At 37.5% G+C, this 288,358-nt stretch overlaps 1 protein-coding gene and 1 non-coding gene across 5 annotated transcripts; one reads left to right on the top strand and one right to left on the bottom strand.

Moving 5' to 3' along the window:
- Positions 1–121,646: 121,646 nt before the first annotated feature.
- On the bottom strand, positions 121,647–260,867 carry LOC122675572 (interleukin 1 receptor accessory protein). Of its 4 annotated transcripts, XM_043874492.1 has the most exons (12): positions 260,687–260,867; positions 207,693–207,757; positions 170,373–170,658; positions 165,788–165,974; positions 152,943–153,108; positions 151,101–151,172; positions 148,772–148,898; positions 146,144–146,292; positions 134,367–134,510; positions 132,904–133,047; positions 122,377–122,955; positions 121,647–122,094 (listed from the first exon to the last, which is right to left on the bottom strand). In XM_043874492.1, coding segments are annotated over exons 2-12 (1,920 nt in total). In that variant the 5' UTR covers position 207,757; positions 260,687–260,867; the 3' UTR covers positions 121,647–122,092. The 4 variants fall into 4 exon arrangements, with proteins under 4 accessions (XP_043730427.1, XP_043730425.1, XP_043730426.1 ...); XM_043874490.1 differs by having other exon boundaries at positions 121,647–122,955; XM_043874491.1 differs by lacking the exon at positions 260,687–260,867 and adding an exon at positions 259,795–259,839 and having other exon boundaries at positions 121,647–122,955.
- A 986-nt stretch (positions 260,868–261,853) lies between these two features.
- Positions 261,854–261,926, top strand: TRNAC-ACA. The gene has a single exon. It is a non-coding gene; the product is annotated as a tRNA-Cys (tRNA).
- Positions 261,927–288,358: the final 26,432 nt, after the last annotated feature.

Here is a 288,358-nt window from a genome sequence, read left to right as displayed (position 1 = left end):
ACTGAAGAAATTAAACAGGGAGTAAAAAAATCTATAGACAAGTGAAAATGAAAACAAGGTGATTCCAAATCTATATGGCAGAGTAAAAGCAGTTCTAAGAGGGAAGTTTATAGCAATACAAACTTATCTCAGGAAATAAGAAAGATCTCAAATAAACAACCTAACCTTACATCTAAAGCAACTAGAAAAATAAGAAAACAAAATCTAGTTAGTAGAAGGAAAGACATAATAAAAATCAGAGCAGAAATAAATGAAAGGTGCACTAAATAATGAATAGAATAAAATAGATCTATGAACCTCAGAACTGGTTTTTGAAAAGATAAATAAAATTGATGAACTTTTTATCCAGACTCATCAAGAAAAAAAGGGAGAGGGCCCAAAACAATAAAATCAGAAATGAAAAAGAAGAAGCTACAACAACCAGCACCAGAGAAATACAGAGGACCATAGGACACTATTATGAGCAACTTGTTGTTTAGTGACTTAATTGTGTCCAACTCTTTTGTGACCTCATGGGCTGTAGACCACCAGGATCCTCTCTGCATGGGATTTCCCAGGCAAGAATACTAGAGTGGGTTATCATTTCCTTCTCCAGGAGATATTCCTGACCCAGGGATCAAACCCACCTCTCCTGCATGTCAGGGGGATTCTTTACCACTGAGCCACCAGGGAAGCATTATGAACAACTATATACCAATGGAATGGGCAAGCTAGAAGAAATGGTCAAATTCTTAGAAAGGTATAATTTCTTAAGAGCAAACTAGAAAGAATAGAAAATATGAACAGATCAATTATCAGGACTGCAATTGATTCAGTAATTTAAAAACTTCTAACAAGCAGAAGTCCAGGACTACACACACACACACACACACACATTTATGTATAACTGAATCACTTCGCTGTTCATCTGAAAGTAATGAAACATTGTAAATCAACTATACTTCAATAAAAACAAATTAATTTAAAAAAGAATGAAGGTCCAAATATTTTCCCTCTAAGATTAGAATAAAGATGAAAATGTCTGCACTCACTACTTATATTAAACTAGAACTTCTAATCAGTGGAATGAAGTGAGAAAAAAAATAAAAGAAACAAATTGTTCCTTTTTCCACATGATATGATTTTCTATATTGAAAATCTCAAGGAATCTACAAAAAGATTATTAGAACTATTCAGGGACTTCAATATGGTTGCAGGATTCATGAGTGGCACATGAAAATCAATAATATTTTTATATACTAAAACACACATGAAAATCCACATTTTTAAAAAGTACGATTTACAACTGTTCCCTCAAAATAAAATTCTTATGCATAAATGTAATAAAACGTTTAAAGGATGTGTAGCCTCAAAATTACAAAACATTGATGAAAGAAATCAGAGAACATAATGGATTCATGATTTATGAATTCATGTTCATGGATCATAACACTTGACATTATGAGGGTGCCAATTGTCTTTGAATTATTCTATAGTTCTAATGCAAGTCTGTAAAACAACATGTCAAAGACATACTTGATCTTGGTCAATTTATATACTTTATATACAGAGATTGGCATTTTATCTGTATTTACAGGCATAAATTTTCACAATTTAACTCCCTCAAAGTCATTAAATTTCTTCCCCCATTTTACATTGGTATAGCCTAAAAATTACTCAATTAACATTTTGCTGGGTTGAAAATGTTAAATGTCATTTGGGATTAAGTAGCCCATAGATTTTGGCTGATTTATAACTTATGGCATTTAAAAAACTGTCATGTACTAATATTTTCAATGCATAGATTTTGACTTTTATTTTTTCAGCATTTTATTTGGCAATAGAATGATTAACAGAAATGAGAGAGGTTTGTGAATTCTGAGAAGATCCTTGGTTTTATTTGCTGCTTTAGTTAGCAAATCTTGTGCTTTTCCCCACAGATGTTAAAGCTGTTTATTTTTAAATGTTTAGAATCATATCTTCTTCTTCTGATCTTTAACACTCAAAATGCTTAGAGAATCTAGATCTAAGTCCAAAAATATGCCATTGCCATTAAATAAAATCTGTATCTGAGTTTTTTAGGGCTATATCTCTTTAGTCAGATAAAGATTTACTCCAACTTTTTTCTCCCTGTGTCTGGTAGAATGGGAAGTATATTTTTGCTTCTTGGCTCAAATGAAGGAATGGTTCACATTTATCTAATACAGTTTATTATTACAAATGGTCTCAAAAGTGAGGTAATCAGACATTGAGACAATGTAGAAAAGTTATTATCATAATAAATTTATAAATTTATGTGCATTCTTTCTCTTCTTTATAAATCTGTGAGGCCCTTGATGCTATCTATGCCTTACATGTAAGACCTCTCTGTTTCTAGGTCAATGTTTTATTTGATGCCTCAGTAAATCAGAGGATACTCTCATACTGAAATCTGTTCAAGCAAAAAAAAAAAAAAAAGTTAATTTATTGTTTCACATAACTGAAAACTCCAGGGACAAATTTAGCCATCAGGAAAACGGAATCAAAGATGCCATCAGAAGTCTGTCTCTGTCCCTCAATTCAGTTGTTCTGTGTTATTGCCTCATCTTCAAAGATTCTCCCCACCGAGCAGTCTCTGACAAGCTCACACATTAAACCTAGCTAAAGGAAGAGTGTTTCTCCTTCTAATACTTCCTGTTAAATTACAAAGACTGATGATAAGCCTGGAGAGAGTCATGTGTTGATTCCTAAACCCTTTATTGTAGAAGAATATGTGCTTCTCTGAGATGTGCACACCCCAACTCCACCCAAAACCACAGACAGAATGCAGCACTGGGTATTTTCTTTATGGAAATTCAGAATTTATTAATAGAAAATGTTTAATGGGTGCTGGGCAAGCAGAAATGAGATTTCCAAACAATACATGTGCGTACATGCTAAGTTGCTTAAATCATGTCTGTCTCTGTGTGACTATAGACCATAACCCTCCAGACTTCTGTCCATAGGACTCTCCAGGCAAGAATACTGGAGTGGGTTGCCATACCCTCCACCAGAGAATCTTCCCAACTCAGGGATCCAGCTCTCTTTAGTCTCTTGCATTGGCAGGTGGGTTCTTTACCACTAGCTTCACCTGGGATGCCACAAACAATACACATCCAATACAAAAATACCTGAAATGAAGTAATGAAAGCAAATAAATAATAAAAGCAAAACACGAAGAATTAAAGAATGTTCTGGGATTTTCATTTGAAAGAGCAGTGTTGGAATTATAGTTCTGGCACTTTCAAGCCATGTGGACTTAAGTAAATGGCATATACTCTATGAAATTTACTTTCTTTGCTGTTCAGTTTTTAGGAATAAACAAAACGTTTATAATCCACTAATGAGATAACTGTATATAGAGAAAAATCCAAAAGCATTTAAAAATAGAATAGAATAATGTAACACTTCAGCATGTTTCTTGGAAATTAATAGATATCATAAAAATTAACCATAATTTTATGATTTAATAAATGGTGCAATAATGAATTTAAAAAATATAATATCTTAAATACTATAAAAAATGTAAAGCATTTAAGAAAAATGTCTGACAAATATGTATGACACCTCCACACAAAAAGAAATTTAAAAATTAAGTCAGGTGTCAGGTTTATTAGGCTATAATTTCAGTTCAGCTCAGTTCAGTCGCTCAGTTGTATCTGACCCTTTGCAACCCCATGGACTGCAGTACTTCAGGCTTCCCTGTCCATCACCAACTCCCGGAGTTTGCTCAAACTCATGTCCGTCAAGTTGGTATGCCATCCAACCATTTTATCCCTCTGTCATCCCCTTCTCCTCCCACCTTCAATCTTTCCCAGGATCAAGGTCTTTTCCAATGAGTCAGTTCTTCACATCAGGTGGTCAAAATATTGGAGTTTCAGCTTCAGCATCAGTCCTTCCAATGAATATTCAGGACTGATTTCCTTTAGAATTGACTAGCTGGATCTCCTTGCAGTCCAAGGGACTCTCAAGAGTCTTCTCCAATACCACAGTTCAAAAGCATCAATTCTTCGGTGCTCAGCTTTCTTTTTAGTCCAGTTCTATATCCATACATGACCACTGGAAAAACCATAGCCTTGAATAGACATACCTTTGTTGGCAATGTAATGTTTCTGCTTTCTAATATGCTGTCTAGGTTGGTCATAACTTTTCTTCCAAGGAGTAAGCATCTTTTAATTTCATGGCTGCGGTCATCATCGGCAGTGATTTTGGAGGCCCCCAAAATAAAATATTTCACTGTTTCCCATCTATTTGCCATGAAGTGATGGGACCAGATGCCATGATCTTAGTGTTCTGAATGTTGAGTTTTAAGCCAACTTTTTCACTCCTCTTTCACTTTCATCAAGTGGCTCTTTAGTTCTCTGCTTTCTGCCATAAGGGTGGTGTCATCTGCATAACTGAGGCTACTGAATCTTTTCCTGGCAATCTTGATCCCAGCTTGTGCTTCTTTCAGCTTGGGATTTTGCATGATGTACTCTGCATATAAGTTAAATCAGCAGGGTGACAATATACAGCCCTGATATACTCATTTCCCTATTTAGAACTAGTCTGTAGTTCCATGTCCATGTAGTTCCATGTAGTTGCTTCTTGACCTGATGCAGATTTCTCAGGAAGCAGGTAAAGTGGTCTGGCATGCCCATCTCTTTAAGAATTGTCCACAGTTTGTTGCGATCCACACAATCAAAGGCTTTGGCATAGTCAATAAGGCAGAATAGTAGATGTTTTTCTGGAACTCTCTTGCTTTTTGATGATCCTATGGATTTGGCAATTTGACCTCTGGTTCCTCTGTCTTTTCTAAATCCAGCTTGAACATCGGGAAGTTCGTGGTTCACATACCATTGAAACTTGACTTTGAGAATTTTGAGCATTAATTTGCTAGCATGTGAGATGAGTGCAATTATGTCATAGTTTGAACATTCTTTGGCATTGCCTTTCTTTGGGATTGGAATGAAAACTCACCTTTTCCAGTCCTGTGGCCACTACTGAGTTTTCCAAATTTGCTGGCATATTGAGTGCAGCACTTTAACAGTATCATGTTTTAGGGCTGGAAATAGCTCAACTGGAATTCCATCACTTCCACTAGCTTTGTTCATAGTAATGTTTCCTAAGGCTGGCTCAAGGTGAGTGATCATATTTTTATGATTATCTGGGTCATGAAGATCTTTTTTGCATAGTTCTTCCATGTATTCTTGCCACCCCTTCTCAATATCTTCTGCTTCTGTTAGGTCCATACCATTTCTGTCCTTCATTGAGCCCATCTTTGCATGAAATATTCCCTTGGTATCTCTAATTTTCTTGAAGAGATCTCTAGTCTTTCCCATTCTCTTGATTTCCTCTATTTCTTTGCATTGATCACTGAGGAAGGCTTTCTTATCTCTCCTTGCTATTCTATGTAACTCTGCATTCAGATGGGTATATCTTTCCTTTTCTCCTTTGCCTTTAGCTTCTCTTCTTTTCTCAGCTATTTTTAAGGACTCCTCAGGCAACCATTTTGCCTTTTTGCATTTCTTTTCCATGGGGATGATCTTGATCACTGCCTCCTTTACAATGTCACAAACCTCTGTCCATGTTTCTTCAGGCACTCTGTCTATCATATCTAGTCCTTGGATCTATTTCTCACTTCCACTGTATAGTCATAAGGGATTTGATTTAGGTCAAACCTGAAAGGTCTAGTGTTTTTCCCTACTTTCTTCAATTTAAGTCTGAATTTTGCAATAAGGAGTTCATGATCTGAACCACAGTCAGCTCCTGGTCTTATTTTTGCTTACTATATAGAGCTTCTCCATCTTTGGCTGCAAAGAATATAATCAGTCTGATTTCAGTATTGACCATCTGGTGATGTCCATATGTAGAGTTGTCTTTTGTTTTGTTGAAAGAGGCTGTTTGCTATAACCAGTGCGTTCTCTTAGCAAAACTCTGTTAGCCTTTGCCCTGCTTCATTTTGTCCTCCAAGGCCAAATTTGCCTGTTACTCCAAGTATCCCTTAACTTCTTACTTTTGCATTCCAGTCCCCAATGATGAAAAGGACATCTTCTTTAGGTGTTAGTTCTAGAAGGTCTTGCAGGTCTTCATAGAACCATTCACCTTCAGCTTCTTCAGGATTACTGTTTGGGCCATAGACTTGGATTGCTATGATATTAAATAGTTTGCCTTGGAAATGAACCAAGATCATTCTCTCGTTTTTAAGATTATATCCAAGTACTGCATTTTGGACTCTTTTGTTGACTATGAGGGCTACTCCATTTCTTCTAAGGGATTCTTGCCCACTATAATAGATACACTGGTTATCTGAATTAAATTAATCTATTCCGGTCCATTTTAGTCCACTGATTCCTAAAATGTCTATATTCACTCTTGCCATTTGTTCGACCACTTCCAATTTACCTTGATTCATGGACCAAACATTCCTGGTTCCTATGCAATATTGTTCTTTAAAGCATCAGATTTTACTTCCCTCCCCAGTCACATCCACAACTGGGCATTGTTTTCTCTTTTTCTTTGTTACTTCATTCTCTCTGGAGTTATTTCTCTACTCTTCTCCAGTAATATATTGGGCACCTACTGACCACGGGAGGTCATCTTTCAGTGTCATATCTTTTTGCCTTTTCATAATGTTCATGGGGTTCTCAAGGCAAGGATACTGAAGTGGTTTGTCATTCCCTTCTCCAGTGGACCACGTTTTGTCAGAACTCTCCACCATGACCCATCTCTTTGGTGGCCCCACATGGCATGACTCATAGTTTCATTGAGTTAGACAAGGCTGTGGTCCATGTGTTCAGTTTGATTAGTTTTCTGTGATTGTGGTTTTCATTCTGTCTGCCCTATGATGGATAAAGATAAGAGATTTATGGAAGCTTCATGATAGGAGAGACTGACATTGCAGGAAACTGGGTCTTGTTCTGATGGGTGGGGCCATATTCAGTAAATCTTTAATCCAACTTTCTGCTGATGCACGGGGCTGTGTTCCTTCCCTGTTGTTTGACCTGAGACCAAACAATGGTGGGGGTAATGGAGATAATGGCGACCTCCTTCAAAAGGTCTTGTGCAAGCACTGTGGTATTCAATCCCCCTGACCCTGCAACAGGCCACTGTCAACCCACACCTCCGTCAGAGACTCCTGGACACTCACAGGCACGTCTGGGTCAGTTTCTTGTGGGGCCACTGCTCCTTTCTCCTGGGTCCTGGCGTGAGCAAGGTTTTGTTTCTGCCTTCCAAGAGTCTGTTTCCTCAGTCTTACAATCTTGTGTAAATTCTGTAATCAAATCCCACTGGCCTTCAAAGTCAAATTGCCTGGGGGTTCTCAGTCCCTTTGCCATATCCCCAGGTTGGGAACTCTGTTGTGGAAATACTTCATGTGCAATAAATTTTTCTTTTTTCCAAGTACAATGCTATGATTTTTAACAAATGCATGCAGTTGTGTAACCACTAGCACAATAAAGAGAGTCATCATTTACATCACCCCCCAAAATGCTCAAATGCTCCTTTGTTAATCTATTGTCCCCACACCCAACCCCTGGTTACCACTGTTCTTTTTTGTTTTTGTACTTACCATTTTGGCTTTGCCAGAACATCTTATTAATGGAATAATACAGTTTGTGGCTTTCTGAATTTGGCTTCTCTCACTTAGCATCATGTATTTGCTAGCTACCCATGTGCTGCATGCATCAATAAAGCCTTCCATTTTATTGTTGAATAGAATTGCATTGCATACTGTTCCACAGTTTGTTTATCCATTTTACAGTTGACGGACATCTGCGTTGTTTCTAGTTTTTGGCAACTATCAACACTGCAATAAACTTTCCTGTACAGTTCTTTTTCTTTATTTTTGTATTTATTTATTTTTTTTGGTGAACATGTGTTTTATTTCTCTTGAGCAAGCACACAGGAGTGAGATTTCTGAGTCAAATCATTGTCTAAGTTGGATAAAACTGATTTCTCACATGTCTATACTAATTTGCATTCCCACTAACAATATATAAATATTCCAGTTGCTCCACATTCTTGCCAGTACCTGGTACTCTGTTCTATTTTAGCCATTCTAATAAAGGTATAATAATATTTCACTGTGATTTGAATTTGCATGTCCTTAATGACTGATAGTAGTGAGCAGATTTTCATGTTTTTACTTGCTACCTGTGTATCATCTTTGATTAAGTTTCTGTATACTTTGAACTATTTTCTTATTAAGTTATAATAGGTTTTTATATATTCAGAATACAAGTCCCTCATTAGAAATATTTTGTGCATATTGTCATATATTCTAAAGTTATTCTGTTATTTTTCTAAAGTGCTTTTGAAATGCCAGACTTTTATTTTGAGAATGTCCAATTTTATCAATTTTTTGAAAAAATTACAGTCATCATTTTTGTGTTGTAGCTTTAAAATTGTTGTTTGACCCAAGATCACAAGAATTTTCTCCTATCACTTTTATATGTTTATGTTTGATATTTATGTTAATCAATCCATTCAGCTTAATCTTTTATGGTGCAAAGTGACATTGAAAGTTCTTTTGTAGAAAAATATCTCATAGTTTCAGTATTATTTGTTTAAGTGACTATCTTGAACTGCCTTGACAGATATAAAAATATGTATAAGACAATTATATATAAATATATACATATTTATGCTATTTTACTATTTAGTGTTTATATAATTTGTATATATTGTATATAATTATGTACATATAATTATATTATATGAATGCTAGAAAGAAAATATAAATTCTTTTCAAGTATACATGGAGTTTACAACTATATATTTATCAGGCTTCAAATAAATTATTTTTAAAACTCTTGAATGCTTGCTAGCAGACAAAACAGAGTCTGTGATAAGAAAAAATAAAAATTGAAAGTAATGAGTTAAAATTCGAATCAAGAAGCCAGAAAAAGAACCATAGAATAAACATAAGTACATAGAATGAAGAAGATAAAAGCATAAATTAATAAAATAAAATTGCATATTTCTTACACTAAATATTACAGAGAATCAAAAAGGGGGACCTTGTGTAACTAATTTTATGAGACTGGTAAAACTATGACACTTAAAAATTACAGAATATTTTTACATATGAACATAAAATCTAAACATATTAAAGTTAAGCAACTTTAATACAATAGTGTGTGTGTGTGTGTGTGTGTGTGTGTATGAATTATATCATCAGTCAGTTGGATTTACCATAAGAGAGAAATTATAGTCAAATGAAACTGTAACTGATTTACCTATGGACTTTGGCAGATTAAATTTGAGAAATATTCAGATTAGCTTAATAAATAAAAAGGTACTCAATAAAATTAAAAATTTGTTGATAATTTAAAATAATAATAAGAATGTTTTAGCAAAGTAGGAATAGAGGAAATTTCCTTAAAGTGATTAATGACATTACTACTGATGATCATAAACATAATGTTCTACAATGAAACTGTAGGTATTTTAATTAATTAAAGATTAATTGCTTGCTATTGTCAATAACAGCTAATATCTTACCATTTCACACTCATGAAACAAGATAAGAAAAGGAAAGAAGATATTAGAAAATAAAAAGTTAATATCATTTGCTTAGAATAATGAGAATATGGAGGTAAGGCACAGAAAATATAATAGGATTTTCATGTTATCTAGTCAACTCACAAAAATAAATATAAATATTTCACAACATCCAAATAACAATGTAATAGAACAAAATAAGTCATTTAAGATCACACAAAGATTATAAATCATATTGGGATTTGTGAAACAAAGTTGAAGACTCTAAAAATAGATTGAATATGTACAAAGCAATACTCTCAAGTGAAAAATACTAATATTAAAATGTCAATCCTTCTAAATAAATTTATTAATTTAATGCAATTCTGATTTAGATCATAAGAAAAAAAGAGAGAGATAGAGATACAGGTAGGAAAAAAGACAGAGAGCGAGAGAGAGAGAGGGGATGGAACTGGGAGACTGAGGAATAAAAACAGGCAGTAAGATATGGAAGAATAATAATCGGAGAGAAACCTTCCTGGTAAGATAGTTTATTTTAAGGTATTAACAATCATATGTCTCTGCCATTGACACAGGAATAGGGAAATAATACAATGTTTGGAGTTTAGACTTCTCCAAAACAATTTTTTATGCAAAAAAAAATTGTCAATATATGATAGAAATGATGTTACCCATCAATGAGGAATGAAGAGGGAATTTAGTAAATGGTGTGTTGGAATTATTTTAAAATGAGAAAAAATATTTTAAAACTATTAGGAAAACAGTAAGATAACTTTGAACTCTTAGATTTAAAAAGTATTAATTTGATATACAAAATTAGCAAAATCCATAAAAAATTTGACTAGTAAAGAACTCGATTAGGTTTTTAAATTATTGTGACTAATGAAGACCTAGTAAGATGAATGATGAGCCAGATTATGGTAGTGAAAACTGAAAGCGAAAGTTGCTCACCAAAAGTCTTTGATTCTTTGCGATCCCATGGACTATACAGTCCATGGAATTCTCTAGGCCAGAATACTGGAGTGGGTAGTCTTTCCCTTCTCCAGGGGATGCTCCCAACTCAGGGATCAAACCCAGGTCTCCATCACTGCAGGCAGATTCTTTACCAGCTGAGCCATAAGGGAAGCCTGATCATGGTAGTATATATGGCAAAATATTTAACAAACAAATTTATTGCTAAGATTATGTTAAAAGCTTCTACTAATAATTACCTTGACTACTCTGATAGTTCTGTGGATATATATTTACACCAAAGCTTATAAACTTACGTGCTTTAAATATATGCATTTTATTATATATCCATCAAATTTCAATTAAGCAGTTAAAAATTAATAAGAATATAACTCAACAGGAAGGTAGGCAAAATATATGAAAAGGCAGTTCACTAACAAGGAAAATTGAATGGCTCTTAAGGATATACTGTGTTTATGTGCTTAGTCGCTCAGTCATGTCCGACTCTTTGCAGGCCCATGGACTGTAGCCCACCAGGCTCCTCTGTCCATGGGGATTCTCCAGTCAAGAATACTGGAGTGGGTTGCCATGCCCTCCTTCAGGGGATCCTCCCATCTCAGGGACTGATCCCAGGTCTCCCACATTGCAGGTAGATTCTTTACATCTGAGCCACCAGGGAAGCCCCATAAGGATTTAAAAAGATATTTACTCTCACTAGCAATCAGGGAAATACACATTACAGTAATGGTGTTCCATTTTACAACCATAAGATTAACAAAATGAAAAGAAGGTAACAATACCAGATCATGGTGTATGTTGTGGAAAACCGAAAGTCTCATACATTGCTGCTAAAAGTGTGAAATAGTACAATCATGTTACAAAGTAAATTTTGCAATATTGACTAAAGTTGAAAATGTGAATATGCATTAATATCCAAAGGCCTAGTAATTTGAATTCTAATAGCTAGAAAAAAAGATCCTTGTATATGTGCCACATGATACACATACACATACAAAGATTTTTGTTGAAATAATGTTTACAATAGCAAAAATCAAAACAGATCAAAATATTACAAACAGGAAAATGGCTAAGTAATTTATAATTTATCCCTGAATTGAGAGACTTAATACTAGGCAGTAGCTGAGCTTAATTGTAAAGATCATGAATAAAATGTTGAGTGAACAATTTTTAGATTTAAACACACAGACTAAAATAATTTAATCGAAAATTTAAAATACACAAACCTATACTAAATATTCTATAAAGATGCACATATAGGTAATAAAAGTACAATAATATTGGCTAGAAAGATATAAGATATATTAGGTTTTTCATGGTGATTACTTCTGGGAGCTATATAGAGAGAGGTAGTTAGTACTGGGCAGAGAACAAGAAAGTGATTCTGAATTTATCTGGTAATATAATGATTTTTCTCTTTATTTAAAAAATGTATGTGTGTGTGTGAAGCAGTGATAATATTATTAATAATATTAATCTATAATATTATTCTATTCATCTTTCTGTGATTTTAAATATTTTGAAACAAAACAGTGACTTTCTATATTTTCTTAAGATCTAAATGAGTGATAAATGCAAACCTTGTCACAAAATTGCAAAGCACTAAGTATTTAATACAGGTATGGCAACCCTTACTTAAACAAATTATTAGGCCATATCATGTACCCATTTCTTATGACTTGGACTTCCCTTGTGGCTCTGCTGGTAAAGAACCCGCCTGCAATGTGGGAGACCTGGGTTCGATCTCTGGGTTGGGAAGATATCTTGGAGAAGGGAACGGCTACCCACTCCAGTATTCTGGCCTGGGTCTCAAAGAATCGGACATGACTGAGCAAATTTTCTTTCTTTCTTCTGACTTACTGATTGATAAATGAATGCCATCTCATAATTGGTAATTCTTAAGTGAATAACAAATCAGTGACCAACTTATAAGTGCCGAGAAAATATGACAATAACAAAGCAAAGGGACCAGATGGAGGTGGGAGTGGAAATGTGGAGATATGCATGCCTTCCAATGTTCCACACCAGGCTTAGCTTGCTGTCGACACTCAGTAAATGTTAAGCAACAATAATAATAATGGTACCATCTGCATGCCAAATTTAGACTGGTAGAAACATACAGGATTGACAGCCCTAAAGGCCAGACTTCCCTTACTTATTATTCTCAATGTGTACAGTATTTTTCTTAGCTCAGTTAATAGGATAAATATTCTTTCAGAAATCTACCAGTCTTCAGTGTCTTTCCCTTCCAAACCAGGCATAGCATTGCTATTCTAGTTTCCATAAAAACTGCAAGACTATATTTGTTACTTGCTCAGAAAAGCTCTGATAATGTTTTGTTACCTAAAAGGATAAGATCATAGTATTTTAACTTGGTGTATAAAATTTTTTGATTGCCTCAACTCGTATTTCCAACAGAATATCATTCTGTGTCACTTGAAAACCTTCTCTTGCAACCTATTTGCCTCACATATGAGGCTAAGGAATTTTTTTCAAAAGTAAAAAACCCTAAACCTCTACATACTTACACTTTTCCCATGTGAAAAGATCTTCTTACCTCTACCTGTTCTGATTTCTACCCATTATTCAAAGATCAATTTAGTTATCTCCTGTGTGAGAACATTGCTGTTCCTCCCAGGAGAATCTAATTTCTCTTTCATTTTCCTTTTATACATTGTTTGTGCTTTTCACACCATATTATAGTTAACATTTATTATGCATCATATATTCTTCTAAGCTCCTTTTATCATCATATTAACAATATTATAATACATAGTAACATACAATCTTCATAACAATCCCAGAAGGGCATTGTTAACAATTTTACAGACAAGAGAACTAAGGTATGGAGAAATCAACTAATTTGACCACAGATAGTAAGTGACAGAGCTGGGGTCTGAATCCATAGTGCCTGCTTTCAACCACTAGACTAGATTCTAAGCTACTTAAGAGAAAGTGATTCTCTTAAGACCACTTCATAAAGTTTTACCTTGATCCCATCCACCATCCCACATAAGTATCAGATTCCTCACAGCACCTAACAGAGCTTCTTATAGCTGGCAAATAAATTATGCTATGTAAAGGAAAAAGCAAAAAAAGAAAAAGATTCAGTTGATATCACTTAAAGGCATTATTATCACTAATATTGTTATCAAACTAATATTATCTCAACAACAAAAATAAAGCATCTCTCATTTATTCCATCCTTCACCCTCCAGATGGCAACTAGGCTTTGGAGATATTTAGTTCTAGCCTATCTTCCCCGTTAAGAGTAATTAATAGCATTATGTGCTTTATGTACTTCAACTGGAGTTAGAGCTGCTCTGGAAGATATTCCCAAAATGCATTGACAGTGTTCTGGAAGACTTATGCTTTTGAGGGGATTAGGTAGAATTATTCACAAGGAAGCCCTGGGAACTAGACAAAAGGAGAATTATGGACAGAAAGTTTGTGTCTCTGCTCCCCAAATTCATGTGTTGAAATCCTAACCACCAATGTGATTGTATTAGGAGGTGATGTCTTTGGGATGATATTGGTCATTAAGGTGGAGACCTCATAAATAGGATTAGTGTCCTTGTAAGAAGAGATTGAAGCATTTGCTCCCTCTCTCTCTGTGCTCTCTACCATATGAGGATACACCCATCTGCAAACCAAGAAGCAGGCTTTTACCAGACACTGGGTCTAACAGCCAGAAGTCTAGGTCTAGAACTTCTCAGCCTCCAGAACTGTGAGAAATAGATGTTGGTTGTTTAAGATACCAAGTTTATGGCGATTTGTTATAACAGTCACAGATAACTAAAACATAGATTAACCCTGGAAACAGAGTAGGTGTGGTCTCCCTCACAATCAAAGATAAAATAGTCATGCCATTTCTTTAGAAGCTATACTCAAAGAACTCCAGCTGTAGTGGAAAGTTGAGGATCTCTGTGTTCCAGGAAGACATCAATCATGAAAGTTATAGCTCACAACACAGAACCTGAGAAATCAAAGAAAACAATGATCAATGATAGTGACAGAAATAACCAGACTATTAAGACTTCTCCATATGTATGCATTAGTTAGGACCATGTAGGTGCCAAAGAAGGATTAGTTCAGTTCAGTCGCTCAGTCGTGTCCGGCATTTTCTGCGACTTCATGAATCACATCACGACAGGCTTCGGTGTCCATCACCAACTCCTGGAGTTTACTCAAACTCATGTCCATCGAGCTGGTGATGCCATCCAGCCATCTCATCCTCTGTGGTCCTCTTCTCCTCCTGCCCTCAATCGCTCCCAGCATCATGGTCTTTTCAAATGAGGGAACTCTTCGCATCAGGTGGCCAAAGTATTGGAGTTTCAGCTTCAGCATCAGTCCTTCCAATGAACACTCAGGACTGATCTCCTTTAGGATGGACTGATTAGATCTCCTTGAAGTCCAAGGGACTCTCAAGAGTCTTCTCCAACACCACAGTTCAAAAGCATCAATTCTTCGGTGCTCAGCTTTCTCTATAGTCCAACTCTCACATCCATACATGACCACTGGAAAAACAATAGCCTTGACCAGACAGACCTTTGTTGGCAAAGTAATGTCTCTGCTTTTTAATATGCTGTCTAGGTTGGTCATAATTTTCCTTCCAAGGAGTAAGTGTCTTTTAATTTCATGGCTGCAATCACCATCTGCAGTGATTTTGGAACCCCCCAAAATAAATTCTGACACTGTTTCCACTGTTTCCCATCTATTTGCCATGAAGTGATGGGACCAGATGCCATGATCTTAGTTTTCTGAATGTTGACTTTTAAGCCAACTTTTGCACTCTTTCACTTTCATCAAGAGGCTTTTTAGTTCCTCTTCAATTTCTGCCATAAGTGTGGTGTCATCTGCATATCTGAGGTTATTGCTGTTTCTCCTGGCAATCTTGATTCCAGCTTGTGCTTTTTCCAGCCCAGCGTTTCTCATGATGTACTCTGCTTATAAGTTAAATAAACAGGGTGACACTATACAGCCTTGGTGTACTCATTTTCCTATTTGGAACCAGTCTGTTGTTCCACGTCCAGTTCTAACTGTTGCTTCCTGACCTGCATATAGGTTTCTCAAGAGGCAGGTCACGTGGTCTGGTATTCCCATCTCTTTCAGAATTTTCCAGTTTTATTGTGATCCACACAGTCAAAGGCTTTGGCATAGTCAAGAAAGCAGAGATAGATGTTTTTCTGGAACTCTCTTGCTTTTTCAATGATCCAGCAGATGTTGGCAATTTGATCTCTGGTTCCTCTGCCTTTTCTAACCAACTTGAACATCTGGAAGTTCACGGTTCACATACCGTTGAAGCCTGACTTGGAGAATTTTGAGCATTACTTTACTAGTGTATGAGATGAGTGCAACTGTGCAGTAGTTTGAGCATTCTTTGGCATTGCCTTTCTTTGGGATTGGGATGAAAACTAACCTTTTCCAGTCCTGGGGCCACTGCTGAGTTTTCCAAATTTGCTGGCATATTAGTGCAGCACTTTCACAGCATCATCTTTCAGGATTTGAAATAGCTCAACTGGAATTCCATCACCTCCACTAGCTTTGTTCATAGTGATGCTTTCTAAGGCCCACTTGACTTCACATTCCAGGATGTCCGGCTCTAGGTGAATGATCACACCATTGTGATTATCTGGGTCGTGAAGATCTTTTTTGTACAGTTCTTCTGTGTATTCTTGCCACCTCTTCTTAATATCTTCTGCTTCTGTTAGGTCCATACCATTTCTGTCCTTTATCGAACCCATCTTTGCATGAAATATTCCCTTGGTATCTCTAATTTTCCTGAAGAGGACTTTAGTCTTTCCCATTCTCTTGTTTTCCTCTATTTCTTTGCATTGATCACTTAGGAAGGCTTTCTTATCGCCCCTTGCTATTCTTTGGAACTGTGCACTCAAATGGGAATATTTTTCCTTTTCTCCTTTGCTTTTCACTTCTTTTTTTCACAGCTATTTGTAAGGCCTCCTCAGACAACCATTTGGCCTTTTTGCATTTCTTTTCCATGGGGATGGTCTCGATTTCTGTCTCCTGTACAATGTCACGAACCTCTGTCCATAGTTCATCAGGCACTGTGTCTATCAGATCTAGTCCCTTAAATCTATTTCTCACTTCCACTGTATAATCATAAGGGATTTGATTTAGATCATACCTGAATGGTCTAGCAGTTTTCCCTACTTTCTTCAATTTAAGTCTGAATTTGTCAATAAGGAGTTCATGATCTGAGCCACAGTCAGCTCCCGGTCTTATTTTTGCTGACTGTATAGAGCTTCTCCATCTTTGGCTGCAAAGAATATAATCAGTCTGATTTTGGTGTCAACCATCTGGTGATGTCCATGTGTAGAGTCTTCTCTTGTGTTCTTGGAAGAGGGTGTTTGCTATGACCAGTGCGTTCTCTTGGCAAACTCTACTAGCCTTTGCCCTGCTTCATTCTATACTCCAAATTTGCCTGTTTCTCCAGGTGTTTCTTGACTTCCTACTTTTGCATTCCAGTCCCCTATAATGAAAAAGGCATCTTTTTTGGGTGTTAGTTCTAGAAGGTCTTGTAGGTCTTCATAGAACTTTTCAACTTCAGCTTCTTCAGAGTTACTGGTTGGGGCACAGGCTTGGATTACAGTGATATTGAATGGTTTGCCTTGTGAATGAAGAGATCATTCTGTCGTTTTTCAGATTGCATCCAAGTACTGCATTTCGGACTCTTTTGTTGACCATGATGGCTACTCCATTTCTTCTAAGGGATTCCTGCCCACAGTAGTAGATATAATGGTCATCTGAGTTAAATACACCCATTCTAGTCCATTCTAGTTTGCAGATTCCTAGAAGGTCGATGTTCACTCTTGCCATCTCCTGTTTGACCACTTCCAATTTGCTTTGATTCATGGACCTAACATTCCAGGTTCCTATGCAATATTGCTCTTTACAGCATCGGACCTTGCTTCTATCACCAGTCACATCCACATCTGGGTATTGCTTTTTCTTTGGCTCCATCCCTTCACTCTTTCTGGAGTTATTTCTCCACTGATATCCAGTAGCATATTGGGCACCTACCGACCTGGGGAGTTCATCTTTCAGTATCTCATCATTTTGCCTTTTCATACTGCTCATGGGGTTCTCAAGGCAAGAATACTGCAGTGGTTTGTCATTCCCTTCTCCAGTGGACCACATTCTGTCAGACCTCTCCACCATGACCCGACCGTCTTGGGTGGCCCCACACGGCATGGCTTAGTTTCATTGAGTTAGACACGACTGTGGTCCTGTGATCAGATTGGCTAGTTTTCTGTGATTATGGTTTTAGTGTGTCTGCCCTCTGATGTCGTCTCACAACACCTACTGTCTTACTTAGGTTTTTCTTACCTTGGACTTGGGGTGTCTCTTCATGGCTGCTTTTTGACATTCCTGAGTTGGGAGTTTATAGGATATTTTAATTTAATTCATAAAAATAAGGAAATGTGGAAAAATTAATACTTACTTTATTTTATTTTATTTTATTTTTTTTATTAGTTGGAGGCTAATTACTTCACAACATTGCAATGGGTTTTGTCATACATTGATATGAATCAGCCATAGAGTTACACATATTCCCCATCCCGATCCCCCCTCCCACCTCCCTCTCCACCCGATTCCTCTGGGTCTTCCCAGTGCACCAGGCCCGAGCACTTGTCTTATGCATCCCACCTGGGCTGGTGATCTGTATCACCATAGATAATATACATGCTGTTCTTTCGAAACATCCCACCCTCACCTTCTCCCACAGAGTTCAAAAGTCTGTTCTGTCCTTCTGTGTCTCTTTTTCTGTTTTGCATATAGGGTTATCGTTACCATCTTTCTAAATTCCATATATACGTGTTAGTATACTGTAATGGTCTTTATCTTTCTGGCTTATTTCACTCTGTATAATGGGCTCCAGTTTCATCCATCTCATTAGAACTGATTCAAATGAATTCTTTTTAATGGCTGAGTAATATTCCATGGTGTATAGGTACCACAGCTTCCTTATCCATTCATCTGCTGATGGGCATCTAGGTTGCTTCCATGTCCTGGCTATTATAAACAGTGCTGCGATGAACATTGGGGTGCACATGTCTCTTTCAGATCTGGTTTCCTCAGTGTGTATGCCCAGAAGTGGGATTGCTGGGTCATATGGAAGTTCTATTTCCAGTTTTTTAAGAAATCTCCACACTGTTCTCCATAGCGGCTGTACTAGCTTGCATTCCCACCAACAGTGTAAGAGGGTTCCCTTTTCCCCATACCCTCTCCAGCATTTATTGCTTGTAGACTTTTGGATAGCAGCCATTCTGACTGGAGTGTAATGGTACCTCATTGTGGTTTTGATTTGCATTTCTCTGATAATGAGTGATGTTGAGCATCTTTTCATGTGTTTGTTAGCCATCTGTATGTCTTCTTTGGAGAAATGTCTGTTTAGTTCTTTGGCCCATTTTTTTATTGGGTCATTTATTTTTCTGGAATTGAGCTTCAGGAGTTGCTTGTATATTTTTGAGATTAATCCTTTGTCTGTTGCTTCATTTGCTATTATTTTCTCCCAATATGAGGGCTGTCTTTTCACCTTACTTTGCACTTTGTAGTGCAAAAGCTTTTAAGTTTCATTAGGTCCCATTTGTTTAGTTTTGCTTTTATTTCCAATATTCTGGGAGGTGGGTCATAGAGGATCCTGCTGCGATTTATGTCGGCGAGTGTTTTGCCTATGTTCTCCTCTAGGAGTTTTATAGTTTCTGGTCTTACATTTAGATCTTTAATCCATTTTGAGTTTATATTTGTGTATGGTGTTAGAAAGTGTTCTAGTTTCATTCTTTTACAAGTGGTTGACCAGTTTTCCCAGCACCACTTGTTAAAGAGGTTGTCTTTTTTCCATTGTATATCCTTGCCTCCTTTGTTGAAGATAAGGTGTCCATAGGTTCGTGGGTTTATCTCTGGGCTTTCGATTCTGTTCCATTGGTCTATATTTCTGTCTTTGTGCCAGTACCATACTGTCTTGATGACTGTGGCTTTGTAGTAGAGTTTGAAGTCAGGCAGGTTGATTCCTCCAGTTCCATTCTTCTTTCTCAAGATTGCTTTGGCTATTCGAGGTTTTTTGTATTTCCATACAAATTGTGAAATTATTTGTTCTAGTTCTGTGAAGAATACCGTTGGTAGCTTGATAGGGATTGCATTGAATCTATAGATTGCTTTGGGTAGAATAGCCATTTTGACAATATTGATTCTTCCAATCCATGAACACGGTATGTTTTTCCATCTATTTGTGTCCTCTTTGATTTCTTTCATCAGTGTTTTATAGTTTTCTATGTATAGGTCTTTTGTTTCTTTAGGTAGATATACTCCTAAGTATTTTTTCTTTTTGTTGCAATGGTGAATGGTATTGTTTCCTTAATTTCTCTTTCTGTTATTTCATTGTTAGTATATAGGAATGCAAGGGATTTCTGTGTGTTAATTTATATCCTGCAACTTTACTATATTCATTGATTAGCTCTAGTAATTTTCTGGAAGAGTCTTTAGGGTTTTCTATGTAGAGGATCATGTCATCTGCAAACAGTGAGAGTTTCACTTCTTCTTTTCCTATCTGGATTCTTAGAAAAGTATAACTTTCCAAAACTGAACCAGGAAGAAATAGAAGATCTTAACAGACCCATCACAAGCAAGGAAATCGAACCTGTAATCAGAAATCTTCCAGCAAACAAAAGCCCAGGACCAGATGGCTTCACAGCTGAATTCTACCAAAAATTTAGAGAAGAGCTAACACCTATCTTACTCAAACTCTTCCAGAAAATTGCAGAAGGTAAACTTCCAAACTCATTCTATGAGGCCACCATCACCTTAATTCCAAAACCAGACAAAGATGCCACAAAAAAAGAAAACTACAGGCCAATATCACTGATGAACATAAATGCAAAAATCCTTAACAAAATTCTAGCAAACAGAATCCAACAACATATTAAAAAAAAATCATACACCATGACCAAGTGGGCTTTATCCCAGGAATGCAAGGATTCTTTAATATCTGCAAATCAATCAATGTAATACACCACATTAACAAATTGAAAGATAAAAACCATATGATTATCTCAATAGATGCGGAGAAAGCCTTTGACAAAATTCAACACTCATTTATGATTAAAACTCTCCAGAAAGCAGGAATAGAAGGAACATACCTCAACATAATAAAAGCTATATATGACAAACCCACAGCAAGCATCACCCTCAATGGTGAAAAATTGAAAGCATTTCCCCTAAAGTCAGGAACAAGACAAGGGTGCCACTCTCACCACTACTATTCAACATAGTGTTGGAAGTTTTTGCCACAGCAATCAGAGCAGGAAAAGAAGTAAAAGGAATCCAGATAGGAAAAGAAGAAGTGAAACTCTCGCTGTTTGCAGATGGAAAAATTAATACTTACTTTAGCTCATGTGTACATTGATCAAATCAAACCACAGTTTGGAAGCTACTTGTAAAATAAAGTTTTATAGAGAATAGACATTTTTGCCTTGGTTGTTTTTGATAGATCCTAAAATCCATTTGTAGAGAAATCACAGACAGACAGACAATTTAACTAATTCCATCTGAACTTTGATGAAAGAACATAATTAAACAGAAATAATAAAATGAACAGATTATCATTTTCTTTATTAAATGAATCACAAAATGGAAGAGTTTGCAGTTTATTTTGTAATATCTCCACTTGACTAAATCCTAATCTTGTCAATTTCTCCCAGAGGAATAAAGACAGAAGAGTAAAAACTATATATGAAAAGATGTCCTTCACAGTGTTATTTATGAAATAAAAAGTTAACCAAAATAATTTATTCAAGTTGAGACACTATGTAAAGAGAAAACTAGCACTAAAGATTAACAGATATTCAATGATCTATATAACAGGAATAAATTAGGACACTTTTTTGAAGGCTGGAAACTGTGGTTATGGCTACAATGAATTTAGTTAGTTAAATTATAGTCCACGCATTAAAAATATTGGCTACAGAGACTACTCTTAAAATTCTTATTCAACTTAATAATATGTATTACACAAAAGGTATATTGCATTGAATATGTTCCCTGTTTATAGCGAACTGAAATTTTACTGAGTTTTGAAGTTGTATTATAGTGTTATTTCACTATCTAAATATTGTTAGCATACATATTGATACTAATAATTTTTTAAAAAAATAAGAACTTGTGCCTGACTTTTAAGATGGTAAATGAAATTTTTGGTGGTTTCTTTTTTTACTTTTCACTTGTGTTATTTCTATAGCATGTTTAGACAATACTTTAGAAATGACAAAAAAATGACAAATTTGAATATTCATTGGCATTAATAATTGGAGTTAATTAGCAAATATTTTATTTATTGAGCTCTTTTAGGTAATAAGTATTCCCTGGAGGGTCAGATGGTAAAGAATCTGCCTGTAGGCAAGAGACCCAGGTTTGATCCCTGGGTCAGAAAGATCCCCTAGAGAAGGGAAAGGCTTGTGGGAAACAGTCCATAGGGTTGCAAAGAGTCAGACACGACTGATCTACTAACACACACTAGTGTGATAGATACTTCGTTTATAACTGCATATGGTGAACTGTGGAAAATTCTGAAAGAGATGGGAATACCAGACCACCTGACCTGCCTCTTGAGAAACCTGTATACAGATCAGGAAACAACAGTTAGAACTGGATGTGGAAAAACAGACTGGTTCCAAATAGGAAAAGGAGTACATCAAGGCTGTATATTGTCACCCTGCTTATTTAACTTATATGCAGAGTACATGCTGAGAAACGCTGGGCTGGAGGAAGCACAAGCTGAAATCAAGATTGCCAGGAGAAATATCAATAACCTCAGATATGCAGATGACACCACCCTTATGGCAGAAAGTGAAGAGGAACTAAAGAGCCTCTTGATGAAAGTGAAAGAGGAGAGTGCAAAAGTTGGCTTAAAGCTCAACATTCAGAAAATTAAGATCATGGCATCTGGTCCCATCACTTCATGGCAAATAGATAGGGAAACAGTGGAAACAGTGGCTGATTTTATTTTTCTGGGCTCCAAAATCACTGCAGATGGTGATTGCAGCCATGAAATTAAAAGACACTTACTCCTTGGAAGGAAAGTTATGACCAACCTAGACAGCATATTAAAAAGCAGAAACATTACTTGGCTGACAAAGGTCCATCTAGACAAAGCTATGGTTTTTCCAGTGGTCATGTATGGATGTGAGAGTTGGACTATAAAGAAAGCTGAGCACTGAAGAATTGATGCTTTTGAACTGTGGTGTTGGAGATGACTCTTTAGAGTCCCTTGGACTGCAAGGAGATCCAACCAGTCCATCCTAAAGGAGATCAGTCCTGGGTGTTCATTTGGAAGAACTGTTGTTGAAGCTGAAACTCCAATACTTTGGCCACCTGATTGGAAGAGCTGACTCATTTGAAAAGACCCTGATTCTGGGAAAGATTGAGGACAGGAGGAGAAAGGGATGACAGAGGATGAGATGGTTGAATGGTATCACCGACTCAGTGGACAAGGGTTTGGGTAAACTCCGGGAGTTGGTGATGGACAGGGAGGCCTGGCATGCTGCGGTTCATGGGGTTGCAAAGAGTCAGACATGACTGAGCGACTGAACTGAACTGAACTGATGATGAACTTTAGGTTTAAAGGAATTAAGTAATTGACCAAAGGTCAAACACATCATGAATAGCTAACTCCAGCATTGAATGGCTGATCCCAATAAATGTGCTCTTATTCACTATTGCTCACCCACTGGAGAGGGCCCTGTCCTGTTCCACACCTCATTTAATTTTCTTTTGGTTTCATGCTAACATTAAACACTCAAAATAACAGCACTGAATCTGGCTGTGACCCAGTGCAAGGTCTCCCAGGAGACTGCTGGCCCGGTATCAGAGATCCCAGATGGGAAACCCGTATAAGCCACCTTCCTGAGCTTTCTTTGGCAGCGTATATTTTGATCCCAGATGGAAACTGCAAGTGCACAAAACCAAATTGTAGGGCTCAAATATGCTGGATTGATTCAGCTCAAGTTTCTTGAAATTAAATTTTTTAAAAGTTAAAATCATGGGATGAATAATTTTTTAATTAGAATTTTTTCATGTAATCTTTTGACTATAAAATGTAGCCCTCTAAATCATAGTGATGAATTAGAAAAATAATGCCATTTTGCAGTACATTTTACCTTTTTAATAAGCAACTTTCATTTTTGTTTTCCTTAGGTCTTATAGTCCATGTTTTTATCTTCATGTTTTCTTCATGTTTTTATCCTTCTTTTACCTGAAGTATTTTATACACCAGGAACCCATCATCTGAGAAGATGGCAAAAGCCTTCTTCCCTCTCAATAATGGGATAGGGAATTCCTTAGTTGATACAATGGCTAGTATTTGGCATTTTCACTGCTGGGGTGTATGTGTTATTAATGGCTATGTATGTGATGTGATGTGTTCATTGTTGAAGAGTTGAAGAATGACCCTATCCAGGTCTCTGAGGAAGAAATTAAGCTGAAGTTTCATTGAAGGCAAAGAAAGGAAAGAGACAAGTATTTGGTCAGTGAGAGAAATACAGGCAGACCTGGAAGGGGAGTTGGCTTCTCTTTGAAGAATTATGGAAGTGGCAGAGAATTTAGAGGTGATAGCAACTTCCAATCTATGCCATACAGAGTTTGGCTGGACTCCAGGAGGTCAGGCTATTGCATGTGCAGAATGGTTTTTTGGTACCACTCTGTAAGTAACAACAGCAGTGCTGCTGAACGACGAGCACAGTCTTTGAGCAAAAAAAAAGGATACAGTCCTAACATTCAAAAGTGATATTTTATAGCCGAGAGAGAAGAGCTAACCATGTGATCACAATAGCAAAAGAATCATGCATGTTTCCACTGTCCTGACACCAAGTGAGCTTGATATACACCATCATGAGTGACACTGGCTACTCTACTAGCATGAGTGATAAGGTCTCAGAGCTAGGTTTAATTTAATCTAGGGAAAAAATGTAAATGTGGCATTTCTCACATATAAGTTTTATAGAATAAGTTCATAATGCTACATGTAAAATGAGCTATATCATCATAAGAGTTTCCTACTGAAAAAACCATGTGTCATCTACAAAATTGTGAAATCTCTGCCATCTGCAGATCTGTTTAAGTATTTTTGAAAACAAGCTTTTTTGAAAGATTTATAAAGTAAGAACTTCAAGCAGAAATTTTGTTTTCAAAGGTGAGATTTTTCAATTTTGAATATTCAGCAAAATGTATGTGATGTTATGTAGGGGAAAGATGGAAAAGAAAATGGACGTTAACTTAAATTCAACAGTTTTTATTTAGGTGGATGTATGAATATCTGAAACTCCAGTACTTTGGCCACCTCATGCGAAGAGTTGACTCATTGGAAAAGACCCTGATGCTGGGAGGAACTGGGAGCAGGAGGAGAAGGGGACGACAGAGGATGAGATGGCTGGATGGCATCACCGACTCGATGGGCATGAGTTTGAGTAAACTCCGAGAGTTGGTGATGGACAGGGAGGCCTGGCGTGCTGCGATTCACAGGGTCACAAAGGGTCAGATACGACTGAGCGACTGAACTGAACTAAACTGAACTGAACTGAACTGATGAATATCTTTGCTGAATGGCCAAGCATTTGCAGAATCGCCCACCTACTCAACTACTGAGATTAAATCCCATCATACTTTCAGTTAAACAAATTCTTAGGCTACTTTTCCTCAAATCTTTATGAGGATGTCAAGACAGTTTGGTACTAGACATCTAAATGGAAAAGATATGAATTCTGGATATCTGTCAGCTAGTACTTTTGTATAATTCATCATGAATATTAGTTATCTCTTTTCAACAGCATAAGTGGTAGTAAAAAGATTAATGAATTTTTTTTTTGGACAAGCCAAATGTTTCCTGGATTTTTTTTGCAATAGTGAAGAAATGTAAATATTTAAGTAGAAGTATTTTGAGTGTGCTGCAAGATAAATTTCACCAAAACATTATTTATACATTTTCATTCTATAATTAGGCTTACTCACTTGATCAATCTTTTCAAAGAATCAGCTTTTTATTTCATTGATTCTTTCTTTAGATTGAGCACTTAACAGGTTTCCATTTTCTTTCCTTTCTTAGCGTATCAGTTATAATTTGTTTACTTTCTTTAGTGATTGCCCTTGAGTTTGCAATATACATTTAAAACAAATCCAAATCCGCTTTCAAATAACAATATATCACTTCACATTTAGTGCAAGTACAAATATGGCAAATAATTATCATTCTTTACTATCATCCCCTGTATCACTGCTCTCATTAATTTCAGTTACACATAAGCTATAATCATTGAATACATTGTTGTTTTTATTATTTTGAATACACTCTTTTCTTTGATCAATTAAAAATAAAACTAATAAAAGTTTTTATTTTACTTTCATTTTTTTTCTTTTTTGATTCTCCTCTTTTCTTTATGTTGATCTGAGTTTCTGACCAATATTATTTTCCTTATCTCTAAAGAACTTCTTTTAACATTTTTTTTTGCAAAGCAAGAAATTCACTCAATTTTTATTTGTTCGAGAAAACCTGAATTTCTCCTTCATGTCTAAAGTATAGTTTTGTAGGGTACAGAATTCTAAGTTCATGTTTTTTTCCTCTCAACACTTTAAATATTTCATTTCACTCTCTTCTTGCTGCATGATATCTGAGAAGCAGGATGTAATTATTATCTTTGATTCTAAAACTAGAATACTCCCCTGTAAGCAGTAAGGACTTCAGTGCTAGTGGTAAATGGGATAACAATAACTCTTGCATGCCACAGCCTTATATTCAGTAAGAGTCTTACCAAAGATGTTTAGATTAAAGTAAGGTGTAGGCAGAAGCTTTAGCTTCAGCTTCTGGAACAATTTTAAAAGGTTGATATTTAAATATCATGGTAGGGGCAACGGTAATTCTAAAGATTGTCATTAGACTGGCTTTTATTTACAACTTTCAAAGCTTAAAAAATAAAATAATAGACTCAGGTAGTTTGAAAAAAAAAAAAAAACAACTCCATGAGGACATCTCCTGTATACAAGGCAGAGACTCAGCTTTTAATGATAAAAGTAGCACAGTTACAACTAATTCTATGTAACCTTTTCTCATGTAAAAGACATGGTGCTAATGGAAAAAGAATGAGACTTGAGGCCTTGGTGGGAACATTTGATTGAATGAGCTTCACACTTCTAACCCCGGGATTCTCCTGTATATTCTGTTCTGGTAGAGGCAGTTTCTTTTCCCTTGTCATAAAAAAGATGCCTCTATTCCCTGGAGTTTCTGCAAAGACATCTGAGACTTTTGCTTTGCAAGATCATATTTTTGTTTTCATCAAAAATGCCCCCACTTCCTTTTATTACTTCCACAGTAGTAAATACAGCCAGCTTGAACAGGAAAATAAAACCCTTATTTCAGGAGAAAGTAGAGAGAAGAGAGGAGAATGGGAGGGGAGTGTGGAGAAGACAGAGAGGGAGGGAGAATCAATAAGTGAATGGGATAAAATGTTAACAACAGATGAACTGGGGTTAAATTTATATATATGCTTTTTGTACTATTTTTATTTTTTAACTCTTAATTCTGTAAATTGAGATTATTTCCAAATAAAAAATTTTAAAGTGTATATTTTCCAAACTGTGCTTTAAAGGTATGAGAAAAAAATAAGCTTTTCCTCTTGAGACTCTTAAATGCTACATCTCCAAGGAGAGCAAAAGTTATAAAAATATTCTTTGATTTTAAGATTCTAAAAGGAGCAAAAATCTTTTAAACTTCACACTCAACATCCCCAAACACATTTTCAGAAATAAATCTTATATGATTAGTTGGATGAGTAGCTTTTTATACCTAATAAAACCACTTTCCTTAGATATGCCAGAGCAGGAGATTGTGAAATTGGTATGAGCTGGTTCAAAGGTAATCCAAGTCGTTGCTTGCATTCCAAACAAGCAAGATCAAAAAGTAAGTCCAAGAAGCAAGTTGTTCCTTAACTATTTGACTTCTTTGACCCTAAGAAATACCTGAATTCTAAGGGACAAAGTAATACCCATGAAATTGAATTTTCTAAGACCTTAAAATGTAAGATGCAATGTAAATGTCCAAAATGAATCACCCTCCTCGCTTTAGCTAAAAATTATTAAAAAATATTTCATATTTTTTGAGTTTATGAGATATGACAGGGAGAGTAATTTTTAAAATCTGCCAAAGATTGTTTTATTATTATACCTGATGAATTATTTTCACTCACTTGTATAATTTAATGTCCAAATTACAAATGGTAAAATGCTTTAACTAATATATAATGTCATTCTACGGAAACTATTTAGGATGACTGGCTCTTTATTTCTCTAATCTGACCACTGCTTGTCTGCCTTTTCAGTATAAAATTGACATACTACTTATACTGTGAAACAAAAGTGACATTTAAAACCTCTTTTTGTGGGATAAGTCTCATCAGGCAGGGCAAGGAGAGATGAAAACATGTCTCTTATTGCAGAGATGATAATTCCTGGGGAAAGTTTTTGCAGTTCTTTCTCTTTTTTCTCATTTTCCAGAAGCAGTAGTTTAGGGTTTAAATGCTTAATCAGTTCAAACTCCCATATTAGGTGAACTATAGCAGCAAATTAAGACTTGTAAGGTGTGCTAAAAATATCAGGTGATTCACTACCATGGGATAGGCAAACTATATTTGTCCTACAGGTCATATTTTCAGTACCTAAATTTTATTTTAACCCACTTATTTTACATCAGAATAAACTGTGGCCTTGACAAGGAAGATGGGTTGTCTAAAGATGAGTTGGAATTAATATCCAGACATATTCCCACTCTAGTATTCTTGCCTGGAAAATTCTATGGACAGAAGACCCTGGCTGGCTAAAGTCCATGGGATTGCAAAGAGTCGGACACAATTGAGCATGAGCACACACGCGCGCATACACACACACACACACACACACACACACACACACACACACACACACACACACATTTTGTTTAAATCTAATATTATATGAGGCACACCTAGGAAACTGTTTTTGTTTACTCTGGGTTTACCCTGCTGGTGACTTTACTCTGAGTGCAAGATGGAAGCTCAGAGTTCTTGTGTTGATAATGATATTGAAATCACTGCGTATATATTAATTTTAAAGTGAAACAGGACTGCAAGGGGTTTCTGTGTGTTAATTTTATATCCTGCAACTTTACTATATTCATTGATTAGCTCTAGTAATTTTCTGGTAGAGTCTTTAGGGTTTTCTATGTAGAGGATCATATCATCTGCAAACAGTGAGAGTTTCACTTCTTCTTTTCCTATCTGGATTCCTTTTATTTCTTTTTCTGCTCTAATTGCTATGGCAAAAACTTCCAAAACTATGTTGAATAGTAGTGGTGAGAGTGGGCACCCTTGTCTTGTTCCTGACTTTAGGGGAAATGCTTTCAATTTTTCAACATTGAGGGTGATGCTTGCTGTGGGTTTGTCATATATATCTTTTATTATGTTCAGGTATGTTCCTTCTATTCCTACTTTCTGGAGAGTTTTTATCATAAATGGATGTTGAATTTTGTCACAGGCTTTTTCTGCATCTATTGAGATAATCATATGGTTTTTATCTTTCAATTTGTTAATGTGGTGTATTACATTGATTGATTTGCAGATATTAAAGAATCCTTGCATTCCTGGGATAAAGCCCACTTGGACATGATGTATGATCTTTTTAATATGTTGTTGGATTCTGTTTGCTAGAATTTTGTTAAGGATTTTTGCATTTATGTTCATCAGTGATATTGGCCTGTAGTTTTCTTTTTTTGTGGCATCTTTGCCTGGTTTTAGAATTAGGGTGATGGTGGCCTCATAGAATGAGTTTGGAAGTTTACCTTCTGCAATTTTCTGGAAGAGTTTGAGTAGGATAGGTGTTAGCTCTTCTCTAAATTTTTGGTAGAATTCAGCTGTGAAGCCATCTGGTCCTGGGCTTTTGTTTGCTGAAAGATTTCTGATTACAGTTTCGATTTCTGTGCTTGTGATGGGTCTGTTAAGATAACAAAAAGAATAAAATACTCAGGAGTATATCTACCTAAAGAAACAAAAGACCTATACATAGAAAACTATGAAACCCTGATGAAAGACATCAAAGAGGACACAAATAGATGGAGAAATATACCGTGTTCATGGATTGGAAGAATCAATATTGTCAAAATGACTATACTACCCAAAGCAATCTATAGATTCAATGCAATCCCTCTCAAGCTACCAACGGTATTCCTCATGGAACTGGAACAAATAATTTCACAATTTGTATGGAAATACAAAAAACCTCGAGTAGCCAAAGCAATCTTGAGAAAGAAGAATGGAACTGGAGGAATCAACCTGCCTGACTTCAGACTATACTACAAAGCCACAGTCATCAAGACAGTATGGTACTGGCACAAAGACAGAAATATAGATCAATGGAACAGAATCGAAAGCCCAGAGATAAACCCACGAACCTATGGACACCTTATCTTCAACAAAGGAGGCAAGGATATACAATGGAAAAAAGACAACCTCTTTAACAAGTGGTGCTGGGAAAACTGGTCAACCACTTGTAAAAGAATGAAACTAGAACACTTTCTAACACCATACACAAATATAAACTCAAAATGGATTAAAGATCTAAATGTAAGACCAGAAACTATAAAACTCCTAGAGGAGAACATAGGCAAAACACTCGCCGACATAAATCACAGCAAGATCCTCTATGACCCACCTCCCAGAATATTGGAAATAAAAGCAAAACTAAACAAATGGGACCTAATGAAACTTAAAAGCTTTTGCACTACAAAGGAAACCATAAGTAAGGTGAAAAGACAGCCCTCAGATTGGGAGAAAATAATAGCAAATGAAGCAACAGACAAAAGATTAATCTCAAAAATATACAAGCAACTCCTGAAGCTCAATTCCAGAAAAATAAATGACCCAATCAAAAAATGGGCCAAAGAACTAAACAGACATTTCTCCAAAGAAGACATATAGATGGCTAACAAACACATGAAAAGATGCTCAACATCACTCATTATCAGAGAAATGCAAATCAAAACCTCAATGAGGTACCATTATACGCCAGTCAGAATGGCTGCTATCCAAAAGTCTACAAGCAATAAATGCTGGAGAGGGTATGGGGAAAGGGGAACCCTCTTACACTGTTGGTGGGAATGCAAGCTAGTACAGCCACAATGGAGAACAGTGTGCAGATTCCTTAAAAAACTGGAAATAGAACTTCCATATGACCCAGCAATCCCACTCCTGGGCATATACACTGAGGAAACCAGATCTGAAAGAGACACATGTACCCCAATGCTCATCGCAGCACTGTTTATAATAGCCAGGACATGGAAGCAACCTAGATGCCCATCAGCAGACGAATGGATAAGGAAGCTGTGGTACATATACACATTGGAATATTACTCAGCCATTAAAAAGAATTCATTTGAATCAGTCCTAATGAGATGGATGAAACTGGAGCCCATTATACAGAGTGAAGTAAGCCAGAAAGATAAAGACCAATACAGTATATTAATGCATATATATGGAATTTAGAAAGATGGTAATGATAACCCTATATGCAAAACAGAAAAAGAGATACAGCTATACAGAACAGACTTTTAGACTCTGTGGGAGAAGGCAAGGGTGGGATGTTCCAAGAGAATAGCATTGAAACAAGTATACTATCAAGGGTGAAACAGACCAGCAGCCCAGGTTGGATGCATGAGACAAGTGCTCAGGGATAGTGCACTGGGAAGACCCAGAGGGATGGGATGAAGAGGGAAGTGGGAGGGGGGATCGGGAAGGGGAACACATGTAAATCCATGGCTGATTCATGTCAATGTATGGCAAAAACCACTGCAATATATTAAAAAAAGAAAGAAAAAATAAATAAACTATAGTCTACAAAAAAATAAAAACAAAAAAAATAAAATAAAATAAAATAAAGTGAAACAGGGTCATTCCCATGTGAAATCTAACTGGGTCTGCAGAGCTCAAATAGGTTTTAACTTTTGCAGTGGTTGATGCTCAACTCGAGCCTAAGACTTCAACATATATTGTTTTTACTTCTAAAAATGAATTTTTAGTATTTCAAGATAAAATAGAAACTAGAAAAACAGAAAATATTAGCAGATATAAGAGTTAGTTTTTTGAAAAGGGGAAGTGTATTGACAACCCTTTAGCTACCTTAATAAAAAAAAAAAAAAGAGAGAGAGAGAGTGGAAAGACTCAAATAAACAAGATTGTGAATGAAACAGGAGACATTAAAACTTAAGAAATTCAAAGATTCATACTAATATGAAAAAGTATACCCACAAAATTTGGATAACCTAGATGAAATAGATGAATTCCTAGAAACATAGAATTTAGTAAGACTGAATCATGAAGAAACAGAAAATCTGAAGACTGCTGCTGCTGCTAAGTCGCTTCAGTTGTGTCCGACTCTGTGCGACCCCATAGATGGCAGCCCACCAGGCTCCCCCGTCCCTGGGATTCTCCAGGCAAGAACACTGGAGTGGGTTGCCATTTCCTTCTCCAATGCATGAAAGTGGAAAGTGAAAGTGAAGTTGCTCAGTTGTGTCCGACTCTTAGAGACCCCATGAACTGCAGCCTACCGGCTCCTCCGTCCATGGGATTTTCCAGGCAAGAGTACTGGAGTGGGTTGCCATTGCCTTCTCTGCTGAACAGACTAATAGCAAGTAATGATGTTGAAGCAGTAATCATAAACCTCCCACTTGTTAATCATAAACTTCCTACTTGTGAATTTTACTAAACATTTAAAAAATAATTAACACTAATCTTTCTCAAGCTCTTCCAATAAAATTGGAGAGAAGGGAACACCTTAGAATTGCAAACTCTTGTTCTGAGAAATACCCATGGAAAATTTTGAGTACTGCAATGATTCCATATTCTTCCAAAAAGAATTTATGTTTTCTTTGGCCAGATAACTGGGTACACTATCAACTTGGGATCTTTTTAAAATAAAGTTCTGACCTTAAGTTTTGCTGGATAATATAGGTGTGTAACCCTAAGTTACATAACCATATGAGAGTCAGCCTATGTTTGTAGGGTAGTTATGAAATCTGAACTGTCATTGGATCTAAAACACAAGCTCTCAAATGTTTTGTATTTGCCATTTTAGGCTGAGGACTTGTGGAAGGCAGGTGATAAATGGAATTATGGTCCAAATCCGTCTTACTATATGTAGGACAGGTCCTTGGACACATCCTCAGGTTGTATCCGTGATCCCCAGAACAAAATTGGCATGCATATATTTAGAAGCTAGTTGATCCCTCATATTGATTATCTTGACTGTGGAGCAAATGATATTATGGTAAGAATTACCAAGTGAAAGCTCCTGAAACTGTCCCAACACACTGCCAGGATAGTAAGCCAGTTGTATTACCACATCCCAGAAGGAATTGCAGAGGTAAATATAATCATCAAAGATATAAAATAGGCTGGAGTGGTGACCCTCCCCCCATTCAATTCAGCAGTACCATGCCCCAAAACTCAGATGGATAATAACAGATAACAGAGAATATGGAACCTTCACCAAATGGCAGTACCCATTGCAGTGGATCCTTATTGGAATAGACCTAGATAGTCTCTAACACTCGGTATGCAGCTATTGAACTGCAGAATGTATTATTGTCAATCCACATCAGCAAAGGAAAAAAGAGTCTGTTTTGAATGAGATAGACAGCAATACACATTTATTGTTTTGACCCTGAGATATGTTATTTTTTTTATCTTTATTCCAGTAGTTGGCAAGTACTCTGGTTATCTTAAAATTCTGTGTAATATTATACTAGTCCACTATATTGCTCCACTGTGCTAATTGGACTTGGTAAGTACTTTTTGTAATTTATTTGTGACTTCAAAAATTACAAAATATAACTTCAGAAAACAACCTGCATTTCTTCTTAGGTATCTAACTCTTAAAACTTATATAATTTTGCTGTTTCTTGGGAAGTTATTTTTTTCTAAATTTTGAAACATTTATTCTAGATATATTATTAAATAACCTGGAGAAGGCAATGGCAACCGACTCCAGTACTCTAGCCTGGAAAATCCCATGGACGGAGGAGCCTGGTGGGCTGCAGTCCATGGGGTTGCAAAGAGTCAGACACAACTGAGCGACTTCATTTTCACTTTTCACTTTTCACTTTCATGCATTGGAGAAGGAAATGGCAACCCACTCCACTGTTCTTCCCTGGAGAATCCCAGGGACAGAGGAACCTGGTGGGCTGCCATCTCTGGGGTCGCACAGAGTCAGATACCACTGAAGTGACTTAGCAGCAGCAGCAGCAGCAACCCCCAAGTTCCTTATTGATTTGCAGGTGTCTTGAAAATATGTTATTTGCAGTCTATTTTATTGCCTATTTTCTATTTTGCACATATAGTTTATTCAGTTCAGTTCAGTCGCTCAGTTGTGTCCGACTCTTTGCAACCCCATGAACCGCAGCATGCCAGGCCTCCCTGTCCATCACCAACTCCAGGAGTTCACCCAAACCCATGTCCATTGAGTTGGTGATGCCATCCAACCATCTCATCCTCTGTCTTCCCCTTCTCCTCCTGCCCTCAGTCTTTCCCAGCATCAGGGTCTTTTCAAATGAGTCAGCTCTTCACATTAGATGACCAAAGTACTGGAGCTTCAGCTTCAGCATCAGTCCTTCCAAATGAACACCCAGGACTGATCTCCTTTAGAATGGACTGGTTGGATCTCCTTGCAGTCCAAGGGACTCTCAAGAGTCTTCTCCAACACCACAGTTCAAAAGCATCAATTCTTTGGTGCTCAGCTTTCTTTATAGTCTAACTCTCACATCCATATATGACCACTGGAAAAACCATAGCCTTAACTAGATGGACTTTTGTTGGCAAAGTTATGTCTCTGCTTTTTAATATGCTATCTAGGTTGGTCATAACTTTCCTTCCAAGGAGTATTTCATGGCTGCAATCACCATCTGCAGTGATTTTGGAGCTCAGAAAAAAAAAGTCAGTCACTGTTTCCCCTGTTTCCCCATCTATTTGCTATGAAGTGATGGGACTGGATGCCATGATCTTAGTTCTCTGAATGTTGAGCTTTAAGCCAACTTTTGCACTCTCCTCTTTCACTTTCATCAAGAGACTCTTTAATTATTCTTCACTTTCTGCCACAAGGGTGGTGTCATCTGTATATCTGAGGTTATTGATATTTCTCCTGGCAATCTTGATTTCAGCTTGTGCTTCTTCCAGCCCGGCGTTTCTCATGATGTACTCTGCATATAAGTTAAATCAGCAGGGTGACAACATATAGCCTTGATGTACTCCTTTTCCTATCTGGAACCAGTCTGTTGTTCCATGTCCAGTTCTAACTGTTGCTTCCTGACTTGCATACAGGTTTCTCAAGAGGCAGGTCAGGTGGTCTGGTATTCCCATCTCTTTCAGAATTTTCCACAGTTTATTGTGATCCACACAAAGTTAAGTACAATATTTTTAATTTAGAGAAATATTTAAACTATGTCCATTTTTACTTTTTAAATAGCCTTTGACATCCTTACCTGTTTATGTTTCCAGATAATATCTATTGTCTCATTATAGAGTTCCAATTAAAAAAATGGTAATGTATAGTAGTGAAATTTTGTTAATTCTACTAAGTAGTTTTGGAAAATTGAAATCTTTATAATTATTAGACTTATCCATAATAAAAGTTTCTGAACTTATATATTCAATAAATTGTCACTGATTTATATAAAATATGCATATTTTCACTGGGATAATCGCTAGAAGAAAACTTTGCATCATTCCCTTTGTACATGCTATCTACATTAATAAATATCTTATAAGAAACATCAATGAATAAAGCAAACCAGGAAATAAAGCCTGAAATAAATGTATTTTACTTTCTATGTAAATCTAAACCTTATAAATGTAGATATGCTTTAGCATGTAGAAAAGGAGATGATAATAGTGAAGAATCCTTGGCATCATACAGAGAATTAATTGAAAAGTAACAGGATTTAGCTTATATAGATGAGAAGTTATAAGTTAATTATATTGGAAAGTTTTTCATATAGAAAGAAAATATATATATATATATATATATATATATATATATATATAGTCATAAGAAATACAATTGTACCATAGATAGAAATCTCAAGGCAATAGATTTGGACAAAGTATTTTAATAAATTAAGTTAATGATAACATAGGCTATCCTAGATGGCAGTGAGCTAGCCCCCTGCCCTTGGAGAAGACGATACCACTAGGAAGCATATTTGTGAAACAGATAAGATATTAAACAGTGATATTTTGAATTTCCTTCAATGGTAAGTCTATGATAGCATGGAACTCACTGTATGGTTTTTTCTTCATTCTGATGTTCTTCTAATCCCAAATACAAAATTCCTGATCTTAAAAAAATATAGTGGATCATCATTCCCATGACTGCATTGCTTCAGTTTTTAGTTCAGTAAGCATTTTTTTTTTTTTTGGCAGGTGTAATACCACACCTGTAATTGTAGGATATCATTTGAGGACACAGCTCTGATTTAAATTCCTTCAGGGTTCATTTTAAAGTTAATGGTTTCTGCTGCTGTGTTGGATTTGTTTCACATTGTTAAATGCTTGAATACAAGTTAGAAAAGCTAACTTTACATTCTTTTGCTGGTGAACGAAATAAATCCCCTAAGACAAAAACCAAGAAGGGTGATTGACCTAACTCAGTTTTTGTGCCTTTATTTGTTAAGGAAGTTGAAAGTGCCATGAGATTGATTTAATCAAATGAATAGGTTGGGGTTGACACTTAGGTAGTTTGTATAATTCTGTTTGGTTCCCTTTCTAAGTACTGCCAAGCCTGTTTCCATGTGGACAAACCAGACTGTTTGCTGGTAAATTACCACTTTTTGGAAACTGAGCTAACACTACTTCTTCATGTTAAAAAAAAATGCTTGTAAAGTCTAATGTAAATACCTAACAGCCCACTCTTGTTTGTGTTTCACCTGGGTGGTTTAAATTGTTTGTGAATTTTGTTTACTTCACATACAAAATCAGCTGATTTTCTTAGCCTCTAACTGGAAACTGATAACTTCTATTTCTTTGATTACAAGTAGAGCAGTTTTTAATCTCTTGGAAAAGATTTTAAGAAAACATTTATTACTTGTACACTTAACTCATGCATTTTCAAGAATTTTTTCTGTTTTCTAACTTTATTTATTTATTTTATTATTTATCTTTGACTGCTGGGTCTCCATTGCTGTGTGGGCTTTTCTCTAATTGTGGCAAGCAGGAGGTACTCTTTAGCTGTGTTTCATGGGCTTCTCTTTAAGGTTGTCTCTCTTGTTGCAGAGCATGGGATCTAGGATGGGTGGACTCAGTAGTTGTGGTTCCGGGGCTGTAGAGCACAGAGTCAATGATTGCAGCACACAGGCTTAGTTGCTCTGTGGCATATGGAGTTTTCCCAAATCAGAGATCGAACCTGTGTCTCCTGCATAGACAGGCAGATTCTTTATGACTGAGCCACCAAGAAAGCCCTTAAGCACTTCTGAGTGGCACAATGAGCAAAACAAAAGTATGTATCAGCTTTGTTCAGTGAGATTCAGACATCCTACTATACTCCAGGATGTATGTGGGGTTCTAAGGAAAGAGAATTAATCCAGTTTTTGCACAGAATTGCTTAAGAAGTAATAAGGGAGGAAAGAAACAAATATAATTTGTTTTATCAAGCAAAACAAAACCTGAGTAGCACGAGAAAGCGATTAAGTGCCATAAGATTTCCTGAACAAGAATAAAAACCTTTCATTGGGAAAGATGTTGTGAGCTCAAAGGTCAACAGACTTTGAACCAGGAAAATGAAAAAGAAGAATCAAGGTCCAATAATAGGTAAGTAATCTGCTTTCTAAGTGAATCAAATAATTCACTAGTGAATTTTAAAAGGCATGTGCTTTAGTCTATATTAAGGTGAATATTGCCCTTTATGGCATTATTTTTATAACCAAATTAGGTCATTCAGAAAGACTTGAGTTTTCAGGGACACTGAAGCATACATCACCATAAAATCTCCAGAGAAGCCTGACCTGATACTGCATATAATTGAGACATTCCTGCTTCCTTCAGGGAGTAAATCAGTTGATTTTCAACTGTTTTATTCACTTCTAATTTAAGTGTCCTCTTTCTAAACGGTAATTTGACCCAGAACATCTCTGAAATGTCTGAGACATTTAGCAGTTCCTCAAGGGGATCTTATACTTGTGAGTCGTGATGAATTCAGAAGTTAGAACAAGTTAATGACTTTTGAAAAAAAAAAATGATTTGATGTGGTAGGATTCACTTCCAGGAAATCACTTAGCATAAAACTAAAGGTCAGGAGGATGGAAAGTAGTAACATGATTGCCTCACACCATTTCCTTTAATGTTAAATGAGGAACATTCCTGAGTACTTATCAGAAGAGACGTTTTCATAAACTGACATTAGAAGGCAGCATAATATTGTTGAAAGAGGTCTAGGATAGGAATTGGGAGACCTGGAATCAATTCTGATTTTGATATAAATTTCTTATATAACTCTAATCATATATTTCTCCTCCTGGGGCCCCAAATTCCTCCTGTACCTGTCTGATAAAAGAGTTGGAGATCAACTTTAAGGTTATTTCTAGTTCTGACAGTGTTATCTAACTTTGTTGTTCATTTGATCCTTTTGTACTTCTCAGAGAGAGAATTAAGATGCTGACCTGGTTTGAGGATATAGGCTTGAAAATTTTTGAAGATGACCTAGTAGTGAATTGTGCAGAGATGAATCTCAACTAGACTTACATTAGAAGTGAAACTCAGAAGTTTAGGAATACATCACTTGTCCATAAGCCAGTTCTAAGAATCTGGACTTAAAAGAAACTGAATTTATTAATAAGTAGTATAGTTTGAGGTTTTGTATTACATTTGAGTTTCAATTTCAAAGTCTTAAAATAGCAACTATTTGCAAAATTGTAGTCCTAGCAGTGACTGCTAGGAAATTAATTGAACAAAAGACTACAAAATTTAAAAAGAATGAATGGAGTGACAAATTGCTTGATTCTAATGATAAAAAACAGGTTGATTATATTTAAATGACAGCCTAGAAAACCAGTCTGAAAATTGGAAATATTGTTAACATAAGTTCATATGCCCGATGCACAGTGAGGCCAAACAAATTGAAAAGTCAGGTTTGGAGCAGAGAAAGGTTTACTGCAAGACCATGCAAGGAGAAGAGTAGCTTGTGCCCTAAAAACCTGAATTCCCAGAAGGGTTTAGACAAAGCACTTTTAAAAGCCAGGGGGAGGGCTTGTATCACAGGGGTAAATACTATCAGTCTTTAGGCTCAAAGGCCTGGAGCTGTGTGTTCAAGGTCCTCAAGCAGTTAACATCTTCTGTTTGTTGAAGAGGTTTCTTTTTTCTTTCTTTCTTTTTTTTTTTTTTACATATGCAAAACAGCTCAGGAAATATTTGTGCATCAAATACTATTCTTGAGGCAGTTCAGAGAAGTGCTAAAGCAGAGAATATGGGAGAAGGCCTATTCCAGGAAGGCCCCATGGGGTCCTGCTTGGTTATATTATCAAGGTTGGATAAGGCTTTTCTGGCTGACACATTCATTTTATAGATGGGGAAACTGAGGAACCAGAGAGATTTGTCTCAGAGAAAGAGAGCCAAAGAGAAAATGGAAAATATAAACAATTGACAAATATATTTATATACACACATATATACATATACAAATATATGTGTATCTCCAAGATTCTGTGGGACAACCCTCCTCCCCAAAGCCCCCTACTCCTTGTTTGTAGAAAAGCTTAAGCCTCCTATGTCTTCCCTAAGTTCTAATGAGGGATTTAATCAGTAAAGTGAGAAAATGTGGAAACAAAGGAAAATTCAAGCAAGACGAATAACTGTTAGCCATAAAACAAAGTTAAGGACCTTTAGCTCCTCCTAGGTAGTATTCTGAGATAGCATTCTGTAGTATTCTGAGCAATATCCTTGAGTTGTTTTGCAGTCACTAAAACCCCTGCCCCACCAGTTGGATGAAGTTAACTGCATTCCGACTACCAGTAGGTAGACTCTAGACTTCAGACTGGTTGGAACTAGAAGATTAGTGATTTTACTCTGAAACAGCACCTTGTTACCTCACCACCAACCAAGCAGAAGGATGCCCACAAGCTGATTACACAACCTTCGACCCTGTCCTTTATTTTGCTTTCAAAAATCCTTCCCTGAAAACCTTTAGGGCAATCAAGTCTTTTGAGCAAGAGCTGCTCATTCTTGCTTGGCCCCATGTTGGATGCTCTGCAATAAATGCTGTACTTTCCCTTATTACAACCTGTTGTCACTGGATTCTGCTGCTGCTAAGTCACTTCAGTCGTGTCCAACTCTGTGCGACCCCATAGACGGCAGCCCACCAGGCTCCTCCATCCTTGGGATTCTCCAGGCAAGACCGCTGGAGTGGGTTGCCTGCCATTTCCTTCTCCAGTGCATGAAAGTGAAAAGTGAAAGTGAAGTCACTCAGTCATGTCCGACTCTTTGCAACCCCATGGACTGCAGCCTACCAGGCTCCTCCTTCCATGGGATTTTCCAGGCAAGAGTACTGGAGTGGGGTGCCTTTGCCTTCTCCGTGTCACTGGATTCTAGACTGATTTTACTTCTCAAGGACAAGCTGACTCAAGTTTGGTTTGATTATCTGTATGCTTCCCAGGTGGCGCTAGTGGTCAAGAACCTGACTGCCAATGCAGGAAACATAAAAGACGCAGGTTTGATCCCTGGGTAGGAAAGATCCCCTGGAGGAGGGCATGAAAACCCAATTCCAGTATTCTTGCCTGGAGAATCCTATGGACAGAGGAGACTGGCAGGATACAGTACATGGGGTCGCAAAGAGTCGGACATGACTGAAGTGACTTAGTATGCATGCATATAAAGAGAGGGGGAGGGGAAGAAAAATAACTAGTACACAGGTTTTTAGATCTGAAGAATTTAAAATATCTAGAAAAAAACATTTTATTTCAGAAAAAAATCAGAAACTAGCTCTTATTTGAATATTACTTGAGTAGAAATATTTGTTTTCTTAGTTTCAGGTTGAACAAAGGTAAACTATGAAATATTAGGTAAATTCTAGGGATGTTGCTGGAGAAGGCAATGGCACCCCACTCCAGTACTCTTGCCTGGAAAATCCTATGGACGGAGGAGCCGGTAGGCTGTGGTCCATTGGGTCGCTAAGAGTCGGACACGACTGAGCGACTTCACTTTCACTTTTCACTTTCATGCATTGGAGAAGGAAATGGCAACCCACTCCAGTGTTCTTGCCTGGAGAATCCCAGGGACGGGAGAGCCTGATGGGTTGCAGTCTATGGGATCACACAGAGTCGGACACGACTGAAGTGACTTAGCAGCAGCAGCAGCAGCAGGGATGTTGCTAATGTGTTAGGCTTCTAAAGTTATCTAAAGTAGCTCTTCTAAAGTGTTTTAGAAAGAAATTCCTGCATTTGTAATTACTTTAAATTACAGATAGATTCAGAAATATTGGACTCAGTGTGGAAGAACTGGACTTTGAATCATACTCTAAAATTATAGAGGGGTTAATTCAGGGAAGTTTCACAAATGTGATACTGAGAATTGGTTTGCATTCTGATTGGAACTTAAGAAGATATAAAAATGAGGAAGGACCTCCTCAGAGAAAACAGTAGCCTGTGGGAAGATACAGGTTATTTAAAGAGCCAGATGATTTGAGAGAGGGTGTGGAGAGTTGCTGCAGATGGGATTGGAGATATAAGTTGAGGCAAAAAGAAGAAAGCTTCATTTGCTTGGATGCTTGGATTTTATCTTATAAGTAACAGAGTGTTAAAGAGGTTTGTAAGCATGGTAAATGTAGATCAAATCTGTTTTTTAGGAAGATAGTTAAGAAGAAACAACAGATAATAAAGGGGAAAGTATCTGAAATTCAATATAGTGTTCTTTGGCAGAAGCACAGGTGAAAAAAAATTTTTTTTCAAGTAAATCAATGAAAGTAAGACTAGATGAAATCAGAATTCCTAAAATATAATAAGTCAGGTTCTGCACTCTTTGCAACAAATCTCTTTGGATTTGAATATAGAGCCTGAGAAGAGCAAGAAAATTACCTTGAATTTTTTAGTTTGGAAAACCTGTGGATTAGGCAACATTATTCAAGACTGAGACAACTTGACCGATGGTTCTGAAAAGTCAAATCTGTACAGTTAACATTACCTGTTTTCTTTTATCAGTTTTATTTTATTTATCCCTGTTTTATGCCAACCTCTATTTGTAAGGTTGCGGATATTCCTCTGTTCTTTGGAAACTTTCAGTCTCCTTAGAGAGATGGACATGGACCCAGGGACATAAGAAAGAGTTCAGTGAGAATTATGAGATCAGTAATAAAATACTAGCTAGTACTACCTAGTACTAGGTAGTGACAAAGAATAAAGATATTACTTCTGTCTGCTCCTGTACTGGGTCTACATCTCTGGAGTTAAATTGTGAGCTCTTTGAGACCAGGAGCTGGGTGTTATTCATCTATGAATTTGTGAACCTAGCAGTGTCTTAATCCTTATGTGACATTCAGAAAATGCTTATTGACTAGAATTGATAGTAAATACATTAACAGAGAAGTTTTTGTACACAAAACTTCAGTAAAAGTACTTGTTAATCTTTCATTTTCTTATAATCTAATAGAGAGACAGGGTGAGTGAAAACAAATTCAGTTTTGAAAGAATTTGAGCAAAAATAATTCAGAAGAAATGTATTTTTTGTATGGATAAATCTTCTGTGAAATGAGAGTTGGTTTAACCAGGTACACCTCTGGGACCTTACCTCCATTTATGAATCAGAGTTTTTAGGGGCAGGGACTTCCCCTCACTATTTTTTTGTTTCACAGATAATCCTCATATAACTTGTAAACCAGGGCCCAATGTAATAACTTGGTGGATGAGACAAAATCGCATTCCTTTTAAACAAATGAAACACAAAAACAAGATTCACTGTCTCTAGCTACCTAGCCAGCTCTTACCTAGGGTGTGTCTCCTTTTTTTGTTGTTCAGTTGCTCAATTATTTTGACTCTTTGTGACCCCACAGAATGCAGCACACCAGGCTTCCCAGAGCTTGCTCAAACTCATGTCCATTAAGTTAGTGATGTCATCCAACCATCTCATCCTCTGTCATCCCCTTCTACTCCTGCCTTCAATATTTTCCAACATTAGGGTATTTTTTAATGAGTCGGCTCTTCGTACCAGGTGGCCAAAGTATTGGAGCTTCAGCTTCATCATCAGTACTTCCAATGAATATTTAGGACTGATTTCCTTTAGGATTGACCGGTTGGATCTCCTTGCAGTCCAAGGGACTCTCAAGAGTCTTCTCCAACACTGCAGTTCAAAAACATCAATTTTTCAGTGCTCAGCTTTCTTATGATCTGATTCCCACATCCATACATGACTACTGGAAAAACCATAGATTTGACTATACACACCTTTGTGGGCAAAGTAATGTTTCTCCTTTTTAATATGTTGTCTAGGTTGGTCATAGCTTTTCTTCCAAGGATTAAACATTCTTCATGGCTGCAGTCACCCTGCAGTGCTTTTGGAGCCCAAGAAAATAAAATCTCTCACTGTTTCCATTGTTTCCCCATCTATTAGCCATAAAGTAATGGGACTGGATGCCATGATCTTAGTTTTTTGAAAGTTGAGTTTTAAGCCAGCTTTTTCACTCTCTTCTTTCACCTTCATCAAGAGGTTCTTTAATTCCTCTTTGCTTTCTTCCATAAAGGTGGTGTCATCTGCATATCTGAGGTTATTGATATTTCTCCGAGCAATCTTGATTCCAGTTTGTGCTTCATTCAGCCCGACATTTCGCATGATGTACTCTCTACAGAAGTTAAATAAGCAGGGTGACAATATACAGTCTTGATGTACTCCTTTCCCAATTTTAAACCAGTCCATTGTTCCATGTCCAGTTCTGACTGTTACTTCTTAACTTACATACAAATTTCTCAGGAGGCAGGTCAGGTGGTCTGGTATTCTCATCTCTTTAAGAATTTTCCATAGCTTGTTGTGATCCACACAGTCAAAGGCTTTAGCGTCGTCAATGAAGCAGAAGTAGATGTTTTAAGCAGAAGTGTCTCAAGTTCTGATAATTCTCTCTCATTAACTTTATTTTTCTTCTCTCATTAACTTTAGATAAGCAAACACATACTTACAGTTTCTCTTTTAAAGGCAAGCTCCCGACCTCATCATGGTATCTGTAATTTTTATATTAATAAGATTGAACTAGCTCATAGGAAAAATACTCCAAAGAACTTGATGAATTCAGAGTGATTCATTTTTTTAAAATGCAATATCCTCTGATACTTTTGCTGACTAGTCATTAGCTGGACTTTTCTTCTTTTATATCTTTAAACTGTCTGTAAAGATTGCTCTGCCCCTGCTTTTCTTAATCAAATAACCACACACCACAGACCCCAGCATGTGTGCCCATCAATGCTACTTAATGCTGTCAAAGCCCTTCTCTGACTGTAACCACAAACCCTGGACTAGCCAGATATCAGCTGCTGCCTTCCACACTATCTCTCAGAAGAAAGTTGGAATTCATTCTTTAACTAATATCTTCAATATCTCTAGTCATTTTTGCATTATTTATTCTCAAAAGTCTTGAAATAAGTCACACACTTCAGTTGTGATGGCTGCTCATGAAGACAAGCTGCCAAAGCCCTGGGTTGCTATGATGTGATTGCTGGGGTGTCCAGGCAAGCAATGGACTCATGCTCCCGTGGGCTGCACAGGATTCAGAAGCATTCTGATTTGAATAAGTTGGGCTGTGAAAATACTAGCTCTGGAGTTCTAAGACTCAACTATAATTCTTGAAATAAAGAGATTTCTAAGCATGTGTTGAAAAATACAGTAAAGCAATTTAGACTCCTGAGGTAAATTTCTGTTAGGGGCTATGTTTTCACTGGGCTAGGCTCTCCTTTTGAAGCTAAAGCAGTTTCAGTCTGAACAAGAAAGGGAACTCTATCCTTAAATATACCCAAATTTCTTTGTTACATCTGCCAACCCAATAAGTGTATGTTTGTTTTGAGTCACTCTTGATTTCCTCTGCATGGAAATAATAACCATTCTACTCAATTTTACAACATCCCCATAATAATTCTTACTAGGTATTAAACCACACTCTTAGGGAAAAAAAAGATTGTGTAAGGTTAAAAAAATTTTGGAGAGTGATTGTTGCTGAAATATCATATCAACATTATTAAAAGTATTACTGTCATTGTAACACTCATAGTAGCAGTCGTTGCAGTATTAATTTTTTACAAAGTGAATAGGTTATATCAGGTAAATGATTCCTTTTTGTTAAGGCAAATCTTGGTCAAAGTTTCAAGTTTAAAATTCCATAAAATTTTGAAGCTATTTCATTTCTAAGCTGATGGTATTTTACTTAGAATACTGTATGAAATGCTTTTTAAGGACAAACACTTGAAGGAATTTTTGTATCATCCTCAATTCTTTATTCTCTGTAATGTGTCATTATCATCATCATCCCTTGAATGTGAAAAAAATCTTAGTAGTGTATATTTTAGATAAATGTTCACTTAACATTCATGAAAATTTGATTAGGTAGATATTACTATCCTTATTTTACACATGGGGAACTAAGGCCAAAGATGGCATGTGACTTGTCCTGTATAACAGAGTATCAAGCAGTGGAGGCAGAAATAGGATGTTAAATTTCTAACTTGAGGGCATTTTTTTTTTCCTTTAAAAAAATTAGAGAATTTCAACTGGAGTAAAATTTATACAAATTAACAAAAATCTAAAGTACAGATGTATTTTTTACTTGTGAATGTTATCACTTTTTTAAAAAATGTATTTATTTTTAATTGGAGAATAATTGCTTTACAGTATTGTGTCGGTTTCTGCCATATGTCAAAGTGAATCAGCCATAGGTACACACATGTTCCCTCCCTCTTGAATTTCCCTCCCATCTCCTGGCCCCTCCTACCCTTGAGTGCATTAAATAAGAGGAACTTATCCAAGTGAAAATGTTAGCCGCTCAGTCACGTCCAACTCTTTGCAACCCCATGAACTATAGCCCACCAGGTTCTTCTGTTCATGGAATTCTCCAGGCAAGAACACTGGGATGGGTAACCATTCATTCTCCAGGGGATCTTCCCAAACCAGAGATAGAATCCAGGTCTCCTGCATTGCTGGCAGATTCTTTACCATCTGAAACACCAGGGAAGCCCAAGGCAAATGAAAATGTATGATGAAAAAGTGGATAAATAGCATCAAACGAATAGACCCACTTTCATCTACTTAACTGTCTAACATCCAAGACCATTTATTACATGGTCACTATATGTCTCTTGACACTCTACAACTCTTTACAACACAAAAGCCTATTTCAATTTTTTTTTTTTTTTTTTTTTGCATTTCAGGGCAAGAAACTCTTAGGTAGTAATATAATGTCATAGGATGAAAGAAAAATAACAGATTTAAGATTGAAGTAAGAAATAAGAATGCAAAACATGTTTCTTGAAAAATCACAATATGCTCTGGTTGGAAGAAGATGTCATACAGCTTTTCTTAACTGAAGGTCACACAGAAAGCTGTCAACAGTGCCAGGACTTCTAATGAGGTTTAGCTCTTCAGACTCAGTACAGTACTCTTCCTACTGTTCTGCTCTGTAGCATTATCCTCTTGCCCACTGACCTAGTATACAACTGAGACTCCATATTATACTGATCCCATAGCCCCCTGAACTCCAAGAGTTAAATTGATAACACTCTTGTTCACTTCAGGCTGAAATGAGAAAGTGAATCCTGCCAGGAGAAATAGTTTTGGGATGACAATTCTTTTTGGTCATATGAATCTAGTTCCCACCTTTACTTTTGTGAGAAGGTTTTCAAAAAATACCAGTTTTTCACCATATGACACTAGGATAAATACATCACCTACCGAAAATGCCAGAACTCGAAAATGGATCTTTAAAGAAAGGACTACTTGTGACTTTGCAAATAAAAAGCTTATGCTGGTGGACAATAGTTTCAGTAATTGTATCCATCATTATATTTACATTTCTATAATTAGTTGCAACTGTTTGTGTGAGGTTAAAGGTCTCTAGTTTAATGCAGTCATTATAATCAGTCAGTAAATAATAAGTTTGTATTCTGCTGATATGATGGGAAGCATTAATTTTAAAAGAATACCTTTCAAAAGGAGCCCTAATCTCAATCCTTCTACAATTACACCCACTTTTGGCAAGGAACAGGAGTGGTAAAGAGATGGAATTCACAGGCCTTATCCTTAAATAGCATGCACTAAAGTTGAATAAAATGACATAATCTAGAGCCCAGTATATAATAGTATATGATGGTCCAGATGAATGGTATGACCTGTAGTAGGTCAGAAACAGAAGAGATTGCTGTTAACCAAAGGGAGAAAGACTGTGAGAACATGTCACTTTCTTTAGTAAAAATAAAGTCCATTAGTTATAGCAATGGGCTTCCCTGGTGGCTCAGTGGTAGAGAATCCACCTGTCAAGTAGGAGACTCTGGTTCAATCCTTGATCTGGGAAGATCGCCTGGAGAAGGGAATGGCAATCCACTCCCTTATTTTTAATATTTTGCCTATAAGAATGAATATTAAAAGTTAAGTGTGGATTTGAACTCAGTATCTTACTTCTGGTTTAATTTCATTTTCTAGGAAACTTAAGGTCTTATTAATCATAAACTTAGCCCAACTTTTAGGTATTATTCTTTCCAAAATCTAATCTATTTTCTGCTTTTCTCTCAATATTATTTTGTGTTTCCAGAAGAAAAAAAAAATTCCTTCAGTATACTACATCTCTCACAGAGAATATTTGAGAACCATAAAACATTTGAATTATGGTGTGGACTCATTATCATTAATACCTTCATGTCACATCATGATTTTCTCACCTAGAAAAGCGAGAAACTGACACTTGAAAGCTGGTATTACTTTCCATAGGAGATTTCTTCTTTTCATTGTCCAGCTATTGGTTTGGCCATTTGTCTCTTCTTCTTTTTTTTAGATGTTTATTTATTTTTTGGCTGTATTGGGTCTTCCTTGCATCATGAAATATTCTTCATTGTAGTGCCTGGACTTGATAGTTGTGGTGTGTAGACTTAGTTGCTCCGCAGCCTACGGGATCTTGTTCTCCAACCAGGGATTGAATCTGCATCCTCTGAATTGTAACCTGTGTATGTATGTGTGTTTGCGTGTGTGTGTGTGTGCATGTGCACACACGCGCATGCACATGCGAGCACATGCTTTGTCGTGTCCGACTCTTTGCAACCCCAAAGACTGTAGCCCGCCAGGTTTCTCTGTCCACGGGGATTCTCCAGGAAAGAATACTGGAATGGGTTGCCATGCCTTCCTCCAGGGGGTCTTCCCAACTCAGGGATCTAATCACTGGACCACCAGGGAAGTCCTGATATGCCTCTCCTTAGAAAGGGGGAACACCTTTATGAATAATTTCTTATGTCTTCAGCCATGTCTGACTCTTTGAGACCCCATGGACTGTATTCCACCAGGCTTCTCTGTCTATGGGATCCTCCACGCAAGAACACTGGAATGGGTTGCCATTTCCTTCTCCAGGGGATCTTCACAACCCACAGATCTAATCTATGTGTCCTGCACTGGCAGGCAGAGTCTTTACCAATGCACCACCTGGGAAGCCCTTATCAACAGCTTACCTCTTACTAATCTGTTCTTTCCAAAAAGAAACTCCATTAATGTACTGAATGGGAGACCTCTTGGCTCACTCAGTAGTTGAAGTTACAGAAGTCATAATGAAGAGATCTCTAATGATTCCAGAAAGATCCTTGGAGAGGTTATTATGGGTATTAATGAGGTTAGTGAGCCTCTTAATTAGACAGTAAGAAGCTTCACTACCAAAAAGTAAAATTTTCAAGAGCAGAGAATCTCTCTCTATACTCTGCTATCACATGCATGTGCAACATAGCCACAAAGTTTTGCACATAGCTCACTGATTGTGTATTTAGTGAATGAGAGGCAGTAGAGTAAAACAGTGATTAAGTGCACAGAGATTGAAATCAAGGCCCAGCACTGTTATAAATCACTGAGTAATTAAGTGTGTAGAGAAGCTGAGTAGTGCATCACAGTGGTAAGAGTATGATTTGGGAAACCCAACAGCAATATTTCAGTCCCAGGTCCACCTCTTATTCACTGAGACAGAGCAATTTACTCACCTCTCTTTGCCTCTATTTCCTCACCTAAAAATTGAGACTAACAATAATATCTATTCAATGGATTTTATTGTAGATTAAATGAATTAATATGATTGTGTTCTTAAAACCAGGGCCTGGCAAATAATAAGCGTTGGATAGTTACTTATTATTATTACTAATTTATTTGACTCTCACCTTCCTCATCTGTAAAATAGATCAATAATACTTGGCCTCATAACATTGATTTGTGATTAAAGGAAATTATGTAGATAGGGCACATAGTACAGTCACAGCATGTAGTGGGGTCACATATTTTATCTAGTTTTATTGTCATTGTATGACATTGATTTTACTAAAATATGACAGTTTAAAATATGATTGATTACCTGATGTATTTGAGTGTTCCATTAAATAACATGCAAGTCAATGAGCTCATGGTTCCCTTTCTATAATTAAATCTGTGCTGTGGTCATCAGAATTCCTTCTGGTAATTGTCAGTTCTCAGTAAAAAAAAAATTGGAGGGTCATTTAGGAAATTAAGTGTTCTTTAATAGCACAACTGGGCAAGAAAAAATAAATTTACATTAGTCTCAAAACATTGTCCTCACACATAATGCCTCTCTTTTTGATAAAGAAAACAAAAGAAAAAAGAAAGAAACACAAAAGAAAAAGGAAAGAAGCACAAAAGAAAAAAGAAAGACTCTCCTGGATGACAACCTCAACAAGGAAAGTTCATTGATACCACTACTTGGCAGTGGAAATAAGTAAGGAAGAAATTGAGAAAATGTATCAACTTGTTTCACGGGAAATGCTGTTTGGATAAATCCACAGGGGATACTCCATTTCCCTTTCAAAGAGTCTTTTGATGCTGGTTAAAGGTATTCATCAGTCAGTCAGTCAGTCAGTTCAGTCACTCAGTCATGTCTGACTCTGCGACCCCATGAATCACAGCACACCAGGCCTTCCTGTCCATCACCAACTCCCGGAGTTTATTCAGACCCATGTCCATCATGTCAGTGATGCCATCCAACCATCTCATCCTCTGTCGTCCCCTTCTCCTCCTGCCCCCAATCCGTCCCAGCATCAGGGTCTTTTCCAATGAGTCAACTCTTCGCATGAGGTGGCCAAAGTACTGGAGTTTCATCTTCAGCATCAGTCCTTCCAGTGAACACCCAGGACTGATCTCCTTTAGAATGGACTGATTGGATCTCCTTGCAGTGCAACGGACTCTCAAGAGTCTTCTCCAACACCATACTACAAAAGCATCAATTTTTCGGCACTCAGTTTTCTTCACAGTCCAGCAGTCATTTGATGACTATTACCTTTTTCTTATCAGCCATTAGCAGTAGACTTGGTTTATACAGAAACAAAATGGGACAAGAGGCAAAGACAAAGTACAGTCTTATGAGCTACTTTCTGATATGAAAGCTGAAGGCTTTTCTAGGTACTGCCTGTCTTAGGCTGAAACTACTAAAATTCAGCTTAATGGAAGGAACCAGGTATTGCTAATTTGGGCATTTCATCTAACGATATCACATTTGTGCATACAACAAGTAGCAGAACCAGATGGAAGCAGTGTATTTGTTCTGAAAGGATTTTTACCACTTCACTGGAGTGGATACACTTGAAACCAGATAGCCACTATGGCTATCTGATGAAGTCAGACACAGAAACATAAACCATAAGTTTAAAATGTTCTAATGGATTTTCTTTTTATATGGTTAAAAAAAATAAGCAAAAACCATTCCACTCAGTTCCAAGACTTCATGGCGAATAGATGGGGAAAAAAATGGAAACAGTGACAGACTTTATTTTCTTGGGCTCCAAAATCACTGTGCATGGTGACTGCAGCCATGAAATTAAAAGGCACTTGCTCTTTGGAAGAAAAGCTATTACAAACCTACACAGCGTATTAAAAAGCAGAAATATCACTTTGCCAAAAAAGATCCATCTAGTCAAAGCTATGGTTTTTCCAGTAGTCATGCATAGAGGTGAAAGTTGATCTATAAAGAAAGCTGAGCACCATGCAAAGATAGGCACAATAAAGAACAGAAATGGTAGGGACCTAACTGAAGCAGAAGATATTAAGAAGAGGTGGCAAGAATACACAGAAGAACTGTACAAAAAAGATCTTCATGACCCAGATAATCACGATGGTGTGATCACTCACCTAGAGTCAGACATCCTGGAGTGTGAAGTCAGGTGGGCCTTAGGAAACATCACTACGAACAAAGCTAGTGGAGGTGATGGAATTCCAGTTGAGCTATTTCAAATCCTGAAAGATGACGCTGTGAAAGTGCTGCACTCAATATGCCAGCAAATTTGGAAAACTCAGCAGTAGCCACAGGACTGGAAAAGGTCAGTTTTCATTCCAATCCCAAAGAAAGACAATGCCAAAGAATGTTTAAACTACCACACAGTTGCACTCATCTTACACGCTACTAAAGTAATGCTTAAAATACTCCAAGTCAGCCTTCAGCAATATGTGAACTGTGAACTTCCAGATGTTCAAGCTGGTTTTAGAAAAGGCAGAGGAACCAGAGATCAAATTGCCAACATCCACTAGATCATCGAAAAAGCAAGAGAGTTCCAGAAAATCATCTATCTCTGCTTTATTGACTATGCCAAAGCCTTTGCCTGTGTGGATCACAATAAACTGTGGAAAATTCTGAAAGAGATGGGCATACCAGACCACCTGACCTGCCTCTTGAGAAATATGTATGCAGGTCAGGAAGCAACAGTTAGAACTGGACATGGAACAACAGACTGGTTCCAAATAGGAAAAGGAGTACATCAAGGCTGTATATTGCCACCCTGCTGATTTAACTTATATGCAGAGTACATGATGAGAAACGCTGGGCTGGAGGAAGCACAAGCTGGAATCAAGATTGCCAGAAGAAATATCAATAACCTCAGATATGCAGATGACACCACCCTTATGGCAGAAAGTGAAGAGGAACTAAAAAGCCTCTTGATGAAAGTGAAAGAGAAGAGTGAAAAAGTCAGCTTAAAGCTCAACATTCAGAAAACCAAGATCATGGCATCCGGTCCCATCACTTCATGGCAAATAGATGGGGAAAAACAGCGGAAACAGTGACAGACTTTATTTTCGGGGACTCCAAAATCACTGCAGATGGTGATTGCAGCCACAAAATTAAAAGACGCTTACTCCTTAGAAGGAAAGTTATGACCAACTTAGACAGAATATTAAAAAGCAGAGACATTACTTTGCCAACAAAGGTCCATCTAGTCAAAGCAATGGTTTTTCCAGTTGTCATGTATGGATGTGAGAGTTGGATCATCAAGAAAGCTGAGTGCCGAAGAATTGATGCTTTTGAACTGTGGTGTTGGAGAAGACTCTCGAGAGCCCTTTGGACTGCAAGGAGATCCAACCAGTCCATCCTAAGGGAGATCAGTCCTGGGTGTTCATTGGAAGGACTAATGTTGAAGCTGAAGCTCCAGTACTTTGGCCATCTGATTGGAAGAGCTGACTCATGTGAAAAGACCCTGATGTTGGGAAAGATTGAGGGCAGGAGGAGAAGGGGACAACAGAGGATGAGATGGTTGGATGGCATCACTGACTTGGTGGACAAGGGTTTGGGTGAACTCTGGGAGTTGGTGATGGACAGGGAGGCCTGGTATGGTGCGGTTCATGGGGTCGCAAAGCATCGGACACAACTGAGCAACTGAACTGAACTGAATTGAGCACAGAGAATTGATGCTTTCAACCTATGCTGTTGGAGAAGACCCTTGAGAGTCCCTTGGCCTACAAGGAGATCACACCAGTCAATCCTAAAGGAAATCAAACCTGAATATTCATTGGAAGTACTGATGCTGAAGCTGAAGCTCCAATACTTTGCACACCTGATGCAAAGAACTGACTCATTAAAAAAGGCCCTGTTGCTGGGATAGATTGAGGGCAGGAGGAGAAAAGAAAAACAGAGGATGATATCGTTGAATGGCATCATCGACTCAATGGACATGAGTTTGAGCAAACTCTGGGAGATAGTGAAGAACAAGGAAGCCGGGCGTGCTACAGTCCATGGAATTGCAAAGAGTTGAACCTCGTTTAACTAGAAGCTTATATATTTGCAAATATTACATGTGGCTTTTCCAAGTAATAAATTCATACCAGTTCACTGACTAGTCATAGCTTAACAGATGGAAGGTTTGTCTGCATAGTTTTAAAAAAAAGAATTTGACCAAAATGTTGAGTTTCATTTAACATGCTCTGTTTGGTTGGAAAAAAAAACAAAACCTACTAACTGTGGATTAATTTAACTGAGACTATGAATTCAATTAGGGTTTCCCAGGTCGTGCAGTGGTAAAGAATATGCACGCCAATACAGGAGACATAGAAACTTGGGTTCAATCCCTGGGTCAGGAAGATCCCCTAGAACAGGAAACAACAGCCCACTCTAGTATTCTTGCCTGGAAAATTCTATGAATAGAGGAATCTGGAGAGCTATAGTCCAAGGGGTCTCAAAGAAACAGACACAACTGAATGATTGAGCATTATGCACATGAATCCAGTTACTGACTAAAGCATCTAATTCCCCTTCCATTTCATGGTAGAAGCCAAAAGATGACAAGCTTCTTAAATGAAGGAATCAAATGGTGACATCTCTGCAGGAATACTTACAGGATTTTTCTTAGGAAGCTGGAGACATTCCAACATCAAATCTTCAGGTGGAAGAATTGAATAGATTCAATCCCAGAATTGTAATAAATATCACAAACAGAATGGAAACTTACCTTCTTTCCCTGAGGTGACTGTGGGAATTTAAGGTACCCAAATATTAATCTCAAACAGCCACTATGAACCACAGTCAGGGATCCCCATGTATCCCAAGATGAGACACTAAAAGGGGAACTGTGTGCCCTTTCTTGGCATCTCTTGGTAATATGGCTGGTACTAAATGGTTGAAATGATTATTTCAACATAATCTTGCAAATTGACCATGGAGATATCAGTGTTTTCTCCCTGCCTCCTAACCTATAACTTCTTAACATCTGTGATGGAAATTTGGTGTAAATAGCTCAGGAATGCCTACTATATCTTATAACAAAGGGAATCAGATGACCAAACATTATTAAAAGAAATGCATTAACTTTCTCAAACAATATTCTTCCAACCACCAAGATGTATGCAAACATAGTCAGAGCTGTATCTCATGACAGGGTGATAAATACACCTGAGATCAAAGAAATTATTTTTGAATTCATAAGTCAGTAGCATTCTGAGATTCTCCAGTGTTCTCTTTCCTCCTTATTTTCTCCATTTATCAAATCTCAGGGATCAACAATGCCTGAGTGATAAGACCACCAAACCTAATATCAAGCAGTATTCATCTGTGTAGGGCTGAGGAGAAACCACCATACTGAATACCTTCAGAAAGCAAAGCAAAGATGTTCTTTCCAGAAGTATAAGAGACAAGAGTGTCACAAAAGAGGAGCAAAACAATAACATGAAAATGCATATTTCAGATGAAATGAATCTTCTTAGATAAAGTGAAATGAAGATATGAAGCCTCTTTTAACCATAACATATCATAAATGAAGATCTAAAGGATTATTTAGTTGTTACTAGTTAGTGAGCTTAGTTATTACTATTTAGAAAGATCCTTATGGAATTTTTCTATAGGGAATATTTTGAGGAAAGGAATTATTTACATAGTCATGTATGAATTCTCACAGCAGACCTGATAAACGGTTAATGTTCAGCAAGTATTTTGGATTAAAAAATGTTGTTCATCTTGGTGTTCTATCCTTTAATATAGTATCTGACCATAATAAGTACTCAGCTGCTTAGTTCCTTGTGAATAAGTTATGACAACATAAACAACTATTGTCTTTCAATTCCATGTGCACCTATTGCACATTCTCTCTCATACATTATCATTGGCCTTGGGTACAAGTGAGACAAAATGATTTCCAGAGATAAAAAGGAGCCTCCTTGATCGTCAAAGTCTGTGCATACTTTGTTCCTGAGACATAACTGTTCCAGTCTTACCCTTTCCAGTCATTGAAATATGACAGAACTCTATCAGAAGAAAACCTCAACCATTTAAGGTGGGAAAAAAGCAGCAAATATTGGAGACTAGACCTAGCATTCCATCTCACACAGCTTGGGTTAGAGAAATGCAAGACAATGAATGAAGACCAAGTGTCTACATAAGAAATAACATGCTTGACTCACTCAGAGAAGAGAGCAAACACCAGAGCTCATGCTTGGCTTCTCAAGCATGACTGGGTGTCCTTTCATGGGTTTGTTATCTTTCTGGCTGACAATGCAAAAGAGCAGAAGTTCCAGGTGACAACATGACCTCCTTGCTATAGGCCCCTTTAGCAAAGAGGCTTCTTTGCTGAGGGAGGCCAAGAGGACAGTCTAAGGAAAGACCTTATTGGGGAGTATTTTTACCTTAGTCCAACAGTATGTCTCAGCTATGGAAAAATGTTTCTTTAAAAAAAGAACAAAATACTTCACTGAGACATATTCATGAAAATTATATACCTTAATTGACCTAATATGCAGCAGCAGCTATTATATACTAAACATGATGCTTTTAATTGTAGGTACCATCTCCCTCTTAATCCAAGCAGCAATCCTATAGGACACAGATGAAGAAAATGAGGCTTAGAAAGGAGAGTAATTTGTCCTGTATCATATACCTAGTCAGTGGTAGATATGCTTTCCATTTTAACTGAACTATTGAAATAGTCTCTCTGAGCTGGTGAAAATTCTCCCCACTTTGTACTCTAGTTCTCTCTTCCAACACACACACAATTTTTCTTTCACTATTATCAACATTTTCATGCTAAAGCAAAGATTTGGCCATGCTTTCCTGATTGTTGAAAAACAAAACCAAACCTTTTTACTGATCCATGCTATCACCTCCCTGCTGAATAATCTTCAGTAGCTTCCTATTACTCATGGAAAAAGTACTCTGTTAGCCTAAAGTGCTATGTAATTGAGTCCAGACCCAGAAAGTTCCCATTCCATGTCTTTTATGTGTTAACCAAACCCATTCCTCCAATATATCTTCAGCAGTCTCTCACCTAAGGACTTTGCTCACATGGTTTCTTCCATTTGAAATGCTTTACATCCAATTCTGCAACTAGCATACATACCCATTTATCTTTTAAGACAAGTCCAATTTCTCTTCATTTAAGACATAAAAGGACTGAGGAAAGATGCAAATACCTCTTTCTTAAGCACTAAAAGACAAAGACAAAATCACAAGGTGAACACAGTAGTTAGTGGAGGTGGTCACTGTAGACAAAAAACAATTAAAAAGCTAGATTATATATAGTGTACAGACGGTAAGAGCTAAGAAATGAACAATAAATCCTGATTTGAGGCTGTTCTCTACCCATGTGAAACATATATGTCATCTATCCATTCTCATAACGTATCATAAGAGTGTTCAAATAAGGATATGACTTCTTTGAAAAGTTCCATCCGTACAGATTTTTATTGACTATTTATCTTCCTTTCTTCTCTTCAACAGTTCATCTATAGTTCACTAAAGGCCAAAACATCAGAAGATTTAGATCTTATCTTCTTTGCATCAAATAGATAAGGTACATACACTGAAGCTGTTTTCAGATATTTTAAATTGTATTACAGTTCTTGCCTACATGTCATATATTTTTTGTGAATCAAATTAATTTTTTCAAAACATCTTTCCTGCATATTTATATATCTCAAGCATCATGTGATGAAAAAATATAATTGAGATATTTTTTGCATTGTTTAATGTCTTATAGTTAACAGTGTATGTGAAAGCCTTTTGAAAATACTAACATGCTTGTAAGGAATTATTATCAATAAAAGTGTTTAAGGAATACTTCCGATATACATGTTAACCTTTGAGGTTAATGACCAAACAACTTCTTATGTTTTCCAGCAGCTTGTCCTTTAAACAAGCGTTTGTAAATAAAAACATCTGCAGAACAAGACCAATTGCTTATTGTTATCCATGTGGCATGACTTTCTTAAGTCCTTATAAATTTGCTTAGTTCTAGTTTCAATAAAGAGGTTTCAATAAATGCTATAATTAGTAACTATCACTAGTAGTCAACATCTAGATATTTTTGGTTTTATGAAGTCCTAAAATCAGTATTATTGTTTTTATAGTTTTTCAAAGAACTCTCTGGAGTCATAGTTCAAGTGTGATGCATCTGGATCCATTAGTGATTTCCTTTGAGCACAGCTTCCAATGGTGGTTTTGTAAGAAGAAAGAAGTCTTTAATAGATTACAATGAGCAAACACTGCCATCTGACTGCCCATAAAACTGTCAATCACTGTAAAGTAAAACCTAAACATCCTTCACCAGTGTCTTCATTCAGACTGAAGTGTCCATATCGCAGATAAGACAATAGGATAATCAATAGTTTTCCTTCCAGTCATTAATTTAATATTAGTTTGTGGCCCATCTTGGAGTCTGTCCCTACACACAGTTACTGGCAACTGCATGCTTAGAAAGAACATATTCTTCTCAGTTTGGGGGATGTTTCATTTTCAAGTCCTTCACAGTAACTACTACTTGATCATACAATGGACATTTAATGACCATATTTTCTTTTTCTGTTCTTCACTTCTTATGGTAATTTTAGATGACTGCTTCTCTCACAGTAACTGGTATTTACTCAGGAAACAGTTTTTAATTTCATTGTTGGATTGAAAGCAAAACAAAAAAAAAAATATGAAAGAAAATCTGAGCCCACTCAAGGAATTTCATCTTATCAAAAATAAAAATAAAAAAATACATGTTTTAAGTTTTACTTTAAATTTCTGAAAAAAATTATGGTGATTTCTGTCAATGTTTAAAAATCAATGTAAACCTAAATTTTAGGATGGTGAGCCACAGAAAATTAAGCAAGAAAGACCTACACAAATTGTTCCAGTTCAATCCGTGTACCTCAGAAATAGCTAACATTCATTCTTCTTCTCTCAGACATGACCGAGGTGACTCATCAGCTTGGTGCAAAGCCCAGGAATCCTGATTACTGGCTCAATTCACTTCATTGTCTCATACCAACTGGGTTCTTAAAACCTCATTTGTGAATTCGTAAGAACACATTCTCATCTGATAGTGAAAATGAAAGTCACTCAGTCATGTCTGATTCTTTGTGACCCCATGGACTATACAGTCCATGGAATTCTCCAGGCCAGTATACTGGAGTGGGTAGCCTTTCCCTTCTCAACCTAGGAATCTTGGGGATCTTCCCAACCTAGGAATTGCGCTGGGGTCTCCTGCATTGCAGGCAGATTCTTTACCAACTAAGCTATCAGGGAAGTCCTCTCATCTGATAATATGCTTCTAAATGTTGTGGCAGGCATTAAATGCAAATATATACAATGAAAGGAATGAATTTTCATTCTCCAGGTTATTTTTCTATTTACCTAAAATATTACATGTAGAAAATCTAAAACATTATAAGTGTAAAGGGATTACCTGACATGGGGGGTATGGACTTTACCAGCCCTCTTGAGGAAATAATTCAAGCTGAGTATGGAGGGATGATTCTGAGAGAGTCACAGTTGGTGTTAATCAGAAGAATATTCTAGGCAGAGAGAATAGGATAAATAAAATATCTAAAGTAGAAACTATCTTGAAACTTTCAATGATTTGAAACAAAACCATTATGGCTGAAACATAATGAGTAAAATGAAAGCAAAGGTTGGAAAAACAGGTGGAAATCATCCTATGCCCACCTAGCGGACCATGTTAAGGATTCATAGTCTACCTTTTTGTTGTTACGGAAAATCTCTACAGCATTTAAGCAGAAAAGGATAGAATACATTAAAAAATATTCTTCTAGGTTCTATATGTATGATATTTAAAAAGTAGACAAGAAGAATGGGAGGTCATCAGGTAGAAAGCTTAAGCTGTGTCAACCTAAGAGTACATGAGTGTTTGGAGGGTATGAAGACAGCAAGGAGTTGGAAAGAAATGCACAAACCTGAATTTTAGTTTAGAGATAGAACAGACTTAGAATGCACTTCTCTTGTTAGAGGATTGGAAATGTCTCATTAAAGTTATGTACTTAAGTAATAATATTTCTAACCCTGAAGTGCCTTATATTTTGAAACTTTCTTCATCCATGTATATAGGAAATTGAGAGATTTTCATAAATTATCAAAGAAACTATTTTCCGAGCTACAAGTCTCTAGTCAGTATGAATGAAACAAGCTTCCTTTGTGTTCAAATCTTGACTTATTCACTCAATATTTATGAGAACACGGATAACTCATACAACCACGTAAACCTCACTTCCATGAGAATAAGATTAACACTCTATACTCACATAAGCCCATCTTAGTTTTCTGCAAGGTAATGAAGGCACTCCAATTAGGAAAAAAAAAATTGATCATATCCCCTAAAAGACTTAAAATGCAACAAAAAGATGTTTTAATGCTCTAAAATTAAACAGAGAATGACAATATTAAAGCATTTTTTTTTCCAATTTGACCAGCACAAGGAAGAAAACTGATAGCATGCCAAAAGTCCTGGCAGACTCACAGATAATAAGATCCACACAAGCTCTCAGAGAGTACAGTCCACTTTAGTGTCCCTACTTTTAATATGAACAGGCAACAGCCAGGGGTGAAAGAAAGTAAATCCAAATTGAAAAATATAAGAACTCAGGATAGAAAAATAAAAATCTTACAAGCTTCTAGAGAGGAGAAAAATATAACTATATATTGTGCTTATGATTGGTATTCAGAATGACAGGACTTTACAACAAACAATACTGGCAGCAAGAAAAAATTATCAATGCCTTCAAAAGTCTTAGTTCAATAATATAAAATCTAAAATTTTAACCTGAATTGAAAATTAACTCTGAAGATGAGATAAAAATATTTTAGTTCACACAAATTTTGACTAAACTGAAAATTAAATCTGAAAACGAGATGAAAATATTTTAGTTCACAAGATTTTGTTAGCTAAATGGAAAATTAATTGAATTGAAAATTTAATCTGAAGATATATTAGTTTGCAAAAAATTTTCATGAACCATTCTCAGAAAGCTTCTGATTTTTGTCTTCTACTGCAATACAGGATTCAAGTGATCCAATGCAGGAGACAGGTAAGGACAATCCCAGGATGGCAATTGTATGGGAGATATAAAGAGTAACCAGTCCAAATCTAAGCCGGGAAACTGGCACGCTAATGGCTGTCATCACAAAGCTACCTTCTGCTCTGGTGAGCCTGGTTCAGACTCATGTGCTGATAAAGTTCCCACTTTCATTTCCTGTCTCTGCTGATGAAGTTCCCACTTTCATTTCCTGTCTCTGTTGTCAACTGTCAATTAACCCCACTGTACTGAAACTTTCTGAGAACTGGAGTTGACTATGGTGAGCTTAGAATTCTAGGGGGGATAAAAATAATCATGTTGTCTTACAACTAACACCCCCAACCACATCCAGTATCTGTCTTATTTTAGAGACCTAACAAATGCCAAACTGTGCAACTGTTTATATTTCCTAAGGCTCATTCACTGCCTTTACCACCAAATCCCCCTAAAGAAAATTTTTTAATCTCAAAAGGACTCTGAAAACCAAACCATGATCCAAATTCCAACTAAATTATGTTCAGCTATGATTCTTGTTCTTACCACAATATGGCTTTTCTTACAGAGTTACCTATGCTTCCTAATCAATTTTATATGTATAAATCACATAGAAAAAGATATGAGATGTGAAGTGTTTAGCATAGTGACATATGTAGTAAACTCTCAATAAATCACAAATACAGTTGTTATGATTTTATGTAGTTCTTTGATTCCTTGGTAATAGTTATTATTTTGAAACACAGTTTGTATGAAAAATCTTTCGAATAGTCATATAATGACTTGATTATGTAGTACATGTGCCTAAAATGCCCTCTCCCTACCACCAAGAAACACTAGCAAATTCAGAAGTCTTTGAAATGTTAATAATCAAAACCCAGAATTCTATTATAGTCCATAAATAAGATATATATATTCATTTTAATAAAAATATCTGCTGAATGACCTTTATAAACTTTTTAGTCCATATTCAAATAATGTTCATGTAGCATATAAGCAGCTATAAAATAGACAAAAGACATAGTGGGGGAAAAATAACTGCTGCAAAAATTAAGAGAACTTGAATCAAGTTCTGATTCTGTCACTACTTAATTCATCAAGCTTAGTAGGGTCAATTCCCTCAAGGCAGCAGATTTCTTTCCTGCAACATGAGAACATTGGACATTGTGCTGGTTTGTGCTTTGTCAACTTGACTAAGATCACAGCAAACTGTGGAAAATCTTAAAGAGATGGGAATAGCAGACCGCCTCACCTGCCTCCTGAGAAATCTGTATGCAGGTAAGAAGCAACAGTTAGAACTGGACATGGAACAACAGACTGGTTCCAAACAAGGAAAGGAGTATGTCAAGATTGTATATTGTCACCTTGCTTATTTAACTTACATGCAGAGCACATCATGTGAAATGCCAAGCTGGATGAAGCACAAGCTGGGATCAAGACTGCTGGGAGAAATATCAATAACCTCAGATATGCAGATGACACCACCCTTATGGCAGAAAGCAAAGAAGAAATAAAGAGCCTCTTGATGAGGTGAAAGAGGAGAGTGAAAAAGTTGGCTTGAAACTCAACATTCAGAAAACTAAGATCATGACATCACTTCATGGCAAATAGATGGGGAAACAATGGAATCAGTGACAGACTTTATTTTGGGCGGCTCCAAAATCACTGCATATGGTGACTGCAGCCATGAAATTAAAAGATGCTTGCTCCTTGGAAGAAAAATTATGACCAACCTAGACAGCATATTAAAAAGCAGAGACATTACTTTGCCAACAAAGGTCCGTCTAGTCAAAGCTATGGTTTTTCCAGGAGTCATGTATGGATGTGAGAGTTGGACTATAAAGAAAGCTGAGTGCCGAAGAATTGATGCTTTTGAACTGTGGTGTTGGAGAAGACTCTTGAGAGTCCCTTGGACTGCAAGGAGATCCAACCAGTCCATCCTAAAGGAGATCAGACCTGAATATTCAATGGAAGGACTGATGCTGAAGCTGAAACTCCAATACTTTTGCCACCCAATGAGAAGAACTGACTCATTGGAAAAGTCCCTGATGCTGGGAAAGATTGAAGACAGGGAGATTGAAGACAGGAGGAGAAGGGGACAACAGAGGATGTCATCACTGACTTGATGCACATGAGTTTGAGCAAGCTTCAGGTGATGGACAGGGAAGCCTGGCGTGCTGCAGTCCATGGGGTCGCAAAGAGTCAGACATGACTGAGAAACTCAGCTGACTGAACTTGACTAAGGCTGGGGACTAAATTTCCCAGAATCCCTTTCTTTGTTATGATTTTAGACTAGAATTGCTAAAAGAGCAACTTGCCTGAGATTTGGAAGATCAGAGGAAATCAGGCCATTACTTTTGGGAGACTGTCCTAGTCTGGCCTGGTGTTGAGCAGATGCATGTTGTCTGATAGAACTCAGCTTGTGTGCATTTCCCTCTACTTTGTTCATAGATCACCTTCCCCACCGCCAGGCCCACCAGCCGGGACTTGGCTGCAGAATCACAAAGGTGATAGCTACACAGAAGCAGAGCTTCCTGAGAGGCAGCTATTGCCATTCAACTCCCCTCCTGCTTCACCCTTTGGGGTCCCCATTCACAGCCTGAACAGGCTATTATTCTGGATTCCCTTGAAAGCTTCTATTTGTTCATTCACATCAGTGATTAAGGTGGACTGGTCAATGACATTTCCTCAGATCTTCCAACTCCAGTGTAGACTGTCACTTCTTTAGTTCCTCCCATATTCTAATTCCTATAATAAATCCTTTATTCATATTATACCTATAGTGGCTCCCTTTCCCTGATTTATGAAATGGGATGATGTGCTCTAAAGCCTCCTCCAAATCTGATATTCTAGGTTTCTCATATTCCATTCAGTACAATATCATATGATCTATACATAGCTCAATAAACAGCAGGAGCAGGTTCAAGTCCATTCATCTATTTCTAGCAGGCAACAGGAAAGTTAAGCCATATTGTGAGTTTTCATGTGACTTCCCAGAACACCAGGAGTACTGAGTTCTCCAATTTCAAATGTATAACCAATAGAAGGATTTACAGTGACTGTATATGGATTAAGTAGACACACAGGCTCACCTGCATAATGGTATATATTTAGAGCACAAGTGCTTAAATAGGAAATTAAATAAGAAATAACAAATATTTCTATTCATGATTCTTAAGTATACAAAGATAAAATGGAGACTGAGCCCTCACCCCAGCTCCCTCCCATTAGTCCTTGATGGTTGCAAAAGCATTTCACTTGTACCTAAAGGTGAACAATATCTCAGAAACTTTTCCAAGACAATAAATCAAGAAAGCTGGTTTGTTCACATTTTTTTCTTTTCTTTCCTTTCTTGAGGTAAACCTCCCACAGAGAGTTATACCATGCAAAGGATTCAACAAAATGAATGAAAATATATTTATATCACTCATGGATTACTTTTCTGTGGCACAGTTTCTTTCCGTCAACAGTGCTGAAGAAAAAAAAAATGTGTGTGTGTCTGTGTGTTGTATGGTTCCTTAACTTTATAATTGCAGCTGTTCAAATATTTATTATTTCGTGTTACAAAATAAGGAATTCACCGAAGCACAGAGAAGCAGAGAATTCTTCCATCAGTTTAGCATTTGTTCCGGGATTTAAACAAAGTAAATTAAGAATGCATGTGGTTTTCACATAAAATAGTTTGGCTTCTTCAAATCAATTCCCAATTTATCCCTTTTTTGCTATCTTCTTTGGCTGAAAGCATTACCAATTCATCTTTGCACACCACGATAATAATAAAAGTTAACATTGGCATATTATTTCATAGATTAGAAAAACATTCTTATGTACATGAGATAAACCAACAAGGTATAGTAGAAAAAGACACTGGTTTTGCAGTTCAAAGATCTTTATCACCTGTGCAACAGAGTGAATGGGACTGACATGGGGGATCACAGCTCTCCTGAGCCTCAGGTTTCTAACAGAATTTTTGTAAAGCTCAGATAGATCATGTATGTAAAGATGATTTGTGAAAGGTCTGGAATGAGATAAATAAAGGTATTAAATCAATTTGTATTTTGCAGGTGAGAAACAGCCATTAAATCATTCACCCAAAGTTAAATAGACTCATATTAGGACCAGAAATCCACTGTCTTGACTCTTAAGGGTAATATTCTTTCCACTCCATCTCAATGCCTCTCATTCATTATTTTTGTTTAAAAAGAAAAAAAAATTTTTTTAGTGTGAGACACATTATTTTATGTAGAAATTCCAAAAGAAACAAGATATCTTAAAGATGAAAGGCCAAGAGCAAGAGATTAGATTCCAAACATTCTGAGTTTAAATAAGAGCTCTCGTCCTCTCTAGCTTGTTGACTGAGTACTTTAATTAACATTTCTGTGGTTCAGTTTCACTATTCTTAAAATCCAGATAGAATTAACATCAACATCATGGAGCAATTTGAAGATTATATAAGTAGACGCATGTAAAGCACTGAGAATAGTCTTGATAAAGAAGCATTAAATAATGTAAGCAATTATTATATAATCATATAGGCCACTATGTTAATGATATTATTATAGTGGATATTATTATACTGAGCTTGCTGTCAATCGTAAAAGGATTGGAATCCTTAAGAACATTAGGGATGAAGTGAAAAAGACAAGTGCAGGATGATGCTGACTTCATTACCAAAACCTGAGCAGAGCTTCTAAGAAGCAGCCCCAGATTCAAAATGAGCTATACCATTCATTGCTCAAAAGTGCAGAGCTCATGGAACAACCATATTTAAATAAAGGTATGCATTACTTATTTACTTTTCAATAAAACTGTAGGATCTTTGAAAGGTTTAGAAATGACTAGAAAGTATACCAGATGAGCTGTTTTCTATACTTAGAGTTATTTAGAAGTTCAATTAATAGAAGGATCATTTGATATAATATGTCTATAGTAAATGTTGTACACTAGAAACACAAATCTTAGAATGTTAAAGGTGGGAAAGGAATTTATAGCACATCTGGTCACACCAATCCCCATCCCATCTAAAAACTAACTTTCCTCTTCAGCATCCCTTATAAGCAATCTTCTAATAATGAATGCTTTGAAGGACAGGAAAATTCTCACCTCCTAATGAAGTTCTCCTACCACTTGTCAGTAATAGATTTTCAGAAAGGTTATTTTTTAAAATTTTGAATGCTATTTAGTTGCACATCAACTTCTATTATTAGGGACGAATTCCAGGTCCAAAGAGAATAACAACATTTTATAAACAATAAGAGTTGTGTAAAGGTACTATAAAATTTAAGTTGTTGGACTAACAAACTTTATAAAGTAAGCTGTACTTGAGTATCTTGAGATGGTCTTGACCTTATGGTCCTGAAAAATAGACATCTGAAGCTTGATAGTCATTATCTTTTAATTTTCATACAAGATATGAGCCATGCTTGCTTGATGTGTCCAACATACACATTTCATAAATGAATTCGCAGTTTAGTTTGTGTAGATATTTATCTCCTCCCACCCAAAATCATTTGCTGATGATGTACCTTTATTTTACCTCACTCTGACCTACATTTTCATTACTGTTGGAGGAGATCATCTAGAGGACATGACCACAGGTTGACCTGAAAACTGAACCTGGACGATCCAAGGCTTCTCACCTACTCTTTTGCCTTTGCAATGTACTCTCTGCCCACCATTACCATAGCCAAAGCCATTTGAAGGATGCAACCTGAGAGTTATGTGTCTTGACACTATTTGGATGGTATATGTGATTCAACCCTGTTAAGACTTTTAAGATTCTGGTAGCTGTGTGAAGATTTACTTGTCTTGTGACTGCCCAAGACAAACTACAAATGAAAGTTCCTACCAGTCTGGAGTGGTCTGCTTCTTTCTTCTTTCTTTCTCTCTTTGCCCTTTATGTAAGGGGAGTCCACTTTAAATTTCACTCAGGGAGCTTCTAAGGCTGAAATCAAACAACTGGAGAGACCCCAGGAGACTGAAAAAATGGGTCTTGGGAAAGAGACACCTGTGGGGGAAAGCCTGGATTGGCCATTGACTTCTATGTGGGGAGGGCTGGCCTGTATATGAGGTGATTGTGGATTGCTGTGTGATTACCAGGATGCCCCAAAGCTCCAGCTGGTGTGATGCTTTTATTTATTTATTTTTTCTGAGAAACTGTTCATAGCACACTGTGACAAAGAATGGAAATGGATTATTGCCTTGATGGGCTGGCTTCTACTATGTGCGGTTCAGTTGACCACCAATGTCCAGCTAGAGGCTGAAGCTTCAGTTAGAAAGTTAGAAGATATGCTTAGGTTAGAGAAGGATGTGTAGCTGTCCACTACTCTGCCAGCTTCTTGGTGAGCAGACAGGGTGGGAGCTCAGGAGGATGAGTTGGAGTACATAGTGTGCCGTTTTGCAAAACTTCTTATTCAGCTGCTCAGTCACGTCCAGCTCTTTGTAACCCCATGGACTGCAGCACGCCAGGCCTCCCTGTCCTTCACCAGCTCCCAGGGCCTGCTCACACTCATGTGCATTGAGTTGGTAATGCCATCCAGCCATCTCATCCTCTGTTGTCCCCCTTTCCTCCTGCCTTCAATCTGTCCCAGCATTAGGGTCTTTTTCAATAAGTCAGTTCTTCACATCAGGTGGCCAAAATAATGGAGCTTCAGCTTCAGTATCAGTCCTTCCAATAAATATTCAGGATTTATTTCCTTTAGGATTGACTGGTTTGATCTCCTTGCAGTTTAAGCGACCCTCAAGAGTCTTCTTCAATACCGCAGTTCAAAAGCATCAATTTTTCAGCGCTCAGCCTTCTTTATGATCCAATTCTCACATCCATATAAGACTATTGGAAAAACCATAGCTTTGACTAGATGGACCTTTGTTGGCAAAGTAGTGTCTCTGCTTTTTAATATGCTGTCTAGGTTGGTCATAGCTTTTCTTCCAAGGAGCAAGTATGTTTTAATTTCATGGCTGCAGTCACTGTCTACAGTGATTTTGGAGCCCAAGAAAATAAAGTCTGTCACCGTTTCCATTGTTTCCCCATCTACCTGCCATGAAGTGATGGGACTGGATGCCATGATCTTAGTTTTTTGAATGTTGAGCTTTAAGCCAACTTTTTAACCCTCCTCTTTCACCTTCATGAAGAAGCTCTTTAGTTCCTCTTCACTTTCTGCCTTAAGGGTGGTATCATCTGCATATCTGAGGTTATTGATATTTCTCCTGGAAATCTTGATTCCAATTTGTGCTTCTTTCAGCCCAGCATTTTTTGCATGCTGTACTCTGCATATAAGTTAAATAAGCAGGGTGACAATATACAGCCTTGATGCGCTCCTTTCCCAAATTTAAGCCAGTCCATTGTTCCATGTCTGGTTCTAACAGTTTCTTCTTGACCTGCATACAGGTTTCTCAGAAGGCAGGTAAGGTGGTCTGGTATTCCCATCTCTCGAAGAATTTTCCACAGTTTGTTGTGATCCACACAGTCAAAGGTTTTAGCATAGTCAATGAAGCAAAAATAGATGTTTTTTTCAGCAATTCTCTTGCTTTTTCTATGATCCACTAGATGTTGGCAGTTTGATCTCTGGTTCCTCTGCTTTTTCTAAATCCAGCTTGAACATCTGGATGTTTTGTTGCAGATTAAATAAAAGTCTAAGTGCTTGCGATAAAGTGTGATTGAGACACCAAAAAATGAAACTCTGGAAAGGTGATGAAAGCAATGAGGAAAATGTTGTGGTTGACGGTGAAAAGGGCAAAGAGGCCATGCTATCCAAAACCTAATTCAGATGAAAAATTTTAAGTAACAATTACCCTATATCAGATAATAAAGAAATATACTAAATATACTCTAAAACTCCTAAAGGAAAAACTTGGCTTTCTTTCTGTTTCTTGAAGTTTTAAATCTTATCATGTCATGGATAAAACAGGGGACAGGTTTTTAAATATACAGAATGCTACAGAAGCTCCCTTGCCCCAAAATGTAGCTTACACTCTTCATATCATTATTCATCAAGGACGAATACAGATCTTAAAAGTTTTAAAAGTCTGTAAAAAAAATAGTGAAAAGCTTTATCCATGTGAGCAGTTAAACTTGACACAATTTGGATTCAATTATTGTTTATAAACTGGTGAATGTTTTTTATTCTTGTACATGATACATGGCTAAAATTTTGGAATAAAAAACATCTCTGTGTGTGTTTTATATGTTTATGTATGTCTAGGGTGTTTGCTATGTATACATGATATGCTTACACTTTTAAATGTTATTGCCAAAATCAATCTGTAAAAGAGTTCATTTAATTGACTTAAGTGCTTATGTGAATTAAGTATTCCTAAAACTTTCTAAAATATAGAAATTAATGCAAATACTTTTGAAGCTCACGTGATCTGGATTAATCTTCAGTAAATAAAAGCTAGTTTAAGTTTGTTGGTTTGATTAAAATAGATATGTCTTCAGTGTTATCAGCATTAAATTTAATGCAAGCATATATTTTTTTTATTCTGCCTGGGTTTACAGTCAAATAAATCATATTGCCCCAATACAAAATTTGTTGCCAAGAAAAATAATTTAAGATGATGGCTAGCTATTTAAAGTCTCATGAAATTTTCATGAGTGATCTAAACAAAATTGTTAAGAACAATCAAGTTAAATACATGCAAATAGATACAGAGAGTTGGGAAGAGAGTGAAAATCTTACCTTGTGTAATCTTACCTTGTGTAAATTTAATTGGCTAAAATTGGATGTATTTGTTACGGTTTTGTTTTTTTTTCCCAGTAAGCTTTATTATCTATTGTATACTTTGGTAATACTAAAACTTAATATTCTTTCATCTGCTGAAAGGCAAGTTTTCTTGAACTTTTGGTCAGCACCTGATAAGAGATTACAAAAGGATTTTCTTCACCTTTTAATTAATCTTCCTAGAGGCAAATATTTTGTATTTTATCAAAATAATTCCTTGTGCTTTATGTTGTCTTTGATTAGAAAACAGAATCATCTCAACATCAAAAAAGCTTTTGGGTTCACAGCTATGTGATCTCTGTGTTTGCCTTTAAAATCTTTTATTGTCACTTTAGCTAGATTGATAACTAAGTATTGTTGCATAAGAATCGTGCTCCTACTTAGGTAACTTTTGCTGTTTCCCCAAAGTCAAGTTCAAAATGAAGACTTTGTCTTTAAGTGTGTCTTTTTCCTTTCTTCTCAAGTTGAAAGCATAGTTGATTTTTAAAATCATTTTTATTTCTGAATTGATCTATTTATAGCAAAATAATTTCCTCTAAATACTGTTTTGACCTCTTCCTGTACGTTTTCCTATATGGTTCTATTGTATGTTCAGTAAATAGGCAATAAGTTTCAGAGAGATGACCAGTATAGCTGTTATATAATTACTTACTCGTAATTTTAGTTTTCAATTCTTATTTAACCAAACTGTTGTTCTTTGGTTGTCTTTTTTATATTTAATTTTTACTATTATAAAATGTGGTCAACAAATCTGATCTACATTATTTTTACCATTCTGAATTATCGAAATGTTATAAATACTCCAGGGAGTAGAAAAAATATGCACACTTTTTGTTGGCTCTATCTTCTTGCTTAGATATTCAGTTTTCAATTCTATTTTAGCCTATCTATTTTTTGTTTCTGCAATCCTGTTTTATTTTTGAAATTGATTTTTTTTTTTCAAAACAGCCTGTTCATTTTCATGAATGAGTATCCTCAAAAATTTCTTTAAGTATATTAATTATACTTAGCTCTCTTCTGATTCCTAAATTAAGACCTTAGAGTTTAGTTACTTGATTTTTTTGATGTGCACATTTGAAATTCTGGTTAGCAGATATTGGGAGCAGATGAAGATTTTTTCACTCCACCGCATATCTTTATTGCCATGACTGTAAAGCAGATCTGAAAGAAGATTTACTGGGAGGCTTATTTCTCTGAGCATTGACACATCTTTACTTAAAGTCTGGAACCACTACAACTAATAATACCTTGTAACTATGACAGGAGAAGCCGTGGAAATAAAGCTAATGCATCAGTGATGTCTGAGTGAAAAATTAAAAAGGCTCTAGTCCTTGATGTCATTGCTTTAGATGAATAAACAATCCTAGAAATGTCCTATGCGTGGATTTTTCATTTTGAATTAATATATTTAAAAATTTTTATATCCACTATGAATTAGGTTTTCTATAATTATAGCCACAATCATCCAATTCAATACATCACTTTCTACAACCCATTTTCCAAAAATTAATCAGAGCAGTCTTAAAAGCATACAGTACATTATGCTACTCATCTGTCTACAATTCTCCAATTGACTTTTTGTCCTATTTAGAATAAAATTCAAACTCCTCCCTGGCTTAAAAACCTTACATCATCTGACAAAACCTTATAACATCAGCTTCTCAAAGAGCCCTTCCATAAGTATCCAAACTAGAGCAACTACTCAGTAATTCTTTTTATCACATTACTTATCTTAATTATTTATGTTGCATTTATCACAATCTATTATATATGCATCTATCTATCTATCTACCTATATTTAAATACCTGATATCCCTTTTAATAATATAAGTTCTTTAAGAACAGAGATGTTTAGCATCTTGTTCCTTGATGCATTCCCATCATCTAGAAGAGTGCCTAACATTTAAGTGAAGTCGCTCAGTCATGTCTGACTCTTTGTGACCCCATGGACTGTGGCCTACCAGGCTCCTCCGTCCGTGGGATTCTCCAGGCAAGAACACTGGAGTGGGTTGTCATTCCCTGCTCCAGGAGATCATTTAAGTCCTCAACAAATAGTTGTTGAAAAAGTGAATGAATCTATTCTTCATCTTCCAGAAATTCTCCATTTCTCTGGTCAGCTGGTGTTACTTTTCTCTAATTACTCATAGTACTATGGATCTATTTTTATATCTGTTACATCAGTCAGTAGGATTTGGGAGGGAAACATAAATAAATTCATATTTTCAACAGTATTTTTATAGGAATTAGAGATAACATTTCTGGATAAAACCATCATAGACTTTGAAATTTCTAGTGATGTGTATACCAAGTTGGTTTTAACAAAGTAATATGAATTTTCTTACACTTCCCAAATTACTGTAATTTCATTGTCTGTATATAAACAATGAGCCAGAAAAGAGCATCATACATGAAACACATACAGAAGGTGTCCTTTTAGTTCTTGCCACCTTAGACTTTTTCATTAGCTTTAAATAAATATAAAAATAAGCAGTCTCTAAAGTCCAAGTATAGACTAGAAGAAAAATGTGTTAATGAACACCCAAGCTCAAGTTTTCTTATCTGAGATACAAGAGTGTAGATCAGTGATTCCCAGGTTTTCCATATTGTAGATCATAATACTTTTCAAATAGGAATTAACTTTTTCTTTTACCTGCTTAAGACATTTATGAATATGACCATTATTATGAAATAAAGGGCATCATGAATCAAATATTATAAAGAATTTATCTAAGATTAAAGAACTCTTCTTTGAATGAAAAACTTAGGTTTGTAAAAATTTAATTCATTGTTCTTATTCCTCTCATTTTCCAGTGAGCTAGTGGAAAACTTATCAGTTTTCAGTAGGTTGAGAACCAAAAGAAATAATCATCCTTGAAGATATTTTGTAAGTTATAAATCTCTTTATAAATATAAATTACAGATTTGATGTAAGATGAGAGGGGCAGAGTGACTGTTGGTCTTTTTCACCTGAGGAAGCGTAAGTTGCTTTAAACTGAGATAGGAAAACTACATTTTGGAGAAAAGATCAGCAACTTAGTTTTGGATGTGTTAATTCTGAGGTATCTCTCAGACACTCCAGGGGATGTGTCAAGTAGGCATTTGGATGTAGGAATTTGGGGTATATGGGAAAGACTCAGTCAGGAGACATAAATTTAGCAGTTATTAGCTAGCCTACAGGTGGCTTTGAAAAGCCATGAATCTGGAGATCACCAAGGAAATGAGGCAGACCCAGAAGAAAATCCATGTCTGTCCCCCAGGGCATTCTGCGTTCTGACATCAGAGTGGAGAGGAAAGTAAAAGGCACTGGAGACATCTGATGTCAGAGACAACCCAGGAGAGCACAGTGCTGACAATCAAGTGAAAACATTTTCCAGAAACATGAGGTTAGAATATCTCCTTGATGCCCTTCAATGTATATAATGAGCAGGTAGAATGGAAAACTAGCAGCGTGCAGACTTTTCCAGAGGCAGAGCTTTGAGGTGCTCAGAGAAAGCACCAGGGGCCCGAGAGCAGAGTCTGTGGATGTGCTAAATGATAGCTTGGAGAGCTGGAACTCTAATTTATGCTTTGCCAGTGGTCTAATTGGGCAGTATGGCAGTCTACAGATCCAAGTTTTATGTAATGTAACAAAGTCTCAGTCTTTAAAACAACGTGGTAAGGAATTCACAGGTGTGTTCAAATATTAAAAATAACATTTTGCTTTTCTAAAGAAAGAGTTCCCATTTTGGAAAGACTTGCTTATGCTATCTTCTACTGGTGAAATCACCTATCATTATTAAACTAAGTTTTAATTTTCAGAGAGTCAATCTATATCGACCTTTTAGGTAACATACTGATAAAATGACAATACACCACATGCAGCCATAATACCATAGTCAATTACAGTATGAGTATTAATAGTGAGCTCACCAAGTAGAAAATCTAGGGTGAACACCCACTGTATTTTAACTGCTCTTTTTAAAATTTAGTCTCAATTCCAGCAAAATCTTGCCTTGAGGCACTTAGTTGTAGCTTAGTTTGCCCTGGTGCTAACTGACCTTATTGCCACATCTCACCTTTGTTCCTTAAGTTTCCCCAAGGTAAGGGGTGCTGTTTACTGCCCTCAATGCTGACTGGCAATGCCCTCCAGTGGTCACTGTGGGAAAAGAGCCCTGAAAATAATGTCCCAGCTTACCAATGAACCGTAAGAATAAGAAGAGCTAACTGGTACCAAGAAACCATTGCCAGGGCATTAGCTTGTACAAGTAATTTTTTTTTTCTTTCACACTTTTTAATTAGATTCTCTGGCAACTTATTTTTCTTGATATTCTTTCTAAACATTCTTTCTCTCTTGACATTATTTCTAAACACACAAATCTGTATCTTATTTAATATCTCAGTATGATCTTGATACAGATATATATGCTTAGAATTTATGGCATATCAGGCAAGTGAAGGCAGACAGTGCAAATGCTATTTTAAGCTTGGATGGATCCTAGAACAAAGAGAAAGATTATTTGAAGAAATTTTTATTCCTGGAAAATAAATGCAAACGCAGTATTCATCACATTCTTTTCCTAAAATATGTTGCCTAGAGACCAAATGGAATCAATTGTCAATTGATCTGGTGGGAATCTCAATGGATGGTCTGTTTGACTACTCTTTATGAGGAAGGATGAGGATGAGCCTGTGAAACTCTGTCTACTCTGGGGTAAGGAGTCTGTGGCAAGAAGGAATTAGAGAGGGAGGAGTGGGCCTAAAAGCAAGAAAGAAGAGAAAGAGAAAACAAAAAATTTCAGTTGAATTTAAAAGAGAAGAAGGAATAAAAGAAAATGTATAATACTCAAAGAACGCACGTATATTGTCAGACTTTATATATGTATATTGTCAAACTAAACATATATGTATATACAAAATGCATGTATATTTACATGTTTAATCTCAATAACAATCTTATGAAGCAACAAGTATTAATATCAATCTCCTTTTATATTTGAGAAAATGGAAAGAAAATTAAGGAATTTGATCAAAGTAAAAGATAGTCAGAATCCATGTCATTTAGAAAGAACATTATGAAAAAGATTTTTTTTTTTAATGGAAAGGTAATATAGAAGTTTGGAAATAAGTTGTCAGTTCAGTTCAGTCTCTCAGTCGTGTCTGACTCTGTGACCCCATGGACTGCAGCACACCAGGTCTCCCTGTCCATAACCAACTCCCGGAGTTTACTCAAACCCATGTCCAGTGAATTGGTGATGCCATCCAACCATCTCATCCTATCATCCCCTTCTCCTCCCGCCTTCAATCTTTCCCAGCATCTGTGTCTTTTCAAATGAATCAGTTCCTCACATGAGGTGGCCACAGTATTGGAGTTTCACCTTCAGCATCAGTCCTTTCAGTGAATATTCAGGACTGATTTCCTTTAGGATTGACTGGTTGGATCTCCTTGCAGTCCAAGGGACTCTCAAGAGTCTTTTCCAATACCACAGTTCAAAAGCATCAATTTTTTTGGTGCTCAGCTTTCTTTATAGTCCAACTCTCACATCCATACACGACTACTGGAAAAACCACAGCTTAACTAGATGGATCTTTGTTGGCAAAGTAATGTCTTTGCTTTTTAATATGCTGTCTAGGGTAGTCATTACTTTTATTCCAAGGAGTAAGCATCTTTTAGCTTCATAGTTGCGATCACCATCTGCAGTGATTTTGGAGCCCCCAAAAATAACGTCTGCCACTGTTTCCCCATCTATTTGCCATGAAGTGATGGGACCAGATACCATAATCTTAGATTTCTGAATGTTGAGCTTTAAGCCAACTTTTTCACTCTGCTCTTTCACCTTCATCAAGAGGCTCTTCATTTCCTCTTCACTTTCTGCCATTAAGGGTGGTGTCATCTGCATATCTGAGGTTACTGATATTTCTCCTGGCAATCTTGATTCCAGCTTGTGCTTCATCCAGCCCAGCATTTCTCAAGATGTACTCTGCATATTAGTTAAATAAGCAGGGTAACAATATACAGCCTTGACGTACTCCTTTTCCTATTTGGAACCAGTCTGTTGTTCCAAGTCCAGTTCTAACTGTTGCTTCCTGACCTGTATACTGGTTTCTCAAGAGGCAGGTCAGGTGGTCTGGTATGCCCATCTCTTTCAGAATTTTCCACAGTTTGTGGTGATCCACATGGTCAAAGGCTTTGGCATAGTTGATAAAGCAGAAAAGTTGTAAGGACATTTAAAAAAATTAATGTACCTATATATATATTAGTCAGCTCAGGCTGCCATAACAAAATCTTTCCCAGATTAGATAACAGAACTTTTTTTTCTCACAGTTTTGAGGTTAGAAGTAGCGGATTACGGTGCTCATGGTTTCAGTTTCCTGTGAGAGCGGTCTTCCTGGCTCATAGATTCCATTTTCTCTCTATGCTCACATGGCCTTTCTTCCATGAGCATGTGGAGAGGAAAAATGAACTATCTAGTGCAGCTCTTCCTCTTCTTGTAAGAACACTGGTCCTCTGGGATTAGGGCCTACCACATGACCTCATTTAGCCACAGTTACCTGCCTAAAGGACTTTTCTCCAAATACAGCCACACTGGAGGCTAAGTCTTCAATATGTGAATTATGGGATACACAATTCAGTATATTGCAACATATTTTATTCTATAAATAAAATAAAAAACTAAAAGAGATATCAAAAATATTGGGGGTATCTATAATAATACTTATTGTAGCATAAGTCACAGTGTTTAAATGAAGCAAGACAAAACTGAAAAGCAAAGTGAATGTTCCTTAATAAGGCAAGAGGTAAATCAGTCATGACTGCATCTGTGCTGTGGAATATTACACAGTCATTAAAAAGGGTGAATTAGAGCTACTTGATGTAAAGAATGAAGTGAAATATGCAAGAAAAAGAGATGTGTATATAACATGACCATATTTTTATATAAAAACAATAATGAAATAATCCTATATATTTTTTTGAGACATAATTGACACATAACATTATATTATTTTCAGGTATACAACATAATAATGCAACATATGTATACACTGCAAAATGATCACCACAATGCATCTAGTTTAACTTCACTCACTAAAGAAAATATTCTTCAATTCAGCATGTATAATACAATTAAATGTCATCCAGAAAGGGTGGCATAATTCAGAGCCAGGTGGTCTAGCATTAAATGAGAGAACACATTACTTTTCTAAAAGGAGCAATTCATGAAGAAAAGATGACCAGGCCTTAAATCAAAACCTCAGAATAGATTCATATACGCATGCTTATGTTATAACCCCAACTGAGCTATCAGGGAAGTCCAGTATAACCCCAGGAAGGCCCTAAGAGCTAGATTAAACTGAAACATAATTAGAGTAGACTATCTTAGACTCACCTTTCAAAATTTTGTACTCTTCATTCCCATCCCAACATAAATCACTTTACAGGAAAGCTGCCCTTTGTTTCCCTCAAAATAGTGAGGCAAATATTCAAATGATCCTAGGAAACACAGAGACATGGGGAAATAAGAAAATGAAATGGAAGGCTGCCAAAGAAAAGTGCATTATAAAGCCACTTACAATTACAGTCAACTGAAGCTAAATCTCTCCCAGAAACTCTAGAACTCTAGTAGAACAGAACTTATAGGTCTATTTCTGAGGGAGAGGAAGCTGGGGTATTCATATGTCAGCTCCTCATATATCATGGGTTGAGGGCAATTGTTATTGTTTCTGGGGCAAAACTGTGATACGTCCAGTTTCCTTTTGAGTGTAGAACCTGTATGTTCCCATAGTCAAGGAAAAAATCCTCAGGCAAGCAGTAACATGTGTTCCCAATGGGTTTTGAGGTAAGAAAATCTTCTCTAAACTGTTGTCCATCACCACAGATATCTCTGATATATTTCCAAGTTTTTTTGCTTCTACATGCTTAACATCTCTTGAGTCCAGTCACACCTCAACATACACAGTCCTACCAGGCTAGCTCAGTCACCATCTCATGTCTCAATGATTACACACATTTCTAACAGAACTTCTTCCCTTTGATATGCTTTTCCAGACTGTTCTATGCATGGAAGCTTGACTGATATTTATACAATATAAATATGATCATGCTATTTTTCCACTTAAACCATTGTGATGTTTCCTCAATGCAATCTGAAGATAGTCTGAACATGTTGGCTTACTTTGGACTTCTTAGTATAGTCAAGAATCTATATTTCAAGTACCTACCTCCACTAAATACATACTTACAGATTCACACCACTTGACACCAGTTCAGTTCAGTTCAGCTCAGTCATTCAGTCATGTCCAACTCCTTGTGACCCCATGGACCTCAGCATGCGAGGTCCCCCTGTCCATCACTAACTCCTGGAGCCTACTCAAACTCATGTCCATCGAGTCAGTGAGGCCATCCAATCATCTCATCCTTTGTCATCCCCTTCTCCTCCTGCCTTCAATCTTTCCCAGCATCAGGGTCTTTTCCAATGAATTAGTGCCAACGTATTGGAGTTTCAGCTTCAGCATCATTCCTTCCAGTGAATATTCAGGACTGATTTCCTTTAGGATGGACTGGCTGTAGTCCATCTCCTTGAAGTCCGAGGAACTCTAAGGAGTCTTCTCCAACACCACAGTTCAACCCTTCAGCACTCAGCTTTCTTTACAGTCCAACTCACACATCCAGACATGACTACTGGAAAAACCATAGCTTTGACTAGACAGACCTTTGTCAGCCAAGTAATGTCTCTGCTTTTTAATATTCTGTCTAGGCTGGTCATAGTTTTTCTTCCAAGGAGCAAGTGTCTTTTAATTTCATGGCTGCAGTCGCCATCTGCAGTGATTTTGGAGCCCCCAAAATAAAGTCTGCCACTGTTTCCATTGTTTCCCCATCTATTTGCCATGAAGTGATGGGACAAGATGCCATGATCTTAGTTTTCTGAATGTTGAGTTTTAAGCCAACTTTTTCACTCTCCTCTTTCACTTTCATCAAGAGGCTCTTTACTTCTTCTTCGCTTTCTTCCATAAGGGTAGTGTCATCTGCATATCTGAGGTTATTGATATTTCTCCCAGCAACCTTGATTCCAGCTTGTGCTTCATCCAGCCTAGCATTTCACATGATGTGCTCTGCATATGACTTAAAGAAGGAGGGTGACAATACAGAGCCTTGACATAATCCTTTCCCATTTTGGAACCAGTATGTTGTTCCAACATGGCTCCCCCCAAATTTTCATCATGGCTAGCAATCCTTTTCTTGGCTGAAGAAGTGGATCTCTGCAAACTTTTTCATGTTTCTCATCCCTCAGGGAAAGTATCTCAAGAAAGATAGGAGATATAGATACATTATTCCCCTAGACTACCTTTCCCTAGAGAGATATAAATAATCTCATCTTTCCAATCCCTTTGTATAGTATCATTCAGTAAGTCAGTTCAGTCGTTCAGTTGTGTCTGACTCTTTGCGATTAGTATCATTATTTCTTGTGAATGCTGGTGACATAATCCAAGCTTTCTCTGTTGCTTTCACCCCAGCCTAGATATGATATTGTAATCCATTTCTTTTTTTAGGTCTGATAGAAAAGTTTGCAGAACCTTCCCAGGCAAGCTTAAGATGGGAAGCTGCATTTTGAAATTCAGTCCCTTGTTTGGAAAAATATCTAAAACTAATTTACAGAAAAAAAATTCTAGTTGGAATTGAGAAAATTGTGGATTAGTCACATCTCAAAAGGAAAATATTGTGCTCTGATACTCTTTTCTGGCTGGACCTGCAATGCGTAATGGGGCCTTATATATGGCTGAAGCATAGGATAATCCTGTTGTAGCAAACTGTTCTCTTCTATAAGGGACAAATTGTTGAAGCTTTGGTTTGAGGAAACACCAAAAGGTGAAAATTGACCCACATAAGCCAGTGACAACATAAGGTTATTATTTAAATGCTGAGACCCATGTCTTAGCCCTTAACAATAAGATAAGAATTAAGAGTGGAAGAATAAACTTTCTCCTTTATGAAATTTGAATAAATGCATATTGGGCACAATCTAGCCTCTGGTTATTTCTGAAAAAATTTTCTCTTACCGTGATCCTTTCTCCAAATTAACTTTTTCTTCTTTCTTTCTTTCTTTTTTTTTAGTGTTTCAGGCATACTAAGCTTCTTATAACACTCTAGGCCTTTTCACTGGCTCCTTCCTCTGTTGCCTAGAAGAGTTCTCATTTATTATTCCATCAGAGTTGCTTACTTGTTCTCAAAATTTTACTTTAGATATAACCATTTGTGGGGAGGCTTCCTGAACTTTCCAAGTCTATGCTTTGCCTCTTTGTACTCTCATGACACCATGCATAGCCTCTTTCTTCCATTTTGTAAAAATTACACTTATCACACTGTCTTAGAATCACCTTCTTAGTTGCTTGTTTCAACACCAGATAGTATCAATAAAATGATTGATAGCAAAGATTTCCTCTTATTTTTACTTAACTCTGAAGCGTCTTGCATAATGTCTGGTACAGAAGATGCTATGCAAACTATTATGCTATGAATGATATTGATGCTATATTAAGTGAGTTAAGTAGAGTAGATTTGGCTGCTCACCTTTTTTCACCAGGTACCAGTCTTGGTTTTATAGCTTGTCCTAAAATTTAGTTTTCGTCACTCTAAACGTCCTGGTTTCTCAGGGTAAATCATCAGGCAGACTCATCTATAAAGCTTACCTTCTTTCCTTCTGATCCAGGTAAGATATAAATTCCAAGATGATTTCAAGGAAGAAATATGCAACTTCAGGAAGGTAGCGGCTAGTTTGAAATTTAATCAAAAGTTCCTTGAATCCAAGGACCTGAAAGCTAGCAAACCCAACTAGTCCCACTCTTTGTCAGTTGCAGTTAACTCAGTGATCAAACCTCATCCATTCTAATTCAGAAATGTCACTAGAAACTGAGCTCTCACCATCTTTACTGCCTCTGCCCTAGTTCAAGTTGTTTTCTTATAATCTTTTACCTATAATACATTGGTCACAGATCCCTCCTGCCATCTAATCTCCTACACTTCCTTCTCCATCCGTCATTGTCCACATTGTCCACACTGCAGCCTGATTTATCAATTATAAACAAATATTATCAAGTTATTCCCTTTAAAAATTTGTATGTCATCTTTACTTATAGAAAAAAATTCATATAAGGTATTTCAAAATTTGTCTCATGAAAAATGATTACTAGTTAGTGAATAACAATTATGGTTTTTAATTATTTCTGTAGTGATAACTGCTCTTAATGCATCAATTTTTCTTTTTTGTTTCTACAGCAAGAATGACCTGATTTATTCTTGAAAATTTTTGTTGTAATAGATTTTACTTTTACACTGAGCACCTACATTATCTGCTATTTTCCTAGGAGTATCCAATTGGAAAAGAACTACAGTTCAATTTCAGAATTGTTTTTTGTTTAGTACATGCAAGGAGGCCTGTGTGTGTGTGTGTGTGTGTGTGTGTGTGTGTGTGTGTGTGTGTGTGTGTGTGTGTGTGTGTGTGTGTGTGTGTGTGTGTGTGTGTGTGTGTGTGTGTGTGTGTGTGTGCGTGTGTGCGTGCGCGCGCTCAGTCATGTCTGACTCTTTGTGACGCTATGGACTGTAGCCGGCCAGGCTCTTCTGTCCATGGAATTTCCCAGGTAAGAATACTGGAGTGGTTTGCCATTTCCTCCTCCAGGGGATCTTCCCAACCCAGAGATGGAATCCACGTCTCTTATGTCTCCTGCCTTGGCAGGCGAGTTGTTTACCACTAGCGTCATGCAGTGGCAGGCAAATTTTTTACTACTCAGCCACCTAGGAAGTCTTAAGGAGGTCCACTGGACTGAACATAGTCGCACAGTCGTGTCCGACTCTGCGATCTCATGAACTGTAGCCCGCTAGGTTCCTCTGTCCATGGAATTCGCCAGGCAAGAGTACTGGAGTGGGTTGCCATTTCCTTCTCCAAGGAGGTCCACAGTTATGTGAAAAAAAAAAAAAAAAGGAAAGTTACCTGACAACTACTGGGTGGTCATATGTTTCAGTATCCACCACCAGGTGGAGCTAGATAAAACTTTTTAGAGCGATTTTCCACGCAACCTTTATCAAAAAAGAAATAGATGATGCATATGATGTGACTTTCCTGTTCTGAATTCTTCATTTTGGCTGTTTTCTTTGATAATATTAGTAAATTCATCTCAGTAAAGATGGTAACCTGCCAGATTTGAGGGATTCCTCAAGTTTCTCAATTTTCTCCAGATCCTCTTGTAACCAAGAAGGACCCCATGGGGCCTTCCACCATCCTCTGCTTTACCTCCTCTCCTAAGTACTCAGATAATGGTATTTGATGCAAGTTTCCTAAATTGTTTTGCATATGTGAAAACCCCTCACCAAATGGAAGATGCTAACTATGAGAACTTAGCCCTGGGTCTCCTGGAGCCCAGGGACTGATAAAGTTAACCCTTGTGACATCACCCTGCTCCTTCATCATCAGCCCATCAGAGAATTGTGTGTGAGAATCGTGCCTGATCTGATCCTGAGAACGCTTTTACTTATTTATTTATTTTAATTGGAGGCTAATTGCTTTACAGTATTGTAGTGGTTTTTGCCACACATTGACATGAATCAGCCATGGGTGTGCATGTGTCCCCCATTCCGAACCCTCCTCCCAACTCCTGCCCCATTCCATCCCTCAGGGTTGTCCCAGTGCACTGGCTTTGAGTGCCCTGATTCATGCATCAAACTTGGACTGGTCATCTGTTTCACATATGGTAATATACATGTTTCAATGCTATTCTCTCAAATCATCCCACCCTTGCCTTCTCCCACAGAGTCCTGAAGTCTGTCCTTTATATCTGTGTCTCTTTTGCTGTCTCACATATAGGGTCATCATTACCATGCTTCTAAATTCCATATATATGCATACTATTGGTGCTTTTCTTTCTGACTTACTTCACTCTGTACAATAGGCTCCAGTTTCATCCACCTCATTAGAACTGATTCAAATGAATTCTTTTCAGTAGCTGAGTAATATTTCATAGTGTATATGTACCACAGCTTTCTTATCCATTCGTCTGCTGATGGGCATCTATGCTTCCATGTCCTGGCTATTATAAACAGTGCTGCGATGAACATTGGAGTACACATGTCGCTTTCAATTCTGGTTTCCTCAGTGTGTATGCCCAGCATTGGGATTGCTGGCAGTTCTATTTCCAGTTTTTTAAGGAATCTCCACACTGTTCTCCATAGCGGCTGTACTAGTTTGCATTCCCACTAACAGTGTAAGAGGATTCCCTTTTCTCCACACCCTCTCCAGCATTTATTGTTTATAGACTTTTTGATAGCAGCCATTCTGACTGGCATGAGATGGTACCTTATTGTGGTTTTAATTTGCATTTCTCTGATAATGAGTGATGTTGAGCATCTTCTCATGTGTTTGTTAGCCATCTGTATGTCTTCTTTGGAGAAATGTCTGTTTAGCTCTTTGGCCCATTTTTTGTTTGGGTCATTTATTTTTCTGGTATTGAGCTGCATAAGCTGCCTGTACATTTTGGAGATCACCTGGCTTTTAAAAGTGCTTTGCCAAAACCCTTTGGGAATCTCCAGGAGCTTTTTAGAGCATGATCTACCTCCTCTCTTTGCATGGCCTTGCAGTAAACCTTTCTCTGCTCCAAACTCTGATGTTTAAGTTTGTTTGGCATCACTGTAGCACTCTACAACTTGAGAATGCTACAATTTAACATACACATACCTACTACTTATGTCAAAAATCAAGTTAAGGCTTTCTTTCTTGTTAAGACAAAGCAAACCAAAAAACGTGACTAAGAGAGGTAACTTCTTTGTCAAAGATTTTAGTCTAAAGTTTCCCTGCCCAAGAGGTAGGACCAGTCCAGCCATTCAAGTGACCATTTTAGTTAATGATTGAGACTGGTTCCCCAGGGGAAAAGCTGGAAGGGCTTTTTAGCCCAGCCTAGTATCCAGGACCAGAGGAAAAGTCTAGGTCCAAGTCCTGGAAACAGTCTGAGGCTTATTTCCTCCTACAATTTCTACTTAAGAAAATTGAAGCAGGCCATATGCAGGATTTCAGTAGAGAAAACTGGAGAATAGGAGCATAGGTGGACCATTACACAAAAAAAGATCCCAGGGGACTGGGAAATTTGGCACTCAATGGATTATGATATACACTATAAGCCTGACCAGATAGACGCCAATCTTAGACTCATGAATACCAAAAACAGGTGATTTAGAAATCATATTGCAGTGATTTCAAAACAGATTATAAGATTATGGCTTCAAAGAGCTTACTCATATGAGAAATATAATATTCCCTGCCCTATCAGTAAACAAAGGATGTCCCAGTCATCAGCAGTTGCAGTCACTTCCCAGGTAAACCCTGAGGGAACTCAGGAAGGAAAGAATACATGCCATCTAGCAGCCATCAGACTGCAGACACTCCCAATGGTGAACCCTGAGGAAACTCTGGATATGAAAACATAGCATCCTGGCCCTGGATAGCTAAAGTGCATATCAAAGGAATGATTTCAGTGAGCCTAGACTCTTGCATCTCCCCATACACAGGGCAGAGTTAAATTCCTTAACTCAAGATATGTAGTTTCTTTAATTAATCATAATCTTTTGACGTTCAGACTATGCACCCTTTGTTGCAAAACTCCTTTATAGCCTGGCTCCCCTCCTTACCTCCTTGGAGCAGTTCTTTCAGCATTACTTGAGATGCTGCCTCCTGGGCTCAAAGTCTTAAAATTTTTTGCCAGATAAAACTCTCAACTTTTATGTTATGAATATTTTTTTAGTTGACACAGAGAAGTTAGGATAGTGGAGAGAGGGTTGACTGACTGGTAAGTTTCTCTAAGTCAACTAAGGTGAATTTCCTTTTGGTTTTTTAACTTATTGTATTTAAGTTATATTTTCTTTTTTTTCATTTATTTTTATTAGTTGGAGGTTAATTACTTTACAATATAGTAGTGGTTTTTGCCATACATTGACATGAATCAGCCATGGATTTACCTGTGTTCCCCATCCCGATCCCCCCTCCCGCCTCCCTCCTCATCCCATCCCTCTGGGTCTTCCCAGTGCACCAGCCCTGAGCACTTGTCTCATAAAGGATTCCCTTGTACTTTGAATGTAATATAAAAAAAAAATCACTTCCAAGATCAGTATCATGCTTATTCCTTGTGTTTTATACCAGTCGTCTTATGGTTTCAGGTCTTACATTTAATAAGTGTTTAATCCATTTTGTAGAGTCCATTTTGCAATCAAGTTTGCATATAGGGTAAGAATGAAGGCTTCTGAGGTCCTCCTGATCTTTTTTATTCCACACAGAGTAGTCATGGCCAAAGGGGCTCCTCTTGGCACTAGGATGGTTTGTGAATATTCTCACGTTTGCGTTGGCACCAGTGTCTGATGTGTCAGAATATGAAGTGGTCGTGGAATTGAAGTCTGGAGTATGGGTGTGAATGGAAAGACTGTGCCTCTAGGGTCTAGTGCATTGGTGGCACTAGAGCCCACCCAAGGTGCCTCCATCTTAGCAGTGGTAATGGTGAGAGGTGCAAACACTTAGGGAGTGGTCCCATGAAGTTGAGGTGTGAATATGAGTGTGAACAGAATATGAGTGTGAACAGATCCATAGCAGCTCTGGGGTCTGGGAGGCAGACACTCCTGCCGCCATGGCTCCAGTCACTGGGTGCAAGGCATGAAGAGTGGGCTTGTGTGGAGCTACCACAGCTCCAGGTGCTGGGACATGGGAACTTCTGCTGCAGTGGTGGCCCCAGTGTCCGAGGTTGAAATCAGGGTCTGGCTTCCAGGGCTGTGAGAGCAACTGTGGCTGTGAAGCCAAGATCTGGAATGTGAGTGTGCAAGGAGTCCAGGATGTGGTAGGTTTGGGGTTGAGGGCAACTCAACACCGTGGTGGGCAACAGTGGCTTCTTCTGGGGGGCTGTAGCATTATCCCTTTCTCAGGGTGTTTTAGGCAGTGATGTGGCTGTTCTGTCACTAAGTACTATCTGACTCTTTGCAACCTCATGGACTGCAGCGTGCCAGGCTCCTCTGTCCTCCCAGAGTTTGTTCAAACACATCCATTGAGTCGGTGATTCTCTCTAACCTAATCTCATCTTCTGCCACCCGTTCTCCTTTTGCCTACAATCTTTCCCAACATCAGGGTCTTTTCCAATGAGTCCCCTCTTCGTATCATGTGGCCGAAGTATTGAAGCTTCAGCTTCAGAATCAGTCAGTCCTTCCAGAGAATATCAGGGTTGATTTCCTTTAGGATTGACTGGTTTGGTCTCCTTGCTGTCCAAGGGACTCTCAAAATTCTTCTCCAGCAATGTAGTTTGAAAGCATCAATTCTTCAGCCTTCAGCCTTCTTTATGGTCCAACTCTCACATCCATACATGACTACTGGAAAAGTTATAACTTTGACTATACAGATCTTTGTCAACCAAGTGATGTCTCTGCTTTCTAATATGCTGTCTTTGTTTGTCATAGGTCTCCTTCCAAGGAGAAAGCATATTTTAATTTCATGGCTGCAGTCATTGTCTACAGTGATTTTGAAGCCCAAGAAAATAAAACCTGTTACTGCTTCCATTTTGGTCCAGTGGTGAAAGCTGCCACTCTTCTCCATGGAGCAAGTCACTAAAGTCTGTGCCAAGAAACTACTGAGTCCTCCATGGAGAAGACTATAGGGAGTCTTCAGCTGTCAGATAAGCTGTTGGGGTCCTCTATGGAAGAGACTGCTCTGGTTTGCTATAGAGCAGTGGCACCTGATGGAGATCTGATACTGATAGCTTCCGCTCTTCTGTGGCCTCCTCTACAGCTGCTCTATGGCTGTCTTCACACGGCTTAACTATGCTGATCTCCCCAGTGATCCCTTCTGTGTGGTTATTCTATTTTCTGCCCTACTGAGTTGTTGTATGCTCTTATTGAGACTCTTGTGTCTCCCCAGACTATTTTCATGTTTTTAGCTATATAATTGATTTTTGTGTGTGTGAGAGGATGAAAGTTGTAATCACCCCCTCCACCATTTTGCTAAAATCACTACTCCTTACTCTATTTTTAGTTATCATGATTATTTGACTTGTTTTATCATCCTTGCTAGTTTATTTGTTCACTTTTATTTGTATATTTTTGGCTTATTCTTAATATGGCTCTTGGTTCATGGTAAACCCCATGAATACACGTAGAATATGAAATATCCAGTGCCTGACATATAATAGACACTCAACAAATGTTTGTATATAATTGGTTTGAATGAAGCATTAAAAAGTATGGCAATAAATGTCCTTCTGCCTTCAGCTTTAAGAGTCATTTCTTTTAATCTCCTAAAACTGGCTTAGCTAATATACCTGCTCTAAATGTTCACTTGCATATAGAAATAGGGAGTCTATTCCTGGAGTAACTTCATAGGCTCATGAAGGCAATAGCTTTGCCTAGAGCACCTCACTGACATTTATTCACAGAAGGAAACCACCCTAGCATTAGAATGAGCTGAGCAAGCCGTAGGTGTTGCAAATTAGGACTCCAGTTGGGAAACCCACACAGCACACACCAACAAAAAACCCTGCAGCCAGTCTTAAGCTAAATGCACAGATGTGTGTGGGGAATTCCTTAAATAGCCAGGGTGGGTTGTAAGTTTAGACTGTGACATCTCGTCTGCATGCTATGGAGGTGTGGATATGGAAAGAAAACTAAAGCATAAGTACAGGACATTTTAGGCTGAAATATGATGGTAGGAAGAACCGGATATCCAACATTTAGAGAATATTATACTTCCCTTGGCAAAACACTTAGATAAACAGAAAAATAGGTGAGTGAACATCACACATACATACATACACACACTAGATTTATATCACGCTTCTTTCCTTATTGTAAAACAAACAAACAAGCTGAGTTTATTTGGATTTCCAGTGCAAAATAAAAAGTAAGAAACTACAAAAGTACATACAATTGGAAGTTAAAAGAATGAAGTCTTTTTTTTTTTCTTTTCAGAGGAGAATTTGATGTATTGTGTTCTGAGAATCGAGATATATGTATATCTTGGAATCAAGGGAAGAAAATAAGATCCTCAGCTCTCACCATTTCTTTCTGTATCCCAATTGCATAATTGGTCCTGCTCATCACTGTACTGTTAGGTATCATCAATTAGAGTTCCCAGCTGCCCCCAAAGAAAACACTTTTACCTAGAGTCACAGTAAGGTTTCTCATGAACTTGAACCTGAGCCTACTACCTGATTTCTTTCATCTGCTTATGTCAATAGATCAAAAGGCAAAGTAAATAATTGATGTAATAGGGTGCAATCAGGTCAGATTATCTGGAGTGATGTTTTCTGGTAGCTAAGGCTTTCAATCCTAAAGGAACTCAATCCTAAATATTCACTGGAAGGACTGACACTGAAGCTGAAGCTCCAGTACTTTGGCCACCTGATGCAAAGAGCTGACTCTTTGGAAAGGACCCTGATGCTGGGAAAGATTGAAGGCAAGGGGAGAAGGGGATGACAGAGAACAAGATGGCTGGATGACATCACCTACTCAATGGACATGAGTTTGAGCAGGCTCCAAGAGATGGTGAAGGAGAGTGGTCCATGGGGTTGCAAAGAGTCGGACACAATTGAGCAACTGAACAGCAACAGTGTTGGCAGGGAGGAGTATGTTTGGAAGTGCCTTATTGCTTTCCTATCCAGTAATGGTAGTTTTTGGACAACAGCAGCAACCACAGCCTGGAAAAACAATTAAGAAATTAAACCTTCAGGATTAGCAACTCAGAACAGCCAAAATCCTGGCTGAAGATGAGGAAACACTATAATGAATAGATGGAGGGAAAGAAAATGATGACCAACATCAAACACAGCCTCACTACTGCAGCAAGGACTGGAGTATATTTCAATAACTAACTTGCCTTAAATGTTAACATCTAAGTGGTGCTATGTGGCCAACATCTAGGATGAGACTCGGTGACAGATTGGAAAAAAAGAAAAGGCAAGTTGTTCCCACAAAAGTGAAAACTCCAGATTGCGGGATGGAGACCTGAGAGATGTACAGGGTGGTTTCCATCAGATTTTAGTTATTGTCCATTTCATATTCTATCAACCTCACCCCTCTCCTGCTGTGGTCATAGCTGCATAGGTTTACAGCTTCACACAGGGGAAATTTAACTGTATCTTGTCTCATAACTACACTGTACTTTTCTTGCTTCCCATCTTGGGAGTTTTTCTATCATGTTGGAAAAGAGAAGTTGTGGTACTCCCCTTAAGCCCACATATGTGCAAACCAGAGGTGTGGGGAGTTTGACAATTTTGGAAAATACTTGTTCAATAGAAAATGAGTTACTTAATGAGAAAAAAGCTTTTCTTTCTTTTTCTCCATGAAGCAGCTATTCTGATATGTAAAACTATGTATCAAAACTACAAATGACTTCTCAGAGGATGGTCCCTAGGGGTTGACCAATCAGTCACACTTAGTGGTGAACCACTTAATAATATACCCTTGCATCACCTCTCCCTCTTTCCTTTCTACCCTCCCTCCTTCTTGTCCATTGTCCCTTATTCTTATTACATAGGGTCCTTCTCCCTGATAAAGGAATAGCTAAAATCCTTTTAATATGTCTCACTTTCCTGAGGAACCCAAGCAATGACACATGGGCAGTGTTGTTAGTCAATTTCCACAAAGAGTAGCTGAAAAATGTTTCCAACTTACCTGGAGACAGAGAGCTTTGGAACCCTACCAAAGTCAACCCTTATTTTAAAGTTTTGTTTTTTTTTTTAACTTTTGGTAAACTTAAGTCCATTATGGCATTGCCAATAAAATCTTGTTTTCTTGAACTAATTTTAGGAAAATCTCCATTTAAATTACATCTGATACAGTTCCCCCAAATAAGTTCCTAACCTGGGTCTGCCATTTATATCAGTTTTAAGGTTGCTCCTGTCCTTATATTAAAGTGAAAGAAAGAAAGGTTTACAAATGAAGCTTCAGAAGGAGAAAGGTGAGAAGGAGGTAATTGTTAACTGAATAGTCCAAAGGATGTATAAAGCAGTGTCATCCCTTCCTGTCAGAGCTATCTGGCTCGGTGAGTAACTGAACTAAATTAGGGAAGTCTCAGACTAGACAATCATTATCATCACAATGATAAAGTCTCATTAGGTGAATGTAGCTAACAAAAGAGATCTGCTAAGAGGAAGGGCTCTATGAAGATTTAAATCTCTATGTAGCTTAAATTTGTTGCTACTATAGCTATTCTCAGCCTAGAGATTCTTAGCTTCTCTGTGTGGGATCTACAGAGAGGCAATATGTGATTACAGGGGAGGTGTAAATTTTGAGAAGACTTGTGTCTTAATCTTCCTCCTTTACTTCCTGCTTGGTCTAGACCACATCCCTTCATTGCTCAGAGCCTCAGATTTGTCATGGGTAGAATGAGACTGATGGTAAAGACTACAGTACATACTCCCTACAGAGATGTTGTGAACATCACTAAGAGAGTGTTTGTGAAAGCACTTTAATAACTCTCAAGAGCAAGATAAATATTAGTTGCTATTAATATTCTCCCTTATCATCCAATTAAGGTATCTTCCTGGTTGAAGAGGTGATTATTCCACATTATACTTGACGAAAGCAAATGACAAATATGTGATTGTCCCCTTGAACTATCAATAATACGAGGAAGTGAGATGTTCATCTTCTTCAGTTTATCACACTGAAAAGTCTCTCTCTTATCCCCATGGAAAATAAGATCGCTAAACCTCATGAGACATTTAGCCCATTGAGAATAGATGCACATAGATAGTTATGAGCTATTTCTTCAAATACTAAATAATTTAATAATAATTTAAAAGCCCTTTAATTCAGACATGGAACACAACTGATTTTGAGCTGAGAAAAATATAAAATTAACTTATGAGCAAATAATTTTAGCTTCCCTGGGTTTAAATCTTGATTAGCTTAAAAATCAAGATATCTTCATGAAGGGAGATATCTGTAGAAGCTGGGAGGAGAGAAGATAGAATGAAGACTGATTGAAAAAAGTGGATGGAAACAGTGAACCTTTCAGTGGCATTTTCCCCAAGCACCTAAGAAAGTAAGTATCTTGTAAATGCAAAGTACCTTACCCTTCCAAAGGAATTTAAAACAAAATATAAATTTATCTGAAATGCATATTTAAACATCTTCACAAAAACTTAGCATACAACTTCCACATAAAAAGAGGTTATAAGTCACCATTCCATTCTAACAACAGGTGAAAACCTGAACAGATTGAAAAAACCAAAAACTCTCTTTTGATCCATAATAAGAAAGAAGACACAGGACAAACCACTGCCCCCAAAGACTGGAGAGAGTGGTGGGTGTACACAGAGAGTCATAGCTTACCAAAAAAGCTCATCAGTGGAAACCGCTCTAAGAGCCAATTTCAGAGTGGGAAAACATGACTGTATTTGACAAATTGCTGGAGCTCTGACGACTCTTGAGTTGTCTCAGTACGGAGAACACTGGGAGCCAAAAACTCCAGGAGGACATAGCCCTGGTGGTGGGGGTGTAGGGGACAATATAATATTGTGAGTTTTATCTGCAGGATCTCAATGATGTTATCATAGAAAATATAGGAGAAAAATACCCTGGGGTCCTTGCCGAGGTAGGGGAAATAAACCATTTTGAAATATGACAGAGCAATCTGTTCTCAACAAAACCTGCTCTCAGAGGGAATTAGTAAACTGGAGTAATCTGCTAGGGTAATTTTAGAGTCTAACTGACCTGGGCAAGGAAAATACCTAACTAGAGCCCACTCGAGCCATCCTGTCTCAACTAAGGGAGAGAAGAAAACTGATAAACACGTGTGAAGTTCAAAGTCCAGAAGTATAGACTAACAAAAATCTGAAAGTTAAGATTATAGAACACCCCCACAACCCCAAGACACCCCAATACTATATTAGTAATTACTAAAAGCCTATTTATAGTAGTTCCATTTACATGGTGCATCATGTCAAGCTACTAAGAAAAATTATAAGAAATATCAAAAAGCAAAAGACACAATTTGAAGACAAAAAGCCAGTATCAGAATCAGACATGGTAGGGGGTGTTGGAATTATCAGACTGGAAATTTAAAGTGAAAGTTGCTCAGTCGTGTCCAACTATCTGGGATCCCATGGACTACACAGTTGATAGAATTCTCCAGGCCAGAATACTGGAGTGGGTAGCCTTTCCCTTCTCCAGGGGATCTTCCCAACCCAGGGATTCAACCCAGGTCTCCTGCATTGCAGGCAGATTCTTTAGCTACTGGGCCATAAGGGAAGCCCAAGAATACTGGAGTGGATAGCCTATCCCTTCTCCAGTGGATGTTCCAGACCCAGGAATCGAACCAGGGTCTCCTGCATTGCAGGTGGATTCTTTACCAACTGAGTTATGAGGGAAATTTGAAACAACTATAATTAAAATGCTAAAAGCTCTAAGCACAAATTACACAGCATGTGAGAACACATCTAAAATGATAAAAAAACAAAATGTCTGCAGAGATGAAAATTCAAAGAAATAACCAAGAAGAAATGCTATGGTCTAAAAAAATAAAAATAAGCCCAAAACACTGTAGCTGAAATGAAGATGGGCCTATTAGTAGACTGGACACAGCTGAGGAAAGACTTGAGTTAGAGAGATTGGAGAAAACAAAGCAGAACATTCAATGACTGTGGGACAAATCTGAAAGGCATAAGACATGCATAACAAGAATATAAAGAGTAGAAACAGGAGAAATATTTGAAAAAATTATGACTGAGAACTTCCACATCAATGTCAACTATGAAACCATAAAGACTGAAGAATACTAGGCTTGATAAATCATGTATTAGCATGTTATTTTCAAATTATTGAAAGTAAAAAATAAGAATTTGAAAAAAAGTGGAGAGCCTATAGAGAAACAAAAATAAAAATTACTTCTGACTTCTCAGAAATCATGTTACCAAAAAGTAAAGTGAAATATTTAAAGTGTTGAGAGGACAAAACCAGCAGTCTAGAAAAAAACTAACAATAAGGCAAGAAAAGGAAATAACAAGTATACACATTGAGAAGAGAGACATAAAACTTTGTTTACAGATGAAATTATTTTCTATGTAGAAAACCTTAAGAAACTGATAAAAGAAAACTCCTGAAATTAACATTTATAACAAATTTGCAGACTACAAGGTTAATGCACAAAATTTCAAAATAGCTAAATAAAAGATACACTACAAACATGGATGGGAAGACAGGATTTTGTTTGGACGTCAGTTTTCGCTAAACTGGCTTATATAGTCATACAGTCTCAGTCATCATAGCAATAGACTTTATAAATTTATATTGACAAGGTGATTCTAAAATTTTTATGAAAATACAGAGGACTTAGAATAGAAAACCTAACTCTTAAAAAAAGACCAAAATTAAAGAACTTATACAACCTGATGTCGAGATTTACTACAAACCTACAATAATCAAAGCAGTGTGGCATTAACATAAAAATATACAAACTGGTCAATGGAACAGAAGGCTAAGCAAAGAAATAGATTCACAGTTACATGATTGAAATTCAATCAAAGCATTAAAATAATTCAATGGAGAAGCAATAATCTTTACAATAAATGATGTTGGAACTATATACTCAGAAAAAGAGAAATGAACCTCAACCTCTGCCTAGAATGATATAGAAACATTGCTTCAAATGAATAATAAAACTAAACCTAACAACAAGCTAAAAATACACACTTCTATAAGAGAGGATAATAATTTTCTGATCTGGGGAAAGGTAAATTGTCATAGGGAAGACATGGAAATGGATAGACATAAAAGAAAAAATATAAATTAGACTTAATTTAAATTAAACTTTCTGCTTATAATAAGATTACATTAAAATTAATGGGCAATACACATACTTGCAGAAAATCTAAATGCATGTATATGTATGCTACTGCTGCTAAGTCACTTCAGTCACGTCCTACTCTCTGTGACCCCATAGACGGCAGCCCACCAGGCTCCTCTGTCCCTGGGATTCTCCAGGCAAGAATACCGGAGCGGGTTGCCATTTCCTTCTCCAATGCATGCATGCATGCTAAGTCGCTTCAGTCGTGTCCGACTCTATGCAATCCTGTGGACAGCAGCGCACCAGGCTTCTCTGTCAACAGGCTTCTCTGTCTCGCCTATCTCTAGGCGAGAATACTGGAATGGGTTGCCATTTCCTTCTCCAGTATATGTATGCATATATATATAAATGTATACATGCATATATATGATGAGTTTGTATCTAATTTATATCTAGACTATATCAAGAAGTCCTATAACTCAATACTAAAAAGATTTAGCAATACAATGGAGTGAGGGAGGCAAAAATCTTGAAGATATATGCAAATATCAATGCCCACAAGCATATGAAAAATTTTTTGATATCATTACAAGCTAAGAAAACACAAATTAAATTCATAGTGTAATACCACTGCCCACCTGCTAGAATGGCTAAAATTAGCAAGCCTGACAAGACCAAATATTGTATGTGAAACAGTAAGAACTCTCATACATACATTTCTTGTGGGGATATAAAATACCACAATCACTTTTGGGAAAAGTTTAGCAGTTTCTTATATAATTTAAAGCATATACCTATCCTGTAACCATGTATTTCTTTATGCAATAGAAATGAGGGTATATTTTGTCCAAGAGGCTTGTACAGAATATTCACAGAAGATTTATTCTTAAAAAGCACAAACTGGAAACAACTATATGAACTATACAATGATTTTTTTATTGTGATATATTATTACAACAGAGTACAATTTAATAATTGAGAAAGAAAAAACCACAGATGTATGCCACAGTGTGGGTTAGCCTCAAAGATATTATACTAATTGAACGAAGACAGACACAAAAATCTATCTGTATGATTATTTATATAAAGTTTTAGAGAAGGGAAAACTCATAATAATAAAAAAGGTTGCCTCTGGCAGAGAAGGCAGAGAAAGGAAATGAGAATTGATTGAAAGGGGGCACAAAGAAACTTTCTAGAATGATGGAAGTATTCTATATCTTGACTAGAGTGGTGTTTATATATATATACACATGCAAGCATGCTGTCTCTTCAGTCATGTCCAGCTCTTTGCAACCCCATGGACCAGAGCCTGCCAGGCTCCTCTGTCTATGGGATTCTCTAGGCAAGAATACTGGAGTGGATGGCCATGCCCTTCTCCAGGGGATCTTCTCAAACCAGGGACTGAACCCACATCTCTTATATATCCTGCATTGGTAAGCTGGTTCTTTACCAGTAGTGCCACCCGGGATATATATATATATATACACACATATGTAAAATGTTGATACATACACATAATGTGTAAATTTTAAATTTATGGAAATTATATCAAAACAAATTTGTTTTTAACACATACAACATTTTAAAATTACTTTTTATACATACAACGCATATTTCATATAGAATAACAGCAGTACAAATGACTGCTGACTTCTCACTAGAAAACTTTATGATATTATTAAAGATGAACAAAACAAAACTGGCTCTTGAATTCCATATCCAGTAAAAATATCCCTCAAGATACATTTTCAGAGACAAAAATCAGAGAATTTGTTTCCAGCTGACCTAAACTATTAAAAACTTTCCAAAATGCTAACTGAAATTATTCAGGCTGAAAAGAAGTTACCAGATGGAACTCTGGATGAACAGGAAGAAATAAAGAACACAGAATAGATACATATCTGGGTAAATACAAAAATACTTTTTAGAAAGTATCTTATTTTCACAGGAAATTTTAAATTTAAAATACAGTTTGTCTCTTGTTACCAGTGGGGGATTGATTCCAGGACTGACCTCAGTTTCCCAAATCCACAGAGGAAGTCCCACAGACCTCCCTCCTTCCTGTATATGATGTTCCACATCTGTGTATTCAGCAAGCTGTGGATCGTGTGGTACTGTAGTACTTACTGAAGAAAATCTGCCTGTAAGCAGACTGGTGCAAGTCAACTTATATTGTTCAAAGGTCAACTGTACTATCAACTATGTGAAATAATTATATATTATAATGTATACTGCACTTGTGTGCTCAGTCTTATCCAACTCTTTGCAACCCTATGGACTGTAGCCCACCAGGCTCCTCTGTCCTTGGGGTTTTCCAGGCAAGAATACTGGAGTGGGTTGCCATTTCCTTCTTCAGGTCATCTTCCAGACCCATGGATTGAACCCATGTCTCCTGCACTGGCAGGCAGATTCTTTACCCCTGAGCCACCGGAAGAGCCTGATGCATACTGTATGTGGAAGCTAAGTGTAAGACAATTTGGAGCATAAATGCTAGGAAAAGGCAAGATGTAATTATATTAAGATTACATAAAGTAATATTGTGTAATATTATTTGAAGATAAACTGCAAATACTTAAATGTACTGTAATGTCTAGAGCAACAGTTTTTAAAAATACAAAATTATATAGCTAAAGAAACAATTCAGAGGATAAAAAAGAATGAACATGCCCATCCCCACAAAAAGGTAGAAGACAAAGACTAAAGGAACAAAGAATAAATAAAATCAATGGAAAGCTCAAATCATGTCTATAATTACATTAAATGAAAATGAACTAAACACTTCAATTAAAAGGCAAAGATTAAAAAAAACTGAATTTAAAAAAGACCCAACCATATGCTGTTCACAAGAAACACATGTTAAATATAGAACACAGACTGCTGACAATAATAAGATAAAAAAGATATAGCATGCAACATTAAATGTGAGAAAGCTGGCATGGCTATATTAATATCAAAGTAGACTTTAAAATATAAAGTATTATTGGAGATAGAGGGATATTTTATAATGAAAAAAATCAGTCAGGGAGACAGTAATCCCAAATATGTATTCACCAGTAAGAAAGAAAGAGACAGAATCCTTGGATGTTAATGTGACTTGAGGCAATGTTGGAAATTTCTGTAGCTGTATATCAGTAATGTAGGACTCCAGTCTCAGATTGAAAAGCAAAGACTTAGGATAGCAAAGTGAAGAGATAGTAGAAATCTATGCATCTATCCACTTGCTTATTCTATTCAACCATTTGTCCTATCTCACTGGGTCTTACTCTAAACTTCCAATTTTAAGCAAATTACTATTTTTAGTCTCATGCATCCTGCTCAAAACAGTGAAAAATAAATATACAATTTATAAATTAAATAAACATAATCTGGCAAATAATTTAGAAAATTAGTTCTTATTAGCAGATTGTAAGGAATTTGGAAGTGTTGGAGTCATCTGTTGCAGCAAACCTAATATTGAGGAAGTATTAAACTTTTCTAGGACCCTCATTGGAAGAATATCAAATTTATGGTCTTCAAAGATGATATTTTAGATATTTTGTTTGGGATATTTTCACTGTAGATAAACCAGTCTCAGAGATATCTTGAGTCAAACAGAGATACTTTATAAAAACCCAGTTTATTCTTTTTTTTTCACTATGAAATATTTATTGTGATTTTCTAAATAAAATCAGTGCATGGTATCACTTAGAAGTAATATCTTATTACATCTAAAATTAACAATTACTGCAACACTGAAGTAATTATTTATTAAAGTAAACTACCGTAATAATACATCTTTATTCAAATTCCCAAATTGCCATATTATTGTTTCTTTACCCTTGTTGCCCTGGTTCAGGCTGCTACAACAAAGTACAGTATACCGAATGACTTCTTAAAAAAACAGAAATTTATTTTTAATGGTTCTGGAGACTGGAAAGTCCAAGATCAAGACACTTGCAGATTTGGTGTCTGGTGAGGGTCAGAACCCACTTCATGGTTCATAAATGGCCGGCTGTCTTCTTGCTGTGTCTTCACATGCTAGGTGGAGTGAGAGGGGTGTCTGGAAAAACCTCAGTTTATTCTTTACATGACTACTCTGATATCCTTGCCTCTAATTACACCTCTCTTATCACACCCAGTTGGGAAAAACTCTTTCGTCATGCACCTTCTTCTCTTTTATTCTTCCTTGTATCTGTTACTCTGTGTTGTAATTTTTTTTTCTTTCTTTCTTTCTTCACCTAGTAACTCAACCAATGATATGCTTCTTGAAGATAAGTTTCATGCTTTACACATCTTCATATTCATCGTGTCTCGTTTAGTCCCTGCTTGAGTGAATCTTGAAATACATTGCTGTGCTTAGTCACTCAGTCATGTCCGACCCTTTGCGACCCCATGGACTGTAACCCACTAGTCTCCTCTGTCCATGGGGATTCTCCAGGGAAGAATACTGGAGTGGGTTGCTATGCCCTCCTCCAGGGGATCTTCCCAACCCAGGGATTGAACCCAGGTCTCCCGCATTGCAGGCTTGAATCAAATCAGATGAAATCTAATCAAATTGTGTCAATATTGATCTTTTTTCAAAGCAACTATTAGGGTGTATGCATATAGTTAAGTTTTTCAAATTAAAAGCAATGGAGACTCTCTTTAGCTCCTTTAAGTAAAGTGAGTTTATTTTAGACTTATGTATTAATATATGACAAAAGTTCTCAGATGAACCTAGAATAGTTGTTGCTCAGAAACTCTAGGTATGGAGTTAATAACTGACATCTAGTAGGATCAGGGGTTCATAACCTTTACTTTATGGATCTACTGTTAATATGAATTTAAGTTGGAGACATTAAAAAAATTAAAGCACTAACATGATTTAAAAATACTCAAGTATTCACCACTCAGACTTAACAACTAATAGCATTCTCATATTTGTTTCAGCTTCTTTTTTCCCTAGCAAAACATTACAGACAAAACTGAACACATTTTCAAGCATTCTCAATCCCACTTTTCTTCCTCCTCTCCATTAGCTAACCATTAATATGAATTTAACGTGTATCATTCTATTTGTTTTTACTTATTTACATATAAATGCATATATTCATAATCTCTCTACATATATATTCTTCATTTTAACTTTTTGGAGAGATTATGTTATATTAATTACTAATGTATTTGAACTTGTTTTTTTTCTTTTTACCACCATAGTTGTTTTATCTCTGTGTGTGTTAGTCATTTGGTCATGTCCTACTCCTTGCGACCCTATGGACTGTAGCCCACCAGGCTTCTCTGTCCATGGGATTCTCCAGGAAAGAATACTGAAGTGGGTTGCCATTTCCTTCTCCAGAGGATCTTCCCGGCCCAGGAATCAAACCCAGGTCTCCTGCATCGCAGACAGATCCTTTATGATCTGAGCCACCAGGGAAGACTTCCCTTGTGTAGGGGCTTCCCTGGTGGCCCAGACATCAAGGAATCCGCTTGCAATTCGGGAGGTCTGGGTTCAAGCCCTGGGCTTGGAAGATCACCTGGAGAAGGGAATGGCTGTCAACTCCATTATTTTTGCCTGGAGAATTCCATGAGCAGGGGAGCCTGGCAGGTTACAGTCTGACTATGTGTTATCTCTAGATCATGCTTTTTTCTGCCTCCCTCCTGCCTTCTATTGAACTGATAGAATTGTCTTTTTATCTGGACTATCAAAATTTATCAATATACTATTTTAAAGTTAAATATTTATATCATTTTAATATACCTAAAATATTGTTTAATTTGTCTTTTTTAGACAAATTGGTTCACTTTAACAAACTTTATTATTCTTCTCCAATCTTTTACATTGCTTGCTATTTTAATTCCACCTCATTTTTTACACATGCAAGAATTGTTATTTAAAAGTTTATATTTAATACTGTGCTTCTATATTAATATACTTATTTAATTCTTTGTTCATATTTGCTGCTTGCATATTACTGCTTATTTTTGGGTTTACTTTTTGCCTGATTAAGTATACTTCTATTTACAAATTCCATAGACAATGTTTTCACTTAGCTTTTTTTTTTTTGGTAGTGTCTTTATTTCATCCAGAAATTTGAATTATGGTTTAGCTGGATGACAGTTCACTCTTTCCTTCAGTGCTTTGATAATATTATGCCAAAAGTCAGCTAGCCTCAATTTTTGGTGATAAGAAGTTCACTGGCAGTCATATTGTTCAATTGCTAAGTCATACCCAATTGCAACCCATGGAGTGCAGCATGCCAGTCTTCTCTGTCCTTCACTACCTCCGGGAGTTTGCTCAGAGTCAAGTCCATTGAATTGGTGATGTTATCTATTATCTCATCTTCTGTTGCTTTCTTCTTCTTTTGCCCTCAGTCTTTCCCAACATCAGGGTCTTTTCCAATGAGAGGCTGTTTGCATTAAGCGGTTGAAGTATCAGAGTTTCAACTTCAGTATCAGTCCTTCCAATGAATATTCAGGATTGATTTCCTTTAGGATTGTCTGGTCATAAGTACTCATTTTTATATCATTATCTTGTTCTTTTTTTCTTTTTATAGGTTTTCTGAACACTTAACACACATAAATATGCTAATTTTTAAATTTCTTTCTACCTTTTTTTCTTTTCTGTGATTCCAGATATATATTTTTTCCTATGTGTGAGTCTTGTCTGCTTTCTACTTTCATGTATGTAACAACATTTTCAGTGATAAACTTCCTAGGGAGTCTTGTGCAAATTCCAAGCACTGGATGTTCCCCCATGGGACAGTTTTGTAGTCACCTCTTAGGCCTTATGAGCAGGCTGGTCAACTTTTATATCAGTTCTACCTGGAGTTCTTCCAAATAGCTCAGGTGGTATGGACTAAGATCCCAATCTTTTATGGGTCATAGGTCCTTTCCCTATGAACTCAAGAGCCATTGCTTAGTGAGAAGTGATTTCAGAGATTTTAAGATGCTACACGTATACAAAGCAGCAATTATTTTGCTTCCGGTTTATACTAAGAGCTCAGATATAGTCTTCACCGTATGTGAGGATTGAAGTCTTGATCATTTTAATTTTTACTTGTTTTTATTGTAACATAATTTCTTTACCGTGTTGTGCTGGTTTCTGCCATACATCAGCATGAATCAGTCACAGGCATACACATGTCCCCTCCCTCTTGACCCTCCCTCCCATCTCCCGCCTTATCCCACCCCTCCAGGCTGTCACAGAGCGCCAGGCTGAGCTTGTGTTGTACCACAAATTCCCACTGGCTATCTATTTCACATAGGGCAATGTATAGGTTTCCCTGCTATTCTCTCAATTCATCCCAATTTCTCCCTCCCACACTGTGTCCACAAGTCTATTCGCTATGTCTGTGTCTCCATTTTTGCCCTTCAAATAGGTTAATCAGGACTATCTTTCTAGATTCCATACACATGGGTTAATATACAATATTTGTCTTTCTCTTTCTTACTCCACTCTGTACAATAGGCTGTAGGTTCATCCACCTCATTAGTACTGACTCAAATGTGTTCTTTTTTAAAGCTAACATTTCATTGTATATTTGTATCATAGTTTCCATGTCCATTCATCTGTCGATGGACATCTAGGTTGCTTTATGTCCTAGCTGTTGTGAAAAATGTTGCAATGAACATTGAAGTACATGTGTCTCTTTCAATTATAGTATTCTCTGGGTATATGCCCATTAGTGGGATTGCCAGGTCATATGGTAGTTCTGCTCCTAGTTTTTTAAGGGATCTCCATGCTTTTCTCCATACTGATTACACCAATTTACATTCCCACCAACAGTGTAAAAGTGTTCCCTTTCCTCCACATCTTCTCCAGGATTTATTGTTTGTAGATTTTTTAATGACAGACATTCTGACTGGTATGAGTTGATACCTCATTGTAGTTTTGATTTGCATTTCTCAAATAATGAGCGATGTTGAGCTCATTATTATTTTCATTTTTGCATGTTGCATTAAAAATTCAAGTCACTAATGCACATAACCTTATTCTCTCAGAGGCAACATGGTTCAACCCTTGCTAATATCTATGGCTTTGGGATTACTATTAATGCCATTATTAGTTTTTATTTCTGGCATCTGGATATGTTCCTTTCTTGCTTTATAGCCTGCTTTTAATTATATAAAATACATTAGCCAGCATTACTATGTGTTCAAAGCAAGAGCAAGAGCTTCTGCTTTATTAAGTCTGTCCTTTAACCCAGCACTCTGGCTCCTCCATTCCCTCAGCCTGCTTCTTTTTTGGGTTTCTAACTATAGCCATTGCCCCTGAAAGCAGAAAGTTTACACTGTGCCACATCGTATGCTGGCAAACAATTTATGGATTCGCTGTTTTGGGGCCAACCTGCGTTACTGAGTTGACTCAAAGAACAACCCAAATCAGCTTCTTTTAGTAGAGGTGCTAGGTTGGGACTTGGAAAATTAATAGGCCTGGTAGGTACTATTATTAACATATTTTGTATAGTCTGTAATGTAAAACTCTACTACAATCTACTACTCATTCTGAAATGAGTAGTAGATTGGATATCAGTTAAGAAATGAGTCTCGCATATTAGATGGGCTTAGTCACTCAGTTGTGTCTGACTCTTTGTGACCCCACGGACTGTAGCCCGCCCGGCTCCTCTGTCCATGGGGATTCTCCAGGCAAGAATACTGGAGTGGCTTGCCATGCCCTCCTCCAGGGGATCATCCCTACCCAGAGATCAAACCCAGGTCTCCCACATTGCAGGTGGATTCTTTACCATCTGAGCCACCAGGGAAGTCCCACATAATAGATATACAATAGATATGAATGAGTATACAATAGATATGATAGAGTGAGTACATCAGTGAATGAATGGTCTATGTTTTCATATAGGCTCTGTGGTCTTTTGATTTGAGCAAGATCTCTGTTCCTCAACTTTAAAATAATGAAAATAAAATTGACTCTGCCTACTTCACAGGTTGTACAAGAGCAGAATCATAAGGAGGCAGAGTATGTGGAAATATTTTGAAACTGTGAAATGTTATATAAATGTAAGGTATTGCCACTGCTATTGTCATAACAGAAAGTTACATTTGGATTCACGAGGCCATTTATGTAGTCTTATTATAGTCTGTGATCTGTAATGACAAAATAATAAAGCTTATTAATCATCAAGCCATTCTTGATTGGATTTCATTAAAATAATATGTCATTGGTATCAAAAATAAAGAAACAACCATAAAAATCACATTGATTGAAATGTGAGGAGACAGCCTGCTTTGTGAAGAAAACTTAGTCTGTGGAACTGGATTTCTTTGGTTTTCAAGTACTAGTTCTGCCATTTGAAGGTTGTTGGATCTTGAGCAAGTTACTTTTTCTGACTCTTGGTTATATAACTTTTGAAATGGGGATAATTATACAAGCTTCTTATTGTCGTAGGAATGGCAGAATGTAGGTCAGTGAGGGTAGGTAGACCCCACTGCCCTTCATCTCCTCTCTCCAGCAAGTACCCTGCTGTTCGCCAATACAATCCTTAGAGCAAAATTTAAAGTTAGAGAGACTGAAAAGGTCTATATTGTTGGAAGAAGATTCTTTACTCTTTTAAAGGAAAGCCCGTTTATAAGCATGACTAAAAACACATAGCTGTGACTTTTTTGGGTGAGGTTTTATCAGCGTAAGCCATCACAAACGTGTTTCAAGAGAAGGTAAATCTGTGGGTAATTAAGATCTATGGCCAATCACTATGGTCTGTTTCATGCACTTAATGTAATTCTCTGGATAACTTTGGATGCATGAATGTAGCCTAGGATTTTCCAGATGGGGGAATGTGTAACACAGCACTGTAGTGTGTTATGGACATGACGTTGACTATGATTCTGTTATGCTCCTGAGGAAAAACATTGTGTGTTTTTTTAAAATTTTCTCTCCTTTAGTTCTTCAAAAGATAATATGTTTCACAAAAATAGTTAACATGATATGTCTTTGATCTGCTCTTTAAAACTGGAAAGTAACTATGAAATGTATTTGGAGAAGTTCTCTCTGTGCCTTTAACGTGTAATCTTTCTCTGCTTTGTTCTGGATTGTTGCTGAATTAACAATAATTGATTAGTTAATTGATTTATAGCTCTGAATAAAAAGATTGAAACTCCTGAATAAAACATGTTAAAAACTGCTCCTAAGCATAAGCAGGTTGATAAAATGCAATAGGAAGCAGACTTCTTTGAAATACTTTGATTTTAAACTTTTCTTTGTTTCCCTCAAGGGCAGGTTTTGTCTCAGACTATGTGACTCATATTGAATATGGGCACTGTCATAATTGAATGAACCTTTAATTGTAGACTTTAGGTGGCTTTCACAAGGAAGAAGAATTTCTCCTTAATTAAATATCTTTGGCTAATTATCTCTGCATTAATGGCCTGACTGCTATTATTCATCGAGTGGGAATCATAAGTAAAGGGTTAGAGTTGCAGAGAAGCCCTAGACAAGGTCTTTTTTCCCCACTGTTTAAGACAGTCCCTGTTTCTGTTCTGAGTCCTAGAAGGCCTTATAATTATTGGGAGCTTGAATTTTGATTATTGGACACAGGACTTCTGACTAAACATCATGTTAAACCATGGCATTAGTCACGGTTCTTTTACTTACCTTAAGAAAAAAAAGAAAATTTATTGGTTCCCATGATTGAAAAATCCAAGGATTAAAAAAATACTTTAGATATTCCTGAATCCAGGGACTCAACATAGGACTTCAGGAGTCATTCTCTCTCTATCTCTTGCCTCCTCTGTTGGTTTTATCCAGGTAATTTCTTCTCAAAAAGCAAAGAAGGTTGGTCATAGCAGCTCCTTTTCTCTCAGGAACCCTATCAGAAGATTATATTTCTTTCTGAAAATTCTAATGGTAAGCTCATTTTAATTTCTTTGGACTGATTTGGACCCTGTGGCTTTTGTAAACTAACTATGGAGGTCAAGGAAAGATGACTGATTGAGTGGGTTTAAGTCATATACCCTTTTCTGAATCTAATCCTACTATGAAACAAGGACTGAGAAAAAGAAAGAGTCGAATATCCTAAAAAAGTCAGAATTTTATTACTGTGAAATGGGAGAATGGATTTTGAGATGTAAAGCTTTTTTTCTTCATTGTGCATTTGCCAACAATGTGATATTTGTGTTAAGCCTGAAATAATGAATGAAGAAAATTCCGTAAGGTGAACAAATAGTTGTAGGAGATAGAGTACTGGGCATTGGAGGCAAAGGGGTCAGAAAGACATAGGGATAATTAAACAATGTGGTAGTCTGGAGAAATGAGAATAGGTTGCTGTTATGGCTAAATGTCATACTAATACTAACCACCTCCATGCAGTATCACTTCTGAGAGAAACAGAGCATGTGAGACCCTAGGCATCCTAAAGACAAAAAATTTAAAAATTATACTATACAAAGTTAGGTTGATGTATGCAATGGACTATTACTCAGCCATAAAAAGAATAAAATATTGCCATTTATAGCAACATGAATGAACCCAGAGATTGTCATACTGAGTGAAGTCAGACAGAAGACAAGTAACATGAAATCGCTTATATGTGGAATCTTAAAAAATAATACAAATAAATTTATTTATAAAACAGAAATAGATTCACAGATATAGAAAACAATCTATGGTTACCAGGTTACCAGGGGTGGATAGGAAGGAGGGATAAATTGAGACACTAGGGTCGACACATTTACACTACTGTACATAAAAAAGATAACTAATAAAGACCTACTGTATAGCACAGGGACTCTACTCAGTACTCTGTAATGACCTAAATGGGAAAATAATCTAAACAACAGTGGATATATGTATATGTGTATCTGGTGCACTTTGTTGTACACCTGAAACTAACACAACATTGCAAATCAACTATACTCCAACAAAAATTTAAAAAGAACAATGCTAAGTTGAAATGGAAAAGTTAATGTTAAATAGTAACTGAGGGTGGCTTGGTTATTACTTGACAATGGCTTATAAAGCACCTATCATGTGTGACAGCTTGGAGATTATGGAGAAACTAGGCAAATGACAGTAATCATGCTTTCAAGCGAACTGTTACTAAGAAATGTTAGGAAATGTTACTAGGTCATTGTTGAATATGTAATAAATCATTACATACAAGACAGGAAGTAAAGGACCTAGTTCTTATTCTCATAGTAACATTAATGCAGGTCAAGAGAGAGCCCCACTGGGACAACCCTAAGGGATGGGATGAGGAGGGAAGTGGGAGGGGGTTCAGGATGGGGGACACGTGTACACCCATGGATGATTCATGTGAATGTATGGCAAAAACCACTACAATATTGTAAAGTAATTAGCCTCCAATTAAAATAAATAAATTTACAAAAAAAAAAAAAAGAGAGAGAGAGAGAGCCTCAGAATTGTTCAGGTTTCTGACAATAACTTTGAATCCTTCTCATCACCTTTTTGCCCTGAGAGTATTGGGACAAACGTCTTTATGTTCTGGTTCTGTTTGTATCAGTTATGTCCACAGAAGACTCTCTGGTTATCTCAAGATTGCTAAACTTCCCTCTTTATAGGTTTTTTTACACTCTCCTCCCCACTCCCACCCCACAAACAACCTGATCCCACCTCCATTCCATTTATCTGCTGGAATCTGTCAGACCAAGTTAATCATAGGTGGCACATGACTCTAAGGCTCCAAGATGACTTTCATCTTCTGCATTATAATCCATATATGGTTCTAGTCTTCCCCATTTCTGACCTAATTCCTTTCCTTTCTTCAAGTACTACATCACTTTCACCAAGGTCTCTGGAAGTCATGGTCAGTAATTGGCAGAACTTCTGGTAGTCTTTATCTCTTCTCTGTAAATGACCTTCTCTTCTTACTCTAACAGAAGTTGGTTTGCCTCAAAGACACTGTTTATTCTCTAGCCTTCTCAGGTAAAGGCTATTTTCTTCCCATACTCTTGATCTCTCCCTCTCACATTGTAATTTTAACAGCTGAATCACTGTCACTCTTTCTTAATTGTTGTGATTCAAATAGTCACATAGAGTATATTTTCAATACTTTAGCCTCTCAATCCTTGATCTCCTCCCGACTAGCGATCCTATATTCAATCTACCTCACTCCCTCACTGACACTAAATTACCTTTAATGTAATGAGGCTGCATAATTTAAAATTCCCATCCTTTCAGTTTTAAGCACCCACTCCCTGTCATTGCCTATCTTTCTATGTCCCTTGACCTAGTACTCTTATTTTAACAACTGTTTGAGCTTACCAAGATCTCCAATCTATTTATCTTACCCCTTTTTCCTATTCCTAAACTCTCTCATTTCCTCACTGTAATTCTTATATGGCTTACATTCCCCAGTCAATTGACATAATTATGTCTTTGCTGGCTTTATCCACCCCCATTCTAGTCAAACCCATCTCTCCACCTACTTACCACCTGCATAGTTACAGACAGATGTGGTAGAGATAAATACACATTCATGCTGACTGATGCCATACCAATTTCATGACCATTAGTAGACTCCTATTGCTCCCCAGAAATGATAGTATATTGCACAGGACTATTCACTTTTTATTTTCCATGATACCTATTTCATTTCTGGCCCACTTGTCCTAAATATTTCTTCTCTTATTCTTACTCTAGACTGATTATCTTTATAATTTTTTTCATTTAGAAAGCAATAGAAGAGAGCCAGAAAAGACAATTCTCAAATTCCCAGCACTATATCTACCTACCTACCTACCAGCAACCTCCTGTTACTCTGAATTTTATGCTATTTAAGGAAACCCTTCTACTTGTGCACTATTGCCAATTTACACAGGTTTATTCATCCAACAATTTTCTCCTCTCTATCCTTCATCTTTAATTATCCCCTTTCTGCTTATTTACCTGTCCATGTACAACTAAATATGGATGATGAAAAACACACAAAAATGGTGAATGGTCTCAGGTAAAAAACAGGACTACCATTATAAAGTGAGGCTTTATTATTTTAATCAGCATGGAGGAAACAGCAGAAAAGCACTTCTTGATGCCACTTATACCTCAAAAAAATTCCACTTCTCTGTTTTTAAAGTAAAATCCTTTAAGAATTATTTTACTTTCTGTACCTAGTGCTGTTTCCTCTCTGTCTTGAACCCATTCAGAGCAGGTTTTTTCTCCCACCACTCCACAAGATGCTTATTAAGCTCAGCAACATTCTCTAGTTGCTAAATTTGATGGTTCAATTCTCATCCTCATCTCACTTGATCCAGCCTCAGCATTTGACTTACTAATCATTTCCTTCACTGTGAAGTACTTTCTTCATTCGACTTCCAGGGTTCTACATTTTACGTGTTTTTCCTTTGCTTTTTCTTTACAAGCTTCTTGTTGGTTACTTCTCATCATGATGAACTTCCATCACTGATATTCCTTAGAAATCTTTTGGTTGGACCTTTTCTTTTTCCAGTACATCCACCTCTTTCTAATATATTCAAGTTGAAATAATATTTGCGTTTCAATATGAATACGCCAATATGCATGGCAGAAAAGCAAAGAGAACTAAAGAGTCTCTTGATGAATGTGAAAGAAGAGAGTGAAAAAACTGGCTTAAAAATCAACATTCAAAATTCAAAGATCATGGCAAATAGATAGGGGAAAAAATGGAAACAATGGCAGATTTTATTTTCTTGGGTTCCAAAATCACTGCAGATGGTGACTGCAGCCATGGGATTAAGGTGCTTGCTCCTTGGAAGGGAAGCTATGACAAACCTAGACAGCATATTAAAAAGTAGAGACATCACTTTGCTGACAAAGGTCCATATAGTCAAAGCTACAGTTTTTCCATTAGTGATATACAGATATGAAAGCTGGACCATAAAGAAGGCTGAGTGCTAAATAATTGATGCTTTTGAAATGTGGTGTTGGAGAAAACTTTTGAGAGTCCCTTGTACAGCAAGGAGATCCAACGAGTCAATCCTAAAGGAAATCAACATTGAATATTTATTGGAAGGATTGATGCTGAAGTTAAAGTTCCAATACTTTGGCCACTTGATTGGAAGAGATGATTCATTGGAAAATACCCTGATGCTGGAAACGATTGAGGGCAGAAGGAGAAGGGGGCAGCAGAGAATGTGATGGTTGTATGGCATCACCGACTCGATCGACATGAGCTTGAGCACCCCTGTGAGATAGTGAGGGCAGGGGAGCCTGGTGTGCTGCAGTTCATGGGGTGGCAAAGAATCAGACATGACTTAGAGACAGAACAACAACAACGAACACATCCTGTTTAGTCCTTTGTCTTGAATGGCAAGTTCCCAGTGCTAAGCTGACTCCTAAGCATCATCACTTTGAAGTCTGAAGCATTTTGAATTTAAAACAAGCAAACTGAATTTCTATTCTTCCCCCTCTGTCAAAGCTGCCACTCTATTTTTCAGTTGCTTGGGCCAAAACTATGAATTTAAATTTAGATCCATTCATAGTTTAATATCCCTCTTCTTATAGGTCAGAAAATTCTGTCAACTTAACTTTCAAATTGCAAAGCTTGCAACCACTTCTCGTTGCCTCCTTGCTAACATACTGACCCAATCCTCATTAACTCTCACCTAGTGTATTGCCGTTCTTGTTCTCCTATAGTTTATCCTTCACAAAATAAAATGTCCTGATAAGATGTAAAATATATCATGTCACTCCTCTATTCAGAACCCTCCAAATGATTCCAGATCTGAATATTTTTGTGTGTTCCCTAGATCCTGTTTATGCTCAAAGTGGGCTGAACTTATTAGATTTCATCTACAAGATTCTTTGATCTCTAGATTCTAGTTGGATCTAGCAATGAGAGGAACTAACTAGGAATTTGTGGGAAAAGGAGAGTGAGGTCCAGGTATTCCGCCTGTTTCTGTATGGTCAACAAATGTTGGCTGTTTCCCTCTACTGAAAGCCACATTTGCAGTGTAGCAGCCCACTCCCCACAGACACTCCTGGTGTCTTATAATTACTCTTTCTCTTTGCCATCTTGAGCCTAGGGAAGTAATGGTGCTCATTGTTGCTAGTACTGTGGTAGTCCTCATATTAAGCTTATTTAACCTTTTGCCTACATTTGTAAATTTAAAATTTATTAAAGTACATTTATTTTTCTCAATTTATATATGTCATCTGTTTCCTGTTGAGACTATGGATAAAGCTTTTGCTGTTCTACCTGGAGTAAACTGATAGGAACTTACAATGATCTATAAAGACACACATTATTGTCAAATTACCCCGGTGCCCCTGACTTCATTCCCTGTTCTCCCAGGTACTTATACTCCATGTACAAACCACAGTACTTGTTCTTTTTTTTTTTTTTTTTAAACTTTTTATGCCAGGAAAAATGTCAACAGTCTCAGATAAGCAGATGATACTACTGTAATGGCAGAAAGTGAAGACAAACTAGAAAACCTCTTGATGAGGGTGCTAGAGGAGAGTGAAAAAGCTGGTTTAAAACTCAAAATTCAAAAAACTAAGGTAATGGCATCCAGTCCTATTACTTCATGGCTAATAGGAGGGGAAAACGTTGAAACAGAGACAGATTTTTATTTTATTGGGCTCCAAAATCACTGCAGATAGTGACTGTAGCCATGAAATTAAAAGATACTTGTTCCTTGGAAGGAAAGTTGTGACAAATCTAGACAGTGTATTAAAAAACAGGGACATCACTTTACTATCAAAGGCCTATATAGTCAAAGCTATGGTTTTTCCAGTAGTTGTGTATAGATATGAGAGTTAGACCATAAAGAAAGCTAAGGGCTTTCAAATTTCAAATTGATTCTTGCAAATTATGGTGCTGGAGAACACTTTTGAGAGTTCAAAGGATTGAAAGGAGATCAAACCATTCAATCCTAAAGGAAATAAAGCCTGCATACTCACTGGAAAGACTGATGCTGAAACTGAAGCTCCAATACTTTGGTCAGCTGATGCAAAGAGCCGACTTTTTAAAATTAATTTGTTTATTTTAATTGGAGGCTAATTACTTTACAATATTGTAGCGGTTTTTGCCACACATTGACATGAATCAGCCATGGGTGTGCATGTGTCCCCCATCCTGAACCCTCCTTCACCTCCTGCCCCATTCCATCCCTCAGGGTTGTCCCAGTGCACTGGCTTTGAGTGCCCTGTTTCATGCATCGAACTTGGGCTGGTCATCTGTTTCATATATGGTAATATACATGTTTCAATGCTATTCTCTCAAATCATCCCACCCTTGCGTTATCCCACAGACTCCCAAAGTCTGTCCTTTATATCTGTGTCTCTTTTGCTGTCTCACATATAGGGTCATCATTACCATCTTTCTAAATTCCATATATATGCATTAATATACTGTATTGGTGTTTTTCTTTCTGACTTACTTTACTCTGTATAATAGGCTCCAGTTTCATCCACCTCATTTGAACTGATTCAATTGTGTTCTTTTTAATAGCTGAGTAATATTCCATTGTGTGTAAGCTGATGCTGGGAAAGATTGAGTGCAGGAGGAAAAGAGGGTGACAGAGGATGAGATGGTTGGATGGCATCACTGACTTAATGTACATGAGTTAGAGCAATCTTCAGGAGACAGTGAAGGACAGTGAAGCCTGGCATGCTGAAGTCCATGGGGTTGCAAAGAGTTGGACTTGTCTTAGTGACTGAACAACAACAAAACGTGGCCTTTATACTTGCTAGTAAGTCCATTCATTCCTCCACCTCTCTTATGTCTTTACTCAAAAGCCACCTTCTCTGTGGGGCCTTTCTATGAACACTATTTAAAATGAAAAGTTCCCTCCCAATACTTCTTGTCCCATGTGTCTGATTTATCCAAATCATAGAACTCACTCTGTATCTTAATTACTGATTAAAACTTTACTTTTTTCCTGTTTACTACCACTAGGATGTAAGCCTAAAAGAGAGAAAGAAATTTAATCTGTTTTATTCACTGATGTGTTTTGAGTTTTTACAAAAGTGTTGGGCACAGAGTAGGTCCTCAATATTATTGAACAAGGGAATTAATGGAAAAAATGGGAAAAATACAATGAGAGATTTGATAGGAAAGAAAATATTTTCTGCTTATGGTATCAGAAAAATGATATTTGAACTGTAACCTTGAGAGTAGACACGGGAGAGGAGTAGAAGGGTCTTCCCAGAAATTAACAATCTGAACAAAGTCACACTGATGGAAAAGTATTCGAGAAACATTGTCTCTCAGTTGGACTGGAGTGTTGACTATATATACAAAAGCAGAAAAATGTAAGTTGCTGAAGATAAGCTCAGAATAGAGAATGGAGTATCATCCCAAGTGCAGAGCAAAGCAAATCAAAGCAAGTTTTATTTTGTAGAAAATGAGATGCAGATTATTTGGGACTTGACGTGTCATGGTCTAAGTTATATCCTAGAAAGACTAATTTGGTGGTGGTATCCACAAGAGTTTAGATAGGGGGAACTAGAGTCATTGAAAGAAACTATAAAGTGATTATAAGAAGTAATGAGTCCTGAACCACAGTAGAGGTGATAAACATGGAAAGGAGGGCTGTAAGATGTATTGTATTAAGAGTTTATTGACCCCTAGAGTAAACAAATACATTATGCAGGGTGTTTGGAAGCAATGATCTCTTAATTACCATTTAACCCTGGATCAAATAGTACTTTATTAATTTTTTTTTACAATATCACCTGAGTTTTAAAACTATAAGCAGGTTTAATTTTTTTCTTCTTGAATTCATTAGCGAAAAATACTCTACAGTACACTGTAGGTAGTGATTATTTATCACAGCTTAGTGTCCTATCATTTTGGACTTATTTAATAGCAAGATCACAAATAGAACAGCTGCTGATGAGCACGATGCTGATTCCAGCATCAGCTGTGTTTGCAGATAGTGTGAAACAGGGACAGGAGTCCTTAATGTAGGGGTGGCAAGCAGGATAGGCATGGTGCAGCTGGGCCTCTTCCCACCCATACTAGGTCATGGGTTATCTGTAGTCAAGCAAGGACAAGGGAAAAATTTAACGAAGTTGGATGTGGTGTTGGGACCCCCAGGATTCCAGTATTGAAATTCATCCTACACAGTGATGAACAAAATCCTAAAATGTTATCTTTTATAGGACATTGCATCTTAATGGAGTGGAAATGGAAGTAAGAAAGAGGCATGGCTCTATTACTTTGTACTTAATGATACTGGTCATAATTAATTACTTTATTTAACAAAACATCAATGGAAAAATGTTATGTTCTCATTTTCTTGTTAAATTAAATTAGAGATTCAGTAGATAGTTTCTGTCCACAGACACTTGGAGGATAGTAGGTGAAAGAGAAATACAATAAAGTATAATTCAATAACAGAAGTCTTATGAACAATACAGTCACAGAGCAGGAATATCCAACTCTATCTGGGAAATTTCATAGGTTTAAAAACATTTGAGCTGAAGTTGAAGCATTGACCGAACTCTCTTACATGGGGGAGGAAAAGAGCAGGCATTCAAACAGAAGTAACATTAGCAAAGGTATATAGAGCATGAAAATCCATGGCATGTTCAGAAAAGAGTGCTTGGTGTGTATGTAGCTCAAATTCTTAGAATTCCTGGGGAAAAGAGAAAAAATTTTGAAAGACTTTTGGGAAATAGATGAACAAGAGTTGATGAACAATTGACTCAGGTTGAGTGGGGAGGAGAGATCTCTGAGATCTGTTTTAATCTTGTGCAACTCAACTAGCATTTAATATACTTATGATGAATCAATTCCTTAGACACCTGACTTTGGATTACAGCTCAGAAGGAATCATGGATTATAACCTGAAACAAAGAAAAAAAGTCTTGCTTCTTTATTATACCAGCTCCTAGAATATCTGAGTTAGAAAGGCACATCATGATGCTTGAATTGTATTGATGGGGAAACTATGACACAGTTGGTGCTTTGCTCAGGGTCTCATAGTAAAAGAATTATAGTATGAATTAGAATTCAGATCTTCTAACTCCATAGATGTTACTGTTTATATACTGTGTAGTTTCAGAAGTAGCCTCCATTTATCTTTTGGCATGGTGAAATATATGAACATATGTCACAATAAAAAGGTCACTTGGAGTTTGTTTGGGTAAAAGACAAGAGCATAAAGCTGTTAAGAAGCAAGAAGGTAACATTTTTTTTTTCAATCTAATTTACAAAGTGGTGACTTTGGACTTTGACATTAAAATTGGTTTAGAGAAATTGGAGGCATCAGAGTTGAACTATGAGGAGGCTCCATATAAACTTAATGTATCTTCTCAAAGCTACTGGCAGCAGGCAGTGACAGAAAACAGATAAGGGAGGAGAACAGAAAGAAGTAAGCTGTTTAGCTTTACAAGTGAGGAATGAATGCTACAGGAACTAGGTCTAAACAGACAAAGCACTGTTCATGATTCCTTGAGACGAAAACTTGTACCTTTTAAATATTCTTCCAACTATAACTAGACTGGGATGCTGGTGTATATGTATGTGAGAGAGGAGGGGTTTATTTAAGCATTACTAAATAAACCAAGGGCTTTCCAGTGACTCTATGGTAAAGAATCCACCTGCAATGCAGGAGATGTGGGTTTGACCCCTAGGTAGGGAAGATCCTCAGAAGGAAATGGCAACCCACTCTAGTATTCTTGCCTGGGAAATTCCATTGACAGAGGAGTCTGGTGGGCTACACTCTGTGGGGTTGCAAAGAGTTGGGCACGGCTTAGTGACTAAACAACAACAACAAAGAAGCATAAAATTATAGCATCCTATAGAATGTCTAGTCCAACTCCATCCTTTTATAGGGTTGGGGGACTTAGAAGTCTGAGATACAGGGGATCAGTGACTTGATTATTAATATATAATCATTTCAGTTCAGAGCTAAGACTAGAACCTGGGTTACTTCAAAGAGAGCAATTACCTACTCATCCTTCCTCTTGCAGCAGCTGCTTTTTGAAATGAACTGTCACTTTCAATCTCTTTAGAGGCAAGCCCAGAATAAAAGTTCTATTTCAGGACTCAACTCCAGACCAAGAATATGGATAACCAGCTCCACTTACCTCATCCATCTGCAGTTTTCAGAGTCTGCTTGCTTCTTTATGGAGTAGAACAGAAAGAGGGGAGGGGAAGGAAAAGGAAAGAAGAGAGACATTGAGAGACAGAGACAGAAAGAAAGACAGAGATGCCAGGACTACAGATGATATCCTTCTTCTCCAGTCTACAGTCTTTCACTAGACGGAAGAAATGTCCTAGCCAGAACAAATTAGTTAGCTCTCATTTGAGTTGTGGTGCCAGCGGGTTAGCTTATTGGGTTAGGGGTGAAGTTAGGAAGGCTAATGACCAATCACTTTCCTTTTCTGAACTTCAATTTATTCAACTGAAAACATTTTTTTCTATGTTACAGAGCTGGCTCTAAAATATGTTGACAGATTCTTTGATCCTGCCTTCAAGAGCTAAATTCCCCTCTTCTCGAATTTGGGCTGGACGTTGGGACTCATTTCTAACCAATAGACTATTGCAGAGGTAATGATACATCTCTTTGGAGACTGGGTCATAGATGATACTTAGTGAAACTCTCTTTCTCTGCCTCTCTCTGGAATCCCTTCCTCTGGTGTAAGCCAGCTGATGTGTCATATGGATACTAAGGAAACCTACGACCCTATAGGGAGGTCCATATGGCAAGGGACTGAGGCTTGCTACAAACACCCATGTGCCTGCACTTGGAAGTGGATCCTCTATCCTCAGTGAAGCCGGCAGGTGACCACAGCCCTGGACACACTCTGACAGCAACCTTAGGAGTAACTCTGAGCAGGAACCTCCCAGCTAAGCCTCTTCCAAATTCCTAACCCACAGAAAATGTGATGTAATCAATAGGTATTGTTTCAAGCTGCTATGGGGAATTCATTATATGGCAATGCAAAACAAATAGAGCTATTTTTCTACTTCTTACATTTTCAGAAACTGATTTTTTTTTGGGGGTAATCTTCAGTGTTTAGAGTCCTATGAAATTGTATTGTCTATTCTCTAACTTTTAGGTATGAAAGATTACAATTACTCTATGTATTATGGGAAGTACCCCAGTATTTAGTAGACTAAGGAGCTTCATTCGGACCTCTTCATTTCCTCAACTTTCTTCTATAATATCATTGTCATCTTCACCCCACTATCAAGCACATGTGCTGTGCTTAGTCACTTCAGCCATGTTTGACTCTATGCAACCCTATGGACTGTAGCCCACCAAGGCTCCTCTGTTCATGGAATTTTCCAGGCAAGAATACTGGAATGGGTTTCCATGCCCTCTTCCATGGAATCTTCCCAACCCAGGGTTTGAACCCGCATCTCTTACTTCTCCTGAATTGGTAGAGGGGTTCTTTACCACTAACACCATCTAGGAAGCCCAAGCACATAGTTTCCACATTTTACAGCTTCACGTTTATTATATAATTTTACCTTTACAACAATCCAATGAGGTAGACATTGTATTACTCTTATTTTATTTATGAGGAAATTAAAAACATGAGAGCAAAAGTGTCTGCTTGAAAATCACACAGTTTATAGAAGAATTGTTATTCCAATTCAGGTCTTCTGACTCCTATCTAGTATTTTTTTCTACTATATCAAGAGCCCATATGATGGAAGTAACCATTCAACTTTATTCCTTAATACCTGACATCCACTCCATGTTTTAACTGTCAAGTATGATATTCAGGGAGTTTTATATATCATCCTTCCCTTTTTTTATTACTGGGGTTTGTGAAAAAAATGAATGGGTTCATTTATTCTTTTTTTTTTCTCCTGCCACTTCTTAAAAGTCATCAGTGAGATGGATGAAACTGGAGCCCATTATACAAAGTGAAGTAAGCCAGAAAGATAAAGACCATTACAGTATACTAACACATATATATGGAATTTAGAAAGATGGTAATGATAACGCTATATGCAAAACAGAAAAAGAGACACAGATGTACAGAACAGACTTTTGGACTCTGTGGGAGAAGGCGACGGTGGGATGTGTCGAGAGAACAGCATCGAAACATGTATATTATCTAGGGTGAAACAGATTACCAGCCCAGGTTGGATGCACAAGACAAGTGCTCGGGCCTGGTGCACTGGGAAGACCCAGAGGGAGTGGGTAGAGAGGGAGGTGGGAGCGGGGATCGGGATGGGGAATACATGTAAATCCATGGCTGATTCATGTCAATGTATGACAAAAACCACTACAATATTGTAAAGTAATTAGCCTCCAACTAATAAAAATAAATGAAAAAAAATAAATAAAATTAACTTATCCTTTTAAAAAAAAAGTCATCAAATTGTTTTGCTTATAGCCAGGTTACTACACCTTCAACACTTTCCTGTTCTAGGTGACAGACCACATGTCCTGGCCTTTGACTATGCACTTAAGTATAAAGTTATCATCTGCATTGGTTTTCCTCATATATTATGTAATTTCATATTAAGATATAAAAATAAAAGACTCAAATCTTAGTATGTGAGACTGAGTTTTAAGTTTTGCATTTTAAGGGAAAAAATTGTCTAGTGTATTAGGATTTTTTAACCTCTTTACTCCAAATTTGTAATATGTCACTATTGACTTTTCATTGAAATATTTGCAAATATTGTATGGACAACTTGAGGCAGTCATCCTTGACAAGATTATATATTTATATGTGTGTGTATAAATCATTTTGGTAGATGTATCAGTCTGGAGTAAGTTCAGTTTTTAAAAAGATGTTCAATTCTGGTTCAGAACCATTGTCCAAGGTATGTTTCAAAATATGACACAAATTACAAATTGAGCTTGGTGCTCAGTGCTTCAGCTATATCCCGACTCTTGTGACCCCATGGGCTATAACCCACTAGGCTCCTTTGTCCATGGGATTTCCCAGGGAAGAATACTGGAGTGGGTTGCCATTTCCTTCTCCAGGGGATCGTCCTGACATGGGGATTCAAACTTATATCTTCTGCATTGCAGGCAGATTCTTTACTGACTGAGCTACCAGGGAAGCCCAAATACAAATTAATTGCAAGTGTATGACACAGTTTTAGACAGTAGAAAAGCAATAAGTTGTTATGTATACCTTTGTGTCTTAAATGAAAAATACATCTAAGATTGTATCTTGAGTTTTTCTTTTTATTTTTTTCTATATGGCAATAGAGTGTTAATGTTCTCATTACCTGGAGTAGGATAAAAATAGCTCATGATCCAAGTTCAGTTTATTTTGAATCTTTTTGCTTCCTTTCCATGAACCCATTTCAAAGAGCATTCTTTTCATTTAAATATTTTTAAGTGTTTTTAATTGACCAAAATAAAAATCTTGTAAATTATTCTCTGAAGATTTGAAATGTGTCAATAGTGTCCTCACCTCACTAGGGCATAAAACCTCTTTGTTCAATATTATAACATATAACCAAATTATATATATATATATATATATATACATACACACCCATACATGTATAATGATCACTTCAGTGTACAGCAGAAATTAACACAACATTGTAAACCAAGTATGGTGGCAGTGGTTTAGTCGCTGATTCATATCCGAGTCTTGTGATTCCATGGACTGTAGCCCACCAGACTACTCTGTCCACGGGATTTCCCAGGCAAGAATATTGGAGTGGGTTGCAATTTCCTTCTCCAAAGGATCTTCCTGACCCAGGAATTGAACCCATGGTTCCTAATTGCAGATGCTTCACCAGGGAGCCACCCAGGAAGCCTAAAACCAACTATGTTTAAATGTAGGAAAAAAGTTCCTTGAGCACCCATCTTTACCACCCCCAAAATAGCATTTTTTCTCATGATAAAATGCTATTTCATGATATTAGAAGAGTCATATGAACATTCAGATTTTAGTACAGAGTCTCCAAATCGTAGAACAGATGCCTAGATAATAGTAGACTTCATAAAGCACACATTAGCATTCGTCTCTTCCTTCATCTGAGCTTTAACATGTTCAGTTTGAATTCCCTATTTAGCTTTTCAGATAAATGGATAAGTGATGCTTTCTAATGGACATGTTACATGCTCTGCTGTGTTCTAAATGTCTTTAATTCTTCTGAGGGTTCCTGAATATTCAAAAATGAAATGGCTCATTGGCAGATAGTTTGAGCGTCACATTCTTAGAGAGCTAACTGAATGGAAATTAACCAAATACAGAAACTTAAAATTTTTCAATTTTTAAGAATGCTTCCCCTTAACCAGAAGCTATATTTATTGTGCATTTCTTCAATGATTTTTCTTCAGGGAACATTTAAATGCAAGGTCTACCCTTTTCTGTACATTGTTTTTGTTTGTTTTTCTGTTTTTTTCCCAAAGAAATCTGACTTGATAGGTTGGCAACCTGCGGTAGGGTGTTGGCAGCAAAGTCCTTCTATTCCTTCATTACCAAAGTATGTGACATATCTCAGTTTTTAGGTCTCTTGGCTCTTCAGGCAATCTCAGTATCATATTCTTAGCCACAGATAATGTTATGTGTTTTCCAAGTTCTAATTCATTCTTCTTTCTAGGAACACAGGAAGACTGCATTTTCCAGCCTTCTCTATGACTAGATCAGTATGTGTAGCTAGTTCTGGCCAATGAACTGTGAAAGTACTAAGTATAATAATTAGTCTGAAGTATAGAATAACAGGATGCCACACATTTCAGGTGGCAATGCTAAAGAAAGTAAGCATTTATGCCTGGACAAGTAGCATATATAAGAAATGTCTTATTATATGAAGCTACTAAAATTCTGAGGTTATTTGTTAGCACAGCATTGCTTATGTGATTCTGATAATTATATATTATAAGCTACAGCAATCCTATCAGATTTCAAATGTCAGTGTTTGATGTTTCATATATTAGAAATATACTCTATTAGCTACTCATCTATTCAATATCTCCTCGTGCTGAGGCAACTCCAAGGGTTAAACTTGCCCTATATTTTCATCTATAGCCTGTAAACAACTTGTTATAAGGATGATCCGTAGTCCTCCTTGGCTGGATAAAATCAGAGCCTATAAGGGTAAAAGAGTTAAAGAGAGATAAAAATTATTGTTTCTTAAGCATTTTTGTAACTCAGAATCACCTGGAAAGTTTATTCTGAGTGCAAATCTGCTCTACTCAAGAGATCCTCATATTGCATGGGATCAAGAAATATGCATTTTAATATGAAACCAAAATTGGCTCTCATGTGGATGTATCTAGGAATACACTTTAAGAAACTTTAGAGTAGACTCTAATAAAGGCTGTCTCCTCTTTTAGCCTGAATAGTATAAAAATATGATGGGGTTAGACAGAATTACCATAGGTAGTTGTTTATTTGATGCATGGCATAGCTTATTTGAATTATCAAGGGCCTGGACAGTGTCCAGTACTTAATAAATCAGACTCTCTGGAGTAGGGGTTTCACCTGAGCTCTTCACATGTAAGATGCTCCCCCCCCCAAACAATTTTTAGACACAACAGGGTTTGAAACAATTGCCATAGGGATTATTTGTCCTTCTGTACACATCTTTATGAATAGTTCAATTTATTATTCATGACTTTTTAAAAAACATTAGTTTAGGAACATTAGTTTACCAACCACCTCAGATCTTCACAGAGGAAGTAAATATATTATTACTAGAGTTTTTATTAATTATAAGAAGTAATTGTAACCCATGGTGTAAATGATAGTTCCTAAAATATTATTTTTGATTTTCAAGATGAATGGTGAACATATTTTTATTTTCCATGAAGAAAAATACAAATTATCTATTTGAGGGGAAATTATAATATGATTATAGATTCTAGAAGACAAAATGATTCCACTTTTTAATATTTAAATGTTGTAATATTTTAAAGTGAAATTATATAAAACCATAATATGACAAGGTCAGTTGTCACATCGCATACTTGATATGATATTTAATTCATATGTATGTGGGTTAACATTAACTGCTTTTTTGATTGAAATGTATAACGGTTCGAATTAAATAGTTCTAATTAGGTGACTTTGTAATAGGAATACTTCCACTTGAATCTTACAAGAGTAGTTCTACAATCGGCACTGGGTCAGGTGTCAGAAGCCCAGATTAGAAGCCCAACCCTTGCTAATTGACTGAGTGTCATCAGTAAAGTCACTTTATCTGTATAATATGTTCCTGTTCTGTACTGCTTTTGTGTTAAAAAAATGATGTAATAAAATCAATTTGTAAGCCATAAATAGTTATACAAATGGAAGTTTATGCAATCACAAGAGTGATTTTACTATGGATATAAAATTGGCCAATAATTATTGAGCACTTACAATGTGCCAGGCACTGTGATATGAACCTACATGAGTTATACAATTTAATCCTCACAAAGTCCAATAAGTTTAATAATATTATCTCCATTTTAGCTCACAGGAGATGGAGACCCTTAGAGCCCATGGTAAAACACAGGAGAGAAGGAGATCTCATATTTATCTCTACTTAACTTGAAACTTATTCCTAAAAAGGCAATATTCCTGTGTAAGTGATATCCATTTAACCTACAGCCATATCAATTGAGTTATGAATCTGCATGACCCATGAGGAAATATTTTTCTCATTATTCAGCCCACTGAAATATATTGTACTGAACAGTACATTCAATTGTACCATGTTGGGTCAGGAAATAATGATATAACCTCCTTGCTTTTCTCCATACAGTACAAGTATGGTCTATCATCTGTCTGAATATCTTTCTGATTTTGGCTATATGCCAAAAATCATGACATTTTATTGGTTACATTGTACTTATATTGTCAATGGAAGTTGATACTGACCAAAATTGAACTTTTGAGAATACCATGATCATCCAGCTACACATTCATAATAAGAGTTCATGTTTAATTTTCCATGCTTCTGCCACTAGTCTTTTCATTTACCTTCTTCATTTAGGAAATAATTTATAAATGACAAAAGTAGTCTATCAGTTTTCCCAAACATATTTTATGGTTTGAAACACTGTGCTAATAAGGAATAAGACTGATTATGGATAACTGCATTCTCTCTCTACTTGGGATTTGGAGCAACTTACATTAGCCACTATTTAACAGATTTAGAGAGAAACTACTATCTGTCTTCCAAGTGAAGATTCCTGAATATACATCAAGAATGGATCAATCTCTTTAAGCAATGTAGAGCATGAGTTGCACACGGTCATTTACTTCTGGGTGTTCAGGTAGAGTGGCCCGTCCTTTCCTAATTACAAGTTTCCTGTTGAGTCCCACTTACTCTGGAGGGCCTAATCCCTCATCTTACTTCTGCATGAAAAGGATCTAATCGCTTCTTGTTTCAACAGAGAGTTCTGTATTTCTTTCCAAGGGGAGGAGTGGGATGAAAACTCTGGTTTCTTTCTCCAGCTCTCATTCATTATTAATAACCGAGAAAGGCTGACACCCACTGGGCCATAACTCATGAGGAGTCAGGTTTATGTGCTGAAATGAGTGCTACTGCCTGGTACCACCTTTGCCTCCTTTTACTTTGCTCCTGTTCATGAGCAAAGTATGAGCAAAATTAGACTGTGCTTCTAATTTTCTTACAGTAAAACCACCATGCAGGGACCCTTTATAGACTAGATGGAAGACATGCTATTTCCAGCTTTCTCTCCTTAATGGAGTGTTGGGTCAGTTCAGCCCTATTCTGCGGGTCTGGATGTCTTTAATTTGGGGAGGGAATAAATGTTTTCTGTTATTTCCTTAGGGCCAGTCTGTGTTCTCCAGTCTCAATATCACCATGGTTATTTGGATACCCATTCAACATATGCTTTTTGAGTGAATACTTTAGCTCTGAAATTACAAATTAGTGGCCCTTTGGGTGAATATATGCCCATGTGTTCAGGTTGTTTCCTTTTTTTAAAATGTCATTTCATAATTGACAGATTACTTAAAAATCTGGATTTTCAGATTTATTTGAAAAATAACACTCTTTCAACTCTGGGGCTTAATCATTGACAGGAATCAAGTGAAACAGAGTGAAGGATGCTCCTTTTTAAAGAAATAAACACTTCACCTCCAGGCTTAATTATCTCTATTTTCTCTCTGACTTGGAAATCAAATGCTATGTGTCTTTTATCTCTATGTCCATATACACATGAGTACTAGATGAAGAGTATTATATGATACTTATATGTGGCCCTCTTTTCTCCTTTTTCTTACTTTTTGATCCTTATAGGCACTTGAATGACTATCCTCAGAATTTCAAATGAGAAGAAGGGATTGATGGACCAACCTCTACCCTAACCCCTAACCATACTGAATTTTTCAGCTGTCATTTTCTAAAATTATAATGATATTTTTATATAGCCCTTCATTTCCTTTGAGACATTTTCTCAGTCTCTTTTGGCCCTTTCCTAGATCATTCCTAGAAAGAAACTAAAGATACATCTCAGCTATCCTAGTACCCAAACCAAATCTCAATTTCCTTAAAGAGAATATTCTTCAGATATGAATTTAAAAGCCATAAAAAGTAGAAGGGAAAGAGAGAGGTAAAAACTTGTTAGTACAAATGAAATCACATAAAAATATAACTTTATTGATGCTAACAACTTTAGGCAGTTTAGAGAACACTAGTTTACAGTGAGACAGAACACTGTGTACCCCTGGGTGGGAGTACTCGGTTCTTCCTGGGAAAATGTTCTGTAGGTTTCCCATTGAGCTTATTCCTACAGCTTCCACCAAAATTGAAACTGACATCTTTCCATAATGCTCCCTTGAGATGCACATACCCTGTTAAGTGTCATAGCCCAAGTATACCTGACTGACTTACAGTTTGAGGTTGGTCAACAAACTCAAAGGAAGCCCTGAAATTCTTTGCTCTGTTTAAAACCATGGGGTAAGAGAGAGGATCAGACTTCAGGCAACTTGCACATACTGACCTTCTAGGGCCCAAGAAGAGTGTGCTCTTCTGAGGCCATTAGAGGCAATAAATCTGGATTCAGGTCCTTCGGGTCTTTTGTCTCCTAGAAATAAATAGTTTTTAAAAATCAATAAAGGGGACACAACCTGACAGTCCATTAGATGATAAAAATGTCAATTATTCCCACAGGTTCATGACACATAATGGGCTGGTAGAAATAGCAGCCACCACCCACCACACAGTAATTAGAGGATATAAAAGTCATTGTTATTGGATAAGTCCGTGAAATGGTGAAGAGCAAGGGCTGAAATCTGGGGAGTAGGGGGTTCCAATCTGGTGCCATTTTGTATCCACTGAGTGTCTGACTCTTGGGGAGCAGGCTTACAGAGGTGCGTCTCCCACTGGGGCTGGGTGTGGATCTCCGCCCGGCTCTTGCTCCTAAGCTGACTCTCGCCTTCACAGTAGGTGACACAGCAGCGGCAGGCCGCGGAGGGCTTCCCTCTGTGCTTGGACGCGGTGTCTGGGCCCGGAGAGGCGCCTGCAGCTCTCCCCGAGCTCTGGGGCTCTGGAGGCTCTTTCAAACGGCTTTTCCGCCTTTGCACGTGGTCCAGACTGATGTCAGACTGGGAGGAACAGCTCTCATTCCAGCCAGAGCTAGCACTCAGACTTCTCAGTGGAAGAGCCAGTCTCAAGGCCTTCCAGAATTTAGAGCCAGAATGTTTGGACTTTTCCCCCTTCCAGCTCACAAAAGACACAGACTCCTTCAGCTGTAAGATGCTTGGGTGTGGCTGCTCAAGTGGACGGTACTCAACCACAATGAGCTTGGTGGCAATGGAGTTCTGGCACATGACACCCAGTTTGAACTCTAGCATGCTGATGCTCTTTTCGGTCACATAATCTGGGCTCAGCACAACAATCATCCTCCGGCTCCTTTGAATGAAGTCAAAAACTGCTTCCACTGTATCTATAGGAGAATGAAAGATAGGACAGTGCCTAGTGAAAACATACAAGCTTCAGTTCATCGTTGACAATCCCAGGAAGGACAGGCAATGAACACTTGAGAATATAAGATCGAAGTGTTAAATCATCTACGCAGGTAAGGAATCTCATCTATACTACTCTTATAGTTGCAGTGTCTGCTACCTTCAAGGATGAGGAAGTAACCACCTCTAAAAGCAGCTAATTTCAGCTCTACTTGTAAATAATTTCTTGTTTTGAAAAGTCGTTTCCTTCCACTTTAGTGGTCTTAGATCTAACATTTTAAAATACTTTAAGTATCTCATAATTATTGTGATCTCATTGTATTTTTTTCCTCGTCTCTAGATTAAATAGCTTTCATGAATTTTGTATCTTATTCTCCATATGAATTGGTATCAAGTCTCTTTCCTACTTTTATTGATTTTTTTTTCTTAGTAACATTCAGTTTATGTATATGTCACCTAAGAGTAGTATCATGAACAGGACTGAACATAATGCTCCAGACACAGTCTTATCAGCTAAGATCTACAGGGCATTACTAGCTCCTAAGATCCACACAGTTATTGCTCTTGATACTTAAAATTTTTGGACTTATCAGACAGCTCATAGTATTGACTGTGATGTCAACCAAAATTCCCTTTCTTTTTCTATGTCAAGAATTGATCTGAATAACAATTAAAGAGGCAACAACAATGACAACAATAACTGGTAAAAATCAGCCAATTAGTTGAGACCTCTCACAAAGCATTCAGTTCTAACAGTTATTGTGGTGAATTTGTGCAAAACCTAATGGATGCTTCTTGAGATAAACGCAGTGCTAAACTCATTGTGAGATTTAGGAGCTTAAACAGATTTTCTGAAGCAAATTCCAAACTTGTAAATTGCAGCTGTTGACAACTCCAAAAACACATGCTGTGAACAGACCATGAGATTGAGCACCTATGCTTTTCAGGCCAGGAGTGAAGCACTGAGGGAGAAACTTTTCAGTCTGTGAAGACAAGCTGAAAGTTTGCAGTGAATTGGATCATGAATTTGACAGGGAATGAAGGAGCTTTGCTCTCTACCATATTATTTCTTTCCAGCTGTTGAATTGAACATGAATTTGAAGGAAAACCGAGAGATGTGCTCAGTGTTCAAGAACTTCTGACTGGCTCTATCAAGAGCACAAAGTATTTTAGTTACTTTTTGCTTCAATCACTTATCTTCAAAGCCTGTTTGTGTGTGTGTGTGTGTCTGTATTTGTGTTTGTGTGTGTGTGTATTTGTGTGTCTTGGTAACTCCTTTCATTTCCTGTCTTATTCAGAATCTTATGTTTCTACCTTTCATAAAACCAAGGATGTGAGTTTAGGAAGTTTACTGTTTCTCTTGTATCATGATGAATATGATATGACCCTAAGATAACATGGATAGGTTTTCAACAAAAGGAACTTGTGCACTCAAATTGTATGCGTGTAGGGAGGAGGTGTGTAACTGTGGGTGTGGGTGATTCATTTCTAAATAGTCACTTTAGGAAAATATTTGTTCTGTCAAAAGGGGGTACCATTGTTGAAAATAAAACATTGTCTTAGACCCTCTAAAAAAATTGACTTTAAAGCCTATGGCTTTTTTTTTTTTTTTTTTTAAATTTTGGTAATCCACTTGAAAGTGGAGGATTTGCCTTTTAGAGAGGGTAATGCAAAAAAATAAATAAATATGAATGGTGGAATTCCAGACATTGAGGAATAGATTAGAAGATGGTTTTCAGATAAGAGTTGGTCTATACCTCAGCGTCTTCATATAGTACTTTGAAGGAAACTGCCTCTTTTATGGCCTATTTTAATATCTTCCAAACTGTTGAATTTCATATTTGAGGATGTTAATTATTACTTTTTTTTAATGATGAATATTATTTGGAGAGGGCATCTTAAATTAGGTCATTTATTCTGTTTGGCTCAAAAAAAAAAAGAAAACCTGAGGTGTGGCCATAGATTGATAAGACCAGTTTTTTTGTGTGTGGTAATAAATTGGGTTTGAAGTGACAGTTTCTGATCTAGAACTCTTCACTACTCTAGAATAGTCCTGCCTATAATAGTTACAATATCCTTGGTATTAACTTGGGAGTAGAAAGAAAACTAAAAGAAAACTAGGACTGTAATTTTGTTCTTTAGCTAGATTACTGGTATATGAGAGTGTGTTAAACCTCTCTTTCTCTTAAAACTTGGAGTACAGATTTTAAAAAATAGGGGCATCTAATTTGAAAGATGAATCTGAATTCAAATACTGGTTTCTCCATTTATCTTAATAGTATAATCATTTATTTTAGTATCTTTAAAGTTGAATTCATCCATCTATAAAATGCATATAATGAGAGCCAATTTGTAGGGTTGCTGGACAATTTATCAATACCTATAGGTCAATGTCTACTGCATGGTATGCTTTTGAATTAATCACCTTGATTAAAGTATTATCATTCAGTGTTCACTAAGCACAATATTAAAATAATGTATTGACTAATATTGATTCTAAATTAATCCCTAATGGGAACTTCAGAGGACTGACTTAAAATGTGGTTTCAAAGTTTTCAAATTCTGTCTATTCAGTTTAAAATAAAAGTGGATAATATACTACTGGAATACTTAGCCCATTGCTAAGACTACTTCATATCCCTTGACTAGAAACAGAGAAATAGATAAGCTGCTGAATGTGTCTCTTGTTACACTGCATGTTTACTTGTATCAAAGACCTAATAACCTCAGTTTTTGTTTAAGTCACTCAGTCGTGTCCAACTCTTTGCAACACAATGGAGTATAGTCTGCCAGCCTCCTCTGTCCATGAAATTTTCCAGGCAAGAATAGGCTGGAATAGGTTGTCATTTCCTTCTCTAGGCGATCTTCCTGACCCAGGGATTGAACCTGCATCTCTTGCATTGGCAGGAGGGTTCCTTACCACTGCATCACCTGGCTGCTTATATCTCCAAAGACAGTGATATACATTATGTTTCAGCTCTGCTTTAGGATTTCAGGATTGCTTTTTTTGAAACTTCCATGCATTGATCCTAAGTCTACTCTTTGAAGACTGGTTTGAAACAGGGAACTTTTTTGGAGGAAAAATTTTTACTAAGCAAACCAGTTAAGTTATAGAGGCCCAACAAATATTCTTGGAATAAATAAGATTTATTTTTAAAAAGCAAGAAAGCTCCCCTGTTACTACAGACTTAATATTAACTCAAAAGAAAATGCTTTTTCAAATATTTATCACTGATTTGTTTGAAATAGAAATGCATATTTGATTCAAATGATCACCAGTTAACTAAAGGCACGACATTGTTAGTTGATCTTTTTAAGGCAACTGCTTTTGAGTTGAAAACCTATAAAAGGTAAGCTATTACCGTTAACTGTCCAAGTTTCAAGTTGAACAAAAAGAAATAGGTGTTTGTCTCTATCTTAAAACTCTCTCCTCTCTCTCTGCCTTTCTCTATTCTCCCTTTGTATCTATTCCTCATCTTTTTCTCCATCTCATTCTCTCTTTTGAGTCTCTCTCCACACTCATTCACGTGTGCACATGCACACACACAAACACATACAGATGTCTGGTATATTAGATCAATCCATTTTACTTAAGTAACTCTTTTACTAAGAGGTAAAGAAAGTGTTGAGTTGAAGTTCCCAGTTTTCTTCAGATTTTTCACAGAAAGAGAAAACTAATGTCCCTTAAAACACTTCTTTTTCTAAGTGTATCATTCTTTTTCTTCTCATTTCTTATGCCCAAACATGAAAAATACATAAAACACATGCACAAAATAAAATTCAAAGGTGAAAATAAATGGTTTATTTTTAAAATAAACAAATTTACAAATCAAATGGAAAATGGAAAATACAAACATTTATGAATAAAATAAAAAAGATAGTCTTAAAATATGAAAAACCTATGGAAAGAAAATCAATAATTAACAAGTGGAGTGAAATTTTGTTCCCCAATACAATGGAGTACTTGTTTATTAGAATACTAGGGAATCATCTAAACTACAATGCAGAAAAAATTAAATTATTTTATATGATTGTATAATTGGACACTCTATATATCATGTTTTTTTGTTTGTTTGTTTGTTTAATTGGGTGCAGAAGGTCTTTATACCATATATATAAAACCTTTGAGATTTTTCTTTTTAACATTGGATATTTTTATTCTTAATATTAGAGAGTGATTTCTCCTTGCTCTCCAATGTATGTTTCTCCTTCTCTCAAATATTCTGTACTGGGCATCTTCTGGATCATAAAACAAACAAACAAAAAAGAACTCTTGAAACAGAATTATCCTAGGATGAGATATCATTTCGATTTGAGTTGCTTTAGATTTTTAGCATTTGGAAACGTTCAGTAGCAAATACAGTAATATAAATAGAACAAAAAGTATCTATAAGTTTTTAGGGGTACCAAACATCATTTAGCATAAATATGAAACCAAAAGTGCAAAAAGATGCTGCATTGGCAAGAGAATGGCCCCTTGATAATGGGGCTGTCTCTCATCTATCTAGAGCTCATTCTTGAATTGAAATTCAAATCTTATCTGGGGTCAGTTCTCCTCTGGTCTTTTGATGAAATGGTTAATAGAAGGAATAATTATACTTTGTAATAAAGAAAAGCATTAACAAGGCTAAAAACATTAGATCCAAGATGACCCCCAAACCATAGTTTTATAGTCAATGATTCATGACGCTTTTGTTTTATTTAAAATAACTCCTCCATAGAAAAATGATTTATTAAATAGACTTTAGTAACTCAGAAGGACACAAATATAAGAGATAATTTAAGAATAGTTTATCAACATTCATACTACTAAGATAAGAGTTTCCTTAAATTATGAATTATCATGTTTCATAGGATACCCAGGCTCATTAAAGGTATTTTTATTTTCTTTTTCTTTATTACTTAAAAGTCCAAATAGAGATTTATCTCCCCAAGAGTTGAGCACTAAGATTAATGTAATTTCTAAGTATGTGTGCTCAGAATATAGTAGATGGTCAATTAATGCCAGAGGGCTGGCTACTGCTTAGCAGTGACCATGGAAGCTCTGAGCAGAACAGAACCCACTGCACCCGGATCAACTGTGGCAGTAGTAAGTTATTGTTACTCATCTAGGGAGGGCAGGGGTTAACAACAACTACTCTGTGAGCGTAAATTCACAAATATTATTAATGTGCAGAAAACAGTGACATAAAAATATTACAGTAAAAAACATAATTTAAAAACTGGATAAGAGTTCCAGTAATTTGTAATGTTGTGCCAATGACTATTTAAAGTCATATGTGGATATATATATACACATATGTATGTGTAGTGTGTGTGTGTGTGTATATATATATATACAATTCATGTATGTATGTATGTGTATATGTATTTCATGTGTATATATGCAATATATATATATAGTGTGTATATACATATATATTTTAAAAATCTACATGTAACATAGATATTCAGCACTCTGTAAACCCTGGACTTTGTTTTCACTTTTCCAAGTCTTAAGAACAGTAAAGTTTTACTTATACAAACTAAAACATGTTTAGTTGACAGTGACTTTTCAGTCTAACTTGTTTGAAGTGAGTGTTATTAACTTATCAGTGAATAAAATATGAAAACTACTCAGAGTCCAGTTAATACTTTTAGAGTATTAATGCTAAAAGCACTCTCAAGGTCCCTAAGTCTAACTTTAACACTTTACAATGGGGAGATAGAAACAAGTGAAGAGAAATTCTTTTCCAAATATTTAAAAAAGCTAAGGTTAAAAGACAAACTGACAAACACCCTGTTCTGTGCTTTTCTTATAAGAGAGAAAATGCCCTTGAAAGCTTTTTGCTCTTCTTTTACTCAATATTAGCACCAGTAAGAGAAGCTTCCTCTCCAATGAATCAAGTGTGGAGCCACCTGCATGCTCTGAATGACCGACCCAAAATGCAGGAGGTAGGGAGATGGAGTGATGGCTATGGGTCAACCTACAGATAATTGGGAGTTTACTGCAATAAAATAGTATTACATAGTTTTCAAGCTGACAAATATGAAACCAACTACCTGAGATGCAGTGCATGGGGTGGTGGGGCGAGATGACAGGAGACAATGTGGGAAAGCCCTTTAAGCCAATCATAAGGAACATTTACAGTCACCCTGCTTTATAGCATCACAAGTGGTGTCAGTCACGCTGTGAGGGTGTCTAGTATAGTAGGATGAGCAAAAGAGTTTATTTTCCTTAGTGAAGATAAATTTAGGCCCTGATTATCTTTTAAGGGATGAATAAAAAGAAAGGAAAACTATACTTGAAACTCTTAATGACCCTATTAACAGATGACTCATCTTTAAGGGGTCTTTAAATCAATAACAAAGGCTGCCCCATAATATTAAGATTATTCAAAAAAACAAAAAAAAAAAAAAAAAGAGAGAGAGAGCCAGAGTGAGTGAATAGAGAGGAGTAGGAACAGGAATGGAGGATGCAACAGGGGAATTTTGCATCACCAGGTCTTGCAAAAAATTGAGTGACCTCAGGCATTGGAGACAGGTGGTGGCACAGTCATTCTAAGCCTTGGTATTGCCTGAGGAAGCAGAACAGTTCTTCTACAGTAACCCTGAATTTATCTCTATGGGGAGGCTTCCATAGAATTTGTTTCTGTCCATGAACAACACACTGGGAATAAAGCAGGGGAATCCTCCCTTCCTGGAGTATTGCTGGATCTTTTCATCCATCATTCACTGGCTCTTTCATACATTTTTCAAGGATGAATAAGTGAGACCCTGCTCACCACTTCTAGACCACCTGTGACTTTTCTTCACTGGCATGGCCACCTGCAGCTGCTTCCAGAACCTGCCCTGTGGATACTTGGATTTCTCCCCTTTCCATTTAATGACCGTGAGCACCGTCTTAGCCCTCTTCAACTCTTTCACCTTCGTTTCCTTCACAGCTTTGTACTGCACTAAAATGACGTTGATGCTGCCTCGAGAGGCCATGTTTTCTAGGCCAGCCTTGAGCTCCAGGAGGGCTTGGGTTCCCTGGAGCACGTAGTTGGGGCTTAGGACAACCAGGAGGCGTCTGCTTTTCTGAATGAAGCTCAAGGTCTCATCTGTGACAACTGGGAAAGAAAACACCATGGGGATTAGTGATGGCTAAGAACTCCCTCAAGGTATGGGGCTTGAGGAGCAAGTGAAAAGAAATTAGCATCATAGTTTGAGAATTGGAGTGAAACTTTGATCAACAACACTTAATCCTTAGACCCAATTGCTCTGTTCAGAAAATGTCACTCTCTTCAGGGACAATAGAGACTGAATGCACATATTCCAATCCTGAAGGAATTCCAAACAGGCAAAGCCAAAATGTATTCCTATGACCTTGGTCTTCAGAAGCATCATTTGGGACTTGAAGAATGAGTGGGTAGTACTGAAATCAATTTCTTCAAACTGTGCGGCATATTTTGGCCCAGCAAAATCAGGTCTTGAGCCCTTTCTCCCCAAAGATATCCATGTATTAACTCTCTACTGCTAGTGAGTATTAAAAAAACATATAGTGCTAAATCATGGAAATTAATTTTTCACTAACATAGAACAGCAAGAGTAAAACGCTTCATTTTTTGGTAGTCCCTCTCTACTGTCAGGCACCTCCCAGACACAGACTATTCTATATCATTGGAATAGGAACTTAAGAAAATCTAGCCAACTGAATGGTATTTTGACTGGAATCACATTCTCGGCTCAGCTTTCTATTCTGCTCTGCTCTGGAGCCTAAATTAGTCCCTGAATCTTTCTCCTTAAACTCCTGTCATTACTATGAAGCCATGTGTTTCAGCAGTTGCTAGCTGATGCGTGTGCCTTCCCTGGCAAGCAAATGGTTTCTTCAGGTCGAAAAAGAAGCAGCAGCAGGGGAAAATGGAAATGCTGTATAATTTTATTCTGTTGTCAAGGGTTCTGATTAGTTCCTGTCACTAAATTCTTGGGAATAATCCATCTCCTCGAGGCTGCTTATCAAGGACTGAATAATCCTTTTCCTGGGGTTCAGATAGAAGGCAACTCCAGGGAATGCACCAGTGTTGTGGAAAGCCATCTCAAGGTTTACCATACTCCCCACTCCCCTGGGCAGTCATTTTGCCCTTTAATCTTCACAGGTACAGAGGCAATGGGGAAATAGTTGAAATTAAAAAGCATGTGCAGCCTAGAGGAGAATCCAGGAATAAGTAATTGTCCACTCCAAGCAATGTTGCTGGTTGGCTGTGTGTAGGCAGGAAAGAGACCTAGAGGCAAAGAGGACTGAGTAAAAGAAGCAGGGGGAATGCAAAAGGTCACAAAGGTCAGTCAGCAAAAGCAAAACACAAGAGTAATTACATAGAACTTGAATTCTTCAAAGAACTATCAATCCCTGCTGGAGTCTTACATTGTGGTTATACTGTATACCTTCACATGACTGTTCAGATAGTAGTAAATATCAGTTGAATGACTTATGAATGAGTAATTAGATGAATAAATTATTTAAGATTTTAAGCTTCAAAATGAGTGGGATTTGTCCTTTATCTCTATAGTCAAGTCAGCATTTTCTGGTAAAATTATGCTGAAAGAGATATCTCCTACAGAACAGAAACATGATGGACTTTTGGATGATGATTTTGTACGTAAAGTAAGTGATCCAGCTAATTCAAAATAAAAATAAACATTAATGTCTATTCTGTCTCTCAAATTATCAATATAACTGAAAAATATGCTAAGTGAGTAATGTACACAGGATTTAGGGGAAGAAAATAAATTAGTTTGTTGTAAAGATTAGAGATATTAATGCATTTTAACAGTACAGAGTTTAACAGTGGGTTTACGAGTGCTATTATGCATCTATAAAAGAGACTCAAATGTAGCATCACTTTATGTGTTACTGTCTGGATCTGAAAATTAGAGGTACACTTTATTTTAAATCATTCAGCATTTCAATCTTTTTATACCTATTAGAATATACTGGCCTTTGTAAAATGTTAAACTCATTTCATTTGATATGAAAGAAGAAACAGACACAAGGAAAGAAGGCATTTGAGTAGCACTGGTTTGCTAGAAAACAAAAATGAAAAAAAAGGAAGGAAAATATTCTAATTACTACCAGTAAGTAATATAATGGAGGATTCCATGCATTCTCTTCTGCACCTCACTTTTTGTAAAATTGAGTAAATCTCATCTGTATAAAAATGTTTTAAACTCACTCTTTATGAAAAAATTCTAGGCAAATTAGTGCAAATTAGTTAAACCTTCTAAAAATCTAAATGTGAATAAACAAAATGTTTAAAGCTGTGGCTCTTAGCAGAGCTCCAATGCACTCTGCATCTACACTTTTCTGACATTGCTTTTGAAGCTTACTGGGGAAATATTTTAAAACCATAAATTGCACTTGAATAATCTACATTGATGGACATGAGTTTGGGTAAACTCCGGGAGTTGGTGATGGACAGGGAGGCCTGGCGTGCTGCGATTCATGGGGTTGCAAAGTGTCGGACACGACTGAGCGACTGAACTGAACGGAACTGAATCTACATCTTACAATGTAGAATTATTCCTGTTGTTATTGTTTAGTTGCTAAGTTGTGTCCGACTCTTTGTGACCCATGGACTGTACCCTGCCAAGCTCCTTTGTCCATGGGACTTCTCAGGTAAGAATACTGGAGTGGATTGGCATTTCCTTCCCTATGGGATCTTTCCGAGCCAGGGATAGAACGCACATCTCCTGTGTTTCCTGCATTGGCAGGCAGATTCTTTACCACTGAGACATCTGGGAAGACCAGATTTATTCCTAGAGAGTCTCTATCTATTACAAAAAGAATTGGGCATTTAAATGTCCAAAGATGTCAACATAGAACTGTGCCATGACTTTTACATGTGACCTGAAGCTACGGGTCTACTCTGCCATTCAGTGTAGCATCACCTGTACCCATCTGAAATACCTACTTCCCCCAGGCAGACTGTCTCGGTCAAAGATGCACAGCTTGTATCCAAATTCATTCTCCAAGACTCCACGGAGGGTCAGTAATACAAATTCTTCTTCTTCAGCATTCCTTGCATAGGATACATAAATATCATATTCCTTTCCATCTAGCAAAAATTTAATAAAAGACACAAAACACAGATCCAATATAAATTAGGAAAGTTTCTCAATAGTACTGTATTTTTTCTTAAATCAAACTTTTGGATATTAGACATTTTCATTTTTCACACATGTGAATTAGCTGACAGATTTCAGTGTGATTCCCCACCTATGACAGGTCTCCAGGCAAAATGACTATTTTAAGGTGTAATTGCAAATTTTATTTGATGTGTCTTCTACTCTCATCTCACTGAGTTCAGATTTTGTAGTAGAGAATGAGTGAGGTTTGGCTCATTCGGCTATGAACTGACGGAATCAGGAAGCAAATAGTTACTCAGTCATAGATGCTGGCAAAAATACCATGCAGAACATTTCTAATTCCTGCCCTCATATGTCACTCACTAATATATAAGAATAATAAATTGAGCAAAACCTTGAGAAATATCTAAATCATGTATACCTGAAAATACCTACAATTAAAATATGCTTAGATTTGATGAACCAATTTTTCTCCCAGTTGCCTAAGTATAAAAATCATCTCTTGGTAAAAATACAGGTGCCTATCTCTTCTACAAGCCACTCAATGAGACTCTATGGGATGGGTGTTAGGATTAGTAAATAAATGTTTCATTCTTGTCACCTGGCATAGAGGCACTAAAACAGTGTTTCTTAAACTGTAATGTGTACACGAATCATTTCGGGATACTGTTGAAATGTAGATGCTGATCCATAACAGGGACCAGCCTTTAGATGCTCCTTTTAGTAAGCTCCCATGTGATTCTTCTGGTACACAGATAACCTGTGAGCACAAAGTTTGGACATGCACTGTCTAGTACAATAACCACAAGCCACAAGTGGCTAGTAAGCACTTGAAATGTATCTGGTCTGAATGGAGGTATGCTGCAAGTGTAAAATACAATACATGCTGAACTTTGAAGATTTTTTAGTACCAAAAATAAGACTAAAATATCTCTATTAACATAATATTAAATTACAAGCCAAAATGATAGTCTTTTGAATATGTTAGATAACATAATTATTAAAATTATTTTCAGTTTTTCTTTTCTTTTTCCTTATGTGACCACTAGAAAAATATTAAATTACATATGTGGTTCATATTGTATTTCTATTTAAATAGTGCCACTCCCGACTAAATCATATACTGACCCAAGAAAGCAGAATAATATGCATTAGAAAGATTTTCAATAGTAAGGGCTGAAACCAAAGTTAGTTTAATTATATCTTCCAATTAATTCAGGTTTTATCCAGCCAATATGTTTTCTCAAGATGGCAGTTGGGAGATATACATGAAATTTTCATTACTCACCTAAAATGGTTTCATCTGTTCCAAAATGAGCCCGGTAAAATAAGACCATCTCCAGCCAGTAAACATGGTAAATAACGATGAGAATCACCACGAGGAGGACTGTGGCTCCAAAACCACACGCCAGTTCCACTGTGTACCTTGGAGCTATTACCGGAGAGACCAACAAAGAAACAAATTGATTTGTGCATGATAGTCATGGTGACCCATCATTCTGCAAATAGCTGGTTAAACCAAGCAGCTGAGTCATGAACCTGACCTATATGTGTGAAAAAGCAGAGGCCACCTGGTAGAGGTTAAGCACTATGTTCTAATACTAAATTGTGGCCTATTTATCATTTTGTTTCCAGAAACTGGCATAGAAGGTGCTTCTTAACAATTACATGATTTGAATACACTTCGATGACAATACAAATTAAGACAGATCTTATTGGGAACAATTTAAAAGGTCATCTAAACTGACTCACAAACTGACAACTAAATCTTCTCAAAAATATTTTTGGAAAGTGTTAACTCCATCCTATGTCCAGCTCTTAACTAGACCAGCTGATGACACTGGTAGAATTTTAATTGTTGTAGCAGCTAACTGAGCACTAATTGTAATGTGTTTATATCAGTCTTAGTTTCATCCACTTGTCCAGAGCCATATGGGAGAAATTTAATTCCTTATTCTTTATATTTGGCAATAGGCCTCAACAATTTTATTATCATTGAACAGAAAATGAGGGTATCCACCTAATGCTCAGTATGCTTGGCTCTGAAAGTATCTCTCTGGTGGACAGTTGTAGGATATACATTCTACAAGCCTGCTTCTCCAGTCTTTCTCACTCACCATTAAACCATACATTGTTACAGTCGTCTAGGTAGAGACTGTCTTCTTCATCCATCCTATCTTGAGAACTCTGGGAACTGAATGAACATTTCTGGATATAACGCTACAGACTTCTAAGTAGCATTATTTAAAATAAGTCTAATACTATGTGATATTTAAAATAAGTCTGAAAGTGAAAGTCACTCAGTCGTGTCCGACTCTTTACTGGAGTGGGTACCCTTTCCCTTCTGCAGGGGATCTTCCCAACTCAGGGATCAAGCCCGGGCCTCCCACACTGCAGGCAGATTCTTTACCAGCTGAACCACAAGAAAAGCCCAAAATACTGGAGTGGGTAGCCTATCCCTTCTCCAGCAGATCTTCCTGACCCAGGAATCGAACCTGGGTCTCCAGCATTGCAGGTGTATTCTTTACCAACTGAGCCAACAGGGAAGCCCCAAAATAAGTCCAGTACTATACTATGTATTTGTAACTTCATGTGGCTGCTTTATTAACTTTACTAGTGAAACTTAAGAGTTTGAGATGGAACAAAATATTTCTGGATCTGAAGAAGAAGTGGCTTAAATTATATATTAGTTAATTTGACAATTACTTATTGGCATCTACCATTTGCTAGAAGTTGTTGAGGTTATAATGGCAGATAAAATAGGAAGGGTCTCTGCCCTCTTAGGGCTCAGAGTCTAATGCAGGGAAGTAAATAAGGAAATAAATAAGACAGTTACTGTTAGAGAGTGATCCATGTTATGAAGGAAATAAACCAGGGTAATATGATGGAGGTAGCTGAGGGGAGGAGATGGGGCAGGAGAGGTATTTTAGGCAGAGGTGAGAAAAAGCCTTTTTAAACACCTGAACATTGTGTGTATTGTTTGCCAGGACAAGGCACAGAAAAATGTTCTTCAATCTGGAACTGTTATCAAGGCTTCCTGACTTCAAAGTTCAGAGATCTTTGCACAACACTACCATGAAGTTCAATTATTGATCATACCAGTGAAAAATCCCTTTTAAAACAGGTAGCTATTCTAAGGGGAAAATGGTGAGTAGCCTAGAGCTAAATCTGAAATTCTCTAATTAAAAGGAAAAATCATTGAGTTTTGCATTCATTATCCTAAACTCAGGGTACTAATCCTGCTACAGATACAGCCTGGGACTCAGCTGTACAGAATTACCATGGACTCTAATACTCATGATTTCCAGGTGGCGCAGTGGTAAAGAATCTTCCTCTCAAATGCAGGAGACTCGGGTTCAATAAATCCCTGGGTCTGGAAGATTCCCAGAAGTAGAAAATGGCAACCCACTCCAGTATTCTTGTCTGGATAATCCCATGGACAGAGGAACCTGGCGGGCTACAGTTCATGGCGTTGCAAAGAGTCAGATACAACTAAGCGATTGAGCATGCACACACACAGGCTTGTACTCAACCCATGAACAACAGTGCTTTAAAATAAGATAATAAATGCCATAAAGGTATGTCAGTGCACTTGATGAGAATTTATTAAGATCAGTTTGAGTAGCTGGCATGAAAATTGCTGTATCCTTGGTATTTCTGAATACATGTTATGTTAAAGACACACTGGGCTAATTCCCACTGTCATCCTGATTATTTGCTCAGCTATTTTGGCTCCCTCTGGATGGACATTTCACAATAAGAAAAAATGAAAAAAGGTCAGTGGATCCACTTACCTGAAATGGATTTTTCTTAAAAAACATCAATAGTTACCTTGTTTAGTGATCAAGGTATCAATTACACTCATGGCTTTCCCTCTGCCACATTCATTTTACTACTGCCTGTTTTATTTCTACTAGAGCTTTTTAATTTTGTGTTATACAATTACATATGTCATATTTACAGACTGCATTTTGTTGGGCCACCTTGATGATTTCAAGAAGTTCCTAATGATATTTAACTAATTGAACTCAAGATAAATAATCCACAAGCCTGATTTTCTAAATGGTTTGAGTCACATTTAGGAAGTGCTCTAAAAAGCTTCCAAATTTAGCTTTGCTGGTTTGTTTGAAAGGCTGATCCTTAGTCCACATTTTCCGTCTGCCCCACCTCAAGTCTCTGATGTTTAGGCATAAAGATTTTACTGTGATGCAATCCCAGACCAAAAGGTTTCCAGTCAAAAAGGGTGATATAACTGACCAAACTTGACTCCTAAACTACTTCTATCTTTGTTCTCACTGATAATCTAAACAGGATGGAGACAAATTTAGTGACTTGCTCTACTGTTTCTTTCTGAATCAGAATTCCCTCTATCCTTTTTCCAGAGCCCAAATTTCCAGCTAACTACCCTTGGTTAAGCTAGTACAAAAGCTCTAGTCTTTTTGCTTGTTTCAAGCTATCAGTCTACAATCTTGTTTCTCCTTGAAAACTTAAATTTATTTTCTTCATCTTCATTATCATAGTAGGGGCCTGGTTATCCACTGAATCTCCCAACCAAATACCAGCTGCTTGAATTTCCAAGTATTCCCTGCCACAGAATATTTGTCTACTCTTTGTTAAATTGTTGGGACTACTTGACAATTATTGGTACTACAATTATGGTCACTTGCCTGAATAACAAAGAGAATGTGTGCATGTGCGTGCATGCACTAAGTCCCTTCAGTTGCGTCCGATTCTTTGTGACCCTATGGGCTGTAGCCCACCAGACTCCTCTGTCCATGGGATTCTCCAGGCAAGAATACTGAAGTGGATTGCCATGCCCTTCTCCAGGGGATCTTCCTGACCCAGGAATCGAACTGAAGTCTCTTATATCTCCTGCACTAGTAGTCAGGTTCTTTACCACTAGTATCACCTGATAGTAAATCAGAGATTTATGACTGAATTAACCTTCAGACCTTATTTGTTTGGCTATTTTAGTTCAAACTTGTGCATTTTGAAAATCAGCTTCTGGTCTTACAGAAGTGACAGGGGCAGCCTTCTCTCCATAACATCTAAAATATTATGATGATTTAGGGGCATGCAAAGATTTCTTAGAACAAAGAAAACAATAACCATTAAAACATTAATAAATTGCACCTCATCAATAAAATATACCACTGAAGAAAGGAACTGGCAAGATACAGATTGGGAGAAAGTATTTGCAAAATATCTATCCAATAAGGAACTGGTATCTAGGGTAGAAAAGAGAATTGCTCAGATCTGATAATGAAAATACAATCTACCTATAAAATGGACGAGGTATTTGAACACTCATAACACAAAAGAAGACCAACAACTAACAAGCATATGAAAAGGTGCTCAGTATCTTAGTCATCAGTGAAACAAAAACTACAAAATGAGGTACCACCACACACTCACCAAAATGGCTAAAACTAAGACTGCTGTTTGCTGTTGTTTTAGTCACCAAGTCGTGTTTGACTCTGTGACCCCATGGACTGTAGCCCGACAGGCCCCTCTGTCCATGGGATTTCCCAGGCAAGAATTCTGCAGTGGGTTGTCATTTCCTTCCCCTGGGGCTCCTCCTGACCCGGGATTGAACCCATGACTCCTTCATTGGCAAGTGGATTCTTTACTGCTGGGCCACCAAGGAAGCCCAAAACTAAGAGTAACAACACTAAATGACAAAGATGTAAATACACTGTTTCAGTGAGAGGGGAGAATGATGCTACCACTTGGGAAGAAAGCTCTGAGAGTTTCCCATAAAACTAAGCTGGTAATTCTACTCATAGGTACTCACATCAGAGAAGTAAAAATAAAAGTCCACAAAGAGGCTTGGATAAGAATGTTAACAGAAGTTCTTCAAAGCTGTGAACAACCCAAATGTACTCCACCCAGAGAAAGAATAAACAAGCTGCAATGAATTCTTTAAAAAATCAAACAAACAAAAAAACACTACTTGGCAAACAAAAGCAACTAACGACTGATGCAACAGCATGATTATTAAGATTATTTTCTGAGTGAAAGAAGCTTTATAAAAGAGTGCATTCTGTAGAGGTCTAGGTATATGAAGTTCCAGAAGAGGAAAAAAAAAAAATAGTACATTCTGATAAGGAAAATCAGAAGAGTTGCTTTGACAGTGGTGGAGAAGATAGGAGTAGCAGGATTGATTGATAAGGGGAAGGAGTGGGAGGTTACTGTCTATAGTGATGATAATATTCTATATTTGATTTTAAGTTACACCATGAATATATACACATTTCTTAAGTATTATCAAAGTTCATATAACTGTGATTTGTAATTTGTCACTGTATACAAACTTTACCTAAAAAAAAACCCAAGAGAACTATAAATAAATATTAAAATTTGGATAATACAAGATGCTTACATGTTTAGGTGATAACTTTTACTAATGTCTGTAACTACTTTAAAGGTATAAAAAATAAGGTATATTAATGTATGCATAGCAGAATGGATTGATAGGTAGATATGTGATAAAGCAAGGATAGCAAAATGATAGAATCTATGCAGGTTATATAATTGTTCATTGTATAATTCTTTCAAATTTTCCATGTATTTGAAAATTGTCAATAAAATATCAAAATATAAAAATTAAGATGAAATAAACCTGCAGATTAAAACAAAGCTGAGAGAATTTGTCACCAGCAGATGTATGCCACTAGAAATATTAAATGGTTTTCCAGCTAAAATGTTACCAAGAATGAATAGTGCCAGAAATGGAAAATATGCAAATAAATATAAAAATAATTTTTTCTCAGTTCTTAATGTATTTAAAGAATACTTACTTAAAGCAAAAATAATAGCAATGTATTGTGGCATTTAAATGCAAATTGAAATGCATTGTAACAATAAAACAAAGAGAGAAAAAAAGTAACTACCATTTTAAGGTTCTTATAAAATATGTGAAGTGATTAATTCAAGGTAGATTGTAATAAGTTCAAGATAAATATTGTAAATACCATAAAAAAAAATTTTAAATAACATGGAAGTAAAGTCAATAGGCCAAAAGAGGTGATAAAATAGAATACCAAGAAATTATCAAATTAATCCACAAGAAGGCAGGAAAGGAGGAGAAAAGCAAAGAACAGGTGCAATTCCTAGATAATAAGTAGGAAGATGGTAGACTTGAAGTCAATAATGCTAATAATTACATTAAAGATAAATGGATTAAACATATAAATGAAAAGACAGAAATTATTATGTTATAGTAAAAATAAAAAGCCAATAATATGCTATCTATAAGAGATATACATTAAATATGAAGAAATTGATAGATAAAACAGAATGACAAAAAGATATACCATACAAATACTAACTACAGGAAAGATGGAGTGGCTAAATTAATATCAACAGAATATTAACCAAAAAAAAGACATGTCATAATTTAAAAGAGTCAATTCATCAAAAAGACATAATAGTCCTAAATGTATATGTATCTAAAAACACAGTTCTAAAATATATGAAGTACACAGCAGAACTGAAGAGAGAATTAGAAAAATACATAATTCTATGTAAAAATTTCAACACCGCTCTCTCAGAAGATGAAAGTTTAGCAGATTTAAAAAAAAATCAATAAATATATTGAAGACTTGAACATCACTGACATCAATTGACTTAGCTGACATTTATAGAACATCAAAACTGCAGAATATACACCCTTTTTAAGTGCATGTGAAACATTTACCAAGATAGACAATCTGCTGTGACTTTAAAGAGACACCAATAAAGGAAATGAAATGATGCAGAGTATATATTTTCTGGCCATAACAGAATTAAATTAGAATTTAGAATCAACTGTGCTGCACCATGCTAAGTACTTGTTACTTGCTTCATCCAGTCTCACAGACATTCTGAGAGTTGAAATCGAAAGAATGACAAATGGAAAGCTTAAACCAGTTCATATATACAGTTTGCACCAGAACCACAACCTGAGCTGAAGCCTGTCTAGCACCAAATCCCATGTTCCTTCCACTTCACTCTATAGTCTTCCCAAGTAGTTCTAAGTCACAGGTACCCTCTCCCTGCTTTTAATATTCATTGCTGAATTTTTAAATTACCTAGGCTTAAATGACAATATGAAATATCAAAAATTATCAAGATAAAGAGTGGAAACAGTCATTTCTAAAATTCAATTACATTTTAATACATAACATGACAAAAAAGGTTATCTGGAAAATTCCAAAACATGTATAAATTAAGTAACACATCTCTAAATAAATCATGGGTCAAAAAATAATTATAGAAAATTAGAAAATAATTTGAATTGAATGGTAATGAAAATTCAACATTTCATCATTTGCTTGTTTAAGCTAACGTAGTCTAATGAGGGAAGTTTATAGCTCAATGCTTAAAGGAAAAAAAGAATTATTTAAAAATCAGTGATGTAGCTTTCAACTTCAGATGATAGAAAAGAAGAACATATTAAATGTAAAACAAGCAAAAAAAAAATACAGAGTAAAATGAATAAAATACAAAACAGAGAAAAATAAATGAAAACACTTTTGTTCATTGAAAAATGTCAATAAAACTGGAAAACCTCTTTCTTGATTGATAAACAGATTGGATGAAAATATAAATCGCTACTATCAGGAATGATGGAGGGAGAATCACTATAAACCCTGCATGCATTAAAAAAATAACAAAATGATGTAACAACTTTTTATGCCAAAAATGTGACAATGCAGATAAAGCAAAAATAACAAAATGATGTAACAACTTTTTATGCCAAAAATGTGACAATGTAGATAAAGCATGAAAAATGAATTTGAGACAAATTCTTCAAACTGACACATGAAGAAACAGAATATCCAAATAGCTACTAAAGAAACTGAATTCATAATTAAAAGCTTTCCCATAAAGAAAATGCCAGGCCTAGATAGTTTCATGGGTAACCCTTTTAAATATTTGACTAAGATGTAATATCAATTTTATACATAAGCTTTCAGATAATAGCAAAGAAGGGGTCATCATCCAATTCATATTATAAGGTCAGCATGACTTTGTTACCATGTCATTGCAAGGAAAGAAAATCTCAGACCAATATCGCTCATGAACAAATATATGAGCAAATTCCCTAACAGAAATCTTCTAAGATATTAACAAATCAAATACAGCTATATAAAAAGGGTAATAAATCCTGATGATGTTGGGGTTTATCTCAGAAATGAAAGATTATATCAACATTTTGAAATCAGTCAATGTAAAGTATAATATTAATAGAATAAAAGAGTAAAATAATATGATCATCTGAATGGATAAAAGTCTGAAAAATTTCAAGATACATTCATTATAAAAATAAAACAAAACAAAACTCTCAGCAAACTAAAAATATAAGCTTAATACTTCATGTAGATGAAAGTCGTCTACAAAAACTTGCAAGTAGCATCATACTTATTATGAAAACTGAATGTTTGCCATCTAAGATAGAAAGCAATGCAAACATGGCTGTTCTCAATTTTTTTCTGATCATGCTACAGGAGGTCCAAAAGAGTGAAACAGTCAGGAAAAAGAAACCAAAAGTAGGAAGTTTAGAAAAGCAGTAAAAGTCTGTTTATTTGTGGGCTTTCCAGGTGGCACTAGTGGAAAGAACTTCTTGACAATACAGGAAACATAAGAGACATGGGTTCCATCCCTGGGTCAGGAAGAGCCCCTGGAGGAGGGCATGGCAGCCCACTCCAGTATTCTTGCCTGGAAAATCCCAGGGACAGAGAAGCCTGGAAGGCTACAGTCCACGGAATTGCAAAGAATCAGACATGACTAAAGCGACTTAGCATGCACATCACGATCAGGTGTATAGAAAATGCTAAGACACCAATAAATAAATAAATAAATAAATAAATAAATAAATAAACCAAACAGAAACCCTATTTAATTAGTGAATTTGGAAAAGTCAAAGGGCCATAAAAATTAATTCCATTTTTTTTCACAAATGTGAAATTTGAAAATGAAAAAATTTAAATATTATATATAATAGCATCAACAACATAATAGAGATAAATTTAACAATATGTGTGAAAGACTTGCATTGTATTGTGAAAGACCAGCATTGCTGAGAATATTCAATTAGTGCTAAATAAATTGAGATATCATGTTAATGAATTTAAAAACTCAATATTGCTAAAATTTCAATTCCCATTGAATCTATTTATAAATTAATTTGCAATTCCAATCAAATCACAGGAGCCTTTAATGTAGACATAGATAAGCTGATAGTAAAACCTACATGAAAAACTACATGGTCCCTGAATCCATCTTGGAAAAGAAAATATGGAGGAAAGGACATAAAGTATATGAGCATATGATTTCATGACTTACTTTAAAGCTGTCGGTCAAGACTAAGTAGTATTGGACTAAAGACAGACAAACAGATTAATAGAACACACTAGGGAATTCATAAATAGACTAACATTAAGAGAGTCCTTTTTTTGGCCAAGTTGTAAAATCAACTCAACAAAAAAAAGAAAAAGCGAGATCTTTCAATGTGGTTTCTATATGGAGGAAAAAAAGACATGGTCATAAGCCTAAGTATAAAAGTCCTCATAAATGAAACATTGTTAATATAGGGTTTAGAAAAGTACCAACTATAATAGAAGAAATTAATAAATGGACTTCTTTGTCAAGGAATTCAGAGAAGGACCCCTACATATAGTATATGAACATGAACACAGATATCACCTATGAATCTCAGCATTAGCCGGCCCAGAATAGAATCCACAGAAGCAAACACACAGTTCTGGTACTACTAAGTGCACAGAGAACCAACCATGTTATATGAAATACTAATATAATTTCAGCAGAGATCATCTGGTCTAGTAGACACACTGCTGCTGCTGCTGCTGCTAAGTCACGTCAGTCATGTCGGACTGTGCGACCCCATAGACAGCAGCCCACTAGGCTCCGCTGTCCCTGGGATTCTCCAGGCAAGAACACTGGAGTGGGTTGCCATTTCCTTCTCCAGTTCATGAAAGTGAAGGTGAAGTCACTCAGTCGTGTCCGACGTTTCTCCACCCCATAGACTGCAGCCCACCAGGCTCCTCTGTCCATGGAATTTTCCAGGCAAGAGTACTGGAGTGGGCTGCCATTGCCTTCTCCAGTAGACGCACTAGTAACTCCATATTCCTAAAGCCATTCATATTAAACCATTGGGAACACAGCCTTCTGTGAAAGAAGAGTTACTCAAAGCAGCTCTGGTGGACACACTTCCATATCACTCCTAGATTCAACATGATTTCAGTTGATTGTTTTGATTCTATCCATCTGACACTAAGTTATTAATTTATGTTTTCCTCCATAATTGTTTCCCAAAACACATGCCTTAGAAGATGAAACCCACAAAAATGTTCCATACGTAAAGAATCTGGAATCAAGTCAATTTCATACTACTACATTTCAACTCCACTATATTCCAATTTGATATTCATATCAAATATTGACATATGAAAGAACCATGAGGCTCTGAACTAAAGTAACTTGATCGATTTCACTTATCACAGACCTTAATTATACTTGAGTATAAGAGCCTTTGTCAAATAATACCTACAAAAATCTTGTGCAAGTAATAATAAGATCTAACATTCATTGAGCATTTAATATTTATATATGTTTATATGCCAGTAACCATGCTGAGTACTTTAAAACAACTTTGTGAAGGAGTGCTATTATTAATATTTTGCCTACTTTAAATAGAAACTGAAGCTCAGAGAGGTTAAGTGACTTTTCCAAGGTCATAGAATTGGACAGTACTCCAACATAGGCCATCTGTGTCTAGAGTACAAATAATGAATTGCAGTACTATGAAGAGGCTTAGTAGTATTCTTAGGAACTTACTTTGGGAAACATTGTCTTACAACATGCAGTTCAGTCTTCTCTTTTTACACTGCCTTCTGAGGACCAGAAGCAATTAACTATTCAGAACCCATCCACTAAGTCGCCTTAAAAGGCATATATTTCAGGCTTTTGCTCTTTACTTCCTAAGTTGTAATAAAATGCTAAAGTGAAGGCTGTTTTTTTTTTAATCAGTTTTAAAAGAGGTTTAAATCCTATTGCAAAATGCAGTAGTTTAAAATTAACATTTTTAATTTTTTTTGTATATATATTAAAGGCTCTGACTCTGACATAGGTCCAAAATGATTCTGAATGGGTTGACTTCATGTGTGATGAATCGTCCTTATTATTATCTAAATCACTGAAAAACATTCATGAAAGGATTCATTATCTAGGGTTCTTTGTTAGGTGAGAGACCTAAAGAAAATCTTAGACACAATATGTTTCAGGAGCAACCGCTCACACAAGAAAGCTTTATAATTTTTATTTATTGTAGGAAAATATAGTAATATCAACATAGAAATCATTTCACATCACTTTAAGTAATAGTTTTATTAATTTTCATTTTAGCAATTGTGGCTAGTGATATATGAAAAAACCTGCTTGAAATATTGGCAAAGAGTATTTAAAATTATCATTTTTAAATTATAATTTTGTGGATATTTTATATCTTACTTAACTATTTGCATGCAATTAGATGATTGCTATTTATAATGTTTCATTATTATAGATAATGCTTCTAAGAATATCGATAGGGACATAATTCTCTTTCTGTTAAGTTACTTGTTCAAGAAAAATTCCAAAAGTATTAAGTCATATGGTATGACCAGTATTTACGACTTCTGAACTCTGCCATCAATGATTTCTAAAACGGTCTTTACAATTCACCAATGATATGTGGTTCTACCAGTTTTATTATATCTCTGAGAACAGGGACTATTCTTTAGTTTGCATTTTCCTTTATAGATATGATGCTGTGCCTCATTATCATAATCATATGAAATTTTTAAGTCACATATGGGCATTAAATACTAAAACCATAAGACATATTTTCAGTATCATTATATAAATGGAAACTCACAAGATTTTTCATTCAAGTTTCATTTATCACTACGTGTCAGAATGTGCTAAGTGATAGAGCTCTTGTTGTCAATTTCTCCTTTTTCTTTATTCACTGGAGGGTTGCATTTGGACTTCACACATTCATCTGCTGAGTGCATCCATTACCTTTCTGTTTCACATTGGCTGGTCTGTCAACCTCCCCTTTGGCATTTCTGGCATGACAGACATAGTTGCGCTTCAGATCCTCAGCAGTAACTTTCTTGATGCTCAAAAGCTGAGTTCTTGTCTCGTCTTCTGTTACTTTCAGAATTACACTAGGAGTAGGAGAAAGAAAATTAAAGCATTAGTGAGATTCAAAGGCCAAAGGCTGTATGTAAATCAGAAAAGTAGACAATCATAGATCTCCCAGGTGAGGACAGACAGAATGTCAATAAGCTGTGTTTCTCATTATCCTGAAGATACAAAAGGAGACTAATCTCTGGATTCTAATATCATTTTTTACCATCTATACTACACAAAGTCCCAATATCTAGATTCAACACCCAGCATTAGCATCATACTACAGGTCACTCTGCAAAGTGAAGGGTCTCCTTTCCTCAAATATATGAGGCAGGATGCAGCATTGATTCAGTGAGAGGCTTCTGAGGCCTGACACCTTTGAATTTTGACTGAGGTTTTGCATTTACTGGTTATGTACTTTGAGCATGGTAAGTAATCTTTCCATGTCTTAGTTCCTCCTTTGAAAAGGAGGAAACTGACAATACCTACATAGTGCATTGCATGTATTAACTTACTCAAGAATTCTGAGGATTGAGTATGTTAATTCATAAGTATTAGAACAATGCATGCGTGCATTCTAGGTCACTTCAGTCATGTCTGACTCTTTGCAACCCTATGGACTTTAGCCTGCCAGGCTCCTCTGTCTATGGGATTCTCCAGGCAAGAATGCTGGAGTGGGTTGCTATTCCCTTCTCTAGGATCTTCCCGACCCAGGGATTGAACCCATGTCTCTTATGTCTCCTGCACTGGGAGGTAGGTTCTTTACCCACTAGCGTCACCTGGGAATCATTAGAACAATGCTTAATAAATATTCATATAAGCTATTATTATTATCTCACAGTAATAGTTGATGCATTTCAGGGATTTCCAAAACTTGGATTTTGCACACAGATAGAACATTTTGGTCAAAATTCTGAAACCTCTTGGTTATATCTTAAAGAAAGAAAAAACTTCATAGAGCAAGTAAACTTTGTGAAAATAAGTATGTCCAATTCTCTGCAAGTCAGAGATCAAGCGCTTTGGGTCTAAGATCAAGACTGAAGATCTCTCTGAACTACTGTGCTCAAAAGGAAAAAAATAAATAAAAATTCTCTCTCTTACAGTTGACTGACATCCAGGTTCTTATGAGGTTTACTGTCAGTCATGAAAACTTGGTTAAGGGCTGTGATGGAGTTAACCTAAGTTGAACTGCACTGCTCAACAATGAACAGTGACTTGTGTTTCAATAGCAGCAAGGAGGAACAGTGATTGTCATTACTATTCATCCCGTATTTTTATAAGGGTTGGAAGCACAACGTTCAGAATTCCTCAAATGGTCAATAACTCTCCTTCTGTGCATTCAGTCACATCTTTCATCAATTCCTTTAGCAAAAACTGCTCCAATTTCAGGAAACTCCTTCTGTATCATTAAATATGTTCTGTTCCTTGAACCTCTACACCTTTGTGCACGATGTAAAAAAAAAAATGATGTTCTTTTTTCTTTTTACCAGGAACATGCTTTTATTTCTTTTTCCAGTGTATTTCTACTTATCCTTCAAATCTTTATTTAGGCCATGTATCATCTGAGAAGTATTACCTAACTCCCTAAAGCTGACTGGAACTTCCAACTAAATCTTTCCTAATATCCAATACTTCCCTTTTACTGCACTTATCACATTATACTAACATCTCTGTTGTATCATTGCTATACCTGTAAAATCTACTCAGTTAGGAACTAAGTATCTTGCATGTTACCCGATGATACTTTATAATTTCTGTATAAAGTCTGAGTTTACTACTAGGGAATAAATATCTTTTAACTCCTTGAATTCAAGTAACCCAAGATCTATCAGCACAGAGATGATAAGGTGTAAGTTTTCAGAACTACTTTGTTATGCAGTTAGCTGCTCATTTTTATTTATTGTTGCAGTCTTCCTTGCCAAATCAAGCTACTTCAAAAAATGTCATGTTTATTTATGTCATGACCCAGATTGTTATTTTAAAAGTGAGTTATATTACCACCTCATCCACTTAAAAAATAAAATTCAAAGAACATTAATGTTTTTAGTCAATATTAAAAATTATCACTTATAAATGTGATATATATGCTATGAAAATTAAGAAAGGAGAGGAAGGAGATAGGAAATATATGCTTACTGTGAGATAAGAACTAACACAACTATCTGAGGCACAAAAACATAGGCCCAGACTCCAGACTTGAGAAACAGAATAGGGCCATGCTGGCAAGCTTTCATCTATCTACAACTCGAAATCCTGCCCTTTTCATTCATATAGGATATTCATTCCAACTACTTTCAAGTGGGTATCATAAAGATATAATCATCAGGTAGTATCTGGGGCTTGGATTACAAGTCCGAGAATCCTGTTTTGGGATATAGCTACTAAAGACTTGAAAATTAGGCTGATTTTTGTTACTGACAGGCAAAAATTAGAATTTTCATCAACCAGCAAAAACCAGAAGGCATTAGGTTGAGGAACAAGGGTTAGTCACCCCCTTGTCAGTGTCAATGTTACCTTTCATTAACAGATACGTCAATAGTGGTGTCCTCTGGCTTTTTCCCATCAATGGTCCACCAAATCTCATTGCGAGAGTCCTTCAGGTAACTAAAATAGACTTTACAGGGAATGAGTAGCTCTTCTCCTAAAAAAAAAAAAAAACAAGTTAACTCATCAGTTTGTAACCGTCACATGGTTATATTGGTTGTATTTTGTGATTAATCAGAAGTTATAAAAGTCTTATGTGCCTGCAAGCTTACTTCTGACTAATTTTCAAGTGGACTAAAAGATAATGTACCATACTTCATTGCAAAACAAACAAACCAGGAAAAGGACAGCAGCTTTTTATGTAAAATTATTAGAATGCCCATCTTTTAATAGAGCCGGTATAAGTCTTAAAATGACAGTATTTGTTCAAAAAGGCTCTGATAATGTTTCTTTTTTTAGCCCTAAACCTCCATGGACTACTCTTCTCCTTTGTTATTTCCCTCACCAACAATGAGAGATTGAGGAATGGTTATCCAGATATTTGGTCCTTGGCCCAGAGAAGATGGGGCGATGCCATCGCTGAGAGGACTGACCAGGCAGGCTGCATCTTGAAATATTCAGGTTATCACGGTTCAGTCAATGAGCTTAAAGACAACTTACAAATAGAAATGCTATGTTACCCTTCTGAGATGGAACATGGTGAAGACAGGGGGAGTCTCTAGGCAAAACATGGTAATAATAATTGTAACAACAGCAGCAGACTCATTGAGGATTTTGAATGATTCCCTGTGCTAAATGTTTTGGCTACTTATCAATAGATGCACTTAATTTTAATAAGATATTATGAATTATTTTTTAAATTAATGTTTTACAGATGCAAAAGTTGAAGCATAAATGCTGTCCCAAGGTCAAATTGCCAATAAGTGGCAGACCAGGATTTCATCCAGACTGACCTTCTGTTTTTGTTTCCCCAGAACAGTTCTGTTTTATGCTTGCTTTCCTAGTTAGTTATTAATATCGACTACTTTCATTCTCAAAAGGTGTCCAGGTTGAGATGATAAATTATATTGTCATCCCAATTTGAACTCATGTTTGTCTCACTGAGTGGTCATATTCTAGCCTCTCTTCCAATGCAAGGTTCTCATGCCATTCTCTAGACAGTTGCCTATAACAATATGTAGAAAGATAAAGTGACCACGGATTCAGGCATGCTTTTGTAACCATAATATGACAGACAGAGGAAAGGCATTTAGATGACTAATATGGGTTTACCCTGATGTCAGAAAGAATGTTCATATTAATATATAAAACTGAGTTTAGAAAATCTGGTCCATCCAGGGTTAGCAGACTCCCTCAGCGTGGTCTTGTTTCTTTTCACAAGGCAGATCACTATGTGAAACCGTACCTTAATTTGAGGGGATTGTTGTCCTCCATCTGGATTGAACACTGCTTCTATTATCTTTAGTACATTTTAAACAAATTTTCTATCTTTCATTGGGTTGGAATTGAATATATTGGGAAGGATATGATATAGTGAAGTCGCTCAGTCGTGTCCAACTCTTTGTGACCCCGTGGACTGTAGCCTACCAGGCTCCTCCATCCACGGGATTCTCCAGGCAAGAATATTGAAGTGGGTTACCATTTCCTTCTCCAGGGGATCTTCCCAACCCAGGGACTGAACCCGGGTCTCCCACATTGGAGGAAGATGTTTTAACCTGTGAGCCACCAGGGAAGCCCATATATTGGGAAGGATATGATATAAAGGATGTTAAATTTGTCTATGGTTTTCAAGTTAACTTGAGAGGCTTTGTATCAGAAGAATAACATATTATACCTTAACTGGTCAGTTCCAAATAATTTTTGTATAGATTGAAAAAATATGAAAACTAAAAGGAGACCAAGATAGCCAGTGTAAACATTTGACAGTGTTCAAATCAAGAGGTACTACTAGTTTTCTTGTTACCTGTTGAATTCCCAGTTCTGCCTCCAGTTCCACTCCCCACTCCTTTGTAGTGGGGTAGAAGTTTAAGGAAGTCTTTTGCTCATGTTGAAGTTTCAGTAAACCAGAACCCTGCACAGGCTAAAGTTTGCATCAAACAGAAGTCACTAATCAGGAGAGGAAAACTGCTCACAGAGGGAAAAGGGAGCATCTGCCCTGAGAGAAGCAGAGAATATCCCTGAGCTGCCCAAGAGATCAAAAAAGGAGCTCATCCCCAGAGCTGATTTGGTTTCTGATAACACTTCTCTTTCAATTCATGTGTTTCTCTACAACAGCTCTCTATGCTCTTGCATTAAGTGACATTTTAGTCATTGTAATTAAGAGAATCTAACTGATATTCAGAGGCACATCTGTAATTACCTGGTTCTTTCTCGTAGACCACATGATCATCAGGTGAATAGATGTGGGGAGGCATTGCATCATTTGGGGAGCCTGTGGGAGAGAGGAAGGAACCAAGGGAGATGATGTCAAATCATGGACCTTTAATTTCACATAACCTATTTCAAAAATCTGCTCTTCTGTGAAGATTGCCCAACTTCCTGGCACAATTTGTCCATTCTTGAAAGGACCCACAGTTCCATGTACAATCAATTACAACACTTCTTTCACTTAGAACAAGCAAACAAAGAGAAAACAATACATTAAGTATCCTTCATGTTTCAGATAGAACTATTTTATCCAGTGTTTTTGCTTTCCAAAGCCTATATGAGGTAGATTTCTTTCTCATACTACTTAGCAATTAATCGATTGCAAGTCTTCCTCAATTGTTTCTTTTCTACATATTTCTCTTCAGTATGCTCTGAGTGTCTAGCTTGGAAATTGGTTAAATAAGTAAGCTCATTAATGAATGAACAAATGGAAAATTCAAAATCACAATTGTGAGGTCAGCACGGAAGTCTACCTGTTATCTAGTTATCAGTTGAATGTTCATTTGTAGGACTGCTGCTTTTTATAACATTAAATTCAGTCTTATTTTTCTTCTGTATAAATCCCCCACTCAGTAGTATTTCAAAGGTAAGCACAGAAAAAGGAGGCGTGATTACAAAATTATTTGATTTGAATTTTATCTGCACTGTGTTAAAGCCCTTTCATACATTATGCTGAACTTGGTGTCAGACTATACAGAAAGTCCTAAACGAAAAAGGCAGAAGCCTGGGATTTAGAATTACTTCTCCACTAACACAGGGGGCTTCTCTAAGTGGGTTAGTTTCTGTTGTTGGGCCTCTATGGTTCCATCTATTAAAATATAGGGTATGAAAAAACTCACTCTGATATGGTGTCATTTTTATTAACGATATAGTGGGCATGCTGTGCTTGGTCGCTCAGTCATGTCTGACTCTTTGAGACCCCATGGGCTGTAGCCCCCCAGGCTCTTCTGTCCATGGGGACTCTCCAGGCAAGAATACTGGAGTGGGTTTCCATGCCCTCCTCCAGGAGATCTTCCAGACCAAAAGGGATCAATTGCAGGCAGATTCTTTACCCTCTGAGCCACGAGGGAAGCCTACAGTGAGCATAGTAGTATTATATTTAGGGCTCTCCTCTAAATGTTATCTATCCTGAGACTGGTTATATTGATTTCTAGGTCTGCTAGGAGCCTGTTGACTCTGTTTGTACACTGTCTTTCCCATTTCTCTAGTTTCTCATCCACAAAGAAAACAATGGTTGAACACTGCTAACAAATATCTTCAGCACTAGCTACAGAAGTTCTAGTACCCCCAAAATTCATAGTTTACTTAATTCAAGTAAAAAACTGTGTGTTTTTTCTTTTTATAATGTTAACCATTAGTCATTAAGCTTCTGCTGTTTGCCTGAAATTGACTTAATACATACAGCACTAGCATATTGTGTATATTATTTCTAATATTCTGAGCTCTACCAAATGTTAGGCTGTTGTAGTCCCAGAGTATAGGAAAGTCATATTGCTAAAAAATGGCAATGGTATAATTTGAGAACAGATAAGTCTGGCACTCTTTTCACTCCCCAAGCTGTCTTTACTTCACTCATCCATATATTCATTCAGTAGAATAGTTGTTATATGCCTGCTATGCATGTGGAGTTGCTGAGACCTTGGAATAGTACAGTAAACATAAAAGCTAAGCTTCTTTTCTTTCAGAATTTACATACTTCTTTATAACAAAATATTAAGAGCCTGAACAAAATTACTGCACTTTGCTGTGTGCACTTAATACAAATCGTGCTTACCCACCACCTTCACAGTCTGAGTTCTGGTGAGAGTGAAGGTTCGTCCGTTTTCTGGATATGTGACCACACATGTGTAATCTCCGTTATTGGAAACCATGGCTATGATAAAGCTCAAGTTCATGCCTTCCGGTAGTACATTATTAAAGTTATGTATTTTACGACAGCCCTAAGAGGAAGTAAAGTAAAATATGTTTACTATTGAGATACATGCATAGAAAATATACAAACACATATATGCACATCTAACTTTGCACGGAACACAGACATATCTATGCTGGCTATACTTTTTACAAAACTATTTTGGTCCTATATTTGATGATTTTCTGCTAAGAAAGAGTGCAGTAATTTTTATTACCCTTTCTGTAAAAGGAAAATTAATATTCTTAAACTGAAATATGAATTCAAAAGCACAAGGTTCCTGTCTCAAGACCTAGTATTCAAATTCTGGGAATTTCAAATTAATAGTAAAGCAAGGTCAAAGTTTCAAAAAAAAAAATGGTTAAGGAAGCTTAAGCAAATGCATACACTGCTACTTAAAAAAACAATTATTTTTCAATATTTCTTCACTGATTATGTTAACTCAGAGTACAGTCATGATGACAAGCTAGGCTCTGCTTTAGATGTCTGGTTTTGGCATTCTTGATCATTCTGTTGAATCACCAGATCAGTTATTTCCAAACTTCTTTGTTTTTCTTCTGTTTATCCTATTTCTTAATTTGAATAGTATAGAGTCCAGAATTTAAAAGTAGAATATATTTTATGAGTTTTAGCAAAAGTTAAGAGTTTATTTGTACTCTAATTCATATTTTCACATAACTCAGTTGCTTTTTAAAATTTTGATGTTGAAATATCTCATTCAACATAACTAGAATCCTGTTTCAGATCTCTCATCCCCGCTAATTGGCTGTATTGTTTTACTGTTTTCCTTTAAAGAAGAGAACCAATACATCGTATGTGACAAAAATATGCATTGAACATTTACTTTTAGAAAAACTTGTGTTTTTCTTTTAAAAATCAATACTTTATTTATGACAAAAAGAATTGGGCATCCTTAAGGTACTCCAGATCTTTAAAAGTCTCAGAGTCTATTACCAGCTTGTACTTTCAATTTCCTATGTTCATACATTTAACTTTAATTCTTGTATCTTCAAGTTTTTCTTACTTCAATTCCTGGAGCATATGTTTTGAAATATGACAGTTACACTAAGTGGCACATTTTGTAATTCTCTGTCACAAGAAATAACATTTTTTAAGAACAGTACTAAACTTCTGACTCATGGTGATGATCATCAAGAGGAAGATGACATATACTCAGTTATCTTCCTGAATATGAATACAATTTATCCTGTTTTGATAAGCAGTGCCTTTAGACAATTGTCACCTCAGCACAGTATTTCAACACTCTAAAGTTATCACAAACTATAAGGCAACAAAACCCTGTATTCTTATAATAAATTTATGTCATATTTGGTTTAAATTGAGTTTATACTATCTATAGAACTATTTAATTTTTCTAGAAACTTTTGGTTAAACAGTTCAAAGTTATTTTCCTCTTTCATGTGTTAGCTTAGCTGTTCTTAAGTCCATGTGAAGTAGATAAATCAGATTAAATATGCCTTAGTTTTACAGGTGGAAAACAATGAGATAGATAAAGAGATATTCTAGATAACACAGTGCAGAGCTAAAACCCATTTTTTTTAGACAGCTGAGTAAAGGTCTTTCACTAGCTTCTTAATGGAGAATGAATACTAATCTTGATCCATTAGTTGAGGCTGAAAAAAATTATACTGAGACCTGTGCATTGGAAGGACTGATGCTGAAGCTGAAACTTCAATAATTTGGCCACCTGATGCAAAGAACTGACTCATTTGAAAAGACCCTGATGCTGGGAAAGATTGAAGGCAGGAGGAGAAGAGGATGACAGAGGATGAGATGGTTGGATGGCATCACTGACTCAATGGGCATGAATCTGAGTAAACTCCGGGAGTTGGTGATGGACAGGGAAGCCTGGCGTGCTGCAGTCCATGGGGTCGCAAAGAGTCAGACACGACTGAACGACTGAATGGAACTGAACTGTGCTTAGATGTACTGCATCATTGTATCCTTAGTCCAAATTTAGCAAGTCTAGAATGTTCTTATGCCCATTTTATAGATGAAAATACAAAGGCCTATAAAGGTTAAGTGATTGACATTATCATAGAGTCAGGCAGTATCAGAGCTGGAATTTAAGTCTAGATCTACATGTTTTGAGGGTCTTGCTCTTAATCCCTTCAGACACTATCTCCCCACCCACTGTGGTTCTGACCCACCTGGGACCAGTCCCAGTATTAATAGTGTGATGTGGTTCTTACATGAGCTTAATTCTTACAATTAGTGGTAATCTGGAAAAACATAGTTTTTGGCATGAGAAGTTAGCTATTAATACTAAACTTGTCAACAGCACTCCTTAAAAAAATGTTAAAAAATATTTTTTACACACTGTAGTATATATATATACACATATATATATATGCATATATATGTCAATAGAAGAAACTATAACACAATATTGTAAAGCAATTATACTCTAATAAAAGAAAATCCAAGACAGTCAAAAGGTTAAAAATATTTCATATTTTTCAAATCAGTAAAACAAAAACACACACAAAATTTTTTTTAACTCACCAAATATCATTTCTGTAAAAACTATTTAAAAACATATTGCTTTAGGAGATATAGTATGTGCTACAATTATAAAGAAATGCTTCAGAATCAAAGTCTTCTCATTCATTCCTTCACCCGTGAATATTAATCAATAAACTGCATGCCAGGCACTTTTCCAGGTTCTGAGTGTACAGCACTGAATAGAACAAGAGTCAGGCCTCATGGACTTCTCATTAACAGAGAAATGGAATCTGACACATCTAAATTGCAAGGAAAATGTTACAAAACAAGTGTGTATTGATCTCTTGCTAGAGTCCTCTTTCTCTTCACCTTATTCCATCTCTTGAGGATGAACTTGAAATTTGGGCTGAATATGCCTGACTATCATTGGTTCTATGTACCAGTATTGTAAGTCAAGTTCTCTGGGATTTTCTCTTCTTTCCATAAGGTAATATAAAAATGTAAGCCAAGGACAGGTTTTCTTGGAGCTGATTTGATTGGAAAAATATTTCAAATTGAGGAACATTCCATACAAAGGAGTGGAAAACTTTTGGAGTCTAATCTACCATTCAGAAAAATCGGATCATTCAAAATTAAATTAACAACAAAAACAATAAAAAGCTATTAAACCTATAACATGTTAGAAGAGGAAATGAATAAAATATTATATACATTATAGGTTTTTATGTATGTAGTGGGGGTAGCTTAAGGGCATTGTTGAACTAAAAACACCCATTAACTTTAGCCTGTAGTATCTGATGAGCTCTGCTTTTTATAAGCATCTGCTTCTCGAGGCCCTTCATGGACCTAAGACATAAAGGGAATTTTTGAACATAATGCATTATTCCTGAAAATAAATCCTTCATATTTTTGGTGATTTCAAAATCATTCACTTGGAATCCAGAAAAAAAAAACTATGAACAGAGATCTTGATACTCAAAAAATAATAAAAATACATTTCCAAATATAAGAAATAGGTTAACAACATGTGGATTCCACTATAAAGGAGACATCTGACTAGAAGACAAGTCATTCACTGAGTTGAGCCGTCAGTTCCTCATTCTGCATTTGAAAGAGAGAAGTTAAATAGGAGAGCAACTCTTCAACCACGTAATGGTAGCCTTGGCAACCTACAGCAGTATATAGGTAAAGATAAGCACAAGAAATGACTTTGAGATCCTTAAGAGGAAATAAATCATGTGTGAGGTATGGGGTGTGGGTGGGCATATGGCATGACTATATAAGAACAAATATTTCCATTCAGTAAGCCTACAGTTTTCAAAGAACTCTGTTAAGAACAATGATGGAAAAGACACAGTTCTTAACCTACAGATGGAGATATGTAGTCTAGTGGAAGACTGCAACAAATACTATGAAAGGCATACTGGGATGGGGAAGTGGAGGAAGAAGACCGAACAGAAAACATTTAGAAAATCTGCATGGAAAAAGAAGATCTGAACTGGATCTTAAAGGACAGGTAGATTATTAAATCAATCAGGAAGAGAGAAGACATGGAGAGGTACCCTCCAAGGACAGAAAAAAGTACAAACAACCTCCCTTTACTACTCTTATAGCATTTTTCTATCCATGTTAGCACTTAACTAACTTCAACATAATCATCCCTTTTCATTTATCTTATCTCTTTCTCAGAAAATTTACTTCTATGGAATAAAGTGGGGGGCAGGCAGATTAGTACTTCACCTGCACAGCCAGCAACTGCTCAATGCTGGACACACAGTAAATGCTCAATATATCGGTGTTGCATGATCAAAATTATAAACTGAACCAGAGAAGCAAAGACACAATACATGGAGCTGCAAGCTCACATGGAATGGAAATGATAATAAGATGGTGAATATACAGACTTATAAAGATATGGGATGGGTGAGTTATAGGATGAGTGGGGAAGTAGAAGAAAGGATAAAAAGAGTTAAGCTGAGATACGAGGATAGAAGAGTCAAAAATATCTACTGACATTTTTGCTCCCAAAATTAAGTTGTTATAAAATACACCACACTTGTTCAAAAAGGCTCATAAGAGTTTTATACACCAGTCACTTTCAGTGAGCAGAACTATGTCACGCAATATTTGTGCAATAAAAATTGACAAAATCCCCTCTAGGTGTCAGCCATTGAGTTAGAAGGTAGGCATTCAGTAGCCAGTAAAAACAGAAATGGCCCTTATTTCCATGCTATCTTCTAGTCCAAACTAACTCATTCAATTTTTAATCAATTCCTAAATACAAAGTACGTTGATTCAGTTTTGTGATATGTGCTTGATAATCAAGGGAAAGCAAAAGAGAGAAGACACTACTTCATACAGAAGAGAGGAATGCAATCATTACAGTAACAAAGATGAGATATAAATTAAGTGCCATGAAAACAGAGTGGGTGATTCATCCAGCCTAATTCACCCTGAAAGCGTCACAGATATTTGAACTGAGTTTAAGTTTAAAAGATGAACCTTTAGGTCCTCAGAAGCTCTAAAACTATATGTAAAATACTGCGTGTATATATGCATATATGGAATTGTGCGTATGTGTGTGCCCAACTCTTTGAGATCCTATGGACTGTGGCCTGCTAGGTTCCTCTGCATGGAATTAAATAGGTATAATTTGGAAAGAAAATATGATACATAATTTCTTTATATAATAGACTAAGTAAGTGCTGTACTATGCTAAGTTGTGTCATACTCTGCGACTGCATAGACTGTAGCCTACGAGGCTCCTCTGCCTATGGGATTTTCCAGGCAAGAATACTGGAGTGGCTTGCCATTTCCTCTTCCAGAGGATCTTCCTGACACAGGGATCAAACCCATGTCTGCTGCATTTCCTGCATTGGCAGGTGGATTCTTTACCACTGAACCACCTGGGAAACCATACTTTCTTTATACCAAAGGTTAAATATCACTATATAGGGACTGTAGGGAAAGGAAAGAGATAAAGAACCGACCAAACTAAGTTGTCAGATCAAACTGAAATGAGCACTTTAAAAATAACATCTATTACATAGACCTTGCACTAACTTCCTGATAATATTTGCTATGCCAACAAGAAGGCCAACCCTGGCACTGTTTCAGAAATGCACTTTACTGATGGGTCTTTCCAAAGATTTTCCTATTCCCTAACAGGTTTCTAAACAATATCCAACCAATTGTGAACAATTTCATACTGAAAATTAAAGGTGGATATAAAATGCCAATTTTAATGATTATACCAAGGACACGGACAACAAGCTTTTTTTGAAAATTGATATCCAGAATGGTATCTATACTGTTATATCGCAATTGAGAGCATTTCAGCAGCTGCTATAAATGTAACACCCAAAGAATTCAATAAAGTGGTCTCTCCAATTCTCAGGAAGAAAGGGAACACTGACTTTGTTTTCATAAAGTGTCTTTGGGGAAAAAAAATTCAAATATCCAATTATAACAACGAGGAAGAGTAACTACCCATTAATATGAACATCAAAATGACTTGTCTTATTTTAAAGCTCATGTGTCCAAAACATTTAACAATAATAGTGAAAACAACAAGATCATACTTACCTGTGCCATGACCACTATATATCTGGTAGGCTCTGTGAATAAACAGGCAGCCTCCAATTTATATACATGTTGTGTTTCAGAAGTTCTTTCAGAAGCTGGCTATTTGAAAATCAATAAATGACTTACAAACTGCAGTTTGCTTTTCCAGGTTAGTTACAAATACTGACTTACTCAACATTTGCTGAACATTGATTTCACTTACAAGACTGTTGAATTAGAGAACTGTGAATTCTGGGCCCTGGATGAAGAAAACTGTGCCATGCTGAAGACAAGGAGAGAAGGGAAGACATGTGGAGGAAGAAAGCAAAATCCTGCCCCATTTCCCTAAGACTCCAAGACAGAAATGTTGGATTTTCTATTCCTTCCGATCTCAGTTTTTCTGAGCTCCTGATTTCCCAGGGTCCTCTTTTCATAGGTTTCCTTATGTCTCACAGTCCAGTCTACAGCCCAGTCTGTGTTCAAAGATAGTCTTCCCCTTCAAAGTGCCCTGTGTCCCAGAAGTAAAGACTGGACCAACCTTCTCTGTGGCCTTTCTGGAGAGCACAGGCCTGGAACCACACAGAACTGGCCGGCAATTCCAGATTTGCATCTTATCAGGGGGATTGCTTTGAGTAGATTATATAAGATAATGTAAAAGTCTGGGCTCTTGATACAGATTGCATAGCGTTGAATTTTGGACAAATCACTCAACCACTCCACACTCCAGTTTCCTTGACTATCAAATGGAGAAAATAGAGTCTACTTTGAGCTGAGATAACTGAGTGAAATTATTAAAGCATTTAGAATTCCTGTGCTCAATAAAGGTTAGTGATTATTGTTTGTATCTCCAAACATCTGTTTCCTAATCTACATAAGGATAATATCTACCTTGAAGGATTGTGATGAGTATCATGTATGATGGTATTTAAAGTACATAGCACAATGTATTGCCCTAGTGGAATGAAAGAAATATTCAGTTCAGTTCAGTTCAGTTCAGTCACTCAGTCGTGTCTGACTCTCCACAACCCCACATACTATAGCATGCCAGGCTTCCCTGTCCAACACCAACTCCCAGAGCGTGCTTAAACTCATGTCCATTGAGTCAGTGATGACATCCAACCATCTCATTCTCTGTCATCCCCTTCTTCTTCTGCCTTCAATCTTTCCCAGCATCAAGGTGTGTTCCAATGAGTCTATTCTTCACATCAGGTGGCTGAAGTATTGGAGTTTCGACTTCAGCATCAGTCCTTCCAATGAATGTTTAGGACTGATTTCCTTTAGGATTTACTGGTTTGATCTCGTTGCAGTACAAGGGACTTTCAAGAGTCTTCTCCAACATCACAGTTCAAAAGCATCAATTCTTCGGTGCTCAGCTTTCTTTATGGCCCAACTCTCACATTCATGCATGACTACTGGAAAAAACATAGCTTTGACTAGATGGACCTTTGTTGGCAAAGTAGTGTCTCCGCTTTTTAATATGCTGTGTAGATTTGTCACAGCTTTTCTTCCAAGGAGCAAGCATCTTTTAATTTCATGACTGCAGTTACAATCTGCAGTGATTTTGAAACCCAAGAAAATAGTCTCTCACTGTTTCTGTTGTTTCCCCATCTATTTGCCATGAAATGATGGGACCGGATGCCATGATCTTAGTTTTTCGAATGTTGAGTAAAATGAAAGAAACATTAGTTTCCTTTTTTCAATTCATTAGCTTTCATCCTTCCGCTAACAGGGAAGCAAATTTGCTGGAATTGATGAATGTGTCTTTTAACTACTATAGAGTTATTTGTATTGCTAAATGAGACAATTTCTATGATGTCAAGGTAAGGAATTCAGTTGGAAACAACAAAGAGGACTATTATAGGAGGGCCAAGATACCTTGGTGGATGCAGGGAGTGACTATTGAAAGTAGAAAGCAACATAGACAAAAAAAGTAGCAGCATGTGATTGGAGAATGCAGTTACCAAGAGACTTGATTTTATTCCCAGGATGGAAGCACTCTTAGGAGTAAAGCTGTCGATCAATTACCAAAATGTAAAGAAATTAAAGGCAGTATAAAACACATCAATAGCAGCTTTTTTCATAATCAGAGAATAGAAAGGATGGATGGTTACTGGTTATCTTCTTTAGTCACCTGCACATTGTTGGGTATCTGCCATGGTCATGATTTTATCACCATGATTTTATTTCTTAGTCTTCTTTCCAGGCTTTCAGGCTTTATTTACTCCATGAACATTCCCTCCAGATTTGTATCTTAGCCCTTTTCTCACTTTATTTTTCCTACTTAAGGGCTTCAACTATCACATAAATGCATCCAGTTCTCTGCCTCCAGCTTTGAGTTCTTTTTTAATAAGCTCCAGACCCATACACATGTAGCCAGTATTAGCCACTGCCATCTAGATGTCACATGGATAAGTTCAACTCATATGACAGGATCTAAATTCATTACTTGTCCCCCAAATCTGTTCCTCCTCTGCTATTTCATATCTTGATTAATAGCACTGACACTTGTCCAATCAGGAAAGCCAGAGATCTGGGAATTGTCAGAGATACAGAGATGGACATGGCACAATTTTGCCCTCAATAAACAGTCAAACTCATAGAATGCCTATATGCAAACCTCTCTTTTTAAAACCAATAATAAATTCTCTTATAGAACTCATAATTCTACTTTTTGATAAGAATAGGAATTCTTACTTATAAACTTTTTTGAATTAAACTGAAATCCTTTGAAACTACGCTGAGAAGGACATATATCACATTCATTACCATGTCCTCCCCAGACTGCTGACATATTGCATTGAATACAGCTGATGTTCAACAAGTAGGTGTTGAATATATGCATGAATAAATGACTATAAAACAATAAAGGAAGCTAAAAGTAACACTGAAGTAGTCACAAATAAATAGCTATATAAGGGTATATGAGGGAAAATTATTTCAACTAGAAAGAATAGGGAACATTTTGTGAAGGTGTAGAATTTCATATGTTCTAAAGGAGAAAAAGATGACGTTCCAGGCAGAAGGATGTTCCGGGTGAGGAAAAAGAGGAGAAAATAATAGAATATGTATAAAAGTAAAATTATTTATTCAGACAATAAAGTATTCAAAATATACAGAAAGTGAATCGGGTCTCATTAGAAATGAGAGACCTTACTACAGATAAATAGATAAATATATTCTTTTAAACTGGAAGATATACTTATTAATGTAAAATTGTTAATATACTTCTTTTAATCCTTTTTACCATGGAAAAGTACAATCAGAGAGAGAATATACAATGATCCCTTTACCTGTATCTAGTGTCAAAAGTACCATGTCTTATTTCATCTATACCTACTCACTGCATCCGAATATTATTTCAAAACAGATCACAGACATTATACAATTCAATTCATAGATATTTCTGTGTGTACCTCTAAATGACAAGATCCCTTCTGCAAACATAGCCATTATCATAATTTAAAAAGTAATAGTAATTCATCGATGTCATCAACATTCTGCCTGTGTTTATATTTCCCTGAACTTCTCCTAACTTGTTTTACAACTTTTTTTGAATAAACCATGATCCACTTAATGTCCATACATTGCAATTGGTTGTTATGTATCTTAAATCAGTCTTTTCCACCTCCCATTCCTTTCCTGTCTCCTTTTCTTGTATTGATTACAGAATAAAGCATATATGAAAAACACTCAAAACATATGTATGAGTTAATGAATTAGTATAAAGCAAATACTTTTATAATCACCACTCAGGTCCAGGAATAGAACATTGACAGTTTTGAAAGTGATCACATGCTCAATGTCACCTGGACTTTCTTTACTACCTCCCAAAGTAGCAACTATCTGTTTTTGCATAGTGAAATTACTCCTTGTTTTCATTTACAATTTTATTATTCATATGTGTATCCTTAGATACTATAGTCTCAATCACTAAAGCATTTTAAATGTATTTTGTTTCTTTTAATCTGTTCATTCCCACTCTATGCTTCTTTTTTTGGCAATTTATTTGTTGATGAACATAAAACATTTGGCCTATAGAGCTTCTCACTATTTAGATTTTGCTGACTGCAAACTCATGGTGCAGATCAATACATCCTTCTGTTCTCTATATTTCCTGAAAAATGGCAGCAGGAGCCAAAGGTTTTATCAGACTCAGATTTAACCCATTTGGCACAAATACAGGTAATACTGTATTCTGTCATTAAAAGGAGTATGGCTGTTTCTCTTCTTATGATAGTAGCACTCATTGATGTATAATGCTTAGATTTAGTAATTCATTGGGGTTTGCAAAGTGATTATATACTTTTATAAAAATATACTTCCCTGCATCATTTCATTACTCAGTGTACATTTCTTATAGAAAAAGCAGGATAAAATCTTGATTTTTTTTCCTGTTTATTTACCACTTTTCAAGGTAATGCTTTTATTTCCTTAACATTCAAATGCAGCCATATTTTGAAATATCACTATAAATTTATGGATTTTAAACTTAATTCATGAGATGCAACCTGTTAATATCCTTCAGTTCAGTTCAGTCGCTCAGTCGTGCCCGACTCTTTGCGACCCCATGAGTCACAGCACGTCAGGCCTCCCTGTCCATTACCAACTCCCGGAGTTTACCCAAACTCATCTCCATCAAGTCAGTGATGCCATCCAGCCATCTCATCTTCTGTCGTCCCCTTCTCTTCCTGCCCCCAATCCCTCCCAGCATCATATCTTTACTAAAGTTCAAATTACTCCATCTTTGGCCAATGAAAAACTCTTAAATTTGGCTCCCTAAGTCGCTTCATTAATGACTTAAACAGAGACAGATACTAAGTTTTCAACTAGGATTATAGAATTCCCTGTTTCTTCTTTTAATTTTTTCACTTTTTCCTTTGTATATTTTGAAACACTGTTACCAAGCATATATATATATTTTTATTATTTTTATGCCTTCTTGATGAGTTCACCCTTTTATTATTCTAAAAAGTCTTCTTTATATCTCATAATATCAGTCATCTTACAGTTTACGTGATATTGGTATATCCATTCTAACCTTTCTATTTTTACTAATCATTTTTTGATCAAAATTTTCTATCTTCCACCTTTTTTAATCTTCAGGTATTATTTATTGTGTTCATTTTCTGTTATGTTCCTTTTAGTTTAGCATTATTTTTGAAATTATTTTTTTCCAAGCTTTTATTGAGTTATATAATTTCTGGAAGTTTTTATTCTTATTTGTTATTCTTTCTTATCTTTCATCACTTCTTAATGTCTTTTTGCCAATTTTTGAAACAAGTTACAAATATGTCCTTCCTGCATGCGTTCATTTTTTTTCTATAGAAATGTTATTCTGCTTCTTATTCTCCTTTTTTTCTTATAGCTTTGAATAGGATTTTACCTTTATCCTTCTTTTTGTAAAGACTTTTTTTATGTGGACCATGTTTAAAGTCTTTATTGAATTTGTTACAATATTGTTTCTGTTTTATGTTTTGATTTTTTTGGACATGAGCCATGTGGAATCTTAGCTCCCCAACCAGGGATGGAACCTTCGCCTCTTGCTCTGGAAGGCAAAGTCTTAACCACTGAACTGCCAGAGCAGTTTCTTGATTATTCTTGTTACTCATTATTATGTAAAACTAGTTTTTCCTGAGCTTTAGGATTTAGTTGAAGTTTTCAACTTCACAGAGATCCTTCTTCAAAACTATGCTCTTGAGATTCCTGATTCTGTTCTGCTCTTCCATTCTCAGGCAGTTCTCTTTCCATCCTCTACATTGCCCTGACCCTGTTTATTTTGATCTTACTCCCAGCAGTTTTTCCTCAGTGTGAGTGGTTGTTTTACAGAGTTCTGAAGCACAAAAACTATTTCAATTCCTTCAGAATGTCTAGCTATAGGCTTTTCAGACCTACCCTCTATAGAGGGCAAACCCCCTCCCAATTTCCCAACTGCTATTCTCAAATTCATCCACTGCCTTTTTGGGATTCTCATGTTCTAGAGCTTACCAGATACCATATTATTTCCATTTCCATCTGCTTCCTTCTCTATAGATGCTGAATCTATATGGGTCATATTAGTGATTATATCACTTGCTTTACTGAAAGTGATTCTTAAGGATAATTTGTCATTGAGTTTTGTTTTAAATGTTGTTCAGGAGTTTGGGGATTTGGCTCAGGCGGACATTTGAAGAGATAAGAAAACTATGCTGCCGCCACAAATGCCATCTCCCAATATTTTCACTTTTGATTAAATATTTTCCTAAGGTTTCAGAGGTCAAATAGATCACAGATCGAATGTGCCCACAAAGGAGAGCAACCATGAAAACACATTCAAGTATTAAATACAGTACTGATTAACTAAAGAGTAGAAATTCACCAGAGGAATTTCTGGTGAAGCTTCTGACTTCACTCAGCAGTAAGTATAAGTTGGCAATATTTCTCAAATTGTATTTCATAAGAAGTTAATAGAAATAAGACAGTTCTGGCAGCCCAGAGATTATAAGTTAAGACATGGTGAGTTGAGGTAAAGTCTCCACCACTTCCTTTAAAATGTTACAAAGTGAGGAAGCAGTAAAAAATTTGTGTAAAGTTATTAAGGAAGAAATTGTGATGAGAAAAATCTCAGTTTCTATATTAATTCAATTCAACAAATAGTCATTATTGTTTTAGAGAGGGTAAATGACTTCTGGTTTGCTTACCATATACCAAGTGATGTTTGGTTTGATATTAGAAGGAAAAAATCCATCTATGTTTGGACAAGAGATCTTCTGAACACCATATTCTAAATACAGTTTATGCACTGGAAGTTTCATGGGAGAATTGAAGCAGTTATCTTTTTGAACCACTTCCAGAGGGAATGCAACTTTGCTGCAATAGGTAGTATTCCTGAAAAGAAAAATATGCAGTGAATGGGCAGTTTCATTTGTTTTCATGCTGCAAACACATTGAAATGAGTGAAGTACTCCTATATACTGAGACTTTATATGTTAAGTTCATGTAGCAATTAAATGTGTTATGGAGGTATTTCCTAGAACAATTGACATAACAAAATAAAGACAGACACAATTAACTACTATTGATAAACTACTTACATTTTTAGATATACTCCTAAATACACATATGTGTGTGTATATGTATTTTTGGGCTTCCCTTGTGGCTCACCTGGGAAGGAATCTACCTGCAGTGCTGGAGACCTGGGTTCCATCCCTGGATTGGGAAGATCCCCTGGAGAAGGGAAAGGCTACCCACTCCAGTATTCTAGGCCAGAGAATTCCATGAACTGTGTAGTCCAAGGAGTCACAAAGAGTCGGACACGACTGAGCGCCTTTCACTTTCATATGTGTATATATACATATATATATATGTATATATATGTATATATGTGTATATATACATATATATATGTATATGTATGTATGTATGTGTATATATATATATATGTATGTATGTATGTATACATATATATCTGCTGTTCCATTGCTCAGTCGTGTCTGACTCTTTGTGACCCCTATGGACTGGAGCTCTCCAGGCTTGCCTGTCCTTCACCACCTCCCAGAGCTTGTTCAAACTCATGTCCATTGATTCGGTGCAGCCATCCAACCACCTTGTCCTCTGTCGTCCCCTTCTTCTCCTGCCCACTGCCTTCAGTCTTTCATGCTCAGTTGTGTCCAACTCTTTGTGACCCCATGGATCGCAGCTCACCAGGCTTCTTGATCCACAAGATTTTTCTAGGCAAGAATACAGGAGTGGGTTGCTCTCCCGCCTCCAGGGGATTTTTACCGACCCAGGGATCAAACCTGCATCTCCTGTGTTTCCTGCATTGGCAGGTGGATTCTTTACCACTGAGTCACCTGGGATATAAAATGTTTAATTTTGCCCTTAAAACACTCTTAATAACACTACTACTGGAAAGGCAAAGGTAAGAACAGCATATTAACTCATGGTTGATAATGGTATAAATGAGTTTTGGAAAAGAAATGTTTCCAAAAGCATTTTTAAAAGCCTTAATCTTTGCTCTAGTCAGCCTATTTTTGAAGACTTTTTCACATGACAGAAGTAGGAAAAGTGAGAAAAGAGGGAGCACAGGATCAAAAATGTCCATCCTTTGCTGTGTCAGCAAGGAAGATATTGGAATCACTAGAAACACATATGAAAAGGAAACCTGTAAAAAAGCCATGGTACAGCCATCCAAAGTTGTTGTACACACACATATATATATAAAATCAAGCACGAAGGGAAAAACTAACAAATGCATAAAATGTGTTAAGATGACTGGGGAACTGTATTTATGTCTTTAATGTGTATATAAGTCATTTCATCTGCCTGGAGGATTCTTCTTCTCCCATCACCCTACCTTTCACTCAGAGGTTTATGTCACCCTACCTTTCAATTAAGACTTTCATCCTCTCAGCATGTTGGACAATTCTTTGGTTGAATTTATTACATGGCATGGCCATATGTGTTTTCTTTTATTTCTTGCATCTAGCACAATACCTAAACTCTCAGTTGGCACTGAATAAATATTTGTTAGCTACATGGGATAGATATAAAATTGTATTACATATAGGAAAACAATGAAAAGAACATAGATAATAACAATAAGTGATTTTTTAGGGTGATATGTAAATGGGTCATTAATTGTTCACCCTGTTTTGTGATTTCTCTCAATATTTAAAACATCTTATATACTCAGTAACTCATGAACTAAGACTAACCCCAAAGGAAGGTGTGGGAGAATTTATTACCCTTCCCAAGATGGGAGGAAACAGCATTTAAAGATGACTTATGACAATGGTAATAAGGTGGAAAGGGTGAGTGGCAAGCATGATCTTTGCCTATAAATAACAAAAGGTCTTCCAAGAAGAAAAAGTATTCCATAGGTGGATATTACAGAAGGCAAACTTCAGCTTAATAAGATACATTTTCTGACTATAAAAATAAAGTGATGAACAATGGTTAGACTAACTTTTCCAGCTTCATAAGTCAAATATTAATGTTATCTTAGTAGAGGTATTGAAGCAAGAATACAAGCAGTAAAATCCTAGAGGATGAACCTGAGCTTTATGGTGTTAATGACATCAAGCCTATGATTTCACATGATCAGCTTAAGGTCATTCTCTGTTTAAGAATCACCACAGGATTACAGGGGGCTTTTGATGCCCCCACCAGATAAGTTCAATTCAAATTTTCTTTAGAGATGTAGAAGACAGGCAGAAGGTGAATTGAAGAGATGGCAACCTGGAAACTGATCAATAACAGTAAAGATATACTCACACATTGAGGATCATGAGCCCTGCTCCTACAATGAAAAGAAGGCTGAAAACGTTTGAGAGAGAGCTCTAGAGAAGTAGTAGGTTGGTAAGGAAAAAGAAATAGAGGTACTGAAACACTAGAATGCATCAGAGACAAAGGTCAACCAGAAAGCTACTGACAGCCTGTTCCCAGGTATTTGCTGAGGTCCATGTATGGAATGTTACTAGATTATTAATTGTCAAAGATAATAAGGGGCTCAAAGAACATTTAGGCAAACTTTTTCATTTTGTGGGTATAGATACCAAAGCTGTGTTAGAACATAAACAATGGACACATGAGCTCCTTGGAAGTCTAAACCCCAGTCTAGAGTTCAATCCAATAAAATGAAACAGAAGGGGTGAAAGCCTCAATGGACTTAAGAGGTAACAAGAGACTTCCACGGTCACATTGGTTAACATGTGGGTTTTTTGGTGATAAAGAAGTGCTTTTTCACTAAATCACAACATTGGCTAAATTTATCAAAATATAATTATGGTTCTTCATCAGAGAATAGTTAACATCCATGAGAGACAAAGAGCCTTCAAAAGGTGTGGGATTACCTATTCTTCTGTTATTGTTATGTCATCCAGCTCTACTATTATGGGCTAGGTTGTGTCCTCCACTCCAAATTCATATGTTGAAGTTGAGTACTTCAGAATGAGACTGTATTTGGAGATAGGTCTTGAAATTAAGTCAAAGAAAGCTGATATGTGTGGACCCTAATCCAATATAACTGATGCTCTTAAAAGAAGAGAGGACTGGGACACAGAAGACATGGGGGGAAAAGATGCTAAGACCTGGAGAAAAGATGTCCCTCTACAAGCCAAGCGGAGATGAATGAAACAACCATGCTGGCACCTTGATCTGGGAATTCTAGCCTCTAGAACTATAAGAGATCATATTTCCATGGTTCAAGCCACCAATCTGCAGTATTTTGTAATGGGAGCCCTAGAAAAACCAATATACTTATTAAATGGTAGGAAACAATGTTTTAAAATATCCATAACCTAGATGGGAGTTTAAAAAACAAAGTAAAGCCTGAAAGCTAAAAGGGGACCTCAGGGAGTCAAAGAACTAAGCCTTAAAATGGTTAATTTTCAGAGGAACCTCAGTTTTTTCAAGATTTTTTTTCAGATCAAAAACAATATTAATCTGTTGTAAAAGAAAACTTGGTATACTATGAAGTAAAATGCAGAATCTACATGAACCTTCAGAAGAAGAAAAAGTGGGTTTGTAATAAATCTTGCAGTAATGGTAGTAGAATGCTTTAGATTATATTCTTAGATTCCCAGAGATCTGGTGTTCATTTGCTTTATACGGAAACTTTGGTGAAAAGTTTGAAAAGCACTGTTTTAAGTGCATTTGATGCTTGTCAAATATTCTTTCATCTACATGGCACACCAAGGCTTTTGTTCATTTGTGTCCGGTTCTTTGTGACCCCATGGACTATACAGTCCATGGAATTCTCCAGGTCAGAATACTGGAGTGGGTAACTGTTCCCTTCTCTAGAGGATCTTCCCAACGCAGGGATCGAACCCAGGTCTCCCGCATTGCAGGCAGATTCTTTACCAGCTGAGCCACCAAAGAAGCCCTTACTCTGTGCTAGGCACTTAAAAAACTGCCAAGAATAACAGACATGATTGGGTTCTACTGCCAGCCCTGTTCACTGTCTAGGGAAACAGATACATCTCCAAGTTACTCAGAAGTGGAGATAGATTCCAGTGTCAGGGAAAAGGAACATATGAATAAACCTCCATCTCTAGACAACTCTGAATGTATGTCTGGTTTGAAAAGGAACCACCAGTGGAGAATGTTCTCAGAAGCTCAACCTTTTTCTCTGCTCATCTCTTTCAGCTAATCTCAGCTAAGCCAATGAGGTGAAGAGTAACTCTTTCTGGATAAATGCGTCCTTCTCCTCCCCAGCTTCACATCATTTGGGTAAGGGTTCAGGAACAAAGCAAAAAGGGAAAGACACCACAAGGGTCAGCCTACCTCAGCATGCAGGTATAGTTTCCCGTGTCATTGAGAAGCGTGGGCCGGAACCAGAGCACGTCTTTCTCCTTACTAATGCGGTTCTCAGGGAGGCGGAAGTTAATTGGCTCCTCCAGGTCCCGGTCCTGCCTTGTCCAATACCAGATGAGAGTAAGGCCTGCTGAATGGGCTGTGCTGTAGTTATATTTCAAGAAGTGTTCAAAGAGTGGGCACTTGATACGAGCCGGTTCATCCTCATACACTTGGATCTGCCTCATGGTATCTAGCCCCCAGTCATCGCAGCGTTCTGGAATAAACAAAACAAAAGAAAAGGCAGCTGAATCATCTCACCTCCAAAGAACATACCTTCTCCTTAGGATACCCTCAACCTTTTTCAGGACCCTTTTCTTTTGTCATATTAATTAGCCTCTTTCTAATAAATGCTTACAATAGACAGCTGTGCTGTGAAGAGATGACTTCTTCTCATTCCTTCATCTTTTGACTATCTCTTGGATAACAGTGTGATCTGATAGTTTGATCCTGTTGAACCCAACAAGGTATGAGGGAGACTCTCACCTGGACAAGAAAATCAAGTGCTCTTTCACTCCTTTGGGGACAAAGGCAATTCTAAGGATAAGATCATAACTGGAAAGAGAAGCCTCCTAGTTCTCCCCTGGTCTCCGAATTTGGGGGCTAGATCTTCACTGTCCAATAGCAGTAAAATGCCTGCCACATATTTAATTTTAGATGTCTTGATTGCCACATTAAAGAAATAAAAAGAAGCAGGTAAAATTAATGTTTATATTTTATTAAACTTGATACATCTAAAACCGCAAATATTAATATTTTATACTTACATTCTTTTTTGTAATAAATCTTCAAAATTCAATATACTTTACACTTGTTGCACATATCAGACCATCTACAATACAGAGGAAAGCTTTCTAGTAAAAAAGATACATACAGTAGAGCTTAGGCACCCTGCTGGTAGCTACACCCTACAGAAGCAGGACAGTCAGACCTTTTCACAGCTGATCAAAGATGCAAGAACAGAGCCAGCTTGCATCAACTGAGTTGAACTTATCTTACTAGAACTTCCCAGACAACTTACAGACTCATGAGCAATAATACATGAGTAATAAATTAAAAGAGGTTTGTGATCATTTGTTAGGCAACATCTTGGGGGTAACAGATAGCTAATGAAACAACTAACAGTGACTAATGTTGATAAAAGCAAAGAATTTGAAGATTTATGACATGCAAAATGTTTTGTAAGTAAGTAATAAATCTCTAAATAAACAATAGATCTCTGGGAAATTTAACAAGCTGACTTTTCTAAGACTCAACAAATCAGTACTATTTACAACTGTAATGCTTCATTTAGAAACACTTTTTAAAATCCAATATACAAAAAAAGAACTGGAAAGACCAAAATTTTATCCACATTAAGACAAATTGATATTAAAATATTTTAATTAAACATATATCATAATGTTCTTTAAATATATTTTCATTCACACTGCAAAGTTGTAGAATTAGGTCCTTTAGTTTATAGGAAATTGTAACCACAGTTTTTTTTTTTCTTTTTTCTTTTTTTTCAGATAAGTAAGTCAGATTGAATACATGCATCTAATTTCATCCCTTAGTGAAACTTCACTAAAACTAAGTTTTCAAGACATTATCCCAAGTAATAGCAATAATAAGAGAAAAGACAATAGCAAGATCATAACAGACAAAATGGTGACCAGTTTGGCCCATTTAAATGAAAAGTCCTAAATGAGGAGAAGAAAGCTGTAGAACAAACCAACCTGCAAAGTAGAATGCAAAAAACATCAGGAGGAGAAACTCAGTATCGAGATAAGTAATCACTACTACCTTAACACCTAATATTTCTGGGTTCTCTTCCTAGGCACATTGTAAGATTGTACTTTTATGTCCTGAAATAAGAGGATGCCATGTGACTCACTTTTGCCAAAATGATATACCAAGTGTCACCTATGGTGAGTGTTTTAACAGTAAGAATATGTTTCACTATGCTTCCTTTTCTTCTGCCTTAGCATATTTGAAAACATAGACATTGAGACTCCTTTAGCTTATTTCCCTTGATATAGATGGCATATGGCAAAGCTTTACTATTTTAAGTCATAGAGAATTAGGATTGCTTATTACCAATATGAATAATCTATATTATCCTGGCAAATGCAATCACATACCTTAAAAATAAGCACATATATGAAATAGTAAAATAAGGAGAAGTGGATGAAGCCTATGTCAAAATGTGACATTTTTTGTTCCAACCCCACTCTCCCAGCACTCAGTAACCTTTCTCACCGAGGTCCAAGGATTGGAACAGCCAGGAGAGTGTAAACAGTCTTTACACTCTAGGCAGGAGAATGAATGAATGTTCTCTAGGAAACCTGACTACTTCCAGAGAAAAGATCTAACAATCTTACTAAGAGAGAATTTTTTTAAACTTGTACAGCCATATCATTTAACATAAAAAGCTCAAGATTAACAAACCCCACACACACACTTAGAATTTCTAATCAGCTTCCTAATAACTTCTTCTTAAAGACAAACAGCCCTAGGAGACATCTGAGAAAAATCCCTACTATTAACAGTAACACCCAAAGAAACATTGTAAAAAAAAATTGATAAAATCAAAATTATTCAAATAAAGGAAATCTTTGAAAACAAAGCTATCATTAACATTCTCAGAGAGATAAAGAAACTTCTACATTCATCAAGCGAGAACAGGATGATACAACAAAGGAATATTCAGAGAAAAACAAAAAGCTCATTAAAATTAAAAACAAGATTGAAGAGAGGTAAATTTTAATAAATAGCTTATTTGGAAGTTGAAATTGAGAATTTTCTAAAGAGTAGAATACAAAGAAAAATAAATAGAAAATAGACAAGAAAGTTAGAAGACTAGTCCAGGAGTCTTAACATCTCCATAATAGAATCCTCGAAAGAAAAAAAAAAAGGAGAAAACTCTCAATTAAATAATTCAAAGAAAAAACAAATCTCAGAACTAAAGTACATAACCTTCTAAATTAAAAAGAGCTGTCAATTGCTCCAGCTCTGTGGATGAAAACAGACTTACACCACAAAAATATTTTTTAAAACTGAAAAAAGAAAAGATTATACAAACTACTGGCATGTAAGAAGAAGAAGAAAAAAAATAGACACATACTAGGAAGACTAGGAATCAGAATGGCTTTGCAACTCTCAAAAACAAGACTAGAAGCTAGAAGATAATGACTCAATGCATCTTATGGAAATGTATTATTAATCTTGAATCTTAAACCCAACAAAAAAATCACATGTGAAAGTGACATTTTCAGACACATAAAGACTCAGTAATTTTTCTTCCTATACTATTTTTCAAGAAGCTTCTGGGGAATTTGTGTCCAAAAAAATGAGAGAAGAAAACAAGAGAGAGAAAAATGAGATCAAGGACTAGGGGGATCCAACTAAAGAGAGAGGGGAAGGGATTCCCAGGATAACAATGCAGAACATCCTAAGGAAAGCAGCTATACATTAGGGTTTGCTGGTAAATCAGTACAGATAGAAGAAAAATGAAGATCCCCAATAAAGGAAAAAAAAAAAACTATAACTGATGGGTCATCTGATTAGATTATCACAGTGAACAATTATGCTGAAGGGCAATTGAAAAGTATAAAAAAAGTTACCAAAAGATACTAATTAGGGATTTCTCTGGTGGCCCAATGGTTAAGACTCCCTATTTTCATTGCATGGGTTGCAGGTTCAATCCCTGGTCGGAGAACTAAGATCCCACATGATGAACTAAGATCCTGCATAATTTAAATTGATCCCACATCCTTTTTTTTTTTCCCACATCCTTTTTTAAATTGTTATTTTGGCTAGGGTTTTTTGCTTTGTTTTGTTTTAATGTGGACCATTTTTAAAGTCTTTATTGAACTTGTTACAATATTGCTTCTGTTTTATGTTTTGGATATTTGGCTGCAAGGCATGTGGGATCTTAGCCCCACACCAGGGACACAACCCACACCCAGTGCATTGGAAGGCAAAGTCTTAACCACTGGACTGCTGCAGAAGTTCCAGCCTGAAGAAGTCTTTATGACCCTGAACAATAATTAATAGCAAGACAGATGACAAGTGACAGGTGGATTTTTTTTTTTTAAAGATAAGAGAATGCTGATTGTGAAAGGGAAATGGAAAAAGAGACATCAAAACCAGAAGCATGTACTCAGGCAGACGAATTTAGAACAAAGCTGAAATGGAATTTTGGTGTTCACTGGGGCAGACTGTGGCAGAGTCTGGGTAAATGTTCATTAGTTCTGTTTTCTCTTCTTGGTCCGTATGAAACCTGCACATCCTTGGCAATTGGGTTAGGACGTGTGACTTGGTTCTGGCCAATGAGGGACCAGAAATACTGTACAACTTGAAACTCTCAGCATAATCTTTGGTGCTTTCTCTTTCCCCTCCATGGAGTCCTTGAAGACCAGAAATTTGTGAAAAGTGCATCATGACAACATGGAAGGAGCCTGGATTCCTGCCATCAGTCAAAGCAGAGCTTCTCAGGAAAACTTCTTTGAAAGCTTCTCACTTTCGAAGAGTTAAGCCAAATCTCTATCAATTAAGCCACTGAGATGTAGGGCATTAATTTGTTATAGCAACTAGTATTGACTAATAAAGGAAGCCAGAATTTTCCTTTCATAATATAATAACAAATCAAGAGCAAACAGACTTATTTTTAAAACAGCATATGTTAAAGGCCCTTACATACTAAAATTTAAACACAGGTTAACAAAAATTTCTGGTTTATTCACTGAATATCTTTTCAACCAAATTAAATGCAATACAGTGTCAAGGGGAAAAGACATCTTATACCTGCAATGTATCTCCCTTACAGAATATTTCATGGGTCAAATGAATATATCTATAGAGTGAATCAGACTCCTTTACAATAGGGACCAAAGACACACATATTAGTATTTGTAAGCATTAGTAAAAATGATATTATTATTGAGTTTTTTTTCTGGGGCATTTACCCCTTTTGAAATTAGTTCTGTGAGTTCTTTAACTTTCCCTAGCCAGCCACCTGAGGGAACTTTGTCAGAGATTTTTAAATTATTCAATGAGCAAATAAAACTAAAATCTATGACAATAGGCTGGAATGTCATGCAATACCAAATTAATTATATGATTCACTGCAGGCACCAGGCAAAGAAGATACTGGGGAAATGGCTGTTATGCAAATAGATATACCTCTAATAACAGCAAAGGAAATTTAATGAATTACTGGCACAGAGAATTACTTTTTTGTTTAAAATGTCCCTTCCCATCCAGTGCACTCCATAGTGGAAGTCCTCTCTAAGTTGGTCCCTCAACACGGGAGGACTATAAAGTCAGCATTTCCCTCAGTCAAAGGATTTCTTAAGGCTGGGGCTTGGTGGCACAGAAGACTAATGGGAATGTGCAAAGCCAAGTCACTGGAAAATCCAACCCACGCTCCTGACAGCAATTAGCATTTATATAGCAGGGTATACATTTTAACTAATTAATCTCACAACACCCTCTTGGGCTTTCATGCCCATTCCCACATTACATGCCAGGAAACGAAGACAGAAAGATTAATTGACTTACTTTTGCCTGAGTGGTAGCACAAATAAAAGCTGCCTGAACATAGCTCTGGGAGGCTTGTTCCAAAGCTATGCTCACACATACAAAGCAAGATATTTCCCACAGGAAAGCTACTCATATATTTGTATTTATTAAATATTTACTGGAAGCCTGCTGTGTTGGGCGCTACAGCAAAGAGACATGTAAATTTAAGAAATCAAGAAGCTCAAGTACAGGAAGAAAAAAAAGGGGGGAAAGTTTTAAATATTGGAAGAACTAAGGTGGAATTAATGTCTATATGTAATTATTTGCCCTGTGCCACTTACTTACAACCTTGGACAAAATGTTTCCCTCTCAGATTCATGTGTCATATGCCTATTATATAGTGCTGTATGGAAAGCGGAGGTCTAGGGATATGTAAAGAGCTCAGTACATATTAGCTGGGTCTACATGATAAATCTGAGTGTCCAGCAAGAGGTTATAATTTTGGAAAAAGAAAGATATAGACACAAAATTAATTAAAAGAAAATAACTTGGTAAAATGAATGAACCAACTGTTAAAACACGCTTCTAAGCAGGACTGTAGTCATTATATTAGTATAGTATAGTACAGTATAGTGTAGTATAGTATAGTATGGTATAGTATAGTATATACATGGGACAGGAAGAAGTAACAATCCTGAGATTGAGTTTAGATGAGAACCAGGCCCTTTTAACATCCCTTCTTGGAATGCGACGTAGATGAAGTCACCTTAAAAACTCCTGTCAGCCCGTTCTAGTAGTCCTATGTCTGAGGGCAGAGACTCAGTCTAACGGAAGGCTGGTTTTACAACCATCTTGGTAATTTTGAATAGTTTTGTTTTTCTAGTAGTATACTTGGCTCCTCAGGAAATATTACCCTGGTACTGTGATCCAGAGAGAATCTAAGGTGTGAGCAAGCTGGTTAGGCTGGGAAGCAACACTGAATGAGTGGCATGAAGACAAGAAGTAAATCAACAAATTAAGTGTAGGCAAGTCTCTGAGGTAAGATAGAGAAGTGTCAGACACAAAACCCTTAGCAAGAACTATGAGAGAGAAGACATGTGGCACAGAGCATTAACACTGGGGCTAACAAACATGATTCAGAAGCAGACTTTAATACCCACTGACTGTATTAATTCAATTAACAATAACTACTGAGCAATCCATCCTGCGTGTGAGTGTCACTTCAGTCATGTCTGACTCTGCGACTGTACGTACTATAGCCCATCAGGCTCCTCTGTCCATGGGATTCTCCAGGCAAGAATGCTGGAGTAGATTGCTAAGCCCTCCTTCAGGGAATCTTCCCGACCCAGGGATGGAACCTGAGTCTCTTAAGTCTCCTGCATTGGCAGGCAGCTTCTTTACCACTAGCGCCACCTAAGCCAAGTACTGAAGCAGGTACTTAGAATTCATTGGTGAATGAAATAAAGGTCTCACAGAGTACACCTTCTCACAAGGGAGACTGACAATAAACATGCTAAGTAAGAAAAGCATAGAGTACACTGGAAGGTAATAAGCCAATGAAACAAAGAAAAACACTGAATCTCATGAGAGGGATCAAGAATGAGGGAGTTGAGGAGAGAAGAGCGTCAGAAGTATGAAATTTTAAAGAAGATAGGCAGGGTAAGTCATCCAACTATAATGAACCTCAGTTTCCACATCCAAAACATGAAGACTATAATAGTACAGAGTACTTAAGAAAAACAGAGTGAGGTGGGGATAAAAAGTACTATAGAAACTATAAAGCTCTATATATGTACCAGTTGCAATTCCTATGTAGACTGCCATTCTCTCTGTGACCTGTGGAAAGTGATTCTTCTCTCCAGGTCTGTGGCAGAAACTGTTAAATGTGTCTCATTTACCATGCCTCTGTACCCTTCCTTTTTTTAGCATTTGGGAATTTCTACTTGGGCATACAGCCATTCAGAATAAAGGCTACATTTTCCAGCTTCACTCTCACCAGGACAGAGTCGGGGGACTAAGTTCTGGCCAATGGGATATGCTTGAAATAGTCATGTGGGAGATCTCAGAAAGTTGCCTTGAGAAACACTGACATACTGGATGTTTCCTGGGTTCTGCTACCATCCTACTTCTTCCATCTTGCTGCTGGAAACTTGAAAGTGACAGCTGAAACTACGTGATTGACCATAAGAATAAAGGCCACACCCTAAAGATAGAGGAAGGTAAAAGTGAGGGGAGATGGGGCCTTGAATGAAGTATGGAGCTGCTTTATCAAACCTGAATATTCTACCTCTAGATTTTACATAAGAAATATGTATCTTTTAATATCCTTGCTACTAGAAGTGTGATCCATGACCACTATCTCATTAGTACCCCTTGGGAATTTGTCAAAATTGCAGACTTCCAGGCCCCACTTACACTCACTATATCAGAATCTACAGTTGAGCAAGATCCCTAGGTGATCTCTATGGAAGTATTAATTTATTTTGAATCTTCTTATTCACAGCTGATCATTATCCTAATTGATAACAATATCCTATTGCATCTCTTATAATAAGTAGGTTGTTGAACTATTTCTGAGGTTGTATCCACCCTGTGAGTCTATAACTCTGATTAACATTTGCATTTAAAAATATATTTTCTTTTGTTCCTCAGTGGAAAAAAAAATATTTAAACCATCCAGATTTTTTTTAGCAGTGTCTTATTATAAACCACCAGTTTTCAAAAAATAAAATCTATAAACTACATTTCCTAGAGCATGATTTAAGTGAAGAAAAAAGATGATTAAAACTTAGATAATTTTTATTCAGAGCAGAACTACTCAAAGGTCTAGGATGTTGCTGAAATTTAATAGTTGTCATCTAAGTCATCACAAGGAGAGAGACACGTTCCTGATGGGGGAGGAAAGCTGGAGAGGCTGTGAGCACCCATCAGACATCTCAGAATACTTGTACTGTTCAATAAATACTCAGCTAATAACTGGCAGATGGCTTTCCTGGACCAGATAATTAGACATACCTTACTCCCACCAAAGAAGGGAGTTTTCTTGATTGAGTAATTTGAAAAAAAAAAAAAAAAAAAAGAACTAGCTCCAAGAGGATAAGATTTGCCAGTTAAGAAAAGAATGCCAAATTCAGAAAGTGGATTGGGGGAGGGTGAGGATCCACAAGTTACAGCTTCAGTTTTGCAGTTTAGAGTTTGCTGCTAGAAAGAGTATTATTCCAGATAGTATATAACTCTTCCTCAACACTCTGAGCACTTACCTTTACACTGACCTAAAGGCTGCTATTTTACATCAATCAGAGTGGTAGTCCTTACAAGTAAAACAACAAAAAAGTAGAGAAAGTCATTACCAGGCAAACATGAAAATAAAAATAATAGGTGAAGAAAAACAATGAAATCTCACAATTGGTTGAAAACAATGAAACCAGTGATGTTTAGATCTAAAACATACACCAAAGTAGGTGATATAGTAACAAAATCAAACCATCTGAAGGATCACAGAGTTAGGATCTTTCTAAGTCTAATGATTGTTACAGCACCAGCACTCTAGGGTCTCTGAACAGTTTGGTTTTTATTCAATACCTGCCATGTGGCTGTTTCTCTCCCAGTCTGTGAACATGGGTGTCACTTTCTACAGAGCTTTCCTTGTGACAGAGGACTTGAGGAAAAAACCCTGGTGCTCTAGAAATGTTTACAGTTCTCAGGTCTAGGGGAGCTGCTGAAGGTCTCCAGGCTCACTCTTGGTCTCCATCAAGTCATCCCCCAACTGGTGTTTGGAGCACCAACAAAGAGAGCCTTCATCATCATGAGTTAATGTCCCAGAAAGGCCCATGCTGTGTATAACAAGGAGAAATATGGAATAGCATTATCTAACAGCCGCCTAGAAAAGGCTCTGCTTCTCTCATCAAAGTTGCAGCAGGGGTGAGCAGGCTAAAGAATGGGTGTGCTGCCTCTTTACCATGGTTCCATTATTTTCTTAAAAAAAAAAATCACTGTAATGAGCATCCTCATGTGGCTGAAGGGAGTGATTTTCTTTGCAGGGCTGTTGTGACAATAAATAAACTGGCTTATGTCAAGTGTGACACAGTGCACTGGGGAAACTCTAAGCAGTCATTAGCTGGTTTTTATGTTTTTTCCCCAAGCAATTTTTTCTAATCCATGATTAAGATGTAAATATCCAATTACTATTCACATAAAATAAGCAGCCTTCGCTCTCATTATTTTCATTATTACTCAATATTTGCTTGGATCCTATGAGTGCTAGGGGATACAAACAAAATGTAGCAAAAAGCAAGGTCTTTGCTTTCAAAATTCCATTCAAATTTGCTTTCAAATTTCCACTCAGTATTGGAAGTAAAGACATTTTGGACATCATCATAGAATCCCAAAACACATGGGTCTTAGATTTGGTTGTAGCCTTCTATTCCAGTAGGATATCGGGTAATACCCCCATTTCACAGATGAGGTGAATGAAGCTAAGAGAAGATAAAAGACATATCTGAGAGATGGGCTACTTATATATGATAGAGGTGGGGAGGGACCGAACAGATCTCACATCCTGACATGGCTTTTCCTGCAGAGCCTCCGCATGTGCTTTCTCAGTCATTTCTGACTCTGTGACACTATGGACTATAGCCTGCCAGGCTCCTCCATCCATGGCATTCTCCAGGCAAGAACACTGGAGTGGGTTGCCATTTCCTTCTCCTGGGAATTTTTCTTACCCAGGAATCGAACTCAGTCTCCTGAATCTCCTGCATTGGTAGGTGAATTCACCACTGAGCCACCTGTGGAGTTTCTGGAGCCTGTCAATTCCAGTTTGAATCCTTATTCTGCTACCTGCTAGCCATGGGGGCATGTGCAAATAAAGTAAATATTCCCATGTGTCAAAGAAGGCTGGTTTTAAGGCTAAACAGACACTCCTTTTTAATGTGTTCAACAGAGAGCTCTTCAGTAGTCCTCACTATTCTTAATGTTATATTCCTCTCTTTCTTGATTCCAAACAGAGTATGGGTAATTTCAAACTAAATATAGCCTGACAAATATTGTTAACATTTAACCTATGGGGACTCCCCTCTAACATGGTGTTTGAGAGTGTTAGACTACAAGGGAGTTTTTGAAACATCTAGAACAACCCTCCTATTTTACATATGAAGTAGCTAAGCCCAGAGAGCTAACTTGATGAATGACTCAGAGCTCATGGGCAAGCATAGAAACTGTTTTTTTTCAAGGCAAGTGTCATGTTCCTTCTACTCCATCATTCTGGTGAAATACAGGTCTGTGCAAACATTCCCAGTTGGTATTAGCAATAGTACAATAGCATATTCTCCTAGAAAACAGAGGTCAAAATGGGCAAGAAAGCCAATCCAGGAAGACTGAAACAGAAAAAAGTAATAGTGGAGCACAGGAGGGAACTCTCCATGTGTTCTGTGTAATAAAGCCACCCAGTGCTCCCTCTCATTTTACAGGTGGCATATGGGTCTTATCGTTGAGGCTGATATTAAAACAAGTGACAGCACTGCCCATAGGTGTGGCACTTGGAAAGAAAGATTTTGTACCCCAGCTTCCTCATATGTAATAACACACGAAGCAAAATATGAAGCTAATGAAAGTTCCTACCTCGTGGACCAAATAAAAGTTCCTACCTCATGGAACTGCTGACAGGGGTAAAAAAGATCACACATGAAAATACCACATGCTTGGATGCCTAGTAACTTAACAAATTTTAGCTAAAATTATTATGTTGAATTTCACAGATGAGGGAAATAAAAACTAGAAAGATAGCAGGGAAAAATACTACGTGCATTTGTTTGCAAGTTTTTGCTGCATTTTACCAGAGTCAGGGCAGAAAATCCAAAATTAAGAGTTGAGTCTTAAAATGTAGAAAGCAGATTAAGCATAAACCTACTTTCTAATTAGCAATGATAGCCAAGTGATCACTTTTCCCTGTGATGGAAATGTAAAGCCCTCCATATACTCAACTGGTCTCTATACCCTCCCTCCTCACATCTTACATCCCAGTTGGAGGTTCAGGGAGGTGTGCTCAGTGCAAAGTACATCAGAGGCCTTCAATTTTTAATTAAAAGCTATATGATTCCCGTGCTTCAAGATCGGCAATCATATTTTATAAACACCTATGAAGCTGAAGGAAAAAAAAAAAGAAGCATCTTGTGAGTTTTGCCAGCAATCTCCCCATAAATTCTCAGGAAACTGCCTGGAGTAAAAGGGTGTTTGAGATCTTCATCACCTGCCAGAGGAAGAGACATGGGTTACAATCCTCCCAGTACATTTAAGAGAGGCATCACCTATAAAATGCAAGTGCAGTTTCATTCAATTTTAATAATGTGTCAAGCATGTAGATTTTTCTTGAAAGCTGGTAGTGACAGGCAGAAAACAAAAGATTCTGAGAGAAAATCAGGTGAAGCAAGCAACAAAGCTGAGCACTAAAGGTCTGGGAAATGTCTAGGTGTGAATGATGATGGAGGGTACAGGAAGAATTCATAAAGTACACATTTCCGAGTGACTGGGCTTCCAGTGGTTCCTCATCTAATCAGCTTCCTAAGGGAGGAGCAGGGTCTTGGAAAGATAAATGCCAAGACTAAATCACGATTCAAGTTTCTGAATGTTTAAGACACTTCTAACCCACTGTGCTTCTAAGAAAACCACTATGCATTGGAGCTGGAAGATTACAAATTATCTTGTTCCAGGACACGTTATACTGACTAGACTCTGGGACTAGAGGGGTGAAGGAATGACTGAAAAAAAGACTGAGTTAGGAGTAGAGGCTGAATGGAATCTTCCAGATTCCTAGTTATCTGCCCCATGTCATGCAGGACTTCTGCCTATAAAACCAATTACAAAATATAATTTATACCACACTTCCATCAATTTTTGTTTTTCTTTACTCCTGGTATATCAAAGTTTGAAATTTTATGCTTATATTTATGCTCAGCTTCTTGAACTCACTGTAGGGTTTAGAACATTTGTCTCATATGTTCATTGCCAAAGAGAAAGCAGAAAACACAAACCAACTTTTCTAAACACCAGAGCTCTTGAAACATAGGAAGCAAAACAGAAGAATAAACTTTTAATATAGAAAGCAAAAGCAAACACTCCAAAGAAATCAAATGCAGAAGTTTTTAGCTAATAACACTTTTATCAGCCCTCTTTCACACAGTACACACATTTTCCATCGACACTCATGAAGCGCTATATGCCAATGTTCTGCCACTGAAAAAAGCAAATAATTATGATACAGAAGAAAAATGAAAACAAGAGAAATACATGCTAGATCAAGAAAGGGGTCTGCAGTCATACCAAGAAGGCTTTCGGGAGCACACAACTTTGACTGCCATTGTATATATCTCTGTTTGTGTTTCTGTGTGTCCACTCAAAGTATATATCCAAAGGCAAAACTATTAAGACGAGTGTCCAGGACACTCGTCTCTGGGTAATTTCCGCCTCTCAATGCTGTGGCTCCCTGCCTTGTGGAGAAAGTGACAACAGAGGTGGTGGATTAGAAACTCTGTAATGACCTATATGGGAAAAGAATTTTAAAAAGAGTTCAGTTCAGTTCAGTTGCTCAGCCATGTCTGACTCTTTGTGACCCCATGGACTGAAGCACACCAGGCTTCCCTGTCCATCACCAACTCCTGGAGCTTACTCAAACTCATGTCCATCGAGTCAGTGAGGCCATCCAACCATCTCATCCTCTGTTGTCCCCTTCTCCTCCCACCTTCAATCTTTCCTAACATCAGGGTCTTTTCAAATGAGTCAGTTCTGCACATCAGGTGGCCAAAGTATTGGAGTTTCAGCTTCACCATCAGTCCTTCCAATGAATAATCAGGACTGATTTCCTTTAGGATTGACTGGTTGGATCTCCTTGCAGTCTAAGGGACTCTCAAGAGTCTTCTCCAACACCACAGTTCAATAGCATCAATTCTTCGGCACTCAGCTTTCTTTATAGTCCAAGTCTCACATCCATACATGACTCCTGGAAAAACCATAGTTTTGACTAGATGGACATTTGTTGGCAAAGTAATATCTCTGTTTTTCAATATGGTGTCTAGGTTGGTCATAGCTTTTCTTTCAAGGAGCAAGAGTCTTTTAATTTCGTGACTGCAGTCACCATCTGCAGTGATTTTGGAGCCCCCAAAAATAAAGTCTGTCACTGTTTCCATTGTTTCCCCATCTATTTGCCATGAAGTGATGGGAGCAGATGCCATGATCTTAGTTTTCTGAATGTTGAGTTTTAAGGCAACTTTTTCACTCTCCTCTCTCACTTTCATCAAGAGGCTCTTTAGTTTTTCTTCACTTTCTGCCATAAGGGTGGTGTCATCTGCATATCTGAGGCTATTGATATTTCTCCCGGCAATCTTGATTCCAGCTTGTGCTTCATCCAGCCCGCCATTTTGCATGATGTACTCTGAATATAAGTTAAATAAGCAGGGTGACAATATAGAGCCTTGACATACTCCTTTCCTGATTTGGAACCAGTTTGTTGCTCTAGATCCAATTCTAACTGTTGCTTCTTAACCTGCATACAGATTTCTCAGGAGGCAGGTAAGGTGGTCTGGTATTCCCATCTCTTTCAGAATTTTCCACAGTTTGTTGAGATCTACACAGTCAAACGCTTTGGCATAGTCAATAAAGCAGAAGCAGATGTTTTTTTCTGGAACTCTCTTGCTTTTTCGATGAGCCAATAGATGTTCGCAATTTGATCTCTGGTTCCTCTGCCTTTTCTAAATCCAGCTTGAACATCTGGAAGTTCACAGTTCATGTATTGTTGAAGCCTGGCTTGGAGGATTTTGAGCATTATTTTGATAGTATCTGAGATGAGTGTAATTGTGTGGTAGTTTGAACATTCTTTGGCATTGACTTTCTTTGGGATCTCCTGACTCAGGGATCGAACCCATATCTCCCGTGTCTCCTGCCTTATAGGCAGATTTTTTACCACTGAGCCACAAGGGAAGTCCTATAGTAAACTGCCGAGCTTTTTCTTTGAATATACAAATTCATTTTCCAACATATCTTTAAACTTCCTTGCCATTAAATATAGTTCCTGAGGTACATCTAATAGTACTCTTTATAGGGAATAATAATATAGGGTCAGCAGACCTGATTTCTGGCACTAACTCTACCAGTGACAACACCGTTACTATAATAGTTACCACTATGGCCACCTAGTATTGAATATTTTCTATATGCCAAGTATTAAGTGCTTTACATTTATTATCTCTTTTAATTCTCATAACAACTCTTTCAGATGATTTTATTATTGTCCCCATTTAACAAGTGAGGAATGAGAGCTTTAGTAAGTAAAAGAGTACTTGCAGGATTACATGGTGTGAAATTAGTTAAAAAAGGAGGCCATCAGACTGAGGTGGTTGTAACGTCTTGGAATCCTACCTAAGCAATACAAAACCTAAGCCTGGGACGCTTCAAGGTAAAGAAAGTCGAAATCTAAGGACAATCAGTCACAAAGAGCCAACTGAACTTTTTCAACTAATGCAACCACTTAAGCTCTGGCCAAGCAAATAAATTCCTTGTCTTGCTCCCACATCTTCTCTATAGAAGTCTTGCCCCTAGCTGCCCTCTGTGAAGTGCTCCTAACCACATCCAGTTTGGCACTGCCCAGTTTGAACTGATTCTTGCTCAAATAAACTCTTAAAATTTTAATATGCCTGAATTTATCTTTTAACAATAGCAAGTAAGTGAGAGAATTCTACCCCAGATCTGCCCTATCCCAGAGTCTAAAATTTAATCATGACTGTGGCCAAATAACTTCTCTTGGATTTTGTTTTCTCACGGATACTACAAAGATGTAAAACCAGACGATCTCTAACCCTTTCCATCTCTGTAACGTGATGGGTTTATCAAGAGTGTTTTCTAGCCTGAATCTTGAAAATGTAAAATCAAGCCTGTTTTTCAGGGATATGGATGGGAGTAGGTGGGCACTTGTTAATAGAAAGCTGACCAAACTGAGTGAGTCTCTTTACTGAGGAGAAAAAAATTAGTGATTAGCAGTTTCCAGTGTCAGAAGGCACATGTCACAGCCAAGAGCAGTGGGCAGATCACACCTGCCTGAATCAGAGTGTCATCATGTAGTCTTGTTTCTAGTGGAGACTTCGAAGCTATCTTCATGCTCAACTTTCTCTCAAACACCCACTTTTAAAAAGCAGAGGAATCAGAAAAGTCAGCTCGTCCTCGAAGGCGGCTCCCTCGGGCATTGACTGCCTCTGTCTTATTAAGTATAGTCAGGCATGACTCAGCTCCTCCATCACCTGTCTGGGAAGGAGAACATTTCATGCTGGTAGAAAATCACCTTAAGCAGAACAATGGAAGGCATTTAAGGTACACAGTTAAAACTGGGTTGCTTATTACTCAAAATCAAATCATCCTTTTCTTATTCTAGACAGTAAAGCATGATCACAGCCAGTAGGGATATAGACTGCATTTGCTTTGAACACATCGGATCATACTGTCACCTCCAGTTACAACTACCAGCCACTCAGACACCTCTTCTGTTTGGGTCACAAAGCAAAGGGAACTGTGGGTTATGCCATGTCTTTTAATCAATAAACCCTCAGTGAGAAACTACTACATGCAATAGTTTCTAATCGGCTCTGATGGAGGGATAAAGACAAAGGGAAGATACAGTTTCTGCCTTCAAAGGTCTCACTATCTCAAGAAGGTAGACAGGCAAATAATTAATTTCAATGCAAAGCAAAATAAAGTAAATGCTAAAAAGAAGAAAGATGCACCATGTCATTAGAGGGCAGAAGGAGCTCTTAATTCCGACTGTAGGGGAGGGTGGGGAGTTCAATGAAGCCTTCACAGAAGAGACAGCATCTGGTTTAAGCCTGAAAAATGAATAAAATGTGCACTGAAAGACACAAAGGGAGGAGTCCAGGCTGGTGGAACATGTAAGTAAAGGCAGAGAAGGCGAGGGAGGCATGACTAGTCTATAAATCAGCTGGGACTGGATTATAGGGTGTGGGATGATTTAGTTAAGCATGAGGGTGGGAGACTAGGTTTATACAGGGTAAGAAACTGACTTAAGAGTGACGTATATTAATGATGACTATGGTAGAGATGAAGACTGGATTGGGAAATACGTTTGCTCCCTGGGATTATTTCATGGCTCACACACGTGCATCTCCGGATGTGTCAAGAATGGAATGTCTTTTGTTTAGTCACTGAGTCATGTGCAACTCTTTGCAACCCCATGGCCTGTAGCCTGCCAGGCTCCTTTGTCCATGGGGCTTCCCAAACAGGAATACTGGAGTGGGTTGCCATTCCCTTCTCCAGGGGATCTTCCCAATCTAGGGATCAAACCTGCATCTCCTGCATTGCAGGTGGATTCTTCATCACTGAGCCACCAGGGAAGTTATCCATTTGTTATTTCTGTGTTTACTTACACAAACTACAAATGATTGCAAAAGAAGCAATTACAGTAACCTGGGCTCAGGGAGGGCGGACAGTGAAGCTAGTCTCTTCTGAAGCGGTCATCTCACTCCGCAATTGTTGGATTAGAGAACTATGATTTATTAAGATGAGAAAGACAAACTATGACTTGTCAGGATGAGAAAGACATTGCCCACTGCCTGTTTCTTTTCTACCCCAACCCCCAATATTATCATCACTGATCATACATGAAGCAGCCACTTTACTATAATTTCTGGAACTTAATTATCCAAGACCTATATTGCTTCTCTCTTGTGGATTCTATGCTCAAAATACTTTAATAAATAGAAACTTCAATGAATGGCACTGCTCTGTAGTATAGCACACTGTCTAGTGCTATAGTACATCCCCCATAGTACTCAGAACATCAGCCCATGGGTTATAGACCACTGAATACAGGGACTCTCTTTCCAACTACCAAAGTTTCCTTTTCACAGGACAACTGAGTTTTTCAGCTTTACACCCCACATTGTGCCTGAACAAGCCAAGAAGCTCTGTAAACATGCAGAGTGAAAAAGAGAATAGTGGTAGATTCAATGATAGGCCAACAGGACTTGAAGATAACAGGAAAAATTCAAGGTTAGCAAAATACAAGTTACAGATAAGGAAAAAAATTTAAAAAGTCACACATCTGATAAAGAATATAAACAGATATGTAAAGAACTCTCAAAATTCAATGAGATAACAATTTAAAAAGGGATAAAAGATTTCAACATTTTATCAAAGAAACTATATAAATAGCAAATAAACATATGAAAAAATGTCCCACATCATTAGTCATTAGATAAATTTCAATTAAAAATCACAAAGGATACTACCACACACCCATTAGAATGACTAACTTTTATTTTTTAAGGGGAAAATACTAAGTGTTAATAAGGAATGGCACAGAAAATATCAAGTGTTAACAAGGATAAGCCAGAACTCCCATTCACTGCTGATGCAAAAGCAAAATGAAGTACAACCACTTTAGAAAACAGCTTGAAATTTTCCTATTAAGTTAAATATATACTTAAAATATGATCTAGCAATATTAGTTCTAGGTATTTAACAAAGATAAATGAAAACTCATGTTCAAACAAAAGCCTATACACAGGTGTTTATAGCAGACTTAATCAGCATTTTCAAAACCTTGAAGCAGCCAAATGAACTTCAACTTGTTGATGAATAAACAAACTATTGTATTATCTTTACAATGTAATACATCTCAGCAATAAGGAATGAATTTCTCATATGCTTGACAATGTGAACGTATCTCAAATGCATTATGCTAAGTGAAGAAAGCCCAGTTTCATATGATTCCACCTGTATAAAATTCTCGAAAAGGCAGAATTATAGAAACAGAAAACAGATTGATGATTGTCTAGGGGCTTGGGGTGGGGGAAGACATGAGATAAATTTTGGAGGGTAATGGGACTTTTCTGTGTCTTAATTGTTGTGGTGGTTGTTACGTGGCTGTATGTAGTTGCCAAAATTCATTTATTTCACACACCCAAAACTGAATTTTATTATGTAAATGAAGTGAATTAAAAATAAATTTTAAAAGGTCAAGAGTACCTATAAGAGAATATAATTTATTAATAAAAAGAGTGGATATATTTCATATGTACAACTGAATCACTCTGCTGTACAGCTGAAACTAACATAACATATAAATCAACTATATTTCAATAATTTATTTATTTTTTTAAATGGTTGAGTTGTTTAAAGTAAAAATTGATCCAAATAATTCCAGCCTCTTGATTAGAGATTTGGCTCTATCTGGCAGGGGGCAAGAGTTCAATGATGGACCCACTCTACAGGGCCTTTTCTTATCCATCTCCAAGTAGTCAAATCACAGGAATCCTAATGACTTAACCTGGGCACAACTCCTCTAGATACAACTGGCTACTCTCATTTCAAAGTCATGTCTCTCACCTCAAAACCACAATAGCAGTTTCTCTGAACCTCACTTATGACATCAACCAATGTAAAATTGTTATTTAAGATTATGACAGATCCCCTGCTAGATTGTGAACCCAACTGTGAGGGTTTAGATCCTTATCACCCAGCACAGTGTCAGCGCACTGCAAAATCAGAGATCAAGAACTGCATAGAGATAAAAAGCTATGCTTCCTCAGAACTTCTTAATACACATAGCATGCTCTCCCACACAAACTTGTCTACACGACTGACTTTAAAATGCACGCTGTTTGTTCAGTACCATGCTACCACTGAGTTCTTTATGATTAAAACTTCATTTTCTAAATATGTCAACCAAAACTGCCAATAATTGATACATAGCACACACATTTGAAAGGAAACATTCAGCCAATTAAAAAAACAGAGAACATAGGATGTGAATTTTTCATGATGCAAATACTATGTCAAAATTGATTTGTTGCTTCCTGAAACATATACAGTGCACTCAGTTCCGTTCAGTTCAGTCGCTCAGTCGTGTCCGACACTTTGCAACCCCATGAATCGCAGCACGCCAGGCCTCCCTGTCCATCACCAACTCCCGGAGTCCACCCAAACTCATGTCCATTGAGTTGGTGATGCCATCCAACCATCTCATCCTCTGTTGTCCCCTTCTCCTCCTGCCTTTAATCTTTCCCAGCATCAGGGTCTTTTCAAATGAGTCAGCTCTGTGCATCAGGTGGCCAAAGCAATGGAGTTTCAGCTTCAACATCAGTCCTTCCAATGAACATCCAGGACTGATCTCTTTTAGGATGGACTGGTTGGATCTCCTTGCAGCCCAAGGGACTCTCAAGAGTCTTCTCCAACACCACAATTCAAAAGCATCAATTCTTCGGTGCTCAGCTTTCTTTATAGTCAAACTCTCACATCCATACATGACTAGTGGAAAATTTGTTCACCACTGTATCCTAAAGCTTAGCAAATGCCAGGTTCATTAAATTGTCTTAATAAAACACTCCTTAATGAATGGATACACTTGCTTTTGCCACTATATTGAAAAATACAATTGAAAAATAATACAAATTGCAAATAGTTTACAGTCATCAAAGCCAAAGTAAGTGGCAGAGAATCATAGGACCATAGGCTTGTTTTCAAGCAACTGGTTTTGAAGAGTAGGCAACTACAGGCCTTTTAATTTTCAGAAAATTTGTAAATAAACAAATATCTGAAGCAAATGAAATTCTTTCTTGACAAGAGTTTACCTGCATTTGAAAATGTGGATTCTTATGGGTAAACATTCACCTTCAAGTGCAAAATCTCAGTCCTACTCTCATAATATATGAAAGAAAATCAGTAGTGTTTACCCATATGCCAAGTGCATGGTGTCAGTTTTCAAGTTTTTTCAAGTGAGTATCTGCTTACGTATTTGCTTTTGCTAATTACAGGAAAACTTTGCAGTGGATTATCTCACTGAACCTCCAGAACAACTCTGCAAGGTCGGTAGGGCCAATATGATCATCTTCATTTTATAAAGACAGAGAATCACATGGACACAAGATGTAACTTGAGTCCAGGATACTTTTTCTCTGCATCACATACTGAGAGTTATTCAGGACTTTTTCCAAACTCCCATAGCAATAAGATTTAAGTTTACTACACTAATAAAAAAGAAAATGCTCAAATGTTCCTCTCCAAGATCACAGATTAGGGGGGTATGTCCTGGGAAAACCTCTGAATTCACTATGATCTCTTCTTTTTTGATGCAGTGTATTTTACTTTAAGGAACCATTCTAGAAAGTGCTATGGTATCTATCATACACAACCTGAAATTTATCTGCTACTGTATACTTCAAAAGACATTTACAGTGACTTTTGAAAATAGTTTGGAAGTCTTTCAAAACTTTACACATAGAGTTCCAATAAGTGAAAGTGAAAGTCACTCAGTTATGTCCAACTCTTTGAGACCTCATGAACTGTAGCTTGCCAGCCTTATTTGTCCATGGGATCTCCCAGGCAAGAATACTGGGGCAGATTGCCATTTCCTTCTCCGGGGGATCTTTCCAACCCAGGAACTGAACCTGGGTCTCCTGCAGAGTTCCCATATGACCCAGAAATTCCAGTTCTATGTATATACCCAACAGAAATGGAAAAAACATGTACATACAAAACTTGTACATAAATGTTCACGTAGCATTATCCATAATAGAGAAGAAATGAAAACAATCAAATGCCCATTGATGATGGGTGGATAAACAAGGGGACTATTCACCAATAGAAGTTAGCAAAATACTCATAACATGCTGTAACATGGATGTACCTTGAAAACATTAAGTGAAAACATTATTCTAAGCCAGTCATGAAAAACGTCATATGATTCCATTTATAGGAAATGTCCAGAACAAACAAATCTATGGCAAAAGGAAGTAGCCTAATGGTGGTTTAGGAATGATGGAAAGGGGAAGAAGGGATGTGAATTGGCAGCTAATGAATAGAGTTTCTATTTCAAGGGATGAATATGTCCTTAGATTTGGTGATGGCTGCTAACATGAGTTGCTACTGCTTTCAACACATGGAGTCTTCAGAAAGAAAATATGAAATAAACAATGTCTTCAGTAGTGAAAGGGTTAGAATTCCCTGGATACATCAGGAAAAAGAATAATAGGTTGAGAGTAAAAGACAAGGGTTTGTGTTCTGGTTCCCTGGTTCATCTGTTTACTGTTTTATGACTATGGTTAAGTAGTCTAGTTTCTCTAAGTTTCTGTTTCCTTATCTGCAAATAAGGATAATAATGTAATTTACTGTTTTTCTGATGATCAAATAATACAAATATTTTTTAAATTTCTTCCTTCATCTGTCAGCATTCCTTCATTTCTCTAACAATAAACATATACACTATTGGGCTCACAGAATGTGCCAGATACAGTTCATGTTATTAATATCATTATATCAACTAATCATTACAGTGGGTGAACAACATCATATAGTGTAAACAGATGTTGACTTCATTCTTTTTTATTTCCAAAAATTTTTACTCCTTATTTATAACTATAAATATAAGTAGATTATAATATACTCAGATTATACAAAATTATTTTAAAAGGGTAGAAACAAACTCAAACATATTTTTGCTTTCATACAATAATCACTATTAAAATTTGGGTGCATTCTACCAAAAGTTTTCTGTATCTGCATACATGTGCTCACACACACATGCACACAGTGGTGTGTGGTAAACCAGTGATGGAGTTGGGATGGGGTCTGATTTGTAGCAATTATTATTTTCCCCTTGGGTAAATACTCTTACCATAGCCAGTTTCAAACTACCAATGGTTTAATAGCTGGCTCACATAATTCCTGAAAATTGAATAAAAAGCTCTCAAAAGTCCTGCAATCTAAATGTCAGCAAACAACTGCCACTGTTTTAAAGAATTCAGACTTTGAAGACTTTATGCTGTATGGTACCCGTTTTTTGTTTTGTTTTGTTTTTCATTTATTTTTATTAGTTGGAGGCTAATTACTTTACAATATTGTAGTGGTTTTTGTCATACATTGACATGACATGGAAGCAACCTATGCCCATCAGCAGACGAATGGATAAGGAAGCTGTGGTACATATACACCATGGAATATTACTCAGCTGTCAAAAAGAATTCATTTGAATCAGTTCTAATGAAATGGATGAAACTGGAGACCATTATACAGAGTGAAGTAAGCCAGAAAGATAAAGACCAATACAGTATACTAACGCATATATATGGAATTTAGAAAGATGGTAATGATAACCCTATATGCAAAACAAAAAAAGAGACACAGATGTACAGAACAGACTTTTGGACTCTGTGGGAGAAGGCGAGGGTGGGATGTTTCGAGAGAACAGCATCGAAACATGTATATTATCTAGGGTGAAACAGATCACCAGCCCAGGCTGGATGCATGAGACAAGTGCTCGGGCCTGGTGCACTGGGAAGACCCAGAAGAATCGGGTGGAGAGGGAGGTGGGAGGGGGGATCGGGATGGGGAATACATGTAAATCCATGGTACCTGTTTTTAAACAGAAATATCTATCATAAACTCATTTCCTTATCATTTCTCTGGTGGCTCAGTTGGTAAAGAATCCACCTGCAATGCAGGAGACCAAGGTTCAATCCCTAGGTGGGAACGACCCCTGGTAGAAGGAAATGGCAATCCACTCCAGTATTCTTGCCTGGAAAACCCCATGGACAGAGGAGCCTGGCAGGCTACAGTCAACAAATATAAAATTACTTTTAAAGACTCAACCGTATTCTCCTTTTTTTTTTTGAATCCTCCATCAATGAATGATTACATTGCTTTTTTCAACATTACCTATTTGAACAGAAGTGTGAAAAGTAAAATTGTGAATATGTCTTTATGCATTTCTCTGATTATTTCCTCAGGATATATGTGTGCAAATTTCATTAAAAGGTGAAAGGGAGGCACTTTTGTGTCTTTGAAACAGTCACGGTGTCCTCCACAGAACCTACTCCAGGTACACTCCTACACACAGGGTACCGGAACACCACACCTGGGCGTTAGATCACATGTCTGTCCAGCACTAGACAGGGCTGTTCCCCTTAATTCTTGCTAATCTAATGGGTGGAAAGTGACATCTCATTGTTGGCTTAATTTGTATCTGTCTTCTTACTCATGAATTTGAGCTTCTTTTTAGGATGAACTTGTTTCTTTCTTTTTGAACTACCTGAACTTCCAGTTAAAAATCTTTTCTCATTTTTCGAAGAATATATTTTTATTGAATGGATTTCTTTTGTGTGCAAGAGCTCCTTGTGTTGGGATGGTACTAACCATTGCCATATACCTATATTTTCCCAAGTTTTCATTTGCCCTTTAACTTATAATATTGTGATGCTCCACTAATGTCAATCTTTATATAATAAAACACATCATATTTTCTTTAATGGCCCCTATCCTTGAAGATATATCTAGAAAGGCTTTTATTTCAACCTTGTGAAAACATTTACATATATTTTCTTCTAGTACTTTTAGGGCTTAAATTATTTTTTTAACATTTAAATATTTATTTCAACTGTGATTGGTTGGGAAGTAAGGAATGAGGTAAAAAATTTAACTTTATTTTTATAGAAATTATCCAAATGTCCTAGTATTTAAATACATCTTTTCCACTGACTCTGGATGCTACCTTGGGCATCCGCCAGCTGCAGGGCTGGCTTACTTTCTTTTCTGGATTTCTGTTTTCACTTCAATTTTGTCCTTGGAGAATTTCTTACCAACTCAGCAATTCATTTTAAATGACATTTATTTTTAAATGCAGAATTTCTAGCTGCTTTACAGGAAAAGGGTTGTTTAGCAGACATGGTCCACCATACTGAGAGAAACTGAAATCTTCTCCAATCTATTTCTGATGTGCTGGCTAGCATGAACATTCAAGAAATAGATAATGTCAGGGACCTATACAAGTCCTTCCAATAACCTTTTGTGATAGTGAAGACAGTTGCAACAGCATCCCTACTAGGCCCTGGACCCTGATTATCTTTTCCTCCTCATCTCAGGCCTCTTCCTCCAGAGTTCTTTTCTTTTTTATTTATTTTGTGTGAATTTAAAAATATTTTTATTGAGGTATAATATAACATTATGTTAGTTTCAGGCATACAGCATAATGATTTGATACTTGCATATATGGTGAAATGTTCACCACAGGAAGTCTAGTTAACATTCGTCACCATACCTAGCTACTTTTTTCCCCCTTGGGATGAAGACTTTTAAGATTTACTCACTTAGCAAATTTCAATGGATAAATAGATAAAGAAGATGTAATATTAGTACAGTATTATTCAGTTAAAAAAAGGAAGTCTTGCCATTTGTAACAACATGGATGGACCTTGAGAAATTATCTTAAGTGATATACATCAAAGACAAACACCACATGATCTCATATGTGGAATCTACATAAAATAAAATTAACAAAAACCTGAGTCCATAGATATAGAGAACAGATTGGTAGTGGCCAGAGGTGAGAGATGCAAAGGTGGGTAAAACAGGTTACAAACTTTCAGTTACAAAATGAGTCATGGGGATGTAATGCATAGCAGGAGAACTATAGTTAATAAAACTGAAACATGTATTTGAAAGTTCCCCCAAGTCCTTGAAGTTCCAGCAACACTGGCATCATGATCCTTGTGTCTCAAGCCTTCACACATGCCATCCACTGCCTTCTCCCAGCTATCTTCTCAAATAGATCTTCCCAACAATCTGACAATGAGAGTATTGTCCTATTACTTTCCATCAATATAATGTCCTATAGATTATCTTCTCAGAACTTTTAAAAAATGTATTTATTTACTTATTTTCTTCTGCCTTAGACCTTTTGCAAGAATTAAGCTTCATGAAGGCAGATATCATCTGTGTTTTGTGTACCAACAAATACAGACAAGCAGAGTATTTGGCACACACTGCTATACTATGAATGGATGCAAAGTGTCTTAATTTTTTTTTTTTTTACATCCCCTGTGGTAAAGGGAACATTGACAGGTGCCCAGGAAACATCTGCTGAGCTGGGTTCCACATCTAGTCATGAAGGACCAGTTCCCCTAGATGTGGGTATAATACAGATCTTTGACTTGTTTTTATCACATCACAGAGGTATATTTTCAAAACAGGAGGGAAATACTTATCCTTTTGTGATTAAAAGTATAACAGGCTTTAAAATGGTAGCTCAGCTGTTAAAGAATCTACCTGCAATGCAGCGGATGTGGGTTTGATCCCTGGATCAGTAAGATCCTTTGGAGAAGGAAATGACAACCCACTCCAGTATTCTTGCCTGTGAAATCACATGGACAGAGGAGCCTGGTGGGCTACAGTCCATGGGGTCACAAAGAATAGTACATGACTGGGTGACTGAGCCCATATGGCTGTTGGTCTAAGTGACACCATCCTGGCCTTTACAGTTTCTCCTGTCCTTCACCGACCCTACCCAGGACTGTACTGAGCAGTGTGCCCCTGCTTTGTCATCAAGGGCTTTGTAGTTAACAGATACTGCTTAATAATTACTAGGGTCAGGTGGCCTCTATGCTCTGTTAGTCCCCACAAAATGATGAAAGCCTTTGCTGACATATTCCCAGCACCCACAAGACTAGTTACTCATTCATGAATTTTGACTTAGAGATGCATGTCCTATTTCCAAGTACCTACCTTCCTACCCTTGGTGAACTATAAAATTGTCCCCATGGCCCCTTGGTGGCACAGAGAGCAGCTGCAAATGCTTCTGAATACTTGTCTACCCAATCCAGATCCCACCCTGTAAGTTACACATAAGAAACTGATCCATTGACTATAATGAGCCACCTGCCTTATTTTTCAGCCTCAAGATGCTTCTCAGTTCAGTGGGTACATTTGCTCCCTCTGTCCTTCAATACACACACAGTCACTCACTCACTCACATACACAAAAAGTAACGGTTTCTATAATGAAAAAAGATAAAATATTCCAGGCCCGCCAGGAATAAAATGGAACTCGGAGTGACTCTACCACCAAATTTCAAAATTCATACCCAAACACCACTAAAGGCTAGCAGGAAAAAAACTGGCATTTTTAGACTGAAAATTATTTTCTAAGACTATACATCTAAAATGTGTCCCAGGTGGTATAGTTGGTAAAGAATCTGCCTGCCAATTCAGGAGACACAAGAGACTCAGATTCGATACCTGGGTCAGGAAGATGATCTGGAGTAGGAAATGGCAAGCCACTCCAGTATTCTTGCCGGGAAATTCTCATCAACATAAGAGCCTGGTGAGCTATGTGTTCATGGAGCTGCCAAGAGTCAGACACAACTGAGCTAAGTTGTGGTGGTATATATCTAAAAATGTCTGAGCCACATGAAAACATAATTTGCCAAGTTCCAAAACACTTAAGAGGAGGGAAAGAGCCTGCTGTACTTGGGCCAGAAGGAAAAGACAACGAGTTCCAACTAACATTTCAGAGTTAGTGACATGGGAAGCCAAATGAATAATGCCAACTTAACCTTGAATACCTTGATATTGAATGGTTTGCCTTGGAAACGAACAGAGATCATTCTGTCACAGCAATACATGAACCGAGAACTTCCAGATGTTCAAGCTGGTTTTAGAAAAGGCAGAGGAACCAGAGATCAAATTGCCAACATCCACTGGATCATGAAAAAAGCAAGAGAGTTCAGGAAAACATCTATTTCTGCTTTATTGACTATGCCAAAGCCGTTGACTGTGTGAATCACAATAAACTGTGGAAAATCCTGAAAGAGATGGGAATACCAGACCACCTGACCTGACTTCTGAAAAACCTGTGTGCAGTCCAGGAAGCAACAGTTAGAACTGGACGTGGAACAACAGACTGGTTCCAAATAGGAAAAGGAGTACATCAAGGCTGTGTATTGTCACCCTGCTTATTTAACTTATATGCAGGGTACATCATGAGAAACACTGGGCTGGAAGAAGCACAAGCTGGAATCAAGATTACTGGGAGAAATATCAATAACCTCGGATATGCAGATTACACCACCCTTACGGCAGAAAGTAAAGAGGAACTAAAAAGTCTCTTGATGAAAGTGAAAGAGGAGAGTGCAAAAGTTGGCTTAAAGCTCAACATTCAGAAAACCAAGATCACGGCATCTGGTCCCATCACTTCATGGGAAATAGATGGGGAAACAGTGGAAACAGTGACAGAGTTTATTTTTTGGGGCTCCAAAATCACTGCAGATGGTGACTGCAGCCTTGAAATTAAAAGACGCTTATTCCTTAGAAGGAAAGTTATGATCAACCTAGACAGCATATTAAAAAGCAGAGACATTACTTAACCAACAGAGGTCCGTCTAGTCAAGGCTATGATTTTTCCAGTAGTCATGTATGGATGTGAGAGTTGGACTGTGAAGAAAGCTGAGAACCGAAGAATTGATGCTTTTGAACTGTGGTGTTGGAGAAGTCTCTTGAGGGTCCCTTGGACTGCAAGGAGATCCAACCAGTCCCTCCTAAAGGAGATCAGTCCTGGGTGTTCATTGGAAGGACTGATGCTGAAGCTGAAACTCCAATACTTTGCCCCCCTCATGCAACAAGTTGACTCATTGGAAAAGACCCTGATGCTGGGAGGGATTGGGTGCAGGAGAAGGGGACAAAAGAGGATGAGATGGCTGGATGGCATCACCAACTCAATGGACATGAGTTTGAGTAAACTGGGAGTTGTTGATGGCCAGGGAGGCCTGGCGTGCTGCGATTCATGGGGTTGCAAAGAGTCGGACACGACTGAGTGACTGAACTGAACTCAACTGAGTGCACTGTATATGCTTCAGGAAGCAACAAATCAATTTTGACATAGTATTTGCACCATGAAAAATTCATATCCTATGTTCTCTGTTTTTTTAATTGGCTGAATGTTTCCTTTCAAATGTGTGTGCTATGTATCAATTATTGACAGACAGTTTGGGTTGGCATATTTAGAAAATGAAGTTTTAATCATAAAGAATTCAGTGGTAGCATGGTACTGAGCAAACAGTGTGCATTTTAAAGTCAGTCATGTAGACAAGTTTTACCACTGAGTAATAGTTATGTTGTTTAGTTGCTAAACTGTGTCCGACTCTCAGACGCCATGGACTGTAGTCTGCCAGGCTCCTCTGTCCTTGGGATTTCCCAGCAAGAATACTGGAGTGGGTTGCCATTTCCTTCTTCAGGGTATCTTCCCAACCCAGGGACTGAACTGAAGTCTCCTGCATTGGCAGGCAGATTCTTCACCACTGAGCCACCTGGGAAGCCCTAATAATAGGGCTTTTAAGTTAATTGAACTTTTTAAATTCACTTTTCTGAATCTGGAGTTCCTCACTGGTAAAGACAGATGAAAACATTTATCGCTATCTTATGAGGTTATTTAGAAATTTATGTAATATTTTGTGTTAATACATACACATACACAACTCTCTAATTCAATTAATGTTATCCCCCTCACCTTCCTTCTTTTTTATTAAACACACACATTCCACTATATAGTTATTACCAATTTACAGAGAATTAGAATAAAAGATATTTAAAATCATGCTTAGTTTAACAAGATCTTCCTTTATGATTAAAAAATCCAATATTACATAATGCTTCATGGCCATTTTTGCAGTCATAAGTTATCATTGCATTGTAGATGAGAGGAAGAACATTTTTAATAATAGGATATTTAGAGTAATAAAGGTGAAATAGCTAAGAGCTAGCTTTAATAAGTAATCAGAAACAAAGACCCTGACTTTACTTTCTTCCTGAAATTCCCCTTAGCATCTCACTTAGAATAGTGCATGCCATGGGAGGGACTCCTCCAACACTTCCATTTACTAACTGCTTTATTCACAATTTCCATTATTTCAACCATCCTCCAAACAAAGCAATACCTTCCTCTTAGACCTAAATACAAGCTGGGTTTCTACTGAGCCTCAAGCAATACACTGCTAATAGAAAATACGTGTTACATCTCAGTGTCAATTGCAAATAGCAGATTGTTTCTGCCCTAGACCTTATGTATGCAGAGTGCATAAGGGAACACCCTTGCCTGCCGTCTCCTCTTCCTTCATTACCATGCCGGCAGTGTGCAGTTCGATGCCTCTATCATCTCTGCCGTATTCTGCCTTCACAATACAAGTATCTTGAAGATGCTAATGGCACTCTTGACTAGAAGAACACTAGATACAAGGAAACTCCTATAATATTTAAGGCTTCTATTTCATCTCATCATTTTAAAATACAAAGAAGAAAGGAAAAAGAATGTAGAGATAAACAACAGAAGCTGAGCTATTCTGAAATGATACCATCCAATGTAAAGTTCAGTTAGAAAGGGAGAGTATTTAAGTGTGGTATTTCTGTTAAAAGTGTTTTTTTTTTTTTTTAATGACCTGAAAAAGTATATAACTGAGATTGCATCAAATACAGCAACGTTCCTCTAAGGAAAGACTCTCTGTAGCTCTTTGTCTTTGTATCTCTCTCTATGTGTCTCTGTCTCTATCACTATCTCTTCTCTTTCTTCATCTCTCCTTTTTCTTTCCTCTTCTCTCCTCACCCCCACTCCTCTTTGTTTTCCTTTATCTTTAGTGGACAATAAAAAACCGCTGAAAAGACATTTAGAAGCAAGCCATGGATGTCAAAAAGTCCTGTGTAAGAGTAATTCAGTTTTCCCCAGAAGACTAGATAGATCAAAAAGTCCAAAGCAAATTAGAAAATATGAGGATAAAATTAAGGCTTTCTAAGTGAAAAGCAAAAATTACTTCATTAAGAGTTCTGGGGCCATCTGAAGTCCCAAAGATCTAGGGAAGGACAGAATTAACTCTGGTGCATCAATTTAATCTATTAAGTATAAAATGTCTGAACAGCAAACTAGTCCACAATGAATGATTAGAGGTGTCTTCCCAAAGTGAAAAAGGGTAAACAAAGCTAGAGTAAATAATGGTCAACAATGGTTGAGAACTGCTTGAGAACAATAATTTGTATATCTGTGTTAGCCTTAACACTAATAGAGATCTTTATTTCAACTAAGAATCAAATAAAACCCACAGTATTATATTAATAAAGAGCTATATTTATATAGAAAAAGCTACCAGTGACTGATGGATGACCTCTCTTTCTATTTCTTTTGAGTATCTGTATAAGTTCCTTGAAGGAAGCATAGTTGGCAAATACTCTTCAGTTCATCCCTCTCCCTGGCATGGAAAGCCCAAACTTTAAAGGGACCACAATGTTCTGTTATATAAGTTACGGGAAAAATGCAAACATCAGTACAGTGTAGTATATATCAAAATGCACAGTAATGACCTCTATGGGAAAAGAATCTAAGAAAGAATGGATATATGTATATGTATAGCTGACTCACTTTGCTGTGCATACACTGTAAATCAACCAAACTCCAATATTTTTTTTTAAATGCATACGCCTGCCTAGCTTAAGGAGTACTTCAAAAAATAGGAAAGTATCTTGGAAGTTAAAAAAAAAAAATAATGATGGCAAAGAGCCTTAAACTATTACTACAGACTTTATGAACACTGTAGGAAAGGGTATTTATTTCCTAATAATGTAAAATTTTGCCAGGAGTTTTGATTCTGATGGCAGAAGGAGAAAAGAAATTCATGAAAATAACAGAACTCAGCCAAGTCTAGATGATCAAGTATGTGATTGTTTTGTCTCTTTTCTCTGATTTTCTCAACCATCTTGTATTTTCATTGTTCCTACTGCCTCTAAAACAGAGAAAGACAAAAGAAGGCAATTCTGTACATTGCTTTTATAGGTTTGTATGGCAGGTATTTGAAATTATGACCAAGGTTCTCATATTATTTATAAAATTTATCTATTTTCTCCCTGACCCTCAAAAATAAATGAACAATTGCAAAACCCAGTGGATTTTAGAATAAAGCAATCTTTGGGGTTTTTTTTTTTTAATATTGAGGATAGAAGTATATTTTATTTTTTAAAGAAATTCATCTATTAAATAGAAAAGCTTTTTTAAAAATAGTGAAGTAAAATGGGTGAGGACTGGCCCAGTAGTGAGTCAGTGGTAATCAGATGGTGATTTGGTTCTCTAAAGCTCATCTAAATATGGCAGAAACAAATGTTACAGGGTGAGGGGTGGGATGGGCCTGCAGAAACAAAGGTGATTCAAAGGGCAGAAGAAAGTCTTATAAGCCAGACATTGTCACTGAGAACCATATATACTCACATATCCCCTGCAAAAATAGAGTCTTCTCTTAATTCATACATGTGAAGGAAAAATCAGGTCATTTTTCTAAACATAGAATTATCACTGTATTACAAGAAGCCTTTCTAGAGACTTTATAACTACAAAGTCAGCATCACACCAATAAATTGTGGTACCCTAATATCTTTTCAATACCCACCTTTGGGAAGTACAAGTAACTAAACATAAACATCAATCTTTCAAAGCCTTTAAAAGAAAAACAAACGAAGAGTGAAGATACCTGCTCCCAAGAAGAAACATTTAAAGGACATCAGGGTGAATGTTATAATTCCAATGACCTTTAGGTCTAAGAATAAAATGAACCATATTCTTCTCACATTCTTTAAATGTTTGGACTAAATTGCATAGAAACAAAATGTGTTCAGGATGACCAGCCATGAGCAACAGAGATAGGACTGAATGTCACAAGTACACCCAAGTAAGGAGTTTTTCAAAAAGCACATTCAAATAATATGAGACCACGGGAGCTGGCAACAAATTGAATCTTTGCCCCAAACTGAAGGACCCATTGCTTGGCACTAAAATACAATAGATCCCTGTAGAAGAAAAACAACAACAAAGAACTACCCAAGTGTATCTAAAATACATTAAACACAAATATTTCCTTCACCTGCAGGGATTCCTGTCCTCCACAATCTGTTCCCAACCTGCCTTTCTGGCTTGGCTTCTAAACACCTTCACACTATCCCTTCAGCAAAACTGAACTATTCTGTTCCCAAATAAGAGATGTATTTTCTCCTAGAAAAGAACAGTTGTTCTTTGATTGAGAAATCTTCAATACTGCCCTACAGGATTAATAACTATCTCTGCTCTCTCATGCAATTTTGTTTGGTATTTAGTTTTTCTTCTTTCTCTCAGACTTGACTAAGATTCTTACAATAAGAACTTTTCTTTATTTACCCTGGATTCTAACAATATGAAATGGTCAAACACATGATATTCAGAATAAAGTGAAATCATTGTAAGATAAACATTTGTCATTAGAAGTAATTAAATAATAGGAATGGTGTATCCTGGATATGTCCATGGTTTATTGTAAGACCCACAATGTTCTTTAATAAAAAAGCAATAATGAAGAATTGGTTGAGATTTTGCTATTGTCAGTTGGTCTAGTTGGCTGGATGGTTAGCTCTTCTGTTGCTAATAGGTTGGTTGCTTTGGTTTATATGTAAGGACACAGAGAAACAGCATGATTAAATGTCTTTAATGTCATTAAACAGCTCATTAAGTGAAACAGTCAGAACCTGAATCAATATCTTGATTCCTGCTAAGCCACAATGCTTTTACTTATTTATTTATTTTACATAGTGTAATTCATTCCCAATAAGTCACACTATTATTTCCACTCTCTGCATATTTCTTAAAAATAATGATTAAAAAATCAGGGACTCTTACCTCTGTTAGCATAAGAAAGCCTTAAGGTTAGGCAATGTGGTCCAAAAGAAAGAGCTTGGCTTTTGGAGGAAAGATGGCCTTTGAAACTGCTAACTGAGGCCAACCCCACCCTCCCTTCTCACCTTTTCCTCCCTACTCGGCCCCCACCCTGGCTCTATATTTCCTAATCTATAAGAGGGTTGTAAGAATCTCTACACCCCATCTCTGAAGCTAATGATAATGTGTGAAAAATCTAGCCCTGCACCTGGCACACAGTCAACAGTTTGCTGACTCTGAAAGAAAAAGCTGTATTTAAAGATGTGTGTGTGTGCGCGCACGCGTGCATTTGAGGAAGAAAATTCATGGTTATCATTTTTCATATGGTCTGCAGCAAATAATTTTGAGATGGCAGTATTTTTCAAATTCATCAGATTATATATGGTACCATTCTAACTACCTTCCCAACTTGGAATCACAATTTCCAAATATTTACTTCTACTCTAAAGGTGACTTTAACAGTTCAACTTTCTAACCTGCTGCCAAAGAAACACACCAAAAGAGAAGTGTGTGGCAAATCAGTTTGCTTTTAGAATTCTTGCAAAGGAGAACTTCTTTGCATATAGTATTGGAAATATTTAATTGTATGATAAGCAAAAATGGGAATATTGAGTCTTGGGCTTACATTACATTGATTTTCTTCCTTGTGGGTGGAAAACATCTCAAATGAGGGTGAAGGGGGAGGGGTAAAAATAATTCCCATGTGTTAATGAAAAACATAGCAATCTATTATAGGGTGGTCCTTTAATAATTAACAAAACTCATGACCCCTGGGATCTTAATATATTTTTCTAAATTATTTATATGCTAGTAGAGTCCAAGGGGAATGTATTTAGTAAAAATAATACCTATCTTAGGAACCGAGAAAATAGTTGCAGTCACAGTTTTGTTACGTATTAGCTGTATGACTTTGGATAGTTCTCTCAGCCACTTTGATTCTAATTTTCTGACCCCTAAAAGGGAGTTAAAATACCTTGACTGCTGTGTTTTAGGTGTGAGAAATAAATGACAAAGAATATGTAAACTTCAAACGAAATTGTATTTCAGCAAAGGGAGCTTTATTATCACCTTTATAACTGTTACATTATATTATCACTATTAAAATCATTTCAAGCTTTAATTCCTTAGAAGAGAGTAAATACTGATCTTTGATTATTTGCTTTTATTACCATCAGAAATGAAATGTTGACCCCACACTCCCCAGTGAAGCTGGAAATCACAGGATTGGTATAGAAAGACTATGTTTTCTAGTCAGAATCGTGTACCTTAAAGTCCAGTTGACTTTATTTGAAATGCACCACACAGAAATAAAGTTGTTGTGTGGTTGTGATTTCTTTTTAAAATTTGGTACTTTCCTTTAGAGAAGGGTCCACATGAAGGGGTCCAGAGGAACAAGATAAAACAAATATCACAAACATGGACAGAGCTCTAGGGTTTTCAAGAGATCTCTCTTTGTTTACATCAATCCTGTGGTCCCGTTAACATGGGTACCTGAAGCATAGGAAGGACCTTACGAAAGACTAACCATCTGCTGTCATCTACACTGTTGTAAAAGGCATGATGCACGAGAGGTTGCTTCATCGGATCCCTTTCTCCCTCTCATAGCTCAGAGCCGGTTCCTCTTTTATTTTTGTCAATAACACTTACTTTTTGTTCCTCTCCTTCCAATTAGGAAGTGCATCACTGACACAGACACAATATACCTTTTCATAAGGAAGGCAAATGAATATGGGCCAGATGGGCCGAGGGCATTACAACATGTTTCCTGCTCCCATGGTGACTCAATGGGGCTGGTATGAGAACGTGTTTTATTCAAGAAGTCAGCTTCCCTGGCAGAATTATGAGTCAGTTCCTGGGTAAAAAGCTCACTCTCCAACAACATGTGAGGGGGTGGTGGGGGGTGCTCTTTGGATGGATTACAGTAAAGGTCATTCAGAAAAGCAACTCTGCCAGGACCAGTGGGGAGGCACCAGCACTAATGAGCCACTAACTCCTGAGAATTCATTGATCTCTAACAAGGTTAACAAGGTCATTTTTCCATTTCCCTTCAAGGTGAGGACATAAAACCACATTGACGAATTGCTAGTATGAATACAAACAAGTTCTATTATAAACTTTATAACTGACCAATTATATAGTTGACCAACTTGGGCCAAAAAAACAATATGAAGGGACAGCTTTTCATTCATTATATATATATATATATATATATATATATATATATATATATATGCCCATCATATATCTATCCGTATATATATAAACATTGAGTTCCTACTATGTGTCTGTGTCAATCTTTACTCCAAGTGTATGGGTTAGCAGACAAAATGGACAAGTCCCTGTCCTTGGGGACCTTAAAAGCAGAGAAATAGGAAGGAACAGAGGAAGAGAGAGAGAGAAAGAAAGAAAGGAGAAGAAAACAGGGATTGGAAAGGAAAAAGAAAATGAAAAAAGAGGAGGAGGAGAAGAGAAGGATGAGAATGATTGATATAGTGACAAAAAAATGAGTGTTAAGAAGAAAACTAAAGAAGGATAGAGGACTGGAGTGATTGACTGGGCTATTTTAGTTAAGATGGTTAAGGATTGCTTCTGTAAGAAGATACCATTCAAGGATAGAACTAAATGAAATAAGAAACTACAATCAGGGGTTATACTCAGCATATTTAAAATCAGGACATCAGGGAACTGTCCAGTCAAATGGGACACTCAATTAAGCAGGGTAGACGCTGGTTTAAACAGGCAGTAGAGCTCTATACTAGAGCATCCCAGTTGAATATCAGTCCTGCTTATAATATATCCTCTCCTCTGTAAAGCCTCTAAGGGCCAACGAGGTTAGAAGTTATCTCTCCTTCTCTTGGCTTTGAGCTGTACTCTGTCCAAGTTATACCACTCCTTTAGTGCTATTTTTGGTTTCCAATAAAATGCCTTAAGTGATGTAGCAAAACCAAAACACACAAAGGAAAAGTAATCAAGATGATAGGAAGGCTTAAATCCATGCCACATGAAGAACAGTTGAAGGTATATACTGGAGAACATGGCCATGGTTTGGTGACCCCTGTTGAACATCTCTGATGGCCTCTCACATAGAAGAAGAATTAAATCAATGAGATTCAAAGTATGATCCATGATCTTCAGGGAAATTATACATGGGAAGGTTTTTTGTTTTTTTTTAAATGAAGATAACTCTGTTCCTTGAATTAAAAGTAGAGACTCATGGAATGAGGTATTTTCCATTTAAATCAAGCAGTTGAACCAAAAAAAATGTATGGATGTGACAAAAGACAAATTTCAGTTACATGTACTAAAATTTTTCTAATAATGTGATCAGTCCAAAGACATCATGGGCCAAAATGAGATGATCACTAGTTAGAGGTACCATCAAATAGTTCTAAGAAGTACTTCTACAGATGAGATGAGATCCACGAAGATAGACTTTCAAGTCCCCTGTAACTCTGATGTCATATGATCCATGTCCAAGATAGCTGAGTTTGGTTATTTAAACTCAATAAATATTTTGGCTGCATCTTCTTATGCTTGTGAAGCAACATCCAAAGAAAGAATGAGCCTAACGATAGGTTCTTTCCTTCCTATATGTGTGTTCTCCGTGTGCTTAGCTGTTCAGCCATGTCCAACTCTCTGTGACCCTTTGGACTGTAGGCCTCCAGGCTCCTCTGTCCATGGGATTTTTCAGGCAAGATTGTCATTTCCTTCTCCAGAGGATCTTCCCAACTGAAGGACTGAACCTGTGTCTCTTGTGTCCCCTGCATTGCAGGAGTCATCAGAGCAAAACTATCCTTATTTATTTGTTTTTATAAGGTATCAATGGGCTGTTACCACCAAGGCTTTCTCTGCCACTAGCTCAAGTTTGGAACTCAGAAGTCATCCACTATCACTGTCATTTCTTTTCCCATAGGACCTGAGGTAAGGGGAAGAAATACGATTCTAGTTGCCTTAGACGTGAAGGTGAGGAAAAATTCCTATAAGTAAACACACCCAACCAGTCCTCCCAGTGTACTTTGCCCCATAAAGACTAAAGATTTCAGTAGTTCTTGCCACCATCACAATTATATGATTCTGTCAAATATAAGATTTCATATTACCACAGAAGTCAGTGGAAATAAGCAACATTATGTTTTCTTAACCCATTTTCAGACATACAACATTACCCTACATGTTCTCTGCATCTTAATAGATTGTTAAAAGACATTCACTTACCTGAGGCATCGCTTTGCAGGATCCCATAGAAGTACAGACTCATTATACACCACAGAAGTCCCATCCTGTCAATGCAAACATAAAGGTAAGGAGAGAACTTATTACCCTCAAGTGCTTAAATAATACTAGTGCATATATAGCCTGACTATTGACTAGGAACTGCTTTAAGACTTTTACAATATTAACACAAAAATACAATTATATTTATAATAACACATTTTTATATTTATAAAAAATATAACACAACCATAAAATTATAACAATTTTACAATGTTAATATTGTCAGAACCAACCAGGAAAATAGGCTTTTTTTATGTCACCATATTACAGATAAGAAAACTGAGACAAGTGTAAATAACATAAAAGATACTTTGGCTAGAAAAGGGTAACTGGTGCATCTAGCTTGTGCATGCTCAGTCACATCCAACTCTTTGCAACCCCATGGACTGTAGTCTGCCAGGCTCCTCTGTCCATGGAATTTTCCAGGCAAGAATACTGGAGTGGGTTGCCATTCCCTTCTCCAGGGGATCTTCCTGAAGTCCCAGCGAACAAACCCTCATCTCTTGAGTCTCCTGCCTTAGCAGGCAGATTCTTTACCACTGGTAGCACCTGAGAAATCCCAGAAAGTGGTAGGGTAATGATTAAATTACAACAGCCTGGCTCTAGAATGGTCTCTTAATCACTGAACTCTGCCTACTTAAAAATATTTTTTTAGATTTTTTTTTTCATCAGAGTTGAATTTCCGGCAGATAAGTTTGTTCTTCTTACCCTTCATCATATTGTCTTGGTTTATTTCCACTTGGAAATGTTTTATTATCTAGACACTTTTTCTTCTTAGTGAGGAACAGAAATTCTAGAAATCCTAGATTCAGACTTGGTTTGCAGTCCACCATACTCTGAATTTATAGCAAAGGGAAATGTATAACCCTCATGTCTTACTGTGCCTGTTCTACTCTTCCTATTCAAGAGACAAATGATGAAGCTGGATTCCAGTTTCTGTGATCTTTAGCCCTTCTGCTGGTAACCAGCTGAAACAGTTCACTAGCAAGAAAGATGCCCTTTTATTTGGTTGTGTGATCTTTGATGCAGAAGGGCTGGAGGTATAGCAACTCTGTTAACTATTTCTTTCCCCTCTACTCTAGACATATCTGGCCCCTGATAAAACCTCTGTGGGGTTATAAATACTGAAACCTGAATATTACTGAGAAATTCCATATCAAGGACCTCCACTCTCTGTTTTGAACATAACAGCCATACGGGGGTAATTACAGAGGTCTTGGTAACTTGTCCAGATCATACTTCTAGAAGGTGGCAGAGATGAGATTTATATCCACACCTGACAAACTACATCTATTATCCCAAATATTAGCCTATGCCACAAGTTTCACAGTAACACAGTAGTCTAAAAATCACAGAAGTATTTAATAAATAGGGTGACCTACTAACAGCATTTGAAACGGGACATTTATAAGGGTGCTACACTGAAACAAAACGTATAAACCAGTATTGTTCAAGCCATCCAGAATGTGTGTTCATTTTAAAGGAGGATGCAAGTTTCATACACTTGTCACCTCTATTGGCCACACATCACCAAAAATCTCTAATGTGCTTCTTTCTTAGCATGACTGTACATCAGAGTCCCTCGGAAAGCAAGGAGATCAAACCAGTCAATCTTAAAGGAAATCAACCCTGAATACTCTTTGGAAGGACTGATGCTGAAGCTGAAGCTTCATACTTTGGCCACCTAACATGAAGAGCCAACTCACTGGAAAAGATCCTGATGCTCGGAAAGATCGATGGCAGGAGGAAAAGGGTACAAGAGAGGATGAGATGGTTGGATGGCATCACCGATTCATTGAACATGAACTTGGGCAAACTACAGGAGATGGCGAGGGACAGGGAAGCTTGGCATGCTGGACTTGCATGAAGTCCACGGGGTTGCAAAGAGTTAGACATGACTTGGCAACTGAACAACAGCAACACAAATCACAGGAGAGTTTATTATATCTTAAACAACATTTTATCTCAGAAATTAAATGTCTGTTTCTTAACACCACCACTCCCTTCTAATCCTTATACCATTACCTTAGGGAGTTTTCCTTTCAGCATTCTTTAATTCAATAAAACATGTATTGAACACTTTCTATTTACAAGTCACTAGCCTATAATTGCAGAGACCTCTCTCAAGCAAGATGTAGGGCCTTCTCTAAAGGCACTTATCCCCAGTAGAGGAAATAAACCACATGCAAACCACTTCAGCATCATCAACTTTGAACAATAGACATGCAGAGGCACTACAAGATATTCAAAGATTTATCAGACGGAAGTTTGAGCACTAAGCAGAGTCTAACAGAAACTTAAAGTATGTACAAGAAATAGCTGCAATACAAAGTAAAGTGATAAAAATAGAGAGGCGCTGATAAGTGTTATTGAAGATTAGCAAAAGAAAGAGATTACTCCAGCTAAGGCAGTCAAAGAAGACTAAATAGAAGAGGTAGCTTTAAACTGAAAGAAGTGGTTTGGAAATTTAGAATTGAGGCAGAAGGAAAGTGTGCGGGAAAGAAACTCAGTGGAGAATAATGCTCAGAGGAAAGCATGGAACATAAATAGGAAATCATCTATAAATAATTCAGTTTGACTCAAGCACAGGGTATTAGGAAAAGAACTATAAAGATTTTGGTAGAAAGCATGGGGTTTTAGGATCAGAATATTGCACGATCTTGAACAGTAGGCTAAGAACTTGGGATTTAATTTAAATGGCAAAGAGGGAATCACTGACATTTTCTGATCAGAGGAATGATTTGGTGATCAATTTATGCTATATGGAGGTCATTCCTCCAGGCATATATTGGATGGATTGCCACTAAATTCTGTCTTGAAATCAATTTGATTCCTGAGTCGATCATCACAATAACTGTTATGCTCCTAGTTTTGTGTCATCCATAAACTTGATGAACATTCCACCTATGTCCTCATCCAAGACATTAACAAAAGTAATTAATAATTCTGTATAGTCCTTGTCAACAGAGAGCAAGTAGACATTTAATTGCTGATATAAGGCAAAGTAATCTCAGTTCCAATACTCAGCTATGATAAAGGATTCTAACCTCCCAAATTGTTTTTGGCTATTAAAAAAAAAAAAAGCCTCACACCTCTATACTTTCACAATTTGCCTGTTTATAAGCTGCTGAGTTCCTATGGCAACACTTTGAAGACATTCTAATTAGTGTGTGATTGAGAGTCTAAATTGATAATTCCAGGAGCAACTGGATTATTCTGGAGGCAACAAGGAGTCAGGTTACCAAGGTAAACTTAATCTAATGTGTGCAAATACAAATCCAGGGTCAGTCCTGCCCTATGATGAATCAGAATAAATCAGACTGAAAAGAAAATATGATTGTGCAGGCTGGTTTTAAAAGACTAAAGGTACCAATGGTCTGAAACGTTTCTGAGAAGATTGATTCATTTAACATAGACTTGCATTCAGCCTCAGAAGTTTACTATTGTTACAAGTAATACCATTTTTTTTTCTTTTCTTTCTTTTCTTGTTTTTTCTGCATTCTGAAGCATGCAGAACTTTCCAGATCAAGGATCAAACCTGCCACACCCCCTGCAGTGGAAGCTTGGGATCTTAACCACTGGACCACCAGGGAAGTCCAGTAATATGCTTTTGATTCTCATGTCTTGTGGAGAATGGGATTGAGTTTTTTTAGACCTGGAGAAACAATCAGAAAAGAAAAGGAATCTATCTAAAAATGAAGGGTTTCTCATGGTCTGAAGTACAACCTAGGTTTACATTATTGTGATGGGGTTTAATAGCTTCTGCCTTTGCTTCAGACGACTAGAACCTACATACAATAAATTCCTAGTCATCCTTCCCTGCATTTTGTTTACTATATGATCATTGCACACTTCCCCTCTTAGATATTAGTACTTATCTCATATTCAATGCCATTGTTTCCTAGTATAATGTCTACATCACCTAGCAAGAAGTTTCAAATATGTACCTAGTTTTATGTAATCACCATAATAATAAAGATTGCTATTACATATTCACTTTACATCTATCCATGCAAATTAATCTTTCTAGTGTCTGCCTTCTCTAGGGACATTAAGCTTCAAAATTTCCTTACCTCTGAGTTTGCCCTGATCACTGGATTTTCTCACTGGCCAGGAGATAGCCTGAAACTAGGCTATCTACACCTAGATAATAATTCAGATTATCTCTGAATCTTCATTTTCTCATTCTTTCTTCTATACAACAGTATTTTACAAGACCACAGACTAAATTCATCCATCAGTTTCCTTAATTCCATATACAGCTCCATAATCAGACCATAGTCACTCTCTGAATCTCAGCAACCTGGTTGGGACATGGTCCTTCAACTTGGTTCTTATTAGCACTCTGTTCTAGGAGCCTGCAATTTTTTCCCCTGTAATATGTTACTCTAAGTTGGATAAATCTCATCTAACCATGAAGCTTTATCTGCTTCATTTGTGGTTGATAGATACTCTGTGCTTTGACCTGTCCACTGAATACTTGGACGTTAACACCAAGTCACAGAACCTAGATGGTCATCCACATGCAGGATCAGCCCTGCAGCCCAATTATTTCCTTGAGCATGAATTCCATCTAGATCTTTCTTTTCCTTTTTCTAATATACTGATAACGTTTGAGCAGGTCTTGCTTCAAAAACTTTAGGCTCTGAATCTGGGGATAAAGAAGTTAGCATATTCCACTTTGTCTTTCTTAATGAATGTAGCTATAAACGTGCGGAGAGTACATGGAACAACTTTTTGAAGACTCTAAATTGGAAGCAATAGCACATTCTTTTCAAGTATGCATAAGCATTCACCACAATATCATGTACCATAAATCAAATTAAACAAATTTAAAGGAATTCAAAGTATACTCTCTAACCATAGGATTAAACCATAAATATAAAAAAATAAATAAGAAAAATCTCCAAAGATTTAAAAATTAAAATATATACTTCTAAGTAATACACGGGACAAAGAGAAAGTCTTGAGGGAAATTAGAAAATATTTTGAACTGAACAAAAGTGAAAATCCAACATACCAAAATGTATGGGATGCAGTTAAGTCAGTGCTTAGAGAATAATTTTCTGTATTAAAAGCTCACAATAAAAAAAGAATAAAGACCCCAAGAAAATAATCTAATATTTCACCTTAAGAACCTACAAAAAGAAGAGAAAACTACACCAAGCAAGCAAAATGGGGGAAATAATAAAGAATGGAGATAAAGACTTCTGCAGTTGTTCGGTCGCTAAGCTGTGTCCGACTCTTTGAGACCCCATGGACTGCAGTATGCCAGGCTTCCCTGTCCTTCACTATCTTTGGGAATTTGCTCAAACTCATGCCCATTGAGTTGGTGATGCCATCCAACCATTTCCTCCTTTGTTGCCTCCTTTTTCTCTTGCTCAAAGATTTTTAGACCAGAAATAATAATATGCATAGAAAAAATAACAAAACCAAAAGCTGGTTCTTTGAAAAGAACAATAAAATTGCTAAACCTTTAGCCAGGAGAATCAACAAGGAAAGTAAAACACATATCACTAATACTAGGAATAAAAGAGGGTATTTCACTACTGATTACACAGCATTAAAATTGTAATAAGGCAAAACTAAAAACTCTAGGCATGCAAATGCCACAATTTAGATAAAATGGACCAACATCTCAAAAACCACAAGTTACCAAAGTTCACCCAAAATTAAATGGGCAATCTGAATGGTCCTATAATTATTAAAAAGAAATTACATGTGTAGGTAGAAATCTTCCAAAAAATAAATATTTAAGCATCGGTGGTTTCACTGGTGAATTCTACCAAATATTTAAAGAATTAATAACATCAATTCTACAAAATTTCTTCCAGAAAATTAAAGAGGACAAAACTGTTCCCAATTCATTTAATGGCATCAATATTACTCTCATCACAAAACCTACCATAGACAGCACAAGAAAACAGATTTACAGATATTCTACAATCAAGCAGAGTTTATCCCAGGAATTCAAGTTTGGTTTCAGTATTTTCATAGATTTAAAGAAGAAAAACCACATCATATCAATTGATGCAGGAAAAGTCCTTGACAAAATTCAATACCCATTCAGGATACAAATTCTCAGGAACGTAAGTATAGGAGGGAACTCACACAAATAGCAAAAGAACATCTAATAAAAAAACCTACAACTAACATTACATCTAATGTTAAAAGACTGAATGCTTTAAGGAGAAAGGAAAGGATATTCTTAGTACTATACAACATTATTCTAGAAGTCTTACCCAGTGCAATAAGGCTATACACAGATGACATGATTTTCAACACAGAAAGTCCTAAGGAATCTATTTATAAATAGAACTAAATATGGTTAGCAAGATTACATAATATGCAGTCAACACACAAAAATTAAACATATTACTATAAACTAGCAGTGAACAATTATAAAGATTATTTTAATACTGGTTACAATAACACAAAGAAAAAAAATGTTCAGCTAAAAAGCTTAATCAGTTCAGTTTAGTTCAATGGCTCAGTGGTGTCCGATTCTTTGCGACCCCAACACGTTAGGCCTCCTTGTCCATCACCAACTCCCAGAGTCCACTCAAACCCATGTCCATTGAGTCAGTGATGCCATATGCTGAAATTTACATAACATTGATAAAAAAACCAAAGGAACTAAATACATGGTTGTCAAGATGGCCTTCATGCCCTAATCTCTGGAACCTGTAATGTTACTTAACTTGGCAAAAGTAACTTTACAAATGTAATTAAGATTATAGAGCTTAAAATACAGACATTATATTGGATTATTCATATGGGTTTGATCTAACTATTCAGTTCAGTTCAGTTGCTTAGTCATGTTCGACTCTTTGCGACCCCATAGACTGCAGCATGCCAGGCCTCCCTGTCCATCACCAACTTCCAGAGTTTACTCAAACTAATGTACATTGAGTTGGTGATGCCATCCAACCATCTCATCCTGTCATCCCCTTCTTCTCCTACTTTCAATCTTTCCCAGCATCAGGGTCTTTTCAAATGAGTCAGCTCTGCACATCAGGTGGCCAAAGCATTGGAGTTTCAGCTTTAACATCAGTCCTTCCAATGAACACTCAGGACTGAACTCCTTTAGGATGGACTGGTTGGGTCTCCTTGCAGTCCAAAGGACCCTTAAGAGTCTTCTCCAAAACCACAGTTCAATAGCATCAATTCTTCGGCACTCAGCTTTCTTTATAGTCCAACTCTCACATCCATACATGACTACTGAAAAAACCATAACCTTGACTAGACAGACCTTTGTTGGCAAAGTAATGTCTCTGTCTAGGTTGGTCATAACTTTCCTTCCAAGGAGTAAGTGTCTTTTAATTTCATGGCTGCAGTCACTATCTACAGTGGTTTTGGAGCCCCACCCCCAAAATAAATAAATAAATAAATAAATAAATAAATTCTGCCACTGTTTCCCCATCTATTTGCCATGAAGTGATGGGACCAGATGCCATGATCTTAGTTTTCTGAATGTTGAACTTTAAGCCAACCTTTGCACTCTCCTCTTTCACTTTCATCAGAAGTCTCTTTAGTTTTTCATTTTCTGCCATAAGGGTGGTATTATCTGCCTATCTGAGGTTATCAGTATTTCTCCTGGCAATCTTGATTCCAGCTTGTGCTTCATCCAGTCCAGTTGTTTCTCATGATGTACTCTGCATATAAGTTAAATAAGCAGGGACAATATACAGCCTTGACGTACTCCTTTTCCTATTGGGAACCAGACAGTTGTTCTATGTCCAGTTCTAACTGTTGCTTCCTGGCCTGCAAACGATTTCTCAAGAGGCAGGTCAGGTGGTTTGGTATTCCCATCTCTTTCAGGATTTTCCACAGTTTATTGTGATCCACACAGTCAAAGGCTTTGGCATAGTCAATAAAGCAGAAATAGATGTTTTTCTGGAACTCTCTTGCTTTTTTGATGGCCCAGCAGATATTGGCAATTTGATCTCTGGTTCCTCTGCCTTTTCTAAATCCAGCTTGAACATCTGGAAGTTCATGGTTTGCATACTGCTATGGCCTGACTTGGATAATTTTGAGCATTACTTTACTAGCATGAGAGATGCAATTGTGCGGTAGTTTGAGCATTCTTTGGCATTGCTTTTCTTTGGGGTTGGAATGAAAACTGACCTTTTCTAGTCCTGTGGCCACTGCTGTGTTTTCCAAATTTGCTGGTATATTGAGTGCAGCACTTTCACAGCATCATTTTTAGGATTTGAAATAGTTCAACTGGAATTCCATCACCTCCACTAGCTATGTTCGTAGTGATGCTTTCTAAGGTCCACTTGACTTCACCGTCCAGGATGTCTGGCTCTAGGTGAGTGATCACACCATCGTGATTATCTGGGTCATGAAGATCTTTTTTGTACAGTTCTTCTGTGTATTCTTGCCACCTCCTCTTAGTACCTTCTGCTTCTGTTAGGTCCATACCATTTCCGTTCTTTATTGAGCCCATCTTTGCATGAAATGTTCGCTTAGTATCACTAATTTTCTTGAAGAGATCTCTAGTCTTTCCCATTCTTACTGTTTTCTTCTATTTCTTTGCACTGATCACTGAGGAAAGCTTTCTTAGCTCTCCCTGCTATTCTTTGGAACTCTGCATTATGAGCCCTTAAAAGCCAGAGAAATGCAGGAAATGATGAGCAAAAGAAATGGGAAGTAAGAGAAGAACACTATAGGCTTTTGATGTTGAAAGATAAATATAGAAACATGCCATGGAATGCGAGTGACATTAAAGAATTGGAGAAATCTTCAGCTGACAGTCAGTTTAGTCACTCAGTCGTGTCCGACTCTTTGTGACCCCATGGACTGCAGCACGTCAAGCTTCCCTGTCCATCACAAAACTCTCGGAGCTTACTCAAACTCATGTCCATCGAGTCAGTGATGCCATCCATCCATCTCATCCTCTGTCATCCCTTTCTCCTCCTACCTTCAATCTTTCCCAGCATCAAGGTGTTTTCCAATGAGTCAGCTCTTCACATCAGGTGGCCAAAGTATTGGAGCTTCAGCTTCAGCATCAGTCTTTCCAATGAATATTCAGGACTGACTTCCTTTAGGACTAACTTGTTTGATCTCTTGCAATTGAAAGGACTCTCAAAAGCACTTCTCCAACACCACAGTTCAAAAGCATCAAATCTTCAGTGCTCAGCTTTCTTTATAGTCCAATTCTCAAATCAGTACATGACTACTCGAAAAACCATAGCCTTGACTAGACAGACCTTAGACAACAAAGTAATATCTGTGCTTTTTAATGTGGTGTCTAGGTTTGTCATAGCTTTTCTTCCAAGGAGCAAGTATCTTTTAATTTCATGGCTGCATTCACCATTTACAATGATTTTAGAGCCCAAGAAAATAAAGTCTCTCACTGTTTCCCCATATATTTTCCATGAAGTGATGGGATGGATGCCATGATATTAGTTTTTTGAATATTGAGTTTTTAGTCAGCATTTTCCCTCTCTTCTTTCACTTTTATCAAGAGACTCTTTAAAGTTCCTCTTCACTTTCACCTGACAACCAGTAAGGAAACAAGAACCTCAGGCCTGTAGCCAAGTGCGTGGAATTTGGTCAACAACTTTGAAGAGTCATTTTTCCAAGCACCTCCAGAAAGGAACACCACCTTGTTGACAACCTTGATCCCTTTGATTTTAGCCATGTAAAGCCCTAAGCAGAGAACCAGCTAAACCATACTAACCTGCACTTGTGACTCATTGACTCTCTGGTGTTAATAAATTATCTTTTAATTAATTAATTAATTTTGGATGTTGTTTTAAGCCACTAAGTTTCTGGTATTTACTACATTGGTAACAGAAAATAATACAAGAGATATATCATGCTCATGGATCATAAGACTCCACATAAAAAAGATGCCAATTCTCCCCCACATTATTTGACAGACTTAATGAAATTCCAATCAAAAATTCTAGAAAGATCTCTTTACAGATATACACTAGTTGATTCTAAAATTTATATGGAAAGAGAAATACTTTAAATATAGGAAACCATTTGGACAAAGAAGAATAAAGTTATAGGAATCACATTACAAACAACCCAATTTTAAAATGTCAAAAGTCTTAAAGAGGCACATTATCAAAATTCAACATTATTAGCTATAAGGAGGTGAAAATTACAACCACAAAATGAGATGCCACTAAACACCTTTCAGAAAAACTAAAGTAAGAAATACTGACAGCAGGAACTTCCCTAGCAGTCTAGTGGTTAAGAATTTGTCTTCCAGAGTAGAGCATGCAGGTCTGATCCCTGGTGCGGGAGCTAAGATCCCACATGCCTCGTGGCCGAAAAATCCAAAACATAAAACAGAAGAAATGCTGTAACAAGTGCAATAAAGACTTTTGAAAAATGGTCCACATCAGAAAATAAAAATAACTAATCTTAAAAAGAAAAAAGAAATACTGACAATACTAAATACTGAAGAGAATACAGAACAACTGGAACTCTCCTACTGCTCAGACTACAAAATGGTACAGCCTCTTAAGAAAACAACTTGCCAGTTTCTTATTCAGTTTTGTCTGCTTAGTCACTCAGTCATGTCCAACTCTTTATGACCCCACAGACGGTAGCCCCGCCAGGGTTCTCTGTCCATGGGGATTCTCGAGGCAAGAATACTGGAGTGGGTTGCCAAGTCCTCCTCCATGGGATTTTCCCAACCCAGGGATCAAACCCAGGTCTCCGGCATTGCAGGCAGATTACCATCTGAGCCATCAGGGAAGCCAGTAAACACACATATACCATAGAACCTAGCAATCCTACTCCTAGCTACTTACGCCAGAGAAATGGAAACCTATGTTCAGACAAAAACCTATACATGAATGATTACAGTGGCTCCATTATTAATTGCTATAAACTAGAAACAACTCAAAGGTCCTTCAGCTGGGAAACAGGTAAACAAATCCGTGTGTGTGTGTGTGTGTGTGTGTGTGTGTGCTCAGCTACTCAGTCGTGTCCAATTCTTTGTGACCCTATGGACTATAGCCCACCAGGCTCCTGTGTCCATGGGATCTTCCAGGCAAGAATACTGGATGGGTTGCCATTTCCTCCTCCAGGGGCTCTTCCCAAACTAGAAATCTTCTGTATCTCATGCAGAGCAGGCAGATTCTTCACCACTGAGCCACCTGGGAAATCCAAACAAACTGGTACAACCCCAAACGGACTCCCTGTCATGGGTGCATAACAACAAGCTGTTGATAACAGGTGAGTGTCAAAGGCATTAGGCTGGGTGAATTTAAAAAAAACGTTTTTTAACCAGTTTCAATAGGTTATCCACCATCCATATTTAAATGACATTTCCCAAAGACAAAACTAAAGTGACATAGAACAGATCTGGGGCTAGAGGCAGTAGCCCCTGCTACAGACAGCACAAGGATATTGTTTGGGACACAGAAGAGTTTTACGTCCTGATTGGGGCAATGATTAAACGAGTCTATCTATGAGTTAAAATTCATAGAGTCGTACTTCCAAAAAAGCCAAATTTATTGCATATTAATTTGATAAAATATGTGTTAAGTCACATGATTTTTATTTTTAAAAAGCTTCACAAATGATTTGTGAACCCCTTTAGATAATTTAAATAAATGAAAGCTGTTTTAACCCAAATTTGGTTTCTATTTTCAAATTTCACTTTGAAAATAACACAATCCTATCGTTAAGCATGAAATGTTCCCAAAAAAGCCTAGCAGTAGAGGCACATGGAGAGATCAATGAAACTTCCAACTTTCAGCACATCAAACCAGTGTTGGTAACCTCGATACAACAGCAGAGTCAAAGTTCAGAAAACATGAGCACACTCCTCTTAGATACCGCCTTCTTCTTTCTAACTAAATAGCTTCAAAGTGTTTGGAACTCTGAGAGGACATATATAACATAATATACCACCTGCCACCTTTAGAAGCTTGGAATAGAAGGTGAGCAGGTTGATTTCCTTTTGTTCTTTAATATTTTGAATAGCAACATGCTCCATGGGATGAGGGAAGAAATATCATCATTAAGACTCACCCTTTACAAAAGAGAACTATAACTAGGTTTTCAGTCAGAAGGAGGTGAAAGTGCCCTGAACTTGGTGTACTAGGTTTCACTGTATGATCGTGGATGGCCTGGGACAAGAGAATTATTCACAGCAAACACTTAAAGTTATAACCTGGTCACTGTCTTAATGACTAATTTAACATCTGTGGACATTTCTTAGGGCAGGAAGAGCATTCCAGTGTACCTTCTCCCCAGTAGGTGAACAATTTGATAGCTTTTCTGTATTTACGGATACTGAGGCTTGAGTTTTACATGAGGTGAAAGAGCTAATACCTACCTCATCAGTTTGTTGGGAGTAGTGTACTTCATAACTCCTGTAGAGTACTTAGCACCGTCCAGGAACATAAATAACTCTCAGCAAATTTCAGTTATAATTAACTCTTATTAAATGAGGCAATATATGAAAAACACTTCAGAAACTGTGGAGCAGGAGACAGGTGAGCCATCTTTCGCAGTGTTTACAAAGAACAGACCGAATTACTTGGTTCAAGTTGATCATTGACCATTAGGCAAAATGTGCCATGTCCTACTTTTTGCACATACCAGGTGCAAGTTTAGTTTCCAAAATATTTCAGAAAAAACAGTCATGATTGTAAGTCGGGCCTCTGTAACATACAGATAAGCCACGATTGTAACAAATCACTCTACAAAAAACTTGAACCTGGAAAAATCATAGTTCAGATGGTTACCTGCTCTAGACCTCAAATCTCTCTTTCAAAATGAAGTGAAAACCTCTGCCTTGGTAACTCATAGGGCAGCTGTAGAGGATCAAATGATGTGACAAGTGGAAAACTTTAATTGTAAAGTATTATACTATTATAAGGGGCTTCTGGGGTGGCTCAGACAGTAAAGAATCCACCTGCAATGCAGGAGACCCAGGTTTGATCCCTGGGTCAGGAAGATCCCCTGGAGAAGGGAATGGCTACCCCTCTGGTATTCTTGCCTGGAGAATCCATTGACAGAGGAGCCTGGCAGGCTACGGTCCATGGGACTGCAAGAAGTCGGACATGACTGAGTTATTTTCACTTTACTTTACTTCATACTATTATAAAAGTATACCAACACTGGTTTTCATTATGATCAGATGGGATTTTTGTTTTGCTTAGATTTTGAAGAATTTGAAGGAGTGGAGATATTAAAGTCTAAAAGTCTATTAAATGACTTAATTCAAATCAGAATCAGAGAAGACAATGGCACCCCACTCCAGTTCTCTTGCCTGGAAAATCCCATGGACAGAGGAGCCTGGTAGGCTGCAGTCCATGGGGTCGCTGAGTCGGACACGACTGAGCGACTTCACTTTCACTTTTCACTTTCATGCCTTGGAGAAGGAAATGGCAACCCACTCCAGCGTTCTTGCCTGGAGAATCCCAGGGATGAGGGAGCCTGGTGAGCTGCCATCTATGGGGTCGCACAATTTCGGACACGACTGAAGCGACTTAGCAGCAGCAGCAGCAGCGGCAAATCAGAATATGGATAGCCTTTGGCTATATTAACAGGGAGGAGGAAGAGTGAGGCATCCAAGGTCTGGTAATGTTTTATTCCTTAGTCAGGTGATGGTTACATGATGCTGTTGTGGTTTAGTCACTAAGTCATGTCCGACTTTTGTGACCCCAAGAACTGTAGCCCGCCAGTCTCCTTCACCCGAGGGATTTCCCAGGCAAGGATCCTGGAGCGGGTGGCCGTTTCCTTCTCTAGGGGATCTTTCTGACCCGGGGATTTAACTCATGTCTCATGCATTCGCAGATGGATTCTTGAGCCAGCAGGGAAGCCCAATTACATGATGATGCATTTGCAAAAATTCAGCAATTTGCACATTTAATATTTATGTACTTTAATGTTAGGGCTTCCCCGAGAGCTCATTTGGTAAAGAACCCACCAATTCTTGTGATCCCAATGCAGGTGACCCCAGTTCAATTCCTGGGTTGGGAAGATCCTCAGGAGAAGGGATAGGCTACCCACTCCAGTATTCTTGAACTTCCCTTGTTGCTCAGCTGGTAAAGAATCCTCCTGCAATGTGGGAGACCCTGGGTTCGATCCCTAGGTTGGGAAGATTCTCTGGAGAAGGGGATTGATAAAAATTCAGCAATTTGTACATTTATTTATAAAAATTCAGCAATTTGTGCATTTAATATTTCTGTACTTTAGTGTTAATAAATTATACATATGGAAAAAAAAACCTTCACTTGATTGAAGTTAAAGGTGAGATTTATAACAACAGGGAGAGGTTGGAGAAACGCATAGGATAACAATATAAGTTTTTAAATCAACAAAGCAGCTTAAAATCCAACACAGAATATGACAGAGAGGCATCTCAGGGAACCTCAAAGCCATGGAGAGGAGGGAAATATTTATGATGAATCAAACATTTGTGCTAATTCACTTGGCAAATATTTATCAAGCTCTGGACACAGTCTGAAGGAGAAGAAAATGGAAATGTCCCCTGTGCTTATGCGGAGCCTGCAGTTCTGAGGCATATAAACTGCTAGAGTCTAAAGAACAGGGCTGCAGCAGAAGCATTTCATAGCATGTGAAAGTCTAGAGAGGGAAGCAGCTCACTGGGGAAAGGTGATGTTTTTTGAAGTTCAAGTACAGAATTAGGTGAAATTTAAACCACCACCGACAAAATACAGTCACATCACCTTATAGGCTAAGATCTAGTCACCTCCAGGTTAGGAAATTCATTAATTTTCTCAGTATAGAAAAACTTCTTAACCATCTGAGGTTTTTCCCCCCTTAAATTTCATTGCCACTAATAACCTCTTTAATTCAAAGGGGTGGTCTGAAGATCACGATCCTGTCTGGGAGGCTGTCTAGAGAGAGACCTCATCTACACACTGTTAAAGAGGCCACAAAGAACAAAACTGCAGCCAAGTTTTCATAGATTTCTCCGTAAAAACTGCAAGCTCCAGCTTCTGAGTATACAGAATTGAATTTTGTCCAAACCCAGAAGTGTTCATTGAACTCCCATTTCATATACTTTAATAGGAACTGTGCAGTATACAGAAATAAACACACAGCTCTTATAATCATGGATCTCATAGTTTGAGAGCAAAGTCAGACTTCTAAACACAAAATAAACAGAAAGAAAAGTAAAGACAAGAACGAGTAAGTGATCAAATACAATATAAGCACACCGAAATGCATGATGAAAACTATCATATTCTATGGTGAACATTCTGCCAAAGGATCATGTGACCATATGATTTTAAAAAGTAATATGTCGTGTATCTCTTTCTTGGAGATTCACAGTATACATTAACATTTTAAAGGCTCGGGTTATTTACCAAGCAAATATTGTGGTTGAGTTGTTTTAACCCAGCATTAACCAAAGTTATCTCACCATGAACTCCTTTATGACACATTAAAACTCTTAGGCCTCCACTGAAAATACTGAAATACATAATTAGAAGAAGGAGGAATCCTAATTAGAAGAAGGAGAGCCCCAGCCTTAACCTCCATATTAATCTTCAGTCCACAAGATGCAGTTGCCTTTCATAATCATCTAACTCCATCTGAAACTAAACCAGGGAAAGAAATGAATCCTAGCTTTTCTAAAGCTCTACCTCACCTCTGTAGTCCTTCCTGCTTCTCTCTTTTTTTGCCACTGGTTGGAATTAAACTATGTATGCTTTCTCTGAAAACTCAGTTCAGATATCTATATCTCCCTTAGAGCTCTGAGAAATTTTTGTCCTAATCTGTTTTATTTAGGTTTTTCTCTTTTTACCTCTCTTTTGGGGCTACGACTCCAAGTTTGTGCCCACTGTATAATAGTTCAATGCTGTCACATAATGAACATATATAATCATAAGGCAACTGCTGGGTGGTAGAAAGAGCATCTCCCAGGATACAGTCAACTCTGTTCTAGTTAGCTGTTGGTCACTTTTTAACTGTGCTCCCTTGGATACTTTACTTAATCCCTGTGGGCCCAGATATTCTTATTCATAAAATAGCATAACAAATACTTACTTCATAGGCTCTTATAAAGATCAAACTAGATAATATTTATGAAAAGTCTTATAAATGGTGAGTGAAGTGAGTCACTCAGTCGTGTCTGACTTTTTGCAACCCCATGGACTATTTGGCCTCTGGAAGTCTCCAGACCAGAATACTGGAGTGGGTAGCCTTTCCCTTCTCCAGGGGATCTTCCCAACCCAGGGATTGAACCCATGTCTCCTGCATTGCAGGCGGATTCTTTACAAGCTGAGAAATAAGTGAAGTCCAAGAATACTGGAGTGGGTAACCTATTTCTTCTCCAGGGGATCTTCTCGACCCATGAATTGAACCAGGGTCTCCTGCATTACAGACAGATTCTTCACCAACTGAGCTATCAGGGAAGCCATAAATGGTGAATTATGATGCAAATAAGAAGTGCCGATGTTTCTATTTGTCACACATATTCACATGAATGTTGGGTTTTTCCGTAAGGCTAAAGGTCATGCAGAGAATGAAGTCTCCTCCAGGAGTGGGTATACATAGATGTCGCTATGAGTTCTGTGACTCCTATCAAGAAACACGTTTCAGCAATTAGACCTGAATGGGTCTAATTGACCCCCCATCAAGTTAGTCGTCCTTTCACAAGAGCTTGTCCCTGTGTCATTCCCCTGCTACCATTAGAGGAAAAAAAAAAAAAAATATCGGCTTCCTAGAGATCACGTGTAAGAATGGAGCTTCACTTGCCCCTGTGTTCAGGGACCTGGATGTTTCCATAGCTTCAGCTACTAAAACAGACCCTGCAGCTCTCGAGGCCTCCTCATTGTCATGTACACAGAGATACAGGTGGGATAAGTCCCAGGTCCTGCTTTGGCATGAATGAGTTGTGTGACTTTGTCTATGCACTAAGCTGTCCTTGTGCCTCAGTTTCCACAGCTGGCTTTGTTAAGAAGAGTTAAAATCAAAAGCTAAAGCAGAACATTCATAGAAGATGCCCCACATACCAGATTGACACTGTGCAGAGGGGCTTCAGGACGCCTCTCGCATCAAGCATTCTGTCTACTGGGGCACACAGCCCACCAGGCATCCACCCCTTCCCCATCCTCAACCTGTCCCTGAAACACAAAGAGCACGTTCCAAGTCTTCCTGGGAACTCACGTAAGCCAACACTAGAGAGCACTGAAGAAAATCTTCTCACTCTGTATCTAAAGTGTTAAAGAAAATCCCCTTATGAACTAACACTGAGGAGGTCTGTGTGAGTCTGTGTCCCTGTTGAGAAAATTCTATGGCTTCTTTCACTGATTTTTGGACACCAGGATCATCCTGACAGATGGTAATGTGTACCCACCAGTCCCATAGTCTGGGATGTGACCTCAGTCAACCAGGTCACTCTGGATGGAGGGAAAAGGTGGGGGAGTTCTGGCAATAATTCTTTATACGTGCATTTGACATTTGGTGACTTTATTGCAAATAAAGTAAGACCATGCAATCCCCCTTTCATCAGAATGAGAGTTAGCTGGAATTTTATAGGGCTATTATGCACTGATCTATAAACCACTAAAGACTCAAGTGACCCTAATTTCAACAAGTATGCCTTATCTTCACTATACAGCTACTTAGGGAAAAAAAAGTGTCCTCACAGAGAGGTGCTCGGGGATTACTTAATACGAGATTTTAAAATGTTTTGACAAGAAAATAGAGCAAGGCAGCAGAACATATACTAAAAAAAATATTGTCAGAGTATAAGAGGGGGCGTTTCATGGCTGCACCATAAGCCTTTTATGAGTATCCTTTTCCAATGCAAAGCTAATAAACAGTACCTGAATATTCACTATGTGGACCTTCTGTACTAAATGCTAAAGAATGAAACAGATTTTACTAATGATATATCTCAGACATCAGGAAAATCACAACCTAGCAGTGATCTCCAGCATACACTTTGCTAATTTAACCTTGTAGTTAAATTGGATGAGGAACACATGTAAATCCATGGCTGATTCATGTCAATGTATGGCAAAAACCACTACAATATTGTAAAGTAATTAGCCTCCAACTAATAAAAATAATTGGGAAAAAAATTAAGACAGTAAACAGAAAAAAATAAAATAAAAATAAAATAAATAAATAAAAAGCTTAAAAAAAGTTAAAAGCTTACACATTTAGTCAAAAGTTCCAAACCTTGGCTCTGCCACTTAATACTCATGGAATACTGGTCAAGTTACTCACTTAATCTGTCTGTGCCTTAGTTTTCTCAACTGTAAAATGGGGAGAATAACAGCAGCTCAGTTGGTACAGAATCTGCCTACTGTGCAGCAGACCTGGGTTCGATCCCTGGGTCAAGAAAATCCCCTGGAGAAGGAAATGCCTGGAAAATCCTATGGACAGAGGAGCCTGGCGGGCTACAGTCCATGGGGTCACAAGAGTCAGACAAGACTTAGCGACTAAACTACTGTTATTTTTTTAACTGTACAAAAGTTTAGCTGTGTATATCCATGCTATTATTAATCATGTAAGTCCAAAGAACATGCTCTAAGGAAGGAATTACTTGATTCCTTGTGTTTTAATGTTGGGAGTAAGTTGGGTGGGTGTGGTTTAACTGGATGGCCTTACAGTTGGATTCTGAAGACAGGTAACACTCTGAAATGCAATCATGCATAGAAAGATGGGCATTTAGGGCAAAATTAAAACAAGACTTACTTTTTACCACCGAGCATAGAACAGAAAGGAAAACTTCAAAGATTCTAATTAGATGAATATTATCTTGCAGTTATTAAGTCCCTAAAACCATGTACTAGAGAACAGTGATTCAGAATAAGAATTTTATTCTGCACATCATTTCAAGGCCATATACTCCTTGGAGCCACTAATCATATCAATGCGTGGTTACCACATTCTGCCCTAGGTAGCAGTATTGGTGATAATAGGAGTTAATTGGACATTACCCAAGCACTGGGGCCATAAAACGCATGTTCAATTATGCCGACACTGCCAGTTCAAGAATGGAAGCCTTTCTCATCAGCACAAAAATATTTTTAAAACACATTGCCATTCAAAAAATTGTTTGTTTTTTTTTCTTTTCTCCACACATATATTCATTTAAACCTCTGAAGACTGCGTAGAGTATGGTATTTAATGTCAATCCCATTCTACAGAAGTAGTGATTTTTCCAAAGTTACGCAGATAATAAATGTGAAAGTGTTAAGTCACTCAGCCATGTCTGACTTTGTGCAACCCCATGGACTATAGCTTGCCAGGCTCCTTTGTCCATGGAATTCTCCAGGCAAGAATACTGGAGTGGGTAGCCGTTCCCTTCTCCAGGGCATCTTCCCCATCCTGGGACTTAACCCAGGTCTTCCACATTGCAGGCAGATACTTTACCGTCTGAACCACCAGGGAAGGCAATAAATGTGATCCCAGTATTCAAACTGAGATACCATGTTACCAAATCTCATGATCTTTCCACTACATGCTCCCTCTCTGCTCTTGTCATTTAAAATATGTGTGTTAGAGACACAGGGCCACAGAAGCATCATTTTCTACTATAGTCTGAATGTCTACCTTCTGCTTAGCAAAGTCTCAGCATTCTTCATGACCTAAAGAAAATCCCATGTTGCTTCATGCCATTGATTTGTAACTGTCTCCAACAAAAGGATCTGAATGCCTGCTGTGGCCCTGGGAATTTTAAATAAGAAGTCAATGAGAGATGCTGGTAAGTGGTTCTGTAACTGTCTAGGGGCGGATAAAACCTTGGTGGAATAATAATCATATCAATATGCTGGCTACATGAATGATCTTGCAGTGAATTACAACACGGCACTTCTACTCCAAAGCCTAGGGGGGCACATCTGCATAATTAATCTCGCTCTGCAATAACCCAGCAGGGTCAGCAACATTGGCATTCTGCAGCCGAAATTAATGTTTCATTATTTTAGTCCCTTTGGTGTTTCTTTGGATTCAGGAAAATAATATCAGATGCAGCATCTCTGTTGACACAGGGTTTTAAAAGATCACCAAATCATAAAGAAAAAAAAAAAAAAATGAAAAAAAAAAAAAACCCTCACATAAATCCTGATGGGTAAACAGGATAAATTCGACACATGGTCCTAATACACCTTCTAAATTCAAGGTTCTTGATACATATTTGTATTTTCTTCTCAGATTAACTTGGAGCCTCTAAAGACCACATATTGATCCATATTGTCCAGCTTGGGCTTCTACAAAGTGATTTCAAGAAATTACATTTTTGGTATTGTGCCCACATTTTAGAGAAACATGAGGTTGTTAATATTAGGTGAAATATTAAGTTAAAAAGCTATCTTTTTTCTACATGACTTCTCTGGGCCTTCAGAATGCACACTGTGAAACCAAATTACTTAGGAATCATTAACAGTGCTCCACAAACTCGATTGACTTTAGGATCCTTGTTTAAAATAACTCTATAAGCAGGAGGATTCTGGGCTCCACAAACTCGATTGACTTTAGGATCCTTGTTTAAAATATCTCTATAAGCAGGAGGATTCTGGGCACAGTTTATAAAGGTTGACTAAAGTTCTTTCAAAAAAACAGGGGTTTCATCTGCATAAGGCATCCAGTAATAAACCAAGCTTTGAGAAATTCCTGCTAATTCTCCCAGGAGGTGTGTTAGAGAAAACTCTTAGTAAGGTAAGGGTCATGAATTCTTAAGTGGAAAAAAAAAAGTGGGAAATTCAAATCAATTTTCTAATTTGGGAAGCCATCCCTGTGGCAAGCAAGAATGCAGAAACAGGAGCATAGTGACCAGCTAAAGTGAGACACAGGACGTGTTAGCGGATTTAGGTACAATAATGCTGTGCTCGGCTGGTATAGCTGATTGGAGTTGATTTTGATTTCACTTCTTCCGCATTTTTGATGCTGTTGCCAAATTAGAACGTAAGATTCCACAGAGAAAGTGTCAGAAAATGGGGGGTGGGGGGCTCTTATTTCTCCAATTATAAAAGGAGTCAGCATACATGAAGAGACCAGGAATATAACCCTGTCACCTCTGCAACCTTAAAATACGCTAGAAACATTAAAAGTGCTATTATTTTTAATTGGGCTGCCTTATTCCTAACAAGAGAAAGATGAGAAAATGTGTATTCATTAGGCTGACCTAAAAATCAGTGGCTTTTTGCATGTAAATATTCTTTCTATCCACCGATGCTTAAAAAAAAAACAGACTGAAATCTTGTTCTCCAAAGTCAAAAGAAGAGATGTTTACCACATCACAAACAAGAAGGATATAAAAGCCTTAGGTAAGTTTTGGGTGCTATGAGGACACCTGTAAAGGCTGACTAATGACAAGGACTAAATCAGTTTTCCCACACAACACATCTTAATTCTATTTCCCTGATGTCCTTCATATGACATTCTGGCTCCTCTAGGATCTGGCGGCAAAATGCTTTTCCACATCACTCTTCATACAACCCAGACTCCGGCCACAGGTACACACATGGACGGTGCTATAAATCAACCCCACTCCTCCCTTCCCTTTTAATCATCCCTTCTGCCTGGAATGCCCTGCCTTCCCCGCTTCACATGTACAAACACTGCTCATCCTTCAAGATCTATTTCCAAAAACCTTTCATTCATGAAACTCCCCCTGCTTCCTTTAGCCAGATGTAATTTATTCCTTCTCCTTACAACTTTTCCATCTGGTTACAGTAATGCAATCCTTTGCCTTGTACTATAGTTAAATGCATATGTCTTCTATCTTGAGACCCTTGAGAACAGGGTCTACCTCTGATGAATGTCTGTCTCACAGAGTCTCACAAGAAGCTTAGCGCACAAAAGGGCTCCGTCCTGAGGACTGAATGATTGTCACTGTCTGAACACAGAGATTTTACAAGCTGTTTCTCAGCCCAGGAAAATACTAAAACTCTTTTATTTGTTTTCCACACCTCTGGCCTCTCAACAGTCATTTCTTTCTTCAGGTTATCTTTAAGACGGGTGTTTCCTCACTAAAATCCAGAGACAGTTTATAGGAATACCCTGAGACTGTCATCTGTCTCGTCAGTGTGAGACCTGGTTATGCCTTATAAGACACATACTTGCATTTATTCTGTGCATAATTTACACTGAGAAAGACCCAGAGAGAGCTCCTGCCCATGTGTCCATATAGAGAACTCCTGGGACTAACCCTGGAATATTGCTTAATTTGGATTTACAGTGTCTGGTTTAACGATACTATGGCTCATTATTTTTTGGCCAGGGTGAAACCCCTTGAGTGTGCTGGTGCTGGGCAAGAAGAAAATTCCCTTCTTCCTAACTGTATGTGTTCCAGTGGATGAGTGTGTTTCTACCTGCCATTTCTAACACCTCAAAAGCTTTGAGGCAGTATCTCGACTTAGAAAAGATAAGACGATGGAAGGAGGTAACAAACCTTCCTTGACCGCTTTGTACCACTCCCCAAATCCTGCACTCTGGAATTCTTAAAACCTGAAGCATGATTTCTGTCAGGAGAGGGGGATGTAACTCTTACCAACCAGGGTTCTTGAACTTCCCCCAATCCACAGAAATTGACTAGAGGCCAGACAACAAATTTAGACATGGCTTCACTGGGGCCCCTGCTGCAGCGTGAGACAGTGAGAACAAGCAACAGGTTCCCTTGTTTGCTTGCTCCCCAAGAAGGGTAAGCTTGTTCCTTATATGGGGTGAGGGTAGAGATGTGTCCAGGGGTCAGACTGAAGGAGTGACTGAGGTGTTTTGCCCACCCCTTGGGCAGTGTTGTGTGGGACAAGCGCAGTACTCTGCTATTGCTCCAGGCACCTTAGAAGCAGCTATTGGGTTTTCTGTTCTCTTTGTAGCTTTTAGGTCCAAATTTGCCCCAACTGTGCATGAAAACAGTTGTTTTTAGTCTCATACAGTTTCTTGGTATTTTGGTGCTTGAGGAGATGTGTGCCCAAGGGCAAGCATTGCAGTACTGCAGCCAAAGGTACCAGGTCCCAGGCTTGTCTCATGATCAGGAACCAGAGGAAAGCAGAGTTGAGCGGTGATAAGCCAAAACGTCCCTGCTGGCTCAGACCGTAAAGCGTCTGCCTACACTGCGGGAGACCTGGGTTCAATCCCTGGGTGGGGAAGATCCCCTGGAGAAGGAAATGGCAAGCCACTCCAGTACTCTTGCCTGGAAAATCAAGGAAATGGCAACCCACTCCAGTAGTCTTGCCTGGAAAATCCTACGGACTGAGGAGCCTGGTAGGCCACAGGCCATGAGGTCGCAAAGAGTTGGATACAACTGAGTGACGTGACTTCACTTCACTTCAAAGCCAAGCCAAGAGTACATGTGAAGAGAAGGTAAACCTTGAAAATTTAGCTTTTTAAATTTTTTTATTGCAAGTTATTTGCTTTACAATTTTGTGTTGGTCTCCACCATACATCAATATGGTGGGGAGGGAGATGGGAGTGAGTTTCAAGAGGGAGGAAATTTAACTCTGAGAACTTTGTAATCTTTTATTCACTCAACAAACATCTTCCAAATCCTTATATATGCTAGGTGCCTTACTCCACTGAAATAACCCATGCTTTGACAGTATACACAATATTTCTTTCCAGTCTTATTTTATTTGACATTTGCAACCCTTATTCAGAAAGGAATGTAATTTTTCTGTTTTACAGATGAAGAAATTAGGTGCAAAAAAGTGAAGTGTCTTACTCAAGATCTCACAGCAATCAAATAGCAGAGTTTGGTTTTAAATAGGGAACTCTGATTGCAGCAGAGTATTTCTCCTGGTTCTTTTACATCATCCCCCCACCCAATGCCCATGGCAGGCTACAAATAAAAGAGTCAAAAAAAGTAGTCAATATTTAGTTTGCTATATTTCACAAAATAACCCCAAATATCAACTTAGAAAAGATAAAGATTCACTGGAGCAAAGGCTGTGAAAAATACCAGTCTACATTAGCAAACTCCTTGAGTTATAAGCAAAAAATATTTTCATTGGGAAAGTGATTTTTATTACTTTAAAAGTAATGGAGTGGCACAAATGAGATGTTTCTGGGAACTGCACAGACTCAGATTATTTGTAATTAGTGTAGCATCACTTGTATAAATGAGGGCCCCACATTCAAAGGTTTTAAAGTTGTTTTTCCTAGTCAGTTTCCCAAGGAAATACCTTTGTGTTTCAAATCCAGGCCAAACAGAACTCCACTTATCGCCCAGGGGCAGGATATTGAAATTTTACGAGCAGTTTTTAATAGGTAGGTGAAAATGCTAATAACGGTGGTTGCCAGGGGCTAGAGGAGGGAATAGGGAGTCAATGTTTAAAGGGTATGATTTATGTTGAGGAAGATGAAAAAGTTCTGGAGATGGATAGTGGTGATGGCTACACAACAATGTAAATGTACTTAACATTTCACTTTCAAAATGTACCCTTTCAAAATGGCTAAAATGGTAAATTTTAAATTTTATGTGTATTTTACCATAATAGAAAAAATTTTTAAAGTTAAAAATGCTAATGAATTTTCAAATCAGATTCCATTGTGAAATGATATAATTTGTTACGCAAGGTTAAAGACAAACTTCAACTCTGTAATTGATCACAAACTCAGAAAAAAATGACTTTAATTCTAAACTGAATTAACTAAACATACTAACATATGTCCAAATTAAAGATAAGAGGCTTTATCTTTACAAATACAAATTAAACAAATACAAATTAAAGATAAGAGGCTTTATTCTCCTTGTTGAGAATAAGGAAGGAGATTTATTTCCTTTATTAATTTTAATTTTATATTGGGGTATATTTGATTAACCATGTTGTGTTAGTTTTAGGTATACAGCAAAGTGATTCAGTTAATACATATAGCTATTCTTTTCCAAATTCTTTCCCCATTTAGGTTACTACAGAGTATTGAGCAGGCCTGTGCTATTCAGTTGATCCTTGCTGATTATCTATTTTAAATATAGTAGTGTGTATATGCCAATCTCAAACTCCCAATTTATGCCTTCCCCTCCATCTTTCCCCTTTGGTAACCATAAGATTGTTTTCTAAGTCTGTGAGTCTGTTTCTATTTTCTAAATGAGTTCATTTGTATCATTTTTTTTAGATTCTATATATGTGATATATGATATTTGTCTTTGTCTGGCTTACTTAACTTTGGTATGGTAATCTCCAGACCCATCCATGTTGGTGCAAATGGCATTATTTCATTCCTTTTAATGGATGAGTAATATTCCATTGTATATATGTAGCATTTCTCTTTTTATCCATTCTTCTGCTGATTGACATTTAGGCTGTTTCCATGCCTTAGCTATGGTAAACAGTGCAGCAATGAACATTAAAATGTATATGTACTTTGAACCATGATTTTCTCAGAATATATGCGCAGGAGTGGGACTGCTGAATCATATGGTAGCTCTATATTTCAGTCTTTTAAGGAACCTCCATTCTGTTCTCTGTAGTGGCTGTACCAGTTTACATTCCAACAGTGTGTAGAAGTGTCCCCTTTACTCCACACCCTCTCTAGCATTTACTGTTTGTAGAATTTGATGATGGCCATTCTGACTGGTATGAGGTGATACCTCATTGTAGGTTTGATTTGTCATTCTTTAATAATTAGTGATGTTGAGAATCTTTTCATGTGTTCTTGGTCATCTGTATGTTTTCTTTGGAGAAATGTCTATTTAGGTCTTCTGCCCATTTTTTAAATTGGATTATTATTTTTAATTTATTGTACTACATAAGCTGTTTGTAGAGTTTCCCTAATGGCTCAGACAGTAAAGAATCTGCCTGCAATGCAGGAGACAGGGGTTCCATCCCTAAGTCTGATCCCTGGGTCAGGAAGATCCCCTGGAGAAGGGAAGGGCCGCCCACTCCAGTATTCTTGCTTGGAGAATTCCATGGACAGAGGAGCCTGGTGGGCTAAAGTCCATTGGGGGGCAAAGAGTCAGACACAACTGAGTGACTAACTCTATGGAAAGCTGTTTGTAGCTTTGGAGATTAATCCCTTCTCAGCTGCACTAGGGTTGCAAAACCACTCCTTGTCAGACCCAGCAATCCCACTTCTGGGTATTGATCCAAACACACTGAAATCAGCTCACTCTCATACTCACTGCAACAGGATTCACAATAGCCACAATGTGGAAAAAAACTAAATGTCCATCTACAGATGAATGGATAAAGAAAATTGTTGTATAAATACAAACAATGGAATCCTATTCAGCCTTAAAAAAGACAATTCTGCAATAGATGATAACTTGGATGAGCTTTGAGGACATTATGCTAAGTGAAATAACCCAGTCATAGAAAGACAAATATTGTATGACTCCACTTATGTGAGTTATCTAAAATAGTTAAATTCATACAACCAAAGAGTGGAATGGTAGTAGCCATGGCCTTGGGGGGTGGGGAAATGGGAGTCCATAATCAATGGGCAAACCATTTCAGTTAAGAGAGAGATGTATCAGTTCTAGAGACTGGCTGTATATTATTGAACTATAGTCAACAATAATGTGTTGCAGACTTAAATTTTTGTCAAGGGTGTAGATCTTATGCTAAGTCTTCTTACCACAATAAATGATAATTTAAAAATTAAAGATATGAGAATGTTTTTCTTTGAATAAAGCCAATTAATTAACAGTCAGTCCCATTACCAAGTAATGTCAGGATGAACTGTGTGTAACAAATGATACTATGAAGTCCTCTTACTTGAGAACAAAGCATTGTTTATCCTGAAAACATACACACAATAGACCACTTGATTATATAAATGTTTGAGAGTTCTTTCTTTCTGTTTTTGCAGTCTCTTAGTGGATAGCATGAGATTCATCTATTTTTAATGCTTATTCAGTTATAAGAGTGTTTTCTTTCTTTCTTACCTTTGTGGAGAGGATTTCTGAGTTGAGAGGCTTTGTTTTTAATTATATTCTCCCAACATCTCCTAAACCAATAGCATAATTTTCGCTAAAATAAGGAAGAAACCCTAAAACACAAACATAAAAGATAGAGACTGATTTTTATTACAAACTGGCAGGAAAACCTGAAGAAAGAGCCAGTTGGACTTCTGGAAGAAAAGACAAGCAGATCTTAAAATAACAAAAGAATATTCATATCTATGGGCTTCCCTGGTGGCTCCGGGAAGCTTGCAGTGTCAGAGATCTGGGTTTGATCCCTGGATCAGGAAGATCCCCTGGAGAAGGGAATGACAACCCACTCCAGTATTCTTGCCTGGAGAATCCCATGGACAGAGGAGCCTAAGGGGTCACAGATTAACACACACACACATTCATATCTGTGAAAACAAATAAATGATTAACTGTACATCCAAGACAGGTAGGAATTTCCTTATAGATCAGCTCGTGAAAAGGGTTGTGTAATGGTTTCCAAAACAAGAACTCTGTGACTTTTGAGGCTTTCAACTTCATAACAGATATCAAACAGACACTGGTCCACCAAAGACAAAAAACTGTAAAGACAAAAGTTAAGAAAGGTAAAAAGAGACCTTGTGAAGGAGGGAAGAAGTAAGGGAGAGTTGGAAGGAGACAGTGAGATAGAAAGAAAAGAATGAGAGAAAGAGGGAGAATGAGAATATGAAAGTGAATAATAATAATCATAATTCATAGAAGTTAGTCCCTCATTAGTCTAAAAAACTTTCTGCCATTTCCGCATATCCAATACCTTCTGGATTTCTCTAAATAAAAGTTCTATGACAATTTTGTTAAACATTTGTTAATATCTATCTTATTGTATATTGTATTATGGTTATTCTTAAACACGTCTCACTTCTATTTATCATGAGCACTTTAAAGACTTGAAGGAAAAGCAAATTTTGTTTTCTCTTTTATAATTCATTTTTCATTAATTACAATGCCATATAGAGAGCACAGACTTAGAAAATATCCCCTAAATAAATTAATGACTATAAGTCAAAAGAAGTGTTCAAACAATTTCATCTTAATGATATAAAAAAAATGTATTCAAGATTATTTTTTAATAGCAGGAGAAAAAAGGCAGATTTTCACTGGGTTTGTTCTTACATGAGTCAAAAAAATGTACTATTTAGTAATTTATTTTATTTTTACTTTATCTTATTTAATTTATAGTAATATTATTTATATTTATATTATTTATAATTATGTTATTTGTACTTATTTTATTATACTATTTTATTTAATTTTGTTATTACATAATTAATATTTTTATTTGGTTTACCTTTGTATATTTTTGTTTATTTTATATATTTATATTTTTATAATTTTATTAATTACATTTTTGTGAAGGACCAGAGACTTCATCAGAGTTATACAACTCAGAAGTTTTCAGTATGGAAATAATGAGTGGAATGAATGAGAGAACCACAAAACAAATCTATTGTGACTAGAAGAGAAGACAGAAATGACAGACAAGAAGAAAAATAATAACTCTAGGCAAAGGGGGAAGAATGGTGACAGTGGGAGAAACATCTGAAGAGAATCTATAAAAGGAGGTGTAAAAGGCCCTTTTGAAATTATGAAGCTTCTCCTTTTCTAAATTTTCATAAAGCAAATATAATCAACTGACACATTATTTTCCTGAGACCAGATACACCAAAATCTGATTCTGAACCTTACTCTAGCCTGTGATCAGGCTTCCAATTCTTGACACAAATACACAATTATGTCAGTTGTACAGATACAGCTCTATTAATAAAATACAGATACAAAGTGTTTCTCTGTGCTTTAAAAGCAATTCCTTGAGCAGTAAATTCCCATGAGCTTCTGAAAGCTCCAATACCCCATGTCATTGTGGCAGTTCTGAAAGAAGTGAAAGGAGGAAACAGGTCTGATAATGGAGTAAGCCCCTTTGGACCAAGGGTTGTAAAACCCAACCATGGCAATGACAAGAATGAGACAGTTTGAAAGACATCTCACTGACAAGAATCATGAAAATACCCTGCATTCACATACATATTTCCCTCACATACCCTCCTCATTGAAATCACAGGCTTTCATTCAACAATCCACACTGAAGGGACACTCCTGCATGCAAAGCCATCCCTCGTGCCCTGCAGATGAGAGAGGAGGAAGACACAGTCCCTGATCCCAAGACTGAATCTCTCAGAATTCACTACTTGAAAACAATCAAGTGAAAAGCAAAGCTAGATATATGTTCGGAGAAGCTATTTCTCAAATAGTAATGTGTATAAAAATGATCTGCAGATATTAGTAAAATAGAGACTCTGAATCAGCAAGTTTAGGGTAGGTAGGACCCAAAATTCTATCTTTCTAGTTCACCCCCAGAGGTTGCTGATGCCGCTGCTCCCCAGACCACATGTAGATTGAGAAGCAACAGCGTAAGGCATAAAATGTAATTGTAAATAAAGAACTACGTGAACCTGAAGTTAGATGTGATTCCTTCTAGCTCATAGGTTTAGAGAAGTTTCATATAGAAGACCCTGAGCTGAAACAGGTGGAGAGGCAGAGGGAACAGATGTGTCTTTGTAGGTGGTGGGGACCAGAGAGATCACACAGAGGAGAGTTGGGGAGTGGAGAGGAAGGGACAGAAGGAAAGAGGAGAAGGAATTGTAAAAGAAAAAAATAAGGGGAGTGGAGAGGAAGGGACAGAAGGAAAGAGGAGAAGGAATTGTAAAAGAAGAAAATAAGTTGGGCAAAGTTCTGAAAGCAAAAAGTGCAAGAGTTATTTAGAAGAATACAAGATATCTATAAGACTAGAGGGTAATCTGAAGGGGAGCAGACAAGGAATTATGGGAAGTGGGCCATTTATGACAAGCCAGGGGAAAATGATGGAGTTCTTATATGGATTTCCCCTTTTGGGTGTTTTTTGTTGTTTAGTCGTTAGGTCATTTCTGGCTCTTTTGAGACCCAGTGGACGGTAGCCTGCCAGGCTCCTCTGTCCGTAGAATTTTCCAGGCAAGAATACTAGAGCGGGTTGCCATTTCCTTCTCCAGTGGCTCTTCCTGACCCAGGGATTGAACCCAGATCTCCTGCATTGTAGGCAGATTCTTTACCACTGAGTCACCAAGGAAGCCCATTTTTTGGGTAGGGTGCATACATTTAATCACCAATAAGGCAAATTCTACCTGTTAAAATAAAGCACACAGAATGATACATTCTAGAAGTTAGGTCTGGTCTAATGTTATTCATATTCCATATTTTATATTTATAATTAAAATATAAATAATAAAATATAATAAATATATATACTAAAAATAAAATAAAAAATAAAATTAAAATTAAATATAATAAAAATAAAATATAATAAATCATTATTGTTTTTTTTAATGTAACTGCCTTCTGCAAATCCTAGCCCATCAGCAGCTGAATGCTTTTTCATCAAATGAGTTTGTGTAGAACCAAAACTAAATGTTATCTGCCCCAAGCTTCTTACAGGACAGGTATTCAAAACTATAAAATTAAGCAGTGGATCAGTGGAATCACAAATAATTTGTACTTATTTTTTAAAAACTGACAATTTCCAGAAATATTTCATAATATACTGTGCTGGAAAAAGAAACTAAATGGGGCTAGAAGAATGGGTAGGGTTTGCACAGATGCCTGCATGGAAAGGCATAGCACACAGTCAATGCATGGTCACTCAGGGCAAGGGAATCCACAGGATGCCTAGGATATTCAAACAAGTTGCCTAACCCTAATGGGCAAATTCCTTGCTTCTTCTGCCAACATTATTACTAATAAAAAAAGAAGATAAAGGTACCTAAGGTAAGGGTGTCTAATAAATCCTCTATCAGTATTTGTATCTGTGTCTGTCCAAATCAGTAAAATCTGTGAATATGGCATTGTGGCTCTGTGGGATAGACAATGAATCTCATTTAGTAAGAGGTCAACTCCTTAAATAAGTCTGAAGATACTGGAACACATAAATATCACCCATAAATATATAAATGGATGTGTGTTTTTGCTCAGTCGCTCAGTTGTGTCCAACTCTCTGCAACCACATGGGCTCTAACCCACCAGGCTCCTCTGTCCATGGGATTTCCCAGGTAAGAATAGTGGAGTGGGTTGCCATTTCCTCCTCCAGGGGATTTCCCAACCCAGCGATCAAGCCCACGTCTCCTGCATCTCCTTCACTGACAGGCGGATTCTTTACCACTGAGCCACCTGGGAAGCCTGTATAAATGGATAGGTAAGTAATAAGGCAGAGACTATATATTACTAACCACATAATCTAGGTGGTGGTTATATGAGTGTTTACTGTAATATTTTCAACTGTGCTATATGCTTTTAAATTTTCATAATACTACAATGTTGACGATGAATTGATCTATAATCCTATTAGTGAAGTGAAGTCGCTCAGTCATGTCTGACTGTTTGTGACCCCATGAACTGTAGCCTACCAGGCTCCTCCGTCCATGGGATTTTCCATGCAAAAGTACTGGGTTGGGTTGCCATTTCCTTCTCCAGGGTATCTTCTTGACCGAGGGATCAAACTCAGGTCTCCCTCATTGTAGGCAGACACTTTTACTGTCTGAGCCACCAGGGAAGTCCTTGCTATAACCTTTTAAAAAATTATATTGGATAGGAAGAAAAACATTACGTCCCCTTCTCTTTTCTTTTCAGCTTTAATTAAACCCACTGCCAACACATTCACTTGTAACTCCTAGATCCAGATTTTTCCATTTTTTCATATATAACGCTTCTTTTTTACAAAAGTCAAATCTTGTGGGCCCACAAATTGCTTCTTTATTTAACAATATATCATTCCCATTTTCCACACCAGTTTATAAAATTATACTTTGTTCCTTTTAATGGCTAGATACAATTTTATTAACCAGTTATACCATGGGTTATTTAACCATTTTCCTATTGATGACATTTTGATTATTTTTAAAAAAATTTGCTCTTCTCATACCATACTTAGGCTTATGGTGATTTTAGTATTAATGGAAAAAAAAAAAAGTCCATAAGGTCCCTAGCTTCTACCCAGAAGACCACAGTAAAAATCTGAAATGATTCCAATGGCTAAGAAACATAATCTCTAAAAGAGGAGGAAAGCAAAACACACAGGATCAAAGGCATATAATTATACCTCAGCAGTTGGTAACTCAGTATCAGCCACCAAGTAAACACTCCAGAACCAGTAACGGTGCTCTAGATAACAACCAGAAACAGTTCTGCATCAACCAAAAAAAACACAGTCAACTTTGCTTACAGTACATTCCTCTTATCTTCATTCTAACAACTTGGTTACCTGAGTCTTTAGGCCAAAGCACAGAGAGTAGCAAATTTGGATGGAAGGCAAATCTTTTTATAAGTAGGCATGTTAATGGCAGTGAGAAAGTTGAGGTATTAAAAAAAAAAAGGAGGAATTCCCTGGCCATCCAGTGGGTTAGGACTCCAACCTTTCACTGCTGAGGGAATGCATGTTCAGTCCCTGGCTAGGGAACTGAAATCCTGCAAGCCAGAAGGTGCAGCCAAAATAAATAAATACAGTTTTCCTTCAAAATGTTACCATTAAATTACCAAAGGATTGCAAAAAAATGCAAACAAAAGAACTAAAAAGCAAAAAGAAATATAAAAAATAGTGTTATGGAAGTCTGAGGCCACACAGGGTTGGAGCCTTAAATATTTCAGTAGGTTCTGGGGACATCATTATGCATGGTAAAAAATAATTGATGCACAAATGATGGTCTTGACTTATTAATTAGAAGTGTAATTTCTCAGGATACTCATTATAAGACAGCTAACTGTGTTGTATGGAATACACTTTAGAAAAACATACCATTAATATTAAAAGTTATAAGATCTTTGATCCTAGAAGACCTGTGGAAGATCTTGGGGCAACCACCTCACGTGACAGGCAGAAAAACAAAAATACAAAGATAACATGATTGATCCAAGGCCAGCCTGTTAGATAATCAGATCTATAATCCAGAATGTGTGTGTGTTCAGTTGCCAAGTTGTGTCCAACTCTTTGCGACCCCATGGACTGCAGCAAGCCAGGCTTCCCTGTCCTTCACTATCTCCCAGAGTTTGCTCAAACCCACCCCAGTATTCTTATCTGGAGAATCTCCATGGAAAGAGGAGCTGGCATGCTACTATCCATGGGGTAACAAAGAGTCGGATACAACTGAGCAACTAAGCACTCTCTCACACATGTCCACTGAGTCAGTGAGGCTATCTAACCATCTCATCCTCTGCCACTCCCTTCTCCTTTTGCCTTCAATCTTTCCCAGCATCAGGGTCTTTTGCAGAGTCACTCTTGGCATCAGGTGGCCAAAGTAATCCAGGATAGACTGAATCTCATCCCACGTTTGTGGCTATCTCATGATTAAAATATTTGTAATTAGGACTTGAAAACTTAACTTTTCATAATGCTTCACATCCTAGAAAAAACTGAGTTTTTTTCAGAGAGCTGAGGTTCTACCTTAAGAAACACTATAATCAGAATTTTCAAGGTGAATGGCCCTCGTAGGGAACTGAAGATGAGTTATAAGGTATAGTTTTCCAAGGAAAAGAGACCTTCTAAACCTAAGAGAAAGAAAGGTGTTATATGTCAGCCAGAGAGTTGCATAAAAGGCAACTTATGTACAAGATGTTTATCATGGGAGAAATAAGTCATACACATAAATCAAATCTCTTTGTCAGCATGTTCTTCCAGTCCCCAAACTATTATTTGGAAGAAATCAACTTTGAGAATCTGGCCTGATTCTTTTTCTAAAGACTTATCATTGCTAAATAAACCGAACAGGCAATGCATTTGAAAGGGAACTGCCCAAGAAGGAAGTAGTTCAGGTCTCCCTGTAACTCTGGATGAGGGCCTTAGGGTTACTTACGTGTAAAACGAATAACTTAAACTTGATGATTTCTAAGCTTTCCTGTGGCTATGATTCATATTTCTAGTCAGGTCTCAGCAAAGGGGAAATCCGAATACCCGTATTATCCAATACCTGTACAGATGAAGTTTCCTGTATTTGCAGTAAATGCATGTTGCAACAAAGAGTTTCTCTATTTCAAATAGAGGACAGATTTTCCTAAGCCTTACCCTATTCTTAATTGTTTCTTTTTTTAATTATCCCCCTCCTTATCTATCTTCTTATCAAGGTGACTTCTAGAAAGTTAGAAAGGGCCTTGGAAGTCAAACAATTTTATTTGGGATACTATTCAGGAAGCAGAAGCCCAGAAAGGAGAGATGACCTTCCTGAGGTCAATAGTTCACTTGTGAAATGTGAAAAGATGGCTTTTGATTCCCAATTCAAGCCTTTCTCTGGTGAAGCCATGCTGCCTTCCAATTCTGAAAAATTACTAAGAAACATCACCATCCCATAAAATAATATCTCATTTATATCCCAGGAAATGTCATTTCTAATCAAGCAATGGTCCTATGTCAAAGGACGACAGCTACTTGGGCCCAGGAGCCATGAGCCCACTGCCAGGGGAGCTGAAGTTGTGTTTTCTTCCCACAACTTTGTTAAGATGTATGGTGTATGCATGAATCTTGGCCAAGCTACCCCCAGGCAGTGTTGGATCAGATCCCAAGATACTCTCGCAGCTATGACGTTTTCAATGTGTTTATTTCCTAAGGACAGTGGGGTTGGCCTGAACAGACAGCTGAGAGTTCCTGAAGCCTCCCCTTAAGGGATATGACTTCATAGTGTGAGATACCCAATTATAATAGATTTCAGCAAAGCATACTTGAAAACAGTGTTACTCTCTAAGCTGTGTCCAACTGCTTGTGACCCAATGGACTGTAGCTCACCAGGCTCCTCTGTCCATGGAATTCTCCAGGCAAGAATACTGGAGTAGGTAGCCATGCCCTTCTCCAGGGGATCCTCCTGACCTAGGGCTTGAACCTGGGTTTCCTGCACTGCAGGTGTATTCTTTACCATCTGAGCCACCAGGGAAGCTCAAAGCATACTTAGCTATAGCAATTCTTTGAGGAAAAAAAAAGCTGAACTGGGTTGGACATTGGTAAAGTCTTTTTAAGTCCTGAGGGGAAAGATCATCTCATTTAATTGAAAAGCACTGTCCATTCTTACACACAGTACCCGTCTGAATGACCCACTGCCAGTTTTGGTAACTCTCTTCTTATTCTTTCAAATCCAATCTGTTAATCAACTCCTGGACACTTTCTATCATTCTAACACTCCTTCTTTCAAGAACAGAGGTACTGTCTCAATTCTGACATTAAATCAATTATCCATTCTGAACGGCACAACTTTCAGATTAGTAGTAAGCCAATTAAAAAAATTTAAATAAAAGAAAATGGGGGTGGGGGCAGGAGTCTTGCACGCCGGTCATCCCGGCCTGCAAGCGGCTCTCCTTTGAAATGACAAGAAGAAAAGGCTCTCAAAGACACTTTCTCACATGCTGCCAACTGCAGAGGGATTCTTTTGCAGGGGAAGCTTGTCTGATCTGATTCAGACTTGTTTCAGGGTGTGTCTTAGTTCTTCCAAGAGGTCTGCCCTAGGCAAGACCGCATTCATTAGTAATTGAGAAACAAAAATCCAGAGCTGGCAGCCAGGGGGAGATTTTTCTACACGGAAGTGCATCTCCCACGTGTTCTGGTCACAGACACGGCCGGGCTGGTAAGAGGGCCCCACGGATCCGTGCCAGGCACAGACACAAGCTTCCATTCTGACACGAAGTGCTGCCAAGCGGGAGGAAACCACATCCTTCCTCATCCTGAGTCCCCTTCTTAAATCGAGTAGTTGTTCAGACGGGGGAAGCACAGTGGGGAAGGAGGAGGCGATATCACTAGATGGTGTTCATTATAACAAGGACAAACCTTTATTCCCAAGATAGTTTCTAAGTGAATTCAAGACAGAATCTCAAAGCCGGAAAGGCCCTCAAATGTCATTTCAATTCAAACTTCTTTTTCCGATATTCAATTCTCCCTGTAATATCCTTGCCAAGTGGATGTGGGGGTAGGGGGTGATGGTTAAATATCTCTAGTGATGGTGAAATCATTACCAGTTCACTTTTCATGTGACCTGAATGGTACATGCATCTCGTTATGTCAAGCAAGACTCTGATTCCCTTAAAAAAAAAAATAAAAGACTCTGATCCCCTGGAATTTCTACCTACCTGTCCTGGTTAAGTCTCTGGAGCCATGTCAGGAACGTGCCTCTCTCTTCGATAGAAACCTTTGGACATTTAACCCAGTATTTCCAGTATCTGAAAGCATCATTTTCAAGCCTCCACAGAGCTCCCAAAGGTGGGAGACTAGGGCTTTTGGAAAGTTCTTATTCCCCTACTCACCTCTCCAAACCTCAAAGTGAGAAAAGCATACTGAGGAAATGAAAACGCCATTAAAACAGGAAGAAGTGGCATCAACTCATTAAGGCACTTTCTATGCTACCTGGACTTGAAAAGAAATTGAAAAAGGAGAATGGAAAGCAATAAGAGGCCAGAAATGACCAGTGAACTAGCTCACCCAAGCTGGATATCTAGGAAATTGTCAGACTGATCAGTGTAGCAATTAAACATCATTTACAAGATGCTCATGTGTGCATAAGCAATGTGATGAGGTCCCAGGATAGAGGGGACACTGCATCACAGTGGGACAAAGCATCTGGCTTCAGCATGGGCTTTGGAATCCCAGAGACCAGGCCTGCAATCCCCAATGGCTGTATAAGCTTCTTAGCCAGGCTGAGTCTCAATTTCCTTATCTGTGGGCGGGGTCAGTGAGATAGCTCATGGAATTAGAGGTATGAGGATCACCTGAGATAATTTTATAAGGCACCCAGCACATAGTAAGCATTCCAATTCCTTAGCTATAATTATTTTTTTCTCATTACTAGGATTCTAGCTTTCAATTCTCCTAAATGTTCCCCTACATAGTGTAGCAAATTCAGGAAGCAGAAAACCCACCTGTTGGGCAGAGAGAAATGAGGGCAATGCTCACGTGGGAGAACCAAAGCAGGAGAAGCCGTATATTAGAGCAGAAAGTACACTGGACTAGAACTCGGAAGGCCAGGTATAGACAGGTTTGATCGACTCTAAACCAGGGACATCCTTTTCCAGCCTATTTGCAAAGCCAGAGGTTTAGTCTCTCTGACTGTATGATTCAGTATTCTCAGAGAGCTCCTGCAAGTATTCCTTTTAATGACAGCTAGAAAGCTTGATTTCTGTACACCTCCTCCTGCTCCCTGGTGTGTTATTAATGCCTGGGCATTAATAACAGCAACAACCCTAGATGACCTGAAATATAGGACCTGAAGTTGTCACCCTATGCCATAGGGACCCCTCGAGGAGAACAGAACACTGCAAAGGTACACTGATGGAGGTTATAGCTTTTGTATGCACTTGCTGCTCACTGTTGAAATCTCAGTCATACAGTACTGAGTGTAACTGTGTGTTTTAAATGTCAAGATAAGTGACTGAGATCTGCTGTGTTTTGACAAGTAAAAAGCCAGGAGATATTGTTAAACATGCAGGAATATGTGCTTGGAACCACTGTTAGGGAAGATTTATGGAATGGCCTAATTCAAATTGTGTGCATCTCCTCAGGATGCTAAGGTACCTGCTCAGGTATGGCTTTGTAAAGGAGGCTTTCCTCTTTGCCCTATGTTTGGTGTTCTGTGCTTTGAGGGGAAGACAGTAAAAATCCTGCAGGAGGGTGAGGTGTCAGACAGCTGGAACTGTAACACCTGGGTTACAAGGAGCCTGCTCTCCAGATGGAAACAGACCTTGAAGTCAATGAAGTGCAAAAACTCTGGACAGATTTAGAACAGAGACACAGTCAAACCAGAGATGTGTCCCAAGAAGATTAGCAGGCAGTGGTGCACAGGGTGAAATGAAAGGATGAGCGACAGAAAGGTGTCTATTGAATCTATGGACCTGCAGTGAGTGCTCTTGAATCAAGGGCTAAGAGGTCACTTGATGGTCATCACCAACTCTGAGCTTCAGTTTTCTCACTTATACTAATTCAGACCAAATTGACCTTGCAGAGTTGTTGTCAAATCAAATGAGATAATGGACATATAAGTGGTTTGCAAATTGTTAGGCACTGGACCGACATATGGGAACACTCCTATTACCACTCGGTAAAACCGAAAAGCATTATTTTACTAAGTGAAAATAAATAAATTATAGCATCTTCCTCTCAAAATGACACTGATGTGGTTGCTAAGTCAATTTCATTTCCAACTACATACACATGTTCTCTTGCTCTTCACACACCACAGCAGAAGCATTAGGGAGTTTTAAAGGACAGTTATCTTGTATGCCACAAGGACATTATAGTTGACAATATTAGCCATAGATCAAACTGGCTTGGCTTGCAATGTACACAAAGACTTTTTATTCTCAGGATGGTCCTGAACAGCCTCTTATGATGACTCTGAGTCACCTCTTTTGGTGAGAACAGAAGAGAGCTCTGGGAATGTAAATTTTCTTGCTTGGATTATTATACTAGAATCTTCATTCATTGCCCCACTTATTCCCTTTCTAAGGTCCAATGCTTTGACACTAATTGCCAGACCAATCTAAAACACAGGTCTGATTATTTCCCTCTCTTGCTCAAGAATATTCAGTGCTTCTCCCTGACTCACAGGATTAAACACAAATTCCTCAACTGAGTATGCAAAGTCCTGAAAACATAGCCTCTACTCACCTTTTTTAAGTCTGATCTCCAGTGACCCCAATGTGCATATATCCATCTCCTGGTCAAACTGGGCTCTGACCAGTAAGGTGCCCGATTCCTTCCTTTGCTTTATGTTTTCATCATGTTTCCTTTATCTGTAGTATCATTTGTGGTTTTTAATTTCATCAGATTAGTTCAACTGAAATTAAGTTTTTCAGAATCATCTTCTCTGTATGGTTGTGAATTAGGGCTGGCCAAAAGGAAATGTGCGTGGGATTTGCAGGGGAGAAGTAAAGCAGCAGAAGTTGCTTTGGGAGGCTCTGTCTAGGTACCTGGGTACTACTGCGTCTCATGCAAGTTACTGTACGTCACCTCCTAGGTGGGCGCTGCAGATAGGTCCACTGCTCCCTCCGCTCCTGCCAGATCCCTCCTTCAATTTCTTCCTGCCCAAGGCCAGGTATTTATGAAGCTCCAAGGATAAGAGTATCAGGTCGGTCTGCAGGGCACCCACACAATATAGTTAGATATGCAGCAAGACAGTTAAGGGCTGCAGTGTGGTTTGTCCCATGGGCTCCAGGTGGCTTTCTTCCATTTCACAGCATTTCTTCCTGACTGCCTGCCTATCACAGGCAGAGGCAACAGATTACTTTACTGGCTCCTTCGCAGGGTCCCTAGTGACCCCCCAACCATCTTCTTTGGGGGCTTTCTTTGCCCCACTTCTCCCACCATTGTGAGGCTAATCCTTATGATAAATTCCATATTCCATACCATTCATCCATATCATTTCTGCTTCCCTGGTCCGTCCCTAACGCATACATCATTCGTCATTCCTCCTCACCAATCTCTCTGTGTCCAAAACCTGTACATCACTTCAAGATTCACTTCAAATACCACTTCCTCATAAACCCCTTCCTGAGTGACACAGCTGCTTCTTCCATCAAAACATCAAAATATTTTACCACATATCTTTTAAAAGTTACATTATAGACCCTTAGGCTAAACTATTATACAAGTTACATCATCAATACAACCTCTCGTGCATCTTTCTTTCATAATGATCTATAAATTCTTATTCTTCTGGAGTTGTGCTTATGCAGTTGCAATTGAATCTTCAAATCTCATCAGGGTTTTAACTACAGAAGGATCTCAAACACCGCTTAGTATTCAAAAGAGTAAATGAATTATCCATACAACCAATCCCTTTCTAATAACATGGGCAAGGAAGAACTAATGCTACTGTGTATGGCATTCTCTCACTTATATGGAGATTATTTCTAAGCCACCTTACCTTTCCATTCTTTTCCCTTACAGAAGAGCCTCTCCAGTCTGAATCCAACACTATTTATTCTTATCTTATACATGGTTCTAGTAAAACTCATTAGTTGGCTCCCTAGCCTATAGAAAAGCAGGAAGTGCTAACTGTACAGACCATAGAGAGATAACCGGTAGAGTAAGACATGCTAAAAACAAGAAATAATAGCAGACAATTAAAGAGGAAATTTATGAAAATCAGATTACACAAATTTAAAGGATACCAGTTTGAGGCCATTTAGTATACAAGTAAATGATCTCACCTCACTAAATTCTAAAGGAATTACAGTCCATCCAATAAACTGTCCTGAATCACCAATATTAAGTAATGTTACATATTTTAGAATAATCTTCTTTTGAAATTACTTTTAAAACAAAAACAAAAAATGTAACAGCTATTGAGATTTCACCATTTAAAAATCCCATAGTAGCACCCATTCTAAGAAAAAAAAGGATTTTTTGTTTTTATTCTGTCATGCATTTATTCAACACATGTGTAATGAGTGTCAACTATGATTCAGGTACTGTTCTCTAGTGTTTGTGTACCTTTGCTCCAAGGAAATCACCAAATTTGGGAGACGTGGGACCATAAAAATCACACCTTTTTAAATATCTCATAAAGAAAGCAGAAAAGAAAGTCATTATACATCCCCACCACATTGGTTTCCTACCAAGAAGCAAGTAAAGGCAGCCAACAAAATAGGACGGAGTTCATTGTTGCCAGCTTCTTCTAGGGTGAAATAAACTGTCAACTAGAATGAAGCTTCTCGCCTTCCCCCACAGCCGTTGCCTCATTTCTCTGCCAAACACCTCTTCACTGCAGGGAAGGTCCCAGGAGACTCTAAAGGTGTTACAACCTTGCTCAGTTTGCCTTGGAAGAAAAATGTTGCAAAAAACATTTGTAAGAAATATTTGTTTTTATCATCACAGCTCCCAATACACACAAGGAGGCAACTGTGGCACTTGAAAATTTTTTCCTGTAGTTCACAACTAAAATTTAAAACTCACATGCGTTTGAGAAAGGATTGAATGAGATCATGGAAATAAAGCACTCAGCACAGCTCCTGGCACACAAGAAGCATTGGATCAATATTAGTGATAATGATTAGCAAGAGGTCCTAAACGCCTGGCAAGTTGTATAAATTAGCCTCATTAAGTGTTATCTGGGGCAAAATTTGAGTCTTTGGCTGTTTTTCCTAAGTCACCCAGAACGCTCTGGGGCCATCACTGGAAGATAAAATAATTTTACATCAAGCCAGGTTTGGCTGGAGATGGGCAGGATTAGAAGTGCTGCCTGCAGGGATGTTTGGAGGATAGAATCAAGGCAACCTACATCACCTTTACCCCATATTGTTCCTCATGACTGGCCCTTCTACCTACTGACGTGTCTTGCTGAGGGCAAGGTACCAGAATGGGTCCTGGAACAAAATTATACACTGATTATATGATTGGATTTGGGGCTTTGATTTTTAAATGAAGTTAATAAAACTAGTGCAACTGAAGAACTAAATGGTATGTGTAAGCATGTTTGGAGAGGTTGTTTTAGCTCAAAAAATAATAAAAGCAGCTTAAGTGGACTAAGTACTAATTATGTTGCAGGTACTCTGCTAAGCACTTTATAAATGTATTTAATCCTAAAAAAAGTTCTACATCCTTATGCCAATAACACAAATGAGGAAACAGGGTTAGAGATGTGAAGTAATTTTACCATATCTCAGGGAGATTAAGTACATTACCCTGCCCAGGTTGTTGCAGTCTGAAACACACATGTTTATTACTCTATGCTAATAAAATAATACAGTTTAAAAGGTCACACATTTGTTCACTGATTCAATACATTTATTGAACTATTCCTTCATAGGAAACATCGTGAAGTGGAACAAGCAGAGATAAATAAAACATTGAGGGTCACTTCTTACAATCAAGGGCAAGGAATATGGAACAAGGAATATGGTTAAGCTTGCCCCAGCTCAAACTTGACTCTACAGCTGACTAACTCAGTGACCTTGGCCTCAGTTTTCTCTTCTGTAAAATGGTGATTATAATAGCACCTACCTCTTAAACTAATTCTGAGGCTTTGATAAATTAATACTTGTAAAGTTTACATTATTAGGAGACATGTATGAGCCTATGGATGCATGTGTCAGTAAAGACTTCATGGAGAAGTTCTACTTTTTGAGAGAAGAGTTAGGTACCATTTAGACTTTTAGACCAGCAAGAAGAAATTGATCTCGGGTAGAATTAAATTTGCCTTTCACATGTTCAGCCTTTAGGAGAGCAGATTTCAGAAAATGGTACCTAAAATCTCATAAAGAAAGAGCTCTAGGTCCAATGTCTTGGGGGACTGATTACATAAAACACCTACACAAGAACTGCAAAATTTCCAGCTGAATTGAATTGAGCAACAGTGCATACATATCCATTGATTACTTAGTGTATTTGGAAAAAATAATGATACCCTTTGAGAAAAAGAAAAGGAAACTGATTTTGCCTATTTAACCTGCTTCTTTTGTTGTTTTGCTGGACATTAAAATGGGAAAGAAAGGCTATGAATGACTCATCAGTGAAAGTAAATTGTATCCTCGTTTGTTCTAGGAACCTACCTGAGATCAGAACAATTTGTTTCTTCACCTTAGAAATAAATTCTTCCATTTTCCTTCACTCTCTGTTGGTTTCAAATATGTCAAACCTTAGCCCTTTCAGTAACTTCCTGCAGCATTTGGCATACAATCCAAACCCCTCACCTCGGCTTCTAAGGCCACTCTGATCTACTCCCTGCTGATCTGAGGACCTCATCCCCAGCCCTTCTTTTCCTCTCATCAGGCCCTGCCACTTTAACCATGACCAGAACAATCCTGGCTCCTTCTCAATCTTTTTCCTAGCTCAAACATCACTTTCTCAGAGATGTTACCCCTGACTACTCTACTTAAAACTGCCCTTCTCCAACAGCCTCCAACATTGTTGTTGTCATTATTTTCATCTCAGGCCCTATTTCCCCTTATTTCTTATCCTGAAATTATTTGTATTTTTTCTGTTTACTTATTTGTTATCTGTTTATGTGTGTGTGTATATATATACACACACACATATATATTTTTCCTTTGATATCTCTCTCAAACTATTCATAGTAACGCTAACATCAAGGAATCACCTCAATCACCTCTGCTTTCCAAGGCAATTTTGGATAATTTCTAAATGCACGTATATACACACTTATGTATACACACATATTTTGCACACATATAAATTTATATTTCAATATTCTAAATATATAGTCGATATGCTAATATACATGTACACATACATAGGCGAATATGTATAAGTGTATGTATATAGAGAGAACTGGTTATTTCATTATTTTATATTTGTTTTGTTGTTGTTCAGTCACTCACTCATGGCCGACTCTTTATGACCACATGAACTGTAATCTGCCAGGCTTCTCTGTCCAAGGGGCTTTTCAGGCAAGAATACTGGAGTGGGTTGCCATTTCCTTCTCCAAGTGTCCTTTTTGATCCAGGGATTGAACCTGAGTTTGTAATTCATTTACTTATCCATTTCCATCTACCTCTTTTTACTCTATGGGGATAAATAATACTAACAACTATAATTTATTCATTCATCATTTACTCATGATGCTATTTGCATCATTTAGGCAGATGCTATTTGCTAGGTACCCAGGATACAGAAGTGAGAAAAATAAAGGTCTCTGCCTTTGTGGATTTTACTCAGGTGGAAGTACACTAATCACTAAACAATAGACAATATATTAAATAGCATGTGGAAGCCAATAAGGTGATAACTATTATGGACTAAAGAAAAAGTTGAGCAGGGTAAGTAACATCAGGAATGCCAGGAGTGGGAACAGGAAGCAGGATGAGGGGGAATTTTTTAATGATATAAAGCAGTCAATGAACTTCTCTGATGGTCTAGTGGCTAGGACTCCCAATACATGGGGCCTGGGTTCAATCCCTGATCAGGGAACTAGATCCCACATGACACAACTATGAGTTCGAGTGCTGCAACTAAGGCCCAGAGAAGTCAAATAAATAAATAAAATAAATATTTTAAAAATAAAAAATAAAACAGTCAAAATATCCTTCACTGACCAGATACTGAGCAAAGACTTCAAGGAGATGAAGGAGCTAGCCATGTAGTTATCTGGGACCCCGAGTCCGAGAGGAAACAGAATGGAAATCATAGGAGGCCTTGCAAGGTATCTTAAAGACTGCCTTATACACTGAGAAAAATAAAGGGTGGTTACTTATGCTGGTCTGTCTTATGGGTACTTCTTAGATATTAACTTATTTAGTTTTAACCACCCAATGAGTAATCTACTTTGTTTATCTCATTTTATATGGAGAAGTTATATAACTTGTCCTGTGTTACACAGATGGAGCCAGAATTTGAACCTATGCAAAATGACTGTGGACTCTTAGAATACACTGCTTCTCAGTATAGAAAATTTTAATCTATCAATTCCCAGACTTCAGTACAGAGGCCCTAGGTACCTGCTACTTTAACAAACTATCCAGATGATTCAGATGTAGATGGTCCACACTCCACAATTTATCACTAGTCTAATTCCTCCTCCATCTGAAAACTTTCTAAATGTTTTAAAGTAAATTATCACATTTACTTCCTGGCGTTTACCATCTCCACTGATGGCCAAACTGGGAAAGATTTTCTCAGACCAGCTGAAGTACCTACTTGATATATTCCCACTTTTTATCTGGCTTTATCTGTTGAAGTTGTTGTTGTTCAGTTGCTCAGTTGTGTCTGACTCTTTGTGACCCCATGGACTGCAGCACGCCAGGCTTTTCTGTCCTTCACTGTCTCCCAGAGTTTGCTCAAACTCATGTCCCTTGAGTCATTAATGCCATCCAACCATCTCGTCCTCTCTTGTCCCCTTCTCCTCCTGCCTTCGATCTTCCCCAGCATCAGGGTCTTTTCCAATGAATCAGCTCCTTGCATCAGGTGGCCAAAGTATCGGAGCTTCAGCTTCAGCATGGTTTTATCTGAGTTTCATCAAAGGGGAGAGGCTGGGACTTCCCTGGTGATCCATTGGTTAAGACTTCACTTTCCAACCCGTGGGGTGCAGCTTCAATCCCTGGTAGGGGAGCTAAGAATCTCACATGTCTCTCGGCCAAAAAACCAAAACACAAAACAGAAATAATATTGTAGCAAACTCAATACAGACTTTTAAAAAAGACTGGGGAAAGGTTTTGGAGTAACAGTAGTGCTGAGTTAAGAGGGAGGAAAAGATAAAGAAGGCCTTTTAGGAGCCAGATATTAAGAGCCATGGACTTAATATATTTCATCTTACTTTAACCTCTGTAAGTAAATATATAGATATAAGTGTAGATATAAATATAGATGTCTGTCTAACTAGCAGATGGCTAGAACAGACTTTTTTACCATTTCACAGATGACAAAACCAAGTCTGGGCAGGCTAAACAATCAGTATTTAGGATTCAAATCCAACTCTGACTTCAAAGCCAGCCAGCTTTTCATTACCCACTTTATCCATTCAAAGCCCAACCCTGCCATTGTCTTACACTGGAATTGGAAAACAGAAGTATAATCTTCCAGAAAAGTGCTCTTTAGTATGTATTACACTCACAAGTGTCCATCATTTCTATAAGCTGAATGAACTCCTATATCTATTTCAGTGACAGCCAAGCTTCTTCAAATGGGCACTAAATTAGCCAAGAAGAAAGCAGAAAATATGCTCATAATGCGACAAACCAAATTCAAGCTACATATTTTATTCCTTTATTCCTTTGTATAAGATTATGGTGGTTAATAGGGACTTTCCTGTGGTTCAGATGGTAAAGAATCTGCCTGCAATGCAGGAGACTGGGGTTTGATCCCTGGGTCAGGAAGATCCTCTGTAGAAGGGAATGGCTTACCCACTCCAGTATTCTTGTCTGGAGAATCCCATGTACAGAGGAGTCTGGCAGGCTAGTTCATGGGGTCGGGTCACAAAGAGTCAGACACAACTGAGCAACTAACACATACTACTATGTGATTAATGGTGCTACAGAGCTTCCTTTAGGAAGAGCTTCCTTCCTTTATATATATGTATATATATATATATAAAATCTCTCTTTTCATTTACCAAACAATAAATGTCAACATGCCTAATCCAGGTGTCTGTTTACTCCTCCCACCCCAAAACCTGGATCCAGAAGGGGAAAACCGTTGCAGGTTGTGAGAATGTGGCAAAACCACATCCGTAAGGACACAGAAGGTATCTTTATGGATCTGCCTCGTATGGATCTGCTCACTTGTGATTCTCACTGAGGTCAAGAAGGCTGCCAGGTATCTGGATTTTATGACATTCCTCGTGCCATGACATATGTGTGGATGCCTCCATGGAACTAAGAGTATAGTTCTACTCTTAGCTTCCCATGGTGCCTCTAAGTCATCACTCTACAGGCACAGACTCACAGAACACCATGCCTTGGGAGAGCACCTCATCCAAATTCCTCATTCTAGAGGTGAGAAAAAGGACTCTCAGAGAAGGAGAAGCTACTGACCAGTACCAGGGTTGGTGGACTGAATGATCAAGGGGGAAAAAATACAGCCTTGGAGTTAGAAAGCTAGAGTCCAAGTCCCAGCTCCACTATTCACTGGTTGTGTGACCTCTGCAAATATTCAGCCTCTCAAACTCAGGATGTTAAATGATGCTGAAAACAGTTACTTTGGTTACCTCAGATTATTGTAAGAAAGAAAAAAAAATATGCATTTTGAGGGCTTAAAATTCTATAAAAACCAAAAACTGTTAATTTCAACCTAGGCCTTCTAGTCTCTAATACAGTATAAATTTGGATATGCACATGAATATCATTGCAGTTGTTAATTCTAATAAAGGTTAAAATTCCTACATACCAGGATCTTAACAAATGTTTTGGCATCTGGCTGACACCGACCAAAAGCTAGATGATATGTGTTTATTATCCCTTTCATAGATGATGAGAATAAAGTAGAGACAGACCACATAAGTTGTTCAAGGTCAAACCCAGGGCAGATGGTCTGATGGTAAAGCCCAGAATCTTACACAACCATAATTTTAGGTCACCATAGCATCTAACCATAACTGGCTTAAGGAAGGAACTGTGTTATCTATGAAAAGAACATTTTCAGATATCAGAGTTTATAAAATGACTGGTTCTCTTTTCTGTTGCTTTTAGCATTGATTGGGCAAAGAAGAAGCCTGTGTAATCATAAGGGCTTACATGCTGGACAAGAAAAAACCGCAGGCATCTCCTACATGTAAACTAGTCATAAAAGGTCATCCAATTATATCAAGTAAGAGCTGGACTTTTTCACCGCTCTTAGAAATCAAGATCAAAGTTCGCTGCAACTGCCCACTTCCCTGGAAACTTCCTACTTTCTTGCAGGTAATTCATTTATGTCACTTGACACTGGCCTTGCTGTCAATATATGCAAGCATGAACTTCAGTGTCATCGTTCACTGTGTTTGCTGCAAAATGCCATGTATTATTGGGATAAAAAAGTCTCTTTTTCCATGACTGAGCCAGTGATATTCAACCTTATTAAAATTTGTGACTCCTCATCCTTTGTGTGATTTTGTGACCACAAAATTAAAAAAAATAATAAAGTTACTTTACTAGTTTGTAGAGATAGCCTTTGCAATAATGAATGATATGATAAAGTATGGACTTCCCTGGTGTGGCTCAGCAGTAAAGAATCTGCCTGCAATGCAGGAGACCTGGGAGACGCAGGTTCAATCCCTGGGTTGGGCAGAACCCCTGGAGGAGGAAATGGCAACCCACTCCAGTATTCTTGCCTGGGAAATCCCATGGACAGAGGACCCTGGCAGGCTACAGTCCATGGGGTCTCAAAGAGTCAGACATGACTGAATGACTGAACACATGTAATAAAGTATGAGAAAACTAGAAAACCAATGCTACAGTACATGATATAGCATGAATCCATCATTCATTAAACTCTGCACATTTTGAGTACAGGACCCTGCCCTAGGTATGAGGCAGGATAAACCATTTCCTCAGCTGTTTAGGTATTCATCATGAACTTGTACAAGAATACTAACGGACAAAATATTGGCCAACAGTAATAAAAAGAAAATTTTTTAAAAACTTATGATTACCATAGAGACAGAAAGAATATGTTACAAGCATTTAAAAGGGTCTCCAAAACTTGGAAAAATCAAGAAAAAATTTGAATAGCAGGTTTGGAAAGAAAAGTAGGGGAAAGGCGATAGTAGTTTAAGGTGGTGTGGTGTGAACATACAAGAGGAGATATTGATAAATCTAGCTATGTGAGTCCTCAGGTCTTATGGTACAGTGTCTAATAAACACTGGAGAGTTGACCAAAGAGCTGTGTGCTCAGACACACAGGTTCTAATTCTCACTAACTGGATAACTGTAGGCAATTCTCTAAGTCTCTCAGAGCCTCAGTTCTTTCATCTGTAAAAGGCAGACAATAATATAGATCTGAGAGTTATTTTTATGCTTAAATGAAATGACAGAAGTACATGCACTGATGAATGCTGATTTCCTTTGCCCTCCTCTATTTAACCAGAAAATAGGTTTCTTGGCATAAAACAATCAGGGTATTTTCTCTTCATTCCCCTTTCAATCTTTAGCCTTGACTTTTACAAAGAGATGTGGTGATAGAATTTCAGAGTTGAAAGGAATCTTAGAGAAAAATAACAATGCATTGCAGCAGAAGAGCCTTAGAGATTCACTAGACCAGCTCTCTCACACTTTAGGCCCAAAGGTAATGCAGCTTCCCCCAGCACAGGCAAGATAATACCAGGATCAGAAGATGGGATGGGGAGGGGTGGGTCATGGGTCTCAGTTCAGGTCCTCAGTTCTAGTCCAGAGGCTGCAGAATTTCAGGTCTTTCCTAGATCTAAAGTAAAAGGGAAAGATGGGTCTCAGCAGCGGTGCCTCTTTGTGCTATTTGACAACAGCCTGCTATGTAACCTCTCTGAGTCTCAGTTGCCTCAAAAGTACACAGGATGACTATAAGGATTGAATGATATGATGCTGGTAAAACACTTAGTACAAGCCATATGGGGATCACTAAAAGCAGATCACTAAATGATTTAATCAAAAATCCTTAAATTTTGATTTTCACAACTGAACAAATTAATAAGTTAAAAGAACTGATGGCAGAAGAAAGAATTAATGTATAGCAAATACCTCTCATGAATGAGGTGCTGAGACAGACTCAAGCTTCTAGGTAAATGTCAGTGTTCCTGTTTTCTAGCTGAGGAGACTGAGGCACATCTCAGCATAATAACTTGCCTCAGGAAGACTAGAAGACTCCACACTGCCACAGCTGCTAGAGCTAGTCAGAACATGGTCAGACCAGAAGGAGGTCCCCTAACAACCTTGTCAATGTAAGCTATGCATGCTCACTTTCAATAAAAAAAAGGAAATGAGTAGCTAACCTGATTTAATCCCCCCAAATACCAGATACTAAATGTTCTGTAACCTTCCTGTTCTTTGGGGTTTCTGTTTCTCCCACAGAACAATTTCCAAAATGGGTAGAGCACAGTAGGTGGCTCTCTTTAATATTTCACAGGCAAGGCAATAGTGACTCACCAGATCCTACATCTGTGTCATCAGCAAAAGCCTGACAAAGTTGAGCAACAAATGAAACTGTGTGTATGTCAGAGATAACCTTTAGCTTTTTCTTCTGCTTCTTCCTCTGATTTTCTCCAGCTCCTTTCTGCTTTTCTAACTGTGCCAGGTAAGATGATGCTGACTGCCTACCTTTTGGCTAAAGCAAACATATGCTTCCAGATGCCAAAAGCAAGAAACACAGTGTTTCTCCCCTAAATGTATTTGCCAGCCGGTCTGCTTGCTGCAAAGCAAAGAAACCTGAAGTCTCAACAGATAAATGGCCCTACTGTCTGGGCCAGAAACAGATCTGTTCATTTTCCTTCATAAGCCTGCAGCCATCAGTTTCCACCGGGAAGACTGAACCCCAGACCAGTGATCAGCATCACCAGCCAGCAGTGGTCTTTCCTATAAATGCTGCCTCTGCATACTGTTCACTATATCCCACCCTTTCCATCCTTGGAATTAGACAAAAGAAGAGAAAAATGCAGTGGTCACTCATGGCATTTATTCCTTAGTCTTCTTAAGGCTCTGAGTATTAGCACGAGGATGGCTGAAAGAAGAAACCATCCAGAACAGGAAGAAAACCATGACGTAACTCTGCACTTTATATCTTCATGGTACCCTTCTGCCTAGGAACTGAAGGTGTACTGCGTCAGATACATGTGAGCAGACAGGCTGCCCTAGAGGTTCATCACTCTGAAACTTCTTCTCCTGACAGCTGCCCCACAAAACTCTACAGAGCATAGTTCTCTCAGCAAGTTACTATCCTCTTCAGGACAAAATGGATACCCTGAAATCACCAAAAAAGTAAGGTCACCCTAACAAGTGAAGTAAATTGCTACCGATGTCACTGGAGAGATGACACGAAGTGACAGGAAAAGCTCTCCACTAGAAGTCAAAAGATGTGAACTGTATTTCTAAGGCTGAAATTTACTAACCACCTGACCCTTGACAACTTCTTTCTCTGACTCTCATTCAATTTTCTTCTCAATAAATTGAGATCAGCTAAGAAGAGATATCATTTAATGAGCACCTACTCACTACACTCATTTTACATTATCTGACTTAATTTTCTCTTTATATGAATCCTTGGGGTAAGCATTTTTTTCACTTTAGAATGGGGTAAAACAGAAACTCTAAACAGTGAGATAAATTGCTTAGCATTACCCAGCTACATAGGAATTAGAGATGGAATTTGAATTTGATCAGAAAACTGGCTTTTTTCATACTTTATCATATCATCGTATTATCCTTCCACTATTACTACACCCATTAACACATATGGAATACACTGGAAATTGTAAAGGCATATATATACATATACATATACATATATATATAACAGTCTAGATAAGGAGAAAAGGTATAACTGAATAACCTTTCTTTGAAAAACCAGAACTAAAAGGAGTCGGCTTTCAATCTCCCATCCCCTTGTTCTGACCTTATTTTGAACATTTTCCTTTTCCCTACAAGTCCCCGGTCTCAGGCATGCGTTCAGATGTATCCTGGCCAGCTCATCACAATGCATGCACACGGAACAGGCTGACAGAAGCAAGCATTCCCATCCCCTGCAAATTCCTTGTGTGGGAGGTACCTAAGGGGACCACCAAACCCTGTCCTTTCCTCCAGGTGTGTCACACCCCCACCCTGCATACTTCAGTACTACAGGCATATGCAATGGAGCGTAAAGCAGGCAGCCAACTATAAATACTGGATGCTCAGTTCAGGGACTTACAGCACAGCCAGGAGATAATAGTAAATAACTGTATGAAGTCAATCAGAATAAAATCAATTGTTACATTCCAGGTGGGGGTATATAAGGGACACTACTTCATGTTAAAGTACCAATAATACCAATAAAAAGGATGACCAGAGAGGGTGGACACATATGGATGTTTGTGTTTATGTGAGGTTTGTGTCCAGAGGGACTGAATTTAGGAGCATCACTGTATAATCCAAAAGAAATGCATGTAAATCTTCTTGTTTTCCTATACTAGCTGAAAAGTATAAAGCTGCTTGTCTGACCTGAGACAGCAGGAATAAAAGGTTTAGAATAGTCTGCAACATAGATGAAACTTGTAACTTCTCCTCTTGTCTTTCTACCTCTCATCAAATTCAAGACCCTCTTTGCCAATAAAGGCAGCCTCAGATCAAAGTTTCACAGAACTGAGGTTTGACCTAAAAACTAGCAGGGAATTGGCATCACTGAGAAACATTTTATATTCCAAGTCAAGCATCTACGATCAAAGTCACATGTAGAGGGCATTCAGAAAACACTATAAAAGAGCTGTTCAAACTCCAAAGAAGGAAACACCACAACATCCAGATTAAAAAAAAAAAAAAAAAGTCACTCTATCTGAAAAATCAGCTTCCTAAAAAACCCACTGTCTCCAAGGTTAACATGTAACAATATTTACAATTGCTGCCATCAATGTCAAATTGACCAGGTGCCAAGTCAGGCACTGTGATAACCATGCGGTCTGAATTACCCCGTTTCATCCTCCCAAGTGACCGAAGGACTCTTTGTGACCATTAAAATCTCCATTTTACGGCTGGACCAAAAACAGGCACACACACACACACACACAAAAAACAAAAAACAAAAAACGAAAAAACGAAACTAAGTATCAAAAAGACTGAATAACTTGCCCAAGTTCACACAGTTAAAACGAGGCAGAGCTGGAGAGAAAGCCAGGTAAATCCTCCTCAGCTGGTAGCTAACCTGAGATCCTGGAGCAGAGCAGTGTTTCAGGATTTCACAACTAGGGGGTGGAGGCAAGACAGGCTGGGCACCGGCTCTTAAAGGAAACGGCAGAAGTTTGCTATCATGTTTGTGATTTTTCTGTGCAACTCAACTGCCTCCTTCCTTCCCAGGACTTAGCAGTGAGAGTGGCTATGGTTCTGTGAGGTCACCTAATCCTATATGAGAAGCATCGTTATTTCCCCCAGGACCACTGGCCCCGCTTCCCCTGTGGCTGAAGAGAGCAGGGTACCAAACGGGGTGACTGGTGCTGGGACGTCCCTCACCTCTCCACTGACCCCACCAAGAGTCTGACAGACCCCCCTCGGCGGGGCATGTTTCTGAGAAAACAGGTCGGGAAAGAGGGAGGGAAGCTGTAAGCAGCCTTTACCCAGGCTGTCACAGGTCCAGGCTGGAAGCGACGTGATGCCCAGTGGCCACGCTGGGATACACTGCCCCCATCTCTCCTCATGGTTCACAGCAGCACTCCGGAGAAATCAAGACGGGGGTATACCAGGGTAGATCCCTCAGAGCTGCGAGAACGGTGTAGCGACGCGCAGCCCTCCCGTAACGGCGTTACTTAAATGTTTACAAAGCAAGGATGGGACTGCGGACAGTGGGTTCGAGTCCTGACCCCAGCACTAACCAGCTGAGCGACCTATCCCAGCCGCTGCCTCGCTCTGTGCCTCAGTTTGCCCTTCTGTAAAACAGGGTTGAAGGAGAAGATCTGTCAGAACCCGTCCACGCTGAGATTCGGTAGGTCGGTGATCCCACGAGCCCTCATCACCGCACCAGACTCACCTTTCTTGGGAGGAAGAGAGGACGTGGTGAAGGCGGCGGGAACGAGTGCAGGATCGCCCAGCTCCGAATCTTTCGGTGCGCTTGGCCAAAGCCCAGCCCCGGGGACCCCGATCCGGCCAGTCTTCCCGCAATGAGCCTCTTACTTTCCGCCGCACTTTCTTTTTTCCCCCTTTGGGGCTCCTCCCCTGCCGCTGCGCGATTGGCCGCCGCCGCGCGGCTCCGGCTCCACCCGCCTCCTCGGCTCGCCAGCCACCCGCGCTCCGGGCTTCCAAGAGCTGAGGCCGCGGGGCGGCACCCCCAGCAGCCCCGCCCGCGGCGAGGAGGAGCAGCGCCCGGCCCGCCGCCCGCCAACCCGAGGCGGCGCTAGGCCCTTCGGTGCCCGGCCACCTCCTGGGCAGACTGGAGCGCGCAGAGAGCGAGAGCGTGGGTCCCGCAGCTTGGCACGACGCCAGGCGCTTCGGGTAGATGTGCCTCTGCCTCACACAAGAGACGTACACTTGCGCTCACTGCAAGATCCTGGTCTCATGGTCGAGAACGCTGTCACCCTGCCTCTTCCCGGCTCTGTGTATTTAACTCTCTGCTGCACCAAAGCCCTGAGTCTGTGCAGAATTTGCGCCCCCATCGTGTGCCAAACCCAGAGCGCTACAGGAAGAAACATACTCGACCTTGGTGGTCCGGAGCCCCTGCTCCGCTGCAAGTAACAGTCATGGGAACAAACTATTGCTCATGACAGCAAAATGAAATCTGTATTTTCCACTGGCGTGTACTGGTGTGCCTAGCAAGGTGCCTGGCGTAAAGTTGGCACTCGGTACATGTATACTGAATTAGTGAATGAATTAAATAATCGATATAGAACCAAGCGATCGCAAAAGAATCACTCCTTTTCATTCACTCCCTTTTCTCCAGATTTCTGAAAGAGCCCTCAGCCAACTTCTCCCACTCTAGATGGTAGTCTGTGTAGTCATCCTGAGCTTTACAATGACTGTCGACTTCTTTGTTCAAGAACCTTGTTCTCTATTGCTAGTCCATCACCATTACTTCCTGGCTGGCAAGGCCCTTCAACACCTTTCCTCACTTCTGAGACTCCCAACAAAAGCCGAGTTGACTTGTCTCTTCACGCATGTTTTACTGTACCACATTTATGACTTACCTTCTGTTCTTAGAACTTCCCTGGTAGCTCAGACGGTAAAGCGTCTGCCTACAATGCAGAAGACCCGGGTTCAATCCCTGGGTCAGGAAGATCTCCTGCAGAAGGAAATGGTAACCCACTCCAGTATTCTTGCCTGGAAAACCCCATGGATGGAGGAGCCTGGTAGGCTATAGTCCATGGGGTCACAAAGAGTCGGACACAACTGAGTGACTTCACTTTCACTTTTCTTTCTGTTCTAAGTTACCTATTTGAATCTTATTTATTTATTTATCCAACAAATTGAGATCCAAAAAAAGAAATTAAAGAGAAGGAGAAAAAAGATGTGAAGGAAAAAGGTCCTCATGAATTAGTAAGTAGAACTAAGGGGTGCCAGTCTCTAGGTACCAGCTGGAGATGAACAGCAATGCAAAACTCAGACACTGCTGCCTCAAATGGTTGAACTCCCTAAGGTAAAATAACAATATTACTAAAGCTGTAGTCATGTTCATGTTGTTTCACTTACTGCTATCGCTTATGGAAATCACTCCTGAGAAAGCATTTGTCTCTGGATACCTGGCACACAGTACCTGTTCACAACATTGTACCAAAAACGAAACAATCTAAAATTTTAAAAGTTTATTTTATGAAGAAGAAGCAAAACTGTTCTTTGATTTATTATTCACTCACTCATGAAATATATTTCAGGCCATCGAATATTTTTTTCTGATATAATATGCTCATTGAAAACTTTTATAATATATGCTTATATATTATATATGCTTATACAATATATATATGCTTATATTATATATAATATATATATACTGATATATATAATATGCTTATATATATCAGTTAATTTAATTTTCACAATCATCTGTAAGTTACTATTATTATCTCCAATACGAAGATTATCTCCAATATGAAGACCTGACGGAGAAGTCATATCTTGCCCAAGGCCACTAGCCTACAAGATGAGACTGCAAAATGAGAACTGAGGCAGTCTTCTTGCTCTTAATAGATAGTCTCATGTACTTTCTAGAAGTCCTGACTCTGTGCCAGGCACATGTTGGTGATTCAGAATTTAACCAGATGTACTCTTGGACTTTGAGGAGATAGTCCTAGTTTGATGAGAATTATACTACATAGACAAGTCATCACAATGTTAATATTGTAATTTTAAGACAAACAAGTGACTGAGAATGAAAATGGTTAAATAACCAGTGCTGTATACTCACACAATAAAGTATTTACTGTCATAATTAACAGATTATGAAACTCTGTCTACAAAGGAAAAGAGATAATCAAAAATGTTGTGTAAAAGGTATGAAAACACGGACAGTGATTGAAAGGACTGTGGAAAATGTTCATGTGTCAAAATTATGGAAGTATTTTTCTTTTTTATTTTGCTTAATGGCCAAATGTTACTGTACAATTAGAAAATGTTTGAAAACCTCACATACTAGGCATTTAGTGAACAACTGTGGATGAATGAATGAGGTTGCAAGCTCACTGATGTCAGTGCCTAACAGTGTTGGGTGCATTAGAAATGCTCAGAAAAATATTTTGAAATTGACTGACTATTGGAAAAGCATCATTACTTGCTTCTTCCCTCTGCTGCTAGCCTCTACTTCTTTTTTCAAGTTATTTTCAATTATTTTGCAAATAGTTGTAAGGGGGCCTCAGAATTTGTTTTTCTCTTGAACCCAGTCCAATCTGACTTTTGTCCCTAACACTTCATAGGCAACATGACTATAACTAATGACTTTCACTTTGCCAACTTCAGCGGTCAATTCTTGGCCTTCTTACTATAACTGTTTAGAAGCATCAGATACAGTTGTTTCTCCTTCAGACTCTTTTTTACTTGACTCCTTGTTTTCCATCCAGTCTTTGGCATGCCTATAGTCCCTCCCTAGGACATCTCATCTCAGGCATTTATGTGATTAAAAACTTTCATATTTAAATATGCCATAGGAATCACAGACTGTTTCCCCTATTGCCTCCTTCTTATCTCTTCTTAGATGTGTCATACACACTTGAAACTTCACATGTTCAAAACAAGCTCTTTATGTATGCCTGCTCCTCCAGTTTTTCTAGAATTGTAAGAAAAGTGAAAAAATTGAAAGTATTAGTTGTTCAGTCATGTCCGACTATTTGTGACCCCATGGACTGTTGCCCACCAGGCACTTCTGTTCATGGAATTCTGCAGGCAAGAATACAGGAGTGGGTAGCCATTTCCTTCTGCAGGGATCTTCCTGACCCAGGGATTAAACTTGGGTCTCCTTCATTGCAGGCAGATTCTTTACCATCTGAGCCACCAAGGAAACCCAGATTTGTAAAAAACACTACTTTTGCCCAGTTGCTTAAGGCAATAAGTTGGATTCATCATTGATCCCTCTCTTTCTTTTAGAGCTCATATAGAATCTAACAACAAATCTGTTTTCTCTACCCTCAAAATACATCTTAAATCTGACCACTATTTCTCTCCTCACCGCAACCACCAGAGTCCAAGTCATCCTTTTCCCCCTTCAATGGTCCCCCTGCTTAAACTCTTGCCCTCCAAAGTCTTTCCTCATACTTCAGAGTGATCTTTATAAATGGAAATCAGAATAAATAAAGGCTAGTGGTTGAGGTCTGAGCCAGATTTCTGGGTTCAAATTCAAATTCTATAACATATTAACATAAAACATTCATGTTAGTTAACATTTTTTGCTTCAGTTTCATTATCTATAAAATAATAAAGATGATAATAATATCTACAATATAGAGTTGCAAAGTTAAATGAGTTAATAAGAGTAAAATGTGTCCCTGATGGCTCAGATGGTAAACAATCTGCCTGCAATGTGGGAGACCTGGGTTCTATCCCTGGGTTGGGAAGATCCCCTGGAGGAGGGCATGGCAATCCACTCCAGTATTCTTGCCTGGAGAATCCCTATGGACAGAGGAGCCTGGTGGACTACCCTCCATGGGGTCACAAAGAGTTGGACACAACTGAGCGACTAAGCACAGCACATGAGTAAAACACTGGGATCAGAGATTGGCACATGTGAAGTGCAAATGAAGTGCAATGCAAATTTATTTGTTATTTTTACTGGTAGTACTATATAATACTCTGCTCTCAAATAGTTAATGACTTGTCATCATGATTAGAAGATTTTCCAGACAAGGCCATACATGACTTGACACTGAGTTACTTCCTCAAATCTCTCACCGTGTGCGCCTTTCTGTTGCCCAAACACACTAACATGGTCCCATAACGGGGCCTTTGCACTTGCTGTTCCCTGTTCCTGGGATGCTCTTCCCCATGGCTTGCTCCCTAGCTTCATTTATATCCCTGCTCAACTGTTACCTTCTCATCAAAGCCTTTGCTGACAATCACATAAAATATATTTATTCCCTATCTTATTATGTCAGTCTTTACTTTGTTTGCTGACTATTTATTTCAGTAGAGTGTAAGCTCCAAGAGGATAAAATGATGTTTCCCTAGTAAATGAGTAGTATTTGCATACAGTATTCACAACTGCTGAACTATGAATCTAGTTCAAAACTCTCATTACTAAGCTGAGACCCAAAGATATGAAGTCACAAATTTCTTGCCTCCAATTTTGATTCTTTCTTTTTTTTTTTTGGCCAGGCCAGAGTAATTGGAAGAGAGGAATAAAAACAATAAATAACTTTTCTTGGCTGGGAGCAGGGTAAAGAAAGTACTGTACAGAGACATTTTACTTTAAGTTTTTGGAAGGAAGGTGAAGAGCTGAAAAGAACTGAGCCAAAAATAAAAATGTGAAAAGGGAAAAAAGTAATTATGTCACCTTCCATATCCTTTTAAGTTCTCAATTTTTTTTTATACTTCTCTGCCCAATTTGCTTCCATCCAAATCCAATTCCTATAGGTGTTCTCTAGCTGTCCACAGCCCTCTTATAGGAGTCAATTATGCCTTTCGTCACTCCCTGAGTTCCCTGTGTTTAGAAGTCATCTCTCTCTCTTCTTCCTTATTGCCTGTGTTCCCTCAGTTTGGTTCACTGGGTATAGGGAAAAAAGTAGATGAAACCAAGTCATTAAGGTGGAGATTCCTAACTGCTCAGCCCTGTCTTATCAGAGGCCCATGCTCATGTGCCCAAACACACATATCAAGCATTTGAAGCTCAAGTATTTTGGAAGAGGAAATTGGACTATGGAGTGGGGAGCTTTCTTCATTCATATCTTCAACCTAGCAGGCTATGTTAACTACAGCCATGAAAGAAAGGTAAAAGGTAAACTTTGGATCCCCTCCAGAGCTCTCTTTGCACAGAGGTGAACCCCATAAATGGGGGTTCTTCCATATGGAGATGTCAAAGATAAACACAGTTCACATTAGTTAAACCAGTGGAAGTAGATTAGATTCAGGAACTCCTGACAGGAAGGGAAAGGCCTGAGCTCCATCCCAATTTGTGCACAGGAGATCTGGGTATCATATAGAGAGAAAGAAGGTGGGGAAAGGGTAGGGGCCCAACAGAGTCAGAGAAGTGAAAAATTATAGGGGGATGGTCAATGTAAATCCAATTAGGCCAGCTATCACTGGTGACTGGAAGTTATTGAAGTTAGGATTTGGTCTTCCCACAGAGACCCAGGGTCAGAGGCCCTATTCTTCCTGATGCCTACATTTCAAAGAAGTAGCTCTCAAGTCCTCAAGAAAGACACTTCTGAATTGCAACAGATACATAGTCAATCACTGTAAACGCTCTAGGAAAGAGAAGTCAAAGATCCATCATCAGATGTTGGATGGAACAAATAGTAAGTTTTCCTGGCAGCTTGGAGTTTTCTCAGGCAGATATTTTAATGGGAGGCTGCAGTCATCACAGGAGCTCACACAGTTAGAAGCCATGCTTGAGACTGCTCAAGTTAGAGCAGGGGTTTGGATGGAGTTGTTATGTGCTAAGAATTCTGCAGCTCTTAGAGGTCTGTTGTTCCCCTCACAGGATAGCCCTAGTGAGAGAATCAGCACCCCAACCTCCCCATTGCTTCTCCTAAGACTGGCTCCTCCTCCCTGGGAATGCTGTCTTCATGGTGGTGCTCCCTGAGTACCTCCAAGGGAACCAATCTAGATGAGTGCCAGGGTGACAGGCAAAGACATGTTTTCCAAGAGACAGCCTGAGTCTTCTTGGCCTATGGCCTAAAGCTCCTGGAGCCTATTAGAAAAGACCTAATTTTCTCTCCTTGCCTTTCTCCTTCCAAACAGAAGCTTTAAAGCAAAGGTCAGGATTTTAATAAAGTCTTGGAGGATGGTTATTATGCAATGTTGACACTTCACTACAGCAGGAAATTTAAAGACAAGAGCTTTGCACGCAAACAGGGGAAACTTACCTTTATGGTTCTAACTTAGCCTTGTAAGTAGTTAACAGCCCATTTGCCGGCTTCCAGCCTCCAAAAATCTAATCAAAGTGCAAGACAGGCTCTTCACATAGATACCATCACCTGTATTATCCCAGAAGTCAAAACTCTGCAATATTCTTTAGGGCAGACTCAATCTAAATTGGTCACCATCTGGTGAATAACAGCCAGTTGGTGCCAGTTAAAATCATGCTAACATTGCTTGTTCTTACAGTAATATGAAAGGGTTATGCCATTCAGCTGTTGTGTGTGTGTGTGTGTGTACAGCAATAGGAAGCCTGAATGATCCCCTAGCAGGCAGACACTTGTTATATTATCCATCACCAGAGAGAGATTTTCAACTAGTTATCTGGGATTCAGGAACCGTGTATGGGTTTCTTTCTCTACCATCAGCATTGGGGAATTTGTTTTATCTTTTATTCATTCATTTATTCAAACATGTGTTGAACATTTGCTCTTTAGGAGCACTGTGAACAGTGCTGAAATAGGGTCAATGTTGATCTTTCATTATAGAAAAAGACACAATGTCTACATAGGTTATACAAAACAAGGTTGAAATAATATCTCCTTTCCAATGAACAACTGTTCTGTGGCATGTCCTTTGAATTGCATCATTTTCAAACTTTACAACAACCTTCAGAGGTAGGCATAGTTTTCCCCACTTTTACTGGTGAGATAGATAATAGAGCCAAAGAAGCTTACTTACCTAAGAACACACAGTCAGTTAAGGCTGAACCCAGTGCAAACCCCAGGTTTAACAGATTCTCAAAGTCACACTTTCCCATACCACACTGAGATCTCCCAAAAAGTTCAAATAAAAGTGTCATTGGAGTATTGAGGAAGGAACATTGCTTCTGTTTGGAGCAGATCAAGGAACGAAACAGTGTGGTAGAGGAACTGGAAGGAGAGGTGAAATTAAGATGTATGGTAATAAGGAAGGAAGAAATAAGATATTACAGGACAAACGAAATGCATTCACTCATCCATCCATCCATCTAACTATTGTTTATATATAAATAAAATAACTACAACATGATGGGGTATGTGCCTTTGGAAAGAGAGTACAGTCTTCCATGTGAGCCCATAGGAAGGTGTTTGCACGTGGCCCCCGAGAGGTGGGAAAAGGGAATAAAAATGGGTAAACTATTACTGAAATTACTCATTAGAGAGCAAGAACTGTGACTTACTGGCTTTTATATCCCAGAATGGTTCTTGACATAAAAAGTGTTTGAACAACTGAATGAGTTACTGACATCTGCTGAGGGCCAGGTACTCTCTAAGCCTGGTGCTTCTTATAAATATTATATTATATTATCATCACAGCATCTCCACAAGGTAGGCATGTGTTTTTCTTATTTAAGAGATATGGCAAAATCTGAGGCTCAGAGAGGTAAAGACTTGGCCAATATCACAGAGCTAGGAATATATAAAGCTGTGTTTTACTTTGATTCTAGAGCTTGTAGTTTTCCTCATTCTCTGCTCTGTTCTACCTGCCTGGCTAGGGCAGTGCTATTTTATTAGTATTGTTATTATTTATGATAAACACTTTATGGAAGCATAACACGAATACATAAATGTGCACTAATCATATGTGTGTAGCATGATCAACTTTTACAAAATAAACACAACCAAGAAAATCACATTACCACAGGTGATAGAGTTTGACTTAATATGGTGTCAATATCTTCATTTCTGTTGGGGTAAAATATTTCCTTTGTAGGCACACACTCTTCCTGGGAGCTCAAGCGCTACAGAGTCATAACCTGCCTAGAGAATGAGTTAATCAGTAAATGATAGCTTCTCTTTGGGGAGCATGTTGGTTCCCTCAAGTCAGAGGTTATCTCCATTAAGCAATAGCACTAGAGGCATTGTCGGACCTGGGACAAATCTGACTGGCTCTGCATCCCAAGCAGCAGAAAGAAGCGATAGTGAGACTTCTGCATCAAATTTTGAAAATGGGCAGTGATTAACATGCTGGTCTGTTGTATTGCTATAATCGTAACCTGTAAAATCTAGTCAGCGAGTTAGCCTGGATACAGAAAACCCCGAAAAAGATAAGGAAGAGTGAAGCTGTCACAGAGTAAAGAGGCAGAATCGTACATCTAACTGATGCTGGGTGGCCTGAGCTCCAGCCTACACGTGGCTTCTCATTTTCTGTGTTATCTGGACACAGTCCCTTCTTTTTTTTGAGTGTTTCGCTCCTTTCCTTTAAGATGGTCATGGGCTTGGCAATATTCTACTAGAACAGTCATTATTAGCCCTTATCACTAAGCAGGTGAATCACCTGGGGCTTTTTACTTTGTTTTATAATTTTCTGAATGTTTTTGCAAATAATTAGAGATGCTCAGTTCTTACGCTAACCTGTGGGCTGTGGTCATTGTGTGAGATGAATCACCTTACTTCAGAAAGGACTCTAAAAATTAAAATTTGATATAGAGAACAACTAGGTATAATGATTCCTCAGTGATTATCTTCAAGAACTACATTTCCAAGATTATACGTTAGTTCAAATATTAATTTGAAAAAAATTCATAAACATTCACTTAACCTGACTCCAAAAGAAACATTAAAAAACCTCAGATTTAAATTGTATTTATCTGAGAAAATGACACCATAATTTTTATCACAAGAAGTAATTAAATTTAAAATATGTTTGGTAAACTTTGCACATTTCTAGTGATTAACCGTAACATGAAGTCCACAGGAAAGAAGGAACAAATTAAGAGATTATTTGGTTGTGTATGCTTATTAACCTGGAATAAACTATAATATTGTTTTCTTATTTGAGAGCCGCTTTGTTATTCAGAAAGGTTATCATATGAAAAGAAAGGTTAAAACAGTTCAGAGATTTTAAACAATTAGTAAATGTAAAACCCAATATTGTGTTCCACAGTATGTATACAATACTTAGATAATATTTAAATTCTTCCTGAATGAGGGCTGTGTGTGTGTGTGTGTGCGTGCGTGCGTGCGTGCGCGCGCGCACGCACGCCCACTCAGTCATGTCTGACTCTTTGCAACACCATGGATGAAGCCTACCAGACTCTTTTGCCCATGGAAATTTCCAGGCAAGAATACTGGAGTGAGTTGCCATTTCCTACTCCAGAGGATCTTTCTGACCCAGGGATCAAACCCGAGTCTCCTACATCTCTTGCATTGGCAGATGGATTCTTTACCACTGCGCTACTGGGGAAGCCAAAAGATGGACAGGATTTGCCAAGACAAGAGGAAGGTTGGGGGCACTTAGGCAAGAGAAACAGCAAGGGCAGAGGCCTAGTGACATGAATGTGCACAGAAAGGAGAAAAGAAATGGCCCAGTTTCCCTATCTATAATCTCTATCCCTAGAAGTAGGAGCTATGGTAGGAAAGGCTAGTTAGAGACTAGTCATGGCAGGCCTGGCCTTGTTGAGGCATTGTTTTCTGCAACCTTGGGAAAATTGATGAGTTAGGGAGTGAGTTGCCTAAGGTCAAACATGTAATAAGAGCAGAGGACTTAAACTGGAATTCAAATTGTCAGATCTGAAATCTCAAGATCTTTTTGACTGACTCCATCTATTGAAATGGATTGCTAGGGTCGTGGGAGAATACCCATGCCAAAAACATCACACTTAAAGACCTCCAGATTTTTCTATAACAGCCTAAGTGTTTGGAAGTGTGATTCTTCAGAAGTGAAAGACTAACATGATATGTTTAATGACTGTTTCCCTGGTGGCTTCAAGGCCTTCTCCAGGATGGAAGGTACCAGTTACTCATCCATGCACAGCAGCAGCATGCAGCGTTTAGCACCAGGAAGCCCAGAAGGACATTGCATTAGAAAGTGTAGAGGGAATTTAAAATTGAGTGAATACAATTACCCAAGTTGGAATTTGGGCAAGGTTTCAAAATTTAATATCGCTACTCATCCTAGATCTTTGAAAGACCCTCTGTAGTCGGAGCCTTAATTTTATTGTTCCTGTAAAATTAATTGGATAGTATTTCTCAGCCTTCTCCCCTCACCCAGACGAGGCCTCTTCATTTTCTTTTCTTGGCCACAGTGCTTCCGATATGGCTTTGATTGCTGCTATTGACACCAAGACACTTTCATTGCCCCTGAAGGCCATTTTATTTATTGGTGCTATGTTTCCAAAAGACACATTTCCTTCCACAAATATGTTCAGCTGGCCACATAATAGCATAGCCTGACATTTTGGTCACCACTCAGGAATGCAGCAGATTGTGTAAATTCCACAGCTCTAGCCTGTCAATTGTGAGATACCTTGAAAAAAATTTGTACAGGTTGACCTTGCTTTAAAGAAAGAATCATAGAAAATATACAATCAAAAATACAGCAGGAAGTAGAATCTAGTATCATATGTCAAAGCTCGGAAAAATTTAGTTAACTATTATGCATATCCATAACCTTTTAATAATGAAAACTAAAGCATGACTCAAATAAAAAATGTACATAGAGACAATATTGCAGAATACTTGAAAAGTCATGAGGTAAACACCCAAATTCAAATAGTTAAATCAGCAAATACATGATTGAACTATTAATTAACAAGGGAATGTAAAACATGAAACAGTATTCAACTTTACTAATAATCAAAGAAATGCAAATGTAGACAATGAGGAACATTTTTACACTTACTATTGAAAAAAAGAAGCTAATTTTGCTATAGAAATGTTGGCATTACTGGTGGAGTGCTGAATTTCCATGATTCTAAGCTTAATAAGCACAACTCTTTGAAGAAGTAATTTGGCAATTAAGGTCAAGATCCTAAAAATGTTATATTCTTTCAGACAAAATTTTAATCCTGAAAATTTACCTAAAAAATATTTTAATCAAAGAGAAAAATATATCCACATAGGTATTCATAGTAAGATTGAATGGTAACCTGAAGTTAACATTCAGAAATAAAGAATTCCTATGACTCAGGAGCAAAAACAAACAGTCCAACTAAGAAATAGGCAAAAACCTTGAATAGACATTTGTGCAAAGAAGATATATAGTCCAATAAGCACATGACAGGATGCTAAGAATCTCTAATTACCAGAGAAATGTCAATCAAAACCACTACAAGATACAACCTTGTTTCCATTAAGATGGCTACTATAAGAACAAAGAAATGCCCCCCTAACCTCAGAAATGAAGAAGTGTGGGTGAGGATATGTAGAATTTGGGAAATGTGCACTGTTGGTAGAATGTGAATGGTGCAGCCTCTTTGGAAAATGATATGATAATTCCTCAAAATAATTAAAAATATAATTCCATATGATCCATCAATTCTAGTTTTCATTATATACACAAAATAACTAAAAGCAGGATCTTGAACAGATATCTGTACATCCATGTTCATAGCAGCATTATTTACAACAGTCAAAATGTAGAAGTGACCCGTGCTCACTGACTGATGGATGGATAAACAAATATGGTATATTCATACAATGAAATATTATTCAGCCTTAAACATTAAGAACATTCTGATACATGATACAATGTGAATCAACATTCAAGATATTATGCTAAGTGAAATAAGCTAGTCACAAGAAACCAAATACTGTAACTCCATTTACATGTGGTACCTTGGGTAGTCAAATTCACAGAGACAAAAAGGAGAATGGTGGTTAGCAGAGGCTTGGGGTATGTGGGAAAGAGTAGCTGCTGTTTAATGGGTACAGAATTTCTATTCTGCAAGAGATAAGAGTTCTGGAGATTGGATGCACAAGAATACAAATATACTTAACACTTCCAAACTGTGAAGTTAAAAATGCTTAAGATATTAAATTTTATGCTGCATGTATTCTTACCACAATTTTACAAAATGATAACTTTGCTTTGGTAAAAAAAAAAAAGTAGGGAAATGACTTAGTCAATTTTAAACTGTCATGTGATAGAGTATTATGTATTCACTAGACATTATCATTACACACAGTATAAAAATTCTCATGATATTTAAATTTTAAAACACAGAATTCAAAATTCATATTTATAGGCTTGTAGCCTAATCTAATGACAGAGCATGCATACAGTCCAATATAAAAATGAAAAGAATTGGAAGTTTTAAGATGATAGAATTGTATTTAAGCTTCATGATGGTCTATTTAAATTATTCTACAGTGTTATTTGTGAAAGAAATAAAATTTGTAATACTCCTCTAAAAAGGGGGTGTAATATATTTTTCCTTTATGGAAAGCAATTAAAAATAAATGCTCTCTCTCCCCAGAAAGAAGTTAACAAATAAGTAATTTGGACATAGAGAAACCCCTTTGGAAGGAAAAATCCAAACACAGTATTCAGCTTGGGATAAAAACAAAAAACAGGAAACAAACAAACCCCTGAAACTTAAATCATGAACTACAGAAAATTCCAAAGATACAAGTAAATTGAGAATATTATTTAACATTTTAGGTTTTAGATATTTAACTTGTGATTAATTTTGGATATTATTATTATTTTACTTAAAAGATTTTTTCCTTTAGATATATAGTTTTATAAGTTTAGTAACTTTTCTTTATATTTGTTCATGCCTAATGCTGAGGACAAGAAGAGAAGGGGATGGCAGAGGATGAGATGGTTGGATGTCATCACTGACTCAATGGACATGAGTTTGAGCAAACTCCTGGAGAGGGATGGACAGGAATGGACAGGAAAACCTGGTGTGCTGCAGTTCATGGGGTCACAAAGAGTTGGATATGACTTGGGATTTGACTAACAACAATGCAACAAAAAAGTATGATTTGGTATATATTCTTTGTAATAAATAATATTTAGAGATAGCAATACTAGCTTTAAGTGTTTATTCGTTCAGTAAGTGCACACTTGTTCTTTTCTTCACCAAATGATCTGTGATAACTGATATTTAAGTCAGATATTTACAAAACATGTCAGACGTTTCTGAGATGTTATTTAACAGGCTATAATTTCCCTGCCTTTAAAATGAGGTCAGAAGCCTCATCTCCTTGTAATAATCAAATATTTTGTGAAGATAAATGACATCATATGAAATCATTAACCTTTAAATAAAGAGTTCATTGTGGAGCAGACTCCTGGAGAGAGAAGAGAGTGTGAGAGCCAGAGAGATGTAAATTTTCCAAAAGTGTGATCACATGGAGTGGAACCATAGAAAACAAGACAGGAGAAGACACTCCCATCAGACCCTACCAGACTCGGCCAAGATTTCCCATTATTTGCCCTGACCCCAGTTTGGGTTGAATTTCCAACTTTCTGACTGACTGATAGCAGATTCTTAAGTTATCTGACATGAAGTCATAAAGCCTCAGTGTTTACACATAAAAAAAAATGCAGATTAGAAATCCCTGTACCTCAAAAGGTAAATAACTATGAGGATTAAATGCGGCAATGCTTTTAAAGTGTCTACCACAGTGGCTGGTGCATTGTGGTGCACAGAAAATAGGAGTTCTTGCCCCACTGCTTGACTTAAAATGAATTAATAACTTGTCTCCTGTTTCTTAGAAACCACGTGTATCCTAAGGGAACCGTCAGTCAGTCAGTCAGTTCAGTTGCTCAGTCGTGTCCGACTCTTTGCGATCCCAGGAATCGCAGCACGCCAGGCCTCCCTGGCCATCACCAACTCCCAGAGTTTACTCAAACTCATGCCCTTCGATTCGGTTATGCCATCCAGCCATCTCATCCTCTGTCGTCCCCTTCTCCTCCTGCCCCCAATCCCTCCCAGCATCAGGGTCTTTTCCAATGAGTCAACTCTTTGCATGAGGTAGCCAAAGTACTGGAGTTTCAGCTTCAGCATCAGTCTTTCCAATGAACACCCAGGACTGATCTCCTTTAGGATGGACTGGTTGGATCTCCTTGCAGTCCAAGGGACTCTCAAGAATCTCCTCCAACACCACAGTTCAAAAGCATCAATTTTTCGGCAGTCAGCTTTCTTCACGGTCCAACTCTCACATCCATACATGACCACTGGAAAAACCAGAGTGTTGACTACAAGATGGACATTTGTTGGCAAAGTAATGTCTCTGCTTTTTAATATGCTATCTAGGTTGGTCATAACTTTCCTTCCAAGGAGTAAGAGTCTTTTAATTTCATGACTGCAGTCACCATCTGCAGTGATTTTGGAGCCCCCAAAAATAAAGTCTGACACTGTTTCCCCTGTTTCCCCATCTATTTCCCATGAGGTGATGGGACCAGATTCCGTGATCTTAGTTTTCTGAATGTTGAGCTTTAAGCCAACTTTTTCACTCTCCTCTTTCACTTTCATCAAGAGGCTTTTAGTTCCTCTTCACTTTCTGCCATAAGGGTGGTGTCATCTGCATATCTGAGGTTATTGATATTTCTCCCGGCAATCTTGATTCCAGCTTGTGCTTCTTCCAGCCCAGCGTTTCTCATGCTGTACCCTGCATATAAGTTAAATAAGCAGGGTGACAATATACAGCTTTGACGTACTTTTCCTATTTGGAACCAGTCTCTTGTTCCATGTCCAGTTCTAACTGTTGCTTCCTGACCTGCATACAGGTTTCTCAAGAGGCAAGTCAGCTGGTCTGCTATTCCCATCTCTTTCATAATTTTCCACAGTTTATTGTGATCCACACAGTCGAAGGCTTTGGCATAGTCAATAAAGCAAAAATAGATGTTTTTCTGGAACTCTCTTGCTGTTTCAATGATCCAGCAGATATTGGCAATTTGATCTCTGGTTCCTCTGCCTTTTCTAAAACCAGCTTAGCTGACACTAATTCTTATTCTCCCCAAAGTCTAATACAATTCCTTACACGTGATAGGTACTTGATATATATTTATTGATTAATGCAAACATTCAATAAACACTTTTTGCTCAATCAACATTGCAGCAAGAGATACATTTTTAAAATGCTTTCCTGATATATTGTGAGAATTCAGAGCTACCAAATGGAGAGTAGTTGGAGAATCACCTCCTACTTAATTTAAGAAGAGGGAGAGGCCCTTCTCTGGAATTGTAATAATTATGATTCTTTATGTTTGTGTACTTTATATACCTTACAAGGAATGATCATCTATAACCTGATTCACAAAACAATTATGTAAGAAAGTTAAGAAGCAGGAATTGTTATTCCCATTTTAACAAGAGGCTCAGATTGGTTGATGTGATTGTAAATATGTATTAAATATCAGCAAAGGGGCCTTAACCTAGGTTTGCCACCATGTTGTCTTTATGATGTTTCTTTGGTACAGTCTTACTCAATCACAAGCCCCCAGCAGGCTTAAAGCCCTGGCTTTATTATTTGTCTATGCCCATGGAACACAGGGTTAATCCGTCTCTTCATCACTAGGATTCAGTGTTAACTCTGAGACTCTAGTACTGACAATCTAGTATCACATTGTGGTTTGACTTTCCCATGAGAAAGACACAAGAAGACAATTTTATTAAAATTATGGTAATCATCATTATTGTTTCATATGGTCGACTCAGTAAATGCTTTTCATACTCCATTCACATTCAATAATCATCACCCTCTGGAGTTCTTTACCTTGGAAAATCAAAAACTCAAAGCTGAGATTTTGAAAAGAACTTCAGTGTAAAATTAGTAGGTAAAATTGCATAGTCTGCAAACTAATTAAATGAAGTTGGCGTCTCAAGAGGGAGACTGCCAGCATCTTTCCCAGGCATTTGATGGCAGCTGCCTGACATGACCACAGATGCCAGGTGATTTGGTTTCATCCAGTCAGCCCTCCTGATTTAACAAGACAATGTCTTATCACATAAGAAGCCCTAAAGTATAAGCCAATATTGAATCATTCCATTTCTCATTCCATCGGCATGTCATATTCGAAGGTATAGGGAGCAAACATGATTCTCTGGGACTGATTGATGACACAATTCAGGAGTACACAAACCACACCCTTTAATCTCCATGGCCTTAATATTACCCTCGCATTTCTCCTCATGCCTGCAGCCTATCAGTCATTGTTCACCATGCACCTACTATGTACAAAGCACCTTGAAAGGCATTATGGAGAAGGATGTTCTGAATCAGACCCATTTCCTGACTTCAACAAAACTTTGGAATCTCAGAGAATGTGTGTGCATGTATGCTTAGTTACTCAGCCTTATCTGATTCTTTGAGACCCCATGGACTATAGCCCACCAGGATCCTTGTCCATGGGATTATCCTGGCCAGAATATGGAGTAGGTGGGTTACCATTTCCTCCTCTAGGGAATCTTCCCCACCCAGGGATTGAACTTGAGTCTCCTGCAGCTCCTGCATTGGCAGGTGGATTCTTTACCCCCGAGCCATCTGGGAAGCCCCTCAGACGAGGTAAGAGTACACAAATAGATATCACAGAAGAAAGATGAGATGAGAGTTATGCACAATTATAGAGTACAAAGGAGTTCAGAGAAGCTTTCTTAAAAAATCCCTCCAATCGGTTCCATCTGGAAAATAGTCTTCTTCATATGTATTCCTTGGTTTTAAACAATTCTGTTAAAACCTAACCTCTCACACTCTCACTTTATATCCTATGCTGGGTCTTCATGAATTAATCACTGTAAGAAATTAAAGATCTCTTCTTGCCTCTCCTATTCCCAATCCTGGCTTTAGTTTGGGTTCTGCTCATTAATTGGTTTTAAATATTATGTTTTATTTTCTGCTGATGGAAGTCTTGACATTCATATAGCTAAAATTTCAAAGGAGTCAGAAGAAGAGGATTTCCCCAATTGTCTGTACTCAAGCTCATGACTTCTGACTTAGGACCATCTCTTACAAAGGGCAATGGAGGAGAGACAACATCTGACAGGCAAAACGTGCAGCCCATTACTGAGAGTTTTAAAGGTCAGACTGCAAGTGACCTGCTCTAATATGTGAATTTCACAATGACTAAAGAACAAATGTTCTGAAGAGATTAGCTGGATAAAATGACTATTATAAACTCACCGTTTATATATGCCAGGACAAATGGAGCAGCATAAGAGCATTTTTTTCTGAATTTCTTTGAGGTATGACAGAGAAAATTAATTTGAGACTAGAGAATAGAAAAGGAGAGTTATAAATTTGGAATTTGACAAATATGGCATGCTTATACAATGTGCCAAGTCTGAAATAAAAAATGAACTTATTAGAAAATCCGAAGTCCTTGTAAAGTAGTTTCTTTTCTTAAAAATTTTTTGCCAGTCAGAACTTTTTCTATTTTTTTTCTTTGATGTTGTTATTCCTGTTTTTATCGTGTTTCCAAATGTTGAGCCATGATTACATCATCACCACTATCATCACTATGAAAAAAATACATATAAAGTGGATGTGAATTTTATCTGGGTTATGTACAAACTAGCAAATAAACACCTTAAACTGTACTTTAAGCCCCAGGAAGGGAAAATAAAGAACCAACTGAAACTAAACTGCAGCATTTTTGCATCTACTTACATATATATGATATGTATATAGGACAAGTATAAACGTATACGTGGTGCTGATTTTTCATATGCATATATGCCCAAAGACACACACACACATCCCACACACACCAGGCAGTGCCCTTGCTATATATGTATGTGTGCACACAAACACACATGTGCAGCTCTGTAGTTAGTACTTTGTCCATCTGTTTGAGGAGTTTCAATATAGTCTTTTCAATTGCAGTTAAGTACGAACATGTGTTTCCTATTTAGGATCAGGTGAATCCATCTTTTTATTTGTCCCGAACATGGTATACAGTGCCCAGAACACAGAACACACTTAGTAAATATTGTTTGAACTAAATTAAACTGAATGGTGAACACTGCAAATATTCAATTAAATCAGTGCAATTTTAATATGATATATAACATAGGCATAATGAGATTATTCCTATTCTGATTATTCTATAATCAGAATAGTTCAAGTCTTGGAGTTCTAAAGTGTGATGTAGAAAAAGGGCATATCCAGACACAGGAGTTACAGAACCCAGGTGTGAATTTCAGCTCTGTTATTAATAGCTGTGTAACTGGAGGTAATTTATTTAATATCTCATAACAGTACTGACCTCGTTGTTTGAAGCATCAAACCAAATAATCTGTACAGGCAATTTTTACATGGTAAGTACTCAATATATGTTGTTTTCTTTCTCCTTTTCTATTTTGACCAAATTTTAGCTGTTTAATATTTGGAAAAAATAACTTTGTTTTTTGTGGGTTTTAAATATGCACTCTTTTTCCCACTTTTGAGATTATTAAATGAGTAAAAATATTAGACCTTTGAATCAGTTCAGTTACATTATCTGTTGCTTTATTGAGCAGATGTATATCTTCTAGTGTAGTAAGTAACTTAGGGATACACTTGTATGCAGATAACAATATTGGTGGAGACCTCTTGTTAGAGCAATAATAAGACTACCATGGTGGTTTGGAGACTGAGATCCATATATCAAGCCTATGTGACCATGGAAAAATCATTTCTCCATTCTCTGGGTTGTGGTTTCTTTAGCTTTAAAATGAGGAAGGTATACTATATCTGAGGGTTATCCTAAGAGTTCTGTGATGCATAAAAAGATTCTTGATTACTGGAATTCATGGGAAATGACAGAGATAAAAGGGGGGAAAACAGTTATTTAGCCTATTGAAGAGTCGATACCTTCTTTTGAATTTTCCTCTGTCCTGTAAGTGTTCAAAACTGAAATACACCCTTTTGTAAACAATTGTCCCACTGCTAAAAAAAAAAAAAAGTTGATTATGCTTGCTTTGTAATTTGAATGGTTATTCAACAATGACGGTTAACTTACTCTCATATTCTCTCTTTGGGCAACACATCCACTCTAACCACTTTCCTGCATGTCAGCTTGGTACTATATGCACTGCACAGAATAAGACACAGTTCCTGTCATCAAGCTGCTCACAGCTCAGGGAATGACTGCAAGTGAGACAAGACAATTGAGGAAGATAAAGTCTGTTCTCTAATTAGGGCATGAGAAGGCGGCAGCATTGAGGGGTGGGAACTTAATTCTGACTGAAAGAAGCAATGCTTAGTAATTTAAAGTAATAAATTGCATGTTTTCAGACGTTTTTCTCAGGATGACTGTCTTCTTAAAAAAAATTTTTCCTTAAAAATTTTGAGAAGAGAGCAAATCTAGGTTCTGCAACTCTGCTAAAGAAGGTTTTATACCAAAGTGTTCAGATCCCAGGTGGGAGGGGGGATCGGGATGGGGAATAAGTGTAAATCTATGGCTGATTCATATCAATGTATGACAAAACCCACTGAAATGTTGTGAAGTAATTAGCCTCCAACTAATAAAAAAATTAAAAAAAATTAAAAAAAAAAAAAAAAAGAGTCTGATATGGTGAAGGGATTCTGACCATAACTGCCTTATCCCTTAATCCTGCTTTCAATTCATTCATTCATTTGCTTAACAAATATGGAGCAACTCCTCTGTGCTAGTTACTGTTCTGGGTGCAGGGGATATAGAAACAACTGAATTGACAAAGATTCACCTTCATTCCTTGAAAAAAAATGGCTGATTCTAAGACAGAAACAGGAACTATACAGATAATCCTGGACCATCTCATAATGCCAGAAATTAAGAAAGTGCTAAAAGCAGTTGATGGGAATATGTCAAATGGGTGTAGGAGCAACAGAAAGCACTTCTAATGACCAAACATGGGGCAACTTGAAGAACAAAATAAGACAGTACTGGACTGTAACTTCAAAACATAAAATAAAATCAATATACATTTATACTGATAAAGCTAAATGATTGAATAAATTAATAAATGAGGGAGAAGAAACAAATCTCTCATGCAGAGAAATTCCAAATAATTTGCATAGATACTCTGCCCTCAAGGAGCTGGACTGTGTGGACTCACTGTGTATTGTGTACAATGATTCACTGAGGACTGCAAAATGACTTCCTTCCAAAGATTACAATATGGAAATTGTGGGGGGAGGGTAAGAGTATAGTAGAGAAACCTTGATCAGCCAGGTGATCAAGGTCAACTTCATCAGTCATAAGTCATGTTGATAGTGTGCACTCTTGATATGATGTGATGAAAATGGCAATTTACCTATGTGATATCCTCTCCAAAAGCCATAACCTCAGTGCAATCATGAGAAAAAATAAGAAATTTTCCAATATAGGGACATCCTGAAGTATATCAGACCATTACTCTTCAAACCTATCAAAAACAAGGCAAGCCTCAGTAATAACAGCCTAAGGAAACAATATAATATAGTATACAAGATAGAATTCTGGATTAGATAAAAGACATTAAAGAAAAACTAAGGAAATCAAAATTAACTATGGACTTCAGTTAATAATTTTCCAATATCCATTCATTAATGTGGCAAATTTACTATACTAAAGTAAGATGTTGATAATAAGAGAAATTGATGATGACAGTTACTAAAGTCGTGTCCGACTCTTTTGTGATCTCACAGACTGTAGCCCTTAAGGTTGCTCTGTCCATGGGATTTTTGAGGCAAGAATACTGAAGTGGGTTACCATTTCCTTCTCCAATAAGAGAAACTGGGTACTAGATATACAGGAACTCTCTGTACTATCTTCTATCTTCTCAATTTTTTTTTTTCTGAAAACAAAAAGCTGTTCTAAAAATTAAAATCAATTTTAAAAATTCACCACTTAATGAGGTATAATCATTTATGCAACTTCCCTGGTGGCTCAGAGTGTAAAGCATCTGCCTACAATGTGGGAGATATGGGTTCAATCCCTGGGTCAGGAAGATCCCCTGGAGAAGGAAATGGCAGCCAACTCCAGTATTCTTGCCTGGAAAAAATCCCATGGGACGGAGGAGCCTGGTGGGCTACAGACCATGGGGTCGCAAAGAGTCGGACATGACTGAACGACTTCACTTTCACTTTCTTTATCATTTATGCAAATAAAAATAATTGTAAAATGCATAGCATGAGAGATGAAATAAATACCATGGAAAAGATTAAAACAAGAAAAGAGTAGTGAGCCCTAGATACAATGCAATTTTATCTGTAGTGGCTAGAGAAAGCCTACTTGAGAAGGTGGCATTTGAACAAAGGCTTCAAAGGTAAGACAGGAAATCACATAGCTAACAGGGGAAAGATTCCAAGAAGATGAAATAGCAAGTGTAAAGGCCCTGAGGTGGGAGAAAACTTGTGATATTTGAGGAGTAGCAATGATAACAGTCCTGCTATAGTGGAATGAAAGGTAAGAAAGAGATGTAATGTTTGGCCAAATCATGTAGGAACTTTTAACTGTTGTAAGGTATTTTTTCTCTTTTTCAAAATGAGATGTGACGTGGTGGATTTTGAGCAGAGAATTAACATGACCTGACCAAGCTTTTAATGGGATATCTGAGAGCTGGGGGACCATAGGCTACAGGAGGAAAGGCAGAAAAGCAGGCGAGGCTATTGCAATAATTCAAGTGAGAGATGATGGTACCTTTGGCTAAAGATTTAGAGATAAAGTTGGTGAGGGTGGCTGATTCTGAATACATTTTCAATGGAGAGCCAACAGATTGCTGAGTGTTTGAAGAGTGTGAGGGATAAATTTCAAAGGATAGTAGAAAGGATGGAATGGCCATCAACTAAATTTGGGAAGATTGTAAAAAGAGCAAGTTTATGGCAGAAGTCCAGAAGTTCATCACCAAGTTTCTTTTCTTCTACTTTCCAAATATATTTCAGATTTGCCTTTTTGCTATCTCCACTGCCTCTCATCAATTATCTATCATGCTTTTTCCTGGACCTTTGCCATAGCCTCCTAAATGGACTCTCTGTTTCGTTCCTGTCCCCTTACTACGAGTTGCTCTCCAGAAAATGAATACAATCTTGTAAAAATGTAAATGCATCAAATCATTCACTACATAAAGTCCTCCCAATGGTTTTCATTCACCTGGTGAAGCTAAAATGCATCCCTGTCTATAACATCAGCCTCATCTCCTTACTTACTAACCTCTTTTGCAGTGGTCTTTTCTCAGTTCCTCATGGTTAGTTCATTCCTTCCCTACCCCCCTGTACACTTCTTATCCCACCTCCCATTCTGATACTGCCTCTGCCAGGACATATACACAAGCTGTTCCTTCTTTCCGGAATACCTTTCAAGTGATAGATGTCTTCCTAGTCTTTGCATCACAGCCTCAGAAATCTCTCTTCTTTGTTCTCTGTTTAAACAAACTCCCCTTCTCCTTGTTATCCTGTCTTGTCAGCATGTTTATTTCTTATAACTTGTCATTTGGTGTTTTTGTTTGCCTGCCTCTTTTTCTATTTAATCTATAGAGTCTAATCAGGGGCCAAATCTGTTTAATTCCATAATTTCCCTCTCCCCCAAGCATAATACAAAATCATCAACTGTATTAGGAGCTCAATAAATACTTGAAGTATTGAGATATTTTGAGTTTTTCCAATTATTTTAAGAACACATTACTGGTACAGGTCCTTGGCCTCAGTTTTACACTTTCATCCTGGATGCCAAACTATGGAGTGTGTAGTTTCATAGAAAAACACCAGTGAATGCTTAACCTACAAAAGCTGCTTAGTAGCTAGCCTCAGTGATAGAATCTCATCGAGTGGGCCTCTATTCTGTTCAAGTGGAGTAAAAATAGGCACTGCTTAGCAACAGCGTTTTGTATCAAGCTCTCTCCTTCAAGGAAGGCAGCGTGATGCTAAGGCTAAAATATTGAGGAGATTCAGGAACTGGTAAGTACACGAAATAGCTAGGAAGAAATGCTTTTGAGAAAAAGCTTCAGACAATTGCTCCTGAAAGAGCGTGCTCTTGAACGTGACTTGCTAATGATGAAAGAACCCCCTTCCCCACCTCGACACCTTTTTTAATAGGAAAACTTTGCATCTCCTAAATTAGGGAATATGCTCTGGTCAGATTACAGAGGTTCTTCACATACACCAAAACAGACACATTGACAAAAAACTTCCCTCCCCGTCCTGTTTAACTGCATTCATTGCTCTTATTACCACACTCACTGGAAATAACATTAAAACCAAATTAAAAGCTGGGTTTTGTTTTTTAGTTTGGAGCTTAGGTTTGGGTTTTGATTTTTAATTTCAAAATGCAGGTGGTATGTAAAAGCCTCAGCTTTATCTCTGCCACTCCATCTTTGTACAAACTTAGGCAAGTCCCTTTTGCTTCCTGAGACTCATTTTGCAATTGTCAAAGGAGATGATTCATTGGCCTCTGAAGCCTCTTTTTTACTTAAAAATAAGAGATGGAATTATCTTATTTTTGTTAACAACTAGTTTCCAGATGCAACTATTAGCATGTGATTTATGAACAATGTAATGATTTCAAGAGACAGACTAAATAAAGTACACTTAGATTTTCAGTACAAAGAATTCTCATTTATTATATCTCATTTAATTCTCCCAAAAATCTTCTGAGGAAGGTTGTATGAATATCTTATGGACAAGAAAATCAAAATTCAGGAATGCAAAATGTATAACCTCAAACCACATAGAGGCAACCAAGTAATACTAGTAAGTAACATTCTCATTTTAATCCTGATTGTCTAATTCTTAAGTATAGAGAAGTTTTCAACATAATAGAGCTGAGTTAGGGTAAAATTACATTAGTACATTAATAACTATTGTCAGATTTCTCTGGTGGTCCAGTGGTTAAGAATTCACCTGCCAATGAAGGGGACACAGGTTCCATCCCTGGTCTGAGGAGATCCCACATGTCCCAGAGCAACAAAGTCTGTGCGCTACAACTACTGAGCATGTTCTCTAGAGCCCTCAAGCCACAACTACTGATCCTGTCTGCTGCAACTACCAAAGACCTCATGCTCTAGAGTTGAGGCTCTGCAACAAGAGAAACTGGGGCTCAAGTGGCTCAGTAGAAAAGAATCTTTTTGCTGATGCAGGAGATGCAAGAGCTTTGGGTTTGATCCTGGATTGGAAAGATCCCCTGAAGTAGGAAATGGCTACCCACTCCAGTATTCTTGCCTGGAAAATTCCATGAACAGAGGAGCCTGGTGGGCTATAGTCCATAAAGTTGCAAAGAGTCAGATAAGACTGAGTGACTGAGCCCACACACATACACACACACACACAAGAGAAACCACCACAATGAGAAGCCTGTGCCCCACAACTAGAATAGCCCCTTGCTTGCTACAATTAGAGATAGCATGTGCCCAGCAAGAAAGACCCAGCAGAGCCAAAAATAAGTGAATAAATAAATAATAAATAGTTTTCTTTAAAAAGCATTGTCTTTCAGATTCAGATGCTTTCTTCAATGCACACTTGGTAATCAACAATGGAATTCTTACAATCATTTCTTCTTCGAAGTGAGCACCAAGCTTTCTCATTAGAGGTCACTGGAGGGACACTGCAGAAGGAAGAAACTTCGTCTGAGGACTAGGGGTCAACAGTTGTGGGTGTGAGGACATCTGGTGGAGCCTGCTCCAACCACGGGCTCAGAACAGTCTCTCTAGGATCATTCCATCTCTGTGTGGTGATAATCTTCCCAGAGCCACATAGACTCTCTGGGTGATCCCCAACCTGCTGTGGTCCAGAGGGTCACAAACCTGCTGTGGTTTCATCTGCAAACCTCTCCCATGCCCCAACATGATCTGTCTCTTCTTGAAGCCCTTCTGCCCTGTCAAGGCCAGCTGTCCCATGCACTACTGGACTAGTGTACTGAGCCCCTGCACCTCATTTACAATCAAAGTGTTGCCTATTGTTTGCCCGGCGGCTCCAGACCTGTCCCAACCATCTCTGCTATCCTGTGGCCGAACCACACCTTCTGCAGTGAAGTCTGAACCACTTTCAAGTTTGTACTTTCTTAGACACTCCATCAGCCCTAGGGTTGTTTCCTTGTATTTTACAGTTATTCTTTCATCATGACTGATAGTTCTTTTTTTTTTTTTTCATCATGGCTGACAGTTCTTTATACTTAACTTCCTTAGTTTAATCTGAGTGGTTTCTATTTATCTCTTAACTGGGTCCAGACCGTTACATCAATTGAATTAAATGTGTGACACATTTTGACAGAGTATTATATTTATTAGAGGGAGGGTGAAGCTCTTAATCATCAAAAAGAATAATACTTTCAATAAACATTGATTTCAGGTTTATCCTAATCAACTTAGTGGAGCAAAAAGAGAACGGTCAGAGACAGATCTGACAAGTCTTAAAAGAAGACTGAGGAGAAATTTGGGTCCTTAAAAAATGCATATTCAATTTTGATTCTAAATATCTGTCCCTTCCTCCCCTATTTTTGATATTGTGAAGCCATTTTGAAATGAAAAGAGAAAGGTAGGAAATAACAGTAACAACTGGGAGCAAAAGGAACCTCTCACAATAGCTAGGAAGTTTTTGTCTGGACAGTTCCTTCCTTTAGGAGCTTGTAGGGTATTCATCTCAACTTAGAGGGAATATTCTAATGGAATGAAACAGGAATCCATCTTGTGTCTAATTTGGTTCAGAGTTTCTGCTACTGGATAAAAACAGAGAGATTCATTAAACTTTCAAATAACAGATGCTAGAAGGAATAACAAATATATATGTATAGGCTAAAGACCCACAAAGATCCATATAGAGCTGAGGCTAAACACTCTATAATTCAACAAAGCTGAGTCTTCAGTAGATTTATATTTTAAGACAGTTCCTAAAATTTTACAGCTCTCCCCAAAGGAAAGAAAGTTTACTGTTTTTGCAATGAGAAATTATGGGCATTGCCTGTCTCTGCTGATTTCTGTTGGTGAAAGTGAAACCCTTGATTAATTTTCAGAAAGATTCATAAATATAACGAATTCATTCTTTTGATCTTGTTTTTTCTTAACAGTGCCTCACTAAGGATCAGACACGAGCTATGCCTACACAAAATCATAAATCTGGACAATTCAGGTTTGAAAAGAAAAGCAAGTCAAATGACTGAGAAATAAATCAAGAAAATGTCAGCTGCAAAACAACTCCTTACATGACTTAGTTTTTCAGTTCCATGTCCATATGAGCATCTTATATATTATATAACCACTGGTAATTTGAGGTGGATTTATGGAAGCTATAAGCAGACATATTAGCCCATTACCAAAAATGAGCTGCCATATATATTTGCCTTAGATAAAGTCACCCTAAAGGATTTATAATAATCAAAAATGTAAAATAATAAAATATCTAATAATTTTGAGAACATCCTGTTTTCCCAGGCACTGTGATAAGCACTTTACTTATCTTACAGATTAAGTAGCTTGATAAATTCATATAGCTGGAAAAAATAGAGACGTCAGATTTGAATCCTGCTGTGGTAATGGCAACCCACTCCAGTACTCTTGCCTGGAAAATCCCATGGGCGGAGGAGCCTGGTGGGCTGCAGTCCACGGGGTCGCGAAGAGTCGGACACGACTGAGCGACTTCACTTTCACTTTTCACTTTCATGCATTGGAGAGGGAAATGGCAACCCACTCCAGTGTTCTTGCCTGGAGAATCCCAGGGACGGGGGAGCCTGGTGGGCTGTCGTCTATGGGATCGCACAGAGTCGGACACGACTGAAGCGACTTAGCAGCAGCAGCAGCACTGCTAATTCTAAAGCCACGTTTATGTACTTCCAGAGTTTAAAGGAGCACGTTTAGTGCACGCTCTATTTCATAAGAGAAGGAGGTCTGAGAAACAGCATATATGTACTATGGACTCCTAGAATCAGAACTCAGACGTATGCCTCCTCTGTTACGCTTTCCATCACACGAAGTTTGTAAAGGATATTAGATTCTCTCTGGTGATACAGAATGTGTTCTGAGTTTCTCTGTAAAGAGAGCAGAGTACGGTGAAGGCAAGGTTGGGAGACGGTGGGGCAATAGTTGAATGCATTTAAATCAGAACGTATGGAGTGGCCATGTTCAGGTATGGAGAGTGAGTTCAGTAAACATTATTAACGTTTACTATGGGGCAGTTAGTGTGCCATAGTCTATGAGAGACTAATACATCAATCAGATACAAATCTTCCATTCAAAAGAATGATAGTGTAGTAGAGGAAAATTATACACCTATAAACTAATTCAATGAGAAACAGCCCTGTTTAAGTCCATAAGAGATTTTTTTTTTTTCCCTAGAAGTGTATCATCAGCTTGGATAATTTACTAGTGCCTTCACCGTATTGTAAGTTCCACTGAATAGTGTTTAAAAACTCAGTCACTGGATTATACTGCTCTCTGAGTTTGAATCTTAGATATCAAACTAGTCAGAGGAAATCAGGAAGAAAAGAGGAAGGAAGGAAGAGGAGGGGATGGGAGGGATAAAGGATTCAAAGCACTCTAGGGTGTGGAGGAGATACCAGTCAATTT

This window comes from Cervus elaphus, chromosome 19 (assembly GCF_910594005.1).
Source record: "Cervus elaphus chromosome 19, mCerEla1.1, whole genome shotgun sequence".
Taxonomy (NCBI): domain Eukaryota; kingdom Metazoa; phylum Chordata; class Mammalia; order Artiodactyla; family Cervidae; genus Cervus; species Cervus elaphus.
This window is presented reverse-complemented; position numbering and strand designations above follow the sequence as displayed.

What these genes read in the sequence shown, in the direction of transcription:
- LOC122675572 (XM_043874490.1), bottom strand. Translation starts at nt 207,756, where the DNA reads ATGGGACTTCTGTGGTGTATAATGAGTCTGTACTTCTATGGGATCCTG. An exon ending in AACTATACCTGCATGCTGAG is followed by an intron (nt 165,975 to 170,372) that starts GTAGGCTGACCC and finishes TTTTCTTTTCAG; the next exon opens with GAATACTACCTATTGCAGCA. An exon ending in GACGTATCTGTTAATGAAAG is followed by an intron (nt 146,293 to 148,771) that starts GTAACATTGACA and finishes TCCTACTCCTAG; the next exon opens with TGTAATTCTGAAAGTAACAG.